This window comes from Nasonia vitripennis, chromosome 1, assembly GCF_009193385.2.
Source record: "Nasonia vitripennis strain AsymCx chromosome 1, Nvit_psr_1.1, whole genome shotgun sequence".
Taxonomy (NCBI): Eukaryota; Metazoa; Arthropoda; class Insecta; order Hymenoptera; family Pteromalidae; genus Nasonia; species Nasonia vitripennis.
In genome coordinates, this window is record NC_045757.1 from 14,792,811 (window position 1) to 15,071,967 (window position 279,157).

The window sequence follows — 279,157 nt, forward strand, 5'->3', positions numbered from 1 at the left end:
GCAGTGTGGAGGATATGAGGCGTTGCGATTGTTACTGCTGCAGCAAGACTCCACGCGGGACGGATACCTGTTCCTGAGAGTTGCGATCTCTTTTCCTGGCGGACTCGCGTTTGAACTGCGATGTGCGTGGATGTGGAGCCAGGCGTTGTACAACTCGTGCTGCTGCAGGACAGATTGTTGTCTTTGCTGCCTCTGCTGTCGCTGGAGAGGCTTTTCTAGTGGCCAGTGCCCGGACCCAGACAGTCTCAGCACCTGCTATTCTATGACTCTCTTTCTGCGGCCTCTTCTTCCTGACATTCGACTGAGCTGTACGGCGAGATGTTCTCTTCGCCAACGTCGACGGTGGGTGAGCCGTTGGGCTATGATTTTGAGAAAGAAGAGAATGCTGCCAAGTGGAAAGGAGTGTTTGTTAATTCGCTCAGAAAGGTGAGTTACACAATGCTTAGTCTCTGTTTCAACTTCGTCGGGCCTGCTTCAATTTTGCTGTGCATCACAGGTTCTCGAACAGGTTCATCCCAGTCTAGAGGCTAGGCAGGATGCTCTGGACTACGTTGAGAGCCTCATTCTGAGAATGCTGGGCATGCTCTGTGGGCAGCCACCACCTCATACACCGCAAGACGTAGAAGAAAGGGTAAGACGCACGTTTCCTACTCCTATTGATAGATGGGCTTTGAAAGATGCGAAAGAAGCTTTAGAGAAGGGCAAGAAGAAGTCGCCGCTAGTTCTGCCAGTCGATAAAATTCATCAGCTTTTGCAAAAGGTAAGCTTTCTGGCGATTCATAATTCACTGACATTATTATTTCTTGTTTGAATTCTTGTAATTGTGCAATAATGTTTTGACAACTAGGAAGTTTTACAACAAAAGGTTGATTGGCAAGTCACTCTCTTTGTTGTGGGAGTCTTAGAGTACATTTCAGCTGATATTTTGAAGGTAATTAGTTGACCACAAGTTTTCTTATGCCTAGCTCACCTGGTGCTTGATGATATCGTTTATTTATTTTTAGCTTGCTGGTAATTATGTCAAAAATATGCATCATGTAGCAATTTCTTATGAAGACGTTCGAGTAGCTATTGACGCAGACTCGGTAAGGTGTTTTCTTCAACTGTAATCTGCTGATTTGTTGAAAAAAGGATATCTCTTAAAAATTGTGTCTCATTGACTTTTTGCAGGTACTAATGGATATGTTTCACCAAGATGATTGTGCTGAGGGTGCTCAGACTGGTTTGGCAACAGTGGTCTCCCAAACCTACGAAGAATCTGTTCGCGATCTTATTCATGACGAGCGACATTACTTGAGAGACTTGCACATGATAATTAAAGTGAGATACCAGCCATTTTGCTTGTCTAAAATGATCCCGTAAGGGCACTACTTATTAAAGCAACTCCATTCACAGGTATTTCGCGAAGAAATAATGAAGCTTACACAAGACCGTACCGAGCTTGAGATGCTCTTTAGTAATATTATAGATATCTATGAGACCACAGTAAATTTGCTAGGTAGTTTAGAGGATATAATGGAAATCACAGAGGAAAAACAAACTCCTACAGTTGGATCTTGTTTTGAAGAACTAGCCGAGGCAGAGGAATTCGATGCTTACATTAAGTAACTATTAACATACCATCAACGTCTTTGTTTATTCACTGAGCATTTCATTAAACTTTCATTTTTTTACGATCTAGATATGCTAAAGAAATAAACAGTCCAGCTTGTCGGGATGTTCTGACAAGACTGTTGTCTAGACCCGAAGCCAACGCGGCCTTGCGTGCCGCTGGACACGGTTTCAGAGAAGCTGTAAAATATTACCTGCCAAAGCTTTTAATGCAACCAGTGTGGCATTGTTTTTTGTATTTTGATTATATAAAGGTAATATTCAGCGTTTACTTATTCAAACACGTTATATTGGCCTTCTTTGCAAAGGCAAATTAATAATTTCCGATCCGATTCATAGGTGTTACAAAAACGCACGCCAAGTATAGAAGATAGAGAAACTCTAGAGCAAGTGCAAGGTCTTCTCAGACCACTGCAATTAAATTTACAAGACATTTTGGACACTTACAAATGCAAGCGTGACAGCAGCTTGCGAATGCAGAGTCGAGCTCGTAGGCAAGCCGCTCTTGAAAAAACTAGCGAAATGCAAAAAACCGTCGACGGTTGGGACCAGAGAGACATTGGGCAATGTTGCAACGAGTTTATCAGAGGTTCGCTAAATGATATACTCGCTTGAAAAACTTGATATTGAATTCCAATTAAATCGACCTTTTTTATAACAGAGGACATGCTGGGAAAAGTAGGTAGTAACGGGCGTCGACTAACGGAGAGGAGAGCTCTGCTCTTCGATGGCCTTCTAGTTTTGTGCAAACCAAGCAGTGGCAAGAGAGTAAGCGTGAGTGTGGCAGCGGTTGCAGTCGGTAGCAATCATTCTGCCCACCACCAGAATGACCTAAGACTGAAAGAACGTTTTTTCATAAGAAAAGTGGATATAATAGACCGAGAAGATACCGAAGGTACTTGAATTATTTTTCATCTTGAAATAATGTACGTCGTGCAAAATAACCATCGAGTCTTTGTATTTCAGAGCTGAAGAATGCCTTTGAAATAGCACCTAGAGATCACCCAAATGTCATACTCGTCGCCAAGTCTGTGGAGGACAAGAACAGTTGGATGGCTGATCTCGTGATGCTCAACACTAAAAGTATGCTCGAACGTACACTAGATAGTATTCTCTTAGACGAAGAAAGGAAGCACCCATTAAAATTACCTCCGCCTCAAATGTACAAATTTGCTGAGCAAGATAGCCCAGAGAATATCGTTGTCGAAGCTAGGGAAAACGGCGGCGTACCTCTCATCAAAGGAGCAACATTAGTAAAACTGATTGAGCGATTGACGTACCATATTTACGCGGATCCTGCTTTTGTACGCACGTTCCTTACAACATATAGGAGCTTCTGTTCGCCTCAAGAACTTCTAAGTCTTCTGATTGAGAGGTTCGAGATTCCCGATCCAGCGAAAGTTTATGACGACGAAGAGAGACCAACAACTGGTTGCAAATCTATTCCTAGAGAAGATTTCAAGCGTTATCGCAAAGAATTTTGTCAACCTGTACAATTCAGAGTTTTAAACGTTTTGAGGCACTGGGTGGACCACCACTTTTATGATTTTGAAAGAGACAAAAGCCTTTTAGATAAATTACTAGATTTTTTGAATACTGTAAGTGAAAATTGTAAATCTATGAGGAAATGGGTAGATTCAGTGATGAAAATTGTACATAGACGATCAAACGATTCGTCGGAACAGCGACCGATCACATTTAGTTTCGAGCGATCTCCACCACCAATCGAGTGGCATTTAAAAGTTCCAGAAGACGAATGGGGAATTTTGACAGTAAGGAACTAGAAATTCCGTCATGTTTTTCATACTTTATTCACATTTTTAATCGTTATTTTTTTCAACAGTTGCACCCTATCGAGTTAGCGAGACAGTTAACGTTGCTAGAATTCGAATTGTATAGAAATGTTAAACCCTCTGAATTAGTAGGATCGGTGTGGACTAAGAGAGACAAGGAAAAGACATCGCCTAATCTTTTGAAAATGATAAAGCATACGACGAACGTAAGATAACGCATTTATTATATAATCTTGCAGAAAAGTCGTATTTACATAAATACATGACCTTTTTTCAACAGTTTACAAGATGGCTCGAGAAGAACATTGTTGAAGCTGAAAATTTTGAAGAAAGAGTAGCAATAGTTTCTCGAGCAATCGAAATAATGATGGTTCTACAGGACCTCAACAATTTCAATGGAGTTTTAGCTATAGTTAGTGCCATTTTTTCTGCTTCGGTCTATCGATTACAATGTACAATTCAAGTAAGTTGAATGCGAAATCGAATCTCTTTAATAATCGATTATTCTTATACACTTTAAACATGTATTGCATCTTCATTATAGCAAATGCAGCGTGTAGCGCGTTTAGATAAAGCTTTAACCGATGCTCAGGAGTTGAACATCGATCATTTTCGTAAATATCAAGAAAAGTTACGCTCTATAAACCCACCTTGTGTGCCCTTTTTCGGAATGTACCTGACCAACATCTTACACATAGAAGAAGGTAATCCAGACTTTTTACCGGATAGCCCGTTGATTAACTTCAGCAAGCGGCGAAAAGTCGCAGAGATCATAGGGGAGATTCAACAGTACCAAAATCAGCCGTACTGTCTGTCAATCGAACCAAGAATACGTCGCTTTATTGAGAATCTATGCCCATTTGATCCCGAAATGTCAGACGCCGATATTAGCACATACTTATACAATAAGAGTCTGGAGATTGAGCCGCGAGGATGCAGACAGCCGGCACGAGTGGTGAGTTGCTAGTTCTAAACAGAAATGTGCAGTACTGAATAAGCGATAACTTGAACAATATTTTTCTTAAATGGTAGCCTCGAAAATGGCCTGATTTAAATCTAAAATCACCGGGGATCAAAGCTCGAAGCTTGAGTGGAAAGTTACCTGCTCCACTTCAGGCGGTAGCATCTAGCGTTAGGTTACACGATCCACCAACGATGTCACAAGAAATATCAGCTCCTTCGGACCTGCCGGAAACCCCACCCCATGGCTCATCGTTTTCTTCGACGACCAGTGATTATAGTGTCTTCGCGCCAGTACTATTAGGAAGTATACATACTCGTTCTGATAATCTATTCTAGAATCTATATCTGCCATACAATTAAACTAATTGATAAAAAATTATCTCCCGATTTATAGGCATGAACGCCCCTTCTCCGGGCTCGCCAGGTCCAGCATTAAGCATGTCCAGTTTATCTCTGGGTTCACCGGGTAACAGTCCACAATTAGGCTCGCCGGGACATTTGCCAACGCACCACCAGCAGTCCTCTTCATACGGTGGTTCCTCGTCCACGCACTTTGGCTTTAACTCGGGGACGATTGGCGCAATGAGTGGAGCCCTAGCCTGTCTGGCCTCTTCCTCTTTAGCTGGTAGTCCAGGAGCTGCCTCGATGATGCCACCACCCGCGTCACCTAGCCATATGCCACCATTAGGACAACCGCCGCCGCCTCTGCCTCCGAGGTCGCATCGTAGACGAGAGAGTTGTCTTGGTGACTCACCACAACAGGTATGAATTGAAGTCATGTTTAGAGAACGTGAATTTATGTTAATTATTACATAAGTTTGTATATTGTTGATTGGCAAATATTATACTATATAGGCTCGACAAGCACCTAATGCTCCGATGTTGCCTCCCCGCGAGGGTATATCTCCACCTCCGTTGCCTCCTCGTCGAGAAGTGCCCTCGTCGAACATACCGCCTCGTTTTCCAGCCACTTTGAACCCCAGTAGTTCGGCGCTTTTACTCAGGCGAAACTCCACCATGGAAAACTCCTGCCCCATCAACACAGGTCATGCGCGGAGGCACATGTCTTTTAATGGACCCAGTCCTACACAACTTCCACCTTCTCAGCCTTCTAATGGTAAGTCAATTATTGTTTCTTAAATTTATCAGCACAACCAAAGGAGACACTTGTACAAGATAAAATTGAATTGCAGGATCAGTCACGCCCAGATTACCGCCAAAGCCCCAGATACCGGGAAGATCACCTGCGACCATGTTTAACTTTAATGCTCCACCAGGGTCCAGCTAATACATCACTCTTGATGTGTAGATGGGAATAATAAGAAAGACTTTGTCGAAGATCGTTTCCTAGTCTAAGTGCGTAAGGACTGCTCATCACAGTACGTGCACATCCCGACGAATATATGAAAGACTGCCGAAAGTGACTGGTGTGCGCGATCGTGTCTCGTGTATGTGTGTGTTTCTCTATGTACGTGAGTGTGCATCTCAGTATAATCAAGTATGTATATGTATTTAGTAAAAATTTTTAGCAGCACTTCTATCTATTAATCGTAAATTCGCATTCAGTAATAGAACTCTTGCATCTCTTTACACTGATCGATTTGGTTATTGTCGGTAAATGATTCTCAAGTTACCTTTCGTTTTATCGTAAGCAGGCGATGCATCGATTTTTTGCTGACTGTATTTGAATGTGTCTGCAACTATACACACCAGACTTTTAGATCGAACCACAGCGATGAGACGATTTCGCGACATTCCATATTCATGCAACGTAGCCTTGGACGCGCCCTGACGATTTTATTGAAAAGTTTTCTTTATATTCTTCCTCTTTTTTTAAAGCGTGTACAGATCATTTTAACATGTACAGTATCTTTTTAGATACTTTTTACAAGTAGTATATCTTGGATAGTTGTAAGCAAGAGAAAAAACGAGGCGACGTTATCTTTCATCAGCAGCCTATTGTCGCCCAGAAGAAGCAATGAGTAGAAGAGAGCGAGAGAGATAGCGATAGAGAAAACTACGTATGTGTCTGTGTGCAAAATGGGGCATGAGCGAATGAAAAAGAACAAACAAGTGGTTAATTGAATGAAAGAGAGAATGACTGAAAGTGAAATATAGTGCGCGCGCGAGAGAGAGAGAGAGAGAGAGAGAGAGAGAGAGGCAAGGTCGAATTAATTTCTGCACGCATCTTTTCCAACGTATCATTCGATGCACGCACTTTTAAATAACGCTGAATTTGCATGTCGTTAATATCACCGCCATCATCTTCGCTGTCATTGTCATTTGTCATTATGAAATATGTAGAAAGTTTTCTATGTAAAAATCAGTCTCAGAACTACGAAAATACCTTTGATTCAGAGACACAGTATTTTTGTAATTTTCAAAGATTTTCCCTTATGTATACTATTATTGGAAGAAAATCGCGATGAAAAAACACTGTAAGGTAAGGGAAAATGCGGAAGATGTGTATCGGACAATCGACGCACAATGCTATCAAGTTAGTTACGTTATAAGAATGAAATAGATATATAAACGAAACATCGGCACCACTTTTGCGGTGTCGACATATATATATATATATATATATATATATATATATATATATATATATATATATATATATATATATATATATATATATATATATATATATATATAATGTCGTCGAATCCGTTGTAACACTGGCAGTTTGTAGTAGGTCTTGACTCCGTCTTTCCTTGGCTGGTCCACTAATTAATCAATCACCTTCACCGCCACCGTTGTTCTCTAACCTAATGATTTTTCGATATTATTTCTATTTTCCAAACCGAACTGTGATACACTATTAATGACTAATCGCTATTAATGGTCAATACAGCGGAACGGTTTTATTACTACACGGATATATGTGTATATACATACATATCTCGGTTATTAAGTTGCGCGATTTTTTGTTCGCGCGTGATTCGTTAAATTTAATTAGAGGCAGGACGATAAAGAAGAAAATCGTTCCACTGTAAACTAATAATGGTATGTGTATGTAATTAGACGTCTTAGAGTTATAAGAAGGTGAAAACAAAAGGAGTCGCGGACAGGAGGAAGGAAAAGTATAAAGATTTTAAAAATGATACGAAAATTTATCGTCGTTGTCATTAAATGTCATCACCATTGTTCATTTATTTTTACAATTAATATTTTACAATTAATGGTAACTATTATTTCTTTTCTATTAACGTCGAACACAACGCCGGCCTCGACTCTGTGCCGTTGCATCACATCGTCGCCACAGCTACTATTGAATTAAACACTTATTTTTAATCGATTAAATGCGAACACGCGAAACGCTTCGTTACGAGCGTCTGTAGCGTTCGGCTCTTGGTTCAACGAACTCATTTCTCATATTAACGGCTTCTACGAGCCCCGGTACACAAACACACTCAAGTTAAGAATATAATATATAATATATCTATATTATAGAGTCCGTACTCGCAACTCGTATTAGAAGTCGTCGATATGGTAGTCCTTTTTTATTTTTCGTCATCGCCATTTAAGGCACACAGTAAAGTGGAATCGATATTGCAGCGACGAAGGAATTATGTACATGTATATTGTTATATAAATAAATTTCTGTCGATAGAAAAAAAAAGAAATATTGAGATATGTGAAATAATAAAGAGTATATTGTGTAGTACCCCAGCGTGTTTGCATTCTACATCTCCTGCTTGTAACAAATGGCCCTCGAAAGTAGCTGTATCTATCGTTGAACATCATTTCTAAATTTTTACATACACATGATAAAAAATTTAACGACTAACAGTTTACCATGTACAGGTCGAAGTGAGAAGGGAAACAGTGTCTACACATAAATAACAGTCTACAAAATGTTTAGCATCACTAAAGTATTTACATCGAGAATAACACTTTTTCTCTCAATATATCTCATCTTACGAAATCTTACTTCTACTTGAAATTGTATTGTTAATATGTAGTAAATGTAAAACTGTTTATCAGACGAAGAAATATGTTGCAGTTTCCGCACTACCAGATACAATGCAAAAATTTATGAAAAAGGCCTCTCGAAGACTATAGCAATCAAATTACGTACGTAACGTTTGGGAGACGCATTAACAATCAAGGACACGCTGTCAATGTCAAGCTATAACAACTTAGTGTTTCAACGGTATAGGTAAATCCGTGTACAGTTTCACCACGAATTTGCATCTTATTAACAACGATAGCCTCGGCCATTACGAAAATCCAACTATACGAATAAAATAAATTTTAGGCTTCCGCTGTAATAACGGATCTTGGCAATCTATCAAAAAGTTTAACGACTCTCTCGTGACTACTGATTTCGAACTCAACAAAATACATATCTATATGTATAGTTATGCACAATGTGTATCATTATATCAAAATAGCAACAATCGGAATCCTCGAAAATTCATACACTCATTCACGCATCGAAAACTCAACAGCACGTTACTTCTTTACACACATCGCGGTAACTGCAACTTGGCATAGGATATCCAGTTTGGTCTACTCGTCTAGGCTCTCACTCACTCAGGTGACTTCCCAGACGGTAGAGCCGTCGCCGCTCTTGTTGTTGGCGTGATGATGTTGCCGAGAGACGGCTGGTACGTCGACGTGAGCATCGAGGCCATCGCTGAGTTTGCTGAAGCGTCGGGCCCAGCTGCCTCTTGCTCCGGTGGCTCGACCCCCACCGAGACCGGCTTCGCGGAGAACCGATAGGAGGTCCTCTTCATCCTCGTGGCCCTTCACGCCCTTCTCGTACTTGGCCTCCTGGGCGAGGAGACGCTCGCGTTGCCGTTGCGTTGCTACCGAGCGGGGAACCTCTGGGATGATGTAGCTCATTATTCCGGTCAGGGCGAACACCTGCGAGATTTTTCAGCACGTTAAAAGAGGAGTTTTAAAATTAAACGTTTCGCCAAAGCAGCCGTACTAACAATATGCTCGAAGACAACGACGAAAGCGAGCCTCGCAGCGAAGACGTGCCAGTACTGGGGACTGAGTCCGTAAGGGTCTTCCTTGTGATCGGGCCCATTGCGATAGCCTCGATACTGGCAGGTCGGCGGGGCCCTTTGCTGATCCTCCTCGCTCCGCATGTCTGCCGTGTAGTGCGACGTGTTGAACTCGGACAGCGAGCTGTCGATGTAACCCACCAGGTCGTCCGTCGGCGAGTAGACGAAAGCGTAGACCGTGCGCGGTATGAAGTCCGACGTGTAGGCTATCACGAATGCCTGTGGAGGATCGTTTCTTATTCAGAAGCTCGATTCTGAGATCAAACCTCTATCCTCTCTACCCATTATATCTATAAAGCAAAGCGATTATACTGACGTTGGAAACAACGGCGGCATAGGTGACGCCCTTGAGTATTCCGTACCAGGCGCCGATGTCCTCGACCCTCTCGGCCAAGGGTCTGCGCGCCTCCTTGACCATCTTGTAGGCGTCCAATCGAATCTCGGCGATGTTGTTCAGCAGAGCGAACAGCGGGGCCAGTGGGAATGCCGCCACGAATAGCGTCACGAATCCGTACTGGATTACTGAAAAAGAAACGAAATTTTAGCTTCTCGTCAAAATAATATCATTAATGTTTGTGTTGTATCGAGTTTGTATTGGAGAGAGCCCTGGTAGAAAATTAACGGTTGAAATTCGTCAAAAAGCTAAGTATAATTGGCCAGTTTTATCAAATTTTAATGTAAAAAAATTAATTAAAATATTGCTGATATTTTAGTGACGCGTATCTATAATACCACGTCAGTATTATTATTCCCTTTTTTGGCATTAAAACGTATATTTGTCTTATTACGAATATTTGGATTTTTTACGATTGCAACGTATTTTTCTACAATTTTTGGATTGTAACAGTCATTTGACAAATTTCAAGCAAAAGTTTCGTTTTATCACGAGTTAATGCGTCATATCTGTGCATTATTATAACGATTAAACGCTTATTTGGTTAAATCGTTAACCACAACTTAGCTAAGTGTCTTAAAACTTGGCTTATTAACCGTTAACATTTCTACCAGGGAGAGGACGAGCGATTAACCCGAATTACAACGAACGTGCGTGTATTTTAATTTTGATCGATATCCGGAATGTGTATAAAATTCGTGTAACTAACGTACGTGGAGCTATCGTTCATGACTCCGGCTTCCCTCAAATTGAATCCTATTTTCTTAATTATAGCTACCTCAGCTCGTTAATTTAACGATCGGACGCCATAGAATCATTGCGTTTTTCCGGAGCAAAGGATTTTCTTAATCCAGTGCCACACGCGATCGTTGCAAAACTAATGTTTCTGACTTATAACAAGGACCACTCACTCATTTCCAGATACTCGTCGAACAGCGCCAATCTCCCGGGATCCTGAAGCTGGTAGTCTTGTTCCCAGCTGGTGTAGGGCCTCGACTGGTCCTTGGTGGCCGCCACGTGGGTTCTCTTGCGCCACCAGTTCCACAGCTTCGGCGACAGAATCTCGACGAAGTTGTTGAAGACCTGCTTGCCGATCATGATGATTGCCAGCTGGATACAGACTTCGGAGAGGCATCCCGAGGCGTCGCACACGTCCGTTCTTATGCGGTAGAACTCGGAGGAACGGGATTCCGCGTCGCCCGGATGCACGTAGAATCTTCCCTAGATTTCAAACCGGCAAAGTGCACAGAAACGGTCAAGTGTATCAATGCAGTTAAAAAAGTAGAGCACAAGCTATGTATAAATATAAGTTACCTTGAAAAAGGCGATGTAGATGAGCGAGGAGTAAAAGTTAACGAACTCGAAGAGGAAGATCTTGAAGGTGAAGCTGGCCTCGTACTCGGTCTGCGTCCTTGGATTCTCCATGTTGACCATCCAACGGGCCAACTTCTGGTAGATCCTCGTCAGTATCATGATGATGATCAAGTTGATGAAGGCCGCCGTGAGGGACGTGAAGATCTTGGCGTGGCGCTTGAGAAAGTAGCCGCCACCGTGGAACACAGCTACCAGCGATATCCTGTAGATTATCGTGCCCAGCACTGCTCCCAAGACTACGCAGATCTACGAGAACGGATGGTTTTTTCATCCTGGCCGTGCGCGGTCTTTCTACTCGATTATTGAACCGATTATTTACCATGAAAAAGACGATGGATCCGGTGGCGACGTATCTCAGAGTCCTGGACCAGACGGGCAGATACGGCTCGCGCTCTCGAGTGACCGGATTGATTCGGAACGTCTTGACGCTCGCCTCGAACTCTGGTCTCGGCTCCTCGTCGCCCTCGCCGTCCTGCAGGTCCCATTCCCAGGCCAGCACCGCCTGGCGCCGCTTCCACATCTCCAGGAACGTCGTCGCTGTGAGAATTTCGAGCATTTAATAGACAGTTCGACTCTCATTTATTGAAAAGAAGAAAAAAGTCAACGCTTTTAACGAAGAAAAATGCAGGTGAAAAGAGAGAAGAAAAAATAAAATAATCTCACCCCAGAAGGACATGAAAATGGCAAAGAAGACGGTCGAAGGGTTATCGAAGAGATAGGTCAGTCTGGCGAAGAGGCAGGAGTCCCCGAGTTTCGTGTAGGGACAGGCCTTGTCGCACAGCGGGCAGATCGTTATGTTGCCCGCCAACTTGGAGTCGCAAATCTCTTTGCTAGGCACGTTGTCGGCGCCCTCCATGCTGCCCAGTCCGTAGAAGAAGCAGAGCAGACCGACAATCGCCGGGGGATACAGCGCTCGCGTGTAGAAGCCCAGCCAGCCGAAGTACAGGGCGACCTTCTCGCCAAAGTAACGCCGGATCAGCCAGAGGGGTTGCTTCTTGTACCTTGAATTTTCGAAAGGTCGTTTGAAAATTGAAGCGATTTCAAGTCGATTTTCAGAGAGCTTAAAACGCGCGTTTAACTGTATGCCGAGCGCTGAAGGAAAATCGTTAAAAGAATACGCACCACTGTCCCGGTCGAGCCCAGATGAGGTAGAGGAGGTATCTGTCGAGGATCTGTCCGTTGCTGGCGGGTTTGTTGTAGACGCCCTCGTGCAGCGAGAAACAGTCGACGTAGGCGCCGTCGGCCAGGAGCCTCCGGATCCCAGCTTTCTCGTGGACCTCGTCGTAACGCGCTCGAAGCAGGATCTGCATGACGATGAGCGAACGCTGAGCTGGGGTGAAGGCTGTGTCGCGGTCCTTCACTACGAACCTTTGGAGTTCGTTGACGAGGCAAAAATTATTCTTTTGTACACGTACAATCCATATCGCACGTGTACCACCCACTATAATACACCCGCATCTATTCTCGTACGGCTTCTAAATTTTTCGCTGAACTTCTATTTCCGTCCGGATCCCGTTCGAGCCTCGGCGCGATCAATTCGTCGATTCTATAACTCGCCGTTACAATAGTAGCTCGGAAAAGTACAAGCCGTAGCTCGCGTCGCCTATACGAGCGTTACACATACACATACTAAGTATAACTTGTTTCCGCGGCAGGCAGGCCTTCCCCGGATTCATATTGAATGAACGCTATTGCGATTAATAATCCCCAACGACGTCGTCGCTGACGACAGATTTAGCACCGATTCTTCAATGTCAGGGTAGATCAGATTCTCGCCCTACCCTCGCGGCCTCTGACTGTATGTAACTTTTATATTGTGTGTCCTATACTCCTGCGTATGCAATTATACCTGCGCGGGTAATGCGCGGCTCGAAGGCGTAAGTCATTTATAATTATAGAAATAATGTGTACCTTTCTTCCCTGTCGCCGGGATCGGCGCTCTCGTAAAAGCTCGGCTCCTCCGGATACTTGCTGGTGTCCCACAGATGTATGCTGCGCACCCAATTGAGACAGCGCATCCATCGCTTCCAGGACTTGCCTTTGCCCTTCGCGTTCTCCTCGTCCTTTTGTTTTGCGCGTGAAACGTATAGAGCGTTTTCTGATTTTTCGTCTTTATATATAATTGTCAAACACATTTGCGCAACGTTCCGATAAAGTGTCCTGATGAAATCGTACGTTAGAATCGTCTGACCAAATCCCGGCCATTTCTACTCGTTTCGCATCTCGTCGGGCGCAACAGGTCGCGAACAGGGCAAATCGAGGGAAATATAAAAAAGCAAAGACTATGATTACAGGGAGTGAAATAAAGGAGAAATAAATCGCGACCCATATATCAGCCGCATCGATTCCCGCTCCATCATGTAAGATGACGTGCGGTGCATGTGTGCAGTGGACTCGAACTATATTTGTACGGGCGACGCTGTATAGCGAAAGCGTGTATAGTTGGTATAGACGCATACAGAGAAAGAGAGAGAGGGAGAGAAAAGTGCGCAGGCGATCAGTTTGCACGACGCGCGTAAATTATGACCTTTTATGTGTATAAGAGCCATATACGAGGGACTGGCTTATAGACATACACTTGCGCAGGTGTGTGTGTGTGCAGTTATTTTTTCGTTTTAATAATTTACGTTCTCTTTGAGACTTTTGATGACCGATTCCCAAACTTTTCGCGATCGACTGCCTTAATACCGAGGAATGTGATTTTCAATCAAAACAAAACAAAACAAAAATCGAAGCGTCGCATACCCAGGCCTTGACGGAAATGGTGATAAACCTCTTGCAGGGCAGCTTGATGTTCATGACCTCGGCGTACTGGACCTTGACCTTCCAGGGTATGTGCAGCTTGAGAAAATTCGTCCTCCCGTCGAACGACATCTCCGCGGGTTCCAATTCCATCTGCAGACCCTCCTTCAGCAGATTCTGCTCGAAGACCCGCCGCTGCTCCCGATTCCTCGCCTCCTGTTCCGTCATCACGCCCCCGGTATCGTCCCGGTACACCAGGACCATGTCGATCCTTCGCCGGCCATCTCTGCCGATTTTTCAAAACAATATCCGATTACTGTACATTCATTTCCCATTTCGGATCGTGTGTATTGGAAATAGAGAGAGTTAGTGTGTTTGCGCGGAAAAGTGGACAGAACTGAATAAAAGATTTTTAATGACTCGACGAGCGCGCACGCGTGCTTTTTTTTATTTTCATTTATCATGCATGAATGTAAATATGTGTATAAATATTAACGGTGTACAAATTTTCCGGATACGCGAGTACGACGCTTTTTACATTCGTCGTATTTCAGCAACGCTCTGAGCGCGTCTGCCGTGCCGATAGGATCACTCGGGATTTATCGGGCGTAGCGATCGCCCCACATTCGTTGATATTTTATCACATGCCTGAACATCCCCATTTTTACGTGATAAATTACACTCCTCGTATGCGCGCATACGAGAAGAGAGAGAAAAAAAATATATATATAAATGATTGACCCACCGAAAGAAGAGCGTGTCGTACTCGAAATCGGCGGGAAAGTCATCGTTGCCCTTGGCGTTGGGGCCGAGTAGGGCGGAAGTCGTCGGACTCACGCCGTGAAAATCCCCGGTCTTCTCGAACTCTCCCTCCTCCGAGCCGGGAAATATCGTCGTGTGCGAGGCGGACAGCGAGCCGTCCTGCGAGCCCAGCTTTGGACCTGTCATGTTCCACACACATCAGACTGCGGTGTTAGTACATACGGCGTCGTTTCACGCACGAGACGATTATACAGTTTAAGAAAGTTAATGTTTATAACGCGCGTAAAGCTTATTCCAACTAAAACTTCCATCTATGCACACACACACACACACACACGCACATTATTTACTGAGAAAATCCAAACAACTTTACTAAAAGCTCTGCACTATGGCGTTAATAGTTACGACAACAAAAACTTTCCCAGCGCATTGTCCGAACTTTACATACACAGGCTTGCGCGCGATAAACAGCGGATTCGAAGATAATATTATATACCACTAGCCTTGAGCAGGCATTGTTGCGAACCACCTGGGGACGTCATATCAGCGCCAGTCCTGCAGCCATCGAGCGGCGAACTTGAGCAAAGCTCCGATCCACACATGGGAAGATGGGTTAGCGCAATGGGGGCTAAGCCTCGGAGCGCGAACCGCCCTGCACTTTCCACCTCATCATCTCCGCGCGACTAAACTTGCAAGTTCATTAACGACGAGCATTCGCGGCGCTGGTATATAGACAAGTGTAAAGTCGAGGTACGATGAACGACGAGAGAGAGAGAGAGAGAGAGAGAGTTGGTGGTGGTCGCATTAATAATGAAACACAGCCGGCGCGCACGTATCTAAGTACACACACGCTCGTCATATCGACCCTATCGATCGGGACCACGTGTCCGCGAGCGTATATTATAGGAACTGCGGAAGAGCTTCGTGTATTTCCGTCGACTCGCCGGAAGGGATAATTGCCCCGGGACACTTAGAGTACTGGCGTCGCCGGTTTTCTGTGTTGTATGTAGGCTTCTTTCTTTTCGATGCACTTTTATTTTCAGATTCTTTGTTTGCTCAGCGATACTATACAGAGCCGACTTTTCTACAGTGCTTTTTGAGCGAGGTTTTCGAGCGGTCGCGTGATTTGGGATCCGCGTTCGTATTATATATATATATATATATATATATATATATATATATATATATATATATATATATATATATATATTTTTTTTTTTTTTTACAGTCCGCAGCGTGGCGCGGTGTCGAAGCAACAGGCGGCTGCACGAGACGATGACTCGCGGCTCCGTTTTACGCCCGCTTCGTGCATTCCTTCATATAATTATTACACGACGTCTTGCTACGCTTTCTGGATTCTATTATACTTTTTTTTTCGCGTGCTCGGTCCGTCACGTGCTGCGTAATAATTAATTACTCCTCTACAAAGAGGAGACACGTGTTTTTTTAATGTATATTAGAATAAACGTATAATTGGATTGTATTTTATGGTGAACTCCATTTGAATAATTAAACATTTTTAATTAAGAACGCGTTATATAATTTTGAAGTCTGGTACACTTGGAGCTATATCGAAAAATATATAAAGCTCGCGACGATGTGAAGCATAATATCGGGTCAACCGGATCGATTCTCTAGTCGCGGAATCGTAAAAGCACTGCGTAAAAGATCACAATGCATCGTATAGGTATCGATTCTTTATGTGGCCGGTGTGCAGCGCACGCGAGGGCGAGGAATATTCTTCCTCTTTTTTTTTCAGGCAACCGTGATGTGGACTGTCTTGATCTGAAGGTACCCGAGCCTATGCGAGCGACGGAGAAACTGAGTCGTGAATAAGTAATGGCGGTATCAGTATTCAATTGTTTCGCGAAGATTTATTATATTGTACATTGCGGGGAGAAACGCTGACTGGAATGTCGAATCGGAGCCGTGTCTTTTAGAATTAAGAAACGGCTATCTCTTTTCATACTTGGAATATTTATTATTACGGCATATTTATCTACTTTAATAATATCCGTGAGAGAAAAAAAACGCTCCGGATTTTCCGAAATATTCGGTAAAACCTATAAAGTGAGATATAAAAGTGTAAAATTATTGATGATACTGTTTTTCAACGCATGGATGAATTCTTAATAAAATGTCAATTTTTGTACTGAGAAGATTTGTCTAAAAAACGAGCTTTCCCAATCATTTTTTGAATATCTACATCATTGTATTTGTATAGCGCGTGAATGCTTATTTTTATCGTAGAATATGGACAGATGGCGCTTATAAACCAGTTTAAAGAAAGAAAGATTAAAGAAAAAAGAAAGATTCTTCAAAAGCATATAAAAAAAGTATAATCTCGCCGGCTACGACTCGATCGCTTGCCAAATCATCGTGGCGACGCAGCGACTTTGGTAGCTTTTGGCACTTGTTCTCTAGACATTTTTGAACGTCTAGAAAATAAGTTCTTCAATTACTCTTTACAAACATGAAGTTTGTGGGCATTACTATTTTCGTCCTCGGAGTTCTGCACTCAGGTATATTGAACATCTATCCAATAACGCATATACTTTTGCTGACATGAATCCATCAATATTTTCAGGAAGTGCTCAACCAACTGTATCCCATATCAAGGCCGATAAGCCGATCAACGATTTAGGAAGCACGGTGCGTCTTCAATGCCAAGTAGTTGGGCTACAGGATTACGCAATCACGTGGTCGAAAATCGACAAAACTATCATTAGCTATGAACGGAACATATCCATAGCGAGTATTAAACAGGTTTACAATCCACGAAACTCTGTCAGATCCGAGATTTTCAAGAAGAAGATGAGGGCCTCTACCAATGTCAAGTTGTAGTTTCTGCCGACGAGCGAGTCAGCGCGGAAATTGAAGTTAAAGCCCGCAAACCACCAGTATTCACCAAAAATTCTACCACTTCGTTGGTTATCCGCCAAGGGCAGCCCATGAAACTCGAGTGTTACGCGGACGGTTTTCCCGAACCGCAAATCACCTTTCGCAGAGAGAACAATTACGATTTACCTACTGGAGGATCAGTCTATCGGTTTGTTTCAAATACATCATCATAGTAACTAGTTCATCTATGGCAAATTGTGGATGTGCTGAACTTAAGTTGACATTTTTCCCGATTTCAGCGGAAACGTACCGAGCGTCGATGCTGTCAGCAAGCAACATGGGGGATGGTACTATTGTGTCGCTGATAACGGAGTCGGCCGAAGCGTTCGGCATATCATCAACAAGTGGATATAATCGAGTTCGCGAGCACCATTACAGTTCCACGTCCAAGATTTGGTCAAGCCTTACAATTCGATGCCGATCTGACATGCCGCGTGGAAGCCTATCCGCTACCTGCTGTTTTTTGGTACAAAGACGGAGTGCAAATCTCTTACGACAACGAGCACTACGTCTTCTCTAATTTCGCTACCGATGGTTCTGTCGTCGATTCGACGCTTAAAATCAAGAAGGTCGCAAAAGAGGATTACGGCCACTACGTGTGCAAGGCTGCGAATAAGGTGAACTCTGTTGAGGCTGGGATCGAACTTTTCGGTATGTCGTATAAGCGCTGGAAGTTTCTTTATAAACGCGATGACTTGTGCATTCATTATTTATATATATATTTTTTTTATTTTTACTGTAGAAACCAAAAAGCCGATCTGCCCTCCTGCCTGCAACGTTCAGGAGATTCAACAAAATAACACCGTACAAGATGACTCTGCAGCGATCGTCAAGTCCCATAAATAAGGAAAAAAATAATTTATAAGTTGTAAAAGTTTGTATAATTATTATTGAATTGCATTAGTATTTTCATAGAATTAAAAACCTAAAAACTACCCCTCGAGTATTTTTATACGTGTCAACAAGAAGCTCTTGCTCGCACTACAATCACAAAAAGTCAGTCGATAACAGAGCGAAGACAGCAAAAAAATGTGATAAAAGTAGCTGGGATTACCGAATACAATAACATACTGGTCTAAACGAGAAGATGATTCCTGCTGGTCGCATGCGCATTACAAGCGTGTGAGTTGTAAATAAAGATGCGAGAATTATTTTAGATTCCATATAATACATGGTTTTATTACCTCTACGCGAATGAATATTTCAGAATAAATTTCTGAGCGAGGCATTAGAGGGCTGCAATATCAGGCTGCGAACGTCGAATATCATATCGGCCTCAATTCGTGCGAGTACACACAGTTCGCGGAATAATTCTAATGATTTTTTGTTTCCAAACAATGCAACTCTTATTACGCATCATATTTATAATTCTCGGCGCGCTACACACAGGTAATGAAAAATTTCGTTTATTGTAACCATCTAGAAACACGTATTTCTACATCTCATTCGTGCAAAATATTCAGTGTATTCTCAGCTGGAACTAGAAAGTCCCTCTCGCGTTAAAAATGCATACGTTGGAGACAAATGCTGAAGAGGATATATCTAACATTCCCAATGTTGTGGATTGAAAGTAACAGGGATGGTGTCGATAATCTAATAAGCGAGTCTATCACTCAAACCATCTGTTACAATGCCGCTACCCTAAGCGGGTCTTGGGCGTTGTCGTCCAGATCGGACGGGTGGCTGCCTATCACCACTACACAGCGCGTCCTTAGGTTGCGGATAGAGGAACAGCCCCTGAGAAAGAGGTTAGCTGCGAATAAATTGAATAAGCAGCCGCGGACAGCCGATAGGAACAGGCGTGGGTGTGATGAGCCCACACTGTCGAACGCATTCATCTAGAAACACTACGCAAGCACCACAACAACAAAAACACTTCACACTATCTCTTATCTCTCAATCTATCTCTTTCATCACACATTACAAAAATGGGCCAAAATCCTGCTGCCGAGGAGGATGCGGGAGCGATGACAACTGCCCTGAAAGGGGATGTGTAGAATGATTCGTCACCTGGTCTTACGCGGTAACGATGCCAGCGAAGGCGCGCTGCCTTGCAGGGGGGCGTTAGGATGCGAAAATGAAACCGTAGTGTGTCTGACGACGAATTGACACTGTCCTCGTCAAAGTCGGAAAGCTCTCATACTTAGTTCTAGAGAGGTATGGGGGTTATCACCTCTAGAACGGTGGACTCACCTGCGATCGGAACAGGATCCGAAGCGCGCGGGTTTAACATAACATCATGGCTCAAAAAAATCAAATCCGAACCAAAAGGGACTTAAGGGTCGGAACTTGGAATGTTCGCAGTCTATACAGAGCAGGTGCGTTTAAAGAACTCGTAAAGGAAGCTGATAGGTACAATCTAGATTTGGTAGCAATACAGGAATCGCGGTGGCCAGATGGCGGAGTACTATCATCGGGTAACTTCACGAACCTGTATGGGGCCGGGCGTGAGGGATCTCTAGGCACCGGATTTCTCGTAAGCAAAAGTATCATACATTCGGTTAAAAGTTTCAAATCCGTCAATGATAGGCTCTCGTACATCATTATCGAAGGTGAATGGTATAGATATGTATTTATTAATGTACACTGTCCTACGGAGGACAAAGAAGAAGAAGCTAAGGATCTCTATTACGAAACTTTAGAGCAGGTAATCGACCAGTTCGCGTCTTACGACACAAGAATAGTATTAGGCGATTTCAATGCTAAAATAGGTTAGGGAGGAAATGTTTAGGCCTACTATAGGTAAGGAAAGCCTGCACGAAGCCAGCAATGATAACGGTATTAGGGTCATAAATTTCGCGGCGGCAAAAGATCTTATAATCAAAACTACGTGTTTTAAGCACAAGAACATACACAAGGCAACGTGGACATCGCCGGACGGGGCCACACAGAACCAAATTGATCATTTCCTCATTGAAAAAAGACGTCATACTAATGTTCTTGACGTAAGGGCTTACAGAGGGGCAGATAGGGACTCGGACCACTTCCTAGTAGTAGCCAAATTAAGAGCTAGACTAGTAGCGAATCAAAATAGTAAGCGAGCAAACAAGGTAGAAAGCTTCGATATCGAGAAACTACGAGATAGAACAGAGCGAATTAGGTACCAGATAGAAATTAATAACAGGTTTCAGGCACTTGAAGAAGCAAACACATCGCCGGAGGGGAATGACGAACCGAATAGCTTATGGGGGGACATCGAAAAAACGGTAAAAGAGGCCGCGAACAAAGTACTGGGTAAAAAGAAAAAGCCAAAGAGCAAACCATGGTTTGACGAAGAGTGCGAACTCTGGTTTGAAAGGCGCAAAAAGGCTAAATTAGATAGCTTACAAAATAGAAGCGATAGGACCGTAGAAGAGTATTCTAACGTAAGGAAACAGACGAGCGCGATCTACAGAAATAAGAAGCGGGAGTATCAAAAGAATCTTATTAGGAGAATAGAAACTAACAGTAAGGAAAATAACCCCCGCGAAATGTACAGAGGGATTAACGCCATCAGAAAGGGTTTTAGGAGTAGAGCGCAATTGATGAAGGACGAAAACGGGGACCTCGTAAAAAATGACAACGAATTACTGTCGCTGTGGAAAAATTATTTCGATAAATTATTAAACGTGCACGAAAATAGCGAAGAATTAGGGGACGAAAATCACACTGCTGAACCCCACGTGGAGGAACCGAGCTACCAAGAAGTAGAGACCGCGATTAAAAAACTAAAAAACAATAAAGCCGCGGGAAATGACTCTATACCAGCTGAGTTACTCAAATATGGGGGCGTCGAGCTCACTTTCAAAATCTATAAACTAGTATGTGCCATCTGGAAAAATGAAACAATACCCGAAAATTGGAAGGAATCTATCATTATACCGATTTTTAAAAAGGGGGATAAGGCAGACTGCAATAACTATAGGGGTATTTCACTTTTAGCAACGTGCTACAAAGTTCTGTCAAACGTAATACAAGCTGGACTCACTCCATTCGCGGAAGATATAGTAGGAGATTATCAGTGCGGATTTCGGCGCAACAGATCGACGAGCGATCAAATGTTTACCATAAGACAGTTGTTAGAGAAAAAGTGGGAATTTTGCGAAACCATACACCAACTATTTATAGATTTTAAAAAAGCGTACGACTCTATTAAGCGAAGCAAAATGTATCAAATTCTAGTACTTCTCGGTGTACCGAAAAAACTCGTGAGATTAATTCAAAAGTGTCTGAACGGAAGCACGGGAAAGGTCCGAGTAGGCGGTAATGTATCAGAACCCTTCATGATACGCGATGGTTTAAAACAAAGGGATGGGCTCTCTACGGTGCTGTTCAACTTAACGTTAGAGTATGCTGTTAGAAAAATGCAGGTTAGCCAGCTGGGCGCAACGCTTAATGGAACAACGCAGATACTAGGCTACGCAGATGATTTGGATATACTGGGGGATTGTAGGGTAACGGTAGCAAGAAACGCGGAAATCCTCATAAAATCGGTGGAGTATACAGGGTTAGAAGTGAGTGAATCAAAAACAAAGTACATGATTGTGGATAAGCTAGGCATCTGCAGAGGGGAGGAAGATCTCAGAGTTGGGAATTTTACTTTTGAAAAGGTTAGTGAATTCAGGTATCTGGGTACGACCATAAATGATAGAAACGAGATTAATGTCGAAATAAATAAGAGACTCCATTCGGGTAATGCTTGCTTCTACGCCGTGAGTAATTTACTTAAGTCGAGGCTGTTGTCTAAAAACGTTAAAATAAGAATATACAGGACAATAATACTGCCGGTGGTTCTGTGCGGGTGCGAAACGTGGGCTCTCACTAAGCAGGCGGACAACCGTTTTAGGGTATTTGAAAATAAAGTCTTGCGAAAAATATACGGGCCGAAGAAAGATGAGGAAACCGGGGAATGGAGGAGACTACACAATGATGAGTTACACAATCTGTACGCGTCACCAAATATTAACAGAATAATAAAATCGCGCAGATTGGGATGGGCAGGGCACGTAGCGAGAATGGGAGACGACCGTACGACAGCGCGTGTCATGAAGGGCAGGCCGATGGTAACGCGACCTCTAGGTAGACCTAGAAGTAGATGGGAGGACAACGTAAAAGCGGATCTAGTAGAAATAGGACGGGTGGGTGTCGATCGGAGAGGTGCATCTTGGGTGGGGTTGACACAAGATAGGGCAGCGTGGAAGGCTTGCGTAGATGAGGCGATGAACTTTCGAGTTCCAAATGCCATGTAAAAAAAAAAAAAAAATCACTCAAACCATAGATTTGATGTGAAATTTCACAAGAACGCTTCTACTTTGACGTATGCGTTTAAGGGAGTGTGCATTTTTCATAAATTTCATATGTAGCTTAGGCATGTTGCTATAGTATGTACAATAATTGCATTAATATTTCAGATAAGCGATTTTCAAGAATAAGACGCTGGTTTTTACGCGTGCAGAGTGCAAAATTCGAATACAACGGGAATTCCTGTCACATCGGTAGAACTAATAAGAGGTAAACTAGGACGTTTTTTCTTTTACATGAAGGATTCTCATGGTTTAACGATACTTGTATTTTTCTTACTTGAAGATCATATTCACATCTCACAGAAAACCATCAAAAATTCTGGAGACGAAGCAACTTTTGTGTGCGAGGCACGATCATGCGACAAAAATGTCGATAGAATCATCTCTCGATTGATTTTTCCTAGCGATCGCATATATTATACTCATCATCAGATAACACAAACTATATAACTTATCTCTTACAGATCTTTGGTCCCAAACGTAGCGATGCAGGCACTTACAGATGCGTAGTCGTCAATGCTGATGACAAACAACTCGTATTTAATGATACCGAACTGATAATACACGCACCACCTACATTCAATCTAAATTCAACTAAATCACTGAGTTTGAGGGAAGGACAAAGTCGACACCTTGAATGCAATGCCGACGGATACCCCGTTCCAGAAATCTCGATGTCTTGCCGAACGAAAAAGTCATACACCTGTAAGTTTATTACATTTATTTTTTTATAGTTCACCTAGATTTCAGGATAAAATTTTTCAGAGAAAACACCCTAGTTATTTCGTCTGCTCGGAAAAGGCACAGTGGCGTTTACACCTGCTTCGCGTTACGATAAAAGTCGAGGATGAATGAGATACGGATAAGATATATATTAGAACTTCGTTTTTAAACATGTTTTAATACCTATATTTACTGTCTTTCTGCTAGATGCAATAACGTAATTAGACGTGTATAATTAAAAAAGAAGCTCCTGCAGCAATCTCCAAATGATACCCAGGAAAATCGACACTTTCTCCACACTCCTCATACGAGTTTACCGATTCTCGTGAATTAGTTATTATTACTGAAAAAATTGCCGGTAAAAAAAGTTTTTAAATCACACTCCTATCCAGGATCACGCTATATATTACATGTATAAGTTCTAGAATCACAATCGTATATATCGTACAAACGCGATACGTCACGATGTTTATAATATATACGTCTACGCCTTGACGTCAGCGGCAGCTCTGACGCTCCATGTGCCGTCCGTTGGCCATTCAATTATTGAGTGTATAACAGTGTCGGGGGGTGGAGTGTACGAAAATGACAAACGTTTCTGCGAATATATCGTAATCGGCCAGGCGTCATGGTCTCTATTATCTGCACTTTTCGCAACTTTGCTTGCAGTTATACTGAATCAGAAACAGAAGCTTCGAAATCATGCACAGACAAATGCAGTTCAAATTACCGAAAGCTTCTCTGGAGATGGTCGAGACCCTGGACGGGTAGACGCTGGCCCTGGAGGAGAGCCTCCTGGTGATCCTGGGACTGTGCGGCTGTCTCTCCTGGCAATGCGGCTCCTCGTCCTGGTCGCTGTCCCCCAGCTCGTACCTCTGGCTCGAGGGCGGCAGAAGCAGTCCGTTTTTGTCCACCTCGTAAGTCATGTTGTTCTTGCTGAGATCCCTGTGGATGCTGAATTTCCGATTCTCGAACGCCGCCGCCTTGGCCGCCGCGGCGACGACCTTCGTCAGGTGCGGCTCCTGCTGCTGCTCGTCCTCCTCGTGTTCCGAGCCATTGGCCGAAGTCGTGGTGGAAGTGGCTCCGGCCGAGCCGATCGAACCGACGACGTCGCTGGCCGGCGACTCGGCCCGATCGGTTTTCGGCTCCTGCGCGTCATCCTCCAGCTGCAGCAGCTGCTGGTCGCCCTCCGGGTCCTCCGTCATTCTGCTGCCCAGTGGACGGCCGCCCAGCCGGAACGAACTCCGGGAGAAGCTCGGACGATTGTTGCCGAACCCGATGCGTTTGCGCGGAATGGTGCTCGGCGGGTTCGAAAATCGGTTGCTAGCGCTGTATAGGGACGAGTATCAGCCACACTCGGGCTTTCAATGCGTCCTGCAATATACCGTCGCCGTATCTCTGCCCGCGCAGCGAGTCGGGAATCAATGCCAGCTTATTACAACGCAGCTAGAGTCGTGTATTATGAATCAAGGGTCGTCAGCGCGCAGCCTTGGCCGCGAGGTATAATAGTAGAGTCCATCCTCGTTCGGCTTCTTCCTCGACACTTTACTTCACTATACTACGTACTGTCTCGCCTTCCGGAGAGCCTCTCGTCGTAGCTGTATTATAATAGGCGGTTAGCAAAGCGATCTGACGGTGTTTTTAATTTTTTTAACGCTTCCTGGCAGCTATATCGATCGGCTGTACATCGGCAATCTCCGCTCGACCCTGGCGACTCGCCGTTTCGATATTGCACACCCGCTGCGGACACTGCGTCGAAGCCACTGCGAGCGGCGCTTTTACTGTACACGCACAGTACTCGATGACTGGCCGATGATTGTTCGCGTAAAGTCAGCCGCGAGAAATCGGACACTCGCGAATGCGCGCCGGGTGACTAACGACTGTGCGCATCCACGAACGCTTGATCGGTATCTCGCGCACACGGGCACGAGCTCCTCGTGGCCGTAAGCAAACAGTGCGCGGCATCGCGTCGACGCCATACCGGTCACATAGAATTTAATAACCGACGAGCCGGAAGCTAAAAAGTGTCGCAGAGAGACAAGCGCGTTTATCCGCACCGACGAGTGTCGCGACGTCGACTGGCACATCCCCTGATGTGTACTCGCAGGTACGGCACACCAGCGCCTACGCTCTCGTATATGTCCCGCGGCGCGCGCGCGCATCTAAGCAAAGGTTTTGTTCTTTATATATAAGCGCTGCTCCTCCTCTGATTAGCGAGCCTCGATTAGTCGGGCCCCTTTATGTTTGACTTATTTTGTCGCGTAACAGGGTGTGTGCGTATGTGACATAACGGCCGTTTCGGCGCAGGTGAAGCGCGTGGGAGCTGACTTTGATTGAATCGTTTTGTGCGTATAGGTCGATGTGTTTAGAGACGTGTCGCTGATACGAGGAAGAAAGTTTTTCTTGGGCTTGAGTGATTGAGGCTGGCTGCTTTCGTCCGAGTTATAATACGCTATTTTATACTCCAAGTTGCAGGGCTAAGTTTCTATATATGAGGTAGATGCTCACTGACTTCGTTCAAATCAGTTGAATCGTATTTAATTATTACGACAAACAGTTCGCCTTCATCAACCGGTTGAGTTAATAAACGGTTTATGCCATTCCTATATAATATATTATTTCAGGAACTTGGACGCATTTCCAAAAGCGTCGATATTTTACTATACTTTCTGTATTAGAGATTTAGAGGTAGAAACATTCGATTTTCCACGTTTTGTTGAAACTGCATTATACACATATATATATATATATATATATATATATATATATATATATATATATATAATATTATAATTCTGCACGTGCCAAATTACGCTCGTTGTCTATCGGAAAAGTGAAAACGTTCTATACATACAAAAAGGTATAAATAAGATCTTATATGTAAAGACTGTAATTATTATAAAAAAAATCGATCATTTACCACAGCGTTCATACAAGATTCCTGGATTGCCCTCTGGCATATAGCAGCAAAGTCTTGCACATTGGAAACGTCGCTTGCGATTTCCCGCTATCAATTGCACCGCAAATAAAAGCTGCATTATACTTCCGAACTGCTTTCGTGCATGTACGCCTGTATACCCATAGTGTGCAAACTTTCTGTGTATACAGTGCAGCCATCGCAAAAAAAAACACTACTGGCCATTGCATGCACATATAGCTATAGCTATAGGGTCGAACGACACGTGATGCACGCGCGAAACGGGGCTAAAAAGCTCGAATCGCCATGGCTACCATTCGGCCAAAACACGTGCGCGCGTGTGTTGCATCCTTGCGACGTCCGGTCACTCGCAGCTCTTCGTCTCTGTCCGCTTTGTTTTGTATTTATTATAATTTTCTAAAAACATATTCGTAAAGTGTGTTTATTCGCCAGACAGTTGAGGCAAACGTGCTATGCGTTTGTTTCATTAGAACATTAACGCGATCACTCGCCATCCAATTTCACGATTCTGCTCTATAATTTAAGAGAGAATTAAAGAGCGTATAATTGAAAAAATACACGCTCTATAATTAATAACACCAATTACAATCAGCTCGTGATACGTGTATTCGAACCGCACGAGAATTTCAAATTAATTCTTACAAGTGCTTTTTCGTCCGATAAAATGTTCGGATGGCCCACTCTGCCGCATAATATGGTATTCCTTGCGCATGCAGCGGTACGTCCTGTGTGCTACTCTGCACGTACTTATAAACACCCTGTACGTGCGCAACATATACTGTCGAGCATATAACTTTGAGACTTGATGCGGCATATTAATATGCGTTATTATAATGTTGCTAATGAGAAAAAAATGTTTCAACGATGAAAATGAAAGTAGAATTGACCCAAAATTCGTTGAAATTGACCGATCCAGCTATATCAAAATTGGAGGAAAATGGTTCATGCTTTTATATACTTTCATTTTGATTACTCTAGGTAAATAATCACGCGATCGATCTTAGTCAATTTCAGGCCGTTTTTGAGTAACAAATAGTAATTGGTCCATCTAATTAGTTGACAATATATGGTTGTTGGACTGTACTATTGACTCACGATGCTGTCGATAAAATGCAATATTTTCGTCTACTTAAATGCGAAGCGTCAAGTCACCAACTTTCCATAAAATAATTCATATACATTGAAGGAACAAAAAAGTCCCGATTGTGTATATTTGCATAGGTATAACAAAACAAAGTTAATCCGACCTCATAACTTGCAGTAAACGGAGTTATGTGTATCTTTTTATAATAACGACCGTTACGTAACATAGGCTATCGATATAGTTTTCATCGCAGTGTAATGCCTTTCGGATTACAGTCATGCTTTATTGTAAAATAGAGAAATCAGCTTTGCGTCCAGTACTGCAGAAATTGGAATTTTTCATTGTAATAATATATTTATGATCAACCGTCAAAATAATTGAGCTGCGTTTTAATAAATTATTGCCTCTTTGGTCGCTTTTGACATTTCTTATTCTATGTATGTATATATACGCTCTTCGATTTTCCTATACCCAATAAGTTTAATAAATTTTTAACAATAATAACAATATACATATATCCAAATCAACGATATATAATATTGTATTCGTATATAAGCGTATATGTATAGGTATTATACTCTTAATTCATAGTAATGTACAAAAAATATTGAATTTATTTTAAAAATATCCACAATATATTGATCGTCACTACAAAAGTTTTGCCGAAAGAGTTGCGGGTCCAAAAAGTTTAAAACACATTTTATCGCCTGTCTATATTATACCGTATTTTATCATCGTCTCAGCCGCACTGCACATCTGCAGACAACGGCAGACTCTATAGACCAGGTCAAAAATTAATGAGGTCATCAAGCTCGCTTGAACGCTATATAGATTTTTTCTCGTATATCTAATTTACTTACCCTTTTATAGACCCCCCCCCCCTCTCTCTCTCTCTCTCTCTCTCTCTGCTGTACACGCTATATCCTTTGGCTCTTATTGCTATAATGTCGCGCATATAATGCGCACACAAGTTTAGATATATGAGCGAAAAGCTTTTCGCGCAGCTCGTGTTGAAAGTTCTGTCGGATCTGCCTAATATATTCTGCATTTATAATTTACGCGTCGATTTTTTTAATAAAAGTTGAAGAACCTAAATGTAATACGCGGGACTGATTGGAACAATAGTCGCACACACCACTTACAAAGTCAAACGCTTGTGCGCAAAAATCAGCGCGCATTAGTGGATACATAATTGTTACCATTAAAGGAAGATAGAAGCTGTGAATGTGGGCCAGAGAAGCAACGAAAAGAATGTAATGGAAAAGTGTCATTGAATTACTTTAAATTCTCCCGCCAATTTGACGCGCAAGAGGTCAAATCACTGCAGTGTGCTGCGATGTAATTATCTGCATTCCGCCTTTAAACTACTTATATATTGAGTATAGAGGCCTCATCGCTTAAAATGATATTTCGCATACTCTGCTTTCAAAATAATCAACGATGACTTTCATGAGAAACACAAGGAATTTTTCATCCTTTCTCGACACAAGCAGACTCCTAAAACCCGTTAAAATCACAGCACAGGGAACCCAGGATTCATGCAAAATCACACCTACTTGACTCGCGTATTCGGTCCCTCATCTGTACTGCAATAGGTATATATACTTACACACTAGCGCATTGACGCTGCAGGTCTGCGGGCCGGTGAGCATGAGTGCGTGAAGGTGTCCGTGTTATTGTGTTCCCCTCGACAGTCTCGCCGCCGCGCATCATTCCGGAGTAAGCGCGGCGTTGCAAACGAGACGAAGAGAGAGAGAGAGGGAAAAGCCAGTGGCGGGGCTGGGCAAGACGGGAACGTCGCACTTACTCGCGTCTCTGGGCGCGTCGCTTCGTCATCGCTGCGTGAGAGAGAGAGAGAGAGAGAGAGAGAGAGAGAGAGAGAGTCAACACCTGTGTGAGTCGTCCGTTATATTTATCCCTTATTCCTTTTTGTTTTAATTTCCAGCAGCCTCTGATCTGTCCTCGATTTCGAGTTTTCGAACGTAAAAACATGCTGCGTTGTCTGTTATTATAGGCAGAAGAAGCAAAGGTGTCCGAAGGAAGAAAGGACACACAGGTGTGTCGAAAATTTCCAACCTCAAAGCGCGAATCTTCGGGATGAAGCTCTTGGGCGTGATCTTCGTCCTCGGACTGATGCATTCAGGTACTGGGATCCTTGCCATATCTTGCAATTTATCGTTGTGTAGATATAATAAATACTTAGTAATGCGACGACAAAAGTTGCCTGATGTAGCAGGTTCCTGCGCGCGCAAGCGCAGGTACACGCCTATGTGTAAACTTTCCTACAAGTATCGCGATGCGGTAACCTTCATTCACGTATGTAGGGAGAGGTTAATGAGGAGACGACGTATTACCGTTGCTAGAACCGTTTGATTCGAGTCCTCTCGGTTCCTGCTCCAAAATGAAAAACGACGCGCTTTCTCTTTGCCGGGGATGCTTCCGTACGTGCGCTGCGTCAATAAATCTTCTCTTATCGGGAGCGTGTGTACATACATATTACGTACATGTACATACCTAGATATGCGGGCTGATAAGTTGATTAGCGCGGAGTTATTGACTTTTCGAAAGTCTACTGTTTCGCTTCTTCTTTCTTCTCAATTGCTGAACCAAGTATGCAAACAGCCATGTTTGTTCGCTTCTCTCCTACTCAAGTATTTATTTTTGTGCTCCAGTCTATTCACAAAGAACACCCACCATATCGTACATCTCTCAAGAACAAATCAAAGACATCGGAGGCACTGTGGAATTCGTGTGCTCGGTGCAATACAGCCAGGATTATCCAGTGCTATGGATAAAAGTCAATAAGAATAGGGAGGATCAACTGCCCATATCTACCAACACTGCTCTCATTATTCGTGACAGCAGATTTGCTCTCAGATCTGATCCATCTTCTTCAACGTACACTTTACAGGTGAAGTAGACTTATGTGTGTTGTAAATTATAATGCACGTTGCTATTCTATTATGCTAACAATTTTGAAATTGCTGCAGATCAAAGATATTCAAGAAACAGATGCTGGCTTCTACCTCTGTCAGATTTTGATCTCTACCAGCAGCAAGATCTCTGCTGAAGTAGAGCTGCAAGTACGTAGACCACCTATCATCAGTGATAACTCCACTCGTTCATTGGTTGTGAGTGAAGGTCAACCCGTGGAGCTTAACTGTTATGCTGGAGGATTTCCCACACCTAGAATCTCATGGCGCAGAGAGAACAATGCCATTCTACCCACTGGAGGATCAATCTATCGGTTTGTTTTAAATGACTATGATTCATCTGTTGAATGAACTTGAGAGTAAATCATAACTGTTATTGATGATTTCAGTGGAAATACACTGAAGATCGCTCATGTCCGCAAGGAGGATCGTGGCACATATTACTGTGTTGCTGAAAACGGAGTCGGACGAGGTGCCCGACGAAACATCAATTTGGAAATTGAATTTGCTCCTGTCATCACTGCTCCACGTCCGCGTCTTGGCCAAGCGTTGCAGTACGACATGGATCTAGAATGTCACGTGGAAGCTTATCCACCACCTGGTATTACTTGGCACAAAGACGAGGTTCAGCTATCCAACAATCAACATTACAGCATATCACACTTCGCCACTGCCGACGAATACACCGACACCACTCTTCGTGTGATCACGATCGAGAAGAAGCAGTACGGCGAGTACGTGTGCAAGGCCGCTAATAAGCTTGGCACTGCCGAAACTCGAGTTGAACTTTTTGGTAAGTCACCAATCATGAGAACGTGCGCGGATCTATACTTTACAGCAGACATTTTTCTCTTTTAAGCATGTATTTTTTCAATGATTTTTTAAGATGTTAAAATGTTGAGATTTTTAGATTGCAGATATGATATGTTTACCAGAGTATGTTTGAATGTGTGTTAGAATTAGGTTAAGCTCCCTTTGTGTCCTCTTTGAACTTACTGATTTTTTTTTTTTTTTATAATGTGCTGAAGTTTTAATTGCCCCATTTGGATTAATTTGAGTATAAGTAGACAGCATGCCATAGTTTGTTTTTCCTCCTTTTTTGTGCAGAAACCATTATTCCTGTATGTCCACCCGCTTGCGGTCAAGCATATTACGCAGCCAGTATAATTCCACTATCTTCTGGAGTGATGGTAGCCGTTGCCTTAATCGTAGCTACAATCATGAGGTAAGTCCATACGAGAATGTTTGTATTTTTGTTCAAAGAATGATATTGTTTTTGAGTCTTTTAAACTTCACAGTGTCTCATTGTCAACATATCGCTTATTAATTCGTGATTGTACGATTTGCAGAAGTCGCAGTTCCAAATATTAACTACCCAGGACTACGATGGGGCGGCAGCCAACGTCAAGGGGCATCGATGTGGCTGCTAACCGTGTCTGCGATCTTTACATTTACTAAGTGCATTACTTAAGTATCTCGGATTCGCTGCAAGACAACCAAGATAGTAAGAGCAATGAAGATAAGACGCAGGAGATCAGAACAGTATTACCTGATCAAACTGATTATACATTCCCTCCAAGGTCGAATCTCCCTACGGCGATTCGCCGACTTTTATACCACGGAATCTCGTGAAACATGATATTAGGGTTAGTTAATAATGCCTAGTTGAACATTTTTATATACTAATATACTTGACAAGAGCGCCGCAGCTCTATTTCAGCAAGCAATATTTAGTGCATTAAGCAACGAATCAGATGGACCACAATTTTTATACTCTAGCCATCGTCGTTTCTTTTTTCTCTCGACATATCTCAATGCGGATCAAATATATATGTATTACGAGTAGAATCTCGATAAGTTCTACGTCACTCTTTTGCGACGCTGTTTAATGATACTAGATATTAGGCTTTTTATACCCGTTCGACGGACTAGAGAACACGTTTTTTCTAATACGACCGGTAATCATTGTAGCATTGTAACGAAAATCATGTTGTTTTTTCTATATATTTTCGGTATATAATTAAAAAAAATGCAATACAACTTTTTACAATTTAAACACAGCCTTGCTTATCGTACCATTCTTGAGAGCGTCCAGAGCTACATTGTACTCGGATAGCTTGAAAACCTTGATCCCTAGATTGTCGTACTGTAGATAGGAACTGGCCATGGCCTTCAGCAGACCAATGCCTCTCGAGAACGAGAATGGATTAATATTGACTCCATAAATAGTTAACTCTTTCTTGTACATCTGAAAACAAGCGATATAAACTGTTACGAGCGTGTCTAGTTGGTAAATTACAAACTGCGTAGAATTGTGCAAATTACTCACTTCGTACGGGTTTATCTTAATGTTGACCTTCGGATCGGCGACTCCGAAGATGCAAAAGCGTCCACCTCTGGCCAGAAGAGGAATCGCTGACTCCATGGCGGGCCCACTTCCACTGCAATCCACAATAACGTCGTACTCGTTACCTTTAAGCTCAGCTGGGCTAGTCACTTGGTAATCCAGACCTAAAAGAACGACTCGTTAGTCCCTCGTTAAAGTTTTCAAGATTCTGAAAAAAAAATTTCAATCTTACCCATCTTCTTGGCCATTTCCTTCCTTTTGTCCTGCGGCTCGGATACTGTGACGGTTTTCCTGAGACCATGAAGGTGAAGAATGCTTGACCAGAGTAGACCAATGATACCCGCGCCCAGCACGAGCACTTTCTGGCCCACGTGAATAGGATTCATTCTCTTCCACCCGTGTGCAAGACACGACAGTGGTTCGCTCAAAGCGGCTTGTTCCATTTCTACTCCCTCAGGCACATGGTATACCTTTAATTTTGTATAAAATTGTTATCAACTTTTTGTTAATCTCAAATTTTTCGTATTACAGTATTGAGAACCCTAATATATTATGTGACAAAATAATCGGTAATTTTTAAACACATGTTTTTACCGTTTTTATATTCTTATTTTTTCTCTGGATACCAAATAAAAATAAAAACGAGCTGAAAAACGTATCAACTATAAGTCCAACAAAAAGTAAAGGCCATGCTTGAACTGATTAGATTCTAAAATTTACTGCTAAATAGACTGCGAACTTGGGAATAATAAAATGTAAAACAAAATTAAGGACGATCGTCACACTTGAACCAATTTTTCGAACTTTCAATAAAACTATGTCCTTGAAAAAAAGTAATAAACACGTTATCTCTTGGCACATCAATCAAAGATGTTTACGCTTCTTATCTGCATCTGCGAAACTGAAACAATTCGTAATCAACTCACTTGAACTTCGGGGACACAACAGTGAGTAGCCCATCCGCCGTTCCTGAAGATTCCGATGGTGCTGTTGACACCACCGTTGACGCAAAGGTGATAGCAGCCCACGTGACAGTCGTCGCACATGCTGCAGCCGCTGTTCGGGTCGACGGTGACCCTCTGGCCGACTTTGAAGTTCTTCACGCTGACGCCTACCGCCTCGACGGTTCCACAGAACTCGTGGCCTGGTATCAAGGGCTCGTTTTGTTTGCACGGGAATGTGCCCTATTATTTTTGGAATGAATATTTTGTTTTTGAAAATTGATTGATTGGCCGCTTTTTTTAAAAAGTTCATTTTTGAACCCTGATATTTTTAGATATTTTTAGAAGTTACAAGCCTCCCTCGTGTGTACGCGTCGTTAATTCAATAAATAATTGAGTCAGGAATTGCGTACACGGTATATATGTATATATCTTATCGCGGATTCGTATTGTAAAGAAACATTTTGCAATTTGTGGATTATCTCCTCCGCTATCGTTAAGCGGTCTTCTGCGCGCTATTAAAATAATCCAACCAGGAAAAAATTACAAGAATCTTATATGCACATATAGCATATTCGATAATCGAATTGTATCCAATTACACTATCGTGGAACTTTTTTAACAAAAACGTCGACGACTCTAACGTGCTCCTGGCGTAGCGCCACACGGCATATACCAATCGAAACCAAATAGATAACCGACAGGTGCGTATACCTATATAAACAGAGCGTAAACAAACCTCGAGTATGTGAAGATCGGTGCCGCAAATGCCGGAATAGGCTACCCTGATGAGGACCTCGTCATCCTTGGGCTTGGGAATCGAGGCCTTCTGCAACGTGAGGCTCTTCCTCGACGCGTCAAAGCTCAGGGACTCCATGTCTGCTGTGCAGTCAGTGTACTACTGCCTCGTCAGCGACTCGACTGCAAATGAAAAGCCCGCAGCTTACTATTACTAATCGAACTTTTATCGAGGCATCGCAAGCGCTTGCGTGATTTTCTCTATAAGTATAAGTTTGCTCGCAAGCGGCTTCGTTGGTGCCGTGCGCATAGTCAAAGCTGACACTCTCGCCGTGATCTTGGCATTATAGTGCGTTGGCAACTCGATTGCCGAGGGTCAGATGCGTCTGTACGCGGCGAGAGGTTATCGTCGGAGATGAGAGTTTATTATACCCCTTCGTCGAACTGTAGCAATGTAACCTCCGAGATAAGCTTTATTACTTAGTGCATTAATGAGATAATAAGACACAGCGTTGTTATAAGCAGAGAGTAAACATCGAGCGAGACGTTGTCAGCTGCAGTATAAGATAATTCTCTTTTGAATTTACATGGACGAATCGCGCAGTCGAGTGACGAGAGAGAAAATCTCAATTACAATATAATATACTCTATAATTACGCGTGACAAAACCGCGAGAAATGGAAAGCTCCGCGTCTCTTTTCTCGGTTAAGTATATCTTTCTCTTTTCCACCGCACTCGCGAGCGTCTTATTTTTAGAAAGGCTTTGATCCGCGCCGTCGCTCGTCTCGTCGTCGTCACCTTGAAAAAGCTCCGAGCACCAGCTACCTATATCGTTGTATACAATATACACATACACACTACAGCTCTGCTTATCGATGCGCTAATATACACCGTCGATCGTAATCAACGATCGATCTCGCGATTCACGTGCTGCGAATAAAAAAAGAATGAATTTAAATTTAGAAAGCCGCGAGATTGGTTATTATCATTGCGACGCGGATTTTATTCGTTTTATTGGCCTCATTCGACGGAACACTCGCAGCTCGCGCCGTTTATTAAAGATCGATTTTCTTCTGTGCAACGGGACGCTTATTGGCGCCCGTGTGTTATTGTGTACGCGGTTAAGTGTAGATAAATGATCGACGTGATTCGGATATAAGGCCGAGAGAATTATACAATGCAGGCAATCGGGATAAATTGCGCGCGTGTATATAGAACGGAAGTGCGCGAGTGCGCTCTATTTCGGAGCGAATATTTTAAAACTGTGGAAGAGGAAATCGGGGCTTTTTTCTCGTGATTGACAGTTTTTCCGCTGCTGTGAATTTTCAGAATTATATCGGAAATAGTCTTGCGTGTGTATAACGATGGACATTGGTTTACATAGAGGCATACACGAGTCTTAACGAATATGATAAGAGATTAATCCATTCAAACATCAGCTGCAGCCGAGATTCGGAAAGAAGCACTTATAATCGCCCTGCGGCGTTCGTGTGAAATAAGCGAGAAACAACGCGATCCCCGCGGAATATCGGAACCACCGAAAACCACTAATTCTCTAAGCATACATCACAGAGAATTTAAATTGAGAGGCATGACGTCACTCGCTCCTGGATATATCCAGCAGCTGCATATATACAGTGCGGGAGCGTGTGGAGTGGGAGTCGGCGGCGAATATATGAACGAACGGGCCATTCGATTCACGTTTCGCTTTTGGGTCAAGAGGAGGAGGTGGTGGTGGTGGTGGTGGTGCTGCTGCTGCTGCTGCAGCTGGGACGCTAACCGGAAACGGGGTCGGCGTTGACGTAGGAGTCGCGAGCGTTCATTCAACCCCCGGGCCGACCAGAAGCGAAATCGGGTCACGGGGCTGCGCGCGCTCGAGCTTCCAGCCGAGCCTGACGCGGTGGGAGGGATGCCTCGGGGCTGAGTAGATCATTCCTTTTCTCTCTCTCTCTCCCTCTCTCCTTTTGTTTCGCCGTTTCGCAGCTCTCGAATCGGGCGGGGGTAAACGACAAGTTTGCGCTTTGGTTTGGATAAGTGCGTATAATTATATAAGCCTTATACACTGTCGCCCGCGGAGATCGATACGTGTAGACGAGAGCGGAAAAGCCCGGCATCATCATCGCTCCCGAAAATTTCAATAACAATGCTAAACGCCCACCCTCCTCCGCAGGGCGACCCTCGCAGAATCATTTTTTGTGCGAGCTCGGAGCGCGTGGGCGTATACGCACCCTCCTCCATATACGCGTATATCGGCCATATCAGGGCGGATAACAACGCACACACACACGGAGCTCTCCGATCTCTCGGAAAACGAGGACAGACATCACGGCCTACATATCTTTTTGTCCCCCCCGCGGGCATGTGCGGGGGTTGAATGGAGCAGAGCAGCGCCAACGCGAATCAAGGTTGCGCGCTTCGTCGTCGTCCGCGTGTATTTTCTGCGTCGATTCAGCAGACCTTGTTTCGGCTCTGATGGCTCTTTGTCTTTTCCGCTTGGCTGTATACACAGAGAGAGAGAGAGAGAATCTATATACCGATAGGATATCTCGCAGGGAGAACTCCCTTCCCTTTTTCTTCATCTCCTCATGCGTAGGGTTGATTTATGTCATCGTTGACGCTTTACACCTATGCAGAGGCGTACTTATGATACTCGCCTATATTATACGTGCAATGAATTCGGAAAACTGCATGCATTACAACGAAGAGAGAGAGAGAGAGAGAGAGAGACGCGTGGCAGTAGGTCAAGCGAGTTTCCCGCGGCGCGGCTCCGAGGGAAATTGCGTCAAGAGTAACAAACTAATAAACTTAACGCGATATCGTCCTTCTCCGATTTGAGAAGCTTCCTCGTACACAATGTACAACCTATGCGCTGTAATCGAGGAAACAGCTGCAACGTACGCGATTATGCCAGAAGAGGTGCGAAACGCACTTAGCGCCGTTGGCAGAGCGGTTAGCACAGAGCTAATCGGCAGCTGTGTAATTATCGGGCGAGCATTGTGACGCAAGTGCGCGCGCGCGCCCGCGATAAGAATTATCGAGCCGGGGATTGAACTTATGTCGCGGCAGTTTGTTTTCGCGGCACATAATGATATGCATCTCGCACGAGTGAGAGAGAGAGAGAGAGAGAGAGAGAGAGAAGGATGTTGGTCAAGGAATTCATTCGGATCGACGGAAAATAATCAAAGCCTTTTCCTGCGGCGCGATGGGAAGCGAGAAAAGTACACACATTTTCCGCGGAGCTCGAGACGCTTCGATTGAATCGTTCACGAGCGCTGATGAGTATACTTATGACTGTATGGATATCGACTCGTAAATTTTTGAAAATATGTATCCTCTCGAAACGGAAGTATTAAAAGCGAATAGCCTTCTAGCGAGCGCTTAATTAAATATTGACTTTTAATATTCTCCATCCGGCTCTGTACAGTCTATCCATCCCTTCGGCGCGCGTTACGAGCATACTAGCCGAGGAGCGAGTGCATTAGATAAACAGAGGAATTTGAATAAAAAACGCATCAATCGCCGCCACGCATCCTTCCATTCTAGACGACACACAATACAGGCGTATATAAGCGCAGGGGAGGAGAAAGCTAAGCCTATTCCTTCCGTAAAAGCGTAAGAAAAAGAGAAGCAGACACATCCCCCTCCTTCATCCTCTTAGTCACGCCGAGGATTACGAACGTTGGACACGTGCAATTGAGCCGAGCCGGAAACAACGTATATCTCTCGGGGCCGTATGCGCTCAGCAGGAAACGTCGTCGTGCCTTTACGGAAGGAAGGAAGGAAGGAAGGAAGGAAGGAAGAATGGAGAGGAAGGAAACAAGGGGAAGACGACGGCCGTTAGAATGGTCTATGTAGTGTAACAGTGACAAGAGAGAGAGGGGGGGGGGGCGCAAGGACGACCCAGTTTTTGAGACGTGGGTGGCTGCTGAGAGTCGGCGGCGGGTGAACGCTCGATCGCGCGATTCTCGCTGGAAAAATACGTTTCTTGATGAATGAAACTCGTGATATGGCGAATTCGAATTCCCTCCCGGAACGCGTTGCGGGACACTCGTGGTTTTTTATATAGGCACTGCTCTTAATGGAGCCGATCGATCGTGTATACCGAACTATCGGGAGTTTAAAATAAGCTTCACGGGCAAACATGGCGTCGGCCTATCCTATGTATTACAGACGGTTATTTTGTTTATCGAGTTATTCGATCCGATTTCTCCAGCAATCGGTTCACTCTGGGAGTTGATACATACTGTTTGTATCAAATTTGTCCCATCGAAAACCGTAGCCAATCTCGTTGCGTCTTCCCACTGACAAAGAAAACAAAAAAACTTCCAAGATTCGCAAATTTCCCAGGCGACTGCGACGTACATACCCGTATACCTATGCACACAACGCAGAGCTGCACGGTAGAGAACAGAGTGCAATCCCAGCATACACGCACACACGCACACAGTGGCAGTGTATGGGGGCTGGATTTTCGCGCTGCGCGCGCTCTACGTCATCGGCTCCGCCGCGAGTCCGGGGGCAGTAGACTCAGCTGAACTGGGTCACCGGCTATTCTCTTTTCTTCTTTTCCCGGGTTATCGCGCGCGCCTGCACCGCCAGCCACCGAAGGCCGTTTCTCATTAAAAAGCGCCGCGCTCGGTGTCACGGATGTTTTGACTCTATTTTTTTCCTCTTCCCGACCCCTCCCCTGCTTGCCTATCGGCTTTCTTATAAATATAATTGTGCGCATAGCGGATGAGAAAAGAAAATTCCTAAGTATTTATGAGGCTGCTTCTAAATTTAGCCTCTCGTCTTCGATTCCTGCGCGATAGTTTTCTCGATTGACGCTGATCCGCTTCTCTTTCTCTGTGTCTGTGTGCGTGTAAATGCAGCGAAACCCCTGAATTATTCAACGCCCCGGCGAAAAAAAAAGTCCCATATAAATCCACACCTATATCCCGTGCGTCTACAACATAATCTCGATCCCTCGAGAAACTTTGGAAAATTTACAACCCATAGGTACACACACGCACAATATCGAGCATACTCGATCTCTAAATATAGCGAGACGCAGTCGGCGCGTCCATGAATGAAAGCGAGCCTCCCCTGTACACTCCCACATACACGCGTATACGTGCGTATACACACATCGGGGACAGACACAAAGAGCAGCAGCAGAGCAGCTCAGGGAAGGGGATGCAACGAAGCCGAGTTATCTTCAACGCGGAGCGGCGCCGAACGGAACGGGGAAGACGGAAGTAGGGGGTCGCTCGGCCCCGATAAAAGCGTATAGGAGAGCTGTTAGATTTTGAATGGAGCGAGCCTTTTCCCGAATAAAGATATTTCGGTTGCGTATACGGCCGGAAGAAGAGCGCTTCGCACCTGGCCCACCGCTTGATAACAAACTCGTCCGTACTCGTCCGTACACACACGCACACACACACACAGTGGATGTAAAAATACGGAAAGCGGCGCCGCAGCTCTATATTTCGCGAGATGCGCGCGGGTTAAATAAAGGCCAACCGGAAGGAAGGAAGGAAGGAAGGGAGGGAGGGAAGGAAGAGAGAGGAGGGGGATGGTATTTACGGCGGGGCACCGGGAATGAGGCCAGAGCATGAACGGCCGCCGCTCAATGAAAGAGCCTTGGCACGAGTGCGCCGCGGATCTGCGAATGGCCAGTCACCCTCTCAATGAAGCCCCGCTCTGCCGCCTGCGCGCACGCGCGGATGTCGCTAAGCCCATGGATTATTATGCGTTTTCTGTGTGTATACCACACTTTTTCCTTCGCTATCTTTTAGTTCGTGCTAGTATACGCGCATACGCGTTTTTCTCTAGAGATTACCACTTGCAAACGAAGAGCCCGCAGTGCGGTATATTTACAATTTTTCAAGTTTGTAGGTCAGCTGGCAGTTGGGGAACTGCGGGGGAAGCTTGTTGTTATTGGGGAGGTTTAGCGCGCAAGGCGCAGCGTAAAATTTTCTAGGCCATGAATGGAGGGAGCTGGCAGACGAGGCCATGTTTTTCATTCATGCCCTCTACCGCTCGGGATGAGAATTTTCGACATAAAACTAGATTCATACGCGATTACTTCATTTATACACGGATGATGTACAATCATCGAACTATAACAGCCACATTTTCGATTGCATAACTCGATCCAACCCCCTCGAGCGCTCATTCCCCCAATTACGTGTACCAGAAGGGATTATTAGAAGAGAGCCATCATCGAAATACCTGGAAATCTAATTTTAACGCGCGCACGGGGAGAAAAAGCGAAATCGGCGCACATCAGCCGTAGCAATCATCCTCGTATACGCGGAATTAATCAGAAACAAAACGAACGAGAACCACCCACTCGCACGTGAAACACACAGAGCCATTAAAATTCCTGTATAGGTATATGTACGCGATGTAATGCTCCAGCGCGCACAGGTATATAGTATACCATACGATGCATCGCGTGGGCGACGCACAAGGGGGGGGGGCAATGCTAAAACGCCACGTTATACTGCCGCATGTAATGTCGTACAGAGACCCTATACGAGCTACATATTTCTGTTTTACGTGATACAACTACGTCAGAAAGTGTATGTATAGGGGATAGAATCGCGGGGAATCCAATTTTTCCGCATCCCTGCTCGCGAGAGCGAAGGTTGCATTATAGGTATCGATGTATGTACGCGAGGTTTTATAGAATCAAAACGCCTACGCGCGGTCTGTGATTAAAAAACAGTGGAGGGAGAAGCAGGGGGTGAGGGTGAGAGAGAGAGAGAGACAGAGACAGAGAGTACGTGTGCGTGTACGTAGGCCTGCGAGATTCGCGCTGGCCATAGGCTGCATCGATTGTTTTCGGCCTACAATATTCTACATTGCAATCGCGTTCGCTCGCGTTCTACAAACTCGGGTGTGTCAACAATCGTGAGCGCAGAAGAATCGAAAGGGAAAAGAAGAGCGACCAGCCTCGCGCCAAAATTGAAATTGCCGCGCATCAGGCTGCAGCATCAACGCACCCCAAGAGCAGCGAGTCTATACAGGCAAGTACCTAACGGCGAGTATAGGACGGACTATCGATCCGCGAGGGACTCGTCGGGACGATGTTCGCCGAGCGGAGAGTCTGTGCACTGCCGTGCATAAGGCTTACAAACGAATCGTTCCCCTTGCGTATATCTACAAGGTTATGAGATCCCCTCTCTGCGAAAAGACGGCGAACGAGAAAAGAGAGAGAGAGAGAGAGAGAGAGAGTAAGAGAGAGTTATTTTGGCAAGCGTCTCGGTGTGTGTGTGTGTTTGGGGACCGAAATAACTCGTGTACACAATCGCGCCTGCGAGTCGTGTGCGAAACCCATCATACCGCCACCTCTACGAGCAGACGAAATCATAAAGCGCACCTTCTGCAATGACTCATTCACCGATCGCGCACAATGCTCGCAGAAGTAAAGAGTTTTTTTACATGGAATCAAAACGCATCAGCAGTATACAGCGGAGAATCATTCACACGACAAAGCAAACCCAAGCTCACACTATGAGAGAGAGAGAGAGAGAGAGAGAGAGAGAGAGAGAGAGAGAGAGAGAGAGAGAGCAGCATACTCACCGGCTCCGCAATCAATGGGGCCGCCGAGCTACTCCTTCGGCCTCTCTCTCTCTCTTTCTCGCTCGCTATCAAAGGGGAGGGGGCGAGGGTGTATACACACAGCGAGCCGCTGCACAGGGGAAGGGAGGCATCGGTGTCACGAATGCGCGCGCGTTGTTGCAGCCCCGTAAGGGGGAACCGATCTGTATGAACGAAGGAACGAGCTGCTGCTGCAGCGAGTAGGTGAGTCGACGGTAGTCAGTCAGTCAGGTTCCGATGCGCGAGTTGCACGGATGCGCTTCGAGAGACAAAAGAGAGAGTACCGCACTTAGTCTTCACTGACTGTTCACTTATTGCAGTAATCGCGAGACTTGAGCTTTTTTTCGACGAGAGGAGCGAGGAGCTGCGAGCTGCCGATGGGGACAAGAGGATAAAAGAGGTGAGTACGTTTTTGTTTTGTGCTGGGTGTGTTTTTTTTTGAATGAAACTTGTGAGACGAAGTGTAGCTGGGTAAGAGTAGACAACAATTTTGAATTTAGCGCGCTTTTTGCCGTGTTATTTATCGTTTTTACGGCAGAATTTGAAAGAGGGTTCGTTGTTCGAATATTGAAATATTGAAATTAGAAGTGAAAGACTGAGAGTGAAGAGAAGGAAATTTTGAAATTTGAAACTCACGATGCAGTTTTTGCCAAGAGTTTTTCCAGGATATAGTGTGATTTTTTGCCGAACCAATAAAACAATGTTCATTTTATGAAAAAACGCATCGCGTCCTGGACATAAAAATTGCTAATTTCGTTCTAACCCACATCTGACTTTTTCAAAGAACTAACATAAAAACATAAAAAACTTTTTTCATCAATAATTCATTGACTGAAAAATATAGCTACATTTATAAAAAAGCCAGGCTCAATTATTTACTGACCTAGAAATTCCCTTCTCATTAATTAAACATCTCAGAAAAAAAAACCTAACACCCTCCCGACCTTCACTCCGCGTTGAAGCTTGAATTTTTCAGCCAATTCCCCTAACAACAATAATTATTAACCGCTCCCTGTCCTTCGTATCGAAACCCACTACACAAAAACACACACATGCGCGCGGAGACACCAAACTCTCTCTCTCTCTCTCTCTCTCTCTCTCTTCGCGGAGAGGATCACTCGCGCGGTGTCAGATTCGATTTCACGTGTGGAGAGGCACAGTTGTCGTCTGAAAAAGAGGAGAGCCAGTCGGGCGCATCCGAGGGTTAAACTCGCGAAAAGGCCTTTTGACGAGGCACTCACGTAGCTCTTCCTCTCCTTCCAGAATCTATACGTATACACAGGTGCCACGGCACGTAATACACACAGAGAAGGACTAGACGGGCACGTTAGCGGGGGAAAATGTAGCTGAGCCGATCATACGTACGACCAACAGTCAGCTGAAACTTCGTGGGTGGAGATACTATAGATATCGTCGAAGCCAAGCAGATCTCAGCCGTAGGTGAGTTTTGCCTTTTTATCAGATCGACTATTTTTGTTGCCGTATCGCTTTGATGCGTGTGCTCGCACTGATATATTTATACTCGAGACTGAATTATAACTTCCTTTTTTTAATACACTGCGAGAGCTGCACTTGTTACCTGTACGCTATATATTTATATTGCGCTCAATGAAGCCGAGTCATAGGTCCGATCGTATTTTGATTGCGACGGATATAGAGCACCGGGAATATAACAAGAAACAGAATGTCGGCTATTAGGAGTATCGGTGTTAAGGTCGCATCCTCCTTAATGATCCGGACTCTCCCGATAATAAACTGAGCGCCTTGCGAGAATATAAGAGACGCTTCTTTTCGGCTCTGGAAAAGTCATTCGGATGAGTCATTATACGTGATTACGCGATGTAGAAAATTGGTATCCGTAACCGAGAATCTGTCGCTCGCGCGCTTCCAAGACCATAAGTCCAGTCCGATCGTAAAAGTTTTGCTCGTTATAATTATACTCATGCCTACACCGCGAGAGAGTTTGCACAGTTGCGTGGATTTTTTTTAATTGATTTCTTTCCCTTGCAATAACGCGTGAAATAATGCAAAGCTAGATAAACATCCGCTGAATCAATGTAGGACACGTTGCTTCGATGAATCAACAACAACTTATCGAAGCGCCGAAAGATTTCCCGCGTTATCTGCAAAAACTATAAATGAAACACAAAACTCCTGGCCGAAAAAAGCGAAAATCCCGAGCAACCGCACGCATCCTCCCGAGAACGTTCAGCTCGATGAATCGGAACTCGGCGTTCATTCATGACTCTCTCGTCGTCGCTCCGTCTCTGTCTGGTCGACGCGGCAGTCAGTCATCGCGCGGCGGCCTTCGCACTCGCCTGCGATGTGTATTTATACGCGTACGCGTTTTATGTGCATATCCGACCGCGCCGCTGTCAAATTTCCGATGTTGCGGCGAGCCTCGATCTCGTAACGTTCCTGCGATTATTCATATAGTACGCAGAGATATACATGTGGAATACACGAGGCTGCAGAGATAAGAGCGGAAAAAGTTGTTGTGCGTTGGGGTGTAATCAAGATCGAAAGCCGCTGTCGTCAGCCAATCGAAGCGGTGAGTTGACAGAGTTTACTAAGCAGACAAAAATCAAGATATTGCGTGTCCCGCGTCAACAACGGACTTTGAATTTTCGCGCGTGATTAAACTGATTCCAGCTTTCGCAAATTCCGGCGTTGAAAATACACGCGCCCTCGTGTCTCCGGCATAAGCATATAGTATACTTGTGTATATGTATACAACAAGGTCGCAGTGGCAGCTGCTGCTCTTCAACGTCAATCAATCGATGGAGCCGCGAGTGAAAACTTTTACGATCGACCGGAAGTGAAAATCGCGCGTCCGAGGCGCTTTCCAGGCAGCTGCGCACATATAATACTTTCCCGGACGCGTAATTCGGTTGCCGTTTGCTTGCGCCTGGCTGTCGACGGTTTATTTTGTTGGATGTTTGTTGAATTTCGTTAGCTGGAAAATGCGTTCCCGCTTGATTTTTGCGAACGTTATTCGATCGAAGCTCTCTTCTCTTAAAATAATCAGGCGAAATTCGTTTCACGCGATAGTGTTCTATGTATTCGTTATTCATTGCGAAATGCTTACGATATATATACTTTGTTGACGACGTTGTTGTTTGATTACACATTAACTACACTGCTTTGTTATATTTTAAAAATCAATCAGTCATCCAAATAGGCAACGTCGAATCCAAAAATCCAATCGCAAGTAATCTTCAGAGCTATCTCGCTCGGTGTAGCTCCATCGCTCCAACCCCTTGAAAAAAAGGAAGAAAGAAAGGAACATCTCGCCCTGCCTCGCTTGCAAAAGAAACCTCGTCGGAAGAAGCTTCCCCCGACGTTGCCGCCCACGCGGCGACAAAAAGCTCGCAGCGCGCTTGCGTACCTCTCTCTCTCTCTCTCTCTCTCTCTCTCTCTCTCTCTCTCTCTCTCTCTCTCTCTCTCTCTCATTCTCTACATAATATAGATATGTACATCTGCTTATAGGTATAGCCGCGCGTCGGCTACGAGCGGGGGAGGCTCGGAGCAGGAAGAGCTATGAATGAAAGCCCGCTAGTCTTTCGCGCGACGCGACTCCGTCTCTGTGCTCTCTTTTCTTTCTCTGTACTTCTTTCTTTCCTTCTTTTCCTCACTATTTGTATACTTCACGAGCTTTTCGTTGCCAGGTCGAGCCGGAGCCGCCGTGAGTTTACGAATTTTTTCGCGGACCAAGTGCAACGCAGAACAGTAAATATCGACTTTAACAATAGACGGCAAGACACAATACCATCGAGATTATCCACGGAAAAACAGAACATCAAGAAGCTTTGAAGCTCTCGGATTCGGATAGCGCACGCGAGCTCCAATCTTGCGGCGCAAAAGAAAGGAAGCAAAGAGAGCGATAAATCCCTGGCAAGTCGTCGGGTAGGAGTATACGACTTAGTTGAGGCGACGTCGTTCGCGCGCGCGTGGCCGAGTGTACTTAAACACATCGTCGCCGAAATCGTCGACGCACTAATACGTCACAAAGAGACTCGACACACACCTGACCACGTGTGTGCGACTCTGAACGACTTACGGACTGAAGGAATCGTGATCGAAGCTCTCTCTCTCTCTCTCTCTCTCTCTCTCTCTCTCTCTCTCTCTCTCTCTCTCTTTCTCTCCGGTGCGTTATATATAGAGTACCTACACTCTACAGACACGCGTATGTGCACGTGTGTAGGCAGCTGATTGATAGTTTCCTCTGTTCACTCTTGCGCCCTTGGCAGTCGGCGTTGTTTTCACCGCAGCAGTGTTGATGTTTCCAATCGGAGCATGCCAGAGACGTAAGTTCGTCAGATGTAGATCTTGCATATATAGTTGACAGAGTGAGAGTTTGTTTTTGTATGCACATACTGCGGCGATGCACTGCGAAGCATCGATTCCCATTAGTCTGCTTTTCATTTCCTCCGACAAGAGTCAATCTGAAAAGTTCGAAGATTAGTATTAGAGAACGATCGAAAGCTCCGATTTTACGTAAGACCTAAATTTAGCGCAATGACTCGGGGGTGCTGCTGTCGAGCCTCGATGATGATCCAGCAGAATCGAGCGAAAGAAAGAGTATACATGTATAAAAAGAGAGCGAGAGAATACGGAGAACAAAGAGAACGGCTTATCTCACGGAAGTATTTTCGTAGCGTGAGCAATGCGCACCCGCATGTAACGGTAACGAACGCTTCCGAAATACACTTACGCGCCATTATGATGTATAACGCGCACGGAGTTGATTGAGGATGAAAGAATGAAAGGCGGGAAGCGACGGCGACTTTTGAGACGATAGAGCCGGTTAGTCAATGGCAGGAAGACGAGCCGCTCGCGCTCCGGGAAAATCTCGGAAGCGCTTCTCACGAGGTGCAGCATACAGCGCGGAGTTTAAAGAATGCGAATAGAAGCGTAGGCACAACATGTGGAGCGCGATATATCGCGTGCGGCTAATGATATAATAATACCGGGAAGAGGCAACGAGTCTATGCGTGTGTATTTCTATGTGTGTGAGCGCGAGTGTGGGTATAAGGCAAGGAGGTATAATGATGAATTGATGAGTAACTAAAACCGCGGATGGAATGCGAGAGTATTTGCGGAGGCCTGCGAATCTTTTTCCTTTCTTCTTTGTTGGAGTGACTTGGTGGATTGGAGCTTTTTTGACGTTTTGATTCTGGCGATGCAATACTTTCTGTCTTACCTCTGCAACAATTAGATTTTAAGCTCAATTCACAGCGGAATAAAAGCTATTTTAATTTAATTCTTGGAAAGCCTTTTCAAGCCTAAAACTAACAACAAATCATTAATGAAAATATGCACGATTGTTCGACCTGAATAAAGAAAGTCTAATTGAGTTTGTACCAATTTTATTACGATGTTCCTTTTAGGACACTTTTAAATACACACGCGTTTGTTTGTTTTTTTTTTTTTAATTGATCAACCTTCAATAACCTTGATGGGATATTCGCAGTTGTAGGAATTTGCTCTCTATATCCTTTGGCAATTTGTAGCTTTTTATATCTCTCAAAATATATCTTTTGAAATGATTGTTCAGTGACTCAATGGATCTGTGTGTCAGATACTAAAAATCCAAAGAGTTATATTCATGTAATTTTTACATTAAAAAATCAACTATCTCCTGTAAAATTTACTTACACCCAGTGAATGAAAATCTTTCCATACTTTTATACCTTTTCCATATTCTATCACATTATGATATATCAAATACTGTATAATTAATCTTGTTTCATATAACGAGTAACTTCTTCTGCAAAAATATGTTTTTAGACTTTTCCTCTGAGTATTATGATGATATAAATAGAGAAATGAAATTTTACTTACATATTAACATCGTGCTTTTTATGGGGCTGTGGTGCAAAGCTGCAATCTCCTATTCCACACTTCTGATTATCAGGAACAGATTCTAAAAACTGCTCCCACCAATTTTTGTCATTGCTGTAAAAATAATTAATTTTATTACTTTAAAGAGAAAACTGTTATTTGACCAGGTAAATGAAAGAAGGGAGTAATAGCATACCATTTCTGAAATCCCCGTACAGTACTGAATGGTTTTACAATTTTGCTTTTCTTTGCTACTGGTTCATAACTTTCCTTGCTGACTTCTTTGTCAGTTTTTTCTTCTTCTTCTTCTTCTTCTTCTTCTTCTTCTTCTTCTTCGTCTGAAATTAAATTTTTTCGTGCAGTAGACTTTTTAGAAGCATTATTTACAACATCTTCTTTATCATTTATGACTATCAAGTCAGAATCATCATCATCATCATCGTATATGACTGCAGATCTTAATCGAAAAACTTTTGGTCTAATATTAGCTTCTGTCTCTTCTTCCTCATTTGATTTAGTTTGTTCTTCTCCTTTATCTGATATCAAGTTTTTTAGAGCACTGGAATTTTCAGATTTATCATTTCCAATAGTTTCTTCTTTCTCGTTGGTTGCTGTCAGATCTGAATTGTTATCTTCAGCATCAGATATGACTGCATTCGTTGTTTGACTAACTTTCGGACCAATATTTTCATCAGTGTCTTCCTCCCCTGATACGCTGTCTGCATCCAGAGAACTTTCAAGTCTCGTATTAGTGGTTTTATCTTCATCAGCAGTAAAGTATTTTTCTGTATCAGATTCCTTTATGGTCAATTGACTCGAGGCTTGACTCAAAGCAAACTCTTCATTTGGAGTATGAAATTTATCTGTTGTATCTTGAGAATTGTTAACCAGTGGCTCAGCAGACACTGCCGTTTTTTTACTCAAAGCAAATAATTCTCTGACATCAAGACAAACTTCTTCATCCTCGTCTTCGCCATCGGAAATCACCCACTCCTTCTGGTTTCTCCTAATAGCCATGGCAAACTTTACATCTATCTTCTATTGCAATTATAATTCATCATAACAGGGAAAGGTTAGTAACCTTAAAACACGTTGAACATGTCCAGTTATAAATCTTCCCACCATTCATCGCAAACCTTCCACTTTTGAAATCTTCCACAACAAACAACAGTGATAACAACAAAATGCTCAAACCAATCCCGCGAGACTGACTTCCCGCTAATATAGGCTTAACTTCCCTTTCCGTTCTTGCCTATTACAAATATTAATATATCTATAGTTGCCATATAGCTAACCAAAACAAAGACGAAACGGAACGTCTCGACATCGCCATCTACCGTCTCGCGGAAGTCGGTTATCGCGCCAACTCCAGATCCGGATCACAAGTCACAACACACGTACATACAACGCACAGGCCACAGCACAGACCACAGTCGTCCGCTAGCCGTGGAGTCGTAAACGTACTGCACACGGCTCGTTCTATATATACTTATACACTCCGATGCGATCATTCCTATATATAATCGCGCTCGACTGCAGCAACAGTCTCAGATATCGACGAGATTTTCGCGGAGACGCGAGGAAAGTGCGTGTAACGTTGCGCTAACAGACAATACACAGGCTGCCCGATAACAGCACTGCTTGTTTTCTGTTCAATTGAAAGAGAAAAAAGTTCGAGTAGCCACTCGTTCACAACAAGCGCAGCTGACGCTCGCGTTTTTTTTATGAACGGCGTCGATTCATCAGTACGTGCGTATGCTTTATGTACCTACACATATACTTTACACCTGATCGCAGGCCGTTGCATCGCATAAGCGCAACCAGAGCGCAGGCCCGTGTAGCGATTCATAACCGCGACTCGATTCACGAAACTATCCGCGTCGCGCTGTCCTCCTTCCCCCGATCGTGTGTATATATATATATATATATATATATATATATATATATATATATATATATATATATATATATATATATATATATATGTATACACACACACACACACACGTATATTTGCCTACGCATCAACAGCTTTCGTCTGCTCTTCAAAGAGATAACGCTCACGATAAAAATATACATAGTACATAGTATATACATATATACTGCTGAGCAGAGATGTTCGTATAATACGTGAGGTGTGACACGTGCTGTTTGGCCAGTGCATCTCTCTTTCTTTTTTGTTTGAGTCGCGCGAGAGAGTATATAAGTAGTTTCGAGGTGTGATGTCATCGCTCTGACTGACCAGTGTCTGCGTGTTTGTGTGTTTTCAGGAGACTCGGAAGCTGCGCTGTACAGGAGATTGGTCGCCACTGTGGGCGACCCGGACCACTATGTGCGCGACCGCAACTCCAGCTCGGCTCTTCTCCACGACGGGCTTCACCTAAGGGCTGAGTGGACCACGCACAAGGACAAAGAATCATCTTCCGGCATAGAGGGAATGTCAGCGAGTTCAAGTCACAAGTATGTCTTTCCTTTCTACCTCTTATCATCTGCATCTCTAGTCTTTTTAATGAATGTTTGAGATTTGTATTAATGATGTTTTATTTCTATTGCTGTCTGTTTTGATTAATCAGACTCTGGCGGTCCACAACGGGACTGGACGATGCTGGAATGGATTTGCGTGTGGCGCAATTCAGTGCCCATACCAGTCGGGAGTTCGACTCTGCCACGACTCCGGCAGGGCTGGAACAACAACTGCCTCTCCTAGTAGCTCTCTGTGCCATTGCTGGTGCCATCCTCTTTGCTTTCCTGGTAAATTGATTATTGATACACCAACTGCTTGAATATTTGATGCTTGATGTTATGATTCGATGCTGATAAATGTGAACTAAGTAACAGGTATGGATTTAACATCTTTTTCTGTATTTTCACAGATTCTGTTATGGCTGCGACAGCAAATGTCGCGTGAGAAGGACGCTGAAGAAGGCGACAGGCGTGGTTTGGTGGAGGAAGGCACAGTCTGTCCTCCGGACGATGCTAACAAAACCACCAAAACAAAAGCCCTGACTGAGGCCAAGTGGGTACCCGAGTCTGTCCCAGAAATCTCAGCAGTAGTAACTGCTGCCTCGGAGAACATTAGCACAAAGGTAAATTTTCAATTTTGTACGTACTTCAAAAAATAACAAAAAACTCCTATTGCTCACTTTCTTAATAATTTTTTTCTATAATTAATCCGAGCAAACACAATAACAGTTCTTTACTAAAAGCGAAATCTAAAATTAATGTTATCTTCTCTTTGATTTTCAGTTCGAGAAAGTTATCAAAACGAAGGTAGAAACCGAAACGCGATGGCTGGCCGAGCCGGTGCCACACGTCTCGACGGCATGCGTCGAGCGCACGGAGGCGGCCTCGACCAGCTCCAGCGCGAGCAGCGCCAGTATAATGGCCACGACGAAGGTCCCCGAGACTCGTTTGGCGAAACGCTCACCCCGTCGAGACTGCGGTGGCAATCGTCGCACCCGATCGATGTACTCGTCGCACGTGTCGGCCATAGCGACACCGGAGCGCAAACCCGACCCTCATCGACGCTGCAAAGGTCTGCTCGAGCGTCGAGGCTCCAGTGCCAGTCTCACCATCGACCTGGCCCCGGCTCCCGAGAGCCCGCCACACAGCGTCACGCCGACGCGCGAATGCACCGCTGAGGAATACTTGCTCAGCGCCACTAACAGACTAACAAGAGATCAGCTGAGGAAGTCTGTCGAGAATCCGATCGCTCTGCACACGGAATTCTGGAAAGTGCCGCTGAACTATCCCGAGGAGGTAGACGTCTGCGGATCTGGAGTGAAGAACAGGTATCCCACTGTTCTGCCCAACGCAAGATCCAGAGTCATACTGCCCGGGAGCGAGGATCCACTGACTAGTTACATTAACGCTAATTACGTTAGAGTGAGTTTTCAGCTTCCTTATTATTCTGTAATCGAAGAAAAAAGCAAGCAGTATAGTTTTCATGATACATTTTTTAATCACTTGTATCAGGGCTACGACGATGAATCGCGTTACATAGCAACGCAAGGACCACTGTCGCACACGATTGCAGACTTCTGGAGCATGGCTTGGGCAGAGCGAACGCCCGTCATCATCATGATAACACGACTTCACGAAGCGGCCAAGACCAAGTGCGAGGCCTACTTCCCGCTCGAGCTGAACTCTCGCATCCAAGCCGGGCCTTTCACTGTCATCCTCAATTCGATGGACACTCGAGGCGGCTACTCGGTGCGCGACCTCGAGGTCAGGTACGAGAACGAGAGGCGAATCATACAACATTACTGGTGAGCAAGAATTCTTTACTCAAACGTCATGATTAACACGTATAAATGTTATGCAGAATAAAAAAAAATTGATCGGTATTCATTTTGAATCGTAGGTATGATTCATGGCCGGACCATTTGGTACCGCAGACGGCGGATGCTCTGGTCGGTCTAGCCGCAGAAATTAACACGCTGACTGGGCCGATAATCGTGCACTGCAGCGCCGGTATCGGTAGGACTGGCTGTTTCATTGCTCTGGCCACTGGTATGACGCAACTGATCCGCGAGGGAAACGTCGACATTCTACGAATTCTGTGCCAAATGAGGTAGGTCACACCTTTGCAACCGACGTTGCAACTACTTGCGAAATTTTGAGGATACTAAATTTTTTCTTTGCTCCGATGACGCAGGTACGACCGAGGAGGTATGGTCCAGACCGCAGAACAATATGAATTTTTGCACAAGGCGCTGTGCCTCTTCGAGGAAACGCTGGAACGCAAGACGTCAAAAGACGACGACCGGAAAGAGAAGCCGAAGTAAATTCGAGTTGCCATTCACCAAGTGAATCAGGTACGAAAGGCTCGAGGATCGTTGCACGAAGGGCAAAGACGAATATGGGCTAGATTCGTTGTCTCTTTGAGCTGCCATTACTAATACTTACTGCCATGACGTATCTTCGATGCTGAAGCAAAACAAACATTGCATCGCCACGCAGACGCACGTAATCACACAAATACATGAAGATAACGCACTTCTTGCGTGGATCAATCGCTTATCGTCACTTTGCAATAGGTCTGAACAGCGATGATCGTTTTTTGGTCACACATCGGAAAAATTTAGCCGCTCCTCACGTGGCCCTTGACACGCATTATCGGCTTTTGCGTCTACTATCAAAGTATTTTGACAGTTATATTTATTTTTTATTTATTGTTAACCCTCTGATAGTCGATCTTTTTATCCACTTGACGAGAGAAGTTTTTATATATACTTCCGACGTATTGTCAGAGTTAAAATCCACAAACACAGACTTTAACGTTGAACCAAGCGTTACTTCGAAAAAGTACGGCGAACTGTCGGAAATGCGAAATTAGATAGCGCAGCCGACAGAGCTGAGACTTCCCGGACCTGAAGAGAGACGAAATCAAATCACATATATACACAACGACATTAACTCGGGACCGTCAAGGAACATCCGCTCTTGTCCAACTCTATTCAGTTCCTAGGTGTAACACCGTCAATACCTTCATCGCCATTTTAATCGTCATTCTGTAACCATCGTTACTGTATCTCTCTATCAGCGAGCTCACTGTTGTTGTTACTATTATTATTAATCTATGAGGAAAAGAAAAGAAGCTGCTAATCGCGTCGTACGTAGAGCAACATTACGTCTGTCTCCCGACGCTAAAAACAAATTTCATCATCGCGTAGGCGACGTCATCGTCGGAGAGTAACTGTCGAATTTTTCGAGTATAATCTATATTTAGTGGAAAAGACTGAATGTGCATGGATGTAATACGATGTTAATCGACTCATTATAATTCCTCGTATAAGTAGCTTAGATTATACATTTGACGAGGAATTCGATAAAATGAAATCCGACGAATCTCGGCGTTCTAACCAAATGACACGATTAAAAATAATAATAGTAATGACCGTAACAACAATAATAAAATAATAGTAATAACGATAACTATAATGAATAATTAATATTAACTCTAATAATAGCAGTAATTGTGGATGTTCAGCAGAGTGTAGCAAACAAAAAAAAACGAGTATGAATCCTACATACTCGAAGTGAAGTAAAACATCTAAATGTAAAAAATTCGAAAGAATCCACTGTGTTCATTTAAATCGGAGGATCGGTTACGCGTGAATCCTTATATGTGGCTATTGTCTCGAACCTATGTGCATATTCAACGGATAATAAAAAAACGTAATTAACAAAACAATATATACACCCATATACAAGATTGTCATGGAATATTGACGTAAATTCAGTCACGCGTGGCCGTCCAATATATTAATAGAACAAAAATTCTCAATTTAAGCGGTGTAGGGAAGAGAAACGATGACGACGATAGTTGCATGATTAAAATTGAAAAAAGCTACATATATTCTAAATGAGCCGCAACGGACGCGGTTTAAAAAGAAATAGTAAATAATACTAAAGCCGAGTGTTTAGCGTTTATTTGCGACGGCATATCACCGAAAGACAAGTGTGTAATAACGATATTTTGAATTGTTTTTCTTGCGTTTGGCACTAATTCGGCTGCTGTCGACCAAACGATGTGTTGTGTCAGTGATTTTAATCCGCGTATCTCACTTTTACCGTCAGACGACGATTTCAATCGATCCGATCGGATTTACGGATTAAAACCACGTCGTCTCGTCGATAGCAGCTCTTATTGCAAAGACGAGTGAAAATTCCGCGAATGAATGCGAATCGGCGTGAACGGGACACATGCATAATACACTCTATTCAACATCCCAATGTGCCTAAAAACGATCTTAATTAATATCTTTACGTATTATAACTTAATCAAATATGTCTCTGGATTAAGTCTCGGGATAAACCAGATCAAAAAAGCGAATTTATTGGCGTTGCTTTAATCGACAATTATTATGTCGCGGACTTACCTATCCGTGCGAACGTCTGCATTATATTTTCATTGTATACACAGCGCAACAGGTCTTTAAGGTGGTCGATTGTAAGATCGTGAACCTTGATTACCCTCGATTCTTTCGAATCTCGCTGATATATGTGAGCAGGTGAAGCTTGTGATGTATTTATCGTGTATGATAGTGTACAGGGGAGTGTGATGGAGGGAGAGAGAGGGAGAAAGAAAGCCGTAGAGATTTAGAAAGCATGTATCGAGGCATGTATTACTTGTTAGGTTTGCCGTGTATCTGCTACGTTGTATCTAGCTGATGACGAGAAGGAAAGTGAATTTCCATCGTAGGAATAGCTGGAGTATCCTTATCGCGCGGCAGGTAAATACCATTTTTTCTCATTGTGTAAATTAAATTTTTATAAGTCGTTTGCTATTTCACGTCTCGCGTTGTAGACACGTTTTTATTATTTTATTATCATCGATTGTTATGGAGAGATATGGCGCATGATTATTCGTACGGTGTTCTTTTTATTTATACACAGATAACGTTTACTTTTCGTCTCAATCTGTTAAATTTTGCAAGGGAGGGAGAAAGGGTAATCTAGAGAGAGCTTTTTATTTATACGGAATGCGAAAATGGCTTATCTATAACTGTTACGCACGAATCTCACATTGATTTTATTTTTTACGAAAAAAAGTAAACGCATATAGTTTTCAATCAGTTCATGTATATATAGAGCTTGCCATTAATTTAAACCGAAAACGTCTACAAATATACTATATGGCGAAGTATTATATCGGAAGAAGTTTATTATTATTATAATTTTTAAGTATTTATATATGTGACAGCTCGTTCGCTGCGTCATCAATATACGCGTCAGATGTCAATCGCAATCGCAAAGATATTTTTTGTTAAAAAAAAAAGAGTTTAATAGAAAACGGGCATATAAGCGTGGCAGTACCGAAAATGTCAATGGGGTACGAGTTATAAAAGAAAAAAGATGTGTTGCGTCCTCAACAAATAATACGTAAGCAGAGCAACAACAAAAAGTGAAAACGATTATACCGATGGAAGTTGCAGCAACAATAATTTTAGCAACCGCTTGGTGTTCAATTGTATTTGAATGACGTAAATAAATGTTTATAGTGTCTATGGATCATGAAAATTGTCTTCTTCATTTATAATTATATTCCATCCAACGCTAAAGCGTAAGATTTATTAACGTTCCCAATAATACTCATCGATGTTTTTTTAACTGTTTTATTTGCATTTTATTTATAAATATTTATCGCTGGGGTGACAGAAAGAAAAGTTGAGCTTTATTGTAACAACTTTGTCTAAAAAGTCATGGTTTCGTAAATGAATTCGGTTAATTGAACATTTTACTGTAGGAGATAATCATATAATTGTTTGGTAAAACTTGAGTGCGTAATAAGAATATGCCTTTTTAAAGAACATCTACATTTTGAACGTTGAATACATACATACAAAGTAATTGTACAAAAATCTAAAGCATACGTCTAAAAGAACGCAAATTACACATTAAGTACAGGAAAATCCTAGAAAACACGCAACATTTTCATAAAATAGTATTACGCTTTTTAGAGACGATAGATCAAAAAACTTATCGATGTTGAAAAACCGGAAAAAATGTACTTTATTGTGATGCGTCATAATGATTATTATTGTTTGATTGTATATTTGCAGAGCCAAAATAAATCAGAGTACTTTTCGTTATTTCTTTTTTTTTTTCGAGAAATTTTGTAAGTAATTTAGGACTGCACTGATTTACTTAAGAAGTTAATCAGTGCTGTTTGTCTGATGTAATTCAAACAAACATCTTTGAGCGGCGGTTTGAAACGTAGCTTTACATTGAAATAGAACCTCCTTAGTAGACTAACTCGAGCTAAGGTGTCGGTTGCAGAAATAAAATTCTACTGAGCAGTTACCACATTTCTTTCGCCCATGTAATACAATTAGAACACGCGGACGAAGGAATAAATTTTTAGCATCATTACGTAAATAAAATAATGTCCAGAAATCTAGAAAAAATGTTATAGAAGTTTTCTACTGTAATGATGCTTGACATGAATCTCTTTAACATACGTAGATTAGTTTGATAATTAATAATAATAAATCTCATAAATTAAAATATATATAAACTAGTACAAACACTTGCACGATGAATTCGCAAAAACTTTTCACAAAACTTTACGTGCTAGTGACCCGAAACATGTCATTTTACCACCGGAGCACGTAAAATCGCATACCCACCATGCCCGGGAATCAAAAATGCTCTGATGACATAAATATGCGATCTGGAACATTTTTTTATTTTCCCGATCTAAGTGCGTTGTATATTATTACAATGTTACTTATAAAATTATGTGTTGGTATGGCTAGACGTATAATAGATAAATCTAAATTTCGGTTAAAATTTGTCATTTTAAATTGTTCCTCTCTTTTTAGTAACTACTTATGTGTTCTATGAGAACTTGGATGCATGTCCGCAAATTTGTAAGTCGTTTAAATGAATGAGTTTTACAATTATGTTTATTACTGGCAATAATATAGATAATATTATAATAAAGAAATATTTATCAGTCATTAGAATATTTATGATACAATCGAGAGAAAAATACTTGGTTTGTGTCTTATACATCCGTTATCCATACAGATTAAAAAAAATTAATGTTTCTGCAAATGTGTACACAAATTATAACACGTTAGATGTTATTACAATCTTGATGAATTTAAAAGATTCTCTTACTGTTTGCAATTTATTACCACAGACTTTTAGATATAAAAAAATGGCATTCATACGGTTACTTATTTATAAAAGGAAAATGTATTACTGTCATAAAATATACTTTACTTTAAACTACGTACATACATCATTCATCTTTGGCGTCAATTTATTACGGAAAATGGATATTATACATACAATCATATTATCGTGTATTCCCGTACAAAAGCTGCAATATGAACAAACATATATTAAACGCGGAACGAAAGAATGCAAAACACACATGATCCAAAAGTTTTTCTAAAAAGAGACAAATAAGAGACTGGTGAGTGCGACTTGTACATGATTCATACCTTCATATAGTAGGCTTATCATCCTGCGTTGTACAAAGAAGTAATGTTTTATAACGTTGCGATAGAAAGTATAACAATATAGATATAGTACGTGTAAATCGTATAAGAAAATGACTTTGTAAAATTGGACAAGGTTATAAAATATTAGTAGTCATAAGTTGTAAATAAACGTATCAATTATTACCAACTCACTTAAAACTTCGAGACTTGTGATACACAACTTTAAGAACAAGCAAAAGTTTGACATTTAGCAAATGTTAAAGCAATGCTCGTTGCGTCTGCAATTAATATTCATCACTGATTTTAAGTAAGTTTCGAATGTGACGAATCCTGCGACCGAGGAAGGTGCATCCCACCAACGTGCGGCCAGGGCTTTACGTCGCGCCGTTCACGTCTCGTTCTGCGAATAAGGAAAGGTACCTGGCGGCGATAGAATTAAGCTACTTGCGTTTCTTTCTCTGTTGTTGTCAATAGTAGAGTCTCTCTTTTTTTTTGTATAAGCGTACATTGTAATTGCGTTTCTCTCTTTTTGTTTAGCCTATCCTAGAGTCTCTTTTCTTTGTATAATTTCCTTATTTCTAAAATAAAGCTATAGGCTTGTCCCGGCTTTTCTCTCTACTCCGCAGTCCGCGAGTTTTTACGTCGAGGCAAGTCGTCTTTTTTCTCCCGCGAAATTCATTGTGTTTTGCGTTGATTTATTCACCCAAACTTCCCTCACTCATTCCACCATTTTAATTTTATATATGAACTCATTAGCTTTTGTTCATTTTTTTTTAACGTATAGAATATTTCGGTCACAAAATAATGACTCTATTACTTCATGAATACAACTAAACTGAAAATTTCATACGAACGCAATATTAATTCAGTCTTAATGTCATTTTTTTTCTTTAAACAGTATTTATTACGCTATTTATAATTTTTTTTAATGTAAAACGTTCAACGTCATGATTATAAATAAGTAAATTCATTATTCCGTTAAAGCTGAAATAATATGTACGTTTTATTGTACACAATACACACATATATTTTATATACCTGTATAAAATATATAATTATCACACACATATGAGACTGATGTTTGGATTGATTTTCAGAGTCGATAATAACAATCGCATAATTTGATCATCTCAGATTTGCGAACGGCATATAAGAGAAAATACTCATTACAGTAGTAGCAGTCAATGCTAAATCGGATTGTTAACATTCACTTATAGAGAATAAACTTTGAGGGTTAGCTACGCGTTGTTAATAATCACTAGATGAGAATATTTTAACAGATTTCGAAATGTCAAATGGGTACATTTTTAGAACATTGTAATTTCAAATTGAAAAGATTACAGTGCATAATGGCAATATTTTCGTATGTTTCAAGGATAGAAAAACATTTTATCAGAAAAATAAAAATACGATTGACTATATGCTTCAAAAATTGTTTTAACAAAAAAAAGTAAAAAGAATCGTTTTTTGCTTTTAGACATGAAGTCTTAGGTTTCGGTTTTAAAACTTGACGAAAAAGTAGCTATCTGAAATTTTGTGATTTTGATAAAATACCCCATCCATAACCATGCATGCTTACAAACAGTACGTTTTACATCGATACAGTCACAGATTCACGAATAATTAGTCGATATATATATATATATATATATATATATATATATATATATATATATATATATATATATATATATAATCTTATAATACGAAATTAATTGTAGTATGAAATTGACTGAAGTACTCACTTAACTGTCGTTTAACTGTTTTTTAGCTTCGTTAGAAACGTAAAGTTTTGAAGTGATATTAAGAGTCAGGCGGTGTTTGTAGTAGTGAAAGAAATGGATGAATGAAGTACATACTCCATTACAGATGCGCGAGGACACGTTGCCGAATTCCTGACTCATTGAGAAAGCGTAAAACTTGCTAATCAATTATCATTCAATGGCTTGTCTGCTCGCACGATTAGTCTGTGTAATAGTAGCAGTAGTATTAAAGGCAAATGTGAAGTTTTCTTTCGTTCCTGTCTTGCGATATTATCTCCCGATAAGTAGCAGATTTAGTATTTTTTCTTAAGTCGGCATTTAGAAGAATAACTAAGTAAATCTATAATTCGACTTCTTCTGATCCATATAACCGCTAGTTCGCTGCATTTTTATTTGTATCTGTTCAAGATAACTTGTTTATATGTGTGTAACGAAGCACAAGAAAATTTTCTTTCTTTAGTTACAATAGACGTTGTTAACAAATAATTACTTTAGAAAATCTTGATTACGCTAGATATCTTCTATTATAATTAGTATAATCTTTTTATAAATTTCGCCTCTCATACTCATTTTTAGAAATACCCAACTTAACGTCAATATGTATATAAAGAGCTGACAACTCTTTTTTCGTGGATATCGGCTTGATTCTTCAAGATTCAAAGATAAAAATCTTCTCGTTTATTCGTTCGTTTGGAACCCGGCCAATGATTGTCAATCGAAATTCGAGTGAAAAAACGTTAGAGCATATAAACTGTTCGAGGAGATGAGTATATTTGATCAGCCAGTCTGAAGTACGAAACGGTATCTGTTAAGTGAACTTGATCACGGAAACCAGCTTGCGTAGTAGATCAGATTATTTTGTCACATAATCGGTAATATGGTCGGTAATTGTCCACGGATCACCATGCACCCATTCTTCTTGGACTGAAAGCACAGAGAAGAGAGATGTTTGTAAGGCCCGCGGGTTGGTTACTTTTGGAGAATACTCCTGAAGTCGATTAAGAGTGCTCCACGATTATTTCGGAAGTCAGAATCGAGTGCAGCGCTCTGCGGACAAAATGTGCAAAATATTGAAAAATGAGTTATATTGAACCGAATAACTATATGGGACGAGGGTCCCCTAACACTCAGTGAAAACAAGCGCGCCCTACCGTCGTATACTAAAATTAAAAGCCGAAAAAATTCTTTTTGATTTTGCTTGACAGATTGTAGTTTTTAGAATAATCATACAAATTGGAATTGAGTTTTAATCGATTTATTATTTCATGCTAATTACTCCTAATTAAACCGTTTTCTCTTAGTAACTTATAAACAGCTGATTTTATGCCGAGCAGACGACAATTGAGGTGTCATTTTCTTTCTATTTTTTAGCAAACTTGTAAATTGATAAACACTATAAGGTGAGTTTCCCCAGGTGAATAACGGCTCAAACTATTTTTTTCTAAATTTTTTGGTTTATCTAAATTGTATTATAACGCCGTATTTTGTCAAGCATTTTTCATTATTTTGAACCTATTAACCCTTTGATATTCAACTTATGTATCAACTTTCAAGTTAATTTGTAGAAAATGAAATATAGTTAGTATTACAGGTACAAATCGCTAAAATGCCATAATAAATATGGAAAAAGTATCAAAGTAATAATTTAATCGTAAGTATTGAACAATTGTATGCATTCATTATATTCATTTTATTTGATCAAATTGATATATTTTAACCGTAGTCAGATACAGAAAACATAATTCATCGCGACGTTGTAACATTACAATAATTAAGTCAATCTTAAAGGGTTAAAAACCGTTACAGTCATTTAGACATTATGAAGAATTGAATACTCAGGGAGACATAATCACAAGGGAATTTCACATTGTCTTAATGATTCATGTGTAAATGTTTCAACTTACAAAAGTATATCAGCCTCATAACGAATAAAAAAAATCAATAAATAATAAAATAAATAAAAGATTCATAAAATTGAAAAAACCGACACTTTGTCGGAGTGACTAAGTCGCACTATAAAATAAGAGAGAAATAATAAAAGTTAGTTTGAAAGGCAAGCTAAAGCTGATGTTATACCTTTCAGAGTCGTCGCTACTGTTGTCACTGGCACTATTCGTACCGGCATCGTCAAGCAAAAGCTTCGAGCCGAGGCCCTGGATTTCGAGATCGTGAAAGAGCTGGCCCAATTGTTCGTTGACGAGGTTGGGCTGCTTCGAACGCCTGAGGAAGTCGAGATCGGCTTTGAGAATCTCGTCTAGGGATTCGGATTTTTTCTGATACTTGTAGATTAGTTCTGGAGTGAGTTTGGCGCCCACGTTCCAGGGTGGTTCCTTGCGCACCATATCAAAAACTTTGCGCATCTGACTGACTCTGCTTTCTTTGCTTTTGTGACACGTCTGTTTTGGTTGGTTAATACTTTCATTTAACGACACTTGTGACTGTTGAGTAATTAACTTTGTTAGTAATTCGTGAAGATGAGTACTGACTGTACTTTTTTGCTGTCACGGGGAATTGAATGGAGTAAACATTTAGGGTAAGAGGTAACGGGTATATACGTATATATTCACCTCGGAAGATGAGGCAGTGTAGCGTCGATCTGTGTTACAACAACTGTCGCAACTCTTGTTGATGCAACTGCAAGAGCAGTCACCTTCGTTACTCATGCATGATGATACGATTCCAGTTGTCAACAACGTCTGAAGGAGAAAAGGAGATAAAAACCTTATTGCTATTTAAAGTTTCTTTAAAGGCTAAATTATATTTTTAATTAAATACAATAGAGGTTCGTTCTTTACAGTTAACACTAAACACATAATAAGCCCATCTGAGGTAAATATGCTTCAAAGTTACCTTCTTCGAGGACTCAGACAAAGCCATGATACTTCCAGGTTCAGCCTTAACACTAGTCGGACGACGGGCTGGGCATTTCGGATTAAAATTATTATGGGTGTCAGTCGTTGCAGTCTGCGGCGTCGGCGGTTCAGGTGGACCCACAGGTTGATGAGCGTTGACTTTCACAGAAGTTTCTGGCACGATGAACGGTTGGTACATCATAGTGGTCAGGGCAGGCGCTCTGATTATCGGCGGGTAGATTATGTTCGACATCGTCGTCGCCATATCAGTTATCGGTACGTAACCTGAATCAAACAGTTCAAAGTCAGTGTTTTGGACCAATCCATTTTATCGGAAGTAAATGATTACTAACAGTACGGGCTTAGGGCGTTCGGGGGTCCTGGGTGCTCTTGTGGAGCAGTTGCCAGAGATGGATTTTCCTGTGGCCGCAACACCGGTAAGCAGTAGACTGGTAACATTTGCGGGAACATTGGCAATCTTTCTTGAAAACGAGCGCTAGAGAATAAAAATATTCGTTTTAATCCGTTAATCCAGCTGGCGAATTAAAGGAAAAGCCGAACTGATGGAACGGTTATTACTTTGGATTAGCAAAATACTGATGTAAAAGAGTCGTAGCTGAAGGCATGGGTACGGAGAGCGGAGGCCACTGTAAGTTGGCATTGTTCGTGTTCGTCGAAGTTTCCATGCTGGTTGGGGCTGGAAAGTTGGCACTGGTTGGTGTCTGGTTGGTACCAGTGTTCTGCTGCGTTTTTGCAGGGCCATCGTGTTTCGAAATCTATCGATTAAAAGCTCGTGCATTAGAACCCACCCGTTGTTGGCGATCAGAGAGCTCATCATCTTCAATAATACAACTAGTCATCATACCTTAAAATTATCGCCATCCTCCCAGATCGGGCTGCCACTGCGCTTCAACCTCGTCTGTTTATTTTCTCCTCTCTCACATCTAACGACAGCAGTCGGTTGCTGCTGATGCTCCTTGCTTTCTTTGTTAGCCTTCTGCTCGATTTTGATCCGCTTAGCCCCTTTCTTCTGCTCCAGGTGCTTCTGCACCAGTAGCTTTTCCATGATTCCGTTGTGGAGATTCAGCAACGTCTCTGTGAGAATCGGCGTCTTGAATCTGGCTTCGCCGCCGGCAACGTTATTGTTGCTGTTGGCGTTGATGCTGCTGTTGCCGCAAGCTTCACCCGTGGAGTTGCTCGTTGTGTTAGACGTATCTCCGCGGCTACCCGAGCTACACTGGTTATTCAGCTCACTGCTCAAATTCTCGGCGCTACCACTGTTGCCACTGCCGCTCGACGAGGTGAACTGAAGCTCTTTTTTAACGATAAAATTTACATTTTTTATGCTCTGCTTTGACAATCTAACTTTTCCAACGATATTGGACATTTTTAAGCTCGAAAAAGGTTTCTGAAACGTTTGTGCACTTCCAAGATTCAACGAGCCAATAAGCTTTCACAAATAAAACGTTCGAGAAACGTTTCGTACGTATAGAGGGAATCTGATGTGTGCACATACCTGGACCAGATGAATTTTTTTTGCCATGCTCGTCACTGCTGTTAGCGCTGGACTGTAGGTTCTCCGGGTCACTGACGTAGGGCCTGTTATCGACGCTGGCGCCTATATTGCTGTTGAAGAAACGCTGAATGTTGTCATTGTAGTTGAGCTGGTTGTAACTCGGCGGCGTTTCCGTCGACGATTTGCTGTCGAAGTACTCGTGGTGCGGCGATACCTCGCCCAGCATGACGCTGCCGTGCTCCTGTAACACGGGATTACGTGATCCCTTTGCGAATATATTATAGCAACTTTGAGAGACGACCACTTTTGGATTTTCTACTTTTTCATTGTTTATCTCTCCATTTGCATGATGTTTACCATAGTTTTTTTTAATGGGAAATCGTTAAGCAGCAGCATTCGATTATTCGATTGTTCCATTCTTTATGCTTTCATTATCATGTTTACACCTTATATTCAGCTATATCCGTTTTACCCCTCAGTTATTGCGATCAAATAGTGCAAAAAATTTAATTTTATCCAAATTAGACTACTCGATCCACATAATCTTGCTACAATCACCGAGAGGTTTTGTACATTTAAAAACTCGCTTGTGATGAGACAATGATGGTCGTGTGCATTGATGTCAGATGCTTAAAATGCATATGTCAAATGGAATGCATTTGTTTCCATTCATTGAAGCAATATGAACGTGCGAACACTGAATTTTTAGTCTCCAAGCGCTTGTAGAGGTGAGGTAGGGAGAAATTGTACACGTGTGTTCGATTGAACTTTGTATTTATTTAGAGAGCTTGGAATTACTACTATCAAACTTTGCTTGGCTCGGCAGAACGCAGACTGCAGGACAGGCAGGAGGGCCTAGGTCTGTGCGAGTCTCTGGTTCGAGCGAGAGTGACGAGTGCCCCCAGCGAAGCCACCCTTCAGACCTCGGAGGGAAGACGTTGGTCTCGCTCATGAGGCCCGAAGGGAAGGGATAGCTTGGGCACTTTAGCGGATGAGTGGCGCGCGTGCTTTTTTGAGAATTCCCAAGATTATCGAGCGCGCGCGGCCGATCGTTTTATTGCTTTAAGTGCAATAGGCGACAGACCGCTCGCGAGTGCCGACAATCCGGAGACTGCCTCGTCTGGGGGATTAGCGAGCGCGCGCGGTGAGGCAATAAAGCGAGGGACCGCTTGGCGAAAACTCGAGAGCATTGTAAACGCTCTCTGTCAGGCCCCGCTGGTGCGGGAAACATTTGCCGCCACAAATTTATTGTAAATTGACTCGGCTTACCCGTGAACGTGAATACGTGATATCTGATACTTTATAAGTTTTCCGACTTGCTATACCTACTCACCTCAGATAGCACATGCATTGATTATATTTCAATCGTCCAACAAACTTTCCATCCTTGATAAGCGCTATAAAGCTTCGAATGAAAAATGTTTCAAATAATTTCGACGTCAATTAAAAGAATTTGGAATACCATCGATTACCTCATTTCATTTGCTGACGACAAATTCCATTCCTGGTAGAAAATTTGCCCTATATCTGAGCAGAATTTCTGGTCTAAAATTTTTTGTTATAATAAGGTATCATCAAACAATCGTTTTAGAGTATTTACAGAATTTAGGGATAAACGTCATACTAATGCACGTTGATGAGAAATTCTGGCCAGTAATAGGATTAACATATTACTTGGGAATACATTTCGAGCAAATACTTCCTTCCAGCGCCATTGCATACCTACTCAAGTCTCAAAGCACTGAGGTATTTGCTAGAAATGTCGCATATAATAGCAGAATAATTCAAAGCGATGCTTTACATTGAATCGGTGGATGTAGAAGTACAATTTTATAGTTGCATAATATATGGCAAAAACGCAGATGATAAATGCGAAAAAAATGCATGATAAGTGATGTTTTCATAGTCACCGAAAAGCTCCTGTCGTCCACAACCACATGGTCCTTGACGGGGGCCGGGCTCTTGATCTCCTGAAGAATATTCTTCACGAAGGTGTGGAGTTCTTTTTTCTTGGACAGCAGCTCGCTGTCGGTGACTTGGTACGAGCGCTTCCTCTGAGGATCCTGGAGGAGACACGTCGGAGAATGCGGAAAAAATTCCCGTTGTACATACACAATATGCGTCAGGAATCATGGGGGTGGCTAGTAATGTTTACGATTGTCCCTATAAAATGCTTTGGACATCTGTGGCTCAGTCGAGCCCAGATTGTCCATATTAAAACTCCAAAAGAGAGAGATATATTGCTTAGCATTTGCCTGCGTATCAATGAATTATTCAAATATATCAGTATATATAGAGGCCTAATGGAACAAGAAATATTCGTTAATTATCGATCAAGTGATGGCCTGGAAAAAGAAATCGTCATAACTAGTGAGATAGTACGATTAATTCTGTCCCTAATATTTCCTTGCTCTTTGTATAGTTACTGGCATGCAAACTATTTTACAGTGTTACATGTCAGCGCTGCTCTTAAAATTCTAAGATGAGTGAGGCAAGGAGTGTATTGTATCTTGTAATTTGAGGGGTGACTTGCGCGCTTTTCGTTTAAAAGGTTATTATGCGATAAAATAAATTAAATTATTACACAATATACGGACTCACTCCCTCCCTTCTTGCTTCACCCTCATCCAGTAAATTCTGACATGACATTGACAAATCAAAAACATTATTCGAAATATTTCATTTCAGATCATATCCATATCCGCATATGATATTATATTAAGATATCCGTCGAGATGTAATTACCTGGCTGAGGAGAGCTAGAATCTCCTTCTCAATGATCTTGGCTTCCTGGAGCACCTCCTTCCTGATGTTGGCGAGGATGCCGTTCTCGCGATCGCTCGGGCAGGAGCGAAAGACATCGGGATCAGCTGGTCCCTTGAGAACTCGATGGTAGCCTACGATAAACTCGAGATTTTTCGACCAGGGATTGACGAAGGAGGACCAATCGGTCTCGAGGACGACGTAGCAGCCGTTCTGCACAATGTACCTGTACGGCTTGGATCTGTAGGATGAGCTGTCCAGATTGATCACCTGCGCGTCAATATTTGCGGAGAAGAAGATGTGATTATTGTACGGTACCGGCTTGGCGGCTGTGTTATTGAGGCATACTCAAAAGTTCAGCATCTTCACTTATCATTATAACCAACTGATCTTTTAATATATTTAACATTAATCAGTTACTCGCTCATTTGTTGACATCGCTTATACACGCAATTATACGACAAACGCTATACTCATGGACACAAAATCTATGATGGGCATGTGAACATTTCGTTGAACTGCATTCTTTGGACATGCAGTGGGCCACTATTCCATAAAAATGAAGGAAACGCACACTTAAGCATATATTCGTAGCCTAATAAAAAAAAGTTAAATACAAATAACACAGTCGCAACCTAAGCACACTTAAATGGATAAGGTCTCATATGCTCACAGTCTTGTAGATGTCTTTGATAAGCGGTAAATCTTCTGGGTGGTAGAAGTCAAATAGCGAACGATCAATCATATCCTGCGGCAGATAGCCCAAGTACTGTACAACATCGGGATCGACGTAGGACAGTCGGCAGGCTGCGTTATGGCGTGTCGTAAACACCGTAGGTATTATAGTTTCTTCTGGTACTGCAGATAAAGACATAAGAACATCACCGGTTATTTATGGATCCTGGATAATTGTTAAAATTTGATAGATAATTTAACTTTGTTATTTTTTTTAGTCTGGAAAAAATCTTTGCGCATTCACACATTCTTCTTATAGGTTTATAAAAAAACTGCAAGAGAAAGTTTTTTAGAGATGAGATTAAAAATGGTATTAAGACAAAAATGTCGAAGTGCTCTCAGTACTCACGTCACAGATAATCAAGGCAAGTACATTGCACGAGATTCACTTTAAATCTCGCGTATACTTTGGATACATTTATACCGATATTCAAAGCTGAATCTCTTACGTTAGTGTGCCTCGATTCAAATGGGTATTTATTACGTTACGCTACCGATCGAATCCTTTGTTTTCTCGAGTTTTTCTGAAATAATTAATTATTTAATCATGACCTCAGCGACAGTTAATTATCGGATCGGTCGTCGGTTCAAGTTATGACGAAAACACAAAAGCACAAATACGAGCAAGAATCATTTTCATTACAAGAAGAAACAACATTTTACATAAACTATTCAGTTATACTCTTATTGATAAAATAATCAATGCTCGATTGAGGACTTCTCGAACTTCAGAGTTGAATTTCGAATCTATTTATCTACTTTGCTTGTTTGCATTTTTTAATGGTTTTTGTCACTGTTTGTTCTAGACAAAATGCCTACTGTTTCTGAAAACAGAACATCTCTCCTTTATAAAAACAAACCGTATAAACTATTTTATAGCACGTGTGACATAAACCCGCCACCTACAGGGGGGAAGATGATGGAGGGGGGGGGGGAGAACAGATCCACCTCGCAAAAAAAAAAAATAAGAAAAAAGTTAAAAAAAACTATGAAAATTAAATTTTATACCACTCTAACCTCAAAATCAAAACTTTACTTTGATTATTCGGCGCTGGTAGCATAAAATACGGTTTGATACGGTATGCAAGATGATTACAACCGATTTTCTTAATTTCGGGTGCTTTTTGAGGATATTAATGGATATTTTCCACTTCTTTCTTTTATAATCATCATTAAAAACATTTATTACGAGTATTTTTAGTCTTTATTACAACTCACTACGAGTCTGTAACTAAAGCAAATTCATTATTTCACGGTGAAATAATGAGCTATTTAAGTCACGGATAAGCGTGGTTTAAGTGCGGGTTTAGGTCACGCAATGCTACTGGCGACTGAACGATACTGCAGCGTCAAAACTCTGTGTTAATTTCCACAAGGTAGCGAATTTATGAAGCTGAGGAGATGTCGTCTTCGTTATATATAGATATAATGTATAGATAATATGGACGACATCTCCTCAGCTTCCAAATTTATCCGCTAGGATCGTGGCGGTATCGTTCAGTTGCCAATAAAGGAGTATGTATGCAACTGTATAATTTCAATGGCATAATATAATATTATGCAAAAATTTGGTATTATCTAACTTTGACCCATTACGTGTCAACTAAAATATCCGTATTCAATTACATGAACAGTAAAGACTGGCCGGCCGGCCAATATAACAAAAAAATATGTAAGCTTGAATGAAAACAGAAGAATTTCTATTAGGTATACATAAAATAAAACTACACAATAAACTGTAAAAATAATTATGATAAAAATGTGTTTTTTTTTCGTACTCATTATTTAAACTGTAGGTATTATACGAATAAGAAAATAAAACGAATACTTTTAAGGGCACACTAGTTTTACTATCTACTGCACACATAAAATTATAACGATTAAAGCGACATTATCGCACATATATATATATATATATAGGTCTAACTTAAGTGGTCCATTATTGCACGTAGAGATTTGCTCGCAATGAATCACTTCACACACTATTTTGTGCAAACAATCACAGAATATTAAAACGGTTTTACTAGGCATAATCGGAGCCTTCATTAAGCTTAAGATCACTAATAATTATTGGGTTTTTTTATAGCATGCAACGCACTACATGACTATTCATACATGATTATGCATGATTTAATAAACAACACCTTTTTGGGTGACGGAAATTAGCAATACGTACCTGCAAGTTAAATTACTTAAATACGGTTTAATTTATTTGCAGCTTAAGCACTTCCGATCCTTACTAATCTCTGAAGGAGCGCTTATCTTGCTGAAAACTATCTAATGATAAGTTATGAATCTTAATTTTCAGTATCGTATCTGCAACGTATTGTCAGCTAATTATTTCTTAAATAATCTTACCGCCAATTAATTAATATAACCTACAAATTGATTAAAAATTGCATTTATTCATTTCATTCAACCTATAAATTTGTGAACGAAATCTCATAAAAATTGCTTTATGAAAAATATTTAGATATGATTAGGAAAAGAGATTAAAAGTTCCTTTAAAAACTTTATACTTTATTCCACTCATGTGTTTTAAAAAAATTAAAAAAGAAATATTTAATTAAAAGCTCGAGAAAGGAATCGATCGCAGAACCAAATACTTCTTTATACTATTTATTTATTTGCAACAAAGCGCGAATGCATCAAACTCAACATATTGTCTGCTATTGTCTAAACAAAACGTAAATTTTCAAGTTAAAGCAACAGAAAAAAATGTAATCGACCAAAGATGATAATAGTAAATGTAAACGTAAAAAGCTATTTCTGTGGTCGTTTAGCAGTGCTCGTAAGTCTGTTTAATCAGTTGCACTTGTATGAGAACTACGTAGAATAATAGAATCACAAAAAATCTTCCGATGTAAATCATTTCTCGATACATCCTTAAAGTACTACTGTACCTTTGTAAGCCGACCGTATGGGTTGGAAGAAGGCGACGAGAATCATCACTTGACTCTGGGGCAAGCCATCATTGTTTCGGTTGAAATTCTGCACGACCACTCTTATTCGATAAGGCGCGTACTGCTCACACCTGTTGCTCTGTTCTTGGCTATGGTTGATGGTATCTCCTTTGCCGCTGTCATTGTTGCCCGATGCACATGAGGTAGCGTTGAACCTGCGCAAACGGCAGAAGATGCTCGCCTTTCGACCATTCGCACCTGGGAATATCGGTTGTAGATTTATGTGTTGAAGAAAAACAAAAAGAGGAGACCAATATATAATGTTGTGAATTTTTCACTTCGCTTCTTCTGTGGTGGATAATAAATGAAGTTGCTTCGTAGAATATTGCTGCTTTAAAGTTACTTTTTATCTTTGCATGAATAAATCATTCCACGAAAGTAAATGTTTTGCTCGGCATTAAATACTAAAGATAAAGTTTTGAATACAATATTTACGCTTATAGCGTTTGATGTAGAACCCCAGCAATATGCACACCCATACTTAAATGAAAGTTAGAGCGTTTAAAACTTTAGCCAAGACGTTTACGGCTGAACGTTTCAAATATTTAAAGTTTCATTCAATGGTGGGTACGTAGTCCTCTTAAATATTTCAGTCAACGTAATGAATTTGTATTTCGTTCTCAAAACCGTGATATCAAGAGTTTTATAGTACCTGATTGACAAATTTCCCGAGAGAGCGTGATTTCGCTCGCTATTCTTTCAATGAATACGTGTTTATCCTTAGGATCAAGAAAGTCGATGAATAATTGTCCGGTCCACGAGTCTTTGGGGTAGCCTAGAGATGCGTGTAATGAAGGCGTGGCATGCAGCACAAGGCCGTCATGCATGGATATGGCCGCGTAATATTCCTCCTGTTTAGTTTAAAAAGAAGTATTGTCTTATATAGAAACATATCGCTGAATAATCAACTCTTAATCTTCTACAATGAATTGTTTCATATATACAGCAATATTAGGTCAATGTATTTAATTTTTGAAAAATATTATGGTTAAATAATAATCGGTCAGGTAACTCTATAATTAAGTGCTTTGAATCAATTTCTGCAATACATGTGACCCATATTCAATATCTGAATCAGCATCTGTTCATTTGAAACAGAACGTCCACAGTATTTTTGGATATGGTTGCACACATTAATGATTTAAAGCATAAAAGACCATTTTATTATACATTATTAAAATGATAGATACAAAAAAAAACATATAACAGAATTAGTTCAAAGATGTATAAAATAGATTTAATTGAAAACATGAAAGCAACGAAATATAGTGATTATAACGACGATATTTTTCGAGCATATAATAATTGTTTTTGCTATCTTTGTTTAAAAGAGGCAACACGGAGATAAGGGCTCACTTATTCGTGAAGAATGTTAGTGACTTGCCACCGATAGGTTCTGGAATTCAGCGACAGCTTATTACTGAGAGAAGTTTTTCAATATATCGCAGTTTTTTATTTTCTATGCTATAGTATATGAATAATAGCAAACGTTTTACAAGTTATGAGCAAAAAGTACTCTTCAAAGTATTTCATCTCTGAATATCAATAAGCTTTCACATCATGCATTCTTGTTTTTCAGCAGACAATATTTTTTATTGTTTTTGTTTTGTCAATTAAAACGCACTACACATCAAAAAACATATGCTTCTATTGAGATGCAGTGGTTTCATTTCAGAGCCCATATAAATTTGCTTGGATGCCGGAGATGTTAACGTAGACCTGCATTATCTGTCAGCTCACTGAGTCTTTCCGACAAGGCTAGCAACTCTCCGAGTTATTCTGTAAATATGGCGAAAGAAAAACAATTCAATAGTCAGACAAAATCCTGCCATCAGATTTCCAATGAATTTTCATAAGCTTATAAGCATAATGCTTATGTCTGCTTTTATTCGAGCTGTTCTCATCCGACAGCAGTATTGACAATGCAAAATCAGAACTCGCGTGGGTATAGTAGCTGTTCATTGAAAATATAAAAGAGGGCATTCGAGAATTGAGTGACGCAAGTATCATTGCCCAAGTATTTTTGTAAAGGTTAAATTCGCTGGTGTACATCTCTCGTACTTTTCAATGAACACTTATTCGTTTCTGTTCACCCATATATCAATAACAAAATCCGTATTTTTACAGCGAGTCAGGTAAATCTAAATCTGTAAGAGCCGGGCTCATCGAAGACATACATGTGTATACAGCCCCGATTGAGCAGAACATGAAGAATTCTGGATTTATGAAAACGGCCTTTGCGTGGGTCACATTATAGCTATCCACAAAACAGTGTTATGCATCTATCTACCGATATCGTCCTGTCATACGCTGCTTGAAAATGATAAGTATACAAAATAATACATAATTTGCATTGCTTTGGTATATTTTTTTTTGTTTTGCTTGGCTTTGCAATGTTGTTAATACTAACGGTGGATTGCGAGCTGAATTCGTCGATTGGACAAGTTTTTGAAGCAAGTCCCGCTTCAGAACTGGGCAGCAGATTGCTGTTGTTGTCGTTGTGGACTCTTGGATCCGTCGCATCCACCAATTCTACAACGGCTACTTCTTGGGTTCACCAACAAAAATACTTGTTACAGCCTACGTTCCAGGAGACTAGTCCACAGTGAAGTCGTTTACAATTCATTGAAAGAGGATTGTGTGATTTGTGTGTGCATGTGTGTGTGTGTGTGTGTGCGTGTGCGTGTGTCACAATTAGTAGGAACCTTTTTGCTTTTCATATAACACATTTTGCCTTTCTCATTGTTTTCTGCACCAGCTTACGTTAGTCCTATCACTGACATTATATACGCAGACGATATTACATGCTTATTGTCCTTGCTAACCGCTGATGTAGCTGCAACTGATCGAATGCCCATATAATACGATCCTGTACACACTGACAACGAATTCTTTGGCTTATGCGACGTGCTCAAAATAGCCATTCTATGTAATGGTCAATTATCGCCGACAAAACAGACCCCTAATTCGCGCTCGTTTTATATCATTTGCGGAATAATAAGAAGTGGTGAACTTTCTTGGTGAACGATCTTGGTGAAGTGTACAGTGCATCTTGGTGAACGAAATATAGGTATCCATTTGACAAAAGGATTAACAATGCGAAATATTCCCGCATTATTAAGCCACTACGCAATAATCCTTCCCATCTTTCACCAGTGCTTTGAGTTCGTTAGCGATGGGCATCCGTTGCGTGTCGCGGACCGATGTGAAAGAATTATATAAAATACTTTACGTAAATTTAAAGCACGATAAGCTCTAATTGCGTAAACTGGATCAGTCGCAGCCCGCCCCGCGCGTACATAATTATATCATGAGTCCACTGATGCCATTTTTGTATTATCGCGATACTGCGGCACTGTTATTAAAAGTAAAGTTCGCGCATCGATTTTTCGCTTCGCTGCGTTGTACATATTAAATTATTAATACAGCCGTCGTCGGATCGTGAACCGCGTCTGCCGACGTTTTAAGTTGCTTCTTACGCGAGATCTCATTTAGGCGCCTATACTATAGGTACATTGAAAACTACTTGTCAAAGACACGTGCGCAAAATGTGAAATAACGAGCAGCTAATAACTTATTTTCGTAATTCTATATACCTTGGTTATCGCGACGTTTACAATACGCATCAGCATCGCATAATAAATAGAAATTTATAAATAGAATTGCCCATGAATATAGTAATGACGAATTGTCATGAACAGTCTGTCTATTTCGAGAGCATTTCGGACACGAGTGTTACGAAAATAAGGTCTTTAAGGATATGGGAAAAGATTATGAAAGTATACGGAGTAAAGACTTCAGAGACTGTCGGAACGAAAGGAGCATTTCCAGGTGAAATATATGTGCAGATAACTCCATTCAAAATTTCCTGTGAAAATGCTCATATGAAAATAGACAGCACAATACATGTTAAATATATCGATTGGGGAGCATTGACACGTCAATTTTTATCATCGAACCTCGCAGTCAAGGTTGCATGGGGCAAACTCTGAGGATGGTTCACGCGTATTGTGTTATAGGTATACTTCCATTCAACAATACGATCGTTATATTGCCGTATAGCAGACGATTGCATACAAGATCATGTAATGCACATAATCTTATAGCGATAGGCATTTGCTTTTGTCAGTCTGGTCGGCCACCAACCTGCTTTTTTGTCGAAAACGGCCTTGCAAGGCTGCTCGGCAACAATGAGGCTCACGTGGTTACTGGCAGCGTTTGGGACTGGCGCCGAGCCTACTGGACTTATAATCTGGGTGGCCTCGACGTGCTTCAACAGAGTCGCCGAGGATGCGCTGTTCTTCGGGGTCTTTTTGTGGCCCTTCTCCTTGCGCTTGGTAATGGGCTTCGGCAGGGTCTCCGTGCTGAAAGTGTGCATTCGGGGATTCATTCGAACAGCGGATCATCGTGAACATTGATAATTTTGCACTGTTGATAAGAGCTCTATAGTTTACCTCCAATTTCGTTCTTTATCGTATAGGAGATCTTTTAAATTTCGCTCTTGTGATAATAATTCTCGAATTCAATATTTAAAAATAATCATATACCTCATGTATCGGGTACAGTAAAATTTTGGACAATTATTATGTGATTTGACTTTACATAAATTCAGTGCACATCGTAAATTAACTAACAGTTTTACTAACATAAAAGCATAATTAAAAACATCCAAGTCAATTATTGCATAACATCGATATAATAACGATGAGAAATGAAAGGGTGTTTCCAGATAGGTTGCATGTTTCGATAAAATCTGATATCTCTTCCGTAAGGATCACGTACATACTCATACAGTAGCGACAATTATATAATATTGTATCACACGTGCAAAACAATTCAGCAGGAAAAAGAAGAGGAGGAAAATAAATGGAGCAGCTCGAAAAGCACTATTAGGTGGACGTACCGGGGTGCGGGCTAAAGAAAGCAGCTTGTGCAACGATTTCGCTATACGTAAACTCGGCCCGTCCTGGCACGTGGAGATCCATGTGCCGTCGCGTCGTTGTGCGCACAGAATGCGCTCAGAAGCGCTAAGTCATGAGTCTCGGCTTGCTTGCAATATACGTACAGCAAAAAAGCCGCACGAGGCTTCTTTTAGCTTCAAAATTTTCCTCAAACAAAATGTTTTAGAAATATAGCTATACGTGTAAACGCCAATGACGAATATGCTTTACTTGTAGAAATGCGGGAAGGAATAGCGGCTCAGCTGATCGTCGCTGCGGGTTCATTCCGCTTTTATCTAAAGGGTCTGAAGACAGATCGGATCTCGAGTGAAAATTTAAGACATCCTGCACAACATTTCATCGATTGCGAGACGACCTTAACCGCGATGTCCGATGAACGTATAACGAGGTATTCTGATGATGTGTCAAGCACTCGTTATACAGTACCTATGGTTATAACCGTTCGTCCAGCTCGTTATTTTTGGCTTTCGCGGGAATCAGCGAGCTGTTTGCGTAATTTTCGAGAAAGAGACAGGCCATATTACGAGCGATTAATTTTCCGCGACTGTGACACGGTTATGCGCATTTATACACGGGGGGGTCTATAAGTGTAATGTGCTCGGTGATCGAATTAAATTTATTTCAAGCTCTTTCGCTCCAATTGTCTGAAGATATATAACGAAGCTTAATACGGGTACTTTTCGAACGATACAGGGATTATTGTTCTTATCGTTACCTAATTTTCCGCATTCTTGTGCTATTCATAGATACAATTATATAGTTGCAGCTAAAATTAGTAAAAACATCATCGGCTCTCAACCGCTATATAATGAAAATAACAAATAGGGAAGTTCAGGCAAAAATTATCCCTACAACTGCGAGCGGCACCAGTGCAGTTTCATATAAATAGCACATCAGGCGCACGGTTATCCAATTCGTGTTCGCTGCTGCAGCGGCAAGTGTCACGTGCGTCCACGTGCACTTGGCCACGATTCTAGTAGATATATACACGCATCAGCGCGATGTTTTTCCCGCGACTATCAAGCAGAGAAGCTAACTGTCTGAAGGCAAGTCTGCTATAAGAGTATATGTGAGTGTAAGATAGCGTTGTCTCATCCTGAGCAGAGGATATGACTGTACGTATCATGTGTGTGCTATACTCAGCAACATGTGCAGCAGACATGACAGTTTTTGAGAATTTTATTATTATTATAGCAATTCCGTTCGAAATCGATTATGCGAAAGCTTCATTGGGTTTATAATACGGTTTGTAACTGTACATTATTTTTTCGAGATGTTGAAGGGAAACCGATAGTAACTGTAAAAATGAAAACGGTCAATTGATAAAGGCTGAGTGGCTTTGATTGGATTCATAATAATACTTAACAAGGCGCAATAATCAATATAATCGTTTAATCATAATTATGAGTGGTACTTTAAAAGGTGACAGATTGAAACACGTGAAATGGGCATTTATAATAAACTTGTAATAGAAATTATTAAAATACCTCTTAGGCAAAACTTTGATAAATTGATATAGGCCAATATTTCTGTGTACATTTTGAGTAATATAATTAAATGTTTTATTCGATTGCCTTATCTGCGAAAGTAGTTGTAGAATTCTAAGTGAAAAACTAAACGAATTAATTCAAGAAGATAACATATATATACTCAACTTCTAAATTTACACTGTGAATACAAAAATGTGTGGAACAATTTTATTTTAACTAAGACACGATTCCTCAATGTCCATAATACACTCTTGTATAGTCTACTAAGAGATAAAACACAAGTCACATTTAGAATAATGCAAGATCCATAGAGCAATTAACCGCTCGTGATGAGTCGAACAATAGGAGCATGTCAGGTCGGTTAAACTCTTTGAAAGCGCAGAGAGAATACCGAAATCGATCGGCTTTCTTTCGCTTAATCTTGTTAAGGGCACGTGAAGTGGCTTATTGCCTTTGTTCAATGTACACGTTTTCCGTCGTTTCTCATGCTGTATGCACGTTGTAACAAGTTTAAACGTATAAAAATATAGCTTACGCCGATGCTTTATTAGCATAACATATATGTGAAATGTATGAATCATCTGACGGAGAAACGTGCTTTTATACACAAGGAAAATAATCCCCGATCATATGATTTTACTATACTTAAAGATACGTTTGCATGAGCTAGACGGTCTGTTTTTATAATTCATCCCGTAATGACAGTTGTTGGACTACACGTGTAGCCTGCTTTGGCCTATATTTACGATTGAGGTATGTTTTTTAAAATAGTGAAAACAGCTGAACAAAAGAAAAAAAGGGATAATTATGAATTGAACGATAAAAAAAATTAAATTAATTAAGCTGCATTTAATTTAATGCACGCATGCATGACATGAATCATTGGGTTCAACATAACTTAATCTCAGAAAGTTTTTAAAGGTCCACGCACGCATACACACATTATTATTTTCGTATTATACAACTGGCATTTCGCGAGAGCTTCGTAGATTTTATTCACTTACTGAAATTTGTTTGAATACAACGGAAGCTCTATAAGCTCTTTGTATTGTTGATTATACATCACGTTTCTAGAGCAAACAACCAGAAAACACCCTTTCATCTCTTTAAAGCGTATGAGCAGTGGCAAATGAAAAGTTTACTCACCAAGATCCAAATGTCGAGGGGTGACGTCCATGATAGCCACTGCTGGCTGATTTGTGGCTGTTCCTTGCTTCAGAGCTTTCACTACTGTAACAAACCAAAATTTTCTATTAGTTCTTTCTTCATGTATCATAATAATGTTGAGTCCTTATATCTCTATGATAAAATCTCAATTCGTATGAATACACAACGCTAACCCCCGATTACGTATCATCTTCGTCTCTTTCTCAAACATGAAAACTTTACGTAAGGATCGTCTCCTTGATAACATGGCTCATTCTGCATCAAGATATGCATAACCCAAATTTAATATAGAAAGTTACTTTGCAACGGCCGAAGCTTTCAATTGTTATATATGCACAATAGGCATTATAGCCAGGGACAGTATTCCGTATATAAATATTCGTTACGAAACGAATTTTCGAGCTAGATTCGCGCTGAGCCATAAGTACAACATGTAACCTCCCCGGCGCGCGGTCTCGTGTTGTTATGCCGTGCTAACAGGTGCTCTATATTTAGCCGCGGCTTCCTATAGTATATATCTTTTTACACGTGCTGAAATGTGCTCGAAGGGTGAATTTTATTTTCAGGATCGTATGACATATTGAAGAGATTAATTTTGGAATTCCAGTATATATGTATGGGCGACTATCTTTAAATAAGGGTATAATTTGCCGCGCAGGCAGACGATCGAGTAGAAGACGACAGTAGAACAGGGCTGCCTATGGTCAGGCTTTGAATTCGTGTTTTGAATTCTTATAGCTTGGTTTTATTTTTAGTTTTTAGCTTTAGAACTTTACATTCAAATGAAATGTTAAATTTTAACAATGCATACATAGAATATTCAATTTAATGTTTGAATGTAAAGCGTTACAATAAATTGAATAGTGTTCAGTATAACTATTGATTGTATGCATGAATATTTCAAATATTTTAATACATAAGTCTACATAATAATCATCATAATCAGCCCGCAAATACATTTGTTTCGCAGAAATCAATTCTACAGCGTGTCTTCGGTTTCCTTGGTCAATTTAGTATTATAGCCAAAGGAACTATATCCTAGAGAGTATACAGTTAATTGGACACGTAGTCGTATACGTCGCGTGTAGGGCTTTTGCTACTGCTGCAAAAAAGTTGCGATGTAGCAAAAGTGTACTTATATCACAGTTAAAAAGTTCGTAAGAATACACACACACACACACACACACACACACACACAGAGGGCCGCCTTCATTGCCTATATTTATAAATACGTCTCATGAATATCGGTGGTTTATAGTATTTGTTTTATTTATTTATCTATATTTAAAAAAGTATTATCATATTATAGACGCATCTTAATATTTTTCAAACGTTTCTACTATGACGCATAAGTATTTAGCTTTAAAGACAAATGATGAAAGCGTCATGTTTTAATAGTATGTGTACCTTTGAACTCTAAAGATCAACCGTTATTGAATTAAAATATTGATGCAATTATAAATAATTTGAAAGTAAAGAATTGACAATTCTGTCGTGCAGCTGTAATGGTAATTGAAATTCATCCCAACTTACATCAGGTTTAATAACATTCAGAATATAGATATTTCAATTGACATACTAGACTGATGCTACTAGGTTGATACGCGCTACTAGGTTGATAATAGGTGGAACCTATGGTGTACCGAAACGAAGTTAATGCACCAATAGATTCATCGATAAACAAACGATGCAATCGTAAATCTTTAGCTCCAATTAATAACCAGACAACCTCCAACAACGTGCCACCTTCGCTAACTATATTACACGCATTTCCCAAAATACTCGGTTAATCCTACAGCTCTAAATAATACACACGCACGCGCGCGAAATAAATCGAAAATGAAATTATGACCCCTAACGAGACCTTTCCTTCGTTAAAGGACCAGAATCGCCGAGTCCCTTGCATTAACGATAGCACCTATATGGACAGCTCGATGTATTATAAGTACGCGACGCTGATTGCGTTTCGCCTTTTAATAACGGATATCCGACACCGTTGTTCTGATAAATTATGTAAAGCGCAATGGAAATAACGTATAGGTTATACCGTTGGCTATTATTAAAAGCTTTCGCTGTCTCTCAACGGAGAAGCGAATCGCCGTATCGTCTGGAACAAAGGGATGCTATTTTCGTTGGAGTTAAGGGGTAGGTTTGAACGAGCGTTTGAGATCTTATATGAGAGACTCTGGTCGGGGGCTATTTTAGGAATTCATGTGTGAACGAACGATGATCAGCGTTAGCTTATATTCTCTTTCGATGATCATTGTATTTTGGGATGCACGTGCTTTTTTTAATTGTTATGAAATTCCGAGAAGCGATATTCAAGTAGTAGTCTGGGCAATTTGCACGTATGAGAAAGAGTTGCTTCAAATAGAATATCCTATGTAATCGGTCTTTGTAAGTGCGTGAAATTTGCTTACTGTCTCTGACATTTCTTCTTTACCTCATTAAAAATACAAAAAAAAAACACTTTTAGTAGGAACAAAAAGTGGTTAATTGCACAATTGACTTAATTGGTCTTTGCAGCTTCAGTCGACTGATTTGAACCGTTTTCCAGCCGAAAATTATAAGAGGGCAAATTTAAATCCATAATTAATTACAATCGTCGAAGGAACTGTAAAGGGTAAATGAATAAACGAAGCAAATAAGATAAACTACCATTATTCACTATCGTATAATAACGGAGCTAATTCGTGTAACGTTTTGAAATATTGATAATTATTTCGCAAGGAAAATACTGAACTGAAAAAAATGTTGGTTCTTATACGAAATTCGTTAATCCCGGCGTAAATTCGTACACCAAATCCTATAATAGATACTTAATATCTAGGAGCGCAAACGAAAGAAGCTTCAATTTGAAAAAATTCGTTAAAAATTGTCATTTAGGAAAAAAATGTCTATTTTTGAAAAAATCACGAAATTCATTTCGCTTTTTTCAAAAGTAGACAACTTTCGACATACCGATTAGCAACAAAACGAAGCTCACGAAGTGTCAGTTGTGACTTCAAATCGTCGAATGATTTCATAAAAATTGCGTATAAAAAGTTCACTTCTGAAAAACCCGTTGATTGGACGACATCTGTGCCTTATTAATAATTCAATTCACGACGAGAAGTGACAACGTATGCATCGCGACAATCAACTTCGATGCAACAAAACAACCAATGCAACCGCTTGTCAAAGTTTCGACTCGTGTACAATGTGTGTCACTGTACATATACTTAGGCATGCGCTATTTTAATAGCCGACGTAGTCACTGCTTACAGCAAACGTAAATCCATTTCAATAAACAAGTTCTACATACATGCTACGTAAATATTATGTAGGTGCAGTGCATGTACATAACTAACCTTGTGTGGAACTGACTGTTGCTGCATGTGTTGGAGTAGCCAGAGTCCGAGATCTTGGCGTTTTCCTTGGAAGTCTCCTCCATGTTTACAGGCTCCGTTATCAACATCACAAGGCGACTACTTAGTCTAGTGCCGATGCACTGCCTCACTCGCACTTTATCCCTTCTATCTAAAACCAACACTCGTTCCACTGTTGAGGTAGCGCAGTGAGCACAGTCGCGGCTTTGCCGATGTCTCCGCGGCGCTCGCACATCACCGTTGCATCGATTCTTTATTGTTATCGTACTGTATCACGATATATTCTTCCTGACGAGGTGGATGCCTCCCCTGTGCGCACACCCGATTTAGCGCGTTCAAGTACTTTCAGGACTGCGTGCAGTTCCGCGAAAGCCGAGCGGCGGTGGTCCAAGAGGCGTTGAAGAGACACGTCGTCGCCAAGGGAAGACCGCAAGTCGAATGATTCCGCACTCCGCAGCTTCGCGCTTCCACACCGTCCGTTGACGAGGGGGTCGTGCAGGGGGAGTTGCGCGCACGCGCCTCCAGCGGCCCGGTTTCAAACTGCGACGTTGCCAACCTCGCGTCGCTCGCGCGCGAAATTCAAATCCTTTCCAGGCTCCAGTCGATTATAGCGTCGCGAAACCGAAACCTTCCGTTTCTCCGGCTCCAACAGCTTCGGTAATAAGGAGGACGAGTCGAGGGATTGGCAAGCCTGAAACGTTTCGTGGTTGCGATTTGCGAATCCTTGAGTGCGTGCGCCGTGCACTGTGCGTGCCACGTGCGCGCGACCAAACGAACATCACGCCGCACGCGTACGGCCGCGTGAGCCGAGCTCCCACCACCGATCGGTCTCGTATTTATTTTCATCGTTCTATCCCCTCCGACAGCCTTGACGAGTCGCGGCGTAACGTGTGTCCGAGTGTATTTTGGAATTTAAGAATCTCAATACTAATAACTAGGTTATGCGGGGGGGGGGCGAAAGATAACTTTTTTCTCAAATGAGTTGCCTTATTCGCTTTTTATGCATTAGCACGTACATACCTATATACAGAGTCAGTCGAACGAAGCCCGAGGAAGATTATGAGCTTATGTAAAATATATATAGCTATGCGGAAGATTTTTCCGTACGGGTGTTCGATTTGTTTACTCACCGCGGTGCGCATACCGAGAAATGCATATTACATACATAGTCTTTTTTCATTGTAGCACGACTATGTTTGCAGATAAGAGACCGATGATTGCAATGAGTTGTATGTCATTGGTTATTTAAAAAAAAAAAAAACGACCATCCGCGAAGTATACAATGTAAATCTCTTCATATTTATTCGTACTACATAAATATAGTATTTTATATATCGAAACGCGTTAATTATAGAGGTTCTCCAAAAGTCCGCTACAGCAGTTCGTTGCGGCGCGTTATCCAGAATCTAAATTTATTTGCCTTTCTTCATTTGCCTCCGGCGAAGCGCACAATTACACAACAATTATACACTGAGAAAAATTTGACAGTAAAAATTACTATCTTGGATAATAATAATTGGTACCAGACTCGGATGCTAGTAATTTTTACTATCTTTTATAGTAAAATTCACATATAAAAGATATTAATCTCAGATAGTAAAAATTATTATGGCTTTCATAAAACTAAATTTGTACTACCTAAGATGGTAAAATGTACTATAAAATGTAGGAAAAATTATAATATTCTCAGTCGGTAAGGTTATAATTTAATTTTTTTCTACGGTAATCAGTAATTTAGTTGATATTTTATGTTTATTCTATTATAATGAGTTTCTGTGTCTATTAATTTGACTTTATTATTTATTTATCCTAGTTAATTTTTATTAACTTTAGTTCGTAGATTATACATCAGCTAGATTTGAAATTTTGTACATAACAGATCTGTTTGGGTAAATGGTCAGCGCACTCGACTTTCATACCGGAGCGAACTAAAGGTTCGATTCGAAAAAAAATGTAATCTCTTTCTTTCTTCCAATAGCATAATAATAATCAATAAAAATAATAAATAATAAAGTAATATTAACAGCTCGAAGTACCTAATAGGTGTAAAATATAGAAATAAGCGAAATTGAAATTAAATTTTTTTATCAAAAATTACTATCTTTGGGTAGTAAAATCTAATATCTTAAAAGTATATGTAACCGATTTATAATGAAAAATAGTAAATATTACTATCCCAAATAGTAATTTCTACTATCAAATTTTTCTCAGTGTACTGCGCACGTAACGATCGTTGCTTCGCGTATATAAATAAGCGTAAGAGATATTGATAACCTCGTTACGGTGCGCCGCCGATATTTTCGTACAGCCGCACCGGATCTGTATATAAGTACTTGTAAGCATTTTGGCATCTTGTGTAACGTATACATATAATAACGTTCAAGCATTCAAGTTACGAAGCTGCGGAATTGTAAGCAGTTGAAAAGACACGTACATCTGTTGCGCCGTAGAAAATTATAAAACATATAACGTATGATTTTTTCCCAGCTCGTATGGTACGTGAAAATTTGTAAATGCACATCGGGTATGTAACAAAGAATATAAACAAATAACAATTACGAACTTTTGAGAACACTTCTGTTAATTAAATAAACGAAGTAAAGGCGGCTCGATCGAAGTATAAACATTGCAGAGACGACGATTGAAAGTCAAAGTGGCTCGAGGAAAAGAAGTCGCTAAAGTGGGTTTGTAAGTATATACAAATTATGCAGGTTTCTTGGTGGTGACAAGAGAGATGGAAAATTTGAATTGTGTCAAAAGTATAGGTTTGGGGTTTATGTAAATAAAGGATATTGAACTTGTTATGGCTATATCTTTTTTTATTGATTGGTAAATAACTAAAAAGGTAGATCTTGATGATCTAATGATAAAAGAAATTAGTGTAACGCGAGAATGATAAAAATCTTTAAATCATTTGTATGTTACAGCAACTGCAGACTTCCGTCTTCATTTATGACTAAAAATTAGCATTAGATTCAAATTAAGACAAAAAAGGTCGTTCTTTTTAAATTGAATGTATGCAATTCGTTTATTCCCATTGAACAAAACGACTCAAGACGTTTAAAAGTCACTCAACAAAAGTAACAATGCTACCATAAATAGCTTTATCTATTTGTAAAAAAACTACTGGTATAATTATCTTTATTACTTCAACAGTATAAAGAACTATGTCTATAGATTCGTTACAAAAAATAGTCTTTGAATGAGTCAGCTTTAAAATAGCTCTTTTTCTCTAAGCAGTAAAATAAAAAAATAACTTTATCAATAAGCTAATATCACAGTTGTCAGGTACTCTCGATTGGCGGATAATCCGTGGATCGTTCCTGAAAATGAAAAAGATATCGAATTAAAGTGAGAGCGGAGTCTGGATAATGCATGGATCATGGGAGTCTCGTCGTTGTATGAGAAGTATTAAAAAGTGATGTAAAAAATAAACCCTCGAGTAAATGCTTGTATACAGTTTGTATTTGATTCTGTATCTGTTGCGTATATCATTTCGTGACGGCAGAGTCACTGTTACAGTCATAGAAAAGCCGTATCTCGCTCTTCCTCAAGTCGCTCGGATTAGATTTGTATTAGATTATATAGATCCATCGGTTTCTGTTTTGTTTATAAGTATGAAAAATTATATAGCGCACGCGCCTTATTATTTTACTTATTTCTCTTTTTCTGTCGCTTACTCCTTCTCGCCTTCCCTTAGTTATAATTATAATAATTTACACTTTAAAGACGTTGGTGTGCAGTTTATTTTTTTTCTCGGTATTTCTCTCACATCTCTTGTATATTGTGTTGTACTCGTATCTGATGCCGTCGCACGTTTCACAGGTTTACAGACAGCAGATATTGCGATAAAAATCTTCCATTATAATATCGGATAGCGAAGAAATAATGATAATATAGAAAATTTGTAAATCGGCTTCCTCTATATGCTTACCCGCTATTATGGTATTCGTATATCTCTGCGAAAGTAACTAACTGTTGACGAGGCGAACCGGCAGGTATATCTCACTTGAATCTAATTTCTTTAAAAATACTCTGTATTCTGCATGACTTCATAAGCGTACGACTAATCTAATCACTAATGCCGCGTAAAACACCGATACGTTTTTAAAAAATTATTTATTTTAAACAAAAAATCAACTGTAAAATAATAAAGTAAAAAATACATGTTGGACGTCGAGAAGATACGCAGTTTCAATAGCATCTCTAGTCCAATACTCTTTTCTCTTCTACTTTAGTTTCCTTATGTAAAAGTTCATATACAACAACTTTTTTAGTCGAGATTGTTTATAGTAATTGAGACACTTAGCTTCGCTAGCCAATAGGTGAGTAACTATGTAAATCACATTTCAATTCTTGAGTTGTTTAAGAAAATAATCAGGAATATTGAGTCGATTTTAAATTAATTGTACAATTACGACTTGACTATATCTACACATATAAACTTCATACGTCAATTGTATCCACGTTTTCGTATTTAAATATATATATATAGTGTATATATGTATATTTATGAAAGTTCACACAAATATATAAATATATATATATATGCAATTGTATGAATTTTATAAAAAAATTATCAAAATACTTTCGAAAATCGTCCGCGTCTGTGGTTACTATTATTATTTTTTTTTTATTTTAACACGACAAATTTGTTCGCTCTATCTTCTCGCTTCATTAACTTTTTTCCTATTTTCGAATTTATTTTCTTAAAAACGCCTTTGTACATACTTCGTATGTAATTTCATTGTCCAATTACTGCTGTCACAATTATCACGATTGCGCGAAAAGTTAGAGCACAGGCACGCTTAAAAATAATACGTATTACCGTGATGTCCGGTGTCAAGTGTGATGATAAGCAAGTTTAAAGAAAAGTAAAAGTTTTCAGTTAATGTTGACATGTGACGAACGTAAACAACAGTTAATAGTAGGGATGGTCGTGGTAGTATCCTTCTGTTGCAGGCCCGACGTGGTCAAGTGAGTCTTTAAAATCGTCTCAATTCGTGGCGTGCGTCCTGCATTGTGTATTACCAGTCGGTCTGCGAAGACAAATAGAAATATTACATTTTCCCCATGAAAGTTCATGTTGTGTAAGCAATGACGATATCGAATAAAGGTTCATCTCTTGTAATAATATAAAAGTGCATTGGGTATTCACTCTGGCCCATTGCACTTCTCGTTTTCTCGTTTGTACGTCATGCTTGTTGTACTTACGAATCACTCTCAAGTCATTAATGTTCATCCTCGTCCATTCTCAATCGTTTCCTTCGGTCATCGCCGACATTACGCTCCTCGGCCTCCAAAACTTTCAGACGCGACCCGCAGATCTCTTGTCCGTGAAGAGCCTGGCAACAAAACAAGTCACGTCAGCGCGTGGAGAGGAAAAAAAGGCTTATATGCATTAGTGCGATTGTGCAAAACAATACCTCGATGGCTTTGTTGGCACTGTCAACTGAAGCGTACTTGGCGTAACCGCAATTTTTTCCAGGTAGCATGTAGACGTCGATTAGGTTACCAAACCTACAAAATGCGTCTTTCATGGCATAGATAGGAGGCACTGGAGGACCGCAAACTATGAAACATCGCTTCGCGACATCTGCATCAATACTGGCCATAGGTTGCATAGGAGGTAGTTTACAGATTGAAGGATCTATAACTGGAAAAGAATACAAACGTAAACATACAATATGTATCAGTAGACGCGGAGGACATTTGAAATTGAAACTTACTAGGAGCTGTTAGACCAGCCTGTTGAATGAGCGAAGTTGCTTGTGCAATGGTTTCTGCCAACTGAGCCAAATCAGTCCGTGCCGCAACAACGCCGCCTGGAGTTGTGATATTGTTACTGGGAATACCTTGCTTCAGACCAGGCTTTTGAGGTAATGCTCCTGTCAAGTCAGGTTTCACAATCATCCTGTGACCAAGGGGATACTCAAATCCGTGAAACTTTTCCCTTGCGTACGCGGCCGCATTGGGATTCGTGTAGACAACTGTGGCTTGGCCTCGTGGCATCCTGTATCTGGCATCTGTTTTTAGATGGCAGTAATCCATGCCAGGCACAATGTCAAAGAGTTTCCACAACTGATCTTGATTTAAGGCTGGATGTGCAATGACTTGAAGTTTGGTGTAACCTTCTGGATTGGGATAGTTTGTCGCTATTTCTAAACCGATACTGCTTTTACCATAATTATTACCATAGTTTGAGTTATTCGAGTTGTCGTAACCCATGGACATTCCATTACTGTACTTCTGATCAGGATCTGGCTTGGGTTTTTTTGGCTCGGCAAATACAGCTTTGTACTTTCTATCGCATTCTTCAAAGGCTCTTGCGGCACTGGATACTTTCTTAAATTTAACATAACCAAAACCTTTTGATTCATTTGTGCTTCTGTCCTTAACCACCGTCACATACTCAATGGCCCCAAACTTGGAAAACTCCTGCTGGAGCTCGCTGTCTGTCATGGACTTTGGTAGAACGCAGAATAACCTGACCCAGCGCTCCTCCTCATTCGTCTCTCTGACAGAACCTTGATCACGGCTGCAAACATAAATCAGAATCAAAATCCGAAAGACTAGTTATGGTCAAGTCTACTTTTTGGACAACTTCTACGCATACAATTAGTAAATCCAGTAGGAGGTGTCTGACTCATATACACCGGGACAGTTATTCGGCGATTTGCATAAGTGCTTTGTCAGGAAGAGCATGTAGACTCCGAAAATTCGGAAGCTAGGCTTGTTCCATTTTTTAACCCTAATAATAGTGATGTGCCCAAACAAACACACGCTTAAATAGGTATATAACTCACTTGGACGCAATCATGACTTTGATGGGTCTGCCGACGGAGCTGAGCATCTTGCCGTTCATCTCCTCGAGGGCGAAGGCGGCCTGGGACGTTTTCGCATACTTGATGTACGTCACCCCTGCAGATGGAGAGAGAGAGAGAGAGAGAGAGAGAGAGGGGAGATAAACGTAAATACTTCAGAAGCAAAAAATACACGCTACAATGATAATAAGTAATAAGTAAATAAACTCGTATCTTGCCTTTATTCTCGCCAGTGTTGCGATCCTTGACCACCCAGATATCCTCGATGTTGCCAAACTTCTCGAAGGCCTTTCTGAGTTCCTCCTCCTCGAGGCTTTTATGGCAAATGACGAAGAGCCGAGAATTCGGAGGGTCGTCGTTCTTGCACCTCAGGTCGGCACCGCCGCCGTAGTATTCTCCTCGCTCACGGTGGTCAGCCATTTTAGACCGTGTGTAGAGCTCGCACGCACTCGTCGACGGACGACGACTGTCTCTCTCGGCTCGCGGCGGCGACTGCAGAGTGCAGAGTTCCGCACTATAGCTATAGGTACTATAGAGAGAACGTACTAACGTAGCACACACTATGGCGCCGTCGATGCAAGGGGACTAGGGGAGAGCTGCGAGGCCTGCGAGTGCGATGCCGGCAGTCGTGAGCGCGATTGGCTGGCGGCTACTACAAGACTCGATGCTGCTGCTGGACGGATGAGATGCGAGCAGCTCTTGCTGCACACGTGTAGGGGCCGGCCGGACGCGGGACGACGTGCGTTCACACGCACACTTTATATATACGTATATCGCGCAAAACGTGGTGCGCCGCCAAGGGCTGCTGAAATGCGGACAGACGGACGTCTCTTTCTTCCCCTTCTTTCACGGCGCCGTCCTGCGATGGTACATGTAACAGACATACGGGGTGATTATTGCGTGTGTTGTGCACACATACATATATACACACGTGACATCGTGGTCGCCGTCGTTATTATCATTGTGATTATATTTGACGCTAGGAATAGGACGTTGGCGAGATCGATTTTTTGGTATACTTTGGCAGGAGCTGTACGCGCGCGGGTGAAGCCTATATATGTAAATAGTGCGCGCATATTTCTGGGAGACGGAGAGAGAGAGAGAGAGAGAGAAACGAGTTTTATGTAACGACGCGGCTGCGGTGCACGCTTTCGACGGAATGTGGCCGCGTATATACATTTTAGCGCGTATACGTGAAATTATGTAATTTTTGAGTATACTTTGTATCTCTCTCCAACTATAGGTAACTTATGCAGATTCATGTACGTAAAACTTATTTTTTAATGTCCTCTCGTATTTCACAAGTGTATTACAGGATCGAAGGTGGAAACGTCGTGTACGTATAAATAAACCGTTATGTCCGAGTATAGAGAAATATCACAAGCACAACATCTATACACTCGGTTTCCGTGAGTTTTCATGCGTCTGTCCCGGGGGCTATAAATAACTGTTTTTTATTGCGCGCGCGGTCTCCCTCTCTCGCTCTTTCTCCTTCTCTCTGTCGACAAATTATAGGCAATTCCGCGTTCATCGATCAGCAATTAAGCTGTTAGTCCGACGACCGAGCCGATTAAACGGCCCGAGTTCTCGAGTCGATATAGTGTGTGGACGTTATAAATGAATTTTCGAGTTGGCTCATGGTGTTTGCCGAGTTTCCGTGTCGCTGACAAGCAAAACCAATATTCGCTCTGCGCGTGAGCTCAAAGACAATTATATCGAGGTATACGCGCTTGTTGAAATTAGCGAGTTCGAAAAAGTTCAGACGAAAGGTCGCGCTCCGAAATAGGATGTCGGAGTCTACACAATATTATATTCCAATAAAATCACGCGTCGACTATAATAATAATCTTCAAATAGCCATTTGCAACACTCACTAAATTTCACTTTGAAAATCAATCAATACCGCGACGGCAGATATAGCTGGTGAAATAATCGCGCCTTTCGCTATACTCACACAAAGAAGCTTTGAAAAAAAGAACCTTCCGGTAAAAGTAAGTAATTCCCAAAAAAGAACTCACACGAGGCTTACAACTCGTCCAGCGGCGCGTCGTTGGTTGCACAAGTGTCGCCGACCGCACTTCTGATTCAATTACTCTCCAGCAGCGGCGGCGGTGGCGGCGTCACGCAGCGCCACAGTCTCCCTCCCTCTCGGACGCATATACGTCGCTGTATAATATATATATACAATATACGCACGCATGTACACATACGTAGTATATACGCAGGCTAGTCTAGCAAGGGTTGAAGAACCGGCGACGGAGGGACGAAAAAGAAGAACACGAGCGCGGAGCGCCCCTCGTCGCGACGCCGACGACTGCTCAGCTCTCTATACTGTACGTGTGTATGCGCGTGTCGTCGCGCTGCAGACGACTGAGTGCGTGTATAGCATCCCCGCGAAAGAGAGAAAGAGACAGAGAGAAGGCTTCTTTCTCTCCATCTACGTCCTCCTCGTGTTTTACGGCATCACCGTTAGCCAGCCGACGCCACTCCTCTCTCTCTCTCTCTCTCTGCGACCATACGGTTATGTGGAAAAGGAGGAGTAATGCGCGACTACCCGTATAGTATTAAGTATAATATCGTGTGTTTGCACATGCTGTGATGGTTGGTGACATTAACGACTTCGCGGGCCGCGGGCAGGACTTCCGGTCTGTCATGGAAGGGTTTTCGAGAGATCACTTTTTACGGGAATTTTTCGGACCGAGCGATGAGAGAAACGCTGTTTTGACCGCAGAATTATTATTAGATGATGGGTCGCCACGCTGCGGTCGGCTCGACTCTTGTGGCTTATGATTTTATGAAACACTACACCTGAGAACGTTGGACATTTTCTTATCGCGCAATACCTTCGAGATTTCTTCCGTATAAGCTCGCACCAACGACCCGAAACAAAAAAAAATAACAACAAAAGAAGGCAGTCTCTCGATCGTATCGCAGCCGTAAAATAAACAGTTAGCAGCGGAGATTAGCAAAACCGCTAACAAAATAACTCCATCGTTCCAAGGTGTCCATCCGCTTGCAACAATGCCATTGAAAAAAAAATACTTTCCGCTCTCGTTTCACCCAGAAGAGCGCGCGCCGATGAAATCTGTTCGCACCTCTCGTCTCGCTCGCGACGTAAAATCGGCGCACTTCCTCCGCTTACAGCAAAAAGCACACCGGTACATTCTATCGCAACGCAACGAGTCCGAAAAAATACAAGCCGCGCGCGCGCATACCTGCAGCGTTACCGGCAGCATTTCGTCGAGTCGAAAAGTCAACGACCCCTACTCGTGCTCACGTGTGTGTGTGTGTGTGTGTGTATGTCAAAAATCGGATAGGCCGCTGGTAATACATGTCCTGCGTGAGATTTACATAAAAATCTCGGACTCGCGTAGCCTGTTTGACGCCGCTTCTTCCAGAAACTCGTCTATTCTTTCAGCCGTTAAACGCTTGTGTACCGTTGCAGCCGCGCCCGCGGGCCAGTTTTAGTATTATATTATACACTCGCTGCGATATTCTACCCGTACTGCACTACACCGCGGCCGGCTTTTCGTTGTTACGTAAGCTTTGCGTCATAGAACGTCGTTTACTCGATTTTTTTTATTTCGTTTTGCAGCAACGCATTATGTATATAAAAAAAGCGCGCGCGCTAATTCGCGTAATTAGGCAAAAAAGCCTCTTGTTCCGCGAGACACTTAAAAGTTTCTTCAGCCAATTTTAACGACTCGAGAAAAAACAGCGCGCGCCGGTAACTTTCGAGCGTTTAAAGTTACAACCATCAGTGGCTTTTCCAGTCACTGCACTTCTGACAATATTCAGCGGCGCGGTGAGCTCTCGTATAATCGCGTCGGACGCCCCCCCCCTCTCTCTCTCTCTCTCTCTCGGAAAATTAAACGTCGCCAATTGAGCGCGAAATTCGCAAACCTCAGCGCTGCATTGGCTATTTCTCGATCATCCTATACACAGAGAAAAAAAGAGAAACGACGGATCTAACGACCGCGAGAGACACGCTCGTTTCAAGTGAAACCACCTAAAACATACAGCAAGTATATGACAGCGCTGCAGCAATTTTACGAGCCGTTTCGCTCGAAGGAGAGAGAAAAAAAATATCTCGACTGCGCATAACGAAAGTAAGCGCGCGTGTACACATAAGTACGCGCGCACGCTTTATAGCCGAATGTCGTCTGGAAAATCGTCGTCGTTCTTGTTTTCGCGCTGACTTTCTTTCCGCAAGCGTCACGCGATCGCAATTACTACATACTTTATATATGTATACACGTGCAATTGTGCAGTGCAAGAATGTTCTGGCCTTGAGTTCGAGCTGCTGCCTTAGCATTGCCGGCCTCGCTCTTATTTTCTTTTTCTCAGCTGACTCGAAGATTTTCACATCAGTTGTACGCGTACACGTGGCGTGTATATAATATGCAAATCGGCGCACGGGTCGTCGCGGTGCGAGTGTAAAAAAAGAAGAACAATGCGCGCGAGAGGAGGACACCGCAAGCATGCGGAAAACGATATACACGTCAATTACGAATGCGCATACGCAGCTGCATTCCTGCGTTCGAGGAAAAGAAGGCGAGTCGCTTAAATGCGCACATGAGAAGTGGTGTTGAGAAGATAAGACAAGCACGGAGATTATGAATAATCTAGCATGGAAATATAATTATTTATCAAAAAGAGATAATTATACATAATATTTAAAGTACGCGCGGAAAGTTCTTTTCGTTACATTTGTTTGTCATGAAAGGCAACCTATTTTTTCGTACCCGTACGACGCTGTATTACGCTTCGATACGAACTAATTACACCTGTTTTTCACTTATAGTTATTCATAAGACAGTTTAAGTTTTCCTCTACGACCCAGCGTAGAGCGACGCTTGCACACACATACATCATCTTACAGATTTTTGTTTCTGACAGAAATTCTATAATCGAGAGATCTCGAAATCGAGGAGTGAATAAATTAGATTAAAAGCGCTGCAGCTGCCTCGATACATGATTATCTAACTTGACTCTATTTACAAGTAAAAGCATAACCTTGATACAATTTAAAACAGCCGAAAAAACAACGACAAGCTCCGTTTGTTCGTCAGCTCATACACATCTACGTATCATCGTCGATTTCAAGCATCGTACGTCGACGCGGAGACGTTGCCGCCGTGGCCGGTCCAATTGGTATGGACGAATTTGCCTTCCTGGCCGAGAAGCTCGTAGGTATGCGCTCCGAAGTAGTCACGTTGGGCTTGGAGAAGGTTGGCAGGTAGTCTGGGCGCGCGGTAGCCGTCGTAGAAGGCCAGAGCTGTTGAGAGAGCTGGAGTTGGAATGCCGAGGTTCACCGCGGTGGAGACAGCCACGCGGATGCTGGCCTGGCAGTCTTTCATGGCTTTGGCGAAGAAATCGTCGAGCAGGAGGTTCGTGAGCTTGGGGTTCTTGTCGAAGGCCAGTTTGATGTTGCCCAGGAAGGCGCTGAAAGAATTTCAAACAGTCTTAATTTGTGGAGTGTTGAACTCATGTTTAATTTAGACGGGAGAAGTGAATATTTATGAATGCTTGTTATTGACCTCTCGGAGTACGAGATAAGGAATGCTTCGAACAGACCGTGACTTTGTAAAGAAGGTTACTACGAACGCTCGAGACGAGGCTATTTTTAATTACTAATTCTTTGAGAAATTAAAAAACTTTGCAACTGCATAGCGTTACGACATAAGTGGCAATTATATATTAATGCATACCTTCTGATAATACAGCCACCTCTCCACATGAGAGCGATGCCACCATAGTTGAGATTCCAGTTGTGAATTTTGGCAGCTTCCCTCAGAAGCATGAATCCCTGAGCATAGGAGATTATTTTGGAGGCATAGAGAGCTTTCCTCAGATGTTCCAAAAACTGTTTCTTGTCAGCCTGGTATTTGGTGTTTGGTCCAAGTAATACAGAGCTGGCTTCTATTCTCTCAGTCTTCAAAGCAGAAAGGCATCTTGCAAATACTGATTCTCCAATTAGAGTAACTGGTACTCCATAGTCTAAAGCTGAAATGGCAGTCCACTTTCCAGTTCCCTTCTGTCCAGCAGTGTCTCTTATCCTCTCCAACAGGTAACCCTTCTCATCTTTGTACTTGAGGATGTTGCTAGTGATTTCAATGAGGAAGGAGTCCAACTCTCCCTTGTTCCACTCAGTGAAGACATTGCTCATTTCCTCATTGCCAAGACCCAGTCCATCGCGCATGACATGGTAGGCTTCGCAGATCAATTGCATGTCTCCGTACTCTATACCATTGTGAACCATCTTGACAAAGTGTCCAGCACCGGTCTCTCCCACCCAGTCGCAGCATGGTTCTCCGTCTGCTTTTGCACAAATAGCCTACAAGGAAAATATAAAACTTTCAGTCAACAAAAAACTAAAAACTTCCAAGTAAATTTCATGATTTTAATCGTGTACCTGGAAAATTGGTTTGATGTGCGGCCAAGCCTTGGGGTTGCCACCAGGCATGAGAGAAGGTCCATACCTGGCACCCTCCTCGCCGCCGCTAACACCACTTCCGACAAACAAGATACCCTTGGCATCCAAATCCTTGGTTCTCCTCTCTGTGTCCTGATACTCAGAGTTACCACCATCAATAATGATATCGCCAGCAGACAGCAGAGGCACAAGCTTGTCGATAAAGGCATCCACGGCTGATCCAGCTACAACAACAGAGTAATTTCAATGAAACCCACACAACAACTCAAGGCACTTGCAAACTCTTGTTTATATTTTGAACAGAAAGCCATTACCTTTGACAAGTAGCATAACACGCTTGGGTTTCTTAAGTTTGGCTACCATTTCCTCAAGACTGAAGGCGCCGACAACTTTGGTGCCTTTGGCCTCGTTGTCCAGGAATGCCCTGACCTTGTCGGTAGTGCGGTTATACGCGCAGACGACGAAGCCGTGGTCGTTCATGTTCAGGATCAAATTCTGACCCATCACGGCCAGGCCAATCAGGGCAATATCGGCGACTCTGAGGAAACAGATTGCAAGGATTACGTTGCATTCTATAAGTATAGGTGTTCGCGGAAGAGAATAGAAAAAATGCTAATCACTCGCTCGCGATGACTAGGCGCTTCCGACAATGCAACTACACCGAAACTATACTTCTACAATTGTACTAAAATTGATAAAATGAAATATATACTCACGCTTCCGTCATCTTTGCTCCAATTAAGTCCTTAAAGCAAAACGAAGAATCAAGCGGTTCCTTTCTCAGAGCAACAAGTGTCAGTTTCGGCAGGAGCACTGGCTATAACACACCGCTCGGCTCACGGTAAGATCACCGTCTGTCGGCCCGACTCGACAGACTCGCGCGCGCGCGCGCGCGACCGCATCATCAGCTGAGGCGACTCTTGGCCAATCGCGCGGCGCTCGTTATCGCGCGAGTCACGGCTCGGCCGAATGATAAACGCCTGCGTATATATAATGTTAAGTGTACGTACAGTGTGTCCTCTTGTGTGACCACACTGGCACATTGGCAAGTCGGCGCCGCTTTTTCTCGTCAGTGAACGGACTCTCGAGGCTTTATTGAGAGAGATGTTACGTAAGCGCTCAGATCTTCGATCGATTGTTTCGATAATCGATTGTGCGGACGTGTCGATTTTTTTTCGTAATGCGTGCAGAAGAGTCTCGTGAGCGATAATAGCTTGTGCATTCCAGCACGTAGCTATTGATTATAGAATTAAAGAATTGTTCTTCTGAGCTTTTCGAATCTCCCGCTTGCGAGGGCGCTGCGAGCGCGGAATATGCCATGATGACGTCATTGCTCCGAATATGGAGCTGCATGTAACGTGCTTAGGTAGCTGATTGAGCTCGGCGGGTAAACAATCATCTGAGAGGAATTTACGAGCTGTTGGCTCACTCATTCGGAGACATATACCACAGTTGATCCACATATTTCAATGTTATATGATTTTTGTCAACTGGAGCGTCTGCACTGGTATTATAATATTATTGCTCCGAAACGCGACCACGTGACTACGTGCAGTAGCGAGCGCCAACTCACGGTCGCAAAGTCGAACCTCGCCTAACATCCTATATATGCATGAATCGCACATTACATATATCTATATATACGTGTACAGTGTATACTCGCAGCTGGAATACTAACTCGCTGTGTAGTGTGTACCCGCACGCCCGCACATCATATACGTGCGAGCGAGTCTCGAGTAGCAGGCTGTCTACAGACGATCGCCTCTGAGGAACGTCGTCGTCTTGTATATTCGAGCCGAGGAAAAAAAAGAGAGCTAAACGCCTTCTGTGCAGCAACATGTCGCCGCGAGCAGCCGCAGCAGTCGATCCGCTTGATTAGATTAGGTCAGCGCGCCTGCCCACACAAACTATACACAGTCGAGTCGTATGTACGATACGTTTGGTCTGTCCCTCCATGAGCCAGTGCTACTACTTATACTCACTTCCTCTTCTTTGTGAAACTCACGAAGAGAAAGTCGCGCACGAGTAGACTCGTTTCCTCGGGAGGAAAGTTTCGGTGTACGCAGATGCCTAGGCCCAGCGAGAGTTTGTCCACCGCGAGTGACATAACCGAGCCGTCGTGACTAAGTATGATAGGGCGGCCTGGATTTGGGACCTCGACCTTCGACAGCAGCTACGGACTACTACTCTGAGAGGAAGACTTTGTTGCTGCGTGTTGTGCTGAGATTGGGAGTTCTGTCTTAGAGAGCTAGCTGAAGTATAGGCGTCAATATGGGGCTTTTGTTTTCCAAACTCTGGAGCCTGTTCGGGAACGAGGGTGAGTTGCTGAGATTCTGGTTTCTTTGTTGTGAAGATTTTGGCATCAGATGGTAGAGAAAGAGAGTTTTAAAATAGCACGTTCTGGTTTATTTTCTCTTTGTTTTGCTGAGCTCTCTACTTATTGTCTCAACGCTGCTACAGCAGTATTTGCTAAATAAGCTGTACGTGGATTGCAAATATTTTGATTATTGACGTTTGCATTCTTTTACAGAGCACAAGATCGTCATGGTGGGACTGGACAATGCTGGGAAGACCACCATACTTTACCAGTTCCTGATGAACGAGGTTGTGCACACATCGCCCACTATTGGCTCCAACGTGGAGGAGGTTGTCTGGAAGAACATACATTTTATTATGTGGGACCTGGGTGGCCAGCAGAGCTTAAGAGCAGCTTGGTCTACGTATTACACTAACACAGAGTTTATTATTGTTGTGATCGACAGTATGGATAGAGAGAGATTAGGTGTTATTAGAGAAGAATTATATTCTATGTTGGAGCGTGATGAACTTAACAAGGCAGCTGTTTTAGTTTATGCGAATAAGCAGGACTTGAAGGGGAGCATGTCTGCTACAGAGATATCAAGGCAGTTGGATTTGACATCTATAAAAAAGCATCCTTGGCACATTCAAAGTTGTTGCGCTTTAACAGGAGAAGGGTGAGTTGAGATTCTTTTCAATTGTGAATAAGATTCAAACTTTTATTTAAAAGACATATCCATTTGTAGGCTATATCAAGGATTAGAATGGATTGTTGGGCGTTTGAAGAAGACATGACGCATGATATAGCAAACAAATGCACGTGTGATGTCATGTGCAAGTGCTCATAGGGTCATACACTTTGGCAACTACCAAAAATTCCAGCTTTCTTTCTGAGCAGTTCAAATAGAGTGTGACTTTCTGAAGGCAATCGTATGTTTGTTGTTGGTTAAAAAAAAAAAAAGAAAAAGTTTCCATTTGCATTTTGAAGAGAAGAACGCTGGCTCGTGTTAGGTATCAATCGCGATTGCATGGGAAAGCACATTCATGTATATAGTTTTGATATTTGCACGTTACAAACAGCAGTCTGCTGTGAAAATTCCGACGCTGCTCCGTCAGTGTTGGCAGAGGCCCGAGACTTATCGGCGTCCTCGTTTATGCATTAAACAGATTTGCTGACCAAACGTGCAATGCATCTTGTAAGACTTCCCGACGAGGTTAACCAACGAATCCAAATGAAAAACAGAAAGAAAATAATTTAAAGCGAAAAACAGGCTACTCTGTGATACGCAACGATTTAACGATGAGATAGTTGTCTCACTGAGCTGATCCAGAGAGCAGTATTATTTTAATCAATATAGTTCATTGTACATTCACGATTTTTATTTTAATATAATTTTTTTTAAGTGAAGAAAAAATTTAGAGAAACTTGCTGAGCAACCTCCATTTATTCGTAAATCCAATAGATTTTATTACCACGCATTGATTAAATATGCTCAAAAGACGGCTGTCTTATCGCACATCTGTTTAAAGCATAGGTGGTATATCTACTAGTTTTGTGTTGGTATAGAAATACTCCAGCTGGATAATTTTAAACGTATATATTACATTATTGTATGAATTAACGGCAAAGCGGAAATACCACGGGTCGACGACTAAATTTTAGCAACAATTGTCTAGCAAATGCAAGAATGAAAAAGTGATGGTTAATTAATTTCTCATATTGAGAAAAAGATCATTCGACGATCTACGATTATGAGATTTTCCTTTTACTAATTTTATTTTTACTTGTATACGTTCTGTCTGTTCAGTTATATTGTATCCAATAGTAATTGATAAATTATATTTCTATATACATAAACGACTAGACATTTTATATTCCGCTGATTGTAACAGGCATATGATGGATTAAAGTAATTGATTTATCGAAAATGAAACTCTGAGGTGACAAATAAAAAAATATCACGATTATCAAGTACATTTTTTTACACCTTCACATTCTATGAAATTACAGTGGGAATATGGATTATACATATAATTAAAAACCAGAGATTTACCGATTGAAACATTTTTCTATTTATTTTCGACTTTTTTTATTATAAATAAAGCTTAGCACACACGCATTCATACTTATTATCGATGGATCTACCACCGGTCATTCTCCATCTCCAAAATCATAATAATTTACAGTTAAACACATAAAATTCATATAATATATCGTCGGAGAGATTGAAATAAAAAAGAACGGTGTACTCCAATATTGCGATTACAATGATTATATCCAAAAGTAAAAGAATTACTCGGAAAAATAAACTAATAAAAAGAAAATTACAAATTGATTCAATCGACGAGCAATAGCTTCTTCAACGGCGAACGTACAGAGCGTGGCAGACGCTATATTGCTAATAACAGCACCAAAATGGTGGATCATAAAACGACGTTTACGCCACCCCCACGTTGCCATGTTGTAAATATATTGCTTCTAAGTTGGAGGGAGTTCGAGTTCTTTAACAAATAAAAATGTTAATTAAATCGTCGGTGGTTTCGTAAAAGTTCGTTTTAAATTCCTATGATTCTAGAATATAATTAAAATCGTGTGACGCGGTTACAGGGGTCGCTCGACTAATACTAGTCACACCGTATTGTCTAGGCATAACATTTTCTTCAGTTATTTTTTGTCTACACTTTCCTCCTTGCCGGTCGAGTGATATCCGCGGACGCGCTACAATTGATTCTACGACGTCGCTGCGGTGCACACACTCGTGGCTTGTTCTATCCGTTTTTCCATGATTTTTTCTTTTATATTCTTGTTTTTATGTTGAATTCTCAACGTGAATATCGCTCGCGTGCTTTTTCACAATCTCACTCGTTCGCATCCTTTCGTCTCAGCTATGTTATAGCTCATTCACTCCGATCCAGCTCACTGTTCTTTCTGAAGAAAAATTTTTGTATGTAATGTTGTCGACCTATCAAGAGAATACTCGAGTTTTTTCTTGCCCTACTTAATCGTTAATTACTCGCGCACTTGCGCTGTGTCATTTTACTACATTTCAGGTTCCAGTATGTCCGTGTGTGTGTATAAGTGTACAACACCAACAACAACACCTCGATTCCAAGTTCTTACTCTGTATCATATCTCGACTACTCGTTAATAACTTTAGCAACATTATAATGCTTGCTCGTATGACAGAAGCGCTGCACGACATATACGAGCATTAAGATAAGGCGCGAGGCGCTTTTCTTTTGAGACAAGTCTTCTGCTTTTCATCTCTAGTCCAAAGTGATTGTTCATTTTTTCAAATACCCGTTTCGTACATGTACAACGCGACAACTATCGTTACGACTCTACCAATGAAATTCGTGATTCGCGTCGAGCGCCGGCAGTATTGGCAGTTTACCAGACGCGCGCGTATGCCGGATGTGTGTAATTACAGGTATAGCTGCGTGTACATGCGTGTAACGTGTGCTCGTAACAATGATGAGACGAGGGTATAGTTGTTGGCCGGTCGACTTAAACAGTTTAATTGGGTGACGTTATTTTCTTTTCTCGAACTAAGGTGTGGAGAGCGAGGGCTGATGATCGATTCCGTCCGTTGCGGGGACGAAGGAACACAGCGCAGCGACTCGCCACAAGTTTGGGGAGATGGTTGGCTTGGCGGTATGGGGCGGGAGTCGATGACTTAAGCCGCCTTGACGGCCTTCATGAGGAGATCGGTGCTGAGAGACTTGGGCCTCTCGATGGGCAGACCAAGGGCACGGGCCCAGACAAGGTTGGCCAAGACACCAAGGGCGCGCGAAACGCCGAACAACACGGTGTAGTAGTTCATCTCCTTCATGCCGTAGTACTGGAGGAGAACACCAGAGTGGGCGTCTACGTTGGGCCACGGGTTCTTGACCTTGCCGGTCTCCAGGAGGATCGGAGGTACAACCTTGTAGACTTGCGACACCAGCTGTTGACAGATAATGAAATTGGTCACTTATAGTTTTTTCCTATCGAACTATGCAGTTATATAATTTCCTCGTCGAGGTAAATTTTATAAATAGAGCTAGCTGACGTCACGAGCCATAAAACTTCTCGATATTTTTTATAGGCGTATCGTTCATCAAGAGAGATTTTTCATATATAGATCGTTCTTTTGTTTTATATATGAACAAAAAAAATGAATAAATTATTATCTCACCTTGAATAGATTGTCGTCGGGCAAGTGCTTGAGAGCGAACTCCCGCTGGCAGGTGTACCTGGGGTCGGTCTTCCTGAGTACGGCGTGTCCGTATCCAGGAACGACCTGTCCACTCTTCAGAGTGCTCCAGATGAAGTCCTTGAGCTTCTCGTCGCTGGGGTTGTCGCCGACAGCCTTGCGAAGCTTCTCGAGCCAGACGAGCACCTCCTGGTTGGCGAGACCGTGGAGAGGACCGGCCAGACCGTTCATACCGGCGGCGAAGGACAGGTAGGGGTCGGACAGGGCCGAGCCGACCAAGTGGGTGGTGTGGGCGGAGACGTTGCCACCCTCGTGGTCGGAGTGAATGGTGAGGTAGAGACGCATGAGCTCGATGAATTCGGGGTTGTCGTAGCCCAACATCGTCGCGAAGTTGTACGACCAGTCCTTGCCAGCGTCGACCGAGCCGATTCCCTTGCCACCCTTGTAGACGTTCCTACGGAGGGACATAACGTTATTGGTCTTTTTTTTTAACTACGGGTCGTTGACACGCAACACCGATAAGTTGTTGCGAGTTAATCAAGCCGGTTCTTAATTTATAGTAATTTACAATCGTGTCTACAAATCACTTTCTTTGAATAACTATAATTAATGCACAATATGCGTATTCCGCATATTGTGCAATCCAATAAGCCGAACAAGTTGTAGCTATGAAAGAACGTTGCTTCTTCCCACCCACAGAAAACTCGTATTTCTGCATAAATAGCCAAACGCACAACGTCTTCCATGCATTCGTTATCCAGACTAACATACATGTATATTGCATATATTATAGTATACCTGTAGATGGTGGCGGCGATGACGGGCAGCTTGGCAATGAGGTTCATCGAGTCCTCGTAGACGGTCTCCCAGTACTTGCTCTTGTGAACTCCGCCGGTGTAGGCCTTGACGAACTCGCTCTCGCTGTTGAGGAGCGTGATGGCCGCGGAGAACTGGGTCATGGGGTGGATGTGCTTGGGCAGGTCGTTCAGGGCCTTGGTCACGTGGGCGGGCAGGGAGCTACGGGCGGCCCACTCCTTGGAGATGGCCTTGACCTGGGCGTCGTTGGGAACGTCCCCGGTGATGAGCAGCCAGAAGAGACCCTCGGGAAGAGGCTCGGCGCCACCCGGAGCCTTGGGCAGGAGCTTTTGGCACTCCGGGATTGACTTGCCACGGAAACGGATGCCCTCCTCGGCGTCCAGTACTGAGGGCTCCCAGACCAGACCTTTGATACCGCGCATACCACCGTACATCTGCAAATTTCATCGTTATATTATCGTTTCCAAAGCAGCGCATCAGCTGTTACATCTCGTGATTTTCTGACAAGCGAGCAATGCTGTTCCGCAGAGCGAGAGACTAAAAATAGGAACTCGAGAGGTGCAATCGCGTCAGAATACGCAATCAGAATCTCGAGCGCGCGGGGCGGAGTGTCGCAAAAATGTTTTTTTCGTAAAAATCTTTCCCGCGATAGCCATCAGCAAGTCTCGAAATAAAACTCGAAAACGTATTTACCCATACTACGGAATAATGCGAAATCGTCTATACGCGTGTTAGAAATCGGCACGAGCCCGGCGAACTATTCCGGATCCAATTAGCGAATCCGCTATCGCAATCTCCTCGCGCGAAAAAAAAGACCCCCAGTATTCTCAGGCCGCGACCACGTGGTCCGCGCGCGTCTATAGACGTATATATACAGCTACGAGGAGAAAATAAAAAGTGATCCCTCCGTCACAGATAAAAATCCAAATCGCGCGACAGATAAGCCTTGATGCGTGTAAGTATTATAGGGCTGCTGACCCCGTCGGCGCAGAGCAGCCGACGCGATCACACGGTTGGCACGCGCGCTCCGTTATCAGACGGCTGAAAACACGCGCCCGTACGCGTGTCACTATATATACACAGCTATATAGACCACTCGTGTAAACTCGATCGCTTTTACTTTCGTGGGAAGTCAAAGTGCTGAGTTGCAAGTCTCCCTTTCCGCTGCAGATGGCTGAGAGTATAAGCTGCGATATGAATGCAGTCGGGAATTTTCATTTGGTTGAAAATGATATAGTCTTGCGGTGTATAAGTTGTATCGGAGAGGTGAATGACTATACATACTCGGCGACACGTGCCGCGCGCGCGCGAGAGAGAGAGAGAGAGAGAGAGAGAGAGAGAGAGAGAGAGAGAGAGAGAGAGATGATACTGCGTGTATACACATCAGTGCGAGTGTGGTGCGATGGAATTATGAGGGAGAGATAGGATTTGTTTGGATTGACACGTGTTACAGTGCAGCGCTCGGAAGCTCGTGGAAAAGTTGTGTGATGGATATGTAAACACAAATCAAAAATTTGTCTACAGACTTGCGATAAAATGAAAATTAATATAAATTAAAATCGTTCGCTTATACACAGAGAACCAAGTGTTAAGTTGTTAAGACGAAAATAGTTCAGACTCACCATGTCGACGGTGACTTCGCCGACTTTGGTGGCTCCATGCTGCTTGCGGAAGGCCTTGATGCGCTCCTGCTCCTTGGGGATCTTATCGGCGAGGACTTTCCTGAGGTCGGTCGAGCCGTCGGACAGCGCACGGATTCCAATGCTGTTCAGCTTCTGTAAAACCAAGCGACGCATTTCTCATTAGACACGCGCCTACTAATTAACATTCGTATATACTATATTTTTTCACGCGCTTCTCTTATTGACGGATGTTAAGTTTTTAATTCATTTTTTTTCTTCAAAATTCCGTTAGAGCCATACTAAGTACGGGAATTTCGTCGACTTCTTCTGCGGGCTCTCGCGAAAGAAAGTAGCATTTCTTTTAAGAATTTTCGAGGCTTCTTTTTTTCTGACCTACTGAAAAAAGTGTATACTTTCAAGGTTTTCAATCGTATAAAGCCGCGACACAGATAAGACCGCGTGTGTAGCGTATTGTAATTTATGGTTTACTTTCTGTTTTAGTATACGATATTGTACGATTTTGGCTAATGATCGGAATACGGCACACAGCAACAGGAATAACGTATTCGGGAAATTAGAATGCGCGTTGAGCTCTCGGCGTCGCGCGTTTTTCTGCCCTCGTTTTGTCTCTATACTAGGCTATCGCACACCTTGTGCTCGTTCTGTGGACCTGTCTACATGTCATGTAGTTTTCTTCCGAGCAACCTGTTCGAATGAGCTTTTTCCGTCGAGGAAAAATCGCGACTATTCAAGAGGAAACTTCTACTGTCATATATTATACCGAGAAATGTTACTCGAACGAACCTTAATGACGATCGCAGCTGTTCGTCGTATTCCGTTACTAAACGAACTATCTCCCCAACAATATTCGAGTTTCTCCGAAAAATCGACGCCCTTCTCTGCACATCTCGCAAAAAAAAACATATAGCGATGACACGATAAACGCGCACGCACAGGGGGAACACCACGAGAGAGCGTCGCGTTATCAGCTATATGTATATATGCGCGATCGCTTTCGAGAGTGCATACGAGTCGACGTCGTCGCCGTCACGACCTTGAATCAACAATTGAGCGGCGTGTGTCAGAGCGCGAGCGGCTGTGAAAAAACCTGGTGTTAGAGCGCGGATTACGTAAAAAAAGGGGCGGCAGAAGAGCAGCTGCTGCTGCTGCTGATGCTACTGTCGGAAGGTGTACGCGTATACGGAAGCGATCAGCTGACGTGATATGATATGTGTGAACTTTAGGAGATGATCGAGTGCTGTGGAGTTGAAGGTGGAAAATTGGGGTGTTACGCAACTTATATATAGAAAATAGGATGTTATTGAAAAGTGCGTAAGAAGCACTGTAAGTAAAGTATCTTCGCTATGGTAAAGGACAGTTAAAGCAAACGTCTATTTTCATTGCTCATTTCCAATACGCACACGCTGCAGGCTCGCAGTATTCGATAAAGAAGAATCCAAGCACCGTCAACGATACATCTATTTCTGTACATATATACACATATATTTCAATATAGATAAGAGTCTGCATGAATAAATTGAATGCGGCATAAACCAATTACGCTATTCGTTGCGTAAAATCGAATTGTATATATATATATATACGCGCGTCTGTCTGCCGCACATCATGCGCAGCGTTCATCATTGCCGATATTTCGCTGTCGCTCGCGCATTTGTCTTCCTCCATATATCGCGCATATCCCTCGTATAAATCACCCCAAGATAATCTCGAAACCTAATAGAAAACCTCCTGCATCTTCAAGAAGAGACGCGCGCGCGCGCGCATTTTTATGATCCGCCGCGTAAAGTACAAAATGAATCATTACAACGTGACGATGTGTATATCGTGGAATCGCGAGAGAGAGAGAGAGAGAGAGAGAGAGAGAGAGAGAGAGAGAGAGAAACCGGGACAGAGCCAGAGCACGTCCATCAGGAAATGTACAGCGAGATTCATTATACGCCCAAGGAAAAGGCTCGTCGATTAATTATCGCGATGAGATAATGCACGTACGTACGAGGCGCGCTGGGTACGTATGGCATTGCAGTGTGTGTGTGTGAGAAGGAGAGAGACTAGAGAGAGAAAGAAGCAAAAAAAGGCGTGTGCAGCGAGTCCGAAGGTCGCTTTCGCGAAGATTTATCGTCGGGCGTCGGCACAGACGCGACTCTCTGCATGCGCGGTATCAGAGGTGCAGAGGACTTTGGATCTTTCTCTTGTACATACAAACGTAACAATGAGAGCTTGCCTTTTAGCGCTTTTTCTGCCGACTGAGCTGAAGAGCGCGCCTTGGTGTGATAACGGCTACTTTTTTCCACGACCTGTATATTATATGCGCGCGCGCGAGATTTCGTAATTCGTAACAGACACCGAGAAAGCGATCGCTCGAGGAATAAGCAAGCTTAATCGCCAGAAGAATTGATACTGCAGTGAAACAAAAAAAATAACGACCACACCTGTACTCATAAAACTCTCTATATACGCATACAGTATACGCCATTACTATATTTGCAATCGCACGCACAACTCTCCCACGTTCCGATTCAGTTTTCCATACTCTCGCGAATCACATCAACTCATTTTAGAGAGAGAATTAGAATTAGAATTAGAATAAATCCACGCACGCACAACGAGATTATACGTCCAGAGTCACCATGCCTGTAATAGCACACTGTTTATGTTATTATCTGACCGAGCGCGAGCGGAATTTGGAATCGCGGGGAAAAATAGTATATTGTGTACCAAGGGCGTAAAGTGGGCTTTTTTAGGTCGAGTGTTCGTCCATGAGGCCAAAAAGCCCACTTAGCCCTTGGTGCACACCATATTTTATGTAACGCGCGGACGTATTTTCGCGTTTTTTCGTACGTGTTAAGAGGGACTGATGTGACTATTTTTTGACACGGCAACCGTGCTCTTGTCTTGTTCAAACATTATATAAAATAAATAAATAATGCAAATTTATCAAAATCAACTTTTTTTTAAATTACAAAAAAAAAATTTGCGGGCAATAAAGGCCATCCACACTCGGCCTAAAAAAGCCCACTTTACGCCCTTGGTACACAATATACTATTTTGCTATACAATACACACGGGAGTGTAAGAATTATATTGTGAAATGATTTTTTTGCGGGAACGTCTGCGCGGAGAGAAAGAGAAGACAGTTTGACAATAACGATGCGCATAGCTGTTATCCAATTTGTGGTTTATCGGGTAGTTATAAGAAGTAGATTTTGGCGTGAACTCTCTTCTTAAATGTCATGCACGGTCGTCGAGATTAATCTTTGGTTTTGCGAGATACCGCATAATTGAGTTCGTATAACGAGTGTAGAGCCAATTATAAATGCGATGTTTTACTCGCAGTGTACTTTTAATTCAGTATAGCAATGCATGGTCTCGAGTAATTTTTCTTTATCAAAAGCGTCACCTACGTATAATGATCCAGAGTAATGATACGACAGATCGTGTCTCGTTTATCTCGTAGATCATACTCGTGCGTATGACGTATCGATTGAAATCTTCACACGAACACACTTACTTTGTACTCTTATCGTCCAGACATCAATTGGACGCGATACAAGGCACGCTGCCGTCCATTTTTCCAACAGTTCTCGCAAGATCAAAGTTCTCGCGCATGTACATGAAAAAAATTACGAACGATTGTCAGCAAGTAAGAAAAATTTCAAAAAGCCCGAAATTAACTAATCGACGATATGATTTCCTTGCGCATATGATCAATTTATTTTTAAACATATAATGAGAGCACTGAATCGAGCCGTTGCACCGGTCAATGATACCTCTGTATGCGCATTTGCATTACTCGACCTATCAATATTCCAGTCACATTTCTCTGTCTCTCTCGAATATAGAAAAGAAAATAAAAGCGTCCATTCACAGGCGAGGATTTCCGAGATCGTACGACGTTTTAATGTCAAATAGCGCGAGCACACGGTGGGCCCCCCGATTACATCACACGAGCAAGTGTGTATGTTTGCGCGCGCGCGCGCGCGTGTGTGTGTGTGTAACATGGCTGGCGCTGTCCGAGACGCGTTGAATGTACGTGCGACACAATGATTTGCGGAAATTCACCCGGCCGTAGAGTATACTTTATACGGTTAATTATTACGGCGGGAGTGCCATGGCTCGTTACACTTATATGCTCTATATTGCTCTAAGACTACGGAATTTCAAGGTTAAACATGTACGTTGATACTGAGAAATTTCATTTCCCTTATGACGAGTTCTTGTGCCACATGGCTTTGCCAAGGATTTTCAACACTGAAAACAAGCTCGTTAGATCACGTGGGATATCGATAAAGCTTGTCCACGTTAAAACAGAATTTAATTTTAAAACATTTGCTAACACACAGTAATTGTGTTGAGAAAAAGAAGATATCAACTTGTGCTTCCTCGGCACACAGACCGGGCATTAGAGAGAAGAAGCACACACGTCCGCAGCAACATGGAACATCATCGAATGTTCCGTGAATGGGCGCTTATTCGGCTTTGCGCGCAGATACCACGTGTCGGCTGTAATCGCTCATCGTTCCCTCTTTTTTTATTTCTTGACGTCACGCCGTCATCGAGTGAGCCGCCTCGACTGCTGCTGTACACTCGATGACTCGTCGGCCCTCTCTCTCTCTCTCTCTCTCTCTCTCTCTCTCTCTCTCTCTCTCTCTATAATACCGTCTACACTACTCATGTCCACCTCATCCAAAGGGTTAGCTGCTCCCATAACTCGTCGAGATTTATGGTGTGCATTTACAGTCAATGGAAACAAAAGCAGCTGCACGTCTCATATGTGATATACAGTTCCTGTTTGTTCGCGAACGTGAATTACCGAATCATCGGCATCGTGTAAATTTACGTCAATACGACCTCGATGTCTATCGAAGATTCGATAATACAGTATAAACGAGCGGTGATAAGAGAAATTAATGTATCGCAATTATTTCTAATTGCAGTTACGCGGCTTTCCTTGAGCGAATGCAGGTAATTCACACGAAGTGGCAAAACCAGAGGGAAAGAAGCGCGGACCGGTCTGAATAGGATTACGCACGATCATACACGCGCACACATTTGGTAATCTTCAGCTCGAGTCGTCAATGGAATTTACCGCTGTCAGGGAAAACCTAAATCTTCCAGTCTCCTTTTTCATAAGATTGAAATACTTATAAATTATATCAGCAGTATACACAATATGAACAATATTCCATTATACCAACGTGCATGCGACAAAACAAAAATTCAACGACTGTACGCACACTGCGAACGATCGATAAATTCACGGCACGTCGATCGGGACAGATCTATAAACAAATCGATCGATCGATCGTCGGCGAAAGTCACGAAAAGTGCGGCGGTGGCGATAACGCGCGCGCGCGAGAGAGAGAGAGAGAGAGAGAGAGAGAGAGAGAGAGAAGCGCCGCGATTACATTGGCTTTATCGCGTTACGCACACTTGATTCATTTCTAATGGCTATCGACATTGATCTTGCACGCGCGGTCAATCTCCAGCCTGTCTAGCTCGCTCGCTCATACATACGCTCTTGGCTCTATACAATAACGAGAACCGGAGGGAGAGATCACTCGCGAGCGCGCGAGAGTCATGCCGCCGCCGCCGTAGCTACTGCTGCTGCTGCTGCTGGAGGGAGTGGGTTTATTGAATCAACGCGGATTTGCATGCTCAACGTGAGGCTTTCACATATAGAGGTGTTGTGTGCGCTGGGTGAAGTATGAGGGAATTTCGGAATCATTGAATGTTATATTTTGTCAGGAAAAGTTGCCGTTTTAGAAGCTTTGAATATAAAACCGTTGCGTAACCAAAATGGAAGAGTCTCGTAAGTTTGTTCTTCCCCGGATACATAATTGCTTCCGTTATTATCTTCGTTACGTACGAACGTTTACCTGCAATTCGAATCGAATTTAACGATCGACGTCAGCACGTAGAAATCTTCCGCGATACATCATCGCATACGCAGAGATGAGAAGCGAACGAGTCGAGACTGTCGCACGACTGGCGAAGCAGAAAAATCCGCCCTGAGAAATGTCAGTCAACCATTGGCTGCGATGGAGACGTACAGTAATCTTAGAACCTGCTGCAGCGGATCGTTTAACGAAGGCTCGGATTGTGCGTGCGACGCATAAGTACTCGACCTAACGCATTCACAGCTGCTCGTCCGAGCTGTGATATGGAATTCGCGTTCTGTGCTCGGATGACGCTTCTATAAAACGCGTTTAATATTGCAGTACGTGTTCGCCTGGTGTGCAGGCGATAAGGATTGTTTTATAGGTGATATTTCATTGATGTTTAATCGATCGGCATTCGAATTTCGCATCGACTTCGTTCATTTCATCGGCCAATTTTTTACGCAAGTATACTCAGGTATTATAACCCCGAGCGAGACTGGATAAAAGAGACTGAATAATCAGCAGCGCAGACTCGCTTATGTATTTCTGGAGTAAGGTCGGCTTATCTCGCGATGCATCGAGAGACGCCGTATATTCAATTATCACGTCTTAGACGATAATAGACGAAAAGTATCTAACAGAAACTATCAAGAGAAAGGCGGTGGTATCCGTGGATGGAACAACTCAACGAACCGGAAGGATTGTGCATCACCGGTCAAGCCAGCATGAAGCCTCTTTAGAAGTCGATCGCGTGTGCAGCGGGTCACGCGAGACTAATAATAAAGGAACGGTCGCGGGCTCTGAAATAGTCGAGAAAGAGAGAGAGAGAGAGAGAGAGAGAGAGAGAGAGAGAGAGAGAGAGAGAGAGAACGCGTCCCGTTAGATAATCCAAGGTCGCGTACATACTCGCTTCTTTTCTTTCGCGCGCGGAGAACGTTCTCTCCCTTTTTTCGCTGACTTTGTAATGTATATATCGCTTCAGGATTTCCAGAGACGCGATGGACACGTGCGCGTTAGAGTTATAACGTTAGAATTCAAAAATAAATAGCTTGGCAGCTGCATTGTGACAAAAAACTGGATAGGTATTTTTAATCCATCTCCGCTCGAAAATAACTCGAAGGTGCTTACGCCCCGAGTTAAACATAGGTATCTCTCCGGCGCGTTTTAAAATAATATACGTATACGTATTTACGCGATCTGGTTACTATACGTTTATTTGCGTTGTACGTTATTATTTACCGTATACACGATTAACACACTGTCGCGAGAGAAGCGCATCGTGACCTTATGTAAGCGAGCATCTATCTAGAATACACGTACACAGCCGCATATTTGACATTATATCGATCGTCACAATTGAATGTAATTGTTACGTAACGTCTTTGTTATACGTACACACGAATCGTCGATTTTTGTTCGTTTTCGGGGAAACTCAGCAAAAACATTCGCCTCCTCTGTATGAATATACAAATTCAATCATCCCTGCTGACACGAAGCGTGCAATCACAGCGAGACGAAGAAAAATATTTTCGCAATAAAGTCAAGAGTCCCGCCGATCTCTTTGGCTTATAACACACACGTTATACGCCACACCGCAGTAATCAATCCAATTAGATCGATAGGTCGCGATCTCGTTATGATGTAGGCGTATGCGCTAAACCAGGGGGTGGCGAACGTGTGGAGCATCGCCAGGGAAATTGGATCGGGTCGACCCTGCGCTGCTCTGTCTCTCATTGCCGTAGGGCAAGTGTAGACGCTCGCCTTCGTCGTAATGTGGATCACGAGTGCGCGCAAGCGCGAGTGTCGACTCGGTCGTGTGTGCATCGCGCTCACACGTATACACCTACAAGGTGTCGAGAGACTCTGGTTTTCCGACCTCGAAACGCCCGCTAAATTTAGCGGTACCTTGCAAAATCCCGAGCAAGCAAGCGCGGGTCCATTACTCGCGTTACGTGCCCCCAGACCAGGTGTACATACCAATGAACGGTTGAAATAGAATTTTTCCAATTGAGATTTTGCAGCTTCGATAACCTTATCATTTTTTTAAGAAAAAAGTGCTCCGAAATATAGTTTTGAAGCTCTTATGTAAAATTAGATAATTTTATAGCACATGTGCATTGTAAATGAAAATTCGAATACAGCTATCGAAGCAGTGCAGGTGCTTCCAAAATTGCAAATAGACATTTCAATCAGCGCTGCCGAAGCTCGTGGTAAAAAGATATATACCGCGTGAGTTTTGCTGCAATAAAGCTCGCCGACGTTTTTTCCCCAGATAACGCGAGGCATTATCTCAGAACGAACTATATGCACAGACACACATACGATAGACAGTGTAGGTCGAACATTTAATTTACCGTGACTTTGGCAAAACCGTTTCACTGCCAAATTTTACTGACCACGTCGAGAGCACTGTATACGTCTCTCCTTCTCTCTCTCTCTCTCTCTCTCTCTCTCTCTCTCGCTGCGGATCTGTGTCAATGACGCAAACTGCATTATTTGTAGTTTTATCAATCAGTGCGCACGCTCCCATCAACAAAGAACTGGGACAGAGTCTCGGCATTTTTAGCGAAGGTATAATACGATTATGTATTTCGCGCTGTAACGTCAGTCTGCGTGGACTTTGAGTCGTTCTCGAAGATACTATGTTTGTAAAGAAGACGCGCTAAAAATAAGAGGAAGATATAAGAAAAAAAGCTGCCACACTTTTAGGGACGTCCAGCAGCTGACCGCGAATTTGCATCGAACAGCTACATAAGTACGCGAGCCATACCGCCGCTCTCTATTTCGCCTCGCGGTTACGCAATCGTCGCTGTGAGAGCGTCTATCGACCGCCTCGCCTTCTTTTCGAACAACCCATCATCGTTTATCTCTCTCTCTCTCTCTCTCTCTCTCTCTCTCTCTCTCTCTCTCTCTCTATCTATCTATCTATCTATCTATCTCCCGCACATGTCCCGCTTCTTCCGTACCTCGTGTCGACGGCCGAATTTCACGCACTGCAAAACTATATACGCTCGGACACACGTATATATACGCATCAATGATAAATAAGTGTGTCGGAGGTCGGCGAAAGGAAGGAAAGGGAGAAGGCGAAATTTCGCGCAGAGTCACGCTCTCTCACACACACCCCCGTCAAGTCGGCAAGGTAGATGCCGGCTTTAGAGCGCTCGAGCGCGCGTTCTCTCCCCCATGTGCAGGAGAGAAAACCGCATAGGCAATACCTATATATTATCGGATACGGGGAGAAGAGAGGATACATCGCACAGACGCGCGATTTCCCCTACGAGAAGCTCGAATGCAGGCGTTACATAATCGCGCGCGGCAGGTAAGTATATGCACGAGTACAGACATTGTGCACTACTCGCGCGGATTTGATAAACCTCTGATTCCGAAGGACCGTTTAATGCTGCAGATGTGCGCGGAAGCGACTCCAGATCCGCGTCAGCTATTGTGCGGAAAATTCGACGCGGATGGGAAAAAAGTACGAATGGCAATAGACAGAGAGAGAGAGAGAGAGAGAGAGAGAGAGAGAGAGAGAGAGAGAGAGAGAGAGAGAGAGAGAGAGCACGCGGATTGGAGTAGAGACGCACGATAGGTACCTATCCCGGGCTTGACCTCGTCCCCACCGCGACGACGCTTTCTTTTTCCTTATTCCTCGCGAATTTTCATCTCTCGCGTGTATGCGCGAGTACGTTTTCACGGAGCGAGAGATAAAAAAAACTTCTTCGCTGCAGTGGGAAACGAGAGGAAAAGAGGTCGACCGCGTGCGCGCGACCTGGAGCAGAGATTTTCCGCGGTCGATAACAGGGCCGAGGTCGTCGACTGCACATCTCGAGGGTGTGTGAGAGAGAGAGAGAGAGAGAGAGAGAGAGAGAGAGAAAAGTCGAAGTGATTTTCCGAGCTCGGCTACAATCGGAGCAAGTGGAGTCGGTGGATTTGGAGCAGCCAAATAAGGGAGCATAGTCGCATACATGTAGTGCAGACAAAGGGAAGAAGACGCCACGACGCGTGCAGCACCAGACGTACCGGAAGACGTGGAACGGTTGGCGCGCGCGGTCTAGAACGTGTGCGCGTATACTCACTCGGATTGATTAATTTCAATAACGCGACGACAACGATGTTCGCGAGAAGGGAGGAGGGATGACTGACGTACCTGGAGCTCGAGGCATCGCCGGCTGCTGATTCGGAAAAGTGCCATCGTGTCTGCTGCTACTGCTGCTGCTGCTGTTAAGCTACTTCGTCGTGTACAACACGCGCGAGTTCCTCCTTTCGATGCCCGTGAGTACCTGCCGCGCGCTCGCTCTTTATATCCCTTTCGAAGCACGCACACGGCCTGGTGTGGGAGAGTGAGTGAGAGAGAGAGAGAGAGAAAGAGAGAGAGAATGGGAGGAGAAGAAGAAGAAAGAAGACCGACCCGAACACACGGAGCTCTAGCGCCCGACTCTGGGCTCGGGGGCAGCGCGCGATTATCCCCCGGTGCATGCGCCGTGAAAACTCCTTCCGAGCGTGATACGTGGCGCTAGCTGGCGGACTGCTCGCGCTGCGGCTCTATTCGCGGTTATTGTCTGTTGGTTCGCCGACTGCGGCGTGCCGTTGGCGGGAAGATTTAAACCTCGAGCGCTGATGCGTAGTGCGTGGTGATGTATAGATTGTTTCTCGCCGGCTCTCTGATGCAGAGGCTGAGTAGGTTAGAGGTGCGCGATGATCTTGATGCTGGATGTTCTGCGATCGTACTGAAAATCGAGAAAAGAGTTAAGTGCGGCGTTTTTGTATAGTTTTATTTAGTAAAAAAAAATATAAATTCTACGACCTAAAGTAGTTGCATAATTAATTATCGTCTTTGAGCTCAAGTACCACCAATCATTATTCATACTCTTTACCTATGTAAATATTCTATCAAATTATACTTTAACCATGCGCGATTCTGCGTATCAGTTTTCGTGAAAACTATATCTCGTGCGTGCTCAGAAGCATATAGAAACTTCCACTCAGCGTCGAACGCCGACACTTGACAATCGATCCCAGTTCTCTATTCCCACCCCCGAGAAAAATCGCGACATCGCTACAACAATAGAAGGTACATTATCTCTCTCGTACAATCGGCATGTATACGTCATTGTGCGCGCAATCGCGAAGAGGTTGCTAGGCTACAGCGCAGCCCCCAAACACACGAGACCGCGTATGATATATACATATATATATATATATACTAAGTACAGCGGTACGGCGACAGACAGGTAGAATTGTCGTCGCCAGACACGATGCAAATAACAACCGCAAAGAGAGCAGAGCAAGAATCCAGGTTATAAAACTACGCGGCGCAATCGATTGGCGCGAGTCCTCGAGGAAGTAGAAAAAATGCCGCTGCTCGAGACGGACTACTGCATCGAGCAGATCAACGTGCCGCCGAAACTGCCGATGATACTCAAGCAGTTCTGCAAATCGGCCATCAGGACACAGCCGTACGATCTGCTCAAGTGGTCCAGCGCCTACTTTCACGCGTTGGCTAACGGCGAAGAGCCACCGACGAAGCTCAGGCTTGAGTATCCGCCGGCTTGTACCGCTTACGGATTGACACTTGGGTTCCTTAAGGTTCTGCTGAGGCAACTTGGTGGTGAGTTAATTGTTGAGTACGAGAATGCTTTTTCTAATTCTATATACCATTATTAACGGGACATCGATTTTAAACAATGTCTGCGTTAAGTATTTTCGTCATAACGGAGTCATCGAATCGATCGTATTTAAGCGCACGCTCAATTAATAAACCATACGCCTAGTGCATCGATCAGTCTCGACTACAAACTTTCCCTTCTTTCCTCGATCAACAGCCGATTACAACAAAGTTCTTCCACTGCAATCGATACTGGAACGATGGGACTACCTGTGCCTGGATCGTCGGGACTCGGACCTGATCATCCTTATCGGCAAGTTCCGCAACAAATGCCAAATCAAAAAGTTCCTCTCGATCGCCGTGGGCCTCCTCACGCGAAGCCTCACCGAGACCATGATCACGATCTGCGAGTTGTTCACTCATGAGCCCGATGGAGGATCGGCGATGATTCCCGTTGGATTGTTTATGGAGATTTACGGGTACGATCCTCGTTGTAGAACATATTCTGTAAAGACGAAAAAAATCGATTTATTATTATTATTATTATTATTATTTTACTTTAATGTAAAAAAATGTAATAGCTGAACAAATTTTAATCACAGGTACCTAGCGAGTCTAAGGTGCGACGGAGCTGAAAGAGGCAGTTTCGAAGACTTGTGTCTCTGCTCCGAGACGACTCCCTCGTCTGAAGCTCAAGCACCTGCCAGTGTTGGTGCTCCGGAAGCCATGGCTGGTCCGGTTTCCCTAGCCAGTCAGGATACTGAAGCTGATATCGACCTTGAACTCGAGTCTCTTACTAGGGACGATGTGCAGTCCGCTGCGAGCGAGCCCGTCATAATGTGTAAAGATAAATGTTTTGAAATCTCGTTATATGTTTAACTTTAATTTTCAAAGCATTAATAATATAAAACAATCCCTTGTCTTAGCGATGCAAAGTTTTGGAGAAGAGACAGAGTCAAGTTTCCGACACGAGGGTCAAGCGAGCTTCCGATCGATCGATCCTACGGAGTCCTCGAGAAGCAAAGGCTCAGGGGATTCGGGAACGAGAAAAGAGGAAGTACCGGTCACTGAGAGCATAACGAAGAAGGAGACTCAAGCAATTGAGTCATCCTCGATCAAATCGAAAAAGTCAAGTGAGGGAACAGTCGCCTCCGAAAATATCCAGAAATCCAGTGATAAAAGCAGCGAGTCGGCTAGAAACTATCCCGATGTTCCAGGTTGTTAGAAAACAAAGTTAAATTAATGAAAATTTTAGTACAAATTATAAGTTGAATGAATTGCTTAAAGGCATAGGACGTCGACTTCTGGCAGAAGAGGTAGCTACAGTGGCTATCTGGATGAGCGAGTGCGCAAGGAGGCAGGGCGGAATGGTCGGTCCGAGAAACATCCGGCATATCAATTGTCCACCGCTCGAGGGTAGCAATTGCTGCGCGAATAAGTCTCGATCGAGCGATGACCTGCTGGTCGATAAATAAACCACGCAATACGTCGTTGGTACACTTTTACAGAAAAAGGTTTAATAAAAATCTTGGAATTGTACATGTAACAATCTTGGTGCGAAAGAAAACGTTGTTCCACAGTTGTCATGCTAAATAGTTATTCTTATATCACGTAGTTTTCGCGAAAATTAGATTGTGATATTGTAAAGCTATATCTTGTTCTCTGTTCGATCAGTTCAATAAAGACAATCTCTTCCTTCACTTTATGTACACGCTTCTTTACACCTTTTTGTCACGCACATTCATTGACTCGATTATATTTACAACACCTTGATAATTTGACTAGATTACGACGAAGTATTAATTTTGGTATTGACCGAATGATGCTTGATGTTAGACGAGCAGAGTCGGCAGTGTTCGAATCGGGCAGAACCTCCGCATCTTGTGGCGAAACGCGTGGTAGAGAGTTAGACCGAGCATGAGAACTATCAGCAACAGCATCACGTTTCTGGCTCTGGCGCGATTCGCTCGCCACTCTAGTAGTTCGTGCCGATGGGTAAAGCGATTTCGGTACTGGGCAGGAAGTTCGAAACTACTTCTTATGGGATATAGAGAGCGGTAGAAGTCACTGAGGAGAGCTCGGACCAAATCGTTCTCGGAGCGGCGAAGTGGATCCATGTCGTCGTTGAGACATATAAACTTTCTGGAAAAGAAGCGAACTGTTATTGAAACACTTGATTGTAAAATAATTTCTGCTGGATCTTTTAAAATAGATACCTACTTTGGATCACTCCGAATCTCATCCAATAATCTCACTGTAGTCGACACGTTACTCGTCAGCATTTCAAAAATTTCATCCTTCCCGGCTTCAATTATTTTGTGCGGATACTTATCAAGTCGACCGAATTTTGAGCGTATTCTGTTGACAACTGTGTCGCATCTTAAAATTAGTTCACGGGTGACGATAGGCTACATATTCAAAATTAAAATTTATTTAGTGAATACATATACTATAATAATAATTAGCTAATCAAAATCAATAATATAGCATACCAAAGTGGAATCTAAATATCTTTCGCCAGGTGGTGGTGGCAGTGTAGTGATGCCACTTAAATCTATTCGTCGAGAACAATTGTGTATTGCGTTTCCGAAATCAACAACTAAACTGTAGTCAAGTGGTAATGGATACATTCTTGATAGCAAAGTTCTAATTTCTCTATCAGACCACGTTCTACAGAAAAGTTTTTAATTAAAATCAATACAATCAATGTTTAGATATGAAATTTGTCAGGTGTGCTGAACTTACTGAGATTTATCCGTATCGAAAGCATCAAATATTTCTTCGGCCGATACGGAGCGCTTCTCACTAAGCACAAAATAAAAATAAGAAAACGCAAACTGCATATCTTCGGAATCTCTGAGACGATGACTCGAGGTCTTATCGAATTCACTTTCAAACTTTTCTTGCATCTCTGTGATAATAGTGCGATCCAACAAGTGCGGCATGTGAGCAGGTACTCTACGACGTTCCAAGCCGTACGCTTTGTTATAAATTTTATTTACATACAGCAACGATTCAGCGTATGTATCAAGATTTCTACTCTTCTTCTTCTGACGACCCGCGTACACCAGTTTACTATTCTTTGCAGTATTGTTAACGTGTACCAAATTGATAATGTCATCGTTAACGAATAATTTAGGCGCTGAACGTTTGCTAACGCCACGAGATATGTTAGGTGACTGAGTCGTGGGAATCTTCTCGTCTACGTTGTAAACTACTCTACTCATTTTTTCGTCATCTCTATCAAATTTAGGAAAAATATCAGAGTCGTCTTCTATTCTGTTACTATTTACAACTAAATTTCTTAGATTATCTTCAAGAGATTCGTGATGGAAGAGCAAAGAGCGAATAGCGATCAATTCAGAATTGTTCGCGTCTTTGTGAGATTCCAATTTTTTCTTTAGTTTAAGAGCATCCAGCAGTCTTTCAGCTTGATTTGCCTCGCCGCGAGATTCTTGCAAAAACCCGTATGGATAGTCATTCTCACCCTCATTGAATTCTCTCTCTGTTGTGTCAATAGCAGAAGCATCACAGTCACCCCCTGTAAAAAAATTTGAAATATTGTTTAGAAACGAATTATAAACTTGGACTTTCATTAAAATTGCAATAAGATATGTACCATCAAATTCACACAGTGTTGTATTGCAAGTGGGATCACAAGCTCCATCCTGAACCCATGCCCATGGACAGACATCTGAGCAGTCGGGAACTGACCAAGCTAAATATACTTTTTGTCCATAAGCCCAAGTTATAAAATCTTCAGGCCAAACTGCAGCACCGAGCATCACATCATCATTAAAGTAAAGAAATTTGTTTGACAGACCAGGTATTCTGAAATAAAATTGACAATCTAGTATTGACTGCATCCCCAAGAAGTTTAATTTGGAATAGATTTTCATTCATACCGATGTATATGACTTTCTATGGCTGGACTGGAAAAGGTTGGCAGGTGGCTTAAATTAGTGAATATGTCTTCGTGTGATATGAGAGATACCCTTGGATTGTCCATATCCAGCCAACTTGGAATTTGTCCATTAGTAACTATGTACACTTTCCTCACCCATGGAGCATACATTTCCAAGGACCTCAGAGAGTATCTCAGCTCATCTTTATCACTAAACCTGGAAGCAGCGCTGTTTGCATTGGTCACCGGCACGTACTTCTTCAAATTATCAAGGAACTGTGGATCCGATCCATTGACCCAGGTGTACACCACGTCTATGGGTACATGCTGGCAGAGCTGCTTCTGGAATGATATGCCTAGAATGTTGTCGTTGAAGGAATGAAAAACGGCCTTGTATTTCTCCTTGCTCCATGCTATCCACACCTGCAAAAATATACACCTCGTTATCACTCTCAAAATGATTAGTCAAGTCTTAAGGACAAAAACAAACTTTCGAACTAACCTCGCCGAAATGCACAACCCCGACGAAGACGCACGTAAGTGCAACCAGCACGATGAGCAGCGAGTACCGGTGGGACAGAAGATCGTAGCATCTCCTCTGCACAAGCTTCCAAGCGCTCATTGCGCTGACACCGCTCCCGGTGATCAGCTTCCTCTTGACGGCATCGTCCTCGCTACTTTGCTCCGAAACGGAGTGCGCGCCGTCCATTCACATAATTATGCGCAAATTTTCCAAGCGCTGCACCGGCCGGCTTTGCTCCTCTTTCGACTCACTCGTTTTCGACGGATTCTCCAGTCGGACTGAGACGACGACACCACCGGTGCATATTTGTTATAATGCAGGCTTGTGTGCGCAAGATGAGAAGATTAAGTTAGGCATTTATGGTTGGTAGGGGAAGAGGAGAATTAATGATGCAGACCGCAGGGCCGCGGACGCCCTTTTTGACGATTCTCTCGTTGGTAATTCAGGCGTTCGGATTATCCACCGGTGGCCCGCGAGGGAGGGAGATATCGATTTATACATTGTTCGAGGAGAGAGAGAAAGAGAGAGCGTTTTCCGTTGACGAAGGATTTCCCTCCAAATGGAAATCACATGACGCTACTTCTGCGTCGCGTTTAACCGTTACACCGTGTGATTTTAAATCGTGATTCTTTTCTAAAAAACTTGTTCAAAAACAAAGGGCTGTTTTGTCCTTTATAGTTGAGACAGACCAAGCGAACAACAGAAGAGATATATTATAGTATCGGAATAACGGCGAACGCGACACTTCCTCGTAAAGATAAAATATTCGTTTTAATCAGCCAGAACGCGATCTGATCCCGTTCAAGGAATTCTGAAACATATATATTATGTGTGTATACATCAACCGTCGTGCCCCAAACAAAAACAAACAGACGAAATCAAAGTTTCCCGGCGACGCCCAATGGGCGCGCGATATTATTGCTCTCTCTCTCTCTCTCTCTCTCTCTCTCTCTCTGGCATTCTCTAGCAGTTTCCTTTCCGCCGCGCCATCTACGCCGAACTACCAACCGCAACGCGATTTTCGTTACGCGTCGGTCCGTGGTAGTGCTGCGCTCGCGGCGCACGGGGAAACACAGATAGACAATTACTTACATAGCGAAAAGACCGGCGTGTGTGCGCCTTTCTACAAACTATACAATATAAGTACACCCGCTGGCGGCGCTTCTATTCTCCCTTTCGCTCGCATTCTGTAGCTTGTCCATCTCGCTCGGTGATGTGTAGGTGTACTCCTTGCTAATACAGGCATACGCGCGGGTATATAGACAGTGTGTACACCGCGTGTATAGCATATGTACAATAGGTATACACCAGGAGACGGCGAATAGTGCGCGAAGAGGCATCAGCAGTCAGTCGGCTACATAGTGACGATACATAGGCTGCAGGCGGGAGAGGGAGAGAGAGAGAGAAGGGCATCAGTGTGTAGTGTGTACCGCACGAGAGACGAGAGAGAGAGAGAGAGAGAGAAAGAGAGCGTCAGTTGCTCGCACAGGCCTAGTGATACCTCGCTCTCTGGGACGTCTCAGCGCGCCAGAGAGAAAAGTTCGCAAGCGCGCGCGGAGGGGAGGAAGATCGGTGCTGAAGCTTGGTCAGCTTTCTCTTTTATTTTCCCCCGTCGTCTCTTCTATAGCCTATATATCTCGAAGCGAGCGCGAGAGGGGAAGGAGGGAGGTGCGTGCGCGTGTGTAAAGTGTCCGTGTGTGTGTGTGTGCTGTGTGCAGCAGAGGGTCGCGGGGGACTAGCGAGAGAGGGAGAGACTAGAACAGCCAGCAGCAGCAGTAGCAGGAGCAGCAGTAGCTGTAATCAGAGGCATCTCTCTGGTGGGTTATTGTGTGTGCGAGCTGAGTCTCTCGTAGAAGACGACGACGACGGCGGTGACCTCAGCCTCGCGCGCACCCGAGGGGTTTAATGGATCCGAAGATCGGTTGGTATCAGCCCGAGCAGTACGGTCCCGCCAAGGACTTGTGGTTGCACATCTGGGAGACCGGAAGGGACCTCGACACCCTCAGTCTCAAGCACGACAACAACGCGAGCCTGGTGAGTTTGCTGTTCATGATTTTCTTCCCAATTCCTATGCCTATCTCTACAGTACTTACTGCTACTACTACTACAAGCTATAGGTAGCTATCTCGCATTCTCCGTCTTTCTTTCCTCTGCCTACAACGATATCCATTCCTCTCTCTCTTTCCCGCGCGTTTTCTTCTCTGCTACTACAGCAGCAGCAGCAGCAGCAGCAGCAGCAGCAGCAAAGACTTCCCTTCCTGTCACGCAGTCCGCTCGCTCTCCAAACCAAACTCCAAGCGATAACGCCGCCTACTGCTGACAAGAATCATCGGCAGCAGTAGTAGTAGCAGCAGCAGCAGCAGCACCTCGGCGGCGCTCTACCTATTCTCTACTCACATACTTACGTCGCTTTTCTCTTCCTTATGCTGTCCATCCAGCAGCAGCAACAGCAGGGCGGCGGTAGCACAGTCATGAACTCGAAGAACAGCTCGTCCCAGGACTTCCTGCCTCTCGAGGCCCCGACGACGCTCAACAGCAACCAGCGGCCCGACGAGCGCAACAACACACGTGTCAACAGCAACACCAACAACAGCTACTACAACCCGTCCAGGAGGAAAAACGACAACCGCGCAAGCACCTACGGCATGAATTACAACTACGAGGCCCTCGTCGGCGTCTTCGGGGGCTGTCCCTGGAGAATACCCGGCAAGCACTACTCCAGGGGTGTCCTTGGGTGAGAGCTTTTTGTCGCTTCCGAGCATTGATCGTCATGTTCCGTCTGTCTTCGTGTGCTTGAGCTATTATATTCGCAATAATCGCGCGCGCTCTGTGTGCTAGAATGTGAGGTTAGGGATGTCACATGGCTCGCTTCTGCCACACTTGTTACCGCACCTTTTCTCCCCGCGACGAGCTGAACCCGTGTGTGTTCGTGTGCGTGTCTGCGTATTTGTTGTGGCCGCTTTACCCGCTGACTGATTAATGTCCCCTAGCTCCAGCTAATTGTTGTCTCTTTGCAGATTGCACGAGGAAATTGAAGACTTCTTCACTTACATGTGTCCTACGAATGAGGAGCACCTTCTGCGAGTGAAGGTCATCAAGAGAATAGAGAATGTCATATATGATCTCTGGCCGGACTCAAAGGTGGAGATATTTGGGAGCTTTCGCACAGGATTATACCTACCCACAAGGTACACTATCTCTCACCATAAAGTCAGAGTCTTTGTGAGGATTGCTAGTTAACCATCAATAAAAATTTAATTTTTTCAGTGATATTGATCTAGTTGTGATAGGCATGTGGACAAACCTGCCACTGCACACACTTGAACGAGCACTAATTGATCAAAACATTGTTGAGCCATCTTCTGTTAAAGTATTAGATAGGGCATCAGTTCCTATTGTCAAGCTCACAGATAGAGAGACTGAGATCAAGGTGGACATTAGTTTTAATATGAACAACGGTGTGAAATCTGCGGAATTAATCAAGACTTTCAAAAGGCAGTATCCTGCTCTTGAAAAGCTGGTTATGGTACTCAAGCAGTTTTTATTGCAAAGAGATCTCAATGAAGTGTTCACTGGTGGTATCTCTTCGTATAGTTTAATTCTCATGACTATAAGCTTTCTACAGGTGAGCCATTGTTAGGCACTCAAGTTTTCCTTCATTCACAATGATCTGTCGATTTTGCTAAACTCATTTTACTTTCCTCAGTTGCATCCTAGAAATAATATCAGCAGTCCAGATGTTAATTTAGGAGTATTGCTAATAGAATTTTTGGAGTTGTATGGTAGGAAATTCAATTATGTCAAGACTGGCATTCGTGTGAAAGGTGGTGGTACTTACATATCAAAAGAAGAGGTAGATTCTCAACTTTCTCAAGTTTAACAACCCTCGTTATATGCGCGACTATACTAATCCAATTATATTCCAGGTTCAAAGAGAGATGATCGATGGACACAGACCGTCTTTATTATGTATAGAAGATCCACTGACGCCAGGCAACGATATTGGCCGAAGTAGTTATGGTGCTTTGTATGTAAAAGATGCTTTCGACTGGGCTTACTATGTACTTTCACAAGCAGTCAATCCTCTCAATATTCTAGTCAATGATGCAAATAAAGTCAGGTGAGATATAAGACATGTGTTTAATGGTCATGTACGCCTTTGGGGTTTCTTCATCTTCATAACTTGCGAAATGCATTTTCAGTATATTGGGAAGAATCATAAGAGTAACGGACGAAGTAATAGATTACCGAAAATGGATTAAAGAAACATTCCCTGCACCAGAAGCAGATTCGCTGTCCAGCTCGACTGGTTCAGATGCGTCCACACTTTCAGCTCCTGCGAGTGAATCGGTAATTAGCGTTTTTCCATCTTTACTTTTTCGAGAGTTTCGATAAATGTTTTCTTACATTCGGAATTGATTGCGTTGCAGGAATCTGAGTGCAGTAGAGGAAACTCGCCCAACACAGGAGAAAAGGGTGAGGAGAAAAACAAAGACAGGCATTTATATAACAATCAGCAATCTCATGGTCATCTCACGTACAAAAAGCCATATAAACCAACTTCACACGGTATATATTGAACCGAATCGTAATTATGTTCCGCGTATGCAAGAGCCACGTCCAAGTTCTTGATTGTAATGACCCTTGTCCATATTTTCAGTAAACCATCATATTACGCGGGGAGACTACACACGCGGCATAAACAATCACACAGGTGGACATGGTAAAACGAAAAACAATCATCATATTAGTAATAATAATAATAACAATGGCGGTAATCAGAGCCCAGGTTCGAGACTGCATGCGATGAAGCGTAAAAAGAACATGAGCATGAACATCACGACCCGTGGCCCAGGTGATTGTGTGCGGTGATGAAGCGTACTGCGTGTTCCTGCGTAATCTTATTCTTTCAAGGATCAACTAACTCGGATAGTCCATCCGAGGGTAAATATCTATAGCAATACTGGTACAGTCCGATATCATACTAAATCGATAAGCGTTTTACATACATTTCTCGATCGACGTGAGATTTTTGTACTAAGCATTTGAATCGGTAAACGAACGTCTTTTTTTAGTTTCTTAGTACGTGAAGAAAGCATCGTTCATGTAGGTTCTCCCCGTTTTCCCTTGATGAACGTGCGCCATTAATTATTTTTGATGATTGCTGTAGAACTATTCTATTCATTTTACCGAGCGTGGCCAAGTAACCAAAAGTTCTCGGAACGTAATTTTATTGACGGATCACATGCGTGTTGCACTTGGTTATATTTGCTCTTATGCCGCTACGACTGTGCTTGAGTTTAATATTGTGGGCTGAATGCGTGAAACAAAAACTGCCGGAACTTGGTTACCTGGGCGTTATATTCTATAAGAAAAAAAAAATTAAAAAAAAGTAGGAAAAGGACATTCTTGCGGTATTGTGCACACATTTTAAAGGAAACTAGAAACTGTGTTCAACTGTAACGCGTGACATTATTTTCGTCTGCCTGGCACCGACGTACTAGAAACAGTCTTTTAATTAAGTATAATGTCACGTTTTTCCGTAAGACTTTGCGATATATGCCAGGAGATATAAAAATATTGATAGTTGCGAAAAAGACTTAGTTTTCTATATGAAACTATATTCTTATAAAATATAAAAAGCATGAAAAGCTAAAAAAAATTATGAAAAAGAAGAATGGTGATAACGCAGGACTTGCCTAATGTAAATAATGTAATATAAACTAACGAGATACGAAGCATTACGAGTCTTATGCAGTTACCCTAGTAAAAGTTTTTATTTTGAGTGTAATTAAATTAGAAAAACAAGGAGGAAGAAAAAAAGTCTTAAGTACCTCTTGAAACGAGTGTTTCAGTATGGATAACGAATCCATAGATTTATTATTCGCGATATAAGGTTGACTATGACTTCATTTTTCTTTTGTATAATATTGCTTTCCTCCTAGATGTACAGAGCACTTTGTACAGATATTGTCGTTGATTTTCTAGAGCGTTATTACTGAATCTTGTATATGTGAATGCCAGTTTTAAGAGACTGTACTTGCATGTACGAGCCTAAAACTACACGTCAACTCTGCTATATGTAACTTGATATAAACGTGTACAAAGTTACGGAAGACTGTATGCATAAAACTTAAGCGGTCTTTGTAAGATATCGACTTTATTTATATACAATACTGTATCATAATCTCAAGTACAAACATATAGTTCATTACGTTTCGTAATAAAATAAAAAAACTACAGCCCGCAAAAAAATTTACTTCACTTGCAAACGTTTCCCCATGAAATAAGAAAGCATTTGTAAAAAATTTTTTAACTTCAAGCATAACGAAACTATTACCGATTGCTTATACTCAAAATTCGCCATTTTATACATAGAAGGGTTCCTTCCTTTTCTAAAGAATTTCATTATTTAGCAATAATAATTGTTGTGTTTATAGCTTTTTTAATATTTATGATTTTTCTGATTCCAATTATTTATTGAAAATGTATTGTAAAAATGTATAAAGAGCAGAAATAAAATTGTTTTAATTTTACAAACGATATCCTAAGCGAAGTTTGGTCTTTTTTCCTATATAGTCATAATAAACAACTCAGCGTTTCTTTTTTTTTTACAAAATTTATTTCTTTTTAATATACATACAAGCTCTGAAATTAGATTTATAATCTAATGGTTATTCAAATAATGCTCTGCACTATAAATTATTTTATACATATTAAAAATTTTTCGTTTTTCAACTATCAGTTTCGCCGAACAGTATTACGATAACAGCAGTTACATTCTGTTAGAAACAATAACAGACTTATTTGTTTTGGTTATATATAATCCTCATCATCCGATTAAGGCTGCCAAATACACGTGTGTAGCTCGGAGTCCAAATCGTCATTTAAAATTCCTTTCTCGATAAATACAAATAGATATAACGATTAATAAGGTGTTATAATCATACGAATTGTCTTGAAATCTGATACATATTGTATCATTTTCAGCTCTTTTCATGATAAATAATCCATGATATCAAAAAACGTGGATTGAAAGTCAAATTTTTCAAACGTCATAAAAAGTGAACGTATTTCTTTACGTGCATTATTAAAAGCATTCGAAAAATATGACAGATATAATAGACTATTATTAATAGTAGTTCAATAAATTTAAATTATTTGAATGGCAGGCCGTTTGCTGGATTTTGTTTGAAAATCCGAATGTTATTTGGCACATACATTCAAATGCTCGACCTTTGTTGTTTATTAAACGTAGAAATTATTCCAGTCAAGCAAAACAGAAGTTTCATATCATTTGCACCTTGTGCATATGTTTTTACATTATATTCTGTGATCTTTCAATCCCGTTGTGTGAGGTGCAGGTAGCACCTGCGCACTCGGAAAAATAATATACAATATAAGCAGGTAGTTAATAGGTCAAAATAAAAATGTCTCTTTTCTACCTAGTAATAACATTAAACCGATTGATAAAACAGAAAACAAAGAGCAAATAAAACTCTACAGGGGACTGTGTGGCAAAAACCCAAGGCAACAACCAGAACCGCATAGACAGGGCGTGTCGCTGAGGTTCTGGACGGAATCGGTCGCGTCCCCTGCATAATTGAAAGTTATTTCCTCCATGGGTTCGATGTCTCGGATGGCGAACAAGCATAGTTTTGGTACTACGATATCTGCTCTAACAGGTACAAGCACAGAGTTGGGTTGGCAGCTGTGGTTCGCGTATCGCCCGATATTACCAAACTTGGCTGGATCTATGCAAGTCGTGATCCTCTTCTCACCAATGTGCTCCGAGACGACGAGCACGTAGTTCATGCGACCCGCAGCTTTGTTTTCTTCGAGACGCTTTTTGGCCTCTTCGATGCCAATGACTTCACCGGCATACTCGCAGATAAACTGGCCCTTTCGGATAGACTTGGTCGTGAACAGACCGAAACCCATTCGATTACAATTAGCTTCTGATATTTCTAAACAACTTAATGGACCAAGCTGAACCACCCGATTGCCACAGATCTCCGCGCAGGTGCAGTTGGCGTTGCACTCGACGATTAAGCTCTGCTTATCCAGAACCAAGCGTCCGTCAACGTAGTTCGTGGTGCCACGATTGCACAAACAGTCATTCCGACAAGTCTGGTCGCACGAACAGCCGACTGAAAATTCCGATTCGAAGTCGTCTAATCGACTGCCCGGACCGGGAATATTGCTAACTACATAGATTAGATCTGATACCGGATGGTCGTACTCATCGGCACGGGATGTTGCATCCATGCTTACCGTTTACGTGTGTACTCTCACGGCTCACTGTGCAGACCGAAATATGATTTGAGAGACTTTAGTATAGAAGCAGCAGAAAACAGGAGAATAAAATGCTTTAGAAGTTGTGAGCTCTTTTTAAGGATTTAACTACCAATCTTACTGGCTGGCACTGACCTTGATAAGTCCGGCCACCGATGACTTAAGAGATTGTATGACACCTGTCGGCATAGGAATATATTTATAGCCTATGTAGATAATTGATCCTACGAGTGAAGCCTTGAATGTGAATTTTAAAATTCGGCCCGACAGCGAAGGTGGTGGTATGCTGAAAGTTAAAAAAATATATTAGTCAGCTTATCGAAATCAGTATTTTTTCTACAGTTTGAAAAGTTCGTTGCGGATCATTAAGTACCTCATAATCGGAGCTATCTGTGACCGTTTCACTTTACCCCAATTTTCGATGATACCTAGGGTGTGTCCCATACCAACGACACCAACAACTCTCGGTGGGATCGGCTCACCATCTGGCCCGACGAGTGGTCTACTACAAGCTAGCTGTAGGGAGTAGGTCAGGTACGTATCGCGTTCTTTTACAAAAACTTCCTCTAACGCAGGAAACTCTCCTGCAAGTTCCGCCATTAGTTCTTCCAAAGAGTCTCGGCATTTGTACTTCTCAACATCCTTCTGGCTTATAGGTGATTTATCCGTTAACAAATGCCACGACAGTTTTATTGATTGCCACCACGATAACGCGCTTATAGCCCTAGAGAACGTTATTTTAATAGGTCGATCACCCATGTGGACAATGCAATTTGGGATCTTTTTCGCCTGTAATTAAAAAACGCGCGATAAATACAATGTTCTGCACTTGCTGTTAGATCAATCTGTTTACCTCTGCAAAAGCTCTGCGAAATTCACCTCCAGGTGCTAAACCAAGGACTTTGGTTAAATGAGCTGACATTTGTAGCATTAAAAGTTGAAAGAGTCCTGTGTACAGGCCATTTTCCTTAATGGTGTCCCTAATTTTACTGAAATTAATATTCTTAGCCTCCTCAAGAATAGTTTCTTCATCTAACTGTAAAACGTGAACTCTATCTAAACAAAGCTCAACCATGACTATGTGCGGTTGCACAGCTTGAATCACCTGTAAGGGTATTGCAATATTGTAAAAGTTGATTGAAAAACTATGGTCTTAACTAGTACAATACCTTGGACACATCATTTTGGCTTTCAACACTGAAATGAGCAGTTCCCAAAAGATAACATTTACCACCTTCCGAAGTCTTCAACAATGTGACTGTGCTTGGCAAATCATCATCAATATTTAGATCAGGCTTGTTTCCTTGAGGTTTTTCTGGTACTGAATTCGCTTCACTTGTATTATCTTCAACATCGGATTCCAATCCAGAACCTATACTCGCTGTATCATACAAAAACAAACAAAATTTCACCAGACTGAAAAAAGCTTTAATTTAAAAAGGAACATTTACACTTCTCGAGATGATCCAAATTACTATTTCACACACCATTATATTTTTTTCTTTTAATCTTTCTCTTGTTTCTAAAAAAGAGAGGCATTCTTACGTACTACTGTCACAACTATTAATGAAAAACTAAACTCGGCCGATCTAATTAAACACAAGATGTAGCTAGCTGCCTAGAGAAGCCCTACACTACTATTTGTCTTAGTGCTTCTTTTAAAGGCAGCTAGGCACTATTAGTAGCAAGTTATGTACTAAAAAATTTACTCACTGTAATCGTAGCCTTTGTTAGTGGCGGTTGACTCACTATCTGGAGTATCCAGTGATTTTTCCTTTGTATGAACATCTTCAATTGTATCTACATCAGATTTGGAAGACTCATCTACTTTGACTGTTTGTTCTGCTGGTGGTTCTATGTGATTATTATGTTTACCAGTCTCTGTATTTAGAAAATCCTTTGTTGCGTTTATGTCATTGACTTTGATATCACTTTTGTTTCCTCCATAGCCAAAGTGTTTTTCTTCCATCATTGTTGGTATGTTATTTGATGCCATGGTACTGTTTACAAGTTTACAGTAAAAGATGAAATTAGCTTTATTCAATATTGATTTCTTAATGAATTTCTAATAGTCTATCAATACTGTTACGCGTGAATTAAAAAATATCCATCTAATATATTTGTTTACTAGCAATTACAATAGTCCATATTGCAAAAATTACATAACCTATATTCAACTTAGCGAATAAAAACATAAAAAAACGAATTAGTTATTAGTCTCGAATGAGAAGATTGAAGCGTTATGGACCACTATAAGTAGTATTATTATAAGCAGCTTGATCACTTACGGAAATAGTATTCGTTGTTGTCAAATAATTGGTCACCAAAGTAAGTATGTAGTACATCAATGGTGCTCCATATATATCACAAATTGATCGTAAACACGGGGGAAACAATAAGGAAGAAAAGGAGTCGAGGTTGTCAATAAAAAGGATCCATGTAAATAAATTTTTGGAGAGGTAAAGAAAAATATAAATACAATAGGTTATACAAGGAAATGGAGGTGAAAGGTGTGTGATCGTGTGATATGTGTGCCCGCATATGCAGTGCCACGACTGTTATATATACATATACGATGCGAAGTTGGCTCTTTGGAATTATTTTTCAAATTAATGTTCAAAAGTTCAAATTTCGTGATATAATGGTTATGCAGAAATGGATATCATGTATGCATAAATGGATTTTAAATAATGCAAAAAGCCAGCATTGTAATAAACATAAAAAGCAAAAAATTTTGTTTTAACTCACAATATCGTAATACGCTCTAATTTGTCAAAAATAAATAATTAGGATAATTAATTACAATAATGTGTAAGAACACAACACTTAGTTTTAAACATATATTATTTAATCTTTTGTGGTTTACACATTCATGCATTTCGTCACTTTGGAACTCCGTTTTCATCAGTTTACAATTGTCTTCATTTTTTAATTTTTTTTTTAATCTACATTCAGTGAAAATAACATTAATTATCGAAGTTAATACAATAAGTGTTCAAATCGAGAAGTATCAAAATATTTCCTATCTTTCGTAAAAGAAATCGTTTCTCTTTTTTAATATTATTTTCACTTAAAAGATGTTTTTAATAATAAGTATAATTGATTTATCGTTTTTATTTCATCATAGTTTAAAAAAGTATCTCTGAAAATATTTTTATGATCTTCATTTATAACATAAAAGCTTAAGCACACATTGTGCAATTGGAATGAAAGTACTAAAGTTTATTAATTAGATTTGCTATAGCATGATATTTCTTGTGAAAAACTAGTATAGTAATATTTATTGTACAATTTATATACTTTCAGAGATATTTTTATTAAATTTATTTCTTTTTTGCCTATTAGGCCAGAGTGTTCATTACTTACTTTGTAACTTACAAGAACATGTATATTTATATGTTATAAATTGGAAAAGATTTAAGGCCGTTTTGTTCACATATAATCCGCAATAGAATAAATCATTGATATATGACTTTTGATTTGAAGTTCTGTGTATTTTATTTTAATGTCATTGTTTCAGTTTCTTGTCCATATTTACGAAACATACAAAACTGTTGATCTATCTAAGAGCACAATTCAGAGTCATTCATATATTTGGAAAGAAGTTTTTTTTTCAAGTAGTATCTATACCATTTTGTAGTACTTTGAAACTTCTTTTCAATCCACATATAGAACTCTAATTCAATTTTAGTTTTTAGAGATTTTTTACCAGTAATAACATGTACAAACCGTTTTTAAAATAAGAGATTCTTATATTAGGTACACTTAGGTATATTTTTACATGTATAAGCTCATTATAGTATAGAAATTGTTCTCTATTGACAGAGTTGACAATTTACCTATCCTATAGGTATGTTTAATTAATTACAATGCAATATTTATTAATTACAATTCACGATTAGTACATCGTTGAAACATTCAATCCCTGTTTTCTTTAGCTTAGACTACGGAGTTTTGACTAGTATGCAATGCCATTTTATTTAATAAATAATTGTTTCCTAAATTTATTAAAATATTTTTGCATGAAAATCGCAACACCTTATTCTTTACCTCTAACATTATTTCTTTTTAAGTACGCACTAAGCAAGTCTTTATGAAACGAGAATCGTGAAAAGCTGCTAAAAATAACTGTAAAAATAAATGGCATATTTTCTTAAGTCATTCGATGTTTTGGAATCAAGCTCTATTCTATTTTTTGTAATTAGTACCATTGAACAAATTAAATTATATGTATCATAGTACATAGACTTTGTAAATTCTATCAGTACTTTATACTTAAAATAAATTTTTTCATACTTCTACTTATCCTTATACTTATTAATATTTTGGTGCATACATGGGTACATGTATATTTTTGTTATTCAAAAGTAAAATTGTGCTTATCTTGAAATGAAATGAATTCTTTTTTTATACTTTAAAATCGACAAGTTGTACTAAAAATGAATACATCAAACATATATTATATTTATTTTACAGTAGAGAATTTTTTTAGGTGTGCAGATCAAATTACTTCATAATCTAGATTCATTATATATGTTAGTCTCGTATAGAGACAGAACAATTTTAACAATTGCATGCTTTAAATATTTACAGAAACGCAAAAACGGAGTTTGTACTTAACAAATTTTCCTTATAAGATTTTTTCTGAAATCGTAAGTCTGTGCAGTTTGTGATAAAAAATATCGATACTCGAATTCTATCTAATTTTTATCTTCGAGATGTTTACGCTATCCTAATCATACTTTGTTTTATTTTTTTATCGAATAGGAATATTTAGACAAGTCATTGACAGGGCGGATTTCATGATTTTATCTGTAAATATATATTTATATGAAGTGTCACGGATATTTATTATTTGTTTGATCTTGTAATAATTTAAGTATAAAAACGGATTCTAACTATAGATCATAGTTTTTTAATCAAACAAAAAATTTTTAAAAATAAAAGTACTTAGATAATAAATGTCACTAGAACAAAACAAAGAAATGATTCCAGATTAAAATGCAAATAGACTGTACCCACTTAGAAAAAGACAGTTCAGAGAAGAACAGATCCCTGGTCCCAGTCATCAAAATTATTTTATGTAATAACGGTGTAGTAACTTTATGTTATACCAAAAAAGTTGTCGTGTGCGTTTAGAACGCATGTAAGGCTTTGCAGTATGTGTACTCTTACTCCTTATATCACATAAATTGATTAAGCAGCATTCATAGATAGTAAGTGCATGAGCAATATGTAGAAATTCGGTGTCATTGTGTCGTCGCACGTTCTCATATAAAATTACATTTTGTGAGACTAGCTTGTATTAGTAGGCCTGCTTTTTCTCGTGCTAGAAATACACTTCGTTCAACAAATGCTCTTATTCACATACTAGTTTTTTAATCATGCTCTACTGGGTCCAGGTACACGGTTAGCTCAACTTGACACGTTTTGCTGGACAAATATTTGATGTATCTGCAAGTCAACAAAATTATAAATTTATGCAAAAAAAATCACAAATATTGCACATTATGCAGAAATTACCTCCATTAGCTCCAAAAACGTTCACCATTGAATAGTTTTGACTTTTCTGAAAATATTATGAAGCGTTTAAAAATTAGAATTAGTATATAAATGAAGAATAAGTTTATTGTAAATGAACACTAACATCTCCCATTACGGCAATCGGCGTTGTACCCGTGGAAACCGCCACTTGATGCTCAATTAAATAAAACATGTACTCATCGTAAAGCAAACGAATAAGATGAAAGGACCCAAAACTAGCGGCACTTCTTAGGGTTAAATCTCTTATAACCATCGAACTATAAAAAGACCACTTGAGCAGGAACTGTCGTGCTGCTTTGGCAAAAGTAGGTTTGCCCTCATAAGGCTGTAGTACTTGTGTCACAACGCTTTTCAACCAAACAGCCCACTGTTCTAACGAATTTTGTTGCTGCAAAGTTACTTTGAAGTCTGCTTCTAACCGTTGAACCACTGAGTAATCGCATTGACAAACCCAGGAAGCCTGAAAAAAGCATAATTTCATTCCATTTGGAAATGAGTTAATAGAGGTTGTAAAAAATTTATAATCATACCTGCTCCTGAACGTTATGAAAATCGACTCGATTTAAATCTGCCAACATTTGATTGATTTGACTATTGTTCTGAAGCACAGCCCTGGCAGCTTGAGCCAAGTGATTCAAAGAGGTATATCTTCTTAGTGTTTGAGCGAACGCTGATACAGCCGACAACTGTTGAAAATACGTGAGTTTTAATATCTACATAAGAAAATTATTTCTGTCGAGTAGTTTAATGTACCTTAATCTGCATCATTTCTTCGGGGCAATCATTCATCGCCGAAGTTAACCATGATTCCAAGCCTTTGGCAAAATTTCGTATAGATTGGGTTAAAGGACCTGCGCAGAAAGTGCAATATAATCTTACTATTTTTACAAATGAATTAGAATAGATGCTTATGAAATAACACTAACTAGGTATAGGCCTTAGAACGTCGGGCATCAGTACTTCCACCAAGTTCTGATAAAAAGTATAATCAACTTTCTTAATGAAGCCTTGAACTTCGATGCATTTGCACATTTGGTAAAGCTTGGTTCTGTTGCATAAAAAAATATTTGTTAAAAAATCATTCAAAAAATTTGTAAATGAAATAGTAAATAAGTCGCATACTTGGATAGATACTTCTCCTCCTCGCATTCATCGCCGTTGTTATTATCCTGACTACGCCAGAATTCGCGCCAAAGACTTTCAATAGTGGCGAACTCAAAGTTGAGAACAGCGTCAAGAAAAGCCTCACAGTGCTCTCGGTAGATACTACGGAACGTATCAACGTCTTCCAAAGTGCAATCTTCAGGCAACGATGAACCGTGACCAACGACTATCTCTGGAAACTCGGGTATGGCGCAACTCGCCTCACCAAGGTACTGATGGTATTGGGGTGGCGATGCATTTGAAGAGATGTTACTGTTATTATTGTTGTTAGTCTGTGTGTTTGTCGTTTCATACGTTGTCTCTGTTTGCTTCTGATTGACAAATTTGACACGCTTATTGTTGTTTGCTTGGATGTTTGAAGTTGCCTGTTGTCGCGACGTGCCATCCTCATTCAGTAACACCAGAGGCGAGCTTGGTTTCACTCGGATACCATAGTAATGATATTTTGAATTCCCCCTGTTAAATATCATTATTCAAGATGTTACTCCTATGCCATTTTTCTTTTCTTACAATTTCAACCAGCGATATCTATTAAACTCCAACTTTCTATTAAAACAAACTGTTTTTTTTAGCTAGCTTAATCTATTCACGAGCAAAGTGAGTTGAATTGAATAAAGATTTAAAGAACTTTGATTAAGGAGTTACAGGACGCATTTGAAGAGGAGCCTTTATTTTAATTATTCTATACGTTCGTTGAAAAATTTTAGAACTAATTTGAATGTACTTCTTACCGAGTTCCGAGACGTCGCGTACGCAAGCCCAAAAACACGGACCTAATCAGCTTTCCGAAACTAGCTGCGTTAACGGGATCTAATTTATTATCCGAACAATGCCGAAGGTAATGGTTATACAACGTCGATCTGGGTAGAGATACTCCATCGGCAGTTTCGTAGTTTTCCAACAGCCATTGTACCTATGCGTAAAAAATAATATCAAGTTTAATATCAATCTAGGAACTAGGAACATGTTACATGTGTGCTTTATTTGAAAAATTAAATGTGCAATACCTAATGTATTTAAAGTGCCTAACATACAATAATTTTTCCAAATAATAAAATAAACTTTAAAGTATAGTCTTAATAATAAATGGAATAAATGAGAAAAAAATGAAATAGTAACGTTAAATAGTTAGTATAAAAAATAATAATAGACAATGCAAAGCCATAGCAAAAACCAAGGAGTGCGAGAGAGCAAGGCATGCACTAAGGGCATCATGTGTGCTGTGTGTGTATGTTAGTAAAATGCATAATGAAAGTAGCTAACAAACGGGGAGTCGTTATGGCTTACGGTGGCCTGGGAGACCCTAGTCGCATGCGTCATGTTAGCTGCTGCAGTAGCAGCGTCTTCCACGCTGACTGGAGCAGTTGCTGTCGTCGAATTACCGCTGATCAAGTATGCCCCGCCACCCCCGCTAACAACAGCCTCCTAGGAAAGAAATCCCGGATCACATGTACGCATGAAGCGCTTTGCAGAGATCAGTTCCTCGTATTCTTCGTATTAAGCACTTTTATCGTACTCTCGTTAATACGCATTATTTGCAAAAGAAGCGGAGAAAGCAAAGCCTTGTTTAAATGTTGATTTTTTATTATGCAATTGTATGTTGATGTATACTTCTCGGTTAACGATTAATAATAATATTATTATTTCAGGCATACTAAAGCAATGAAGTCAATAATTATTAGTTTTTTGCTGTTACTTTTGAAATCGTTATTATTTCTTTCTCTGTTATGAATGCATAATTGCGGATAAAACAAAAGCGCGCTGTATACTTACTGCGCTTTCCGTCTGCGGGCTCGCGCGAGCTGCCGCAGCGGCTGATATAAGAGCGTGTGTTGCAGGGTCTGTGTCTACGACGCTCTGCTGTATCAAGTAGGTTCCATTGCCTTGCGACAGTAGCTGACCTGTAGTTGTGCTTGAGCCGGTGACCTGAAAGTTGTTGAATGAAAGTATTTACTAATTGGAAGAGAAAAATGTTTAGCTTCTACGTATCACGTTTCTACGGTAATACAAAAAATCTACTTAATCTAGTCATTGGCAGATCAAATTAAATATGTTAAAAATTACCAAGTATAAAAATTGTAATCAGTACGAAAGGGAACGTTTAAAAAAAAACTTACTTGAGCATAAGTCACCGGTGTGGAAGTGGAAGTATAATACTGGTTGGAGGCGGGAGTGTACATTGTTCCCGCCTCTCCAACAGCATACACCGGATATGTCCTGAAAAAAGAATCACTTGCATTTTTTCGTTTATAAAAAAATACCAAAAAAATCAGCAAATTAGATTAATAAATACATACATCTGTCCATTTGTCGGTATATACGTGGATCCATCGCCCTCGACATATTGCACGTAGGTGGGATGAGTTACTGATTCGGACCCCACGGCGTCAGCGTCTCCAGGTACTGAAATACGTGTTTATTTTTAATTTTCAATTTTTTTTTAATAAAATTGTTGGTTCTAAGTATATATATATATATATATATATATATATATATATATATATATATATATATATATATAAACGATATCAGGCAATAATAACGGAAGATAATAATTTCTTGTAGAATAATCAAAACAAAAATGGTGAGCTTGTGGTGATAAAGAAATAAAGAAACAGAACACATCTTATTCAGTTGAATATTTCCCTCACCTACAGCTGTTGTGAGGGAAGCGTATGATGGTGAATCACTGGTGCCTAGCAAAGTCAGTGTGTTGTGAGAAATGTGCAGTTTGAAAGCAGCACCATAATGATTATAACTTTCTACTGAGACTTTAGCTTGCTCTTATAAAACTAGGGATTCTAGATACTTGACAAAATCTCTCAGATGTGCAAGCAAAGTATTGTTTTAGTAGTAAAATATATAAATCAATGAAATAGCTACCTGTTACAGTGATATAGTGAGGTGAGCCACTGACAATTGTCCCTGCTGATGTTGATGCCGTGTCAGAGTCTACAAGAGTGTGCTGACCAGAATGCGTTGTATTAACAACAACTTGTGCTGTTACATGTGCTTGTGTGCCTGATGATCCGTTTGAAGAGTCTGCTGTATTATCCAATGGATCTTGTACCAATAGCTGAAAAAAATTAAGAGCTTTAACAAACTTTGTCAAATTTGTAGTTGCATAAATCTGTTTAATTTCTCTCTTAAGAGAGTTAGGAGCAGACTAGAGAAGCGTGTGTTATGAAAATAAAGATTGTGCTTTGTTGGCATATTCCACTAGCTGCGTGTTATCAAAGTCCAATAGCAGATGGCTAGTCAGACTTATCAAACATATATACCACACATTGGCTGCTGATAGGAAGTGCCGATATTGATTTTTCCTTTATATCTTAATATGTACTTTCTATGGTATCAAGTCACTAAAAATACTTGACGCACAGTCCTAAAATTACATTTTTATAGCAAGGCTCAGGGCTCTCAGCCTGGCGGAGCTAATAGTATCTTTGAATTAAAAATAAATACATTCACACTTTTATGAAAGCTACTATAAAGGTGCAATAATAAATGTAGAAAAACACAGTGTCCTAAAAATAGCTATGAATTCCATTAATTGTATCCAGCAAAGTGTGTTAAATTTAAAAAAGCTTGTTTGTAACGAGATTATATTTGCATTAAACAATGTTTATTATTACCTGAATGGGTTGCAAACTGTTAGGACTAGAAGGATCGCCACTGGTGACCACTGTGATTAACTGCTGACCTCTACCAGACTGTGACTGGGCAGCACTGCCACTGCCATTGGAATTAGAAGTGGTAACAACGACGACACTAGGCTTCTCAACTCCCACTGCGGAGTTGCCCCCACCATTGCCAGCTCCGGTGGATGCTGCGAGAGCGTACTGGGCTCCTGTTGTAGTCATGGCAATAACTCCCTCACCTCTCTCTTGACAAGGCGTATTACCGCCACTTCGACCTCTCCGTTTCTGCAGGGATGGCTCTACGATTCACACAGACAGAAACAGACACAAATTCAGTAGGCTGTATCGCTCATCCAAATGTCAATAATATCCTGCTCGATACACAGGAGGGAGAGATATCAGCTCCCTTGCAAGTTCTTGGAACTGAATTCCACTCGGCTTGCTAGCTGAAGTTATTATATGCTCGATGAACTTGCTAATTGGCAAATAAGTTTGCTGTCCAAGCAAGTTCATCCAGGTCTTCATGAACACTAAAGTCAGGGAAATTTGATAAATCATTTCAAGCAAAATCAGTTTTAAATCCATTACTCGTATAATTTAACCTCTTTTACACCGAAATCACGAAATCAGCCCTCTTGAGGATTAAAGAAAAATTGTAAACGTACAAGTATTACATAAAGTCGTTTATTCGCATAAAAAAATGCCCACTGGCTCCCAGTCCGACAGTGTAGAAGTTTAATCTATGTACTTATAACGCTGAAAGACTAATCTCTACCGAGCCGCAGTAGCAGACGGAAAACTTTTGGAGAGAAAAACGAAACGTGCAAATGTAACCCTCTCGCGTGGATCGTTCGGGAGCAGACGATTCTTTTCCCTCTTGTACCTGCAGAACTACCCAGAATACAACACGATATTTCCAGGGGGTGCATACTTGTAGGTATACGTATACATGCATGTATACGCAGCCGCCGAGGGAAAGTGCAGATATACACAAACAAACTCTAACCTTTAAGCAGCAGCCCCAACTCCCAAGAGTTACTGGCGCATCATATCTCCGTCGCGCAGGTGCGCGCGGATGGTGTGCATACAATCCGCGCATGCAGGAGGATCAAAGGGAAGCAAGAAAAGATATTGCGAAAAGGGGCGAGACACGTCACTCGGCCATTACGTGCGCACTTATTATTATGTCGGGGCGCGTGCAGTAGTAGTAGTAGTAGTAGTGGTCGTAGTAGACACACAGTATGTATACCTTCGGGGCGGCAGGTACCGAGGGGTGCGAGAGGAGTATTAGAGAGAGAGAGAGAGAGAGAAAAAGGGGGACTGCTGCCGCCCCGGTATACTACTGTGCGCGTACGTACATTTTCGCGTTCCTTTGTAGCTGTATAGTACATGTGATCGAAGCAATTAGACGGCATTATAAGTAGCGCGGGAAAGATTGCTGCCGGTGCGCTGAGAGCGAGCGGATTTATTTCGGTGATAGAAAAGAGCTGAGCACCTGAGATTAATTCGACCCTCAAGAGAGAGAGAGAGATAGAGAGAGAGAGATGATGCGAGCTTGTCGATATAGGTGTATACATGTAGGTAATGCGGATACGTGTATATACCTACAGGGGGGTGATTCATCGGCGGGTGGCGCGTACAGCGCAATTATATAGCTCTGGGAGAAATTCGAGGCTTTTTGTGCGCGATGTGTATACTTAGAAACCTTACGTTATTATCTCGAATCGTATATACAACGTGTACGGTTTACGTTTTTAATTTAGAGAGTCTGCAAATGTTGACGAGCCTTTTTCACCTATCAGTTGCACATAGGTGTATGAGTTGGAATTTACAGACGTAGCAGCAGGTACCGGCTATGCGTAAAAAAGGGATGTTATAATGGAGCGGTGCCTCTTCCCGGGATGGGGTGTTGCCCAGGTGACAGGCAACACCTGTAGGAGAGTACAAGAGCGAATGGTCCACGCGTTGACCATTCAATTTATCGGAAAACTTGGGCGAGTCAATATAGTATTGTGAATACAAGAACGCCGTAAAGCGCACCGAAAAGAAGGAGCGACCAACCGATAAAAGCTAAACAAAGTTCTCTGTGTGCATCACTTTAATAAACTAATGAAAACAAGGCTAAATCTAAAGAAAAACAAAAATCGAACACAAACCCTTCTCGCGAGCGCGCTCGCAGATAACAAACAAAGCGCACTGAAACAAAAGAAAGCGGTCCCTCTCAAGAGAAAAACAAAAATAACAGCGAGACAAGTCCCAAAATCGAAACGCACAGTCCGCCAGCAAAAACCAAACTGAGTGTCCGCGAGCTCCTCCCTCCAGACTTTCCCGCCGTGAGTCTAAGGAAAAGACGCGTGCATGTGTAAACGAACGGTCGCGGGTCAGAGAGGAACGAACGAACGACACATGGAGGGCGGAAAAACGCACCTGGCGCGCGGCCGGCGTCATGCACCGCTAGACAAGGGTTGTGGAGGCACCCCCTCACTCCTCTGCACGCATGCAGCACCGATCTCTCTCTCTCTCTCTCTCTCTCTCTCTCTGTCCGGCTGTTTTATAAGCCGGTGCACGAGCCACGTGTCTACCTTCTGCCGTGTGCGAGTTTGTTTCTCTCTCTCTCTCTCTCTCTCTATCTATCTTTTTTCACCTTAATTTGAAATTCTTAGGAGGGCACAAGCGGCACGCGCGGCGCGCATTTCCCGCCCTTTTGCGCGCGACGTCATGTGACCGGCTAGAAACTTATTTACAATAATGCCTATATCGAGTAGACGCGCGCTCGCGCACCGGCTATTATTCAAATGAATCTCAGCGATGTTCACGCGTGGCCGGTCCCATTGACGCGGCCGATGATAAGCCCATTTTAATTGGAAACCTCTCTATGGCTGCCTCCGATATACGCCTATGTATCCTTATGATGTGCGCGCATTTTATTATGTTACACGTTATATGGATATAGGGGGTAATTGTACATTGAACGATACACGCGATGCGCGCGGCACGGTGTGGCATTGAGCTGCGCGCGTTTAGAGTTTACCCTCTGTGCCGTGTAAAATTGATGTAATACGCGGTTTTGTGCAGGAGAGAGTTGCTTCATTGGGCGGCGCTGCTATCTCGCTTTCTTTCGGCTCTTTTATGCCAAGAATATGCTTGGCCTGCTGTGTTATGGACAGGGTTGGGCTTTTTTTATAAAGAGAAAAAGATAGTGGAGCTTCATCAGGCTTATCGCTTGCAGCTGTGGTTCGCTGTAGGATGTGGACAGTTTTCAGTTGGGCGCAATCTCCGGAATGCATATCTCTTATAAGTATGTACTTACGACGAATGTATTAATTAAAACGAGGAGGATTTTTTGGTTTCTTGGTTATTGCTCGTAAATCGATAAATTATAAAAATTATAAAATAGGTCGATTTATCGCCGTTTATACTTCTATCTCCTATATAGAACAGAGATAATATTATACTGTCGTTTTGTCGCGTATACGTTGCACAAGTCTCGCGAGAAAAAATGCTATGGCGCCATGAGAGAAGCTGGAAACAGATCTGGTGTACCAAGTCGAACAGATAATGATGAGGCCGAAAAATATATTAGATCAGATATATTATTGCGGATAGAAATAGGCCGTGCGCGCATGCAGTGTCTCAAGATATCCTATGATCTTCGGTTTAAAATTATATTTCCATAATGATCAAAAAGAATACAATTTTTGATAAAAGCCTGATGGAGGAACATGCATCAGTTAATCAGAAAACCTCATTAATTTCAACCAGGAAACAAGTAAAATACAAGCCACAAACTATAACCGACAAACATTCGTACTCGTTCAACTACTCTCAGACGTCCAAGTTTTATTCAATTACTTAAATGTTTCATCAATCCTACGAAAGGATAATCCATCAACTATACGCGGAAGGTCAGACCTTGCACGTGCGCACTCAAGGGTAGGACTCTGTACGAATAGCCGAAACCTTTCCTCACAAATTTGTTTTATTTTGCAATGAGCCAATTAAACTTGATCGTAAGGCGTAACAAGGAACAAGGGTATAAGGACTTTGCAACTCTCCCCCCCCCCCCCCAACAGTTTGCGTTTTTGCGCAGTTCTAAAAAATAACGCGCATATCCTATTGTGTGTACACAAACCGTCCTATCAATCGATATTCTAGAAATATCGACTACATTACTTTAGCGGCCCTATATCGAAAACAAAATAGTTTTATCCCATATCGAAAATAACAATATCCTGCTTCAACCGACAAATCGAGTAAATAAAAGAAACCGAAAGCTGCGTGCACGCGAGAGAGCACAGCAAAGTGGCAGCAATCATCGCTGATGATTGACGACGATCGGCCGTAGCAGACCACTTGGTATACTATAGTAGTATACAAAATATATAAGTATAGCAGAGGACAGACTCGAGAATAAGAAGCTCTCGGCGCTGCAAAAAGGAGAGCCTCGACAGTCCGTTACGAAATAAGTACATCTACTGTGCATATACATGTGCATATACAAGACCAGCGTGCAATCGCAAGTATGCACAACGTACATAACAATATACAGTTACAGGGCGCGGGGTATGTCTGCGTGCATATTTATATAGAAAAGTCGCCTCGCGAGCCAGCAGCGTCGTACCTGGCTTCATCGGTGTTTTCTGTGCGTATCCTCGTACAACCACACAGCGCACTGCAGTACTCTCGGTATGTTTTACTTCTCTCGACGCCACGCCGCCGCTCGCTCTGATAAGTACGAAACTGCACACATGACAATCCGCACACACGTGTGTGCGCGTGTGTATATGGAAAGAGAGATAGAGAGAGAGAGAGAGAGAGAGAGAGAGAAAGCTCCCGCGCGAAGACTCTTGACGACACACGCGGCTTTTCTGTCACCCGGGAAACGCCGCGTTGCGCCGGGAAAACCTCTGCGGACGCAATCCACGCAGACGCAGGTTACAAGTACTTGTGTGTGCGCGCGGCTCTCTCGACTTATACTTATGCGTGATATGTACAGTCTCTACTACCTGCGAGCTCTTTTGTTGTTGACGACGGTGCAAGCGGCAGCAACAGCAGCGGACGATGATGCCTCCTCGTCGTCGCGGTCCTCGTCGATATCGCGCCTCTCACTCCTATATGGCTCTCTCCTAGTCTTTGTCGACTTCGTTGTCTGCTGCGAGTCGCTGCGCCTCGTCTCCTTGGCTACGGCATCGCCACTACACACTGCCGTCCGCGACTCGACGAGCTGACTCCAGCAGAGAGAGCGAGAGAGAGAGAGAGAGAGCCGAATCGAGCTAGAGTCGCTGCACTGGAGGCACCGGCTCGTGTCCTGCTCCCGCCATGACAGCTCTGCCTTTTACACCGAATCGCCTTTTTACGCGCCCGCGTGAACACTTGCTCTCTCGAGTTTTCCTGACGTTTTCGCACGCGACGAGTAGAGAATGCCGTCGCCGTCGGTTATGCTCGAACCTGATGCGGCTGATGCTCGAGATCCGGAGACGGCGATTTCGTCCCCAGCATCGCGAGCCGCCGCTGTGCGCTCATTATTGATTTTTGACAAGACCGAGAGCCTCGAGCGAGGGGGGGGGGGTGAGTAGTTTCAACATGGCAGATGCGGCGTTTCGAACTCTACTGGCCAGAGGGACGCTAGAATTGTCGGGAGCGCGGGTCGGTTTGATAACATACGGATAGGATGCGCCCGCATGTGCTCTCCCGGTTTGTGCCGATGGGCACACTATCGATGGTTTTTTATGCACCGTTTTTTAGTGCTGCACATAGAAATGCGTGTTCAGCGACGACTGACGATGGCTTATCTTATCGAGTTACCATACATCTGCCGCATGAGGCTCTCGCGTGTGTAAATATAATGATATTCGAAAGTATATATACAATTGTTTTCCGCACGTCCCCCAAAACTCACCGTAATCGATGAAATCTCCATTTTCGAGGAAGAGGTAGGAGTCGTCGGACTCCGGATTATTGCCATCATCGACGGAACTGTCATCGCGCGACGGCACGACTATTATCTCTTCGTTGTCGAAGATTCCCAATAGCTCCAACGAGGCTGCGCTGTCTGTCGAGCTCGTCGACGTCTGCCAGCTGATGCTCATCGGCACAGTGATTTTTACCTAGGCGACGACGCAAAAAAGTTTTCACAGGTATCCCGGAGATACGGTTTCCACGGGTGAGACGTGTGTTTAGGTTTGTTAGGTTCTGATTGCGGCAAACTGCTAATACGCAGGATTCGCTCGTCTTTTGTTTTCATCGTCTGCTTCTGGCGAGTTTCGGATTTTTTGCAGTGGCTCGTAAGTATAAGTATATATATTATACAGGGTTTTGTTCTACTTACCGTGTTCAAAGAGATTTGGAGATCTCATCGAGCTTGTGGATTTTTAATTTTCATTTTGGTAGACACAAACCGCAGGAAGGTATAGTCTGCTAGCTTTGAATTTTTCCCGCTGCAAAACGGGACCGGAAGTCGGGACTACGTGCTCAAGTTTCAAAAGGTTCTGCAAAAAATATAAAAAAAATCCACTTTCAAAACACTTTCGCAACGCAATCAATAACGTTGGCCAGCGTCTCGTCGAATTCATGATTTACTTAAACGATTTAACTGAAAAAGCAGGCCAGCAAAGACGCCCACCGCTGCTCCATTCAAACGCATACCACACCTACAGTAGTCAGTCGTGTGATGTGTTCGGTTTGCTGATTGTTGCGGGTGTCGATCGATAAATAAACTAATATCGTTATCATTTGACGTATCCACAATAAAGAAGCAAAAAGCATCAACGTCGGCACTTTTCCAATCTAGAAAACACTCGGTCTCGTGACGAATGCTTAGCTTCAAAATATGAGATTCGACTCCTCCCACTGAATAATAATACAGGCGCAAAGGAAAATCGTCTAATTGAAGTGTTACCAAGGTGTTGCATATCAGGTGTTGTATAGCAACAGTTTGTCCGCAACTGTCAAGATGATGACACCGACGGACGCGGAGCTGGACGAGCCTGGCCAGCAGGAAGATGCTGTGCCAGAACTAACGGCCGTCTTGGAGGTCAGCCCCATGTCGACGGCAGCCAAGCCCGAGGACGGACTTTCCAACTACAGCACCTCCGTCGAGGGATCTGTCGTAAGGACATAACCTTGAAGCTACCTGTTGTGCCCCCTATAACTTTAGTGGTTTTAATGAGAAAAATTGCTCGCCAGGTTGCCTCGCCGTCGATTGAGAGTTTTTCGACGTTTCCCGAGCAGGAGATATCTGATACGAACATCGATTTAAGGGACCTGCAGGTGAAGGTAGAAAATCCGCAGAAGCATGTGGAAACCTTGGAGACCTACATCACTTTTCGCATCACCACAAGGGTAAATATCCGAGTGATTGTGGCTGGTAATAATTTGGTGATTCATTAATGTTCACGGTGATTGTTTAGTCAACCAGACCAGAATACGAGGAGGGGGAATACATTGTGCGTAGGCGTTACAATGACTTCATATGGCTGAGACAGAAGCTGGTCGAAAGTTACCCTGCGCATATAATCCCAGTAAGTTATGAATATTTCAGAGATTTAGCTTCGCTTATATGATATTTTATTTGATTATAATTTACAGCCGATGCCAGGCAAACACTCTCTTTTGGCCCAGCTGGACAGATATTCTAAAGAATTTATCATAGCAAGGATGAAGTTGCTGCATATTTTTCTAAATCGTATGGTTAATCATCCTATTTTGAGTTACGATAAAAATTTGCATGTGTTTCTCACTGCCAAACCAGCAGTAAGTTTTGATGATCAACAATCAATTAGTGCATGAGTACATGGAACAAAATGAAAAATAATTGAATTTGATGATTTTAGGAATTTTTGGTATACAGAAAAAACCGCGGCAATGTGATGGGTAAAGTATCAGATTCTTTACAAAGTATGGCCAGCAATGGTGTTGTAAAGCAACGTCATTTGGAATTTGAACAGGCTCGAGATTACTGCGTATCTTTGAGTGAAAAATTAAGCACTATAGATAAAATAAGTAGGAGAATACACAAAGAAAGACAAGGTACATTAATTCATTGTGATATACTTGAATAAATTCTGAATATTTTAGAAGTGCTCATTGTTTAATATATTTTGTGCCAACTAGATTATTTAGTTGAATTGCATCAGTTGCACCCTATATTTACACTTTGGGCAACTTCAGAGCCACAACTTGCCAGAACTTTACAAGCAGTTGCTGGTGCCATTGAATCTAATGCATCTGCCCATCAAAAGTTGTTAGATACTGCTGTAAATGAAGAAAGAGAATATATTACTTACATTGATGCTGTCAAAGATGCATTGAGTCGTAGAGATACTATGCAAGTTGAATATGAGATGACTGCTGAAGAATTGACAAAAAGAAAGACAGAAAGGGATCAAGTAAGACATTTTAATTATAGCGGAATATAGAACAAACTGTTTTCTCTATGTCAATTTCAAATATAATGTATTAAATTTTCAGATAATAAGTTCTGGAAATATAACATCGAGCCGGTGGGATAACTCGTTCTGGAAAACTGAATCCAATGGCGAAAAATTAGATAGATTATCTCAGACAATACCGCGTCTGTCAAAAGTGGTTGAAGTGTTACAAGATCGTTTAGAATGTGCAAATGAAAATTTACGGAGCGATTTAGAACGATGGAATATTGAAAAACGAACTGATTTAAAAAATATACTCATTGCAATGGCTGACCAACAAATCGGACATTACCAGCAATGTACAAATGCTTGGGAAGAAGCTTTATCTGTTGTCAAAGTAGGCAATAATGATGCATCAGAGTCTGCCACAAGTCCACCAAATCGAGTATTTGTTTAAATATTTGTTGATTTTTTTGTTTTGCATAATGCTTAAGGAGAAAGTAAGATCTTATAATGTATAAGTACATGGTTATTTGTTTTTCTTTTTTTTTTTTTTTTGTTAAAATTTCATGTAATGAAATGAGATGACCATGTTTAGTAATATTAAGTGCATCATTTTTGGGATACTCAAGAATGTTGTTATTTAGAAAAGAAACCTTAAATTTTCACATAAAAAAAACTCATCTCTATATGTATTTTTGTTAGTATACATTAGTTACTAAAATCATTGATTTATATAAAATGTTCACACTATATTGACAAACGTACCTTGCTGTGATAATTATATCAGCTAGACATTAATTTGCAATTAATTATTTGGTAGACTGAATTTAAATGCCACAAGCAATTATAATTATGTTACATTTCTGAATGTGTTTCATTTTGGGACCAAAATATTTAGTTCTTTTTTTCATGATTGTATGATTGTGCCGCAAAATAAAAAGACAATCGTTCATTAGTCGAATAAATTAATAGGTGGTACTTGTCTGATATTTTTATCATTTATGCATTGATAAACATTGTTTATCTAATTAATACTAAGCTAAGAATGAAACATTTTTTCATCTACATTTTTATATCCAATATAGTCACGTATGATCCGAGGGATCAATGTTTAATGTATATTAAAATTGTACAAAGAAATACAATACAGAATATTTACAAAAAATATTAACATTAAAAGAACAGTAACCATATCTTTTAATGAATAATTTATTACTTCTATTGCATTAATTATTTTACTTAAGAACAATTAGGCATCGGCGTAATATAAAATTCTACGAGGTTATCAAAGTCCTTCATTCTCGTGATGGATTCATCTGTAAATTATTATTTAATTATAAATATTATTATGCATAGTATTTAAAAATTTGTTAATGTGCAATTTATAATAAAAAAACCAGTTACAATATAGATGTTAAATTATTGAAAGCAAATAAACATACCTGACAAAGTCAATTCATTGCTTAAGAAACGGACACGACGAGCATAAGGCTGTTGAATTTTTTGTCTCATCAAGGGTGCTATGAGTTTTGTTGGGTTCCACGGAAAGTTAAGAGATCCACCGTGAGATTTATCGGAAAATAAGAGATCAGACTTGACTTCTTTCATTTTTAAAATATCGGTTATTCTGTATTGATTCGAATCAACGTTCCACGTGAATTTGCACCCAGCAACGTGCTGTTTTCTGTCATCCGTACTATAACAATACAAAAGTTTTATAACGTTTGCAAAAACAAAGACAAATTACACAAGTTACTATAGACGCCAAAAATTACAAACCATTGTCCCTGCTCACTGGTCTGAACTTTCATTATAAGTAAAAGAATTATGTCGCCACTTAGAGCGCATATGTCAATAATTTCTATATCGTAGTCGCTACAGTGCCAATACTTCTTTTTGAATAATTTACATTGCCAGTCCGCAATATGATGGGAGAATGTTTCAATGTCAAAACTCATCTGATGTATTGAAACGCACGGTACATTCTTAAAGAATAGGTTACATTAACGAATGACTTTATTTTCATTGATTTAGTATAATCTATCTGGATTTCAAAGGCTTACCAGTTTTTCTGCTTTGGCATTGCTTATCATTCCCATTTGAACGTAATCTGCTCCATGAACCTGCATAGGAAGCACACATTGATAACTTACATATCCGCCAGTTTCTTCATCTGCAAAATAGACAATTTTATATAAACATTAAAAAATTGACGTTATTTGAAAAATCGTTAAATGCTCAAAATAATCACCTTCAACATCGGTAATAACAGAAGTCCTCTCATCGTCCAAATGAATATAACTGCGCTTGAAATGTGACGTGCATTTTATTAAAGGATATTGCAGTGTAGCTTTAGGAACTAAAGGTGAAACATTGCTTAAGCATGGCTTGTTAGTCCGTTCGCGGCAAAGATTAGGCAACAACTGATTTTGATTGAGTGGTCTTAATACATTTTTTTCAGCTGCAACAAAATATTATTTTTTATTAGTTAGCTAAAGTGAACAGCTGACTTTAAATTTAAATAGTTCAAGTCTCTTACTCATGTCGTATATATTATCACCAAGCGCATGCGAATCTTGAGAATTGAAGTCCTCTGACTCACTGTGTTCTGAATCTATTTGATGGCGTCTACCATTAGGCAAGGGCGAAGCAACCGGTGAAATTTGATATATCGAACATCCACGGTGCTTGGATTGATCACGAACGTGCTTGAAAGGAACTATATTTTCGGCGTCCTCAGTTTCGTCGCAGAATTCGTACTTTTTGTCGGCGAGTCGTCGTTTCCTAAACGAACTTAGTTTTTCGCACGTTTCCAGAGCATCATCTGTAAATTCGTAAGCCTTTTCCGCTTCGAGATTGAGTTTGTAACTCGCTCGAGTTCGGGGTTGGGAATTCAAGTTTGATGTAGGAGATACGATGTTCGTTCGTTTTCGGGAGTTTGTGGGTCTGAAAATAATTTTTTGAGTTCTAAAGAATGTTCTAAAATTACTTCTCTCTGAAGTGTAATCTGAAAGTACCTGAATGATTTCGTGATTGGTGGTGACATCAAGCGAGGAGATGACGGTGTCGTGCTTCCTATGGAAAGGGTATAGAGAGGCGAATTGAAAGATGTGATGTTGATGCATGAGTTACCCTGAGATGCACCAGGTTGTGGTGAGTTCCTGTGACTAGAATCTGAGTTTCGTGTTTTTAAAATGTCTAATGGTGGCGTGTGTACAGGTGAAGGTGACCAAGGAGTTGTTTTCCAATCTGAGGGCAGCCTCTGTGGAGTTGACCTGGGAGAGCATGGAGGATGTTTCACTAACGTTATAAGATCACTACCTATGCTCAGTTCTTGCGACATGTCTTCACAAAAGTCTTGTAAAATTTTATCCCTAACTGAAATTGCTTGCTGTTCCGTTTGACAACTTGAACTACTGGAATTACCACACTGACACTGCATATTATCCAAACACATACATACTTTTTCACTCAAACTAATACTAGATTTATTATTATCACAGATATAATCGCTTTGATTGCTGCTAGAGGTATTTAATGAATGTTCACTTTCTGTTCTGTCATACACTCTACATTGCATTTCATCATTGAAATCGTACTCAGTTATGGTAGAGTCACATTTTGGCGAAACCACAGATGCACTCTCTGGAGTCAATTCTTTATCATCTAAACTATCGTATTGTTCAGCCTTTGTTTCTTCTGCCTCGCTGATGCTAATCACATCTAATTGTTCAATGTCAACGAGAGATGCATCTTGCTTTTCTATAGTTCTTTGATTTTTCTCTTTGACATTGTCCAAATCCACCCTGAGCACGTGTAAGAAATTTCCTGTATTCACCACAATGTGATTTGAATAATTCAAACAAACAGGTGCTCGAAATTTTGGATAAGGTGAAATAACTTCATACGCTGTGTGTACTGTGAGGCCATGTTGCAAACAGTTACAACGCACACAGGTATCCCAATTGGCAGCCAAATCTAAGGAAAGGAAAATAAATCAGCATCTTACAAGGTAAAAATTACAAATGAGGATAAAAAAAAATGTAGTGATAATACTAACCATCCTCTTCGTATGAGGATGCTATACTTTGACAATCCTTACAATTACTAAGAGACGGAACTGTAGTCATAGTAACAAATGCTTTATCTGTTTGCTGTGATTGCATTATTTGGAAATTTGAACTGCAAGAAACAAACAAACAAAATATTCCTTAGTCAGCAATGACATAACAATGGAAAATCACTCTGAACGTTGATTGAAAGTAGCTTACCAGAGGCCATGTATTACTAGCTTATTCCTCTCTGTTGGCCACTGAGCAATAACAATACTTAGTTCTTTGTAGATACTATAATTACCAAATAAAGTAACTTCAGCTACTTTTCGAGCTACTCGATTAGGAGTGAAAGCCCACCAGTGTAAAAAATACTTAAAAAGGCTTCCTAGAACTCCAACGTCAACATTGTATGTATATGTTAATAAAAATCGTCCGCACTGTGTGAGCCCCATAACAATATGCCTACAAAACATGGGAATCAAGAATTTAATATAGAAACTCCCTTTCAACTTTGCTGTAGACTTGCTGTACTCACCCTGCTTGGAGAGCAGATTTGGGAATAACTTGCAACAATGATAGGTGACGCCACGAGGGTATTGTCGTAAAAAGCCTTTCTTCAGGAGCATAGTTGTGCTGCGTTAAAGATCCTCTTATCTACGCATAATGATAAATACTCTCTTATATATTCTAACATTATTTAATGCTGTAAAATGCAAACTTGTACACTGTCTGTTTTTAAACAAGTTTGTTGTACAGTATACTTGACAATAGTTTCGAAAATACCGTGAATCGAACAGAAAAATTAAAGCCCATCTATAGAAACAAAGGTCAAGTATATAGCATCTAAAAAAAAAGTACTTTGCAGGAGCAAGTAGAGAAAGAAAAGGGAGCTTTAAAGAAAGCTTCATGACCTTGATACTGAGTTCCAAAGCAAATAACTAAAAATTACCCAAACTTGCATCATAAGAAATGGGAAAAATCAATAAAGCCATTGCTCCGAAATGTCCTTCCCCCTTTTTGAATCTGCCCATCCAGCCCAACAAAGCCCCTCATCCCATCGAGCGTCAAGAGCAAGTATGACTAAGTATAACGAGTCCCAGAGCCGAGCGAAAAATCACGCCCAGAAATCAGGATCCTCGAGTCCACGAGTGAGCTCATCCCGAGAATCCTGTGCATCGGGAACGCGAAGGAAATCAATCGGAAGGATCGTGCGAGTGGTTTTTTTTGAAAAGCGATCAGCGGCTACCTCGCGCGTGTAGAGCTTCTGCAAAAAGTTCCTCTCGTTGCGCCGGGTTATGAGGCTCGTCCTCTGGCTGTCGACGACGTACTCAAAGGACTTCTCCGAGGAGATATCTGAGAAACATTCGTTGAAGTACGAATCTGAGGTAGTGTCGGAAGACGAAGCGTCCGCCATTTTTAAATAACCAGTCCACTCCACGGATTTTTCACGCGAAAGGCACTGAGCGAGGGACTCGCTCAGATTGTGAACTCGATGCTCACGAGCGAAGACTGCCGCTGTCGACTAAGTATATGTGCATGTTTGCCCCTCTATTTCTACGCTTTTGATGCGTTGCAGCAGCTGCGGTGGCGGCGGCGGTGCTGCATACACTGATGGAGCTATATATATATATGCGTTGTATTTATAGGAAAATCGATTTTTTAAATGCCGGCAAGGAATTATTATATAAAGGTATAGGTTATAGGTATAATACATACGCATGCGTTGATTCAATTATATGGTATTCGCAGTGTTGAAACATTTTGTGACGAGTTACATTTATTTATTTACTTATTAGCACAGCTGCAGATAATGTATTATACATATACATCATAGCGAAAGTGAATTTTGATAAAAACACCGCGATATTTACAGTGACAAATCAATTGCTCACGTAATATTTACAAGCGTACATTAATAAAAACAAATATATACATATATATATATATAACAATACGTCAGAATTCATTCGAAAGGTTTTGCTCGCCTCGTCGTCTATTGTTTGATATGCGTATAAAATTAAAAACACTCGAAAATCCAACAAGTGTTCGCGTTATTCTGCTTATATTAAATGCCTGTTCGGATACAAGTAGTCAAAGATATATCGTTGAATCCGGTTGTACAGTGGGTCTATGTATTCTTGCAAAAAATGCTCAACGTGTCCAGGGTGCGCGTAGCAAACCCACAGAATGCACAATGAGACCGTGAATGTGGATACGAGCAAGAAGAAGACGCATCGTTCAGTTCGTTCTCTGTGGGCTATTTCAATGCATTCCCGACAAACCAATTTGTGGCATAGGGCTCCATTGATATCACTGTAATACGAACGGTGTGCGAGTCAAATTGAATTAAATTTTGTAATTATATAATAATACGATGGAATTAGAGGCGACAGAAAATTACATGAGTTTAATAGTTTCGGTGCATTTGCGCTCGCAGGTATACGTCCGTTTCCGCTTTATTGGCTCTCTGTGGCTTTTTTTCCGACCCATTTTCGAACTAGAGAATCGCCTGAGTATAACGCACTGTCGTGTCACTTGAAAGTTTATAACTTTTACGATATTATATATCGTTTTTGAAAATGCGCGTGCGACTTTCGGGTTGAGCTTTGGAATAGGACTAACGATATGTAAGTAGTTCTACACAGAATAGGAATTCCTGATGTTTGCTTGTTCGAATCGAATGTTTACCTATGTACTATATACCTATACATGCTGGGGAAAATTCTTATTCTGATGTATGTTTCAGGAAATTTTCCAAATAACGTAATTTATTTGTCTATACACAGATATACCAATTACTCATGAAAGTATATGAGTATATTTTTCACAAAATAAAACAAATATAAATGAGCCACCGAATATAACGGTCGGTATGACACACACTGCACATACACGCAAAATTATAAAATCGAGCTACACACTACGCTCTAATTGTAACCGCCAAGTCACAGTAGTTGTAAACATCGAGAGTGGATCTCAACTATACTTATATAGTCAAAACGTTAATTGCAGGTAGTCTGGTATAGGCCTAATACTGCAAGTGATTTGTTCTGTTTTCCGTATTTCTTGTCCCTGTAAGCAACTCCGATATTAACAAAATAATGATAAAATATCGTATAAAATACAACTAAAACTTAGATAATCACTTTTTGGCTTCGTATTACAGTATTCTTGTGATTACAAAAGGAATAATTAAAATGTGTTCAAGTGGTATTAATTATTGTCCCTTTTTGCGGTAAATAGTTTATTTTTAAATTTCTCTTCGATCCCATTTAAAAAAAAATCAACAAACGCCATATTATTCGAAGAAACTGTGTAATCGTACAAAAATAATGTTTATTCCAGAACAAAAACTTAATCTATTGTATAGAATGTATTTGTATTGAAATGAAATCTTGTTGTTTTATATAAAAACGCTCAATGACATTGAAATTCAAATTCAAAAATCGCGCCTCACACGATCGCAGCACTGTCCCAAACTTGACGACCTTGATATCGTGCTCGTAACTTTGTTCATCGCTAAAATTTACAAAAAACCGTGAGCATTTTTCTAGTCGTAGACTGTAAAAAAAACTTCTTCCCGCTCTTCCCAACTTTCTGACCATTAATCAACCCGTTCAACAATAATCTACAAACCGATCGAGTTGGCAAACCCTCAACCTCCGACTCCTATTCTCCAAATCAGCTGAGCGATAGCAGAGGCAGAGCCACGAGCGCGATACTCGCGCTTTCTGAGTCGAAATCACGCAATAAACGCGACGCCGACAGCACACTGTCCCGCGGATTTTCGCTCTTTTTCTCAGGCATCTCAAAGAATCGTAGCTTAAAAAATGGGTCGTAGAAAGAGTAAAAGGAAGCCGCCCCCGAAGCGAAAGGCCATCGAGCCCCTCGACACGCAGTTCAACTGTCCGTTCTGTAATCACGAAAAGTCTTGCGAGGTTAAAATGTGAGTAAACATTCGCGGTATGGGTGCACGCTGCACGCTGTCCGCCGCTTCGACCAACCCTCTTCTGGCTCTACCTCTCCGCAGCAACTTTTCCCCCCACCTCCAGGCTTTTGAATAAGACCGAGTTGTATATCTAGAAGGTTAGGATATTATTTTGCATCGAGCTTTCCGACTCTGAATCCTATAGTTTGTTCGGCTAAATCAGTGATTTTTGACAAAAAATATAAGGACGGTACGACGGAATTAACGTTACAGCTTGTTGAGGTTAGGTTTTGCGCCTATTTCAATGGGGTTTTGAATATTTCTTTGTTATGGCTGATGCGGAAATGTTAATACTGAGAATATTTAGCGATTTCGTCCTGACGTGTGCGACCGTTATAGCTTGAGTAACTGTGAATTATTGTTACAGGGACAAAGCGCGAAATACAGCCAGGATAACTTGCAGGGTTTGCATGGAGGACTTCCAAACAACTATAAACCTGTTATCCGAGCCACTGGACGTATACAATGATTGGATAGATGCATGTGAAACTGCTAATTGAGTTCTCTCAAGAATAGTTTTAAAATAACGTTTGCTGTACTCAAAGTCTGTACAGCATCTCACTATCAGGATATCTTTTAATAAGTCGACCACTAGTTTAACTGGATGAACTAAACCATTAAGATTTCAGTGATCTTTGTGTCAAAATTACAGTACTAAGCCTGCTTGTAAAGCAGAGGATTCAGGAAGCGACAAAAATCTACTTACAAAAAGTAGTTATATTAACAGAGTTTAATTCTATTCTTTTTATAAACAAACACTCTGTTGAGTATAAATTTATTATACCGGTTTTATTATTCAAGTCTAAAGCATAAATTGCAAAAATTTATTCATTAGTAAATAATGTAATTAGTTTATTTATACACACAAAACTATCGTCTAACGAATATATCCATTTACATTTCGAAGATTCAGAGATTCAAAATGTCTTTTCTTCAGAAAGAAATTGTTAAATCCAAAGCAAATAAATTGCCTGACCGTGGTGGACTATCATCTAGACTAGTGGAACACAGAGTTCCAAGCCAGAAGAGAGACTATGAACCAGTTTCGTGGTCTCAGTACTTTGATGATAGAAAACCTGTTTCAGTGAATGATAATACTTTTTACGTGTATTCACAAGGAAGTGAAGGTCCCTTGTTAGTATTACTACATGGAGGTGGTTACAGTGCTCTCACATGGTCTCAATTCACAAAATGCATAAATAGTTTAGTAACTTGTCAAGTTATGGCCATTGACCTAAGAGGTCATGGAAGTTCCACTACAAAGGATGATGGTGATCTTTCAATCAACACACTAGCTACAGATGTAGCCAGTATATTGGAATCAGTATCAGAAAATCGACCTGTAATTCTTGTTGGTCACAGCTTAGGAGGTGCTATTGCTGTCAGGACAGCACCATTGGTTCCAAATGTGGTTGGTGTTGTTGTGATCGATGTAGTTGAAGGAACAGCACTTGATGCTCTTAGATCTATGCAGGGCTTCCTACGCTCACGTCCATCAACATTCCCAACCATAGCAAAAGCAGTAGAATGGTGTGTTCGCAGTGGCCAAATAAGAAACTTACAGTCTGCAAAAGTCTCTGTGCCTGGACAGATAAAAAACGTTTCAAACGACACTCTGGGGGCAGATGATTTGGAGTCTGGGTCTAAAAGTGACAATGCAAGTGTTACTGCTCCTGTTGGTGGACCTATGGGTACTATAATGGAGGGTGAACTGAGCACACCTTCTGGACCACAAGAAAACAGTGAATCCAAGTCTGGAAAATATACATGGAGAATCGACCTTGCTAAGACAGAAAAGTTCTGGAATGAATGGTTTCATGGCCTCTCATCAGCATTTCTGGAAATTGCAGCCCCAAAAATGCTTCTTTTGGCAGGTGTGGACAGACTAGACAGAGAACTCACTGTTGGACAAATGCAGGGCAAGTTCCAACTGCAAGTTCTCACAGCCTGTGGACACGCAGTCCAAGAGGATGCACCTGAAAAAGTTGCAGAAGCTGTGGCCACATTCTTGGTCCGACACAAGTACGCAGAGCCTACGGCTGATTTCACCTGGTCTGTACCAGCCTGCTGAAAGGTCACCATCCAAGATTGGAAACTGAATCTAAGTGTGCATTTGAATTGCAAAACATGGTAAACAAAAGCATAAATAAATAAATAAATATATATATATATATATATATATATATATATATATATATATATAAATTGAAAATCCTGTATTTAAGAAAACGTTTAAATGATTATTTTATGTAAAGTATCTACAAACATTTAAGACTAAGATGTTATCACATATATGATGATTTGAATTGTATAATGATCCACGTTTGCATTATTCCGAAATTTCTTCTTTTATGTATTAATAAAAATTGCTTTTGTAGAAATCTTTTTATTACCACATAATAAAATATTCGCTTTCCGCAAAACTGTAAATCGCTTTCCTTTTTTCTTTCGCATTTCCTGCATGAAGACATATTCCATTCCTCTCCCTTATCAGACCCGCCATATCTATGTAACATCTATAACGTAGTAAAATCGTATAAACATTCTTGCATCCCCCAGAGATAGCAGACCATTTAAAAACCTCCCTCCACGTGTCGTTAAAATCTCGTCGATATTGCGGAAGTCGCGCTGCACCTATATATACATAAACAATCATATCATGAGGACCGACAGGGGGGGGGGTGGGGGTGTCCCCGAATATATCGCATCGCATATTGTTTGTATGTAAACATAACGAGCGCTTTGGTCGCCGGGGTGGATGAACAACTATATATCCTATACACATAGAGACGATTGGTGGCGCTTCTCCCCCGCAATCGAGTAAAATACAGGTAGTGAAAGCTCGCAGGCATGCTCCCTTCCCCGAAAACGTCCACACCATCGCAGCTACCTGCGGCTGCTGTAGCAGCACCGGAAACCATATAGGTCCGAGCAGTAGACGCCGGAGGAGAGCATCACAGTTACATGCCAGCGTAGTTTGTTAATCCGTCGTCGAGTCCCTCGCGGTACAAGATGGCGGCGACAGCCCGCTGCCGACGACGAGCAGCGTAGCTATCATATGCATGTACCTACCCGCACACTCGGGGGTATATACAGGTTCGGCTCTGGTTATTACGTGAGCGCGGCTCGTTATCTCGGAGGGACATTTGCCGTGTGGCGCGTGCATCAGGTTCGACGCGTCGCCGTCGTCGTACTAGGGTTCCCTGGCCCCTGCCCTAAGGACGACGAACTCTCGCGAGAGTCGCGAGCTCGCTCTGTCTCGCTCGGTGAGTGCTGTTGGTGCTGCTGCTGCGGCTGCTGCTGTGCGCGCAAGTGTGCGCAGGTCCGTGTGAATCGCGCGCTCGACTGTGTGTACACATTCGCGCGAGAGAGCGAGTATAGAGTCGAGGAGCCGCCGCCGACGAGAACAAGGACGCCATGGCGCTGTCCGCTCCTCCGGATTTCGCTGCTTCGGGCCCTTTAATTCTCGCCGCGGGGCTGATGCTTCGGAGATCGAACTTCTTCTAGTGTGCCGCGGCTAGTCGCAGGTAGACACTGAGCTCCGTTGTTTATATACCCGAGGAGCGAGTGCGCGGACTGTGCGACGAAGTCGAGAGTGTTTGCGCGCTGAGCTCCTGCAGCTGTAATTTTTGCTGGTGATCGGCTCGACTAGATTCACTCATATGCGAGGGTAAGTTTCTCGTGCTCGTGTTTTGCCAGTGCGGTGGTTGCTCGTTGTCGGTCGGTTGCAATTGTGTGTAATTAGAGCTTGTTTCAAAGCAATTTTTCAATATTATGATGCAGTACTCCGAAATTGTTTCAACTGATATTTTCTTCTTGCGGTCTGCTAAAATAGTTGTTAAATCAGTGATTCGCTTACAGGATGGCCTTTGAGAAGAATGTCAAAGAGTGATTCGGTAGAACACTGTCAATGCACCATGGACAATTTTAACAAGCTCAAGCAACATGTCCAATAGCTTTGATAATTGCTTGACAAACCCTGGAGATGTTACCATAGAGCCAGTCTCGAAGGGAGACACTGTCCAACCTTCCGAGGAAGCTCAGCCGGATGGTAAGGAAGTAGGGTCTCAAGAAATAATGGATGGTCGCCAGACCAGCAATGAAGACTGTTCTGAGGATTCTAATGGGGATAGGTCTGAGAATGGAAGGAGAAAGAAGGCTGTGGAACCTATGAGAACTGACGAGATTGAGGAAATCAGAACTGAAGGCTCGGCAGACGACATGGATTTGGACGACACTATTGACTCGCACATAGGAGTTAGGATGGAGTCTGAGAGGCAGCACATACGCTCTCTTCCATCGGATGATAATGAAGAAGAAGAGGAGGAGGATGAAGACATAGGGATAGATTCAGTTAATATACTAGACACATTACCTTTAGAAGGTACGCATGCCCTAATCTTCTTAATGTTAATTAAGATCACACTCTGCCAAAGTATTTGCCATGTACAATATCTGTTGTTATTTTAATATAGGTGCACCCATAGAAGGCCAGGAAGTCTCAGAGTCAGATCTCCTTGGCAAGATCGACGATGACGAGGACGACGAGAAATCCTTGTCCCGCTCGGGCGAGGAGGACAGCATGGACGGCAACGGTAAACGGCGAATAGAGCACGACAGCGATCTGGACCCAGCCAAGAAGAAGCAGAAAAAAGATGACGGTACCGAGGCCCCCAACGATATGGAGTCCAAGAGCGACAAGAAGATGTCGAATATGAGGCGGAACATCCGAGAGGTGATGGACGAGACGCAACTGGACGAGGCGACGATTTCAGCTCAGCGCCAGGAGATGGAACGGTTAAGGCGCGTTCAGGAGCAACAGAGGATCATTAGAGAGGTACAGCGGCGACAGACTAACAGAGGCACTAGCCTCCTGCGAAGCAATCAAAATTTAGAAGATTCAGAAGAGGTGGGCAATACTTGATGAATTGAGTATTATTTATTGCCTCTTGTTTACAACAGGAGGTGCAATTTATATTCAAAATTTAATATTATCTATTAATTAATCAATATTTATAATATTTATATATGTCAAAACAATTTATGCCCACACTGATGTTATACCACTTTGCGTATCCCTGCAATTTGGTATAACGTATACAGAATCTATTAGTTTAGAATCATAAAAAACGATGGGACAGTAAAAAAAATATATAACAAAGTAATCTCAATTATCAAACTTAATCTATATCATTTATCAAAAACTCAAGGCTCGCTTGCCCAACACCGTGATGCTGAAGGTAAACTCCAGCGCAGCAGCAGGTGGTCAGGCATCGGTCGGTCAGCAAGCTGGAGTCGTCCCACGCCGTCCTATGGCCGAGAGCTCGCGTTATCAACGAGGAGGTCGCGGTGGATATCAAGGCGCTCAGACTTCCATCTCTCGTGTTCCACCCAAAAACAATGCAGCACCGACTGTGCAGCAGCGGATACGTATGATGACGCCGTCGGTGAGCATTTCGCCGGTGGTGCCGAAGAAGGAGCCGATCGAGCACCTCGAGTACTACACAGACTCGGATCTGTCGGACGTTGATCCCGACGCCGAAGATTCTATTATTCACGAGAAACAAATACAGCAAGCGAGAAAACTGTCGGGCAGCTTGAGTGGACAGAAGCAGGCAAAGGGCAAGGATGTTGTTACGATATCAAGTTCCAGTGAGAGTTCGGATGATGACTGTATCGTCCTGAGCGATCCTAGTGAAGTTGAGGAGACTGACAACGAAGATGACCCTAGCAACTCGGGTATGCACACGAACGATCGGTACAACATTCCGGATGAACAGGGCAGAGTATTAGGTAATTAAATAAATTGTCGATTATTAGGGCTGAGATAGTTTTGGTAAACATATATTTTATTAATATCGTTTGAATTACAGTAAACGTAGGCCATCCCGATGACGAGCCTGATGTTTTCCTGGCGCCGCAGGTCGCCCGTATCATCAAACCTCACCAGATCGGTGGCATTCGCTTCCTTTACGACAACATCGTTGAAAGCATTGAGAGGTTCAAAACGAGTTCTGGCTTCGGTTGTATTCTCGCTCACAGTATGGGTTTGGGCAAGACACTTCAGGTCGCCAGTTTTTGCGATATATTCTTTCGTTGCACGACCTCAAAAACCGTACTTTGCATTATGCCGATCAACACGCTGCAGAACTGGCTAGCCGAGTTTAACATGTGGCTGCCTTACGAAGATCCTAACAAGCCTAAGATCGAGGAAAAGCCTGCTATAAAAGAAGAGAGTAATCAGAGCGATGTGTCGTACATGTCGAAACCCGGGTCTGAGCATGATTCAGCCAGTCAGCATCATCCTCCAGGGATCATGCCTGAGAACAATCCGTATGCACATCATGGCTACAATCCGAATTTAGTTCCTCCTTATGGACCTCCTGGTTCTATGTACGACCCGAGATACGGCCCCACGTATGCAGGAGCTGGAGGTTATCCTATCAAGACCGAACCAACTTGCCACCCGCAGCAAATGAATCAAGGGATGAATCCTTACGGCGTGGACAATCGGGGAATGCCACAGTACTCAGGATATCCACCGAATATGCAGCATCCGTCCGGTATACAACATCCTCCTGGTATGCAGCATCCGTCCGGCGTACAGCATCCTCCTGGTATGCAGCATCCAGGATATCTTGGCATGGATCCTAACATGCATTCCAGTATGAATCCTCACGGTGCCTCGCAGATGTATCCAGGATACGGTGTGAATCCTAATATGCCCTATCCAAATTATGGGGGACAACAGCAGCCACTGAGACCTGTCGGGCAAGAAATTAAAAAAGAGAACAATTTACCACCTGAGCAAGGAGCAAACGGCTGCAACCAATTGAACGTAAAGACAGAGATCAAAGAGGAGCTAAAGAAGGATTCAGAGGAACCGAAGAAAGAAAACACAAACGAGAAAAAAGAGGAGACCGTTAAGACACCCTTTAGCGTCGATGCTTCTCCTGATGTAGAAATACGCCCGAGACATTTCAGTCTTCATATTCTAAACGATTCTCATAAAACTATGGCGGCTAGAGCACGCGTCATCCGCGAATGGCAAAAAGTAGGCGGAGTACTTCTCATTGGATATGAGCTTTACAGGCAGCTTTCTCTGAAGAAACCGAATAAGGCCAAGCGAAAACGTGGTCAGCCTCAGCCGTTTAAAGATCCATTGGTTGACGTTGAAGAAGAAGACAAGAATAAACCTCTTTTGGATGAGATGCATTCTGCACTAGTAAATCCTGGACCAGATCTGGTAATCTGTGACGAGGGTCATCGCATAAAAAATTCTCATGCAAGTATTAGTTTGGCTTTGAAGCAGATGCGCACTAAGCGACGTATCGTATTGACTGGATACCCGCTGCAGAATAATCTGCTGGAGTATTGGTGCATGGTGGACTTTGTTCGTCCAAATTATTTAGGTACAAAAAGTGAGTTCTGTAACATGTTTGAACGTCCAATCCAGAATGGTCAGTGTATAGATTCGACCCCTCAGGACATAAGACTGATGCGATACCGGGCTCACGTGCTTCACGCGCTACTCGAGGGTTTCGTACAGCGACGATCTCACTCTGTGCTTCAGGTGTCTTTGCCCCGAAAAGAGGAGTATATTTTACTTGTCCGCATGACGCCGCATCAGCGGAAACTCTATGACACCTTCATGAACCAGGTAGTGAAGACTCGTGCAGTTCCCAACCCGCTAAAGGCTTTTGCTGTCTGCTGTAAAATCTGGAATCATCCGGATATACTCTATCATTTCTTAAAGAAAAAACAGGCTAATGAAGAAGATGATCTGGATTTGGAGGAAACCATAGGCGATAAGGCGCCCGGAGCTACTGGAGCGAAACGTGCTACTAAACCGAGAGCATCAAAGGGGGAGTCTAAGAAAGGTAAAAAAGTTAATGCAAAGAACAAACCAGCGGCTAGTGTGCAACCGAATTCGACAAGCATGTCCAATGAGAATCCAGAAGCAGATCCACAAAAGCCACAACAACAGCAGCAACAAGGATTTTCGAACTTCAATCCTCCAGCGCTGCCAGCCCCAGTGGCTAATGCTCCTGGATTTCCTCATACAAATGCACAAAATAATTATCAGCAGCAGCAGCAGCAACAACAACCACAGCAACAGCAAACGCAGCAGCATACTGGATATCAAAACTATCGCCCAGACGATTGCACGCCTAACTATCACGGTGGCGAATACAATGACTATTATGCCAACCAAAATCATAAGTATCCGCAAACTGGAAACCAGAATTATCCATCTTACTCACAGAATTCTAACTATTCTGATAACAATCAAGCGCAGCCACATCAACAGCAACCGCAGCACCAACAGCCACCACAGCACCAACAGCCACCACAGCACCAACAGCCACCTCAGCATCAACAGCCACCACAGCATCAACAGCAGCCGCCACAGCATCAACAGCAGCCGCCACAGCATCAACAGCAGCCGCCACAGCATCAACAGCAGCCGCCACAGCATCAACAGCAGCCGCCACAGCATCAACAGCAGCCGCCACAGCATCAACAGCAGCCGCCACAGCTTCAACAGCAGCCGCCACAGCATCAACAGCAGCCGTCACAGCATCAACAGCAGCCGCCACAGCATCAACAGCAGCCGCCACAGCATCAACAGCAGCCGCCACAGCATCAACAGCAGCCGCCACAGCTTCAACAGCAGCCGCCACAGCATCAACAGCAGCCGCAACATCAACAGTACCAAGCCCAGCAAAATTATAACATGACGGCAAACGATTCCACAGCAGGTGCTGGGAGCCTTGGGCAAAGATTTTCAGGACCTTCGCCTACAGGGATAAGTCCAACTTCTAATGCACCTAACTTCCGACCGGACCAGAGCCAAGCAATAGCCGGTGCTACTGGTAGTTTTCCACGTCAAAATTATCCGTACCAGGAACGTGACAGAAACTACCCTGGAAACATGAATCAGGGACAAAATTACCAGCCGATGTCGAACCAGCAGCAGCAATCACAACAGCAGTCCAACTTTCAGACTCAGAATCAAGTAAATCAAGCTTCTAATCAAACTGGAATGACTGACTACAGCTCGTATCCCCAGCAGAACCAAACTCAAGGTTACAACACAACTGCTCAACCGATGCAAAATAATGCGATGAATTATCCAGCTACTGGACAACAAGCTCCTTCAAATGAGACTATGCCAAGTGCTACGCAAGGATATATGAACAATCATCAGCAAAATGCCAACGGTTTTCCGCAGAGTCAACAATTGCAGAACTCTTCAATGCCCAGTTCAACGCATCAACCATATCCAAGTCAAGCTGCTCAACAGCCCAATTCACAGAGCGCTCCAACAATGCCAAATCAACAGCATGGATATCCAGTTAATCAAGCTGGCACGTCAAATCCGATGGAAGTCTCACCAGGTATGGGATACAACCAGAATCAGCAACAGCAGCAGCCACCGTCTACTCAGCAGCAGCTGTCACCTGTTCAGCAACAGCAGCAGCAACAACAGTCGCAGCATGGCTATCAGGCTAATATTCCTCAAAATCAGATAAAGGGATACCAGAATGTGCCAGAGAGCCAAACTTCAGGTTATGGAATCACCAATCAGCAGAGCCAGCAACATGGATACCCTAATGAGCCGCAGCCGCATCAACAGCCGCAGCAGCAGTATCATAATCAACAACTGCAGAACCCTAGCTATCCCTCAGGCAATCAAGCACAGCAGCAACCGCAACACCAGCAGCAGCTTCAGCCGCCACAACAGCATCAGCAACATGGGTACAATCAACACACTTCTGGATTCACACTAACCCAACAGGTATGCATTGATTTTAAAATTAATTTAAAAATTCGTTGAATAAATAATTCTACACCTAATCATAATTCTTGTAACGTAGCAACAGCAAGTTCCATCGGCCCCCATGACATACCCGCCTAGTCTGTCTGCTCCGACAACGCCGACTAATCAAGTGCCGATGAGTTACCCGCCTAATGCTCAGCAGAGTCAACCAGCTTCTCATGCACAAAATCAGTCTATGACTTATCCTCCAAATCCGCAGTCTCGGAACAAGGTTGTGGATCCAAACGAGCAGCAGCAACAGCAACAGCACGGATATTCTCAAAACACGCAGAATCTTGGTGGCAGTTATTCGGTGACGCCTACCAAACCTCAGTCCTATCCGTCCACGACTGCTCAAACGCCCACGACTGGCCAGATTCCAAACAGTCAACAACAACCTGCTCAGGGCCAGGAACAGTATTGGCAGAGAAACTATGAGAATGATTCGTATTATAATGATCCGAACGCCAATCAGTATCAAAATAATCAGTATAGCCAAAGCAACATTGCTGCATCTGGAAATTATCAAGTGAATCAGCAAAATCAGCAGGGTCAACAGACCCAACAGAATCCACAAAATCAGTATCAAAACTATCCGGCGAATAATATGCCCGATCAAAAACCGCCACAGCAAATGGTGCCTGGTCAGCATATCCAGAATCCTGTTCAGGCTAATAATCCTAATGCACCTCATGGTGCCCAAAATCAAGCCCTTCCACAAACAAATAACGTACCGCCAGCGCCGTACAACAACTCAGTGAATCCGACGCCAGCTGTTCCCAATACTATGCATAATAATCAAGGCGCTGGAGAAAGTGTATTACCAACCAAGGAAGAAGAAAAGGAGAAAGACGAAACTGCGGAAAAAGATAATTCAATAGAGAAAGATAAGGAAAAGGATGACAAATCTGACGATGAAATAATTTTAAAAGACGAAACGGACAAAGAGAAAAACTCGCCTGGAATTATCGCAGCAATGGGCAACATTAAAGATGATCCTGGTATTCCGTACGATTGGGCTTACGAACTCATGAAAGGCTACGTGCCAGGTATGATTGACGCTTCTGCAAAGATGAGCATCTTCTTCTGTATACTCGAAGAAGCTATTCGACTAAGCGATCGCGTTCTCGCTTTTTCCCAATCCCTTTTCACGCTGAATCTTATAGAGGACTTTTTAGCGAGAAACCCTTTTAAGTATGCCGACGGGCAGACTGAATCATGGGCAAAAAATGTAAATTACTACAGACTGGATGGAAGTACTAGTGCGCTCGAGCGCGAGAAGCTCATCAACGAGTTCAACGTAAATCCAAAGGTGCACCTGTTCCTCGTATCTACCCGCGCTGGTTCACTGGGTATCAATTTAGTGGGAGCAAACCGAGCCATTGTATTCGATGCCTCTTGGAACCCTTGCCATGATACCCAGGCGGTTTGCCGAGTTTATCGGTACGGTCAGCAGAAAAATTGCTACGTGTACCGTTTGGTCACTGATAACTGTTTGGAAAGAAAGATCTATGACAGGCAGATCAGTAAGCAGGGTATGGCCGATCGAGTAGTGGATCAGTGTAACCCTGACGCACATTTATCTCTTAAGGAAGCAACGACGCTTTCATGGGACTGGGAAGAAGACAGTCAGGTGCAGGACTTCTCCGATGCAAAGGATAAGTACCCAGATGAAGTCATGCACATACTGCTGGATAAGCACTCGTCGCTACTTACGAAGCAACCGTTTCACCATGAGAGTTTACTTGTCGATCGTAAAGATAAGAAGCTCAGCCAGGCAGAGAAGAGACTAGCTAGAAGAGGTTACGAGCTCGAGAAAATGGCTGCTAATTGCTCGAGACCGAGTTATAACTACGTGCCAGGAAATACTGCGGCTAGAGGTAATTCAGATTTTTACCAATAGTTAATTATAAATTTGGCATAAATGTTTTTTTTTCAATTTTTATTTATTTGTGTCAAATTTTTTCAAAAGTAGTTTAGCAAAATTTCCAATCCCCTACATAGAATTGGGTTACAAACTGATGAGTTTTTAGTTTCTGTACAATCAGGAAGCCTCCAGATTAGACAAATTCGTGGAGATGGAAGCGGACCAGCATCCAAACCTGTCGCTTCGGTGAGGCCCATGCAGCAACGTGGTGCTGATGGCCTAAACGCTCGCAATCCAAGTGGCAGCAGGTGGATCCCTGCTGAAGTATGGCAGAGACAGGGCATGAGCGCGCAGGAAATGACTCTGCCGTTAGATGTGGTGATTCCTACAAATTCACCTGATAAAGGCAGTATCGTTTTGAAGGCCGGCCAAAAAGTCATGGTGCTAAAGAGTCCCAAAGGTATTTACATGCAGCTGGAGTCTGGTAAGATTATTGCTATCAGGACTGCTCTGAAGATCAACCAACAGAAGAAAGACGAGGAACCGCAAAAGAAGAGTAAGAATTATTTGTCTGGTAACTCAATCATCTCACAAATTTCGAAACATGCATATAATTATTTTTTGTAATAGGTGTAGCCCCATTACCGCAGAGAAATACTAACAACAAAGAGATCGGCTTTCCATTACGCAACAACGCTGCAATCTCTATAATACCCAAATCATCAACATCCAACACTCAGACCCAGCAAAATCGTTCGTTAGTCAAAACCGGCGTTAACTACCGGCCATTTGGAGAGAAGGAAGTTGCGAAACGAACCAAGCCAGTGGCAACCGCAGCTGCAAAACCCTACTCAAGTCAAATCAATGCGAATCAAGTATCGCTCTCTAGGATAAATAAACAAAAACAAGACAACTCGAACGATTTTGCCTCAATGGGTGAAAACTCGAACTCATCAGACGGCCAAAGGGTGCGCTCTGAGCAGAGAGTTGAGGAGGTGCGCATCGAGGATGTGGTAAACGAATCCGGTTCCAACTCTGAGTACAGCCCATCCAGTCGCCGATCAAACTCAGATACGGATACAAATATGCCAAGGCCGATGATGGAGAATAAAATGACTCCGAATTTTCCTATTCATTCGTCTTCAGCCAGGTCTCAGGGTATAAGGACACCCCAGGATCGCGATATGTACATGATCGATCCGAAAGTAAACGCACAGAAGAAATTCGAAATGAACAGACCCGGTTTTCCAAAGAACAAAAAGGCGGATGGTAGTGATGAAATCATTATCGAGGATCCGTCACAGCACCAGCATCCGCAACATCAGCATTCGCAACATCAACATTTGCACCAACATCATCCTCATCCTGTTCAACAGCAACATCATCCGCACCAACATCAGCCGGTCCATCAGCCGATTCCGCAACATCCACAACCGACTCGAGCGCAACCTCGTCCAATATCGCAACATAGCGGTGGCGTTCCGCGAGTAACATCTGACATTATCTTGAGCGGTGGTAAAAATCACAATAATCCTGGCAGCAATCTTAATCTCACGTCGCCACCCGTGACGCCGTCGCCAACAATCTCCGCACCATCCAGATCGAAGCCTACATCCGTTGAAGCCACTGGACATCGCGAGCCGCCAATCTCCAGTGATCCAACACACGGATTGACTCAGGGTTATCAATACGCGCAGTTTCCAATATATTACGACTACGCAGATCCGAGATCAAGGCCTCTCACTGATCCGTACGGCTCATATTTTTCACCTGCACCACCTCCTCATACAGCGACAAATTTGCCTCGAGCAACCCCAGAGACAAGTCCAGCACCTCAACCGCCGCCAGCTCCAGTCCAACATTCGAAACCAGCGCACGCAGAAGAGACGCCAAAGCCGAGCAACGAATCTCCCTCGACGGCCTATTCGAGAGTCAATGCAATGCCATCGAAGAACAGCCACGCTTCTGAGGTACCCGAGACGCCCGCCGCCAAATCCATCGAACCATCGCATGCGTCTCATCCGAGCAGTGCCAATGCCAGCAGTACACCGACGCCTGTCCGGGACGATCCTCACGTGCCCACGGCTTTCAGTCATCCGTCGAGCGTCAGGCCGGCGTATCCACCGGGACCGTATCCGCCGACACCTTACGACCCGTACTCGCAGCATTATCCACCTGCGCCTGCTAGCTCTGCAGCTTATTCTGCAGGAGGTAGGACGTTCATTACAAATTTATTTCCATAAATTAAGAAGAGTTCAGTTATTATTAATAGATATTTATATTTATAGCAGCACCCGGTTATCCAGCCTACGGGGGCCCTTCGTATAACGCAGATTACGCGCGCATGTATTCGGCCTTCCATGGACCACCGCCACCAGCTGCCGACCCGTACCTGCAGAGGAGCTACGCGCCACCGCCAGCCTCTCATCCCTCAAATTACTATCCACCATTCCCTCACCCACCTCCGCCACCCTATCCCAACTACTCCTTCTTACCACCTTACCCGAACCCTAATGTGCCTGCAGAACCGCAGCCGCCTACGCAATAGATGAGGACGAACGCAGACCACTCGGCGTTCTCGGATGTGTCGCTCTTGCTGCTGCGCTGAAAGTGCACGAAGGCTATGTTGCTGTTTTTCTCAGCGTCACCACGACAGTTTTTCGAAACCATGCAATTCTCTTAGGACTGCTCCTTCTCTTGCGTGAAATGCACTACTCGCTAGTTGCTTGACTGCATTCACCCGTGATCGTTTATAATCTATATCGAATCTGAGTACTTCATTGCCAATAGTGCTGCACAAATATCGTGTTTTAAGCCACTGTTTTTAAGGAAAGTTTGCTATAGTTCACAGTGACAATTGCGCGAAAAGTGAACTCACGCTAGAGGATCAAGGGGCTAATTTTGAAAGAAGAGACTAGCATTTAGCGGCTTCGCAGGTTCGACGCAAGGAAATGAGTAAAACACACGTCAGTTTCTTTTTATATGTAACCAGATAGCTAATGCGATAAACAGTTGTAAATTGTAATGAAGAGGTGTCGTGAAAGTGATAGTGACTGTGTGCGAGAGAAAGAGAGAGAGAGAGAGAGAGAGAGAGAGAGAGAGAGAGAGAGCCAGTATAAAGTAGCATTAAGAGACGTACGAAAATTTTGATGGTTATTAAGTGTCTCCGAGTAGAATGTAGGCTCGATCGTTCCTCAGTTATCGTTACATATTTTGCGAGAATAAAGTGCAATCAGTTATTATCATCCGAATATTAATGAGAAAAAGAATTAAGAATTTGTTATTACGTGTGTGTGACGGGGGATAAAATACGTCATGCCAGAGTTTACAGGTCGAGTCACTCGTCGACAGTGTTATCTTCGTTGTGAGCACGCGTGTGAGCTTTTTCGCACTTAAGTTCTATCTTTATTGCTCTCCTTGTCTTCGCTTCAGGATTGACGCATATTTGCTATTTTCACCGATGACGGTAACAGTAGACTGAAATCGGAATCAAGCGATTTTCCAATTTGTGTTACAAGATATTGTATTTGAATTGTAAAGTCAAATTATATTTTGTTAAAAGCTTGGAGATGTACCTCTAAACCACACTACTTTTCTCCGGAGAAATAACTCATACACATAGTATATTAAAGATTAAGATATGTATACTCAAAGTATATATAATGACTTACTGCGAATCATCGTCACTGTAAATTTGACTCATTGTATTGTCATCGTTGACTTTTCTACACGCATCTTATACGTTTCTGCTCATAACGGTAAACGTGATTACACTTATATAGATTAAAAGCCAACAGTATTCATTCGCAGAAACCTTCTTAGCCATTTATTAGCAAAGCGTTTCATATAGACAAAACATGCATGCAGAAAAAATCATAAACATAGCTAAATAAAATGACTTGCTTCTTTCTCGATTTCAAGAATAAAATTTGAAATCGACTAATGTCACGCGATAACTAAGAGAGTTTAAAAATCAAGAAAAATTAACAACCGACTAAAGCAAAAACAAAATCTCGACGGTGTATATGCAAAAATAAGCCGGAAACGGCCTATAGCGTAACTTCGCGATTCTGAATACTGTGATATTTTTTGTCTCAGTCTCGCGCCCGTAACTCTTTTCGTTGGACCGTTCCTTTCATAATTATTTTTCTCTTCTTTTCCGTAAAAAAAAGAAAAAATAATCTGCGAAATAAATAGGGCAGCAAAGATTTTGAGGGTGTACGTGATTCATTTTTTGTATGTATGTGTGCGCGGATAACGAAATTGTGGAAGATAGTGTGATAAAAGGATGAATAAGAGATGACTTCAAAGTTTATTGAGTTTCAAGTGTTGGTCTCTGTTATCCTTAAAAGGAAATGTTATAATAAACATTTTTTTAAAAATAATACTATATATATTTTGACAAATTTTTATAACTTCATTTTTTTCTTGAGAATTGTTTGCTATGTAATGAATATTGATGCATGAGATCGTGCTTCAATATTAAAAATAGGCAAAGTAATTGTACACTAAGTGTCAGGTAGTGATTCTCTTTGTCATTTTTCACAATCATTACTCACAATATAAATACGGAATATCTTATAAGAGAATATCGAACAATTTTTTTTTTAATAGGCGATAGTAGAATTTTCACTACCGTTTATTAAATCTCTTTCTCGTAGAGAAGGAATCATAAATATTAATTTGCGAATTTTTTGCTTCTCAGCTGAACGTTTTATCGATGTTTATGAATCAATGAATGTATGCGAAAAAGCGATGACAGACTTTTTAAACTTACTTTAATGCATTTATTGCATAGAATTCGTAGTAAAATAAAAAAAGAGTAAATTATAGAAAAATAAAACAAACACGAGATTTAATGTGGTGACTCGGCCCGTCCTGGCTCATTTGTTTTAAAATACATTACATATGGATAACGTAAAACTTGTAGCGTAGCGAATATTTGGCGCCTAGTATATATATATATATGTATATACACATGTGGCACGTTATGGTATACTGCAAAAAGATGGTTTCTAACGGCTATTTCATTAAGGTTGTTCACGAGAATTAATTTTAATGCAAGTACACGATAGATAATTTATGCGTCTTAAAATGAAGATTTGTTTTATTTCTTTTATTTTAAAATAATCAGCTCATGAAATGTAATATATATTTTGTTTTTCTTGCATGATACTTGTGATAAAAACAGTAATAGCCAGTCGAAGCCAGCTCATTGCTAGTGCTCCGCGCGTTCACGCCTACATTAAGTAGCTTTTAATGAAGAGGAGCGTCAATCTCTTTCTGATAATTCAACTAGACAAAAAGTAAAAAAATTCCAGCCGCCGACAACGGCGTGCAACACGAGGACGTGCGGACCAAAAATCGCGAAAGCGCCTGTACAGAGCGAAGCGCGCATCGCTACGTCCTCGTGTATATTAGAATTCAACAAGCAAAATTAAATAAAAAGAATCGTTCAATAGTATTAAGCGTGACGTCGATGGCGTATGGTTTAATATGGGCGACAGATCGCGACGTACGAGGAAAAGGAATTTATGGAGTATAGAGCGAAATATAAAGGATGCAGATCTTCGCCCGTTATCGATTATTTGCCATTTGCGTATTTTGTAAATAGCCATTAATTACATTTCATACTTATTTATTATTAAAATTACGTTGTGCAACATCGGGAACGATGATGCGGCTGCGTTTGACTGCAACGACGTTGTTCATTAATTCTCGCTTTCTTCGATGTCGGAGTATCTTATGTAAAATACATTGTTTATACCAATTTTTTGCATTTATTTTCATTTATACAACCCTTATTTCCTCTAAAATATAGTTATTAATCCTTCATATTTCTGACATTATTTAAATAATTGCGCCTTTTTTTTTTTGATTTTTAACTTTGGTACTATGCGCGCATGCGCGGTCGGTGTGGAGGTCAAATAATCTATCACGTGGTCCGCCGTTTCTAGGAAAAAACTTATTTACGTTCTCGTCTTTCAGCTTTCTTCATGGTCAGTACGTGCGTGTGCATCATCGTGATGTCACGTCACTCTTATAGCGTTTATTCTAACTAAATTGTTAGCAGTTTAAAGTTAAATCATCAATGTAATTTAATCCAAATAAAGCAACTGTAACGTCGAGTTAATATAAATAGTTCGTAAGAATGTGTATTTGAGGTGCAGTTTGGTTGCACAACCTTTTGTAAACAAAGAGATAAGAGTTTCTGGTAAATATGGCTGATAAACTCAGTATTGCTAAAAAAGCCAAAAAGGTAACGCTGCCCTCTGGTTGGGTAGAGCGATTTTCCAAAAAACATCCCGACAGGCCGTTTTATTTTAATGAAAACACAGGTGAATCCAGGTGGTCAGCACCATTGGATGAAGTGAACAAGGTAAGACATTGACAGAGCATTGTTATTTAATTTGTTATTTTGGCATTTGCTTAGTCTTACAAAACAATGTCTATTTCATTTTAGAGCCAAAAGTCACAGAAAGGTAGAAAAAGAAAAGCAGATATTGACAGCGAAGATTATCCTGATGATGAGACAAACACAAATGCAGCCAAATTGTTGCATGCAATAACCAAGGATCGTCCCATATTAAAAGCAAAAGGACCAAAAGCTGCAGCAGCAGAAGTAAAAGAAGTTAAAAATGACACACCCGCAATGCGTCTGTACAGAGAAAAAATGGCTGAACGGAAAGCCGCACTGGAAGCTAAAAAGAAAGGAACAAAAACTCCAAATCAAAAACAAAATCAAACCGCAGGACTGTCTAAAGTGGTTTCATTGTCTTCTCCACCTTCCACACCTCTAAACAAAAGAAGGACCAGAGCTAGTTCTATTGCCTCTACCGAATCAGATGTAAGCAAATGCAGCACCATTATCAATGGGTCTGACAGTGACTCCAGCATAGGTTCAAAGATAAAAGCTGCAGCAGTGCCCTTGGTTAGAATTCCCTCAACATCTCATAAACCTACAGCACAAACACCAGCTAAAAAGTTGCCTAAAATTACTAAAGTTCAACAAATTAAAAGTAGCTCTCCAAAGAGATCAGTCAATGTAGCAATTAACAATTATGAAGATCTATCTGAATCTAGTATCGCTAATGAAAGTACAAATGAGGAAGATGTAGCGACCATAGGTAGTGCTAGAAAATCCTTCAATTCAAGATGCTCTGCAAATGAACGTTTGGCCAAGTTGAGAAAAAGATTGAGCTCAGAAAATAATAACCCTTCTCCTAATAAATCTGCTCGGCAATCTAATGTTAATAATAATAATAATATACCTAGTTCACCATCAGAAAAAAGTAAGTTGTTTTCACCACCATCAACTTTGTATAAAAATGCTCAACAAAGGTTGCATTCTGTAGAAAATTATGCTGGAAGCAGTGGACTTTTAGAAATAAATAGAAGTAAAAGAATAAATGCAGATGAAGAAGAATATTTGCAGAATAAAAGTCTTTTGGACAAAATTGAAGATTCAGATGTATACTGTGAACAAATGGAATGGGAGCCTATCGAACATGAAAGGCTTCTGTCAGAAGTAAGATTTCGTTTTAAGTATTACAGTTTTGATTATGATCAGTATGGTTTTACATTCGATGCGATTCTTTTTTCCAGGTCTATTCAGTCAGGAATCAAGTGTGTGGGAAACGAGCTGAAAAACTTGGTGAACTGTCTTGCAATGCTCTGCAATCAATGGACACGCCTACTGATCAGCAAAATGCTCTATACATTGTTATTGACACAAACGTCTTTCTCTCTAATTTGGAGTTTGTCGAAGAAGTCAGAGATTCTCGTTCTGAAGCTTTTGGTAGACCATTTTTAGTTATCCCATGGACTGTTTTGCAGGTTTGCTATACTTCTTATACCGTATATAATTCGTGTACCAACTTCTAGAACAAAGAGGGCTTTTATGACTTGAAAAAAATTATAGGACGTAGATAACGGTACAATCTTTGCGCGGAAGCGAGCTGGACAGCATTTATCAACAGAATTCTAGGGCAAAGATTACTTCAAATATTTTGGATTAGATCAGATCGATCGTTTATCGTTTATTTTGGCCAAGGTTAGATGCTCGGAAGGAAAGCGTACTTTGAAGTATATTTTTCTCCAGAATCCCGTTGACGCATGATGTCCAGCTCACTTCCGTGCAAAGATTGTACCGTTATCTGCATTCTTTAATTTTTTTCAAGTCATAAAAGTCCTTGTTTTTCTAGAAGTTTGGAGCAAATGATCGCGTAAATTAACATTGGCAGTATATCTATATAAAAGGTGTGGTGGCCCCTTAATAAAATACAAGAAATATCCAAATTCAATTTATGTTTAGGAACTCGATTTTATTAAAGATGATAAGAATCACACAAGATCAAATGCACTCAAATTAAAAGCAAGAAGAGCTGTTGAATTTTTAAACAAACATTTCACTACAAAACATCCTCGCTTCTTAGGACAATCGCCAATCGACGTCGAAAAAAATAAAGAAAAATTCATGTTAGAGTGCCCTGATGACGAAATTTTGCAAACGTGTTTACAAATCAAAGAAATGTCAAAATCACCGGTAAGCTATTAATTCTCATGCTTCTATGTTTATATTCATGTAATTAACGATATATAATTATTATGTAGGTACTTCTATCATATGATAAGAACCTCTGCAATAAGGCAATGATACATGATATTCCAACTTTGGGTCGTGATGATCCATTAGAGAAAGCATATTATTTGAAAGCAGCTGAAACATCGGATTTCTTATCACACAGTCTACATACTAGGATAGAAGAAAATGCAGCGGATGCTTCCATTATTCAAAAAGAATTGCTTGCTGCTGATGATATTTTTGAAGAAGGAAAAGCAGTGCTAAAAGCTGTCCTCTCTGAGGTAAACTTCAAGATACATGATTTTTGATGATTTAGTTTTTAGAGTCAAGTTAAAATCAAACTCGTTCGAATTTTAGGTAGTAGCTATGCAAATGGAAGGTTTATTCGGTAATAGATGGGAAATGCACTGTATTGTTCGACCTCCGTGGTCGATTCTAACTGTTTTAAAATGTGCCTTGAAGCATTGGATGGCTGTCGTTAGCGACTCTTTTACAAGGCGAACAGAATCTATGCTGCGTGATCTTCAGACGTGTATACATAGAGCACCTGAAAGCGGTAGAAAATTAAAGGATGTCAAATTCTTTTTGGATAAATGTGGCGAAGTATTTCAAACATTGGATGTTTCCAAACACAAAGATTTGAAGATGCAATCGTTAAATAAAATTGAGGTGAATATATATATATATATATATATATATATATATATATATATATATATATATATATATATATATATATATATATATATATAATATATATATATATATATATATATATATATATATTATATATATATATATATATATATATATATATATATATATATTATATATATATATATATATATATATATATATATATATATATATATATATATATATATATATAATATATATATATATATATATATATATATATATATATATATATATATATATATATATATATTATATATATATATTATATATATATATATATATTTTATTATATTTTTATATATATATATATATATATATATATATATTATAATATAGTTTTGTAGTAGATCACAATACGCGTGATTTAAATTATGTTTTTTAAAAGACAATTGCTAACACAAAAACGTAATTTAGGAATTATCGCAACGCTGCTCAAAAGCTGTTGAAGAACTGGATAAAGAACGATTGCTAGATTCTGTGGGTTCAGTGGAAGACGCAGCTGAAATAGAAAGAAGAGCTGAGTTTGCTTTTAAAATTTTCGAAGAAGTTTATGCTTTTGCCAGAGATTCTTGGTAAGTTGATGATAGAAAAAAATGTGTTCAAGGCGTACATTCATACATTGTGACTAAATTTGTTACTTTTGTTTTTAGTGGAATTGCTTCAGAGGCTTTAGGTTTACAGTGCTCCTTCTCGTACAATAAACAGCATCCATACATAACACCTAGATATGCTCTTCACGAAAAGCAGAACATAGGCGTTGACGTAAATAAATTATTACAAGTACTAACAATGTAAGTTGTCGCGATATTCTAATTGTGCGGTACTGTGCCATAAATTAACTAAACGTTGTATTTTCTAGGACTCTATCCATAGTGGACGAAGGTATACAACCAAATCACAAAGCCATCCTTACTTTATACGAAGTTTTAAATAACTTCGCATGTGACCCGAAATACGACGAGATTTCGAAGCTGACACCACTCGACTTGCTGTGTTGCATACGACTGCTGAAACAAAAACTTGAGAAGGGCTGTGAGCAGCTTCAAGAGCTGGCGGCGCATTTCTGCCGAATGGCGAACTATCAGTGTTTCAAGAAGTCAACATACACATAACAGTGAAAAATCAAAACAGAGACACGAAAACTGTGGGTGCTTACGTGAACTTTATTTACAACTCTTTGAATTTCGTATAATGTTCGATGTAGAAAATAAAAATGCACAGCCGCGGTGTATGAGTTTTTCAAAAAGACAACGGCAATTTGTTTAGTTTGTATAGAGAAGTGGAAAGCCCTCCTTGGGTGGCTGCAGCCAGTTGTGCTTGGAGTAGTTTACGTGTTGCGTCTCGATAACGTGGAACGTGTACGCGTGTCTGGAAGTCTCGCTACGATTGGCGTTGGAGTAATGGACGACCTGGCCGTGAAGAAGCACAAGACTGCCTTTGCGCACCTCAACTGGTCGAAATGTGTCGGCTTGGTAGTAAGCATTTGACTTATCGTAAATGAGGAGATCCTGGGCGAGAGGATCTTTGTTGCGCATGTAGCGCCTGTGTACGCCGCTCTTATGTGATCCGGGGGCTACCCAAAGGCAGCCGTTCTCGTGTGTTGCGTCGTCCAGAGCCACCCAGAAACCCACTAGTTTCACCGGGTCAGTATACAAGTAGCTGGCATCTTGATGTACTATGACTACGAAGAGTAAAGAAGAGATGTTCATTGATTTTTATTGTTTATTATTATTATTGCATTTTAGGGTGTGAGAGGGATTACTTTTCTTTTTTTTTGTTTGGAAACGATATATAATGCTCGCTATAGTTGACCTTCATGTCTAGTTACTGACGATTAATTTAATTGAATACATGAATTTCAATCAGCCTTCTTATAGTATAGTATTAAAATAATAGGAATATTTTAAATGTGATTTTGTTGAACAATTTATACAATTATAATGGCATTGCATTAAATTAAGCGGAATCTTGTCGCAAGGCGTAACTTATTTTAATAAGTCTCGAAAACTAATAAAGACTAAAGAAGAGGCCATTTCACTTAGATATAAGATAATGGCAGAAGTTAGGAATACCGTTGTACAGCAATACAAAAAGGCAAATCTATTTATTTAAAATAACAAAAACGAAAGTTTTTTCGTTTCTTTTCTTCGTTAAGCGAAAAATTTTGGTTATGCGACACCGTTGCACCGAAACTGTGATGCGATAACTCACAAAGTCTTTTGTACTAAGTAGGCAGTAAGCTAGACAGGTTTGTAATAAAGTACATATTCGTTTTAGACTTACGAGCGTAGCTTTCTTACCTTCCGATCCGATTCCCGGATTCTTGTAAATGTACATCGATTGGCAGACAGCTGGTTCGATCATCTCGAGCTGAAAAGCTATGTCTTTGACCTTTTCGCTGAAGGTATACTTCTTGAAAACCGGGTGCAGCCAGTGCAGTGCGTGACCTACCTGTAAATCATGTCGTCACGCTTTGCGATTACTTCGTCGTTTATATCGTGTGTTGATTGTAATCAATCGCGGCCTACCTTGTTCAGCGACACGCGGGGATGAACTTTGAGCTTGCCATCCTTCTCGAGCGCCTCCGATTCGAAAAAGAAGCTTATCTTGTTGGCGCTGTCGAGGAAGTATCGATCCTTGCTCTGTAAAATTAACGAGCTTCGTTAATCAGAGTGCCTCTCGATTAAATGTCAAGCTTTGAATATTCTGTAAGTATAGGTATAGACTCGCCCGCACCTGTTGTTGGTCGACGGTGTTGAAGATCTTTCGGTCCTTCTCGGAGGGCAGGTTCGTCGTAAACTCCTCGCCGGCGGACTTGAGCTCGTCCACCTCTTCGGGCTTGAAGAAGTCCTCCAGCACGACATAGCCGTCCTTCTCGAACTGCGGGGGAATCGACGAGTGAAATAATTTGCGATTTAAATTACGGGATGCGATTACGATCAAAATTAATGGAATTATTCCGCGATTTCTCAGGGGCGCTTATTAATGTGAAATAAATTTTTAATTCGCTCCAATTTAACTATGATGGCGGATAAGCGTTTCATCGCGCGCTGGAACTTTTTTCCTTTTTTTACTTTCCTTCGTCGAGATTAAGGATCGCGCGAGCGAGCGGCTGCAGGAAGGATTTCTAATGGAGATTAATTCATCGCGATTTTATTTTCTCACGACGCTTTCTTCAAGAAGCTATGAAAAATTTCTCCGGGCGACGACTAATTTGCAGCGACCTGTAATTATACTCCGACGCATCTAATGCAAACTGGAACATAAAAGGCCGTGTGCAAAAAAAACCGTTGATTCGACTCTCGCGTCCCGAACGGCTCTTCCGGAGATCTCGCGTAATCAATTACGTAAGCGCGCGGCGCGGAAAACCGCGAAGAACGCGCGGCGTGGATCGGAAAAAAGAGAGGAAGACAGCTCGTACACGTGTGTATAATTGAAAGTGTACGTGCGCGACGATATCGCGGCCGTCGTTTATCCGCATCGCGCGCGATAAATCCTCGACCCAAGAGCGAGAGACTAGGCACGTGCATACGCGCCGAGCTCGAAATTAATGACTCCTAAATTGTCTGCCGCGAAGTCACCTATCTCTCTCTCTCTCTCTCTCTCTCTCTCTCTCTCTCTCTCTCTCTCTCTCTCTCCTGATAGAGATTCTGCTGCAGCGTCTAGCGGGGGCGGAGGGTATACGAGGGAGTTTTCGAGGGCCAGGAATTTCCGGCGAGTATGGAATTCTGCAGCAGCTGTAGTACAGTCTTCTTCGCGTGGCTCTCGGGAGGCTTCTTACGCGTGTGTATAGACTGTGGGCCAAGGAGCGTCGAGGCACGCGAGCGAGGAAAAATTTATGCGCGCGCTCGCAGGGCTATTGTCGCTGGCGTTTGCTGTTTCGACTATCCTTTTGGAAAAGCAAAGAGCGAAATCTATCGATCGAAACGTATAACGAGGCTCTATATACGATAGGCCGATTAAAATTCGAGCTGCGCCGAGAGTATTACAGAGAGCTATATCTACCGCACTGGATCTGCCCCATTGTCTCGCGCGTCGCGGAACAATTAAATTTATGCCCGTGGAAACGCGGCGTCGGCGGCGAGGAAGTGCCCCAGTTAATGACGCTTCGGGAGAGTTATGCGGGCCTCGTGAAGACGTTAACGGGCTTTGACTATATTCTCCCACTCTTTCTCTCTCTCTCTCTCTCTCTCTCTCTCTATATATATATATATATATATTTTTTTTTTTCTATTCTCTCTCTACTGCAGCGCGCAGGACTGCAGTATACTGTATACGCCGCGAGGGACTGCGCTTGGCAATTAGTCACATTTTATGACTAATCGAGAGGAGAGGCTTGGATGGGCGAATACAATACGCGCTGCACCTGCTTTGTTTACCTCTGCATATATACGCGAGATTGCGTTCACAGCAGTCGATGAACGCGAAATTTCACCAGCGGGCGAGGCAAATTTTTCCGGCGAATTTTCATAATTCCATCGTTTAGTCGAATTACGCCGGGGTGCATCACTCGAGAATATTGCTCTTATGGGGGCTCTGCAGCCGAATATCCTCCCCTCATTTTTCCCTCGGAATTATCCTCGGAAATCCCTCGCGCGCACGCGCTAATGAGCTTTCATACATACCGGCGTTTCGATGTCCGAAATGAATCACTGCAGCTATACAATAGACGTACGATCGTGTACTTAGGGGTCAGCCGCGTGCAAACAGCGTCGGCGGCCAACGAGAAAGATCCGAATCGTCGTTGCGCCGCTGCGTCCGAACAAAACGAAGCCGAGTCAAAGGTCGGAGCTCTATTTCGATGCGCTTCCGGGTTGCGAACGCCTCGCTCGATCAAGCGTCATATGCTGCGCCGTGTCGGCCGGAACGAGCTCGCGTTTTCATCATTCATTATTTTTTTTCTCTTTCTCTCTGTTTGCGTTATTATATTATTATGCTGCGATTTTAACGAATCAATTACGCCGGCTCATTTATTTATGCATCGAAGTATTATGCTCGCGCGTCCCTGTTTTATTATCGTTTTTGTAAATCGAGCAGCCCAGGAGGATTTAATTATCGTCGGAGGATTTTAATATTGTATGTAGATCGAAATTTTAATGCGCACGCCGCTCGCGCAAAACGTTGTTAGCGAATATTTCATTAGCCGCGGCTGAATTCGAGACGAGGAGCTCTGTGTGTGCGCTGCAATGTTGACGAAATTGTATTTACGAAAATATAAGAGTACACAATAAGCATCTCGAGATACGGGCTTATCTCACTTCGAAATATATTCCGGCGCTGCTAATCGGAGAGATGACGCTCGACTTTTACTTTTTCACTCTCTCTCTCTCTCTCTCTCTCTCTCTCTCTCTCTCTCTCATCGCTGACGACTGTAGACGACTTTTCGGAGCTCACGTTCGCCATCGGCTATTTTTACGGCGTTTGTCAGTTCACAACGGCGCTAATGGCTTTGCGACATTGTTTCTAGAAAGTTTTGATTACATTTCAATCAATTCAGCCGGGAGTTTAATTATAATTTTAGTTGCGCGCACATCAGCGCGTTCTCGCCCAACAATTCGTCGATCAACTGTGCCCATAATGCGAATAATTAACGCGATTTTCGCTCCCTTTCCGCGCACGACATCGCGTAATCGCATACATACACGTTACACACAGAGGGGCTCTCTCGACAATCGGGCTTAATTAAAACACCGGCCAATTCCAAAGGCAGAAAAGTCGGCCGAAATCTGCACGTCTATTCCAATTTACCTGATTGCGAACGTCTTTCATGTTCGATCGGCGGCAGACTTGAGCTTCTTCTCCTCGCTGCGGCGGCAATCGGGGTCGACTCGCCTGTGCCTCGAAAAAGCAGCGGACGAGTTTCTTCGACGGCACTGAATAGACACGCCAGCACTACTATTGCTACTGCTGCAAGACTCGAACGAAACGAGTTGGACCGATGTATAGACGTCGACTCGAGAGCGGCCAGTCGTTCACTCGGGATGCGTCAATCGGGTCTGTATTGCCGATGCGTGAGCCGTTGTACTATGGCGAGCGAAAGAGAGAGAGAGAGAGAGAGAGAGAGAGAGAGAGAGAGAGAGAGAGAGAGAGAGATGCGATAACGAGATGGATAGACTTCTTGTCTTATCGCTGAGGAAACTGCCGGAGGCGGGAATGAAAGAGAGATTTTGAGGAGTTCGCTATTGATTGTTTTTCGTAAACATTCGGAGCGATACGAGCGGTGTGTATGGCTTTAAAATTTTTCAGCTTATTTTTCAGACTGGTTTTTTAATCAAATATTTTTATTTGTTATATTCAAAGCCCGAAAAATCATAATAATTTCGAGTGAGCTAATGTTGAAAAATATTCGCAATATTCCACACACACACACACTCGGAAATTCGATCGGTCGAATTGAAAGCCGCGCGCTTGTAATCAAAAGTTCGCGCGATGCACAGCCGTATATATTTTAATCACGTTATAGCCGCTATGTTTCATACATAAGGTACATATATATGTATGCACCTCGTCGTGCAGCCGCAAAATTCAGCGTAGAGCAGCCCTTTGAATAATTCTCGGAAAATTGCGGGAAACCTTGTTTGACTCGCGCGCAAGCGTAATTACAAGCTGATTTCAACTGCGCGAGCGCGAGCTATATTCCGCCGGGAATTCGCGCGCGCACATTGTACACTAAAGGCCGTTTGCGGAAAGCCAAAAAGCGAGGCTCGCGATTGTCCCGGAAGCGGGCAAAATTGACGTTTGCGAATTTATCTATGATCGCGATACATGCGCAAACGGCCCCCCGGGTGTTGGATTGCGTGCGTGCGAGTGATGGATGTATTTGTATGGCCGAGGGATATATATTTGTCGGCTTGACTTTTATTTGATAAGGTGATAATTTCGAGTTGTCGGTTTTCGGTTAAGTATTTATGAAATTTGATTTATCGCGATTTCAATGGAGATGTATATATGTATATACTTCATTGGGCTTTCGGTGCAAGGAGTAAGAAAATTTGATTACATTTTTCATTAAATTTGCTTGTATTATATTATATCACTTAAAAATATATCCTTATGTTGTTTGTACATGATTTTTTTACGTTTTTCATATAGAGCACTTGACTTAACAAGGTAATCAAAAGTATTTCCTTACAAGTATCAAAGAGTGTAAAAAATTAATTAATCTTAAAATGAATCTAGTCTAGTCTACAGGATTTCCTTAAAAAGCGTACAAAGAAATGCTCCTGTGAGGCGAATTCGACGTTTGCAAGTATAATTACTATCACATTCATCACGGAAAAAAATAGCAAACTATTAAAGCTGAGAAAAATAGTATAAAAATTAAACCATCGCGGTAAAATCACTAGTAAAACAGATCTACGTCTCCTGCAGAGTCTCTTGTTCGGCATCTTCGGGCACTCCTTGCGTGCAATTCGGCTTGTTATCGACAAACTGCAGATCTCCGACAATGACAAAACCATCCCCGTTTCCATCGGGCTTCGCGAAACCCGTCAGAACGGCCGGACGCTCGTTCGAATCGGCATTCGGGACAATGGGCTTTGTTTTCGGGCTCGCAGTAGTCGTAGGTTTGTAATCGATAATTATGGGCTCGTCGTCGTCGTCTTCGGTGGTGCTGCTCGGAGAGAAAGACACCTCGGCCGGCGGTTCCTTCGACATCGTCGAGCCGGAGACAAAGTAGTCGTCCACCACCTCCAGCTGATCGGCATCGGGCTCTTTTTCGTTCTCCTCGACGAAGGCTGGCAGGGAGAGGCTCTGCATCGGCGGCCGCGCTGAGCTGGAATTCAGAGGCAACTCGCCGACGAACTCGTCCTCCTCGAGGGAGTCGTGCTGCGCACTCGTAATTTTGTCCGGCAGAGCTGACGTCACTTCCGGCGCCTCTTGCTTCGAGGTAACTGGGTCAGCGGATTCAGTGACTATTGGCGCTGTTTGAGTAATACTGCTGATGCTGGCGATGCTGTCGTTACTCGCGGGTTTACGATGATTGAAAAGAACGCCGGAGAAGAGGTGGGTCAAGAATTGGTTCGGTTTAGGGGCGATCTGTAATGAAACGATTGCGACGTTAATGGTTTGAACAGGAGCAAGCTGCTTTTTACGCAATGTCGTCGTACTTCGAATTTTAGATCATGTTAAAAAAAGCTAACTTACGTTGTTCTCCGCGATGTTATCGTCCAGGAAGACTTGGATCCCGGGTTTTGCGGATACCTTGATCAAATTTTTCAGATGGTTCAACTTCGACGCGATGTACTTCTTCTTAATGTCCCGAATCTCGGCCGCTGATCTTCCGGAAGCGCCCTCTAGTCCGTTGTTGATGACCTCGTAGAACTTCTCGGTGGTGGTGGTGGCGGACTCGCTCTCGGCGACGATGGAGACGTTGGCCGCCGATCTCTCGTCGACCAGCGGGACCTCCTCCACGTCGGTCGACTCCTCCTGGAAGATGATCTCGTCGTCCTTGGCCGCAGTGGTGGTGATCGTCGCCGCCGTCGTCTCGAAATCAGAATCGTCGAACGGCGTCTCTTTAGGAGCGATTCCGAGGTTCTGCTGGATCGAGCTGATCAGCATCGGCTTCATCACGCTCACCGTGCCGATGATCTCCTGGGTTTTGTCCGAGAAGGCCTTGATCGCGTCGGTCTTCTTGTCGGCCAGGTGCTGGATCATGCTCTGCTTCTTCTCGGCGATGCCCTGGATGAGCTGGACCTTCTTGTCGGCGATGTTCTGCACCAGACTCTGTCCCCGGCTCGCGATGTCCATCTCCAGGGCGACCTTCTTGTCGATGAGCTCCTGCATGACGCTCTGGGTCTTCTCGACTATGCCCTTGATGGCGGCCTGCTTGTCGGCGATCGCCTGCACCACCGAGTCCTTCTTCTGGCTGAGGCTCTCGGCGATGCTCGCGATGACGTCCTGCTTTACATCGACCAGCTGATCCTTCTTGTCGGCGATGCCGTCGATGACGCTCTGCTTCACATCGACCAGCTGTTTCTTCTTGTCGTCGATGCTTTCGATAACGCTCTGTTTCATATCGACCAGCTGATTCTTCTTGTCGGCGATGCTCTCGATAACGCTTTGTTGATATATGTGAACATCAACCAGCTGATTTTTCTTGTCGGCGATGGCCTGCAGCGCGGCCTGCTTCTTGTCGAGAACGCCCTGGACGACCTCGTGCTTCTTGTCGAAGACGCCCTGGACGGCTTCGTGCTTCTTGTCGAGGACTCCCTGGACGAAGGCCTTCTTCCCGGCGGCCGCGTTCGAGATCGTATCGAGCACTTGCTGGCTCTTGTCGACGAGGCTCTGCACCGCTGCCTCCTTCTTCTCGACGATGCTCTGCAGAACCTCGTGCTTCTTCTCGATCATATCATGAATAGCGGCCGATTTAGCCAACTCCTTCTCCTCCTTGGCCTTCCTGGCGTCCTCCATCATGGCGTTGATGATGTCGAACGGAGTCATCATTTCCACGCCGACTTTCTTCTCGATAGCACTGAGGTCGGTCACAAACTCGTTGATCCTAGGTCCGTGAAGTAGCTTGTGGACAGAGCCAAAAGCGGATGGTTCCGCCGTCGACGTGAGGTTGCTTCCGAAGTGCGCGGCGTCTCCGGTGGCGTTGACCGAACCATGGAAAAACAGATCGTGCAGCGTCTTCATCAAGGTGAAAGGAAACTTGGGCATTTTGACAGTAGGCTGCGTCTGGTTGAGAGAAGGCAGCGGCAGCTTGAAGGAAAGCATCGTCGACGAGTCGTCTGTCGAGAGCTCTTTCGGCAAGGCGTTCAGCATCTTCGCGACTTTGTCCTCGCACAGGGGCACGCCGATGTCGGGCCAGCAGTTCCGCGCCACCAGCGTCGCCGTCGTCGGGGAGTTGAGCACCTTGGTCACGAAGATCGGAGGAGGCTTGGTGGTGTCGAGCTGGTTATTGGCTCTGCCGCCTTCGAAGAAGCTCCGCTGGCTGCGCCTCCCGTTGACGGCGTCCTCGAGAGCTGGCGTCGACTGCGCGTCGACTCTCTCGAGGATCTCCTCGCTCGACTGGAGAACGCTGGAGGGCTCGATCTCGTCGATGCTGATCTTGCTGCGCACCTCCCCGGCGTTGAGCGTCTTCTTCGGCAGGGCGTCGAGCTTGGTATCCAGAGCATTGTCGCTCGTCCGCTCGTACTCGCTCTGGTGCTTGCTTATGAAGAAGGCGCACGACGGCACCTGCTTGCTCTCCGGCATCACGCAGACCGGCTGCCTCCAGCGGACGACCTCCACGATTTCCGGAAGGGCCGGAGCCTCCGTCGCGGCGGATCTCAGCTCGGGTATACCCAGGATCGAGCCGAGGTTGAGAGCCGAGGAACTCGAGAATAGGAACAACGTCAACAACAGCGTCGCTGACATTTTGAGAAACTTGGAGATGTACTTCGCACAGAAAACGCGTTACTTTCGCAGTGGATTTCGAAGCGAGACTGAGGATCAGCGCTCGAAGGGCCGGTATTAAAAGGGAGCCAGGTATAGCGTCGCAGGGGATGAGGGAAGGGAGAGCGGCTATTCGAAAATCCGGCGCAGGTACGGGACGAGATTTTCTTTAATTGCCGGGCGAGGACATTTTTCGTGCCTCGAGCAGCCCGCCTCGATTTTACGACGGGCTTCCAACGACCCTCTGCAGATCCGGAGCTTAATATTGCACGCTGCTCAGAAGCGAGGCTTTAATTCGGCTCGGTAAATTGCACTTCCCCTAATGACACGCATATGTCCGCATCGACGAACGAGACTAACGACCCTGCGCTCGTCCCCAACTGCAGCCGAAACAATCGCAGAGCACGCCGATCCGCGAAAAAAAAGCCTCTGCTAATTGAGTTCAAGAGTGTATACGTATTCGTTACAGGCGCGCCTCGCCTTTTCTCTTCCTCTAAATTACAAGTAGGCGTACTTACAGAGACGTTATGAATAGTGCATTACAAGTTCCTTCCTCATCCTAGCGCGTTTATCGCGCTTTATCGCTCTGATCTCGCGAGCGCAAACTTCATACGGAGCGCGTGCGAGAAAGTGAAAGATGTATACTGTGTACACGTTGAACCTATCGCGCGAAAGGTTTCGAGTCGAAATTATCGCGGCAGCCGAGTTAGATTGCGATCGCGGAGAGGATGGGATTAACGTGGGTATGTTTATAATAATTGTGGCGAGATAGAGGCGTGTTCCTCTTATTTTTTCCTTCGACTTTCTACAGGGATTGGATATTCGCGGAGCACAAAAGGAGCGAGGGAAAAAGAGGCTTTGAATTATTTATGATTTCTGACGAACTCCTGTTTCCGCCTCGATTTCAATCGGGGACTTTCGCAGAATTCTCCAATAATTATTAACGCGATTTTGTTAGCTATATTCAATCGCGTTGACTCGAATATTTCGTTACAGCACTCGATTATAATACGAATTCAATCAAATCTCGATTTTCCAATTCGTGTAATGCGGCGCAGCTTTTAATCGAAACTGTGTGAATCTTTCAATAACAATAAACGCATAATACACACACGAATAATCGATGAACCAATAAAGCTCGTGATATCGGCGCTCCACCTTCGCCATTCAAAATCCTTTCCCTCCGCAATTAGCGCTCGCTTCGGCGCGAAAAATCACTTTCCCAGCTACGATACGAGAGCACGTGCTATGCCTCCTATACTACACTCCTCCGAAACAATGGCATCGGTCGGCCTCGTGGGAACTGAGTTAGGGGGACAATATCGCGAGGATGCACACAAGCTCCGAGAGCTGTACAGAGACCCGCACACGCGGAGAGAGAATATCACGTTGCGCGCTGACGTAAGGAGAGAAGCGAAACCTTGAAGCGCGCGATTTCTCTCCGGCGTCGCGCTTGTATTCTTTTACAGTCGCGTTTCTTGTCAGCCTTCCGCTCGACGCTGCGCAGGCATATGTGCTCTGCTTTGCTTTTCTGCGTTAAACGAGGAGTGTATATCTTAGGCTTTTTGTCGGTCGCGTTACGAGATGCGCTGCTTCATAGTTGATGCGCTTTATGGGCTTATCGAATGCTTATGTCAGTTGTGCGCGGCGTGGAGAATGAAAATTGTTCTGGCAGGTTTTTTTTTCTTCACCGCGAGCATAGTTTAATGCGATTATTGGAGCGACCGTTGCGTGAAAAAAAAATTATGTTATTGCGGCAATGAGCACGATGTTGAAATATCGAGTGTATTATAGAGAAGAAATCTGGAGTAATTTTTTTGCAGCCTCTATAGCGAGCGAGTTTTTGGCTACGGTTGCGCCGACTCTCGCGTTACCAAAAGGAAGTGCGCTGCAGTTAGCTATTAATCGCTATTACAGTCTTGCGAGATCAAGACGTCTCCAATTCAACCGCCGAAATCAAATCAAAGACACGACTTCCTTACGCGCACGCGCAAAGCACACTCAACTCGGCAAACCGATCACGTATCGTAATGCGCCTTTTCTCTCCCGCAATCGCGGAAATCAATCAATCGAAACACAACGCGTACACGAATCGGCGTAAAACACGGTTACATCGTCCGCGCACGTGCGCAGATTGCAAAGAAGAGAGAACCGCTTGCAGCTCTCTCGCGTATACAGCTGCAAATGAGAAACTCTCGAGGTAGAATCGTTTGTCGCTCTATTCTCTCGCGCGGTTGCATAATGCGGAAATCATCGCGCGCGGCGAGTAGGTGTGCGCCGATTTCTCGGCTCTGATGCGGCGATGAACGCGCGGAATGTACAGTGTACACCGATCTGATAATTCGTGCGTAAACAGATATCGGTATCGATAGAATACCTCCGCAGATGTTATAATATATCGTGAACGCCTAGTCGAGGGAACCTGCAGCCTCGCACGCTCGTTAATACGCGTCGTTATGGAATATAATAGCGTTTTGTCACGCTCCGTAATGAATATTTGAAGTTGCGGGTGTGCACAATATGTGTATTCAAATCGATCGGCTGCCGATCGAAAAAGCGTGAATACACACAACCATTGTGCGCACTTCTCTCCACAGGTGTGTATCGTACACATATTGTAAAAACGCGGCTTATCTCCATTATACGACGTATCGTAACACCGCGTGTATCATATTATATAGCAGAAGCATATATCGGCCGAAAGAAGAAAAAAATCGGTATGTACCGTTCGTACCGATCTCCGGCGGCTCATTATACCGTCCGTATATGATACACAGAAAAACGTCCGGATTGTTTCGATCCTCGCTCCATTCATTAATTTTTTCCAAACCGCACAGCTGCGCGCGCATAGACTCATCCTCAGTCCCGTACAGCACACACACACACACACACACACACACACATGCTCGATACAGAGAAAGAGAAGAACGAGGAAGCAGCGGCGGCGGCGGCGGCGGCGGAGGCAGCGGTACCGCGAGTAGGAGGTTGAGATCGGCTGTATAGGAGGGGGGGGGGGGGAGAAAGGAGCCGGTTTGATGCATGGAGTCTGTGCTCGCGGTTAGAAAGCCTCAGTCGCTGCTCTGACTCGATCGAGTGGGAGAGATTACTGTGCAGGGCCTTTTTACTCGCGCGACACGGTCACCTATTAGCGTGTGTGTGTATGTGTGCATATAGCTGTATACGAATAGGTGCTCTCGTATAAGCGTGCGGTGCATCGGCCGATTCTGGAATCCGAAGAGGTGAGGCATGATCGAGCGTTACGCGCACGCGCGTTCGATCGCCGATTCGTTCTACAGCATTGACCTTAGGCGTGCGCATAGGATCGTCGCGATTCTCGAGAGATCCTTATCGCCTTGCCGTTAGCGTGGGCTGCTAGAGTTGCTATGTTACTGTGCGTGTTTGTGGTTTTTTGGTTCAAGTGTATTACCAAGTGCAGTTAATGTCTACAGAGGCGTGAGGGACAAGTGCGTTTCCTCTAGTATATACAATCTAAACCGCCTATTCGGGCACACACTGTAGAGCGCGAGAGCTGAGCCTCGCTCGCGGCTCGAAAAAGGAAAGAATCCTCTGCGAAAAATCAGAGTCGCGTACGCGTACGTAGCGTGTGATATTTAAATAAACTTTCTCTCGTCAATGCGCGTCCAAACATCCATCCTCTGATGACGCACGAGTTTTTTCTCTGGCGATGCGTGCGGGCGGGTCGGAAAAAAATTCGCGACTTTCTCCGAGAGAGTAACAATAACAGCGTGCAATACGTCGCAAAAAGTCGCATCACGGAATTCCAGGTACGACGCCAACGACAAACGCTAATTCAGCCCGAGAGAAGAGCGGCCTGCTGTGCATGTAATAGACTCTTACATGCGCCGAACCGGTGCGGATACCGCGTCCGCCGGTGCAGTTGCGTAAAATCCAAGGCTCGAGAGTCCGACTGTGTGTGTGTGTGTGTGCGCGCGTATAACTCGTTTCCAGCTCCTATGCTCGCGCCTTTTATATTTTCGAGGACGCTAGCCTATTTCGGAGTTTTGTGAGGACCGCCGACAATTTTACGAGCGAGTGTATAAGTGTGTGTGTGCGTGTGCGGGCTTTGTTTCTCTCTCTCGGGCCAGGTATATTATAAACGTGCTTTTGTCCCGCATATAGAATAATGACGGGGAAATTTATCGCAGCTGAACGGGTTTTCGCATAGGCATGTACCACTACTGTATTTTATAACGCAGACAAATGCGCGCAAAGTTTAGAGAGCGGGCGAAACATAATTTGATTTCGCTGCAGACGTAGAATATGGGAAACGCGCGGCGGTGTAGTGTGTCGCGGGTCTAGTATTATGCAGCGTCGTCGCGAAAATTTGATAGTCCGATGACAAAATAAAGACTCCTGATCACCGCGGCGTATAAAAAAAAGACCGCGCGCTGCACCTGTCTGTCGGTGCGCATCGAGCCACGGCATGCTTTTTTGCCCGAATCCCAACGCACTCGAGCGTAAGACACGAGGCTTTATCCCTATATTCGCGGTAGCTTATGTTCTCGGCTATAACGTAGAGAAAAAGAAAGAAAAAACGAGCTGGCATAAGCGGCGTAGAAAATCAAGCGGCTATTCATCGCGCAATAAGCACACTGCAGTGCACAGCTACGCAGAAACTGATAAATACCCGCTCGTTTTCCAGGACAGGTCGCCGCTGCCGATTAGGTACAATCGCTGTACAGCCGCTATACACAGCGATATAGCTACGACGGAGGAGAAGCAGTGCAGCGGCGGGATGGCCTACTACGAGGCGTCCGGCTGCTCTTGAAGGAGAGAACGCATAGTATCGCGGATAAAAGGAGCAAGAGCTTGAATACGGTGCAGTTCCCGAGCTGTGGTGTGAGCAGCGGAAATGGGGCAGGCCTGGTGCAAGGAGAAGTCCGAGAAGGCGCAGGACTCCAAGTCGCCGCTCGACCGGGTCTTCGTCAGGTGTGCTCATAGGGTGAGTCTGTCGCTTGTGCGCAACACTTTTAATTCTTCGTCCCTCCCACGCTCGCGAGCTTGTCGTAATTAAACTAATTAACTCTCTCTCTCTCTCTCTCTCTCTCTCTCTCTCCAGTTGTAAAAATATTTTTCGTAGAGCAGCCGCGCAGCGCTCGTAAAAAAAGAAGCAGCTAGCTAGTGCGCGTCACGTGCGCCCCTTTATTCATCGCTAATATGCGCTCGCGCGCATGACGCTCGTCACGCTAAATTTTCGTATACGTATAGAGCTTTATAACGCGTATCGTCGAGATATGTATGGAGAGAATGACGCGAGCGAGTTCCGCGCAGGTGAGCTCGGATTGCGATAGGCGCGAGCTAGTTAGAGACACGGATGCGTCACCTGCAGCGGCGCGCGCTCATGATGCTCCTGAATAAGTCGCATTGCCGGGATGGCGATAATGACTCTCGGCTGCGGTATCACGTGTGAATTGGAATTTCTTTGATGCGCGTGTGTGTGCTATACACAAAGTGCTATATCGTGAGCAGCAGCTCGATACTCTAATAACGTACAATTTGACGCAGAAGCGAGGCGGCGCTGCTATTGTGTCCGCGTTTTCAAGGCGCTCGAATCAGTTCCCAGGAGCAGCAGCGCATAGATGAGAAACTAATAAAACCAAAATCTTCGTTATACTCGACTGCAAACTCCTCAAGGATGCACTCGAGCATACAGGTATAGAGCTCGCGATTGCATAACCCGCCGCTTAGCGCAGCGCGAAGGACGAGGTCGGTACAGGCCATGCAGATTATCCGAACCGATTGTTTATTCGATGTTTTCATTTGCAGTCGGTCGCTCGGCCAGGAAGCCATAAATTACACATTTACCGTATACGTGACGCGCCGCTGCGAGACGCCGGCTATTGTGAATCACTTTGCTCTCGCGCGAGAGCCATGTAAATTCGAGCGTCACATACTGCAGCGCAGTGAAAATCGTAAATGCCCGGCGTCGAGAGAGAAAGAGCTGTGCTGGGATTAACGGCCGCGTCCGTCTGTGCCTCTGCGGGAAATTCTTTACTTTTATTTCTGGCCTAGCTTTTTTTCCGCGGGATTTACGAAACAATTTCACTGTATCGAAAATGAGATCATGTGAAACGTTTGCTACACGTGCGCGAGTGTGTGTGTGTGTGTGTGTGTGTGTGTGCCATAAAATCGAGTCGCACATCGTCGTGTACACACCGCGAGCCTCGCGAAGGAAAACATTTGATAATGAATAAGCGAAAGAAGACGATAACAGAGAGCACACATAGCGAAACAGTTTACACGTCTCTCTCGGCTCGTGTTTACACCAGAGCTCGTAAAAGCGTCGCGCGTCCCTTATTTTTAATTTTCGGCGCCGGCCGTTGTCGCATTGACTCACCGAGTTATAATGTACACGGTGTGCGGGCATAACGTATTAGCGGCGATCGTAAATAAATTTCCGCTGCAGCGGCGCCGCGACTATTAATTCCGTGCCCTAATACTCTCTGGTCGGCTAATCCGCGCGCGGTTAATAGTTTCGAGCGATTCATTAGTCGGGCCCATCTCGAAATTGAGAGACTACACTCCCTGCACTCTGTACGAGCGTAATGGACTGGCACATTAACTCTCCGTTCGTCTTCGGCCGTTTCTTTCTTCGAATGTATACGGTATATTGTACACGTGAACTCAATGCCTCTGTTCCGCGGGCAAAACGAAAAGCTCGCTATTTCGCGGAGCCAAGGCTTAATTCAGCCCGGCGGTAATTACACGAAAGTTTTCAAATTTTATCGAAATAAAAAGCGAGAGTCCCTCGCGTGCGCCAGACCGAGGGTAAAAAGCGTACAAGGTATATAGGCAGGGACGGAAGGGCTCTTATCTTAATCGGCGGCTGCGGGCAGAAATACAATAATTGCCAGGCGGCAGGCGCCAAAAGCGGATCTCGGATTCTCGTTGGCAAAGCGTCTTTCTCACTCTCCCCGCTACTTTATATGCCAGCGCGGCTGGCAGATACCGCGGAAATTTGTTTCTTTTCGCCGCTTTACGACAGATCGTCCCGACTTTGAGTAAACTCGTTCTATTTCTAGCGCGAATCTTTCCCAAATAGATTCCACGCAATAAGCGACGCCGATCGCCGAAGGATTTATCCAAACGAGATCAGGCATCGTCGTTCGGCCTTGTCTCCGTTTCTGCACTCAATCGCAACCGCGCTAACAGCCTCGCTCTAACGACTGCAAACACACCTCGCCCACGCACACACTGATGCACACGTGACAAGCGAGGATAAAAAAGAAGCTCGGCAGAAATCGATCTCCTCCTCGCAAATAACGAAGGCTGATTCCGCGCATCATCGTTAACGCTGTCCAGCAGGAGAGAGGGAGAGAGAGAGAGAGAGAGAGAGAGAGAGAGAGAGAGAGGAAAGAGAGGCAGAGAGGGAGTAACGCGTCACTCTAATTTAATCGACAAATAACTTCCGAGCGAGCCGCCCGTCCTGCAGTCACCTCTCCGCCTCCAATTTTGAGGACGAATTTGCAATGTAAACTGCGCGGCCGAAGCTACGCCGATATACGACATATGTATAGAGAAATGGCTGCACATACACGCAGCGCGTGTAATGCATGCACACGTCCATTGGAAACGCGCGGCGCAAAGTGGATTTCCCGAGCGAGCCCCTCCGGGCTATACCGTACACGATCCGTGGGCCGCGTTTTGGATACATCTATATTCTGCTGCGGCTATTGTCGCCTCTCGAGCCGCCGTGTCCGTGATGAAAGCCTGCACTGCATTTTTTTCGCTCGCTCTATGCAGATCTGGGGAGGAATGGTTGATTTATTCGATATTTTTTCGAGGAAAAAATAATTTGAGTGCGAGTTGAGTTCTCGGGCGTGAAAAAAAAACAACGGTGAAGCCTCGCCTAGACAAGCACAATGCGATCGCGGTACAATGTGCAATAAGAAAGGCGAGAATATTCGTAACAAACGTGTCACATACACAGCTCGACACTGCAGCGACCCGAGAGCCAATATAAGCGTCGACGCCGCGAGTGACGGCAAAAAGGAGCGTAAAACGTAGACGTGCGCGCGAGGTCAACGTCGAGCCGTGAAAAAGATGAAATATATACATATACGGCGCGCTCTCGCGGACAATTATTCGACGCCGATGACGCAAGAATTTACGCACACACACAGGACTTAGGGAAAGCCCCGGTTTGTCGCGAGAGTGAGAGAGCCGAGCCGAATATGGTCCGCGGTTTAATGGAGTTCTCGCGCGTATCTCTCTCTCTCTCTCTCTCTCTCTCTCTCTCTCTCTCTCTCTCTCTCTCTCTCTCTCTGATGATGTGGATGAGTGCGTGGCTCTCTGGATAGAGGCCTTTTGTTGTGTGTATGTAATGTATATACAACCGGCGAGCGGCTAATGCACTTTTGCCTGGAACGTTTAGACATAGCGTAATTGACAACTGCTGTACAGTTAAGATCGCCTGGATTTTCAAGCTGTTATACAATATTTAATGTACATGCACAGGAGTGGCTTCGAGCGCGAGCTGAAATTTATTTCGTTCGTCGAGTATGATAGATCGCGCATCAGTCGTCGAGAATTTCACACAGTAGGTAATTTTCCAAGTCAATATCGATCGTCGAGCCAAACGCAACTCCTCGGGAAGGAAAAAGAATATCGAATACCTCTCTTCTCCACTAGCCCGAGAACGTAAAGGTATTGCCTTAACCGCGCGGGGGGCATCTTGAGGGCAATAAAAGAGCGTCAAGTCTGACTCGATGCACTCGAATAAGGCGAAGCAATTTTCAAGAGACTCTTGAGCGATTATTCGAGCTGATAATACAGTTACCTCGTTCCCAAGGCTGCCCTCGTTAGCCCTATACTCTCGCACCGAGCGAGCGCATCAGCCCCAAAAGAAGTGCTACTGCTGCAGACTGTATACGAGTTTAACGGGGTTTCGACAATAACAATAGCGCTTATTCACGCGGCCGCAGAGAATATACATCGAATTCAATGCGGAGTCGCGTCCCGATATCTTCTGCTATTCAATAATGCATTTATTCGGTATTCTTGCAGATCTATCCAGGCCTGAAGGAGGACGGCTCGGTCCTCGGCGGCGCCACCCAGAGGGTCACGAGGTGCGTATATCTATAGCTGTATAGCCGTGCATGTACGGGGGCAAAGAGAGGATAGCTACTTTAAATTTATACACAAACGCGCGTATATAACCCGCCGAGAGCGTGCATTATATTCCGAATGAGAAATTCGTACGTGCGGCAGCGAAATGCGCGCGCCGTATTTTCGAGCTGTTATATATACATTATGCGGTCTTTCTTTTGAGCCGCGAGTTTTATTTTTTATTCTGCAAATATTCGCGACAATAATTCTGGTTTACAGTTTCGGCTAATTGAGAGAAAGGAAACGTTTTAATTAACAGTAATAAGTATAAAAGTAGGTCGACGCGCGGCAAACTTTAAATTAACAATTCGCGCGAACAGCTCGACAGGATCGTCGTGGCTCATAAATCTTCGAGGGCAGCAACACGAGGAGATCTACGAGCCACTCACGAACAAGAGGAAATCGAAGGTCCGGCAACGCGCGTTTGTGTATGTATGTGTGTCCACCACACGAGCGAGAATTTTTCCGACCCACATTTCGCTACCACTTTTTTCCCCGTCCGAGCCGTCTCTCGCACACCGGGATGGACATGCCGAGTTCGTGGCTAGCCTCGCGGGAAATGAGGGGAAAATCGCGAGGAATGCAGTTGGGAAAGCAGAGTGTGTATAGCTGGAAACTCGAACCGATTCTTAATTCGATCGAAATAAGGTTAGAAAAAAAATGCCGAGTTTTTCACATCGTAATATAGGCATCAAAAGTTGCGCGCTCCTCTCTCGAGCGGCGAACTTTGGAAAAGTTCGGTGGAAGCAAGTTTTTTTTCGCGCGGCGTTGCGGCAATGAATAATTCATCGCGGCATTTTTTCTTGCGCTCCGCGAAGAGTCGAGCTACATAGTAATATATTTTAAAATACTTGTTGCTCTCGATTATAGCGCCGAGCTTTTTTCCGAATTTTCGAAAAAGAGAACTTCGCTCTGTCCACAGCAACGTGCGCTTAAAAGGTAAACTTTCGAAAGGTCGACACGAGAAAAAAAACGCAAATCGCGCCGATGACTCAGCGAACAAAGGCCCGTGTCAGCAAACTCCCAAACTTTCATCGCCATTACGAGAGAGCCCATCGCGTCGAAAATAAACGCTCTATAAATAAAAGAGCTCAGAAGCTCGAGTCGCGATGTATTAGCATAATCGACGCTCTCTCCCCGAGATCTAAAATCTCCTCGGTATAGCAGTAGTCCTGTGCGTGGGACACATCGCCCCACGCGATGCTCGCGACCCTGTCGGCTCCCATTTTCGGATCGGATTCATATACCGATGACATTTTCATTCCGAGCGTGTGTAACGCCTTTTTCGTCTCGGCTCCCTTTCTTTTACCAGAGTAAAAAATTCAACTCAGCGTTTGGCACCACATTAAACGCCGGCAATCGACTAATTGTCGAAGTTCGCGACAATTAGTCTCGACTCTCGCCTCTCTGATGCAAGAGTCGAGCATCGGCATATCGAGACACACAGCCTATAGGTCGCGCGTTATTCGGTACGTTTATTAATGTGCTCTTTGTCTCTACATTCTCTCTCTCTCTCTCCCTGCACCGCCGACGACGAATTAACATCCGATGAATATGTATCTGTTATTGGCTCGCGCGCGTTAGAAACAAACTGCAGCGTATATATATATATATATATATATATATATAGGTGGGCTGCATAACGGCCGGGCGGATCGATCTTCGGAGCCGATAGTAATAATTACGCGCCGATGTGTAATTAGGAGCGAAGACAAACCTGTTTATTTTCGCATTAGCCGGACGCCGGGGCGCTATTAGGTCCGGCGGCGTTTAACGGCGCCGCTAATTACGCCGCTGCGTGTACAGTAGCCTCGCCGAGGTTTTCGAGTACGTGCGCGCGTATTCCGGCGAAACGACCCGATAAGCCCTCGCGCGCGCGCGCGCGCGAATCTACGAACTTGGACGTATGAATTATGAGCGGATCGATTTTTCGCTTTTTGTTTTATTTTTCGGCATTTGCTTCCCTCGTTCGTGCGAGAGGTTCGAGAGCTGCTGTTATTGCGGTGTAACGAAAAGCACGCGGGTTTATAATTGGGTCAGGATCGATCGGCAATCGCCGTTCTGCGTATGCAGCCGCGGCTATATATAATTTAATTTTCGATATTGTTTCGAATCGAACGGGAAAGCGGCTTTTGGCGAGTGCCGAGAAAATTTCACACACTGCCCAGCCGCGCGTATAATGTTACATCTATAAAATCAATGCTCTCGACTCGTATCCGAAAACGATTTCCCTCCGATAACGTCCTTTCTCCCACGCTACAGCGCAGTAGGTCATCCCCGATGATTCATAGAGCTGACGGAGGTTCGGAAAAAATAAACGAAATCGCGCGCCTCCCACGAAACATTTTTTCTTCTGGCTATATGCGCCGAGGGCGTTGGATACGCGCGTGTGTGTATGTGTGTGTGTGTGGGCATAGAGATAATGAATGATGGCGAGGCATTGTTTCTGCTGTGTTCGGACAGCTCGGAGATCGGGTACGCGGGCTCGCCGCCGCGGGCCGCGCTGCTCAGGGGCCAGAGCATCGATTCCGTGGACAGGCCGTTCCACCCGAGCGAATGGGTGGACGTTAATCTCGAGGTGCCCTGTACGCCTAGGGCCAGCGTCGTATCCAGCAGCGCCAACCAGCAGCGCTCCAGCAATCTGACAAAGTCCAATGGTGAGTCGGGTTTGTATATTATGCACTTTTTCCGCGCTGACCTCGATCGCAGCTTGTTGATGTCTTGTTTGCGGAGAGAGATCGTCGCACTCTTATCAAAAATGACACTCGCACGCATAAGATATCGCTGCAACGAGCGCTGTCTTGTTTCGTACAGCTTTTATTGCGACGTTGCTTTTGGATAAATCTACGGCCTCTAAATTGCCGCGTTTAAATTATCTCGTACCTTCGAAATGATCCCTCATCGGCTATGCAATAAAACTATATGATTTTGAAAAACACACAGGTCGACGCAGCCCTCATCAGAGCGTCCCGACGACGGCGGGCGGGGCACCTGTGCCGCCGCCTCGTCGACGTAGGCGCAGAGAGAGACGACCGTTGCCGCCAAAGCCCGGCTCGGGCGATGACGAATCCGAGCCTGAGCCGCACTATTCACGACTCAGGTCGCCGTCCTCCGGCGAGACGTCATCGAGACGAGACGACAGGAGCATCGATGAGGTCGAAGGGCCATCTGCCGACTCCGAGGACGAGTTTGTGGCGGTGAGTGTCGTTTATGAGTTGCCGTAATTGCCTTTTGATCGTCGATTCGAGCTCATGTTACCATAGGTGTGACAAAGGGAGAAATTCGCGGGAAATGCTAACGTACGGTACTACGTTTTCGCAAAATTTGCAATCGAGCAATGAAATCAGTCGCTATTACAGTATACTAATTTATAGAGTGTCAATCTGCACGTCAAATCGATCAAATTGAATTCGTTTATGTTTCACAAACGCATCACATTCTCATAATACCGATGATTGTCGCCGGCAGATCGAACGAATCCTGCAGAAGAGTTCCCTCGAGGAGATCTCGAGCGCCCACCTCCCGAACCTCAAATCCACGGCGAGACCAAAGAACCACAGCACAACGAGCTTACCGAACGTCGCGGAGCTGCTGATCGAGGATGAAATGGACGACGGAAACGTCGCCGAGGACGAAGCAGCAGCGGCAACGGCAACCAGTAGGAGACCCCCGAGACACGTGAAAACGGCTTCCTTGCCGAGGGAGGCCTCGCTCGGCGCGCCTCAGGTATTTTACAGCGCCGCGAGCTTATTTTCCGCTTGTCGGCCCTTTTTTCGCTGCGAATTTTTCTCCTCGCGCCGCGAGATTTGTATTTCCCGCCCTCCAGCACTATACACGCGAATATCTCATTGCCTGCATTTTTTCTCGCAGAGAAAATGTCGTTTAGAAAAAAAAAGAAGTGTATACTTATTCGCCCAATATAATTTAACTCTCGTCGCGCAGCGATATCGCAGAGAACGTACAAGGGAAGAGTTCCTATCCGGACCATTTGACGCGAATCACCGAAGCCTTCACACGCTCGGCTAGCCCAGATCGTATATGTATTCCAAGCTCCGGAGTGCCGCGCGCCGCCGCGAAATTAAGTTTTCCCAACTATCCCCAATACAGGAACTCCTAAAAACTCCCCTCCGCGCGGTAATAGAATCTCGCTTGCGCCCGCCGAGGATTTACAAAGTTTTCCCGCGAGACGAAAAATTCCTGCCTACCAAATTTCTCCACCTCTGATGCGTATACACTCGTACGAACACACACGCACACGTGTTGCAGACCCCCGAGAGAATGTTCTTCTCGCGGGGGATCGAGGAGGATAACTCGATTCCCAAGATCGACACTTGGTCGAGCAGCGTCGCCGATGAGGGAGCAGGAGTTGCCGCTTCCTCGCCGGACTGCTCGCTCAGATTCGAAACCGACGTCAAAACTTCGACGCCCGTCAAGCTGCCCGATTCCGCGGCTCGAGAGCTTGACGACCACGAGGAAGGAGCAGCTGGACCGTCGAGGGCGTGCCAAAACATCGATGACGCTTCGCACAGCTTCCAGAGCGCGTGAGTTGTTCATAACAGTTGTTCTATTAGCGAATTTGTCATGCATACGCCCGCAGCATCAGACAACTCGAGCAAAAAATGCATTGTCTCGTTTCAGGTCGAGCGCATCGCGGGATTCGTCCGCAGTGCAGCCGGTGGCCGAGGCGCATCACGAGGTCGATCGGCCAGCGGCCGAAGCACCGGCGAGGAGCAACGAAGACGCGGGTTACGAGTCGAGGAACAGCAGCCATCTGCTGTCCAACGGATCGAGCGCCAGCGGCCAAGAGCTTGCGCGCGACGAGATGTCCTCCGGCATTCTCAGAGGTCCGTTGATAATACCTTGTCTATGTGTATTTTTCCTTCCGAGAAACTTAAAATGCGTCCATCGCGCGAGTATCCAGTCGTCGAAATAGTCATAGATCAACAACTCATAATCGAACATCAACCCCTCCCCGTCAAATTCAATCGCCCTCCAAAGCGCAATCTAAATACATCCCGGCTCGCAGCCTGAATCGAGCCATACATATACACAGCGGTGTATAGCAATCCGAAGAGCCCGATCGAGCCGCGAAGGAAACGAGGCGAAACCACGAGTACAATTCTAACCATCGGCGATTGTTGCAGATGCCACCGTGGACTCGTGCGATTTCGAGGATCTCGGGATACCGGGAGCCGCGGCGAATGATTCCGCGGCTGCCGCGGTGCAGAGAACCATATCCGAGGAGTCGCTTCCGCGCGAGATGCTCGTCGACGAGGAGGAGGAGGAGGAGGAGGAGGATGTCGAGCAGGAGAGCTTCGACGTGGAAAAGTCGGCCAAGGACGCGAGCAACGAGCTGACCAGGCAGACCAGTGCTAATGAGAGCGAGAACTTTAGCACGCCGCCGCTTAGTCCCGAAACCAAGAGCCAAGCGGTACGAGAGTTTATTTATTGTTCATAATATCCAGCTTTGTCGAAACTTTTTCAAAGCCCAAAAACAAACGCATCCCCGCCAATAAAAAGGATGGGACGGGTGGGAAAAAAAGCCGAAGCGAAATTCAACAAGTTTTCTCCGCAGTCGTCCTCCTCCAATCCTTCATGCCCGACAAAAAGCCAGCAGCGAAATCCCGGCAGCGCAGAGCCGACTGCAGCCTCAGCAGTAGCAGCAGTCGAATCCGGCGACAATCTGACGTCGATGACGCCAAGTTTGATGGAGCTCGAGGCCGCGCTCAGCGACATGCTCGAGAGGAAGGACGAGGAGGAGCGCCGCGCCTCCGAAGAATCCGGCCAGCAGCGCCGGCTGCTGCAGGTCGACGAGGAGGAGGAGGAGGAGCAGGAGGAGGAGAAGGAGGAGGACAAATCTTCGGACAAGTCCCCCGAGCCGCAAATCGTCCCCGTGAAGCGGAATCGACCGCTCGAGGACGTCGAAGCCGACCTTCGCAAAGTGTCACCACAGCCAGCGACAAAGATGCAGCAGCAGCAGCAGCAGCAGCAGGCGGGGGAGGAAGAGCGCCAGCCGGCGAAGAGCCTGTTAATCGATTTCCAGCGAGTCGACAGGATGAATCCCTTCAACGACTTGAAGAGCGACGAGCACGGTTAGACACTGCGGCTTTCTTGTTCTCCCTCCATTTCGGAGCTTTCAAAATATTTTCTCCCTTTTCTTCGAACAAGACCATTACTAATTTTATACCTTTCAGAATTCGACCTGTCAACGGACGAGCCCCCGGAGAAGCCGAGTCGTCTGCACCGCATCAGCCTGATCGAGGAATCGATCGACGAGCCGCTGATCGTCCCGACCCCGCCGCGTCGCCGACACCGGAGCAAGTCGAACCTCAACTCCCCGAGCGAGGCAAGCGCTGTCGCCGAGGTCTTTCGTCACGCGACCTACAACGACCGACTGATCTGATTCTCGACAGCATCCCGAGCCGCGCGCATCGATTATACATCGGGACAACGCAGCACGCCTCGTTAGACTCGCTCGCGGGGAAAGTTCTCAACGAGCGATTTGCCGGACTGCTGCGCCGGTCAAAGTTCGATATTCCAAAGGAGGGAGCGCGGAGGCCGGTAATATTCGGCGTAACGATTGCGAGCTGTGCGCTGACTACCGATGAGCCGAGGGACTACGTGCCGTCGCTGATGCTGCTGAAATGGATTTTCGAGGGGGCATGCGCGCGGTGATTTTTATATTCAGGCTGTCGAAGGGGGAGATGGAGAACGTATGTAAGGTGGATTCGATTGAATTACGCGGGCGTACAACGTCTTTCCGTCTGTACATACCATATACTGCCATCAGGCGCGCGATCATTCCTTGTTTTGCTAGATTTTCTGGGCTTTCAAAATTTAGAGTACGTACACATGTTAGAATGTATATGCTGTAGGTTAAACGTAAGACGTGTATAATTATCGAGCTTAGTATCTTTTTGCCGTCGATCACACAGACCATCAGCTGTAAATACACTGTACACGAGTTGAACGGCACGTCACTGCTCACGATGTATCTCTATTAATGAATATACGAATAACGAACAAGGTAGTCGAGACGACAGATTGTAATTTAAGCGTTTACTAATGAATCGCCAAGCTAATCCGCATGAAAAAAGAACGATTATATCGGTTCTCAAGAGAGACTCGAAGTATAATCGCGACCATTTCCCTGCGAGCTTATAAAAGCTCGTCGTCGCGAATTCTTCATCAGCGTAATCGTTCTCAGTTCCTTCGCATTAAACCTATAACTCGAGGGACGATATGAAAGTCCACGTAATGTAAATGCGTCAAATTTATGTGCACAGGTGCTTCGAAGGCTACGTATATGTACTTACGAAATAAATAAGAAAAGATTATTCTTCTTTAGTCTTCAACGACTGCACTAAATTGTTACTCTCTGTCTCGCACCCTCGCGCAAGCTTCAATAAGAAGAAACCAGAGTTGGAAATCGCGCACAGCGCTGGAATTTGCATGCGCGCACGCGGGAATCTCGATTTTCATTTACATATCGCCCGGCGATCTGGATTCCACCTTCTAATCCCTTATCACCCGTAAAATGAGCGGCCTTCGCTTCGCGCGAGAGAGAAGGGCAGCGGCTCATATTTTATTTTCCCGCGCTGTACTCTGCTACTAGCGATGCCCTGCGTGTGCCGTTACTTTTTTAATTATCTCCGAGAGCGCACGACCTTAATCGCTTTGAGGGCATCCACGAGGTTGTATAGTCGGAGTTTTATCGGTGTTTCGCGAATACGTCTTAGGGTAAATTAGCAAAAACGGTTTGCATGCAAATACTCCAGAAGATTAGAGGGTAAGAAGCTTTAAGTTTTACGCGCCGGGGCTTTTTTCTGCTTAAATTTCGTGTTTTCTTTTAAATTGTTTATTTACACAATACTGCAGGTATGGAATAATTACGGCTTTTTACGTACCTGTGCCGCTTATATAGGACAGTTGACTGCGAAGCTATTCTGCCTAAAAGCGCCGTGATTGCACTGCCCTCCCAGTAAGAGTTCTAAATGAAAATAAAAATGTTTGTTGAGTGTATCGCTTGCATGGTAAGTATGAGATGCAAAAGACAACTTTTCTGGTAACGAGTCTGTACAGGAATTCATATATTTATATCACGTAATACCCTGTAACGGTTATATACTGTTTACACCCTAACGATGACTTTATACAGCTTTGACATTTTCAAAAATTAACCAGTATGCCTACTCAAGAGGATGGGAGGAGACATCTCTCCCTCTCTTTGGTTTGGGGCCTTGGCTCGCGTGTTAATTGTTCATACAAATCAGTTCACAGTCTACTGCTCAACGACAAACATCGCACTGTAACATCCTCCTAGTTAAGTGTTACAGCCCAGTCCGTCACTTCATCTCTACTACCTCAACTTCTCGAGTGTCCAGTATAGCATCAGCGAATATGTGTTTACAATCGATCCACTTAGCGATCGAATTCGGTGATTTAGCGATCATCGACGCGTTGTTGGCACTGTACGAGGACGTGAACATCAGAGATCCGACCACGGGCTACACGCTAGTACACATGGCCGTGGAATGTGAGAATGTCGAGGTTCTGAAAATGCTTCTGCTCCGGAAAGCCGCCATCAACGTTTATTCAAACGACAGCCTAACGCCGCTTCACCTAGCAGTGAGGAAGAAATCGACGAGGATGGTCGAGTTTTTACTCGATCACGGAGCTAACGTGAATCCGGCTTTCAATGTCGACGACAAGACGCCGCTCTACATGGCCGTCGAGCTCAACTGCCCAATTATCGTGGCGATCCTGCTGGAAAGAGGAGCGTCGATCAAACACTCGACTATTCGCGACGTCACGGTTTTCGACGTCGCCAGGAAAACTAACAACACGCACTTGTGCCTGCTGCTACTCAGGTACGCCGACAAGCAGCTCAAATTGGCCGGCAGTTGATTCAACGAGACTTTGCGAGAAGAGGAGACACAGGAAGTATATGCAGCATGTTGTAGGAGTCAAAAGAGAAGCCGAAGAGGGTCATATCTCTGATACAAAAACACGACTCTTTAAGCGAGTGTATGGGTACATCGAACACGTGAAAAATTGTCACGGTTTGAGCCACGATTTTTCGTTTATAACTGTTTGTAGGATATTTAACGCGAGAAGTACTGTTTTTTCTAAAATTTTTAAAACGATATAGCTTTATTTATGTTACGTACCTATGTTTTACTATAACGAGTTTTTTAGATTTAAGCAATTTATTCAAAAGGAAATCAACGAAGACAAGAATTGATTTCATTCTGTTATTTTACCTTTACAGTATAATATTGGCTTAATTTTCCACAGCTTTAGATAATACATACTTGAGGAACGTCACGTTTGTATGTATTGTTAAATCACATTATGAAAACAACAATACATAGCATAATATTTTTGACTGAGGTTTTAGAATGTTGATAATAAATTGATTTTTATTTCCTTGATAGCTCTTAGTGATATGATTAAAGTGAATCATTTGTTGGTAATGTAATCGCATGCGCTACCAAATATGAAGGATTCTTTCATAACCACTACCAATTTAACTATTAATGACTTGACGATAGAAATCAAATACATTATTCTAGAATAAAATTCTTGTTTCTATCTCTACCAGTCCTAATAAAATTTCCTTTGCTTATCAAAGATATGCTGTAAAATCAGTAAAGCAATCTTTATTGTGAGTACTTCTTATTAAATATGTGGACTTGCGAGAATATGCGACGAATACTAATCGTATATTTTGTATTAGGTGACATATATGAAAATGACATATTAATAATGTATTCATACATAAATCAGTATTTGAAAGAGAAATTGGTCTGCCGTCAGCGTTTATGTTAACTGCTGCCTTATTTATATAAGGTTTCACGCGCACATATACTGGCATACACAAACTCGTTGCTCGCGACGGTTCCTCACGGACATAACGACTTTCCATTTCGTGGAAATAGTGCGAACGAAGAATTAAATCAAAATATTCAGTCTGGAAATCGATTGCGAATGATATATTTTTGAAAAATAACTGTTTTCTCAATAAAAAACAACATATTCATAGCATACGTCTAAGCCGTTCTCAAGATGTTCTATTAAGCACAATAGTACTTTGTACATAACCTTTTCAACTTTGTTAACTCCGACTTTATTCTCTTTCTCTCTCTCTTTTCGTAGATGGCATTTTTTCAGCAAATATACTTTGCTCCAGTTCTTCTCGACATCATTCTTTATTGCTACAATTTTACAAACACGATTAAAAAGACTGTTCTCTCGATGGAACTTCAGTACTACGACTCCGCAGCCATTAGGAGCGTAAAGCAGCGCCAGAAAAATTAATCAGTATACTCCACAGCGTTAAATTAACTCATTGGACACAAGGAACTCGGCGCTTTCTCTCTCTCTCTCTCTCGGGCTGCGCACCGCGAGAGTTGAAAATCAAAGTTGCATAAGTGAAGAAATTAGTCGGCGCGGCCCAGCGAGTTTTTTCCCCTCACGACTCCCGTCACTTTCTTGCCGTGAAAAACTTTGTCTTGCGCGCAGCAGTCCTCGGAGTTCGTTTTTTTATGCTATCGCAAAGAGGAGCAGCGGCAAAACTGCCGGCCTGGGAGCTGAAACTCGAACGGAGGAAGATCCGATAGCGACGGCCAAAGTTCGCACTCTTTTTCAGGAATTTCAAGTGAAATTCGCGCGCGTGTGTGTGCTGGGGACGTCGCAAATTCACTCGGCGAGTAAACGCCGAGCTTTCTTTACGCCTATGAATAGGAAGCGTTGGGGGGGGGGGGGGGGGGGATACCGCACTGACCCTATTAGTTGCACGACTGAGAAATACTATGTAATTCTTTCGTTTTCGAACCCGACACCGCAGGTGAGTATAGGAAATCGAGCCGAGAGAGAGAATAGATTGTTCGCGTTATCCCGACGTCCATCTCACGGACTGCAAGCGCGCGCGCGCGCACGCGCATAGCATTACACTTGAATACGTGCCAAAAGCTTCTTCATAGAACGTATACGGGAAAAAAGGAGAGCACGAAAAAGTTTAGCGAAGAAAAATCGATGCGGCCAGCAAGACGCCACGCGAAAGGTATATCGTACACACATAGACGTTGGTGTCGTTCCATTATTCGCCAAGTGTTTGTTCGACATAGGTATCGGATGAAATTAGCAGGCTCGGATTATAGCTTTCGACTGGCTGCGACATTCCCATTAGCGCGCGCCTCGGGAGAAGCCGAAGAGAATTTATTTTTCCCGCCTCTCACAGAGTGAGTATCCTATAGCAGCAGCGGATTACATTGTATTTCATTATTCTCCGCGCGCCTACTACTGCGAGCGAGGAAAGTTACCGGGCGAGCTGCACAAATTAATTAATCGAGTTTCGCAAGTTTTACGCGATCGCTGCCTTTTTTGTAAAAATTCTTCGATTAGATATCGGCCAACTCTTTTCCTCTCGCAGAATTTCAAAGAGGATATTGTCGAGCGAGTCGCGAAGTGTCCCTTTTGTCTTTGCTCACATTATTAGAGGACGCAGCCGCGAAGCAATTAGCCGCGGGACCGCAGAAGAAGCCTACAGCAACAGCTCCGATGGCGGGCGAAACCGTGAAGACCGCGCTTGCGCGCTTACGCAAGCTCTCTCGCGTATAATGGTCCGAGTCAATTGCCGAGATAAGGTGCGCCGGTACACACAATAGAGGGCAGCTATAACCGCGGTACTTGGTCGCGTCGAGCTCTCTCTCTCTCTCTCTCTCTCTCTCTCTCTCTCTCTCTCTCTCTCTCTCTCTCTCTCTCTCTCTCTCTCTCTCTCCGACTCTCGCTCCTAATCTCCGGGCGCGAGGTAAGTCCGTCTTAAGTCGAAGCTCTTCGCTTTACGCGCTTGCGGCGCCGAGATGAGAGGAGCTTATGCGCGCGCGCAGGGGGATATCGGTTATCGCGAGAGAGCTGTGCCCTGGCCAAGCGCTAACTGTAAACTAGCCAAGACGCGGCTTATGAGAGTTGGCGCTGGCGCTGCTTTTTTTCCTTCCTCTCCATAGTGACCCAGCGCTTATCTGCCAAGGGTTTATTTCGTTCGCGGCGCAGCGACGTTTTAATCAAGAGGAATGCGCGGAGCAGCTTGTACACTACTATATACGCTCTGAATGAAAAATTTAATTGCGAAGAGCTGTGGAGCGAGTGATTGATGCGTAAATTCGTTTTTCAAATGAATGCGCGCTGGCGACAAACTTGGTAAAGCCTCTATGAGTAAATTTCAATGCTCGCGCGGCTCGCATGACCGTCGCGATAAGGCCGATGAAATTTATGGAAGCTACCGAGTGTTTACCCACGCCCCCTCTCGCGTGTACTTTTTGCCTCGAAACTTTAGCCGCCGGCGTATACACAACAGCAAACTCTCCCTCCGCGGTACTACACTACGCGACGCGCAATGATCATTCGAGTCTAATTACTTTTTCGTCGCGGCTAATCCGGCGGCCGAGGCGAGCTTAGGGCGCGCGATATTTAAGCGGCTCTTTCTCGCGACTTCTTGCACGCGCGAGGATTAATCTTCGACTGGCGCGTTACGCGCGTCCCGAGCGGAATACACTGCCAGGGGATGTTTACCTCGTTAGGCCTTTAATCGGCGTATTAACCTTAAACGCCCGCCGCGCCGGAGAGCTGTCGGGGCTGAATTTATCGGATTGGATTAATCGATATGTTTTATTGCCGGATTTGCTTAGCTGCACGGAGCTGTGCGTTATGTAATAGTTTAATTAACATTTCTCCGGCGGCCGAGCTCGAATATAGTTGTAACGCGGATAATGTGGACCGGCGGAGATGAGAGAGAAAAATGATTCAATTTCCGAGGGACGAGAGAGCTTGCGCGCGCATATAAGCGGCGAAGTAATCGAGGGAGCGTAATCGGAAAAACAACACAGTCCCCCCCCCGACAAGCTGAGAGAACAGCTATTCAAACTGAATATTCAAGTCGAGGAGAAGGCGCTTGTGCTTCGCGAGATGTTCTCTTCAATTAGATTCGGCCTGGAAAATCTAATTCAAGTCGCAAACCGCCTGTCTCTCCGCGCTTGTGTTATTCTCGGCAAATGCACTGTACGTCCGCTGCTGGCTTAATCGAAAAATTCGCAAAGGCTGACAAGCTCGTTGGCGCAGTGTATACTGGACGACGTCGCCGAGCAAGCCTATATAACGCGTGGTCCAGTGAGAGAGAGAGAGAGAGAGAGAGAGAGAGAGAGAGAGAGAGAGAGAGAGAGAGAGAAAGAGAGAGCTTGGAATTCGCTGAATTCTGTCCCTCGTGCAGTCGCGAGTTACGTCCGCTCGTAAAGACTCTCGGGAATACCGAGGTGTTTCCTGCTTCTCTCCCTCGATCTCGCCTTAGCAGACGTAAAGAATCGATGTCTTTTTTGCTTCTTCATCATCTTCTTTTCTCAGGAATTCCGCGTCAGTTTCGGAGGAATTAGTCGCGCGCGAGAGACAGATTTTAATAATAGAGAGTTCCGTTTTCAACGCTGATTGAATTATGCTGGTCGAAGAGTTAATCGAAGTTTGACCAACTTCTCGCTGTGCATATACCTTCGTAGAGCTCGAGACGAGGCAGACATTTCTCAGCGATTATACACGCTCTTTCCGTTTCATTTTCCGCGACACACAAAGCGATCGCGAATCGCATCGGGGGCCGACTCTGCGCCTGACTGAACGTTAATTACTCCTTTTCTCCCACTCAATCCACCTCCTCCGTGTACAGGTGTGTGTGTGTGTGTGTGTATATATATATATATATATATATATATATATATACACGCATGATATTCATCAAGGGCAACAATTATTTCTCGCAATTTCTCTCACAGGAGCGGGCGGGGGCGAGCGTCTTTTAAAATTCCCTCGGCGCGCGCCGTTCCTCCGACAAAGTCGAGTCGAGAAAGACGAAGTAGAAGAAGAAGAAGAAGAAGAAGAGGAACTGTATACTTTGCCGGTGAGCTTTTGTTTGCCCCCCCCCCCTCTCTCTCTCTCTCTATAATATACACAGACGCGAGCGCGCTCGCGCTACGTAATTATGACAGGCTCCATAATAAGGTAATTTAAACGCATGACTTAGGAGTCCGGATATAACATTTCGACACTACTGTAGTTTGCGCAAATGCGCTAGCGGATATTGGTCTGCGCTGCTGCATTTGCGTATTAGATGTGTATATATCTGCCGCCGGAGCTACTGCGCGCGAGCTCAAAGCGGGAAGGGACGGAGAGAGAGAGAGAGAGAGAGAGAGAGAGAGAGAGAGAGAGAGAGAGAGAGAGAGAGAGAGAGAGAGAGAGAGAGAGAGAGAGAGAGAGAGAGAGAGAGCGAGAGAGAGAGAGAGAGAGAGAGAGAGAGAGGTAGTAGTACAGGAGCTTTTCTTTTCCGCTGAAAATTACGATTCGCCCCGTCGCGCTGTTATTACGGCTGGCCCGTGAGTTAGTGGCGGCCAAAAACTAGTTACGGAGCTCCGCTGGATTATACACGTATGCGCGGCGTGTAACGTGCATAGGCGCTTTTTGGCCAGTCGGACATACGACTCGCTGCGGACTTGCAACTGTATAGCTATATAGTCTTTCGAAAAAGTCGTCGGTATAATCACGCCCATAGAGGTCATTACCGCGCAACATCAGCAAGAATCGCCATCAACCGTGCAGAACAAAGAAGCGAGTCAGTCCGCCCCTTATCACCCGCGCCGTGTACGGTATGAGACTAATACATCGCATCGCCTCATCTCCCGATATATATATTGCATATAAGTATATTCACCTCGTCGTCCCGAGAAATCCCCCCTCGCGTCATCTTTTTTCGCCGCCCGCGGCCGTTGGTATAGAGATCAGAGAGGAAAAAAGGCCATCGTGTGCTGTGTACGGGGTACAGGGGGACGGGGTACGCGATAGCCGCCCCTCGGGCTAAGCTGGCTTTTATTAGTTTGACCAACACACTGCTGCTGCGACTCTTTATTGCGGACGATCCCGTCGGAAGGGAGAGGAAAAAATCGCGCACGTGCATTCCTCCGTACGTACATATATATACAGCATCAATTTACGCACTATACGCGCGCGCGGGAATATTCAATTTCTCGACTGTCTCGGGAAAACTTCTCCGCGGCAAGTTCTGCGCCGCGCGTATAAATCATCGCGTCGCCTCGGATCGCTGCGGAAAAATCAGACGCGCGCGCAGCTATTGCGCAAAGTGGATTCCGCGCGTCGCTTTAATCAGCATTCATTAGCCACGCGCGGCGGCGGGACGGCCAATAAAGATTCCTTTATCGCAGGAAATGCAGCTGCTCGACGCGGAAAAGAGGAGCGAGCGAGAGAAGCCTTAATACTCGCGCGTGCGATTTCCGTTAATATGCGGGCATAACTTTGTCCCCGGCTTAACGGCCAGACGCGCTGCGAATCTAATAAAAGTTGGTCAGCGTGAAACTGACGCGCGCTGCGCCTGCGGGAGAAAGAGTGAGAGAGAGAGAGAGAGAGAGAGAGAGAGAGAGGGGGGGGGGGAGGGACAGAAGAAACGTTCTGGCTTATTAAAGCGGAATTGCCTTAATAAACAAGCTCGTGAAAAGTCGGAGATGTCGTCGTAGGGATTGCATGCGTGTGTTTCTCGAGGAGCAGGCGCGGAATTGGCGGTTCGCGAGTCGTGATAAGGGCGTGCTATGCTGAAATTTGGATCGTACCGTCGTAATTGTTTGGTAAGCTGTCTTTCGTAACGTTCGATGAATGAATCGTAATAACTCTACATTTTCCTGAGTGCTATACCAGGCATGTCCCCGCCAGGCGCAAAAACAGCGAGGATCAAAACCACAAGACAAAAGCTCGCGCGTCAGCTCGCTTTTCCTCGCAGCCAAAAAAGTACGTCGCCCCTTTCTCGCGACGATTTACGATGCATCCTCGGGATATTAGATTTGTCTCCGCGCGCAAAAAAGCGTATATAAGTCTGCTCGACGAGTGACCGGTCGGCAATCACGTTATTTCGCAAAGCCGCGTGCCTGATGGCGCTGTGTGCACATATATAGCATACCTCGAGCCGATAAAAAGGCTTTTATTACGGGCGATTAGGATAAGCCCATTTTGCCGAGCGGCTTTCTCGCGTTTCGCGAGGACGCTTTCATTATGTACTCGCGCTCTGTAGGTGCCTGTGTGCGGAAGATTTTTTGCGCTGCTGCTGAAATGGCTTATTATCACCGCGAGTATATTCCGCTTGTTTCTCCAATGATTCGTGGTTAGAAAATAGACCTCCAGCTCCCCTCGTTACATCCGTTACATTCCCAAGCCCCGCGTAAACCTCTCACTTGGCCCGGGAACATATTTAAAAGCCTCTTACCTTCGCGCATCCTATTTGCCGCAATCACCTCTCGGCGTGCCAAGCTCGGGGAAAAAGAGGTTGCCAAAATGAACGAATCACCTCTCGCCGGGAAATTACCGCGCGGGACCGCGAGTCGCCGAGAACAAAGTGCGCATGTAACGCGGCGAGTTTGAATTGTAGTTTGAAACGTGACGAGGAAATAGCGAGGCTCTAGGCGCGGAATTAGAGGTGAAATCGCGCGCGAGGTGCCGCCCTGATGCGTAAAAAGGAAATCTCTCCCGCTCGCTCACGCTGTTCTGGCACGTGGGCCAAACGGTAACTGCGCCTGGCTCGCGCATTAGCGCCCGCTCCATCCACTTATGCGGCTGCGAGCTTGCCTCATGTGCCAAAATTGTAATATTTCCCTACCGCCGAGCTGTGAGACGCGGGCCTAATCTCGCTGCGGAGATAGACGCTTCTTGGCTCGTTTAGCGCTGATTATGTGTACAAGCGGAGAGGATCGAGAGGATTTTCGGACGGCTCTTGTTTTTCGAACTGCAGAGATTAAGTCGCTGCGGCTTAATGGGCCGAGGGGAGAGGCGTAACGAGGCGATTAATTAGGGAACACGCTGGGAGAAAGTTTTCCGCGACGTTCTCCTCTCTCCCTTTTTTCTACCTTTGGAACGACGTCCTTTTTGGCGAGGTTCGTCGTGTGGGCTTGCGAGGAACGACGAGTTCGATTCGAGACTCATCGAGATTTGAATTCGAGATTGTGAAATAACCAATTTTGGCCTCTGATACTAATTATGCAACGGCCGCTCGTGCTTTTTAATTGAAGCACCCTCCGCGACTCCAATATTAATCACACTCGAGTGGGACGACGAAAAAGAGAGGGAGAGGATAACGGAAGCGAAGACAAGTCGAGAGAGCTCCGACGGCGAATGGGGCGGGCGCAGAAACGCGGGACAATTGAACGCAATTAAACACCGACGAGGCGAATGATGGCATTATTGTATACGTATACTCGCGTTTTCTTGGGGATTCTCTGACAGTTCATTCGATTCGCTAATCGAATCACGTATATATAAAACGAACGAAACAGGAATTTTTCGCTCACTCGTGAAACGACGAATCAACGTCAATTAATCAGCGTCGAGCGCGAGAACGGCCGAGTAGAAAAGCCGAAAAACGGTCAGACGCGCGAGTCGAGCTCCGACTTGCTATGCACGCAGCACCTCTCTCTCAAAAATCCCTACTCCTGCGCTATACTCCCGCAGCTCCCGAACCCTCCGATAATTCCGCGTGTTTATCGGTCGGCCCGCGGGGCGCAGCGCCCTAGCAGCAGCAGCAGCAGCAGCAGCAGCAGCAGCAGCAGCACCAGCGGCAGCGGCAGCAGTAGCTCGAACCCGCGCACGCGCCCTCGGCCCTCTCCTCTCGACAAGTGGGGGGTTGCCGAGATCGGCCGGCGACGTTCGAGGGTGACACCCTGCAGTCCGCCGCGGAACTCGGGAGGGACGAGCTCGCGAGCGCGGCCACAGCTCCGTCTGCGCAACATCACACCCTCCCGGCGGGGGTAGAGCTCGGTGCAGTAGCCCCGCGAGTCTCGAGCTCGCTTCAGTTGCACTCGCGCGCTCGGCCGGGCTGCAGGACTGCTCTCACTCCCTCTATACTTACGACTGATGTCGTCGTCCGCTCGCGCACGTCCTTTACGCATCCGGATCGCGAGTGACGACTGAAGGACGAGGAGCTGCTGCGAACTTGAAGCACGAGGCTCCGCACAACGTTGCCGCGCACGCAGAGACGGTGAGTCTACCGTACACACGTATACCTGTTTATATAACCCGCCGGCGAGCCGCGAACGGTATACGTATATCCTTCCGCTATACGCAGCCGTCGCCGCCGCGCCTTCCGAACACGTTCGAGGCAGGATATTAAAAATTCATCAAACCGAAAGAGATATAGAGCGAACGCGTTGCGCGGGTTATTAAAAAATTCACCGTTTCCGCGAGGAAGGCTTTATTGCGCCCAATATTTTGCCTAGTATGTATCTATTTTTCGCGGAATATTTGCTTTCGATAGGACGGCATCGCGTGCGCCGCAATATCCGCCCGAGCTAATTAATAGCGCCGCGCTGTACACCTGTTACGTAACAAATAAATTCACTCCCGATATAGCATAACGCGAGCGGCGCACGCACGCACACGCGTCACAGGCGTATCGCGTGGCGTCAACCGGCTCGATTGCTCGCGTTTTGCTGCCTAATAACGGGGCTCTATCGGATATCGCGTGGTACTTCCCGAGGATGAGCGGATCGGTCTGCACCGATTGAGCGTATTACGCAGAAGTGCAAACATTTTGTGTATGTAATTTTAGTAGCTTTCACGACAAACGTCTATAATATAAGCAGCGCGTTCATAGCCGCAGTGTAAGTAATGCGGGGTTGAAAGTTATTAGCAGTGAATATTAATGAGTTTATTAAAAAGTAACGAAGCGCCGTTGCGTCATAACGAGTCCCCCCCCCCCCCCCCCCGCTGGAATCGCTGTTACATAGCAAGTTAGATTCTAAGCGGCCGGGCTAATTGCGTTATTAGCTCGCGCGCTATTAAGCCCACAATCAAAATTCCATACACTGCAGCGGGTAATTTCGGTGCGAGCCTCATCCCTCCGTGCGCATGTGTGTGCAGTATATCGTAAAAATACGACTTCGTTGTACAGCCGACTACACCCTAACGAGCCCGCGTATTATAATCACGACGAAGACTTTCGAACGATCTCCACTGCGGCGTATCAAGGAGAGAGAGAGACAGAGAGAGAGAGAGAGGGAAAGAGAACTAGTTCGAAAGTTTTATTCCGCCGAGTCGAGAGACACGCACAAAGGGCCCGTGCATATCAGCATCAGATAATTTATTTAAAGCACCGAAGACCCCGGCTATCGATACCCCGAAGAGTTTTCCTATTTCTCTCTCTCTCTCTCTCTCTCTCTCTCTCTCTCTCTCTCGCATAGCGGATATGAATTTTAGTATAGAGAGAGACGTTAAAACTGTCCGTATAGAGGTAATCTTTTCCTCCTTTGCGCTGGGCGCTGGAGCCGCGAGCCATAAATACTTTTAATACCGCCCCGCCCACTATCAATCTATTACACACAGACACCCTCGCGTCGGGAAGAAAAATCAAGCTCTCTCTCTCTCTCTCTCTCTCTCTCTCTCTCTCGCTCTCTCTTCTGCGTAAACGGTAATTAGCCGCGAGGGGCTGAGCGAATCCATCATCGCAAGCAAGCGCGCGTTACACAGTAAAATGCGCAGAGCCGCAGTGCGACACAGAACCACTCGCGGCTCGCAAACCTCCGCTTAATCGATTTTCCCCGAAGCCTGTCAACGGGAGATCTGCCATGGCTTTCTCAGCTCCATGGCTCGTATGACGAATTTATTCATATACGGAACGATGTCGTGGAGAACGACCGCATAGCATTTGCGATGCGATTTAGGAGATTTCAGGAGGGGGGAGGAGGATTGATTAGTTGACCGCAGGGCCGTTCAGCTGATTAGCCGCTGTTGTTGTTGTCGTTGTCCCCGTGATTGGGCAAACAGCGCGTGATTGACGTTACATCAACATAAAGCGCGATTGTTTGCCTTAGGTTTGGAGCCTGGCGTTGTTATTATCGTAATGGACGGTTATTACAAACCGATAAATTCTTTCCGTTAATCATCCGAGTGAATAGTCTTGATCTCCTCTCGCATTATATCATTACAAGCGGCTGCGTAGGCGCCGAGGGAACAAAAGCTCGCTGCTGCGGAGGAAGTTTTGATTGTGTCGTCTGCGCGGAGGAACTGCGTCTAGATGAGAAAAATCAGAAATTTGCAGGCGGGCGAGTTGTTGCTCGATTTTCAAAGCTCGAATTATCGCAATTAAAAAGAATACACCCACTATACACCCGCGGCGAAATTAATTTCGCCTGCGTCGCTCCTAATCCTCCGCCCACCTCCGAATTCCGGGCCGACTCGCGGTTTCCCCGCACGCAGCGATGAAATTAAAACGTAATTTCGCTGCAGTCACTATGGCCCTGCGCTGAACGAAAAGTAGCTCTTGGGCTCTTATTCTTCGGGATAAGCGTCCGATTCCTCAGCTGTACGTGTGTTATACCTAGCTATCTATATACATAGATCGACCCGCGGCCAAGTGGTAAATGCGATTATTTCGAGCGAGAGAAGAACCCCGGACGCGCGGAATGGGATTGCGCGCGGCTTTTTGACGTGCGCGTTAATCGAATTTTTCAGTCGGCCGGGCGAGATGAGTTTTTCGCACCTGCAATTCTCTCTCTCTCTCTCTCTCTCTCTCTCTCTCTCTCGCCGCTAATTAATCAATCTCTCGAAATTACGACTGTTTGATTGAAAGCGAAAACAGAAGCGAGCGAGCCTATGAGTTCGGAGCTGGCTTGGCTAATGGAAAGGCGACGATCGTTAGAGCTCCGCGCGTGCTGCTGGCGTAATAAAGGTCCGATGAGCGTCTGGGGCCACTTGCGGGCCGATATTTATTGCCGCTCGATCGACGGAACGTGATTTGCTTTTTAATCGTCATACACTCAGCCCCGCGACTGCTGCTCGAGAATCACTTTATTCCCAGTAGGAAAAGATTCAATATCGTTACCAGACGACACTGCCTAGACATCACCAGCGTCGTCGTCGTCGTGGGAGCAAAGACGTCGAAAGAGCTGCCGCCGCGGCAGAGACGGAAGTAAGTACCGCGAGAGCTATTTGCATATTTTTCCATTAGTCTTTTCTAAAGAGCTGCAGGGAGAGGGACGCACTGCACTAATGAATATACACCGGGGCGAAGAGCTAGGAGAGTCAAAGAGGTGCCGCACCTGTGTCTTATTTCCGCGCCGAAGAATGCGAATTAACCGGGGCGTTTGTAGATTAATAAGCGGAACGAGAGCCGAGAGTGCTGCGAGCTTTGTCCTTTGAGCGGACAGATTGCGCGCGTGGGTGCTTCACGCGAAGCTCCTCTGGCGAAGTAGGTGTTTTAGCTCTTTTAGGCGTGTTTTTTCTCATACCCGTTAGCCCGAAATCCCCCGTTCCCAGCGCTGTCTTCGGAACGCGGGCATCGGCTCCCCGAAAAACAAAAGCTCGCCTCACCCCCGTAGCGCAGCCAATACTCCCAATAGCCGCGGCATCGAACCCGATTCCGTTTTCCGGCCGCCGAGTGTACAACCTCGACAAATTTCCGGCGCTGCAGAGCGGCCCCATTAATTGCCGGCGTATATCACGCCGCAGCCGCCGCGTTGACCCGCCGCCGAGAGCTACCGGGACATAATTTACGGAAATAAAGCCGCTTTTCGAAGAGAGGGAAAGAGGTCGCCCTGAACTCTCCGCGTTCCTTTTTTTCTCTCCGCTCTTTCTCTCTTTCCCTGTGTGTATAAGCCGTGAGAGCGTGTGTGCAGTGTGTGTGTGTGTGTGTAGGCGGCATGCGAATGTTTTGATTCAATCTTTGGCCGCGCGGCGCGCTCTATTGAGCTCTGGGAAAAAGATGTAGTGCTGTTTCCCGGCAATTTATCACTATTCCTCTATACACGTGTACTCCAGCGGGCTTTCTTTCGCTTTCTCTCGTTCGTTTTATTCAGCGGAATCCCTTTGAATTGCGGCGACCGCTGCTCCGGTCGAGCGGAGAAATAACGCGTACATGCACACAGCATCCGGGGAAAGTTCTCGTTTAATGCCGGCTTATTAAGACGCAGACGCTCTGTCCCTCTGCCAAATTTTTTTTTGCGCGAGTCCCGCGAATTTTTTCCAACCCCCGTCTCTCCGTTGAATATAGTATCGCGGAGTTATTGGGTCGCGCGTAAATTCGCGCAGTTAGTACATCGTTCGTTTCGCGCTGCGAGTATAAGCGCCGGTCTTTTACTCTCATGAGCTGCTGGCGTAAAAGAAAGGCGCATAATGAGTTGTGCGCGCGCAAGAAAATTATTAAAATACAGCTGGCGCTGCGAGATACCCACGACTTTTATTCTTTTACGCCGCTGGAACTTTTAACTACGGAGTCAAGCGTAGGAATAAATTCCTCAAACGTCCCTCGCTTCGCGCGAAAGAGAGAGACTTTCCGATCCGGTGTGTGTGTGTGTGTAAAAATGCTAAGTAGAGAAGCCGTCGACGAGGAAAGAGTGAAAAGGAACTAGGCTGCGTTATATCTACAGCGGTCAAAATCGATGTCATCCTATATACTAGCGCTCCTCGAAGCGTTTCCCGCTTGCTCTGCGCGCGCTCGTTAAATCATTTGTTCTCCTCCGCGTCCGCATCGACTAAAGGTACCAGCGCAGCTTCGACTACCGCGTCCTTCCGCATCTCGCTCCTTTCAGCCGGCTTTAACGACTCGTGAATTAACAGCCTCCTTGTTTCATCAGCGTTCATTATTCACACACGTCTCGCGTTCTTTGGGCGTATCGGGTGTCGACGTATGATTCCGGATCAATCACCGCGAGCATTCATCCCCCGACGTTTATAACCGGCATGTATTTATTCCCTGCGTGTTTACCTGCTTTTCTTTTTTTTGCCCCCGGAGCCGAGACCAGCGGCTATCTTTTACGCATTCGCGTGCGCGCCGCGCGATTTATGGCCGAGTCGATAAGCGGACTGCGAATTTTTTATTTTCTCAGCGCTGCGGCTGTCCAGCGATGTGTGTGTGGGCTATTTTTTTTCGCAGATTTTTACGAGGCCTCTGTGGGGTATTATTCGCGGCGTGTATAAATATAGCGCGTGGTATAGTTGAGATATATCGGATAGTGAGAAATTTTAAATCGCGGCCGCGAATCGACGTATTGCAAGGGATAAATCGTGGGGATGAATGTTTAGGGGTGAAAAATCGCACGGTGGAGGTTGCGCTTGAGATCGCGATCAGCTGAGCTATTTGCGGGAATATCAGTAATTTTTTTTAGTAGCTTTTAAACGCAGCACAATACAAACGATAAACGAAATAGAAAGCTTATCTCTCCCAACCAAAGAACAACGATCCATCGGAAAAATATCTAAACCCGAGCGCGTCCAGTTGCAGTCAGCTATACCGATGCGATATCTGCGGCGCCGCAGAACAACGGCTGCGGGATTACACATCGGCGTTCGATCTCTCGCCGCTGCAGAGACGGACGGACAGGAATCGGCGTAAAACGAGCGGCCATAGTCCCCCGCTGCGTTTACAGGCGCTATCCCCTCAACATCGATAACGCCGTTATCGCCACCGCCGATCTCACGCCGTTGTTGTTGCTGCTGCTGCCGCCGCCGCGTCGCTACTGTTATTATTATTCCCCTGCACACACACACGCACACACACAGCGGCTACGCGTGGAAATTTACGAAAATTGCATCTCGATCGAGTGCGCGCGTCGCTATTTTTTTCCCCATCCGCAAAAGTCGATTAACTAGTTTTATTCGGCTGATGGCTTTTTCGTGGCCTGGGAGGCCTGCGATTGAACGACAGCCTGTGATGTGCGCGCTGAGCGGGTTCGGAATATCAGTAATAATCTTGAGAGCTTGGAAGAATTAACGATAAATCCAGCGCGCGTTAGAGCAAAACAAACCCATTGTCTCTGTCCCTCTCTCGCTCTCGCGTGCATATTTTTCTCGAGCTGCCGCCGTTAATCCACACCGCCGAGCGCGCGGCATACTTCATTTCAGCGAAACATCATCTACATCTCCGCGGGGGAGTGTATTAACTCGACCCCGGCCGGCTTTCTCTCGCTCGGCATTGTTTTAACGAGCTGCTGCTGCTGCTGCTGCTGCTGCTATATTTTTTCGTGTCTCTTTTTCGGGGCGAACGACGACGAGGACGGACGGACAACAGACAGATTACGAGGCTGATGATATTATTAAAAAGGAAGCTTAGCGAAAATCTCGTTGGGGACGGTTATCCGTGCCGGAGTGAGAGGGAGCTGGATTTTTAGCTGGCTGAGGAATTTCTGCTGCCGTGGCAGGGAGAGAGGGAGAAGGTTTTATTGTGCGCGTCGACTTCTGACGTCGTCGAGGCTTTCTCCCCGAGTCTATTTATTCTCGGCAGATGTTTGCCCTGATTCGGGCTGCGGAAGGGTCTTTTCAGTGGATTCGCTTTAGAAGTTCTTCAATGCAATTTATCGTGATAATACTCAATCTGCACTAACATCACAGATTTCAATGTTCTTCAAAACGAAAAAAAATTCTTTATGTAACACGCTAACGATTTTCGCGTTTTTCGTACCTATTAATAGGGACTAAAGTGACTCTTTTTTGACCAGCGGGCAATAATGGCCTTTATTGCCCGCTAAAAAGTCTTTATTGCCCGCAAAATTTTTTTTTTGTAATTTTAAAAAAAAGTTGATTTTGATAAATTTGCATTATTTATTATTAAATAAAAAATGTACAAACTGTTATGTTCTTGAACAATATATAATTTATAACTAAATATAAATTAACATTGTCGAAATTTCTTATTTTTTTCATTAAAACCCTTTACATAATACTTTATTTCATTTTTTCCAATTTTCTCATTATAAATTCGGTACTGTTAAAATCAATTATTTATTTACAAAAAAAAAAAAAAAAAAAAATGAATTTGACTTTTATATAATGTTTGAACAAGACAAGAGCACGGTTGCCGTGTCAAAAAATAGTCACATCAGTCCCTCTTAACACGTACGAAAAAACACGAAAATACGTCCGCGCGTTACATAAAATATGGTGTGCACCAAGGGCTAAGTGGGCTTTTTGGCCTCGTGGATTTTGCAGTACTCGTCTGCGGCTCGTAAACGCCCTCGCCTTCGGCTTGGGCTAACTCGCCTTGACTCGTACTGCAAAATCCACACTCGGCCTAAAAAAGCCCACTTTACGCCCTTGGTACACAATATACTATTATTTCGTATGCGAGGTATGAATTACCCCATAAGCGCCCAATAATAATAATTCCGGCCACTCAAGGCGCGAAAGAACAAAGACCAGCAGCTCAGCACCGCCAGATATACGATATCCGTCGTCGTCCCTTGCACGATTATAATACCTACTCGTATTTAAAGCACCGTAACTCGCTGGATGTGCGCGCGCACACGTAGGTGCGATGGTGTATATATATCGCATATAGGGGCCGAGTGTGAGCGACGGGCATAAAAATTGCAAGAATCGCTCGGCTATGAATAGCCGTATTTTATGGCGCTAACGAGCGCCAGTGTTTTGTCGGCGGTAAACTCGGACATCGGCTATGCTCAGCTATACGCGATGCTGCAGCTGTGTGGGATATTTCGCACTTTTTTTGTCAGACCCTGTCAGAGGGACGTCCGAGCCTCGGACGTTATTGGGTTGTACCTTTTTTTTAAATAAATTTGCTTGTTGGAGACTTTGTCGATGGCATGTAATTTTCTGCTGGACAATAGTTCTTTGAAATTTTCGAACGTAGATCAAATTTTAAATCTACAGATAAAAAACGGATATAATATGGTTGATAAATCTTAGAAATAAGCAGTAGTAAAAGTAGTAGTACTTCAAGCTATACGGGAAATTTGTATAACTATGTTGATTGTTGACAATGTCCAACTTTACCCCCGTGGCCATTAAGGGGCGCAAGCGGATCTAAAGCTTCGCAACGCCGCCACAGGACACTTCATATATTTCCAATAGGAAATGTCCTGTGGCGACGTCTGATTGACTTCTAACTTTGCTAAACTGATCCTTCGAACCAAGCACTACGTTGCTCTGCTCTTGGTTTTTTATTGCAAGTTTTATTTAGAAAGCTATACCCGTAATCGTACGTAGTATTAAAACTGAGAAAACATGCATAATAAACAAGAGGCAAAACATTTATCTGTATACAAAGAACTGTTTGCAGAAGAATCTTGGAAAACTATTGTATAATTTAAAGTAAACGTAAGCATATACAGAATTTCCCAGTATGAATTTTCCGTTTGAAATCAAGAAATTAATATGCAATCTCTTTGGAAGTGACGTATATGTATAATGCCAATGACAATTTTCTGTGCGCGTCTGAAGTCCACCACAAAAGTATAATAAATACAAATCAACATATCAATAAAATTTCGTTAAAATCAAATTTTACTGTGTAATCATCAAGTCTATAATACAACCTACAACATTAAAAAAATACAACAACCTTTCACAGCTTCACAGAATAGCTTCTTAACGACGCATAACAAGCTACTTGTTCCTGAGAACTTGATTGCTAGAAAAATTCTCGGAAGAAGCCCACCTCCGGCTCACTCGCGGGCAATCCAATTACTCGAGCCACAATTTTCGATGATTCCCCCGTCTCCTTAGCATAGCTTAATTGAAATTTCTCAGCACAAACAATCGCTCAAATTGCTCCCCAGTGAGGAGCTATATACGCTTCCTCCCGTTATTATTTTCAGGGGGAAAAATGCATATTCCAGTTTTAACTAGCCGGACAAAATTGCTCCCTTATCTCGCGTCCCCGTGCGCGCGAAGGAATTAGCTTAAAATCCCATAACGCCGATTTTTCCTCGTCCCACAGTAGCAGTAGCGGACTCTCCCCCCTCGTCGCGCAGATAGCTGCATCCGCGGCGCGACTAATGCAAAACGCGTGCAGCCTTAATTTTCCTATTAAAATTCGCACTCGCGCGCTTCTTCTTTTTTCGAGAGCCATCGCTAGCGCGCGCAACTTTCGCGTACATTTCCCGTGGTGTCTCTTCGGGGACGCGAGTGTATTTATATAGCTCCGCTCCTCGTGATCCCCGGGACGATTAGCTCGTTCGTTCGCCTCAGGTAGGATTAAGAGTCCCAGTAGGGCTCTGGCTCCTTGGAATATTATGTGGACGGCCACGTGATCGGACTATCGATGATGCGCGCCTAATTAAGAACTCGCGCGAAAGCAGTCTTGCTTTCACTTTACCCACGCTGCTCCGTATAAAGTAGTCTCGGGCCCGGGATTAGGAGGGATGTTTAAGCGCGGGCTGTTTTTCTTTTAATATTAACCCGGAGTTACGAGTGGACGTATCCATTAGGGCTGTATTAAATATAAGCGTAAAATACTTTCGGATTAATTCAACTAAGCGCTCCCCGGCCGAGAGAAGGTCGAGTGGAAAACTTATTTAATAAGATAATTTATATATACAAGCCGAGGTAAACACGGGAATTTCAGCCAGGGGCAAAAATGCAAATTGCAATTTACTTCGCGGAGCGCGCGTCCATCCCTTTGTTAAAAAAAATCCTGCTCGCATCAGCTGTGCGCGCAGTCCTCGACCGCAGCAATTTTCCTCGAATCGATTCGCTCGTGCCTACGCGCGTGTATCGGCGTTTTTGAAATTGCGCGACAATCGGACGCGCGCGCGGAAAAGTTAATACGAACGACAGCGCTCGCAGAGTATAGGGTGCCAAGGAGGTAAACTGGGCGCGCAGTGCTGCTGCCCGGCGCGGTTTTAATTAAAAAGCGCGAAATTTGTGGCGCGCGCGATCGACGCACTTTCTCTCCTTTGCGCTGATGATATTAAAGCTCGGAGCGGGCTGTGTGTACGCGCGCGGCGATTACTCGCGTGAGTGAGATCGTAAAGTAAATACGCCGCGTTAGCACGGCGATATCGAATGCGCTTTGCTTTGCTTCCGCTCTTGCTCTCTCTCTCTCTCTCTCTCTCTCTCTCTCTCTCTCTCTCTCTCTCTCTCTCTCTCTCTCTGATGGCTCTCGCTCGATCATAGGAGAAACTATCACCTAGGTGTACAAATGTACAAACTATTTACTAAAAAGCGCCCTGATTACTTGGTTGATATGTTTCCTATGCCCGGCAATGATGTTAGACGTTCCGCTAGAAACACTCCTTCTGCATTTGCCATTCCTTTTGCTACAACGGAGATGTATCGGAACGCATTTACTATAAAGGGAATGCATTTCTGGGATTCCCTTTCTGTGAAAATCAAACTAAGTCCTTCTTTAAATATTTTTAAGGAGCGCCTCTACGAATATCTCACATCGTTACCTCAAAATTATGTATCTAGATGATTCTACAGACACTAGAAGTGCTCAATATTACTACTTGTAAGCACTTATTCTATTCTAGTGAGACCTTAGGTTCGAATTATATTTTCTCGTGCAATACGAGGTGATATTGTACGTTATAATGTAGTTTAATAATTGGCTTAATATTTTAGTACTATCAGCATAATTGTAAGTCTAAGTTTAAATTGAAATTATATTATATTTATTATTAAGTCATGTTAAATCGCAAATTGATTGATCGCAAGTCGTCAAATCGCACTACGCTCTTTATAATATGCGAATCTGCGAGAAACAAGCTTTAATTCTGCCAAAGACATGCCAAATAGCAATGTAATTGCCTTGCCATTGATTTGAAATTTTATTTTTGTAATCATTCTATGTATTGCCTACCTCGCCCCACGGCCCTTGGGCTAGGGCGTTAATAAATCTGTTATCATTCATTCATTCTCTCTCGCTGTGTAATAACGAGTGTGATTGGGTTTGCCCTATAATATGCATAAACGCCGGGTTCAAAGCCATCTGAATTAATCGAGCAGTTTCGATTCCGCGCTTTGACGCGGCTGATCGAGTGTATATCGATACTGCAATCGTAGGGAAAGAAATTGCTCGTCCAAATCCAAATCTCCGAAGATTTATACCGTCGCGAGAAGCTGCAGTCCGCGCCATATACCTATACCAGCCGCAGAGATTAAGCCCCTACCAGCATCAGCCCTGCCGCCGTCCGCATCGTCTTCTCTCGTCGTGTCCCTCTAAGTGCCGTCGGCCGGTGCCTCTCTCTCTCTCTCTCTCTCTCTCTCTCTCTCTCTCTCTCTCTGTCTCTCGTGCGTTCTCCGCAGACGTAATGGTGCGACGGATTTCGTGCCCGATGATGTATCCCTTCAATTATCCAGGCTTAAGGATGGACGCCCTGGCCTACATTTGCATACGCGCGCCAGCTCGTGCTCTTAAGGCGGTACTATATACGCACCGAGCGCGCGATGAAATTTGCTGAGAATACTCAGGGCTGTACGTACGAATCGATCGACACACTCAGATCAAGTAAGCGCTGCAGCCTCGCGTTATCTCCGGACGAGGTCTGTGCGCATCTGCTTATGCAGTCTCTGGCCTACATTCGGTACTCCTCTTATTCGGCCCGCGAGCTAGCAGCCGTCTGTCGTCGAGGAACGTCGATAATAAAGTGCGCGAGGGAGGGAAGACTTCCACTCCGTCATCTTTTTTATAATACTCCCGGTGCAGCGCAGCTCGCGCCATTGTCTTCGCCGCATATTCCGATCGATGCGCCTTTCTTCCCCAGGATCGTTTTTATCGACGCGAGACGCGCAGATTTTTCTCCTTGCGAAAGCTCCTTCCTCCTCCTTCGCTTCTCGTCTAACGAGTTGAGAAGAAAGTGCAGCAGTGTTTGCCCGAGAGATCCCGGTGAATCTCCATTTTGTGTACACTCTTCGTGTTTCCTCTTCCTTTTTTCTATAAGTAAGTATATACTCGCTGCATTAAAAAAGGCGATCGAGATTATTGCCGGCGCGGGATTTTTGATTTATTCGTCGCTAATCTGGAATTCAGCGCGGCTTCTCTGAGATAGTGTTATCTTATCGCGCCGTGCATAAATTTTATACGGCCGTACGTGTGTGCTGTACATTACGGGCAATTACCTTCTCCTCGTGCCGATTGAAACTGCGCACGACTATCATGTGATATAGCATTTTCGGCGATGGATGTAGCCCGTTGACAAAGAGAGCGAATAGGTGTACAGGGCGAGAGCGGGAAAGTCCTCGTCGGCCGGAGAGAAGAAGGAAAAAAGCGATGTAAGAGTGAAGTGCGGTGGCAGCATTAAGGAAATTGAAACGGTTTTCTTTATCCGTCGCTCTCGCGTATATAGGGCTTGGCCGACTCGAGGAGTAAAATGGGCTCTGCGAGCTCAGAGAGAGAGAGAGAGAGAGAGAGAGAGAGAGAGAGAGAGAGAGAGGAAACTATTTCGGGGGGAGGGGAAAGAGGCCGCAAGGGTTAAAGACGTCGAATAGAAGCCACTTGTAAAAGACGTTTTCATCCGCTATTGATTCGCGCCGCAGAGCGATAGGGGAGTGTGAGGTGGAATTACGTTTCGCTTGCTGCTGCGGCGTTTAGAGAGACAGCTTGCTTTCTGTTTGTCGCTGAATCACTCGCCACGTTCTCCACAGTGAGAGGCCTTTCATACTTTCAGAACATCGACGTCAGTATGGATCGATACGAATTACGAATCTTCGTAGCGCGAAATCGTAGTCTGCATGCAATCAATGCATCTCGACGCGCGTCCGCGAAAACATATTGACACTCGCACGTCGGAATCCGTTTCGGTATTCGAGAGGGAGAGCCGACAATGGGCGCGCGCGTTTATTGACTGCGCATACAGCTGCAGAGCTGGCTCTCTCCGGTGCTCGAGTGGCCGCCGCCGTCGCGTCTCGCATTTCGACTGCGGTCTGTTTGCCGTACCGGTTTACGGGCTAGTAGTAGTTTTCGGAAAAAGGAGCCCGCACGGTGTTGAATTTTCCCTCTGCTTTCTGTTCCAGGTGAGTTCTCCGGAGCTTCGCTCTCTCTCTCTCTCTCTCTCTCTCTCTCTCTCTCTCTTTCTCTCTCTCGCTGTGCGCGCGCTGGTTTTCGCCGCGTCTCACCGTACGTGAGTTAAAGCATAACGTATATTGTTCGTCCGATCTTCGCCGCAGCGGTGTGTGTAGTGTAGTGTGGGCTATCGCTTTAAAACCCAAACTCCGCCACACTCACACACACATACCGTCTCTTTTTCGCTGGCCCGCGCGTTTGATATTCCGCAGAGGCCGAAATTCCGGCCGCAGCAACCGACCGCAGCAGCTCCCGCGCATCTCTTTGCCTTCTCTCTCTCTTTCTCGCGAGCCTCAGCTGCATCGGCAAGACCAGCACCGCCACCGCCGACGCTCTCTAATATACGATGCGCATAAATATTCATAAAGCCAGCGAGGGATGCGGATTGGATGTACACCGCGCGTATGTATAATGCGGCTAATATGCGCGCCTGTCTTTCTCATCCTCTCTTTCTCTTTTTTTCCTTTATATATTCGGCAGATCCGATACATCACCGCGCGAAAGTAATATGCCTTATTTGGACGTTGGGAATATTGTTAGGGGAGATGTGCCCAGTACGGATACCCTTAGCTATTTTGGGCATAACTTTTAAACGACGCGATAAATATTCGAATTTGAAATTTCTACGTGTTCTCTATAGTTCTTTTTCTAGAGGGAGATTAAAAAAAATTTCTATGTGAATTTGTTTCTCTATGATTATATAATCGGTCCCGATTCAATGTTCCATGCAATAGTAAATTCGCGACATCAATATAAAAAGTGCAATTTTCAATCTTCGTAAAATAACTTTTCATATCTTTAAAATAACGGTGCCGAAGTATGTTCATTGGACCACAAATATGTTTGAAAAAACTGACCTAAAGTAGCTAGGAATTATCCGTACCGGGCATATCTTCCCTATATCGAGAGAAATGCGGCGATTTTTCAAAAATTCAACGCCGCCCATCCATCCGTCGTCCAATATATAACGAGCCTCTCTGCTGCATTACTACTTCGAGCGTATACATACGCCGGGGAAGAACCGGCGGCTAACCGGGAAAAATTAGCCATATATCCCGGGACAACGCAGCGCGCGCGAAACGCAATAAAGCCCGACGCATACATTCCGCTTAGGGCAATTCAAGACCGCTATAGCAGTGCTCGCGCGAGACCGGGCTATTGTAGCCATATATACGTATACCTATACACGTATAACATGCACACGCGTTACGACAAATTTGCACTACTGTACAGCGCGCGTACTATCCATACGACCCGAGAGAAATTTATTCTAATACACCTTATCAAGTTGTCGTATAACGGTAGGCTCTCCCCGCTCAGCAGCAGATATTAAGCTCCGGAGATTCATCCTCCTGAAATGCACTCCGAGTCACTTTATTAAAAGCGAAAAGCCGCCGTCGACTATAGACCCGCGATTCTTATATTCGCGCGCCGTATGAGCCCTTAAGTGGCCCGATGAAACGTGAAATGCGCTTGTTAACGCGTCGGCGCACTGTACGTTTTCTTCCTCCACTTAAACTCCCTCGCACTCGCACCTCTCTCTTTGATGCGCGACGCTGGTAATGGGGAAGGAGAGTATAAATATAGCCGCGTGTGCCACGTCGAACGAGTGGAATATCGAGTAATGCGGATCAGAGGCGCTATTCGCGGATAAGAGTCATTCTCAGACGCTGACGAGTGGAATGCTGTCACACGACGCGGCGTCTCGAAGGAGGAGACGGTGGTCGTGACTATATATATTTTTTCTTTTTTTTTTTTAATAGAACTCGATATTCACGCCAGTGGACTCTATGAACAATTCAACGGAGCCGCTCTTCGCACTGTTATATACAGTAGAAAAAAAGAGCGAATAGTCGGCGGCACAGCGGATGAAGCAATTAACAGCGCAGACACACACACACACACAGCGCGTTTACCTCCCAGCAGCGGCGTGTTCCTTCATCCCCGCGTTTTCTTTCCCCGAACTTCGGGAATCCTCTCGCTCACTCTCTCGTCTTTCTTATCCCGAGTAGGCGAACAAACGAGAGACGTGGATAAAATGCGCTAGGAATCGCATAGCAGCACGAGCGGGGGAAAGAGGGGCGAGTTTTCGTGCCGGGAATATAAACATGCGTTTTAATTAGTGCCCTCGCCTCCCCGATGAATGCGCAATTGTCCTGCGCGCCCGCGAGAGGGAAGTGCGCGCCGAGGCATTATTCATTTCTACGCAGAGGCTGTTATTTTTTCCAGCTGGCCTTCCTGATGCGAGAGAATAGGCGTAAACAATCATTTGGCCCGTCATTGACGTCGTGTGATTCGCACGGACAATTGAAGCTTATTCCTCTGTTATTGCATACATATTATACGCTGTGGGCTCCCCCCCCGCGAGCTTACGGGTAATGAATTCCACTCACGGCTCGGCCGTATACTTCTCAAGTTTCAACACGAAGTCTGCGGAGCCAAAGTATGAGAACTCCGGGATGCAAATTTCTCTCTGAAAAATAGCGCGTGTGCAGGTATACTTTTCTCCCTCCTCCGTCGCGAATTACGTTAAACTGCCGAGTCAAAAGCCTTCGTATCTATGAAAGTTTTACGGACAGTCGCGGGTCTCAGGTGCAATAAAACGCGCGTCGCCGATAAACCATAATCGAGCTTTCTTCTCCTCCCCGGCGAGTCGTTCGGTATAGTAGGTATATCTCCGACACTTTGTTTATGAATAGTCGCGTCGCGCTCCCAAATAGTTTTCGAATGCGTTCGAGCATCGGAATCGCATCGGACTGGCTGCTCTCGCTCGAAGAAACTATAAAATAGAAACTAACGACGCGACTCTTATATAATAGCGGCGAGAGAATCGTATATGCGCGTCTATAAAAACCGGGCGCGCGAGTGGCAATAATCGCGGTATCGAACCTTCGCAGGAGAGAAAGAGAGAGAGAGAGAGAGAGAGACTCGACGTCGTTCGCATCGATTTCCCATTCGAGTGTATAGCGAGAGGAGAAGTCCCGACGATGCTGTTTCTTTCGGCCGCAAATTCACGGGACGGAGATACGATTCGCCGTATCGAGTGTGCAGGGATGCAATTAACGAGTCGAGCTTGTGAATTACGAGGATAATTTAATGCGGTATCTTGGTGCCCCTAATAGAAGCATTTTTTGTACTTGATAGCTCGCGTCTGACGAAAGCTCGACCGTTTCACTTATACTTCCTTCCTTATATTCTTCAAATTCGAAGCAGCAGCCATACTATATACTCGCGCGAAAGTTTACTTATTAACGTCCGAAGCTCGCGGTTGGAGCTGTCAGCCGCGCAAGTGAGCATTTTACATCGAAATTGCAGACCACCTATCGCGAGCCTCCCTCTGCCCACGAGGGCAGAACGCAGCGGCAGAATACACAGGACGAAAGAGAGAATCGGGATGAGAAAGACAAGCTCTGTCCTGATTCAAAGTGTATCAGGACAGAGCTTGCCTCTCTTTCTCCGGCGGTCCGTGTACGTACATGCAGAGAGAGAGAGAGAGAGAGAGAGAGAGAGAGAGAGAGAGAGAGAGAGAGAGAGAGAGAGAGAGAGAGAGCAATAGGAACTCGCTAGACTCAGTTAATTAACGAAAGCCACATGGGACGTAGACTCTCTCTCTCTCTCTCTCTCAGTACGAACACTCTCGCGTTCAGCAATGTCACCCGGTCGCTCCTCTTTCTCGATATAAACAGTACGCAGAAGGAGTGTACGCGTACGTAAATAACGTCACGGCGCGCCGAGCGAAACGAGAGGCTATCTCCAGAGGAGGCTGTCTCTCTCTCTCTCTTGTCTCTCTGTCTGTTTCTACTTTTTGGAAAGGGAGTTTCGCCTCTCGGCGGCGTTGTTTTGCTTGGCTCGGATAAACAGCCGCTGTCTGAATCGAGTTCGGAGGCTTTATTGAGCGAGTGCTAGGCGCGCGAGAGTTCAACATTCTTTCGTTCTCTATACCTATACCTCTAGAGTGCAGCGTTATTTTGATAAAGTGTATAACGAGATGCCGCGAACTACTTGTTTATTAGCCGTGCGCGCGCTTTGTATCATAATATAACAGAGCGTTTATACGACGCGGCGGCGGCGGTGGCGGCGGCGCATCAGCTCTGATTCCGCGCGCATATAATCATAACGATATAACAGCGGCGCATTTAGCATGCGCGTAAAGCGCGGCGATCGCTTTCGAAGTATCGATAAAGCCGAGCTCTAACTTTCCGACCACTAATTTTATCGTACTCCGCTCACCTCTAGTACACACCGCGATGCAACGCATCCAGCATAAATTTTTCACAACAACCGCGCGCGAGTCCGAAATTAGCCGGCGGGCATATCCCTCGGTGAATAATTCCTCTCCGCGCACATTCCGAAGCGCCGACGAGCACACCCGGCCATATCCCGAGAATGTATAATGCAGACGAGCGGCAGTAGTAGCGCCGACGGAGGAATATTTAACGGTGAAAAATACGTTTAATCAGGGGTATTACCGTCTCGGCGGCGGCGGCCGAGTATACTAACAGGTGCCCGCGATAACTTATTCAGAGGGAAAGGGGATGCATCAGAGAGCGCGAGCGAGGGCTAAATCCCTCCGGGGGGTGGAAAAAGCACGGGCTCTTTACTCGGCTGCAAGACACTGCCCGAAAGGTGTTTGACTCGATGGAGTGTCGGTTAAGCTCTTGCTCTTTCTCTCTCTCTCTCTCTCTCTCTCTCTCTCTCTCTCTCACTCCCTCTCACGGCGCCAGGGCTTTCTCGAGAGGACCAGCGATCAAAGCAGTCTCTCCGTTGCCTACTGCTCCTGGGAGAGGCTAAATGAGAGAGGCTCGAGGAGATGTACGAAAAGACACTTGCACTCGAGCCGTTATAGCTACAGCTCTTTTTTCCGGCATGATTTGGATTCGTTGTGTATAACGGAGCTGAATCGCTTTTCCAATCCTCGAGTTAGGCGAACTTAGGAGTGAGAAAACAGAAAATTCCAGCGCTGTAAAAACAGCCTTTTTCCGCGGCTCTTCCCGTTTAATGGGCCGTCGCTCTCGTTCTAATATCCGCGCGCGGAAACCGATGGACCACTGCTCACGCGCAGAGCGGATAAAATAAACAGAAAGCCGCAAAGAATACGAGTAGCAGGGAAGCGGGAATAGCGTCGAGAGTTGGATGGATGGACGGCCGGATGGGCGGAATGGAGAGTTGTGTGCAACTGCGCTGTCTGGAAGATGGACGCGGTTCAATTATACGCGCGCGATTCAAAACACCCCGTCGCGCGAGAAAAATAACGAGCTATATACTATAATAAGGAGTCATGGCACCGCTGCTCTTAATATCGACCATACGGTTCGAAAGAAAATCAGGACAATAAACGCGAGGGAGCATTAATAACGACACAATCGGCGAGATTTAATTACAGCAGCGCAGAGAGAGAGAGAGAGAGAGAGAGAGAGAGAGAGAGAGAGAGAGAGAGAGAGAGAGAGAGAGAGAGCTCCATCGATTCGCAGCAGCGACGACTCGAGCGAATTAGAGAGGCGGAGCGCGCCGAAAACATAATCAAATCTCGCTCTCTGGGAGCTGCGGTGGCTGCGCAAAGTTACTAATTGCTTAATTTCCCTCGGCCTCGTCGCAGCAGCGTCTTCCCTTCAAAGCCTGCCTGCGTATGTATTCGCGTGCTCTCACACTCCACTCACTATCGCACACGCGCGCCTCCTTTTCAACGGCCAAAGTGCCGCACCTTGACGAAGAAAGGAGTGGCTTCTCTCCTCCTCGAGTCGTCGTCGTTGTCGCGACTTTTTTCTGTAGCTCCGTGCGCTTCTTCTTCTCTCGTCTCCCCGACGCGGTAATTAGCAGGTGTGCGCTCTTTTATAGGTGAGCTCGTTGTCTTCTCGTTATACGCGGTGTGGAGAATCGAAAATCTAAGTGGATTTCGCGGCTGCTATGTTTAGCTTATAATAGTATGAACACTCGCGGAAACGAAAAGCGAATCCTCCGAGATTCGCCCGGGAAGCTCCCCAGTTCCGCGTAGGAAAAAAGTGCGTGATCCCAAGCTAGCGAATTTCGCACGACGAATGCTAATGCTCGGATGTATGGCAATGATTTTTTTTTTAAATAAAAAACGCGAGAGCAGAGATGGAACTGTTTCTGTCGCGAGCTGCGCGTACATGTGTTTCGAGAATTCGAGAGAGACGCGTGCGTAAAATATTCACTGCTGTACATTTCGCCTAATTTCGCAGAAGCGCTCTTCGAAAGAATTCCTTTCAAATATTTCCACGCAGTTCCGCGTCGAAATTAAATTTAGTATAGTCCGCTCGCAACATCAGCGGCTGTACTATTATATAACTCTCGGTCCTTATCATCCCAATAAGGATTTAGGCTCCTTAGCGGAGCTCCGCCGCCTCATCTATTTACCACGGTAAAGAAGCCTCGCTGCCGTGATAAGAGCCTCGCTCCGCCGGCCGAAATAAGAAAATTCCGGAAGGCCCCGGAAATTCGCGCGCCTCTCCTCGCAGAAATTGTAAAGTGGCTTTTTATCTCCGTCCGAGCTCCTTATATTTTCGTCGACGGCCCTCGCGCTTCCTAATGCGATTAGTGCCGGAGGCGCAGTCCTGTATACATCTATCTATATAGCATCGCCTCGAAAGACGAAATGAAGAGTAGCGACCTCTTTCTCACTGTGCTGTGGATAAAACGATGCCGAGAGAGAGAGAGAGAGAGAGAGAGAGAGAGAGAGAGAGAGAGAGAGAAGGGACACAACGCGGAAGTAGCTGTGCACGAAAGAATCAGGGCTTACGCCATTGTTGCGGCGTATTAATTACGGCGATCGTATTGAACAATAGTGGCTATCAGTGCCATGGTACCCTGGTAGCAGCGTTCCCGAGAAAGTACCTGTCGAAATTTTTCAAATCTAGCAGGTTTCCAGAGTAGAATCTAGATGAAAACCCCGATAAATCAGACATGATTTCTGGAAGAAATCACGGTAGAATTTTTCTCCACTATGATTTGTTCATATAACCTTACTTTTCACACCAATGATCCTGCTCTGCATCGACATCATTTGAAAATATTCATAAATTGATGAATATATATATCCTATAAATTCATCTACAATGTTTTTTGAAGGGGAAACATGATTTTTAAGGTGCATATTAATAGTGAAAACCTAACCCTACACATGCATGCTCTCATACATGACAGTGTGTACAGCATTGTGTACTGACTGACTTTGTATTATTCAAGTACAATTACTGTGTAAAAAGTGTCATCCATGTGCTCAAAGTCACCGAGGATGAGGTTTGCACAGATATTTCAATCTCATCAGTATGCGAGAATTCATATCAGCTAGAATAAATTCAACTTAATATACTGTTTCAACATGCCAATACAAATTAATTTGCAAAATTTCAGCCCTCTAGGTATGATAGTTTTTAAGTGAGGGCAAAATCAAATTTTTATTGATTTCGATTACTTTTTTCACAATTTTATTTTGGCTCTTATTTGAAAACTATCATGCTTAGAGAGCTGAAATTTTGCAACTTAATTTGTGTTGGCATGTTGTAACAATATATTGAGTTGAATTCATTCTAGCTGATACGAATTCAATTTTCATGTATAGACCCACCTGTATTTTTGCCGCCAAAGCTATGGGATCGAGACAGATATCGAACTTCAATATCATGGATTTAGCATGATTTTGAGTGATTTGGTGGTTGAAGGTAACTGGCTCGCATACTGATTTGGTGGAAATACCTGTGCAAACCTCATCATTGGTGACTTTGAGCACCGATGACACTTTTCACACAGTAATTGCACTTGAACAACACAAAGTCAGTCAGTACAGCATGCTTGTACATACTGTCATATATGACAGTATGCATGTGTAGGATTAGGTTTTCACTCTTAATGGGCACTTTGAAAATCATATTTTCCCTTCAAAATCATTCAAGATGAATTAATAGGCTAAATATTCATTATTCAACATTGACTGAAACTGTGAAAACTGTAGTTCTGTCTGCTATGCTATTCTGCTGTATAACATAGCAGACAGCCTCTACAATACGCGTCATATCCTTCTAATATGCCTGTGCCTGGCCTGAACCGTGCGCGCATGCGCAAAAAATTAAGAGAATTTATTTCTACCGAGTCGCTAGGTAACGGGCCAGAACTTATTGGCCATTTGCTATCAGGGTATACGAAGACCGAGATCCAAGTTTCCTACTTAAAATCGAGTTCTGATAAATATATTCGTCAGACTCTAATCAGCATACAGGCGAATTCGCGACGCAAGCCCTTATCAGCGCGCTTGCGTTAAAAAATGCCCCAGAGTTGGTGACTGCAATATCTAATTTTTGCAAACGCATCGAACTACGTGACCAGAGGCTGCAAACGAGCGAGATTCATGCGAAAAAACAGGACAAGAGATAGCCTGCCTGATTCACATGCACGCGTGAGCCACTTCGAGTCGCGTTGCTGCTTATCAGGACATTACGCGCGTGTTATAGATTCGTGCGAATTCACGAACGCATTCACAAGCTCAAAAACTAGCGAATTCTGCTGGAAAAACAGGGCCGCGAATGAAAATTCAGAGAGCGACAGACGGCAGCGAGTATTGTGTGTAAACAGAGTCGCACCGATGGCTGAATAAAGAAACACAGCAGCAGCAGCAGTCGCTCTGAGGAGGAGAAAATAAAAGCAGCACTCAGTGCTCGCTGATAAATCGAGCATAAATAAAGCCCGACGTCAAGTAGCTGCTGCTGTTCTCGGAAGGCATACCTACAACGGCGCTCGCGCTTATTTCACAAAGGCAAATGAGGGATGCAAAGAGGGAGAGAGAAGGGGGCAGGGGGAGGAAAAGCCTCGAGAGAGAGAGAGAGAGAGAGAGAAACGAGAGGAAGAGGACAGCGCGGCGTATAAAAAGAAAGGAAACGACGGCAACAACGGCGTCTCTCTCACCCCCCCCCCCTCTTTCTCTCTCTTTCTCGAGTTTCAAGATTCCGGTTTCATTGCCTCAGCTCTCTCGCTCTCGCACTTGACTGTATTTTACTTCGCAATTTATTTTTCCAAGCCGGCATACGCCGCGGAGTCTCAGCCGCTTGTGGGAAGAGAGACGTAATACATATTATACATTTCATTTCTCCGCGGCAGCGACGACGACGAGGAATAAGGTGCTTGTTTATATACATATACGCGGCGGGCGAAAATTCTGGTCCGGCGAAACGGGTTTTCGAGGTGGAAGAGAGAAATTCCACAGGTTGTTCGCTGAAACTTTTGCGCATCGACTCTCTCCTCGTGGATTCATCGAAGACGTTCCATTTTTCAGCCAGCTTTCGGACTCGGTCGATAAAACAGCCTTTTTCCCCGCTCCTACTCGTATACCACAGAGCTGAGGAGGAAGAAAAGAAGGATAAAACCGAGAGACAGTATAATATCCGAACTTCCAGCCGTTAAAGCTCGCGGCGCTAATTTTTTTCTTTTACGAACCAGCAGCCATAATCCAGCTGCCCCCGCCGTTTGTCTCTCTCTCGCGTCTTCTTTACGATTCTCGCTTTTATACGCGCAGCAGGAGAGCTTTACCGCCGCGCGTATAAGCAGCTCTCTCTCTCTCTCTCTCTCTCTCTCTCTCTCTCTCTCTCTCTCCTCGAGAATGTATAATTTTCCGAAAGCGCGTCGTCTTTGCGCAGCTCCGCTGAAGCGAAAGAGAACCGCCGCGGAGAGAGTATACAGGGCTCAAAGAAAAGCTGACGGCATAAACGAGCTGCGAATCGGGTTAACGCAGCTGCGGCATCGCTCGTTGACACGTTTTCTCTTCCTTGCGGCTTTGAAGTCGCACTCGCAAATACGAAAAACGCAAACAGTTCCGAGTCCCGCCAACCCAAAAACTGTAAACACAGGCCGCTGTTTGTGTGTACAGAGCAGCGGCAGCAGCGAACACGACAATCTTATTAAAACGACGCGACGACTGGCGTCTGCGGTCTCGTACACTCGAAACTCTACGCGCGCGAGCACACACACACACGCACACACACAAAGTGCGAGAAAGACGAGAGTCTCGCGTTAACGTTTCGCAGTTTGCGTTTGCATTCCGCGCGCCAGAGGCTGCTGTTGCAGCGCGAGGAAACGACGACGACGACGCGTCTTTGGGAAAATTCTCGGCAGCTCGTTGCCGTTATAGCCAGCAGCAGAGCCATTGTCTCGACGTGTTTGTGTGTACACTTGTGCTCGCTGTACACCAGAGAGCCGGATGATTGCATCTCTCGTCGGCGGCGCGCGTTTTACGAGCTTGCGAGCTCCGAGCAGGCCTTGACCTTACGGCTTGTTGTTGTGTATGCGCCCGGCTGCGACTGAATAATCAACGCGGCTGTAATTACCCGCACCGCGTATACACACACGACTGTACTGTGTTCGGGAGTCGAGAGCTGTAAGCATATGCCGTTTGTTCTCGCGCGAGGAGGGAAAAAAGCTTTCTTAATAGCGCACCTCGATTCCCGCTGTAGAGTAACGAGTCGAGAGAGTGAGAGCTTTCACGAGCAGTTTTTGCCTCAGGTATAGCTCGGTCTGGCTAAATAACCTCCGCGAGGAATAAAGCGCTGCTAGGCCGATGGCGATAATATAACGCGGTTTATCGTCGCGCCCCGCGCACATTGTCATGCTAAAGCTGGGGTCAGCTGTGTGTGTGTGTGTGTGTGTGTGCGTATGCGTGCGTGTGTGTATGCGGGAAAAATGTGGACCCTCAGCTTTGTATCCTGTGCATATACACAACACATCTGAGGAGCTCGGCTTGATGGGGCGTATAATTCGGAGCTGTGCGCCTGAACTTTTTGTTTCTCGCGAGCTTTATTGAGCGTGAATATACGTATACAGCGTATACAGCGCAGGTTAATTATGTCGAAGTGTCAAATTGAGTTTTTGACGGGGTATCGGTTACGCAGTGGTGTCGAGTTGTTTCGCTAAACTATACAATAATTATATTATACCTAGAGTTACCATGACAATGGAATATTTAGCCGCGCTGTGTATTATCTATATCGACGGGCCGATGAATATTCATCGTCTTATGCGCGGATCGGTCACTAATGAATCGATAATGCGCCAGAGAGAGATGAATAATTATTTCTCTTATCGCCTGACTAATTAATTATTCATCTATATTATAAGCCGCGACGACAGAGTCAGCGCATAGAATACCTCGTATAACCGATGAACAATTCTCGGAAACGATTCATCGCCGTCGACACATAACATAATCACAAACCTGCTCGTTTTTCACGCAAACGACCAAAACGAAACAGAGCCGCATAGAGCTAAAGGTCGAGGGACGAAATTGAATTTCGCGCGTCCATTGATATGCATCGCGGCAACAGCAGGTGACGCTCTCCGACCGCGTCTTCGCGGAAAAGACTGACCCGGTTCCCCGGAGCGAGCGAAAGAGAGAGAGAGAGAGAGAGAGAGAGAGAGAGAGAGAGAGAGAGAGGGGGAGGAAACTAGGCCAAGCTCTCTCGTCTTCGTCGGGGTGTGAATAAGGCGAGGGAGCTTGTATAACGCCGATGTGTGCAGCGAAAGCAGCTCGGAGCGGCGAAAATTAATCGAGACGGATCGCGCCCGAGGTGAATGCACCGGGACTCGAGATTTCGAACGGAGGGAATAGCTTTGATTGAAAGTTTCGAATCGCGCTTCGTATGCGTTTAAACAATTTTCGAGCGAAATAGCGAGAGCGAATGAGAGAGCGCTTGAAAAAAAACTTTTTAACGGCGACATTCCCGACAATCACGAGTTAGACAACTCGTCCGCACTACTACTACTGCTGCAGCGCTGGCGATAAAAATTTGTCGCGCTTTCTCTCTCCCTCTGCGTGAAACTGCGCACTCGTCGCCATAACGCTCATTGCGTTTACTCGACCGTTTACAACTCGACAACGATTGCAGCGTCGCTTTTCAATGTCCCTTTCCACTCTTTGCCTCCTGCATACACCCACTCTTCCCCTATCTCGCATACATATACGCGACACTCCAGAGGGGAGAATTGGCCCACTTTTATTAGCGTTAATCTCGCGGTTATTACCATTATCGTAAACACGGGGGGCGCATGCGCGAGCGCCCGGATTTATGCGGAGGAAGGTGTGCGCGCGCGCGAGTATGGTCGGGAAAGCCATTACACGCGGAAACGTCGTCGGCGGCAACGTCCTAGGAAGGAAGCGGGTATTATGGCTTATTAAATCCTGACCCTAGCTCTATAGCTATACACGCGGCCGGCAGCTTTTCCCTACCCGAGAGCGACGCCCTGGGCTTTTGAGCTTCGCCAGACCCTTTGTGCCCTGTGGCTCCTATATACACTCCCCCGCGCGAGTTTTATTATTGTCGCCTCTGCAATGCCGCGGATTAACATTCTTCGCGAGCGACTTTTCATTAATACAACACACGCGCCGAACGTCTCTCTGTTTCCGGGAAAACATTGAAAGTAGTCCGAAATTATCGGGGCGGGAATTATAGATTTGCGCGCTGAGATATACATGTCCGGCGAATAAATCAGCCGCGAATTTCGCGAGCACGCATAACAAATCGCCTGATTAATGCGGATCATTCGTTATTGCATGAATCATTTTTGAACCCGCGTGCGTAAATCATCGGCCGCCGGTCAGCCGTAAAGTCCGTAGTAAAATAATTTTCTCCCCCTCCCTCGGCTCATGCTTCACGAGACTGTATACATTCAATCTGGATGTCCGCGTTTGTTTTATCGCCGCGCTAAGTAGCCGTATAACGATGAGGGAAACTCGTCTATTTATATCGTCGCCGCGCGAAAAAATAACAGAAAAATATAGCGCTAAATCACGCGCAGAGCGCGAAAATCTTCATTACGGCCGAACAAATTGAAACGCATGTTTACAAAGCGCAGGCAGTTTTTTGTCCCGCGCAGCGCAACGACGACGACGACGATGACGACGTATACACAGTAGTCCGGCCCGTTATTTCACGGCGATTATCCATAAATCCCGGAGAGTCGCCGCACGGCGCTGCTGCTGCCGGCACACGCGTTAATTACCGCGCGGCCGAGCTGACTTTAATTTGGGCGCGTGCACGCGCACTCGACGATTAGAATAAGCAGCGTAAAACACGGCTATATACGCGGGGGCCTCGCGCGAGAGTTATGAATTTTATCGCGAGGGTTGTATAACGTACGAGGCTCTGTGTGTGTGTGTGTGTGTGTGTGTGTGTGTGAATATGGTCTCGAGAATTAAAAGCGGCGTTCGGCGAATTAGTGTATAATATAAGTTCGTTTAATTAAAAGATAATGAGATGCCGGCGCTGCAGGTCCGCTTCGCCGGATGAGTTTTGACAGAAAATCCGGGCGTCACCGAAAAGTTCGCCGCGCGTCTTGCGAGGAACGATTCCAATTCTGGAAAATATTTTGTACAACGGGAAATGCATCTCTCTCTCTCTCTCTCGCGCGCGCGCGAGCAAAAAATCCAATTACGAAAGTTGAAAATATAAAATACAGCTGCAGCGGTAGTCCGGGCAAACTTTCCGGTTGATAAGACTCCGCATTAGCGTTTACATCGCGAGCTCGAGTGGGAGAGAGGAAGGGGCTAATTTTTCGTTATGAAAAGTTCCTTGATTGCAGTTCGCCGAGCGCGTTAAGCCCCTTCGCAGTAATTCAGCAAACACCTGCAGCAGCAATCTCTCCAGGACGCTTGAATAACGGCCGACAAATGGAGTTCAAGCGGCGCTGCTCTACACTGATGCACTCGGGCGGAGTATAGGGAGTTTAATAATCCCACGCCGAGCAATATCGCGACTCGTTATAATCGACGGAAGAGAAGCGGATGTATGGATAGGAAGAAACTTTACGATGCGCTTTTTAATATAATAACGCACGCCAAGGAGACACGCGAAATACGTACGCGCTTTTTCTCACTTTCGCGGCTCGGGAAATTTATCGTCGAGCTGCGAAAGCGAGAACGCGCCCGGAGGATGCGCCGGGAGATTCATAAAACAGAAGGAGGCGCGGAAAGTGTACGTATATGCCGACGTCAAAAATGCGAAGGGCGCGATAAGTCAGCGCGTAATTTCGCGAGGAGAGATTTGACTTTTTTTCAGTTCGACGTCGTGCTAATTCGGGGCGATAATTCGGAATATTATAAAGAGAGAACGAGAGAAAAATAAATTACGCGGTTAAAATCCGAAAAGCGCAAAAACAGGATTATACCCAGCAGTAGCTCTGTTAATTGAATATTCCTCTCTATAGCGGCGAAGAACAGCGAGCAGATTTACGAGCTAGAATATCCTCCTCTAGCGCACCGTAAAACGCGAGGTAATACGACACTCCGCGGCTAAAAATTTTCGAGCTGAAAGCTCGCGAGCGCGCGCACTTTGAATATACATAACAAACACCGTGCATAACGCGGCGGCCGCATCGAGTCTCCCGTACGTATAATCTTCTTATAACGCGCTGGAGCGTCGGCGATAAAAGTGAAACATTCCGGTCAGAAAAAGCTTAATTTGCGCGGCTATTAAAATTCGGCGCTTTGCACTATACCGAATTTAATGTAGGAAAACCGCATTAAATTCGGCCGGCGGCCATACCGCCGGAAATTACACGTATAAACCATCTTAATTGGCCGCGAGCGCGCGGACGAGGGAGAAACTTTAAATGCCCTGAGTTATTGGAGATTTATTCATCTCTGATTTAGAATCTTCCTTGATTTACTCCTTCCTCCGCAACGCGGGAAATTCAAATTTTATGTACAGGCTATACGTATATGCGTGTGTGCTATATACGCTGAGGCCCTAACGAGAGCTTTGTGTCCCACATGTACACATGTACGCATGCAAGCCGGGGGATGCTGCAACCGATTCTCTCGAGAGGCTGACGGGGGATAGCGGCGAGCGGAGCGTTGAGCAATAACCAATCGGCCGTGTGCGCATCGCACATACGTCAAACGTCATGCAGGCTATGCCAGAGAGCCCTGTAGAGAAACGTTGCCGCGATCCGTATCTTGATTCGCGCGTGGGCTTTCCCATTTTGCGCGTCACTCGCCAGCGCTTTTTTCACCGCAACTGCGTTCTTTCTTGCTATAACTCTGTGACGTTGTAATTATAGCGCGGCGTGGGAGCATCAGCCAGAGGAGTCGAGTGTGGGCGGTTATCGCGCATATTATTATAAAAATCGGATGTATAGCTAGAAAAGCTCGGCCAAGTCAGCCAGATTATCAGGGATACGTTCCCTGCAGGAGAACCGCGATGCGAAGGAATTTCTCGAAGTATAAGAGGCCGCACGTATTAACCGCAGAGAGGCTTTCGACGCGCACCAGGATCTGCCCACAGGTCCCATCACTCGCTGATCGGCAGACGCTCGCGAGGGTGAGAAAGTCAGCCGGGGTTAAAGGTAATCGGGATAAGCTATCGCTTCCATTACGCGGGCCGTCTGTTCCGAATTCCGCGGCCAATCTTCCTATTCTATTCGGAGAGAGAGAGAGAGAGAGAGAGAGAGAGAGCCGCTCTCATTCTGTCGCTTTCGTTTCGTATGGCAAGCGACCAAGCTGTACATAAATCTCGACAGCCCTTAGATGGGAGACGCGATTCTCCTTCTTCTGCTTATTTTTCTTCTTCTTCTTCTTCTTCTTCTTGGGAGCCTCATAACGAATGTCGCTAGCGCTATACCGCGAGCGGCGCACTGCAGTTCCATTTCGGTATCGGCTCACGATGTCGTTTTTCCTTTCATTCTATGTGAATGTACACGCGAAATACGAACTACGAGACTCGCGAGACACTTTTGATAAAATTTTGTGCAACTCAAAGACTACATCGAGAGCTTTTTATTACAGAAAAAAGTCTACGGGATAAAAAAAGAGATACATCCGTACATGGCCGTAGTGCCATCAGCTCGCCAGTGCACAAAAGCGCGCGAAATCTTGTTTCCCCTTTATTATTATTGTGCGTTACACCGCATTCCTACATTTTCCCCTTTTCCGGCGAAATTCGCCGACTACGCGCGCGATGAATTACACACCGCGCGGTGAATATTGAAATGCCCCCTCTCGAAAATTTCCGCGGATTAAAGCGCGTCAAATGACTACCGAAGGCTGATTTATTCGCCGAGGGATTTCGCCCCTCCGTCTTTTTTGCGATTTATCAAAAGCTGCAGAGTGAGAGAGAGGGGGGGGGAGGTTGCGCAGATAGGGGCCGAATTATATGAAGCGATGGCGGGGATGATTATCTACCGCGCGAATAAGAGGTCGTTCGTCACCCCAGAACGACAAGACCGTGGGATAGCTTCGTGGAATTTTTTCTCCACGGCGCGTTAAATTCAAGAGAAATCGCAATTATGGAGCTGCGGATGAAACCGTTTCTTTTTGTGTTGCAGATACGGAAGCAGTGAAAATGCAGGCATGGAATACGATATGGAGCTAACGTTGCAGTAGCTGTGCGCCGAATACCGGTGAGTGCCTTATCTCTCTCTATACTAGTTGCTCCATTTTTCTGTCGGTCACTCGATCATGGATCGTTTCACGAGAACCACCTCATCGCTTCTCATACGATTAATCGCCGAAAGCAGTAGAAAGCGTCGATTATAGTCAGACCGACCACCGGAACAAATGAACCCCTGACAAATCGGGAAATTCGCACCCCGAGAAAATCAGCCCCGTCGCACGTTCACGTGTCGCCTCTTTCTCTCTCCCTCTCCATATCCTTCCCTCGTCGCTCACACAGCCATACACACCAGCGAGAGCCGAGATAGACAGATAGATAGATAGATAGATAGAGAGAGAGAGAGAGAGAGAGAGAGAGAGAGAGAGAGAGAGAGAGAGAGAGATAGAGAGAGAGAGAGAGAGAGAGAGAAGTGACGAGCTAAACTGCGGCGGCATCCGCCGGCGCCTCGCAATAATGCATCGCGTCTGTACACACACATCGCGCCATTAGAGCGCGCGATGACGAGCCCCGCGTTATTAGCGACTGCGCGGCCGATATTATGTCGCCAGCTCTGCGCTCGCTCCTCTCTCTCTATTACTCGTAAATTAATATCGCGTATACACGTCGCGTCGCCCTCGCGCTCGCGCGAGCGTAGAAGGCGCAAATGAACTGAATCGCCGGCGCTGCCAGCGCCTATCGCTTATTCTAGGCATTGTTATTACCTGTGCACGCAGGGGACAATGCACGACGAGCAGCCGAATCCGGCTCGATGTGCTGGACGCTCCGCAACGCCCGCGTGTGATACTTGGCTATTTTTTGTTTGCGTCCGCGTATGTTACCTCTATGTAGGTAGATAACACATAAATAATCCGCGTTATCTCGTTTCTTGCAGGCGAACAATTACCGCGCGCGCGCGACAAAAAAATGCAGCGCAGCGCTCAAAAACAAAGGCGAGCCCCGAGAGGTACCGGTACCGCACATGTATATATATATAGCTGCAATCGGCTGTATCGCCGGGTTGGCTACTGTAATTTCACGGTTCGACGCGTGGCTGACTAACCGACCGCCGCTTCCACGCTATACACTCCCGAGCCGCCACCGCCTCTGTACATATATATATACGTATATTTGTGCACGTCTCTGTTGTACGTGCACATAAACGTACGTACATAGCGTCGCGCGTGTGGGTATGTCTCGCGAAGCGAGTCCCTCTCGCAGCTTGATATATTGCGGGCTGAGTGAACTCTCTCTCTCTCTCTCTCTCTCTCTCTCTCTTCGGCTGTGTGTTATGGGAGGCCGTTATGGGGAAATTGGAAAATTTTTGTTTCAACGCAGGTTACAAGCCCTAATGCACGTGTATAGTTGCTTCGAATCCTACAACTCTCATTCGTCACGGTCGGAAAGGATATTTTACCTAGCAAAATTGAAATTTATCAATATTTGCCGCGTCGATCGATCGCGATGATCTTCGCGCTAATCGAAACCAACGCATACATAGGCCATATCGCAGAGCGAGAAAAAGAATCTCCGGGCGAGGCGCGGATGAAAAAAAAAATATATATACAGGTGCAGCCGCCGCCAGTCAAGAGTGAAAATGATGGAGAAACGTCGGGGGCCAGCGCGCGGCATCAGTCGTCCCGCGAGCATTAACGCCCGGCGGGCTCCATAATAACGAGCTGCGAAACGAACGAAACGAAAATACGAGAGACAGGCGGCTCGAAACAAGGGCTCGAGCCGGCAAATTTATGCCCGGGCTATTAATCAAGCCAGCGGGTGCCTGGGCGCGATATCGCCGCGTGTACATAACTGCGCCCGCGCGCTCGCTCTGCTATATAGCGCCGGTAGTATATAGGAAACTGCCAGTCGCCGATGCTCTCTGTGTATACACACGTACACGGGGCCAGAAATTAGCGAAGCTAACGCCGCCTCTATCTTCTGAGATTTTAATTAGGGTTTATCGCACACTCGCATTTATATATACTTCCCTTTTTTTCCATATATAGCCTCGAGGAGCTCCGCTGCGCTGGTATATAAATTACGAGAGGTCTCGATTAATTCCGTGTGTGCGTGCAGGAGGAGAGAGAGATTTGCGCTCTCTCGGCGGTACGAACGGGAAAGCGATCATTTTCCGATGAACCGTTCTCAGATTAATGGACGTGCAGTCTCGCCCTGCCGGCGGCCGAGCTTCGCTGCAGCAGATAGAGAGGGGGCTGTTGGGATCCGTGAATAAACGGGCGGTTATGCGCATATATCGACGCTGGAGTGTTTTTTTTTCAATACACGAGATTCTGTGGAAATTGGGTCAGATTCGTTTATACAGATCAACCTGTTTTTATCAAAGCTGCTATACCAAATTGATTTTTCGATCTCGGCGGTTAAATTGATAAAAAAAGCTTCGAAAGCTCGCGCGTACATGGCAAGCATCAAACATCGAGCGCCATAATCCTTGCCTACTCCGCTCACTCTCACTCTCTCTCTCTCTCTCGATACATCGCCGGCCCTATCTCGACTCGACCCCGACATGATGAATGACCCGCCAAGCAGCGCCGCCCCGCGCGAGTCTTATATAATCAGCCTCCGAGTAGAGCTTTTTTCACTCGCGGCAGCGTTTTCACTTAGCCCATCGCCAGCTAGACTGCAGCACTCCGCCCCACTGCGAGCAATCACGCGTCTGGCGCGATTTTTCCTCCTACCTCGACGTGTTATGTACGTGCCGAGATTCGAGCGCAATATCGCGCGCACGGCTCGTCGATATGGATGTGCCGTTAAACCAACTTTCTTTCTTTCTCTCTTTCTTTCTCCCGAGATATGAATCCGATACGAGTTCCCGATCGATCGGTATACATATATACTGCAGACGACTAATAACAATAAAAGCGTCGCCGCTTTGACGCAGAGGCGACTCGAGAAGGAGAGCTAGAACGGCGGCAAAGTGAAAGCATAAATTCGGAGCAACAGTTTCGCGACGCGAGATAAGAGAGACAAATTGCGAGCTGCGCTGTTAATCAAAGTTTTTAACCTACACGGCGGCGAGCGAGCGCGAGAGGATCTGGTACAGAGTTGCGGGCGGGCGAGAGCGATAAAAAGCTGCCGCACGAAAAACTCGATCAGGGAGACACAATGAGGGTGAATTCATAACCTCCGGAGCGAGTGAGTGAGAGAGAGAGAGAGAGAGAAAGAGAGAGAGAGAGAGAGAGAGAGAGAGAGAGAGAGTGTATACGCTCGGATATATATGTGCCGCCTCGCTTTCTCTCTCTCGCTCTATAAAAATGGGGGTATGCTGATGCAGGGGAGCGATAAAATTTTCGATTGGCTTGTTCCGTGTATATCCATCCCACGCGAGGTATATACGTAGAAGCTGATATTTCGTGCTGGACTATTTGTTTTGCTGATGCGTTTAACAGCAGCATCGGGGAATGAATTGCGCGTCTTCTCCGCCGTCTCAAGATAGCTCGCATCCTTAACTGCAGGACGTATAGCGGCTATCGACGCAACTGCGGTAGCGCCAGTCTCCAATTGGCTATTACCCGATCTCGATCCAATTGGCTGTATCGGCGCCGCAGCGGCCCGCTATACACGCGGCTTATCTGCGCCAACCGCAGCAGCAGCAGCGGCGGCACCTAGTGGCTCCGTAGATCGACGAGTATCGGAAATACTCGCCATATTTCGTCTACGCTCTCTCTCTCTCTCTCTCTCTCTCGCTCTCTCTCTCTCTCTACACCGTTGTGGCTTTCATGGTTATATGCTTCTCGGAAAATGATGCGGCGCGGGGCTTCAAGATTTTACTGTTATATGCTTGCGGCCGCGCGAGAAACTGGGTTAATTAACGCGTTGTGTGTGTGCTATTCCACCGAGTGTCTCGATAATATGCCGGCGCTGCTTTCCAACGGTTGTCGCGAATACTTTATAATACGCACGCGTTGAAGAGCGGCGTTTCAACGCGAGAAGAACCACTTCGCGCGAGCGAAATTTCAAGAGCGCAGTCGTACGTCCGCTGCGCGTCGCACCGCTAATGGAAATAAGCGCGAGAGTATACAGGAGCAGCTCGGTTTCTCGGGAAGTTTGGATATCGCGCGAGTCGGTCATAAGCGAGACGAATGAAACGAGCGGGTGTATACATAATACCAGAGGTGTGCGCTGCGTCCGACCAAACTCCGCCGCTACCACTCGTGCTCCGCTTTCGGCAAGAGTCAAGCGCGCAAAAATCGCCAAAGCAACGCACATAGCTCGCGCTCGCTATGATCGCACCCAGGCGCCTCGCGATAAAGCGCTCGTGAAAACTCTCTCGTACACGCGACTCTACCGTATCTGCGCATCAGCCCGACGATCTGCATGAAACTCGTGCGCGCTATAGAGACAATCAGTGACCGAAGAAGAGAGCAAATGCTCGGTCCCGGGGGTGCAAACTCGCGCAGTCGGCTGGCTTTCTGCCCCCAGAGGTTCGCGCGCGATTGCACTTCTCCGCCACTCCTGTACACCTATTATATACAGCTTCTGCACAGCGAGATAGAGCTTGTTTCGCATAAAAATAAGCGTTGACCGCGCTGCAGTTGCGCGTTTCTTTCTTTCTTTGCTACGGCAATAAGCGTTAACCCCCATGGAACTTCCTGTGCTATTGTACGGATATCTGCTATACGATTGGCATAAGCTGAAACGCAAACAACAGCGCTCGCTCTCTCACCTTTCCGATCGATATCATAAGCCGGCCGGAGAGTGTCGGCGGTCAGTTGCGCAAACAGCCCTAAAAATTAGCATACACGTTCTCGTCCAACCCTCTCCCTCGAATTTCAGCACACGAGCTCACACACGCCCGCATAAGATCGATCACGCAGCGCACACACAGCCCCGCGCGTCCGAATCGAAAATCCCAGCTCAACCACACACACAAAAGCTCGCAGTTTCCGCGGGGGAGGAGACGAGTCCGCGAGACAGCTTGATGGATGAGAGCCGGGCGTCTTGGACAAACGGCCGGCGCGTGTGTACATAATGCGTTGCCGCGCGCTTGCGCGCTCTCTCGAGCTAAGACGCGCTGTGCGCAGCTCTCTCTCTCTCTCGTGGCCGAGGCGAGCCCTCCTGCAGACTAAGCCTGCGATGCTATACGTATATATCTCTCGGTGGCTCCTGCGTGCGCGCATATAGTCACGGATTTGCGCGGGAGCTTGACTTTGCGCCCGACTCGGCGATATATATATATATATATATATATATATATATATATATATATATATATATATATATATATATATATATATATATATATACCTACGCCACTGCCGCTGAGCATGACGCGACTTGACTTTAACGAGATATACTGCAGCGAACGCTGTCGAAGCGGCTTGTCCCCGACGTTATACTCACGAGCGGAGGAATTTCGCAGACCCGTGTGCGGCAGATTCGCCAAAGTCCGAAAATGAAATGAAACGGCGCGCGCAAAAAGTGTGTGCGACTGCAGGAAAAAAGGGGAGAGGAATTTTCACAAAAGCCAGCTCGTCAAATTTTTTACCGCCCCGGAAGTTACATTCCTCCTGACTATTTTCTCCTCTCGTATAACTCGTCCGCGCTCACTCGACAAAACGTTCCGTGCACTGCAAACATCGAAGAAGAAGCTTACACGACGCCCCGGGCTCTTTCCTCTTTATCGCCGAGCTATGTACTATTTTCATTCTCGAAACGGGCGTATAAAGTAATCTCGAAGCTTTACCGCCGCTGCGAACTTCATCGCGTAGGAATATAACGCGCGAGAGTTGAACGGCTGCAGTGATCCTGACGACGTTATACTATATAACATTGAATAACCGGCGAAAAACGGGGGAGATATTCGTCGGACGAAGCGAAAGACAGCCGCAGATACAGACGCTGCGCACCAGATATCCGAAAGCTCGACCTCGTTCTCGAGATTCTCGCGCCGTTTCCTCGATATCTTACTCCCCCCTATATGTACCAACGGCCACTAGGTATCTCTATACATCTCTTCCAGCGCAGCCTTTCTTTCAAGGGCTCTCCAATAAAATTCCCCCGGAGTATGATTTATAAATGACTTATACTATCGAGAAGCTGTAGAGGAAAATGGAACCTTATATACGTCGAATGGAGCAATCAATGCTTCGTCTCTCTCGGCGTTGTTTGCCCTTCTTTGAAAGCTTCGCGCAGTATCGATGTTTCGACGAAGCCTCTTAACGAGATTTCCCGAACAAATTTAAAGATCCTCCGCGAGACGTCACCGAGAGAAAGAGAGATGAGATCGATACTCGCCGACGGGCTTAATAGCCGCGGCGCGTTTAGCCTCTCGCTGTGCGCGCACACTTGAAAAGTTGAACGCTGCATCTTCTCCCTTACTCTCGCGGGTGATAAAGAAGAAAGCTCGCGCTATCTCCCGCATGCACACGAACCGCACATAAGAATGTTCCGCACCGACTAAGAAATAGGATTTCTCTCGCCGGCATTAAAAGTTGCCTGCGCAAGTGCAAAGTTTCCCCGGGGATGATCCTCGGCAGGCTTAATCCCGCTATACCTGCAGCCAATTTTTCTTGCTTTCTATTTTCATCCGCGCCGCATTTTTTCCCTTCTCTCGCCCGCCGCCGTCGCGCGTGTCCCTTGCATAAACTCTGCTTTATGCGGCTACTTCTTCGAGGACGAGGCGGACGCATTGTACATACTAAGTGGTGCTCTCGCCGTGCGCGCGCGGGAGGAGATCGAATGTGCAGGCGCACACGCAATATAAAACGAGTAGGCGAGAATGACGCAGCTCACGCGGGAATTAAGTCGTTCTTAACTTCTCGCGAGCGCCGGCAAGTTGCGACCGCGAGATAAAACTTGGGAACATCTTCAGTAAACCTAATTTAATGCCGCTTGCGAGCGAGTGGCTTCCGCCGTTGTATTGCTCGCGTTGGAGTACGCTATACTATTAATTCGACGTGAACAGCGAACGGCTCCCACGCGTTTCGGCTTGCTTTACGTTTTTGATAAGCGTTGGTGCAATAAAGGGCGCAGAGAGAGAGAGAGAGAGAGAGAGAGAGAGAGAGACCGTAAAAAAAGAAGGAGAACCGGGAAATCCCCGCGAGAGATACTCGCTGTCAAATAAATTCCGGCCGCATTAAAGAGCCGTGCCATAGTCCAACATCCGACCTATCGATGCTTCTCTTCCGCCGTCTTAGCCTTTACACTCGAGAGCCCGGCCGAATAAAACTTTCCGAGACAGAGCGGCTTCGGCTGAAGATTACGCGTGCTCGCAAGCTCTGCACTGCACTTTTCGAAATAGCGAGTTTATACGCGGAGAAATGGAAAGATCGCGAGAATCTTCTAACCCCCAACCGGTGGCGAAATGAGAAGAAAGCGGCGCTCTTATACGCTGTATAAGCGATGAAAGGATAGAGAGAGACAGGGACGTAATCTCGGCGCGCAAGATGATCATCCGAGATCACGTACGATATTAAGGGTGTAATGCAATATGAGGCAAACACTAATAAATGCGCGCAAGAGAAAGAGAGAGAGAGAGAGAGAGAGAGAGAGAGAGAGAGAGAGAGAACCCCGATATGAGACTATGCTGCTGCTGCTTTTCTGCTTCTGCGTCTTGACCCGAATCCCCCCGGAATTATCCTTTTAAAAAGCGAGACGAGGAAGGAAAGGAGAGGAGCGAAAAGCGGAGCCGCTTTGGAGCTGCCTGCAGCCCGGAGATAGCGTGTGGGAATCGCCGGTAAATATATAAAGAAAGTCGAGTCGAGAGAGAGAGGTGCGAGAGAAAAAGTTTTGAGAAGTTCGGGGCGAGAAGGTGTTTGGCGAGCGAGCGGGATGTGTTTTAGTTTGTTTTTGCTTCCTTCTAGAGGAAGCTTTGTAATAGTAAAATTTTGAGTTTCTTCAAAACTTCTAGAAAATACTTTATAGCACTGTGTGACCTAAACCCGCACTTAGGTAACGCTTATCCGTGACATAAGAAGCTCTTATTTACACTGTGTAATAATGACTTTACTTAGGTCACAGACGCATAGTACGCTACAATATACATTAAAAACACTCGATATACGTGTTTTTATTGACGAGAATAAAAGAAAAATGTAAATAATCTCTGAAAATATCCTGAAAAAGCACTCAAAATCTATAAAACTGTTTCAAATCATTTCAATATTTATAGGTTAGTTTCAAAGTGTCAAGTCTATTGGTCATATGCGAAATTTTTTTGGGGGAAAATTTGAACAGTATTAAGTAGTAGTAACCTCCAAATAAACAATTCAGTAAATTTAGTAAGTTGGAATTTTAGGAAGGATAGGTGAATAAATAAATTTAAATGAAATATGAAAAAAAAAATTTATTGATACGCTATTCTATATCTAATACAAAATTGAATAACCTAAAAATTAAAGAAATAAAGTGGTACGCAAGAGCAACATTTACGTTTGAATTAATGTTCAGTTTGAACAAGTTTGTGATCTGTGCGAACAGTTTTCATATCATGAGATCCAGGTGTAAAATTGATTGTAATGTTGCAATTCTGAAATACAAGTGTTTTGTTTTGAATTTCCATGTTTGGTTCTGATGTGTAAAGCCCTATATCAGGGTTATAATACACAGGAAATATTTGCTGATTCTCTTTGGTAGAATTAGACATATTTCTATCCTCAACTGGTTGTGATGATATTTGTTTCTGGTGTATTGTTGTTGTTGAAGTGGATCTTGATACGTCTGGTTGAAGTTGGTTTGATGAAATATTTGTAATTAATTCTGGTACTTTATTAGTAGTCGTGAAGGTTGATGCTGTTCTATGAGACACCGATTCTGGAGGAATTACTATTATAGGTATGTTAGATAGTGAAGGTGATCTTGATTGTGATGAAATTTTTTTCTGATTTATTGTAGTTATTGAAGAAGATCTTGATACGTCTGTCTGAAGTTGGTTTGATGCAGTATTCGTAATAGGTTCTGGTAGTTTATTAATAGTTGATGAGATTAATGGTACACTATGAGACACCGGTTCTGGAGGAATTACTATTAAAGGTACATTGGATAGTAATGATGATTCGACTTGCTGAGATGGATGCGCTGAAGAAGTTGGTTCTGGTAGTTTGTTAATAGTCCTGGAGGTTGATTGTTTATTGTGAGATTGTACATTAAGTCCACTCGATATTTGATTACAAATTTTTATCTTGTTGTTCATACTCTCAGCTACATATCCATAAGCAACCGTGCTAGACTTCCAGCCTCCGTGTCTCTGAAGAGTAACCAAGTCTACTCCAGCGTCAACTAAGAGTGTTGCAGATGTTCTTCGAAAAGAATGTCCAGTGTATTTCTTTACATCCTCCAATTTCAAATAGTTGGCAATGTCTCTTGGCATCGTTGCAAATTTATTGATACCAACAGGTTGTGCAGCACACTTTCCATTGTTGTACCGTAAAAAAATCTGTCAATCGGATAGAATGCTGGTCGAAGTTGCATGTATTTCCAACAATACTCGAACAATACACCAGTTATTGAGAATGATCTGGGCACATTATTTTTGGTTTTTAGGATTTTGATGAGTAGAGTTTCTTCATCAACAACTTTTGTTACATCCTTCATAACAATATTTGTAAACTCTACTCTCTGTAATGACCCAGCTATTCCAAAAATTAGTGCAACCTTTAAGATAGAAGATGTACGAATAAATCAAAATGATAAATTTTAGAATCGATAGTATAAGAATAAGTTTTTTTACCTTCTCACACAAATAAACTTCATCGGGTGCTTCATTCAGGAATTTGGATATGTTCTCTTTGGTGAAAACATTAGATTTTTTCTGCTGATATCCTTTATTGCACTTTTTCAAATATCCCTGCAATCTTTTGTATTCACCAATGTTGATCTGGTTACAGGCATTGCACGTTAACTTTAACATTGAGTACATTGACCACATACTCGCTGGTGAATACTTTTTTGACTGTTCTGCGAAATAAGCCAAAAACACATCCTCACGAAATGAGTTTGTACCACTATCTTTTCTTCGCGTTTTAAACGTATTGTAAGCTGCTGTATACAATGGTTTCGATTTACTTGGCAGCATACTGAGTGAAACATCTTTCGCAGCATTTCTAATCGCTTCTGGCACATAACCACTATCTTCATCTGTACTACTCAAACATTCTGAGATTTCCATATTAGCGTTAAAAACCAGAACAACAAAAACGAACGCACGACGTGATTCGATTGTAAGTATTCAAAATCTAAAAAGCACACAAGTTGGATAACGGACAAAAAGACGCGAAATATAGTGTAGTAGTATATTACAAGATGGCGCTATGATGCCAACACTATACATGAAAAAGTAGCGGGGTTTTCTCATTCGTATTTTTCATGAACTACAATTTAACTTTTTTCAGTGCGGGGGGCTCCGCCCCCGACCCCCCCCCCCTCGCTCCCACACCCTTTAGTTTCCCAATCTCGATAGCGGGTTTATGTCACACGTGCTACAAAATAGTATACGATACTCGTGACCTAAGTTGGCACTTTATTACACGGCGCGACGGTATCGCCCTCGCTCCGCTGGGGCGCTAACTACGCGCCGTGTAATAAAGTGCCACTTAGGTCACTTGTATCGTAATATACTATTTTAGTGAGTTAGAAGTTCAAATCAAGTGTTTTTGGAAAATGTCCGTAAGGATGTGTGTTTGCGTGTGTGTGTATGTATACCGTAATATTTCTGGAACTACTTTGTCAATATCTATAAAATTTGATTTTTGGATTCTGAATTCGGGAAAAACAGTTATTTTTTAATTTATTAACTATATTTTTTTATGGCCATTTTTTGATTTTTAAAAAACACTATTTTGCGTTTTTTTCAATCATCCCATTGTTACAAACAATTGAGCTATAATGCATTTGAAAGAGAATAAAATTACCTACTTTTCCTCGTTTGGTGCTCGGGATTGACCGCTTTGTTCGGCAGATAAAATGAAAAAAAGCGATTTTTTTAAAATTCATATCTCTGAAACTAAACGTCATAACCTCGCGAAAAAATTTATGTCAATGGGTCACGTGTCAAACTATACCCCATTAATATTTCAAGTGATTTGACTACTTATTTTTTCAGTAATAAATCGAAAACTGAAAAAATGAGTTTTTTTGTGCCTCGATTACGGACGCAAAAAGGCGAAATTTTTTTTGATTTCTTATATCTCTAAAACAATGTAGTCAAATGCTTCAAAATTTTATTTGGTGATTCACTATAAAAAAAGCTGTCTGCTGTTAAAATTTTAAACGATTCCATCAAGCGGTTTTCAACTAAAGAGCTAAAATGTAAAAATCGTTTTCTTGAAAATTGCGCGAGCGACCTATTTAATGAATAAGCTGTTTTGATGGTTAGGTTGGTTAAGAACACATGTAAACATGCGTGAATTTCTGGGAAAAAAATTGACGACAGTGTTCGTATTCTATAATAAGAAAACAGAGGGGTCTGCAAACTTTTGGACAATGAACTATCCAAAACTTTTATTAAATTGTGTATCAAAAATCGCCTCATACATTAGGAAGCAGATATATAGATATATTAAAATAATATTTTATTTATTGGACTTATAAATTTAGTTGGAGGAAGCCACGTGCCAATGAATTGGCAGCGGTTTTTTTCCTTTTCAGCGGAGCAGAGTGTTTGATAGTGACGTTGAAAAATTCCTCTTCTATTTCGTTCCTAAATTACTCGAAAATGGAGGATATCTCAAAATCGATTATCCATCGCTCTAATCCAAGATCGGATTACAGCTTATTCGCTCTGATTTCTCTCGCACATATACAGCGAATAAACTCGAAAGTCACCAATAAATCCGAGCGCAATCATCCCGCGCTGCAACGTTTACCCGCGACTCATTCTCGCGCGTAGCCCAGGGAGAAAGTACATACATAACTGGGTCATCGATGTAACGCTCGCGCGCGCGTGTGTGTAAACAGTTCTTTGCTCGCACTGCAGCGCGCGAATAATAATCCGAAAGCTTCGACGGATGTGATCCTCGCGAGCTCGGTGAAATCACGTTCCGCCCGGCACGGGCTATCCCCGGCAAATAGCGACTCGTCACACGCGCTTGATTACGTGTATTGAAATAAACAGCCTCTCCGATTTTTATTCGATTCGATCGCTCGAGGGACGATCGCGCGAAATTTATCGAATCTCGGTCTCTGTGCCGTGTAACGCTACTCAGAGCGAAACGTCTCGCTGAGACGACGAGTCACGCGGGACCGTCGGCGGCCCTGGAGCCACTCGAGGAAACTAAAGCAGATTAGTTAGAGACTCGAATTAGCCTCGGCTCTATGCGCGCTTTGCAGCGTAATTATTACTTGCCGCCGCGTCTCTCTCAGAGGCCCAGCTTCCATAATGGCCTATTCAACCTTTCGATTTCGACGCGAACGTAAGCAACAGACGAGCGAAGCGCCAAGGGATACTCTGCCGCTGATCCAACAGGAAGCGAGAGGAGGATCGGACACGGATTAAATCTCCTCTTACACGAATAAACGCAACGCTATCTCTCAAAGGCTCTTATTATCTCGTTCATCGCGAGACTTTGTAATGGCCCTCGTTACATTACGCGATTGATACAGCGTGTGCGCGGGTAACTTAACGCGAATGGTGTATAATTCAAGCCGGTAATGCGAACAACAAGGAGCACCGGGGAAAAGAAGCCCGATATCCGAGCAGCTGTAATTTAAAAACTGACGCTACTGCGCGCCCCGTAAAATTGACAAATCGCGCGAAATCGGCGATAATCTCCGTGCTCTCCCCGGTAATAAGTCGAAGGGCCATTTTTCCGCGCTACTTTTTCCCGGCTTCGTTTTTCCTCTCCGAGCGGCGCGGAGTGACAAATTATTCAAATTTAATTACAGCCCGCTCTCGCGCACTGCAGTCGCGAGAGCGTTAAATCTTCGCGAGAGAAAAAGTAGTAGGCGATCGGGTCTCATTTGCGAAGCGATTTGTCGCCTCTGGAACAGTAGCAGCAGCAGCAGCTATGCGCGACTCGGAAAATACGAAAGAGATCGAACTAATCTCGATAAGTGACGTCGTTGCTCCGAGATCTTATTAACCCGGATGAGGAGAAGTCGTTTCATAATTTTGCGTCGAGATGTTTTCCGTGCAAGCGACGCTGCGGAAGATGTAATGTATGGGCCCTTTTTGCATTCGAGGTTCATGTATCAGTGGCATATTTAAATTTCTGCACGTCTTATCGCGCACGGCTGCCTATGTGATAACATCGATCGATCGAGAGAGACCAAAGGTAAACAGACCGTAATACGGCGCGGTTCGCGCGTCATTCCGTATCACAATCGTCTCACTCATACATACATATGGCGCACAGCTGCGAAGCGTTGAAATCAGGCATTCGATCCGTAAGAGCCCATGTGCCGATTCACCCCGAATAAGGAATAATTCATAGCTCAGCGCGGTGAACATTTAAATATCACATCCCCCGATCCGTCAACGCCCCGCCGCGGTAGTAAGGAGAAGACGCAAATACATTCCTCTCGTAAATGCGGGCAACGCCAGCGTGTCTCATCCGCGCGATTGGCCGGCGACGAAACGTCGCTGCAGGTATTAACGTCAGCCCTTACCGAAGATTGATGGAGCCGCAACCGTCCTTCTCTCCCCCCCCCCCCCTGGAAGATTCTCCCGGAAGCCTTCGTTTCCAGCGACGTTGCCGGGGCTGTTCCTACTGCGAGAGTGAGAGACGCGTCACCGCCGCAAAAAACGTCGGAACATTATTCTGGGCTGGGGAGGACTGCGCGCGCGAGAGAGATGCCTGTTTATGTGGCGAGAGCTTCTTGATAATTATGCGATGAATTGGGCTTTTTTTGATATACGAGGGGAGCCGGCCGCAGAAGAGATGGAGCATTAGGCTAATGAGCCGTTCTGGAATAAATTTTGAGGATCTTTACGAGGGGCGCCGCCGATCGTACCGCTTGGCTTTGAATGCCGCACGATGATGGGAATTTGGCGTTTATCGGTGTAACGTGCCGAGTCTTGCGTACGCGTGTATACAAATGATGGACTTTTTCGTTTCGAGTGCGCGGCCGCTTTGTCGAGACGACAGCTTCTTATAAATAAATCGGTCGTTAAACGACCTCGAGACACGTATATTAGTGCGTAAAAAATTGCTATTAATAATTAATCAAACAATTCAACCGCATACGAAACGATCGTGCCCTGCGCTCGCTAGAGCGAATCCGGCCATCAAATATTGAGTCCCTCGCGGGTGTGATAACGCGCATCCAGATTCCAGCGGCACATTATATTTTTGGAAAATCCAGCTGACGATCGCGTCGAGTCACCGGCTCGGAAAATTAAAATAATCGCGAATAATGAAAATCTTTTTGACGGAGCGTGACGAATTCCTCGCCTGTGTATGTGTGGACTTTTTGGACTGAACTAATTGCTCTGTGCTCGCGCGCCTACGGGGCTCTTTGTGCGGCTTTTCCTCCCTTCTGTCCCGACCAGTGGTATGGAAAATTCGACGGTTGGAATGCGATTTTTCGAATTTGATCGACGATTCGCGCTGTTTCAAAAAAAAATTCGAATTCAATGAACCAGTGCGAATTACAGAGTAGAATGCGAAAAGCATGCGCGAACAATTACGGACTAAACGCGTTACACTGCACCGTCGCGAAAATGCTCGCGCGTTCTTATGTACAGAGCTAAGAATTCTCTCTCCACGGCAGACCACTCCAGGCGCTAACGGCTTGTTCAAACAACCAGGCAAATGGGTTAATGGGCCTCCAGAAAATTTCTCTCTTCCCCCATCCGTCACGTACGCGTGTATTGTGTGCGGTGTACGAGAAAGAGCGGCGGCGAAGCTTTTCTGCCCGCGAGTCTGTTTGCTCAAAACTTCCATGTGTATGTACACGAGTCGACGAACGTGTGTGGAGGCGCAGCGACTCACCGATTAGTAATGGTATGCGGTATATGCATGGCATTATACAGTACGCGGTAGAGTAGGCATCTAGCGCACGCGAGACGAGGGAAGGAGGTGAGGAAAAAGGCAAAGTGAAAGATGGATGGGACAGGCTGTCACTTTAAGAATGTCGTTCCATTCAACTTCGGCGGCTCCTCGGGGAAAATCTGGATTTTTCCCGGGTAATTTTTCAACTGCCGGAATTTCATGAATCCTGTAGCCGCGCGCCGCGCGAAATTGTTATTAAAAGCGAGCGTGAAAAATGTAGTCGCGGATCAGGGGGTTTTAAGCGCGAGGAACGAGTTGATCCGGGTTGGAAAGTGCAATTGAAAGTACAGCATCAACGAGGCGTCTGTTCGAGTCGTGTTTCGAATTCTTCGCAGTTCGCGCGCTAATTAATCCATCATAATGGAGCCCGAGTCTCGAGACGCAATTAAGCGCGAAAAAGGCGGGGGTATTGCTTCACTATAAATTTGGAATTTATGCGCGCGACACGTAACAAAGCGCGGAATTTTCTTCAACAATTTGCGAGAAGAGCGAGATTCTTTTCAGCCAAGGGTTTGCAAAGTATGCTGGTATAACAGCTCCTTTCGGAGAAATGCTTTGCGTAAAAGGGACCGTTTCCGCTGCGCTGTTTTGCAAGTGTTGAAGATAGTTCTGTCGAAATAAAAAATACTCGCTGCGGAGCAAAGAAAAAGCTACTCTCGCTAATGCGAACGAATCGCATCGTTTCCGAATTAACGCGGTATAACACCCCCTCCGGGGGCGGCGCATGAATTGTGCGGGCCAACACCTCTCCCACGCCCACGCTAATACGAACAAAAGAGCAGCGGCAAAAATGGTCGAAATAAAGGGGGTCGCGCAGCACTTGGCCGAAGCGCCGACGAGAAGAGACTATGTACACACACACACACACACACACACACATATGCACGAGCCGAGGGGCAGGAATTTATCATTTCGCAGAGCGCGAAATGCCGGAGCGCGCGGCGGCGACAAGCCTGAAATCGCAGTATTTGGAAGTCGAGTGGGACTCGAGAAGAGAAGAGAAGAAAAGAAGCAGGAGGGGACAGAATGTGAGGCGCTAGCAGCAGCTATATGCAGTATAGCAACGAAGATTGGGCGACACGACGACGGCAGCTCTTGAAACTTGAAGACGCCGGGCCTGAAGAGAGTCGCGAGGAACACAGTCGGTCGGACGTACAAAGCGCGCTGCGAGCGAGGAAAATTTCCCAAAGTGCGCGAGCGATGGGGAAAAAATGAGCGGGAGCAAAGGAGCGAGAGAAACTGTTCGTATACTCCGATGCTCGTCTTCCTTTCTTCGAGGGGACGTAATGTGTGAGTTATGTATACTCTTACACTTGGAGAAGTAATCATCTCGAAGGTATAGATCTCCCAGTGGTGAAGGTACGCGCTTCGGTCAGACGCGGCTATGGACAGCGCAGGTAGCAATCGACGATCGTGGATTTTGCGCCCGAGTGCCGTTAATTAGAATTACAAAGTCGGAGCCGAGTTCACTTTGACAATTAGCCACGCTCTTGGAGACAAACGCGCGCAATAAGCTCGTTTCGTAGCCGCTATCCCTCTCACTCGGCTCTCATTCCGCGTTTAAGGGCACTGTGTACACTTGAATTCGGCTCGAAATTGGCCCAAGAGGAGATCGGGGTTGATCCTGTTTTCAGACTTAACCAGCCGATTCCTCGTCGACAAACTTGTACTTCTCCAGCTATACTACGCAAATAATAAGGATTTCTCGGAAGGAATGTATAGTATCGGATGAAAAAACAAAGTTGATACTCGAGTAGAAAAGTCCCAGGGATTTTTCATCATCGATGCGGATCGATATCGAAAAAAAGCTCGAACCGGCTGTAAAAAAAGGGGGAAAAATCAGACGAGCGCGCGGAGATGAGAATCCGCGCGCAAAAAGACCTGCAGGACAGGGAATAAGTTTTCACGGGCTGCAATCAATCCGCGAGCGGCTGCCGCCGCCGCCGCCGGCGCTCCAAGCGGATTTCAGCCTATATATACCTCACTGCTGCTACCGCTGCTGTACTGCACTGCGACAATTCGATGGCTCTCGCTAGTTCAGCAGAAAGAGTGAGAGAGACGTTGTCGCCGCTCGGTGGCCTTGTTTCGTGAAATCGTCGAGCGGCGCGCAGCGTACTGCAGCTCCGAATATTCGATATAATCGTCTTTCCGGCTGGCTAGCTTTTTTAATATGCGCATTTCATGCGTCGGAGCGCATGCGATGAGCCGAGTTCTTTTTTTTCCACAATTTTTCGCTCGCACGCGATTGTCCGCGCGATGACGTCGAGACTCGCGTATATAAGCTCCCGTATATGTGTGATATAGTTACAAAGGACAGTAGTAGAGACGACGACGACGGGAAGGGGGATTACTCGCGTAGCACGGCCGCGTTAATTGAGTTTACGGGAGCGAAGATAGTTACAAGGATGACTGCGGCCGCTCGCGGTACTTCGGGATTAATGCCGAGGCGTTTAACTTGCCGACGACAAAGGGAGAGCTGTGCAGTGCGAGCTCGCTTACATACGGACGCACGGATATACTGTACATTCGTCGGCCCCTGATGGATCGGGCCATATGGCAATCAGAGTTCGTCCAGAACTTGCCGTGTGTCTCCTCGACTTCCTTCTCCTCCTTTGCAGCTCGACACGACATCAGCCCCGAGAAGAGACGTTGTATCTACAAGGAGAGAAGTTGCGCCGTCAGGGCCTGGATTTCTCTCTCTCTCTCTCTCTCTCTCTCTCTCTCTCTCTCTCTCTCTCTCTCTCTCTGTGGGAGCTTTCATCAGCTGAAACTTCCGCCGTCGCGCGACAAATTACTAGCGATCCTAATAAGGCAGCTGCCATTGCTTGCGAGAGAAACAGCAGCGCGACTCTAGAGGATCACGTTACTGTACGCGCCGGCAATTTCAATATCGTATTTATAGCTTGTTTTGCGACAGAGAGAGAGAGAGAGAGAGAGAGAGAGAGAGAGAGAGAGAGAGAGAGAGAAAGAGAGAGAGAGAGAGATGCTGCTGAGTCCGCGCTGAATGCAAAGACAGCCGAGAGGGTTTTGCTTATGTCATAGTTTGCGCGCTGTAACGATAATATTACGATGGACGAGGTATTTTTTGAGCGTCATCATCGAGCTTCTTGGAAAAGAAAAGCACACATACGGTCTGTCGCTCTCGCACCTCACGTTCGCTCTCCCGCGACACCAGCCCATTTATATCCCCTCGGCTGCTGCGCTTCGGTACTGGAGCAACGCGCGACAAAAACTATCCCCGCCGCAGAGAGAGAGAGAGAGAGAGAGAGAGAGAGAGAGCCGCGTTGGGGCGACTGCAAAAACAAGGAAGAAAGCTCGCGGTGTGTATCACTGTCTCTTCTGCGGACGGCCGCCCTCGCTGGCCAGTAGGCGAAATAGAAGCTTTTTAGGAGCGCGCGCGCGATTTCATGTCTGATTTACGACGCCCAGGCTTTTAGCCTCTCGCCTCCTTTTTTCTCTCTTCTCGCGCGCTCCTCGGCGACGTCCATTTTCGACTACGGAGTGTAAGCCGTCGCGTCTGCGTGTACAGGACAAAAAGCCGGACTCGTATAATAAAGGCTCGATAACGAAGCTCCACGACGCCAACGAATATTAAAGCTCTGCCGCGCTGGAAAATCCCTTAAGCCAATTTACGCGTCTAACTTCCGGCCGCGCTTGATCCGCCGGATGGACGAGAGTCGAGACTATGCGCGGTAATGACTGGGACGAGGATAACTGTGTCTTTACCTCTCCCTCTCTCGCTTTTTTTTCTCGCGCCGCGCCGTCGAATGTCATTAGGAAAAAGTTCGGAAAGCTTGCGGGACTGCGGCCATTAATCTTGACGGCGGCGGCGCTGGCACGGAGAGCGAGCTGGACTATATACGCCTCTGCGATGTTGCGCAGAACTTGGAGCTTTCTTGAGGGTTGGCCCCGGCGCTGGCTATGGCTTGTCGCGGAGAGATTGCATCTGATGGCTCAATTTAGCCATTGCGGAGCTTTCGCATCCGATATAGCTGATCGCGAAAAGAAACAATAGCCGAAACGATCTTCCCGAGCACGCGACTAATATTCCGCGCCGGGAATATTTCGAGTTTATACGGCTAGAGAGAGTCGCAACGGAATAATTAAGTGCAGATGGTGTAGGATCTCGTTTCGATTTTAACTTTGACGCACCGTTGATTTTTCATCCCACGCGAAAGCTATAGGCGTTTCCAATTTCCAGAGGCAGTCAAAATAGGCGGGGGAGTCTGCGCGCGCGGTATTCCCCAAAGTATGGAAGAGGCGTTCAGCAGTCGAACGGCGCGATCTTGATACCGCGGCGGCGTACAGCCAGTCTCGCGCTCGACGTGATGAGAGGGAGAGTCGCCGCGGGAATAGCTTCGATTATCAATTCAATATGAATCGTGTACAGCTGTATTGCGCTTGAATTAATTTTCGATGAATTTATTTCGCTTTATCATACCGATTGTATCAGTCGAGTGCGTATAGCAATACTCTATGTACGTCTATAATGTGAAACAGCGTTGCAATTCGAAACAGGCTTCATCACGACACCTCCGCACGTTCGTCACCTCGCATAGCGTCATCTCACGCGTCCCGGCAGCTCGGCTCTCGACAACTTGTTTATATGCGCGTCTATGTGCAGACGCGTGCTCCGCGATTCCGTCTACTGATTTAACCTTAACCTATAGCTATAGGCCTCTCTCGGGAGAGCGGCACGTTTGCCCGCGTATTCGCCGCGTCTGCAAACAGCGCATGTGTGCACGCGCAGGTACGACGATCGTGGGCGGCCGATTATAACGATCGGATAAGCCGTCTCCTCGGCTCGATCAACAGAGAGAGAGAGAGAGAGAGAGAGAGAGAGAGAGACAGAGAGGGAGAGAGAGAGCCCATCGGAAATTTTGCCGCTGCTCCGTTGTCGTTCCAGTATAGCTATACATGTACAGTAAAACGTGCGCCCGTCGTATATTACGCGGTGTTGAAACGTGAGCGGCGCTAACTTTCCAAGAGGATATTCCTTATATATACCTGCGCGCGAAATCGTAACAATGGCCGAAGTAAACAGGAAAAGCTGTTGTGCGGAATTCTCTTTCTCTCTCTTCAGCTCGCGGCGGGGAATTCATAAGTCACGATGCTCCTCGCAGTGGCACGACTATAATGTATTATATACCTATACGTATATAGTATAAGTAGTACTGCAAATAGCTCGGTAAATTATTGCGCTTATTACTCGCTGTGCAGTGAACTTTTGCGCGATTCATCATGCAAACTTTTCGTTATATTATCGCTCGCTATAGGCTATCCTGCGCGCGAAGAAAAATGCGCATAATGCGTACAACAATAGACGCGCGTAAATAACAGCTCGTTACGTGTGGAGTCACACGCGCTCGCACCTGCAGCAACCACAGCCGTCGAGATACACAGTCGGACGGATATCAACGCGTATTTGTAACGAGCATGTAATTATGCATACCGTTCTCCTATACTCGAGGTGTTTGCAGCTCTCTCTCCGTATTCCACTCAGACGACGGGGCTTGACACAGTCATCCCAGCGCCTCTCTGATGCTGCACAATGAGGACGTGCCCAGCCGTTAACTGCTTGTATACGACGCTAGCGGATGCGTTGACGATACAATTTTCTCGACCGGGCCAAAATTGGCCGTAAAAGCCCGCTCCCACATGCGGGAAAAATAATCAAACGCATCATAATAAGAGGAGCTGGCGTAACGAGCGTCATCGAGGCGTATAAACGAAAAAGATCAACAGAGGGAGAGAGCTGGCTTGAACAAACGTAGGAAGAGCTAAACCCGCGCCGGGGAGGGGGGGGGGCACTGGCACAAAAGCCTCGAGGCTTAACGCGAGCCCCGCACCGAGCACTTTGAGCTCGTCGTTACACACGCGTAGGTGTGCTGTAAGTCTGGGCACGACACAGCGAAAGTAGCCGAAATGGCTCTATGCGGTGGCGGCGTAGAGCCGAAGTGAATGCGCGAACTCTCTGCGGTGGTCGGCCGCCCGCAAAACCATAAACGGACCTTCTCCGCAGATCTTTGTTTTATGCGCCGCTGATTATACACGGAGCTGCGAGGAGACAGAGGCAAACTCCTTTGATATCAGAAGTGCCGAAGAAGTAGTAGTTGGTTCGCGCCGCGGTCTAACCACACGTCGATTTATCTACTCGAGACGCCGCCGCCGCCGCCGCGATATTTGCACTGCGAGCGAGCCTTTGCAAGATCCAATAAATCCGTTACCTCACGGGCGCAATAACGTCCTCTATATACTGTATACATATACCGTCCGCACGCGTGGCATGACGCTGCTGTACCGAGCTCGTGCGCGAGCCACGTGCTAAACGTGAAAGCTACTCCCTCTCCTTTGCGATGAACGTGTACACTCGCGGATCGATATCCTCGACCATTTTCTAGAAAGAGCGAGAGAGCGATAGCGCGAACTTTGCGCTCCGGGGCTGTTTTCTTTTCCTGCGCTCTAATGGGCTCTTCTCTCGCTCGCTTCGCCTGTCTATGTACAGCGCCTACACTATACTTTTCGCGAAATTCAATTATCGAATTATTTACAAACTCATCTTGCTTAGGCTCGCCTCTCATTTACACGAGCCATCCGCGCGCCGGCTTCTACTTCTTCCTCTTCCTCCTCCTTCTTCTTTTTCTCCTTCGCGGGCGAACTTTGGGACATTTTTTATTCAGCGCCGGCAGAGCGAAGAGCAGTGTAATTAGCCAACTTTTTTTATATAGTACCCGAGTGTATATAGGCGGCTCTGCGGCGGGTAGTTTCAGATTTGCATTTTCCGAGAGGGAGAAGCTGATTTTTCGAGCGAGCCGATGCATATAGCTATACGTAACTTCGGCTAATTGATCTGCCGACCTCTCTTGGAGAGTCCATTAAGGCGCACGATGCTGTCGACTCGTACACGCGATTAATTTAAGTATACTATATTCATATGTTGTATATAGGAAATTTCCTCAAAGATCGGGAAGATAATCGCCTTGTTTCCCTCTGTTTTCAGCGACGCCTCGACAGGCCGATTAACGCGCATTCCGCAGCCGAAAAGAGACGAGACGCGGAATCTCGCTCCTTTGGAAGTTGCGAGAAAGAGGGGAAGCCGAGAGCGAGGTAAGTTTCCCCGAGGAGGCCAAGGGGATCCGAGCTCGGCGATTTAATTGCTCAATCCCAGCGCGATACACTTGTCGAATAATTTCGCGCGGAATTAGCGGCGCAGCTATAGGAATTTGATTTTGAGCTAGAAAATTGTTTATACATCCGATGAGGCAATTGACAAACTGAAACATATAACGACCGCTGAATCCTCGGCTCTTCTCTCTTTAATAGAGCGCGCGCAATCGTCAAAACAGACAGAAAGAGATTACGGACTGGAGTCGGCTCTCGAGGCACGTACACACACATGCGCGGAGGGGAAGAAAAGCGGCGAGGGTCGAGCGGCAAGAGGATTGCGCGACAACGAGCCGAGTGATGGATCGCGCGCGCGGCTGTATGAAATCGATCAGTCGACTAGAATCATTCGATTCTATGCTATATTTCGTTTATGCGCTTTTTTGTAGCTTCATTCCTCGCAAAAAAAATGTTAGGACTCGGAATAATTCATTCGGTTATACACGTATATAGCTGATACCGCTCCGTTCCGTAATGACATCTGAAAGCTCGGCTCCATATAAATTTAAACTCGCAGCGCGCGACACCTCTGTAAAGACTTTCGAACTTGCCGCGCTCGCGCGACGGAAACTCAAGTTCGCGTATAACTCCGCCGCAGGAGCAGCGAGATTTCGCGGAAGGAGAAAAAAAAATTCAGAGGAATATAAATTATACCCTTTGCGCAAAGGAACTTTTTTCGAAATTTTATAGCGGGGAATTGATAAAAACTTTCCGCTCGCGATTCTTCCCGCAGTGTTGTATAGCGCGCGCACGCGATATCGAATTTTCAGCCCCAGCGGAGAAGCCAGGATTTTTCATATCCCGAGAAGATTACACGCTGCAGTACAGCGTAGCCGATCCGGAATTAATTATCGGATTAAAAAGTTTCTCGGGGGCTACTGCACTATATATACATACTCTCTGTGTAAACAGCCGGCTAATGCATTCGCCGCGAATGTATACGCGCAGCTCTTGCATATCGATTCCCCATTTCGATGCCTCTTGCACAACCAGCCGCTGCGGTGGACGTATAAAGAAGAAAGAAAAATTCACGTCGCTTAAGTGTATACGCGGCCGAAGCGGAGTAAGTTCGCGAGAGAAAGCTGCGTGTGCAACGTAACACCGAATTCGCCCAAGGGCCATATACATACCATGGGTGTGTGGCGGAGAATGCCATCGCTGCTTACACGAAGGATTACAACGGCGTCGGTGCAGCAGCCCAGCGAAACTCGAGAAGGTGCAAAGGCATCAAAGAGACGCAAAGTGCAATAACTTGCGTAAGACGTAAGGTAGTGTATGGATTCGCGATAGAGACTTGTGCGAGATCGCGGAGGCGCGTAATTTTGACAAATCAGGAAGGTATATATTCGTGCTTTTGTACGTTATACACACGCGGAATTGCGGATTTTAAAACTGCTCTTGTCGAGATGCCAAGAACGCCCTCTTGTACCGAGATCTTTATGTCCTGCTTTCGATTTTCTGGAAATTACAATATACTCTTAAATTTTATTCAAGTTTTTCTTCTAAGGATACCCGACAGTAAACAGTCCCGGGACAAGGAACTCTGATTACTCGCGCGGCGGTGCGGCGTGTGTGTGTGGGTGGAATCATCATCACGCGAACAGCGAGGGGTAATCTTTCGACTGAGATCGGTCAGCATGTAGATGAGTACAGCCTGCTCCAATGCGCCCTGTAAATCTCGCTCTACTGACGCTTGTTGTCTTACTTTCGCCAATTTGCATTTTAATACTCGCACCGCTCCGATCAGATATAGATAAATAAATGAAACGGACGAAGGCTACGCCGTCGATGCTTCAAAGCCATCTGCTCCCTCCCACGAGCGAAGCAACGAATTCCACCTTTGTCCTCCGCTTTTCCAACCCTATACACAGTGCGCCATTGAGCAGCCATCTTTAATTACAGCCACTTAAGCAGTGCATTCGCCGCCAAAAGAGCGAAACTCGCCGGAGCGTGTCCGGACGAAATTCAGCTAACGCTATCGGATGTTCCGCGCGTACGTCGGGAGTCGGGGGGAAAGAGCGAGAGGGAGAAAGCATTGGGGTATAGTGCGGCGATCGATGGAATTAGCAGATAGCCCCGCAGCGGCGCGACGCTTCCTGAATTTGACTGGAAATTCGATAACGCGACCTGGCGTTACACCGCTATACCCACGCTGCTGCTACTGCTACTGCGAGCCCCGGGAAATCGAGCAAGCCGATTACTAGACCAAACAAAATTATGTGCGTATACGATTTTTTTGTCTTCTTCTCCCGTTTCTTTTCGCTCTGCACGGCTGTGGAAAGCTTCCGTTGTTCACGGGGGCAATCGAACGAGATCGGAAAAAATATCCACTCCGAACGATGCGAAGAGAAGCGAGCGCCTGCTCCGCGCGCACCTAATAAGAGTAAAAGCTAAAACCGAGCGCGCGAAAGAAGCCAGACTCGCCCCGCGAAAAAGATACGCCGCAAACCACGCTCGCCTGCGCACATGCATGCGTATAAACTACAAAGCTCTCGCCCCGCTCTCTCCCTGAACTTTATACACTCGAACGGAAAGAAAGGAGGAGGAAAGGAATCCGAGTAAGTCGGGGGCGATATAGACGAGCCATCGCTAGAGTAAACGAAAGAAAGGCGACGCGAGATTTCTAAAGCTCCCGCATACACGCGCCGGCCCGCGCATATACATACACACACACGCGCGCACGCGGAGAGCGGCAGCCAGACGTACACGCAGGCTAAAGCGTTCGACGTTTATGGGCTCGGCTATAGCAGTAAAGCGCGCGATTTGATGGCAGCCAATACATTTGAGCTTATCACCTTATCGCGAATGGGGTATACCCAGGCAAGGGCGACTGCCCCCCCCCCCCCCGCTCGCGGTATACGCATGCACGGCCTCGTAAAGTACCCTATACGAAGAGGGCGACAGAGAGAGAAAGAGAGAGAGGCCTGATGTAATACGCACGGAGCTGTGATTGAGGACCTGTTGAGAACGATTATAAGAATCGCGCGACGGAGAAGATCGTAAACAGGGAAGACTCTCTCTCTCTCTCTCTCTCTCTCTCTCCTTCTCGAAAATAGCTGCGCTTCTTTTCCTTTCGAGCCTCTCCCCCGCAGCTCTTATCATCTACCTCTCTCGCAGCGGAGGCGCTTTCAAAGCAGTTACGCTTTTACAGCTCGAAAAAAGTGCCCTTTTCCAGAGAGGGATTTCTCTCTCCCTCTCTCTCTCACACACACACACACGCTTGCAAGCCCTCGATTTTCATTTGTTAAGTACCTCGGCTGCTTTTTACGAGCGGGATCGCTCTTTTGAACAACCGCTTAGTGGCCGACTGCACTTCTTGTAAGAGTTACGTATAAAAATTCCTCCGCCAAGGAGAGCACAGGGTCGTTTAATAAGCGCGTAACGCTGTCGGAATACACGAGCAGCCGATTGTAGAAAGGCGTCCCGCGAATAGGTCGTCGGCCGCGTCGCTGATTGCGCAACCGCGCACGGAATCTCTCGGCGCGAACTGCGTTATCGGCTCGTCGTCTCAATTAGCCTTTGTCCCTCTTCATGATTTCGCGCGTCCCTTTGTCTGTATAAGTCCGACAAATCGGGTGAAGCGGTTACGTAAGGACGACCGATTGGGTAACGCGGAAAATCGCGCGGGATGTCTCTTTCGATAATCGAACGTGTATATTTTGAATATACTCCGATGCGTGAGGGATGCGCGGGAATCTCGGAAGCATTGTGTGGGATAATACGCACACGTGTAACAATATACCCCCTAAAAAGGTGTTCTAAAAGCTCTCGAGATTAAATCGCTCCGACACGCGCGCGAAATTCAATGCACCCAAAAAGCGTCATTATAAATGAAAAAAAGGGGCGTTAATGCAACTCGCGCGGCGCAAAGTGCGAGCGCGTGTAACTGCCATACAAATATTCGATTTACCCGCGTACACGCATAAAGCGCAACACATCGCACTTCCGGCGATTTTTCGGCGACACGCCGCGCGTTAACGAGCTCAGGCATGCGTGCAAGCTTTATCCTCTCTGTTATAGATTCGAGGGCAAACTACCGTGCGGAGGATCGATCGCGGGGAATAAATCCGATTTTAGGCGCTGAGAGAGAGAGAAAGAGAGAGATCGCGCTCGAGGTTTTTCCAGGGTAAACACGGCGCAGTTAAAATCGCGGCGAGTGTGTTTGAACAGCCGACGTGCGAGTGTAAGTGCTATGATTTTACATGAACGCCATAGTATACACAGAGAGTGTATGTATAGGCGCGTTTTTGAATTTTCGCGCGCGGAGGAAAAAAATCGCTCGCCGCGTAACGCTTGGCGAGAACCAAGTTTAATCACGGCGCCCGCGAGTTATTAATATTCATAAACGATCGACGCGACGCGTCATGAATATTTTACTCGCGAAAGGACACGCGCGAGATCGTTTATGCACTTACGCGCAATACAACGTGCTCTGCACGATCGACTGTATAATTACTTTTCTCCTCGATGTATCGAAGGTAAATTCCGCAGAAAGCAGCAATCCGCTTTTAATCACGGTACCCTATATATATATATATATATATATATATATATATATATATATATATATATATATATATATATATATATATATATATATATATATATATATATATAATATATATATATATATATATATATATATATATATTATATATATATATATATATATATATATATATATATATATATATATATATATATATATATATATATATATATATATATATATATATATATATATATATATATATATATATATATATATATATATATATATATATATATATATATATATATATATATATATATATCGCCTTCTTTTTCAACGTTTGCGCCGAGCAAATACGACGCGCGCGGATAACGGCCAATCGAGTATGTAAAATGTACGCCCGCAGAGCTGGTTTAAAATTAGAGCGGCGCTTATACTGAATTAATCAAAAGCGCGCGAGAGCGGGATGAATTTTTCAGGGCGCGCGGCGAAACTTTTCGAAAGTTCGTTCATCGCTGCAGCAAAGCTCGCGCGGATATACATATTCATCGTTGTTTTAAGCCGAGAGAGCTGTTTACGGGCCGCTTTTCGCGACGAGGCTTTCTTTATTTATCGCGGCTTTCGATACACCGAATGTATACTGTCGAAAATAGCCTCTCGCCGCGGCAGAAATACACACTCGCGCGTCTGAATCTTTCAGCTGTTGTGCGCGTCGGATCGGTTTTGTCGGCGGCTCAAACCAAACATCTCTGGCACGCAAGCGCATATCGAGTTACCCCGGGCTTCCCGGCACTTTAGCGAAACCGGACACGGCGAATTCGATTCGCTCTGGATTTCCTGCCATACAGCCCTGCCTAGATGCTGTGCACACCCTGTAAATATAGATATAGGTAAAGTATATATGTATATAGAGTTGTAGCCGGGAGAGGAGAAAATACGGGCGCAGTATAGCGGAGCCGCCGAGGATAATCTCGAGGACGGACTAAAAGTGTCGGGAGGCGATTGACACCGAGGTGGAAGCAGGAGAGCTTTCGCCCTCGAGGGACCGGATGTTTACACGCCTACAGGGACAGCTTTTGATATCCAGCTCACTTTCAGTCTCGGCTGCTGCTGCGAGGTGATGTATAGTTCGCGCGCCGGGGAGAGAGCCTTATTTTCGAGGTCGCGCACATACCATATCCTATAGGCTTTTGCACAAACGATCAGATTCTTATCGCGCGGTTTCCGAATTCTCAGCGCGAATCACGAGATGCAGCTATATCCGTTTTTCCCTCTCGGAACCGCAGCGCGTATACATCTGATACCCCGCGTCAGGGAAGGAAGGAAAAAAGAGCGAGCGAGCTCACGTGTCTCGGGGATATTGTTTTATGCGAAATGACAGGGCGCTCCGGAAAAATTGAATTTATGCAAAGGCGATCCCGCTACACTAGCTCTCCGCGCCTCGCGGAATCAGACTCATTCGATTTGGCGCAGACTTTGTCCTGCGCGTGATATGCAAATCGATTCGGGCCGGAAAATGTATGCGCTGTGTGTTATTGGGCTAGCTGATTCGCTTATTCCAAAAATTATTCCATCTCGCGGGATACGGCCTTTATTGCGATGCACGAAATCAGGCCAACTGCATAAATCCTCTAGAAAGATACACATACTGTGCGATGCGGCCAACGTGTTAAGTTTTGCCAAAATGAAAACGAGGCGAGCAGCGTGCATCTCTCGAGAGCGTCGTTAGCGGGCGTCGTTATCGCCTGCATTCCAAGCTCTGCCACAGTGGCACTTCGTCTTCGACGCTGCAGGTCGTCTGTGTGTATATTCCCTCCGTCAAACGGCCTGAAAACCTGGGGGAAATCTCGGCAGCGTTGCGCAGGACACGGGAGTCCCATTTATCCTCCGACTCTCTCGCTCTCGAGCTATTTCTCGGGCCAATCGAGCTCTCTCTCTCTCTCTCTCTCTCTCTCTCTCTCTCTCACTCGCGGAGAGAGATGACGCTGCGGCCGGATGGTATATGGATGGACTTTCGTTTGCGGTTTTTGAAAAATCGAGACCCGCCGCCGCCGGCTGATTGCTGATGTGTCGGTCGCCTCCCTGCTCTCATTCCTTCGTCCTCCTACATCGATCCCTCGTTTGAGCGGGAATTTGTTATCGTCTGACCAAACTGTCGGGCTTCCACTCGAAATCGTGATATAATTCACGCAGTCGAATAATTCCGTTAACTCTAAAATTCGCAGCGAAGCCGCATAGTCAACGGGCTTCGATAGACGCCAAGGAACACGTAGATAGGCTGGCGCGCACACATCGTCGTTTCTCTCCCGCGGAAATTGGAAAATTCCCCGGGAAAAGCAGTTCGCGCCCTGAATTTCCGAGGCTCCCCGCGTCCTCTCTTCTTTCCTCGTTCCCCCGTTCGCTCGCTCGCTGGAGGGCCATCTTTCGTTCGTTTTCGCGGCGGCGGCGGGATGTTTCTCCGTGTGTTGCGCCCTGTGTGTGACAACACGTGCAGCTTTTCCCTCGGAATAACGCGCGGCATCGCCAACGAGAGAACGACGTCGAGATATAGAGCTGATGTCGCGCGCCGCGCGGAGACATATTGTGCTTTCTGTCTCTCGTCACTTTTGTGCAGCGCGCGGAGTATAGAGGCCGAGAGTAATCTTTTTTCTTTTTCATCCCGCGATTGCCTTTTCGTTCGATTTTGAATTGGTCATCGCCGACAACATTTGTCTCCGGCGCGTAAGAATCCCAGCGAGAGAGCATCAGCGAAGGGGAGCTCGCAGTGAATAAGTGCGAGGATTATCGCGCCAAGTACCGGCGAGCTGCCTCTCGGTATAATAATTGACCTTCGACCCGAGGAATAAATCAGCAGCTTCCGCGCTAAATATTCATAGAGCCTTGGCGCACAGTGTGCCGTATTTTTCTCGCCGGCGAATTTCGCGAAGAAGTCGTCGCTCTATTTTCCTCGCACACGCGGCCGAGACACCATCCATCGATTCCTTTGATGCGCGGAGAGAGATAGTTGAATGGACTCGCGCGCGAGCTTTGATCTCGTCTCGAGAGAAGCACTTCTGGTCAGTCTTCCCTCGGCGTCAAAGACCTCGTGCGCCAGCGTCGGAGAGCGAAAAGGCGAAGAGAGTATAGCGCGCGTCGTTTGCCCGCTGGGAAAAGAGACCGAAAAAAGAGACGACGACGCTCCTGTGCTTTCGGATGCAAACTTTTTCGGCGATGCAGCGAGAGCGTATCGATTCGAACTTTCACGGCCGACCGAACTTTCGAGCTTTCTCTCGTGCAAATAAATCGGATCTGCATTGTCGATTCGCGTAATTTCTCGGCGATCTCGCTGATGAACGAAGATTCCTCCGGTATATTATAAAAGCGCGAGCAATTATATCGCGATGAGAGGAAATAAAAGTGCGGGGAACAGAGCTTAAAAGTTATATAACGGGAGCAAAAAGCCCCCCTCTATACTCTCCAACGAGTTGCACCTACATCTCGAGGAATTACCGGCGCACTGCGAGCGACTCTCGCGCGTAATTTTCGGGCCGGATTGCGACGAGGCCAATTAAATTACGCACGCGCTTTTTTCTCCCCAGCTCTCCGTGCTCGCTGAGGAGAGCTTACGCGACGACGTTGTTTACTTTTATTTCTCGCCGCCGACGGGGTGTACCTGGGTATAATGAAAAGACGCGTTTGCTCTCTCGGGCTTGATTGTTTCGAATCGTCCTGTTAAAAAATGTCTCATAAAGCATGAAAAGCAGATACGATTCCATCGATTCTCCCGCGCGACGAAGAAGAAAAATGAAAGAGAACGAGTACAGAAGCGCCTCAATTACACGCATCGCGATAGCTTTCCCTTCTATCGATATCCCGCTGCAGCCATCCGAAACGGAATCGCCGATAAGTCGCTTCCTCTCTGCCCTCGTGGTGTGTAACGTCTACATGTAAGCCCGTGGCCGTAAATCGCATGTGTAAAAAGACAGAACAGACGCGCGCGCGCTAAGAGAAATCGCCGCGGAAAAGGGTCCGGCGATATAGATGGCCGCCCTCTCGCGGTGTAGAACGACGATAAGACACGGGAGAGAGAGAGAGAGAGAGAGAGAGAGAGAGAGACTAACGGTCAGCGCGCAGAGAGTCTAAAATCAAAGCTGCGACAACGAGGCTGAGGGAGTGACGGAATGGCCTGTAAAAAAGTTTTAAGAGTAAACCACGCCGCGGCCGTCAGTCCGATCACGTAGACTCATCTCGACCATAAAACAACCCTCTTTCTCTCTGCCGCGAGTAGAGAGACGCTTATACGTGGCGTATACTTTTCAGGTGCGCGGATTTTGTTTGCCTTTGTTTCGCTTCTCGTTTACGATTTTCTCGCGGGAATTTGTATAATTTGCCCGCGAGAACGCGCGGTAACTCTGTTTAAAAATTGCCTCGCATACCGTGTACAAAATTTTCGAAACACTCCCTCCATAAACCTCAGCCGCACACGGAGAGAAACGCGAGGGAAGGCGATAAAAAAAGTTAGCCATGAAAAAATCATGTTCCGCTTTATTTTACGGCGTGCCTTATATATTCCTTTCTCTCTCTCTCTCTCTCTCTCTCTCTCTCTCTCTCTCTCTCTCTCTCTCTCTCTCTCTCTCTTCTTGCCCTCCGCGTCGTCCCATCTAACTAGCCTATCTTTATACGGCTCGGATACTTCTTACTCCACAGGGCTGACACGGCTTTTGCCTCCGGCGGCACACGAGCTCCCGAGCTTTTATTTCTCGCGCGCTCGGGCCGAGCTTGCATGTATATGTACACCGGGCTCGCAGATCTACGTGCGCGATAAGCATCGCGATACGGACCTTCGGCGAGTATATGTAATGCCACTGCAGGCTCTTTGGTGCTTTTGAATTTGGCTGATGTATTTATAAAGGAGACTTGATTACAAATTGAGTATATTCGTTCGAGAAAAAAGTCGGCTTTTAACGGGAGCATAAGAGTGAGCCGCGGTCGTTGCGGTGACCCACTTTCGAAGTCGCGCGAATTAAGCGATCTCCATTAGGAGAACGAGCCTGCGTGTGTGTAAAAAAAGAAAGTCGAAACGAGCGATTCGCAATCGAAGCCCATTGAGAGGTAATGAAGAGAGCCGCGATTCTCCATGTAAATGGTCTACAGCTACTCTGTTAATAAAAGAATCGTATCTGTGGGAGGTCGAATCGATCGGGGTATACGAATAAAAGTGTTCAATGAAAAGTTACTGTATCGATAATGTTTCACTATCTTATATTGATGTAGTCACGCGTATTAATAAATAAGCGAACCGTATTTATAATAATAATCGCGATATAAGCAATCACACTGCAGAGATGGCTCTTCCTCCACCGCTAGCAAATATAGGTGGCGCACAGACGCTTTCTTATATTCAGTGCATATATGTCGGTATGCCAGCTGTGTCGAAACTACTTTTTGCTCGAGCCGCTAGGACTGCTCATGCTGTTACTGAAGAATCTTCGGTGAGAGCAACTATTTTTTACGAACGATCATTACATCGATACGATACATACTCAACAGCCGATTCGGCAAATAAAAAGAAATAGCGAGCCAAACTCCGTTTACAAAGTCCGCGCAATATAAGATCCTCGATAACGAGCGATAAATCACAGCCTCACGGGCCGAATATGCACGTCCATATCCGCGGACTTTGCGAGCTTAGTTCCGTGCCGAGTGCACATTCTGTATACCTAGCTCAAAGTCCATTCGACGCTCGGCTATACCGAGTCGCTTCCGCAGTGTACTGTACAAGGGGCAATGGAGTATGATGTCGCGTGGCGGCAGTCGCTACCGGAAGTAGCCCGGCTGCCCTCCATATATATATGTACAAGCGACCATTAGCGAACGCGGAGAGCGTCCTTCTTTCTCTCTTCCGAAATAGTAAGTATACATCGGATTTCCTTTTTTAATTGACGCGCCTCTGCTTCGCTTTTCTTATCGTCTCCGTTGTTATATACAGTATAAAATACAAAGGCCTCGTTGCCCGACTCTAAGCATTTAAACGGCAAGTGCAGGTGCATAGTACATACTTCTCCAATCGGATTTATGCCCGGCACACTGTCTTATCTCCCGGCGCGTATCGGCTGTCCCTTCTTCTGCTACTTCGCCGGTAGGGCAATATTTCCCGGGCTGTTTCCGCTGGCTCTCTAACTCCGGTACACGCGCGCGCGCGGGGACGATAGGCCCGCGTCGAGTCGAGCAACGATTAATGCGACGCGAGACTGGTTAGTCCCTCTCTTTCTCTTTCGCTCTCGTTTCTTCCGGCGCGCGAGGACTATACATAGCACAAGACACGATCGTTGCACCTTGATAACGATCCCTCTTGCGGAGGCCCGTGTAAGAGTCTCTCTCTCTCTCTCTCTCTCTCTCTCTCTCTCTCTCTCTCTCTATCTATCTCTCTCTCTCTCTCTCTATCTTTCCGGCATTGAATGCAGCCCTCGCGCAGAGGAGATAGCGGCGCACTTATCGAGCTTTACATTGCGCAATTCATTCCGCAATTTATAAGAGATAGCGCGCGAGCTGCAGGGTGTTAGGGGGGTTAAGTTACTACGCGACTGCGTAGATTCCGCTGCTCCGTGCCTTATTTATGCGAATACCGCGTATAAATATAGGGCTCCGATTCTCAACGTTTCGAATTCGCATTCGAAGATGAAAATGAAAAAAGCAACTCCGGTGAAGGACAGCCATCCGCAGCGCGGTCAAAGCGAAAGGCCACAGAGAGAATAAAGCACGCGCGCGAGCAATCACCACGACATCGCACACACACACACACACACGCACAGAGCGGAATGATACCCAGCAAGCTCCGACTCTACTCTGGCTTTGATTTTTCCCGGAAAGCCGGGCGGATAGAGGGATCGATCGGAGAGCTGTTTCTCCGACTCTATTTTCCGGCGGCAAACAATGAAACGGTTACGGGAACGCGTTAACGGCGCCCATTGTCTCCGCTCGACTCGGCACACGAGGGAGGACAATGCTTTATTTCCACGCGCGAAGCGTAAGCGCGCAAAGGGCTTTGCCGCGAGTTTTACGCGCGCGAAATCGACTCGAAACTTGGTTAAAATTTAACCCGCCTGAATCGGAGCGATCGGCAGCCGCCGCCTTTTAATTGCACAGAGAGAAGGCTGCGAACGTCTTCGAATTGGAATTTCTCCAACTCTCTCTCTCTCTCTCTCTCTCTCTCTCTCTCTCTCTCTCTCTCTCTCTCTCTCTCTCTCGGCCCAATAACTCACGATGCCGCCGTGTACGTCTCTCTGAAGCCGATGCTGCGCACTGCACAACAACATTCTCGATCCCCCCTCGAGTTAACAAGGCAACGACGTCAAGAAGCAACACACACACAAGCGTCGGGCCGCAATCGTTACCCCAGCTCGAAAGCGCACAGCCATCACTTATACGCGCACACGAGAGTCGAATTTTCTCGAATGCGGCAGCTTCTCGCGGGTAATTTAGTCGCATCATGGAACAAGCGCGAGTCGTCCGCGTCGCCGTCAAACCGCGCGATGTGCTCTGATGCATACAGGTATACACCGTCGTACACAATACATGCCTGCAGTGTATATGGATATACCTAGTTTGCCTCGCATTCAACGGAACACTTCGGCCCGGGCATTAACGCGCCTCGGCAGATTTACACTGCGGGCATAGTTGCTGCAGCACACTGCGAGCGCGAAATTACGTACGAGGCTGTGTGTTCTTGTGCACGACCGAGCCGCGAGGTAACGCGGTATAACTCGACTCGGCTGAAAATACACAGTCGGACGATTCGAAAATTCGTTACAAATAATATCCACAATCCAAAGTCGCGCGAAAAGCAGGGCTTTGGACTCTAAATTCGCCCGTAATCCAGCACTTTCGACGGCGCGCTTTTCGAATTCGTTCGTCCCTCAGCGAATGCTTCGCGCGACCACTCGCCATCCCTCTCCTTTACCCAACACACACACGCGCGCGCGAACGATACTCCAGAGAAGCGACGGCCGTTATTGGGAAACAGTTGGTCGGTGCAGCCGAAGCCTCGCGCGCCGCTCACGCTGCAGGAAACGAAATATATTGGCCTCGCTGCGGTTCGAGTCGCTGCGCTGGCCCCGATCTGTCACACAAATCACCCCCTCTCGCTCTTTTCACCGACGGCTATATATCTCTCGCGAGCGGTATCAACGATCCCATGCCCAGCGTCACGTGGACGCGACAATCGCGGCCCCGCGCGAGAGCTGATGGTTATTAAATTGGAATTATGCGCGCGCGATCGGCAGCGAGAGAGAGAGGCTTCGATTATACAGCGCCCGCGCGAGTCGCAGGGCGAATCTGATTAACGCCCGGCTGATATGATAGGGCTTTTAACGCGATTTTTGCGCGCGCCGATTGAGCCGAACTTGCGAGCTTTAGCTCCGCTGAAGTTGTTTGCGCAGAATTACGCGCAGCGCGGGATTATAAAAGCCATGCATTACACATTTCAATTATTTTAACGAGCAACAAGCGATAGCAGCTCCCGGCTGAGTGCAAAAAATGCCTTAATCCGGACTAACGAATGTAACGGCGGAGAGACAGAGCGAGCGCTTACACACCGAGTTCGCGGAACTGCTGCTGCTGCTGCACTTCTAAAAGTGTCATTTACAATTCAAGCCGCATGTAAATGAAAGTGGCCTAACCCACTTCCCTCCGAACTACCGCCGCGTGTAACTGAAACGCTAACGACACTTTCCTCTGCACATCGTTGTACACGCATATAACGTCCGACCAACCGAACGGAACAATCGTTCTCGGAGGAAATTCCCCCTTGGCTTCGCTCCTGGATATCCTCGCGTTTTGCTGTATACTACGTGTCTAGGTACAGCGCCTAAACAAATGACAGATCATCGAGACGAAAAACGAGGCTATTTCCCCGCGCAATAAAGCCGCGCGTCTATGCAGCAGCGCTGCAATAACGGCTAATTTACGAGGGACTGTATACAGAGGATCGCGCCGAAAAACGCGTAAACGCAAAGGATTTCACGATTTGTCGCAAGCTTTATGCTTATTCATACTTTTACGGCCTCGTCGCGTCGCGACGCACGCGAGTTTACGTCTCAAGATTGCAACGCTGCCGTCGAGTTCGATTTATCGGCGCGCGTTTTAGGACGATTGAATTTAACGTCCGCGAGGATGCGCCGCGACGCCTGACTGTAGGCTGACTCGAGCCACTGTACTGTTGTGTGTCGCGCGAAATGTCGTAAATGGACGGCGCATTTTCGCGATTTTACTCCCTCGCCTCCCCCGACTGCTCTTCCGGCGGGACGTTCACCCCCGGCCCGGTCATCGTCATTGTTATGACGTCGTCGATGAAAACAGCAAATGCATCGTGCAACAATTATCCTGCGCAAAGTGCACATCTGTTTATCCAAAAATTCGACATTTCCCATCAGAGCTCGGCGTGATGAATCGCGCGGAAGTATGTTAGTGTACGGCAAAGAAGAAAATCGGTTTAATGGGGTAATACGGAAAAACGGAGGCTGGATCCGGTGAAAATTCCAGGCGAATAAGAGTGAAACGTCGCGGGGGATGTATAAGCAGTCGGGGGAGCTGGAAACCAGGAGATACGAGGAGCGAAAGAAGCCCGGCGAATCGATCGCGGACGGCCGATGAAAATTTATACGCGAGCGCGAGTAGATCCCTTACGAGCCTATGAATAAAAAATGTCCTCCCGGGCGACGACGCTAGCTCGAAAGAGATATCGCGCGCGTCTGATAAATTCGCCCGACCTGTCTCTCACCTTTCCTCGGCTCGTCCCTTACAATTTCCCTGGACTCTTCTCTTATCCCGAGAGCTCGCGGCTTGCTTATTTTTTTCCTTTTATCATTCTAACCGGGAATAATTTTTCAACAACCAAAATCTGCAGAAGGGCGCGGTTAAATTAAGTGCTTCGGGATAAACCTGGCCGCGCAGACTTTCCAATTAACAAGCATTTTCGAGCAGGGCAGGTCACAACTTAGCCGCGCGCATCGCCTTCGGGCAGTCGGTCTCTCTCTCTCTCTCTCTCTCTCTCTCTCTCTCTCTCTCTCTCTCTCTTTGTCTCTTATTTCGGCCTCTCGAGCAGCTGGCGTCGACTACGACCGCGTCAGCGCGACTGCGACGCTTCCGGCTACGATATTCGAGGAAAGAATCTCTCTCTCCGGTGTCCTCCTGGAAATCAAGG

The 279,157-nt window shown here is 44.3% G+C and overlaps 26 protein-coding genes and 2 long non-coding RNA genes across 84 annotated transcripts; 14 read left to right on the forward strand and 14 right to left on the reverse strand.

Moving 5' to 3' along the window:
• Positions 1–318: 318 nt before the first annotated feature.
• Positions 319–6,724, forward strand: LOC100121433 (protein son of sevenless). The gene is made up of 17 exons (XM_031928539.1): positions 319–426; positions 497–760; positions 848–931; positions 1,005–1,085; positions 1,171–1,320; positions 1,396–1,604; positions 1,682–1,865; positions 1,951–2,200; positions 2,273–2,506; positions 2,578–3,383; positions 3,455–3,610; positions 3,685–3,867; positions 3,949–4,359; positions 4,437–4,671; positions 4,762–5,129; positions 5,223–5,484; positions 5,561–6,724. Exons 1-17 carry the CDS (start codon positions 319–321, stop codon positions 5,653–5,655), a joined length of 4,080 nt encoding a protein of 1,359 aa, XP_031784399.1. The 3' UTR covers positions 5,656–6,724.
• A 758-nt stretch (positions 6,725–7,482) lies between these two features.
• LOC100121414 (anoctamin-4) lies at positions 7,483–25,648 on the reverse strand. 3 transcript variants are annotated; one of them, XM_001604977.6, is made up of 12 exons: positions 24,297–25,648; positions 14,644–14,839; positions 13,902–14,184; positions 13,068–13,219; positions 12,279–12,524; positions 11,820–12,157; positions 11,476–11,693; positions 11,097–11,402; positions 10,694–11,003; positions 9,705–9,910; positions 9,314–9,607; positions 7,483–9,242 (listed from the first exon to the last, which is right to left on the reverse strand). In XM_001604977.6, the coding sequence occupies exons 1-12, from the start codon at positions 24,769–24,771 to the stop codon at positions 8,910–8,912; spliced, it is 3,357 nt and encodes a 1,118-aa protein (XP_001605027.3). In that variant the 5' UTR covers positions 24,772–25,648; the 3' UTR covers positions 7,483–8,909. The 3 variants fall into 3 exon arrangements, with proteins under 3 accessions (XP_001605027.3, XP_016841591.1, XP_016841595.1); XM_016986102.3 differs by lacking the exon at positions 24,297–25,648 and adding an exon at positions 15,157–15,516; XM_016986106.3 differs by lacking the exon at positions 24,297–25,648 and adding an exon at positions 15,164–15,515.
• LOC107981172 lies at positions 16,900–18,455 on the forward strand. 2 transcript variants are annotated; one of them, XR_004227411.1, is made up of 4 exons: positions 16,900–17,182; positions 17,248–17,709; positions 17,801–18,212; positions 18,304–18,455. It is a non-coding gene; the product is annotated as an uncharacterized LOC107981172 (long non-coding RNA). The 2 variants fall into 2 exon arrangements; XR_001729246.2 differs by having other exon boundaries at positions 16,900–17,709.
• Positions 25,649–29,202: 3,554 nt separating the features above from the next.
• LOC100121356 (lachesin) lies at positions 29,203–33,641 on the forward strand. Of its 2 annotated transcripts, XM_001604918.6 has the most exons (7): positions 29,203–29,482; positions 29,603–29,731; positions 30,261–30,499; positions 30,579–30,835; positions 30,911–31,314; positions 31,629–31,746; positions 31,871–33,641. In XM_001604918.6, the coding sequence occupies exons 2-7, from the start codon at positions 29,686–29,688 to the stop codon at positions 31,890–31,892; spliced, it is 1,086 nt and encodes a 361-aa protein (XP_001604968.1). In that variant the 5' UTR covers positions 29,203–29,482; positions 29,603–29,685; the 3' UTR covers positions 31,893–33,641. The 2 variants fall into 2 exon arrangements, with proteins under 2 accessions (XP_001604968.1, XP_031785062.1); XM_031929202.2 differs by lacking the exon at positions 31,629–31,746 and having other exon boundaries at positions 29,228–29,482.
• Positions 31,628–49,255, reverse strand: LOC100120535 (D-arabinitol dehydrogenase 1). Of its 4 annotated transcripts, XM_032598756.1 has the most exons (12): positions 49,060–49,241; positions 48,175–48,984; positions 47,979–48,092; positions 47,793–47,904; positions 47,499–47,718; positions 47,338–47,425; positions 46,306–46,579; positions 34,549–34,730; positions 33,795–34,052; positions 33,101–33,338; positions 32,851–33,032; positions 31,628–32,769 (listed from the first exon to the last, which is right to left on the reverse strand). In XM_032598756.1, the coding sequence occupies exons 8-12, from the start codon at positions 34,684–34,686 to the stop codon at positions 32,566–32,568; spliced, it is 1,020 nt and encodes a 339-aa protein (XP_032454647.1). In that variant the 5' UTR covers positions 34,687–34,730; positions 46,306–46,579; positions 47,338–47,425; positions 47,499–47,718; positions 47,793–47,904; positions 47,979–48,092; positions 48,175–48,984; positions 49,060–49,241; the 3' UTR covers positions 31,628–32,565. The 4 variants fall into 4 exon arrangements, with proteins under 4 accessions (XP_032454647.1, XP_016844442.1, XP_032454651.1 ...); XM_016988953.3 differs by having other exon boundaries at positions 46,306–47,419; positions 48,175–49,255; XM_032598760.1 differs by lacking the exons at positions 46,306–46,579; positions 47,338–47,425; positions 47,499–47,718; ... (2 more) ...; positions 48,175–48,984; positions 49,060–49,241 and adding an exon at positions 42,117–42,144.
• Positions 42,347–56,003, forward strand: LOC100121321 (tyrosine-protein phosphatase non-receptor type 5). 8 transcript variants are annotated; one of them, XM_031929132.2, is made up of 9 exons: positions 42,347–42,534; positions 43,398–43,574; positions 50,249–50,438; positions 50,552–50,729; positions 50,852–51,064; positions 51,225–51,863; positions 51,954–52,246; positions 52,342–52,551; positions 52,636–56,003. In XM_031929132.2, the coding sequence occupies exons 3-9, from the start codon at positions 50,416–50,418 to the stop codon at positions 52,763–52,765; spliced, it is 1,686 nt and encodes a 561-aa protein (XP_031784992.1). In that variant the 5' UTR covers positions 42,347–42,534; positions 43,398–43,574; positions 50,249–50,415; the 3' UTR covers positions 52,766–56,003. The 8 variants fall into 8 exon arrangements, with proteins under 8 accessions (XP_031784992.1, XP_031784998.1, XP_016844422.1 ...); XM_031929138.2 differs by having other exon boundaries at positions 43,398–43,570; XM_016988933.3 differs by lacking the exons at positions 42,347–42,534; positions 43,398–43,574 and adding an exon at positions 44,435–44,685.
• Positions 56,004–60,355: 4,352 nt separating this feature from the next.
• Positions 60,356–81,970, reverse strand: LOC100121302 (period circadian protein). Of its 8 annotated transcripts, XM_016988911.3 has the most exons (18): positions 81,498–81,970; positions 78,127–78,210; positions 74,676–74,893; positions 72,940–73,076; positions 71,182–71,380; positions 70,470–70,727; positions 67,505–67,689; positions 66,814–67,101; positions 65,979–66,131; positions 64,069–64,333; positions 63,418–63,866; positions 63,132–63,328; positions 62,906–63,048; positions 62,551–62,837; positions 62,268–62,396; positions 61,777–62,138; positions 60,562–60,624; positions 60,356–60,521 (listed from the first exon to the last, which is right to left on the reverse strand). In XM_016988911.3, exons 1-17 carry the CDS (start codon positions 81,602–81,604, stop codon positions 60,600–60,602), a joined length of 3,486 nt encoding a protein of 1,161 aa, XP_016844400.1. In that variant the 5' UTR covers positions 81,605–81,970; the 3' UTR covers positions 60,356–60,521; positions 60,562–60,599. The 8 variants fall into 8 exon arrangements, with proteins under 8 accessions (XP_016844400.1, XP_031784878.1, XP_008209246.1 ...); XM_031929018.2 differs by having other exon boundaries at positions 60,356–60,747; positions 72,940–73,073; XM_008211024.4 differs by having other exon boundaries at positions 60,356–60,747; positions 64,069–64,309.
• A 1,754-nt stretch (positions 81,971–83,724) lies between these two features.
• On the forward strand, positions 83,725–85,130 carry LOC103316627. The gene is made up of 3 exons (XR_004227519.2): positions 83,725–83,925; positions 84,003–84,039; positions 84,119–85,130. It is a non-coding gene; the product is annotated as an uncharacterized LOC103316627 (long non-coding RNA).
• On the reverse strand, positions 84,514–90,511 carry LOC100121282 (RNA-binding protein 45). Of its 2 annotated transcripts, none has more exons than XM_031929168.2 (7): positions 90,358–90,511; positions 88,558–89,198; positions 88,322–88,436; positions 87,245–88,053; positions 86,942–87,171; positions 86,730–86,860; positions 84,514–84,838 (listed from the first exon to the last, which is right to left on the reverse strand). In XM_031929168.2, the coding sequence occupies exons 2-6, from the start codon at positions 88,757–88,759 to the stop codon at positions 86,747–86,749; spliced, it is 1,470 nt and encodes a 489-aa protein (XP_031785028.1). In that variant the 5' UTR covers positions 88,760–89,198; positions 90,358–90,511; the 3' UTR covers positions 84,514–84,838; positions 86,730–86,746. The 2 variants fall into 2 exon arrangements, with proteins under 2 accessions (XP_031785028.1, XP_031785024.1); XM_031929164.2 differs by lacking the exon at positions 84,514–84,838 and adding an exon at positions 84,959–86,554 and having other exon boundaries at positions 90,358–90,510.
• Positions 90,512–92,953: 2,442 nt separating this feature from the next.
• Positions 92,954–96,744, reverse strand: LOC100120510 (6-phosphogluconate dehydrogenase, decarboxylating). The gene is made up of 5 exons (XM_001600883.6): positions 95,492–96,744; positions 95,090–95,313; positions 94,755–94,999; positions 94,051–94,676; positions 92,954–93,784 (listed from the first exon to the last, which is right to left on the reverse strand). Exons 1-5 carry the CDS (start codon positions 95,500–95,502, stop codon positions 93,442–93,444), a joined length of 1,449 nt encoding a protein of 482 aa, XP_001600933.1. The 5' UTR covers positions 95,503–96,744; the 3' UTR covers positions 92,954–93,441.
• Positions 95,791–99,041, forward strand: LOC100121263 (ADP-ribosylation factor-like protein 5B). Its single transcript, XM_031929217.2, has 3 exons — positions 95,791–97,092; positions 97,306–97,750; positions 97,820–99,041. The coding sequence occupies exons 1-3, from the start codon at positions 97,047–97,049 to the stop codon at positions 97,866–97,868; spliced, it is 540 nt and encodes a 179-aa protein (XP_031785077.1). The 5' UTR covers positions 95,791–97,046; the 3' UTR covers positions 97,869–99,041.
• Positions 99,042–99,122: 81 nt separating this feature from the next.
• LOC100120485 (probable citrate synthase 2, mitochondrial) lies at positions 99,123–114,074 on the reverse strand. 2 transcript variants are annotated; one of them, XM_031929183.2, is made up of 5 exons: positions 113,758–114,074; positions 103,708–103,860; positions 102,068–102,519; positions 101,252–101,723; positions 99,123–101,020 (listed from the first exon to the last, which is right to left on the reverse strand). In XM_031929183.2, the coding sequence occupies exons 1-5, from the start codon at positions 113,800–113,802 to the stop codon at positions 100,751–100,753; spliced, it is 1,392 nt and encodes a 463-aa protein (XP_031785043.1). In that variant the 5' UTR covers positions 113,803–114,074; the 3' UTR covers positions 99,123–100,750. The 2 variants fall into 2 exon arrangements, with proteins under 2 accessions (XP_031785043.1, XP_032454633.1); XM_032598742.1 differs by lacking the exon at positions 113,758–114,074 and adding an exon at positions 111,962–112,071.
• Positions 113,269–116,915, forward strand: LOC100121242. Its single transcript, XM_008211006.4, has 5 exons — positions 113,269–115,218; positions 115,433–115,694; positions 115,818–116,056; positions 116,142–116,432; positions 116,503–116,915. The coding sequence occupies exons 1-5, from the start codon at positions 114,963–114,965 to the stop codon at positions 116,688–116,690; spliced, it is 1,236 nt and encodes a 411-aa protein (XP_008209228.1). The 5' UTR covers positions 113,269–114,962; the 3' UTR covers positions 116,691–116,915.
• LOC100121219 (N-acetylglucosamine-1-phosphotransferase subunits alpha/beta) lies at positions 116,711–121,952 on the reverse strand. Its single transcript, XM_031929121.2, has 8 exons — positions 121,736–121,952; positions 119,622–119,963; positions 119,121–119,542; positions 118,835–119,046; positions 117,961–118,756; positions 117,708–117,885; positions 117,436–117,623; positions 116,711–117,357 (listed from the first exon to the last, which is right to left on the reverse strand). Exons 2-8 carry the CDS (start codon positions 119,826–119,828, stop codon positions 117,048–117,050), a joined length of 2,313 nt encoding a protein of 770 aa, XP_031784981.1. The 5' UTR covers positions 119,829–119,963; positions 121,736–121,952; the 3' UTR covers positions 116,711–117,047.
• On the forward strand, positions 120,710–125,897 carry LOC100121195 (non-canonical poly(A) RNA polymerase protein Trf4-1). Of its 3 annotated transcripts, XM_031929161.2 has the most exons (10): positions 120,710–121,676; positions 122,081–122,376; positions 122,660–122,830; positions 122,910–123,267; positions 123,349–123,495; positions 123,569–123,762; positions 123,845–123,992; positions 124,073–124,211; positions 124,303–124,365; positions 124,425–125,897. In XM_031929161.2, the coding sequence occupies exons 1-10, from the start codon at positions 121,548–121,550 to the stop codon at positions 124,457–124,459; spliced, it is 1,680 nt and encodes a 559-aa protein (XP_031785021.1). In that variant the 5' UTR covers positions 120,710–121,547; the 3' UTR covers positions 124,460–125,897. The 3 variants fall into 3 exon arrangements, with proteins under 3 accessions (XP_031785021.1, XP_031785013.1, XP_031785019.1); XM_031929153.2 differs by having other exon boundaries at positions 124,303–125,897; XM_031929159.2 differs by having other exon boundaries at positions 122,084–122,376; positions 124,303–125,897.
• Positions 125,898–126,245: 348 nt separating this feature from the next.
• Positions 126,246–130,514, reverse strand: LOC100121153 (traB domain-containing protein). Of its 4 annotated transcripts, none has more exons than XM_003427026.5 (7): positions 130,226–130,514; positions 129,651–129,937; positions 129,107–129,318; positions 128,791–129,042; positions 128,311–128,726; positions 128,073–128,223; positions 126,246–127,943 (listed from the first exon to the last, which is right to left on the reverse strand). In XM_003427026.5, the coding sequence occupies exons 2-7, from the start codon at positions 129,931–129,933 to the stop codon at positions 127,941–127,943; spliced, it is 1,317 nt and encodes a 438-aa protein (XP_003427074.1). In that variant the 5' UTR covers positions 129,934–129,937; positions 130,226–130,514; the 3' UTR covers positions 126,246–127,940. The 4 variants fall into 4 exon arrangements, with proteins under 4 accessions (XP_003427074.1, XP_001604739.2, XP_016841107.1 ...); XM_001604689.6 differs by having other exon boundaries at positions 126,246–127,972; XM_016985618.3 differs by having other exon boundaries at positions 126,364–127,972; positions 129,425–129,937; positions 130,226–130,494.
• On the reverse strand, positions 127,143–127,910 carry LOC103316626 (probable histone-lysine N-methyltransferase set-23). Its single transcript, XM_016981625.1, has one exon. The coding sequence runs from the start codon at positions 127,908–127,910 to the stop codon at positions 127,143–127,145; it is 768 nt and encodes a 255-aa protein (XP_016837114.1).
• A 249-nt stretch (positions 130,515–130,763) lies between the features above and the next one.
• LOC100121130 (DNA-binding protein RFX2) lies at positions 130,764–144,509 on the reverse strand. 19 transcript variants are annotated; one of them, XM_016985552.3, is made up of 16 exons: positions 144,186–144,509; positions 138,281–138,585; positions 137,529–137,721; positions 137,297–137,341; positions 136,943–137,048; positions 136,763–136,877; positions 136,419–136,571; positions 135,909–136,070; positions 135,377–135,558; positions 134,604–135,101; positions 134,408–134,529; positions 134,235–134,332; positions 134,012–134,167; positions 133,585–133,941; positions 133,461–133,506; positions 130,764–133,391 (listed from the first exon to the last, which is right to left on the reverse strand). In XM_016985552.3, exons 1-16 carry the CDS (start codon positions 144,373–144,375, stop codon positions 133,348–133,350), a joined length of 2,772 nt encoding a protein of 923 aa, XP_016841041.1. In that variant the 5' UTR covers positions 144,376–144,509; the 3' UTR covers positions 130,764–133,347. The 19 variants fall into 19 exon arrangements, with proteins under 19 accessions (XP_016841041.1, XP_016841051.1, XP_016841046.1 ...); XM_016985562.3 differs by having other exon boundaries at positions 131,407–133,391; positions 135,933–136,070; positions 144,186–144,508; XM_016985557.3 differs by having other exon boundaries at positions 131,407–133,391; positions 136,763–136,862; positions 144,186–144,507.
• A 332-nt stretch (positions 144,510–144,841) lies between these two features.
• LOC100121078 (sorting nexin-7) lies at positions 144,842–148,068 on the forward strand. The gene is made up of 7 exons (XM_001604611.6): positions 144,842–145,394; positions 145,472–145,627; positions 145,696–145,806; positions 145,874–146,038; positions 146,119–146,314; positions 146,399–146,673; positions 146,756–148,068. Exons 1-7 carry the CDS (start codon positions 145,239–145,241, stop codon positions 147,110–147,112), a joined length of 1,416 nt encoding a protein of 471 aa, XP_001604661.1. The 5' UTR covers positions 144,842–145,238; the 3' UTR covers positions 147,113–148,068.
• LOC100121054 lies at positions 147,726–152,323 on the reverse strand. Its single transcript, XM_031929040.2, has 11 exons — positions 151,960–152,323; positions 151,249–151,367; positions 150,930–151,175; positions 150,719–150,840; positions 149,676–150,636; positions 149,198–149,604; positions 148,910–149,119; positions 148,722–148,831; positions 148,438–148,643; positions 148,101–148,354; positions 147,726–147,974 (listed from the first exon to the last, which is right to left on the reverse strand). Exons 1-11 carry the CDS (start codon positions 152,125–152,127, stop codon positions 147,898–147,900), a joined length of 2,880 nt encoding a protein of 959 aa, XP_031784900.1. The 5' UTR covers positions 152,128–152,323; the 3' UTR covers positions 147,726–147,897.
• A 141-nt stretch (positions 152,324–152,464) lies between these two features.
• LOC116417218 lies at positions 152,465–154,122 on the reverse strand. Its single transcript, XM_031929226.2, has 2 exons — positions 153,115–154,122; positions 152,465–153,026 (listed from the first exon to the last, which is right to left on the reverse strand). Exons 1-2 carry the CDS (start codon positions 153,201–153,203, stop codon positions 152,774–152,776), a joined length of 342 nt encoding a protein of 113 aa, XP_031785086.1. The 5' UTR covers positions 153,204–154,122; the 3' UTR covers positions 152,465–152,773.
• Positions 154,123–154,417: 295 nt separating this feature from the next.
• On the forward strand, positions 154,418–157,131 carry LOC116415689 (transcription elongation factor 1 homolog). Of its 3 annotated transcripts, none has more exons than XM_032598764.1 (3): positions 154,604–154,659; positions 155,069–156,847; positions 156,894–157,131. In XM_032598764.1, the coding sequence occupies exon 2, from the start codon at positions 155,624–155,626 to the stop codon at positions 156,770–156,772; it is 1,149 nt and encodes a 382-aa protein (XP_032454655.1). In that variant the 5' UTR covers positions 154,604–154,659; positions 155,069–155,623; the 3' UTR covers positions 156,773–156,847; positions 156,894–157,131. The 3 variants fall into 3 exon arrangements, with proteins under 3 accessions (XP_003427068.2, XP_032454655.1, XP_031785059.1); XM_031929199.2 differs by lacking the exon at positions 154,604–154,659 and adding an exon at positions 154,666–154,923; XM_003427020.5 differs by lacking the exon at positions 156,894–157,131 and having other exon boundaries at positions 154,418–154,659; positions 155,069–155,540.
• A 925-nt stretch (positions 157,132–158,056) lies between these two features.
• On the forward strand, positions 158,057–172,161 carry LOC100121005. Of its 5 annotated transcripts, none has more exons than XM_031928994.2 (9): positions 158,057–158,371; positions 158,563–159,085; positions 159,177–159,610; positions 159,912–160,494; positions 160,575–164,503; positions 164,583–166,404; positions 166,558–166,947; positions 167,022–168,602; positions 168,680–172,161. In XM_031928994.2, the coding sequence occupies exons 2-9, from the start codon at positions 158,647–158,649 to the stop codon at positions 168,937–168,939; spliced, it is 9,438 nt and encodes a 3,145-aa protein (XP_031784854.1). In that variant the 5' UTR covers positions 158,057–158,371; positions 158,563–158,646; the 3' UTR covers positions 168,940–172,161. The 5 variants fall into 5 exon arrangements, with proteins under 5 accessions (XP_031784854.1, XP_031784858.1, XP_008209219.3 ...); XM_031928998.2 differs by having other exon boundaries at positions 168,683–172,161; XM_008210997.4 differs by having other exon boundaries at positions 166,573–166,947.
• A 169-nt stretch (positions 172,162–172,330) lies between these two features.
• LOC100678611 (transcriptional protein SWT1) lies at positions 172,331–177,387 on the forward strand. Of its 2 annotated transcripts, XM_031929052.2 has the most exons (10): positions 172,331–172,770; positions 172,855–173,683; positions 173,747–173,919; positions 173,997–174,227; positions 174,706–174,936; positions 175,005–175,256; positions 175,333–175,644; positions 176,089–176,246; positions 176,325–176,465; positions 176,534–177,387. In XM_031929052.2, exons 1-10 carry the CDS (start codon positions 172,612–172,614, stop codon positions 176,784–176,786), a joined length of 2,739 nt encoding a protein of 912 aa, XP_031784912.1. In that variant the 5' UTR covers positions 172,331–172,611; the 3' UTR covers positions 176,787–177,387. The 2 variants fall into 2 exon arrangements, with proteins under 2 accessions (XP_031784912.1, XP_031784908.1); XM_031929048.2 differs by having other exon boundaries at positions 172,855–173,919.
• Positions 176,818–181,682, reverse strand: LOC100120956 (phytanoyl-CoA dioxygenase). Its single transcript, XM_016990039.3, has 5 exons — positions 181,423–181,682; positions 178,411–178,554; positions 178,203–178,316; positions 177,975–178,125; positions 176,818–177,355 (listed from the first exon to the last, which is right to left on the reverse strand). The coding sequence occupies exons 1-5, from the start codon at positions 181,441–181,443 to the stop codon at positions 176,937–176,939; spliced, it is 849 nt and encodes a 282-aa protein (XP_016845528.1). The 5' UTR covers positions 181,444–181,682; the 3' UTR covers positions 176,818–176,936.
• Positions 181,683–182,963: 1,281 nt separating this feature from the next.
• LOC107982198 lies at positions 182,964–186,267 on the reverse strand. Its single transcript, XM_016990032.3, has 2 exons — positions 183,820–186,267; positions 182,964–183,711 (listed from the first exon to the last, which is right to left on the reverse strand). The coding sequence occupies exons 1-2, from the start codon at positions 186,031–186,033 to the stop codon at positions 183,031–183,033; spliced, it is 2,895 nt and encodes a 964-aa protein (XP_016845521.1). The 5' UTR covers positions 186,034–186,267; the 3' UTR covers positions 182,964–183,030.
• A 2,848-nt stretch (positions 186,268–189,115) lies between these two features.
• LOC100678207 (nucleolar and coiled-body phosphoprotein 1) lies at positions 189,116–202,543 on the forward strand. 4 transcript variants are annotated; one of them, XM_031929113.2, is made up of 11 exons: positions 189,116–189,290; positions 190,715–191,014; positions 195,079–195,140; positions 197,644–197,837; positions 198,124–198,377; positions 198,649–198,906; positions 199,447–199,721; positions 199,819–200,024; positions 200,325–200,611; positions 200,756–201,272; positions 201,375–202,543. In XM_031929113.2, the coding sequence occupies exons 2-11, from the start codon at positions 190,925–190,927 to the stop codon at positions 201,581–201,583; spliced, it is 2,352 nt and encodes a 783-aa protein (XP_031784973.1). In that variant the 5' UTR covers positions 189,116–189,290; positions 190,715–190,924; the 3' UTR covers positions 201,584–202,543. The 4 variants fall into 4 exon arrangements, with proteins under 4 accessions (XP_031784973.1, XP_031784978.1, XP_031784976.1 ...); XM_031929118.2 differs by having other exon boundaries at positions 190,720–191,014; XM_031929116.1 differs by lacking the exon at positions 189,116–189,290 and adding an exon at positions 189,308–189,515.
• A 1,037-nt stretch (positions 202,544–203,580) lies between these two features.
• On the forward strand, positions 203,581–204,087 carry LOC103316632 (alpha-latrocrustotoxin-Lt1a-like). Its single transcript, XM_008211072.1, has one exon. It carries the CDS (start codon positions 203,581–203,583, stop codon positions 204,085–204,087), a length of 507 nt encoding a protein of 168 aa, XP_008209294.1.
• The last annotated feature ends 75,070 nt before the right edge of the window (positions 204,088–279,157 follow it).

Excerpts from the sequence above, each read along its gene's own strand:
- LOC103316626 (XM_016981625.1), bottom strand. The coding sequence starts at position 127,910 with ATGGATGCAACATCCCGTGCCGATGAGTACGACCATCCGGTATCAGAT.
- LOC100120485 (XM_031929183.2), bottom strand. The coding sequence starts at position 113,802 with ATGGCACTTTTCCGAATCAGCAGCCGGCGATGCCTCGAGCTCCAG. Across the intron at positions 103,861-113,757 it reads GGCGATGCCTCGAGCTCCAG|AAGCTGAACAGCATTGGAAT; the intron begins GTACGTCAGTCA and ends TTGGTTTTACAG. Across the intron at positions 101,724-102,067 it reads ATCGCCGCCACCATCTACAG|GAACGTCTACAAGGGTGGCA; the intron begins GTATACTATAAT and ends GTCCCTCCGTAG.
- LOC100121130 (XM_016985552.3), bottom strand. The coding sequence starts at position 144,375 with ATGAGCATCAGCTGGCAGACGTCGACGAGCTCGACAGACAGCGCAGCC. Across the intron at positions 137,049-137,296 it reads TTCCCTCACAACAGCTGTAG|TACCTGGAGACGCTGACGCC; the intron begins GTGAGGGAAATA and ends CACGTATTTCAG. Across the intron at positions 135,102-135,376 it reads ACGCGACGTCTCGGAACTCG|GGGGAATTCAAAATATCATT; the intron begins GTAAGAAGTACA and ends GATATTTAACAG.
- LOC100121005 (XM_031928994.2), top strand. The coding sequence starts at position 158,647 with ATGTCCAATAGCTTTGATAATTGCTTGACAAACCCTGGAGATGTTACC. Across the intron at positions 166,405-166,557 it reads AGGAAATACTGCGGCTAGAG|TTTCTGTACAATCAGGAAGC; the intron begins GTAATTCAGATT and ends ATGAGTTTTTAG. Across the intron at positions 168,603-168,679 it reads TGCAGCTTATTCTGCAGGAG|CAGCACCCGGTTATCCAGCC; the intron begins GTAGGACGTTCA and ends TTATATTTATAG.
- LOC100678611 (XM_031929048.2), top strand. The coding sequence starts at position 172,612 with ATGGCTGATAAACTCAGTATTGCTAAAAAAGCCAAAAAGGTAACGCTG. Across the intron at positions 174,228-174,705 it reads TCCCATGGACTGTTTTGCAG|GAACTCGATTTTATTAAAGA; the intron begins GTTTGCTATACT and ends ATTTATGTTTAG. Across the intron at positions 175,257-175,332 it reads TAAAAGCTGTCCTCTCTGAG|GTAGTAGCTATGCAAATGGA; the intron begins GTAAACTTCAAG and ends TTCGAATTTTAG.
- LOC100120956 (XM_016990039.3), bottom strand. The coding sequence starts at position 181,443 with ATGAAAGACGTTCGCAATCAG. Across the intron at positions 178,555-181,422 it reads TGAAAGACGTTCGCAATCAG|TTCGAGAAGGACGGCTATGT; the intron begins GTAAATTGGAAT and ends ATTCCCCCGCAG. Across the intron at positions 177,356-177,974 it reads TCCGGGAATCGGATCGGAAG|TCATAGTACATCAAGATGCC; the intron begins GTAAGAAAGCTA and ends TACTCTTCGTAG.
- LOC100121078 (XM_001604611.6), top strand. The coding sequence starts at position 145,239 with ATGATGACACCGACGGACGCGGAGCTGGACGAGCCTGGCCAGCAGGAA. Across the intron at positions 145,395-145,471 it reads CCTCCGTCGAGGGATCTGTC|GTTGCCTCGCCGTCGATTGA; the intron begins GTAAGGACATAA and ends ATTGCTCGCCAG. Across the intron at positions 146,315-146,398 it reads AATACACAAAGAAAGACAAG|ATTATTTAGTTGAATTGCAT; the intron begins GTACATTAATTC and ends TGTGCCAACTAG.
- LOC100121242 (XM_008211006.4), top strand. The coding sequence starts at position 114,963 with ATGCCGCTGCTCGAGACGGACTACTGCATCGAGCAGATCAACGTGCCG. Across the intron at positions 116,057-116,141 it reads GAGCGAGCCCGTCATAATGT|CGATGCAAAGTTTTGGAGAA; the intron begins GTAAAGATAAAT and ends CCCTTGTCTTAG. Across the intron at positions 116,433-116,502 it reads AAACTATCCCGATGTTCCAG|GCATAGGACGTCGACTTCTG; the intron begins GTTGTTAGAAAA and ends AATTGCTTAAAG.
- LOC100121356 (XM_001604918.6), top strand. The coding sequence starts at position 29,686 with ATGAAGCTCTTGGGCGTGATCTTCGTCCTCGGACTGATGCATTCAG. Across the intron at positions 29,732-30,260 it reads CCTCGGACTGATGCATTCAG|TCTATTCACAAAGAACACCC; the intron begins GTACTGGGATCC and ends TTTGTGCTCCAG. Across the intron at positions 30,836-30,910 it reads ACTGGAGGATCAATCTATCG|TGGAAATACACTGAAGATCG; the intron begins GTTTGTTTTAAA and ends TGATGATTTCAG.
- LOC100120510 (XM_001600883.6), bottom strand. Across the intron at positions 95,000-95,089 it reads TGTTATGCTACTTGTCAAAG|CTGGATCAGCCGTGGATGCC; the intron begins GTAATGGCTTTC and ends CTGTTGTTGTAG. Across the intron at positions 93,785-94,050 it reads GGTGGCTGTATTATCAGAAG|CGCCTTCCTGGGCAACATCA; the intron begins GTATGCATTAAT and ends AAATTCTTTCAG.
- LOC103316632 (XM_008211072.1), top strand. The coding sequence starts at position 203,581 with ATGTGTTTACAATCGATCCACTTAGCGATCGAATTCGGTGATTTAGCG.
- LOC100121433 (XM_031928539.1), top strand. The coding sequence starts at position 319 with ATGTTCTCTTCGCCAACGTCGACGGTGGGTGAGCCGTTGGGCTATGAT. Across the intron at positions 427-496 it reads TTGTTAATTCGCTCAGAAAG|GTTCTCGAACAGGTTCATCC; the intron begins GTGAGTTACACA and ends TGTGCATCACAG. Across the intron at positions 4,360-4,436 it reads GCAGACAGCCGGCACGAGTG|CCTCGAAAATGGCCTGATTT; the intron begins GTGAGTTGCTAG and ends CTTAAATGGTAG.
- LOC100121282 (XM_031929168.2), bottom strand. The coding sequence starts at position 88,759 with ATGGCTGACCACCGTGAGCGAGGAGAATACTACGGCGGCGGTGCCGAC. Across the intron at positions 88,437-88,557 it reads CAACACTGGCGAGAATAAAG|GGGTGACGTACATCAAGTAT; the intron begins GCAAGATACGAG and ends CTCCATCTGCAG. Across the intron at positions 87,172-87,244 it reads GGCTGGTCTAACAGCTCCTA|TTATAGATCCTTCAATCTGT; the intron begins GTAAGTTTCAAT and ends ATTCTTTTCCAG.
- LOC107982198 (XM_016990032.3), bottom strand. The coding sequence starts at position 186,033 with ATGTCAGCGACGCTGTTGTTGACGTTGTTCCTATTCTCGAGTTCCTCG. Across the intron at positions 183,712-183,819 it reads ATAACATCGCGGAGAACAAC|ATCGCCCCTAAACCGAACCA; the intron begins GTAAGTTAGCTT and ends GTTTCATTACAG.
- LOC100121321 (XM_016988933.3), top strand. The coding sequence starts at position 44,586 with ATGTGGAATACACGAGGCTGCAGAGATAAGAGCGGAAAAAGTTGTTGT. Across the intron at positions 52,247-52,341 it reads CGAATCATACAACATTACTG|GTATGATTCATGGCCGGACC; the intron begins GTGAGCAAGAAT and ends TTTGAATCGTAG. Across the intron at positions 52,552-52,635 it reads CGAATTCTGTGCCAAATGAG|GTACGACCGAGGAGGTATGG; the intron begins GTAGGTCACACC and ends CCGATGACGCAG.
- LOC100121054 (XM_031929040.2), bottom strand. The coding sequence starts at position 152,127 with ATGGCGGACGCTTCGTCTTCCGACACTACCTCAGATTCGTACTTCAAC. Across the intron at positions 150,637-150,718 it reads ATCCTCATACGAAGAGGATG|ATTTGGCTGCCAATTGGGAT; the intron begins GTTAGTATTATC and ends TCCTTTCCTTAG. Across the intron at positions 147,975-148,100 it reads CAATGAATTGACTTTGTCAG|ATGAATCCATCACGAGAATG; the intron begins GTATGTTTATTT and ends AATAATTTACAG.
- LOC100121153 (XM_001604689.6), bottom strand. The coding sequence starts at position 129,933 with ATGGCATCAAATAACATACCAACAATGATGGAAGAAAAACACTTTGGC. Across the intron at positions 129,043-129,106 it reads GCCAAAATGATGTGTCCAAG|GTGATTCAAGCTGTGCAACC; the intron begins GTATTGTACTAG and ends ATACCCTTACAG. Across the intron at positions 127,973-128,072 it reads CGGTGGCCGGACTTATCAAG|TCTCTCAAATCATATTTCGG; the intron begins GTCAGTGCCAGC and ends TCTATACTAAAG.
- LOC100121195 (XM_031929153.2), top strand. The coding sequence starts at position 121,548 with ATGGATCCGAAGATCGGTTGGTATCAGCCCGAGCAGTACGGTCCCGCC. Across the intron at positions 121,677-122,080 it reads ACGACAACAACGCGAGCCTG|CAGCAGCAACAGCAGGGCGG; the intron begins GTGAGTTTGCTG and ends CTGTCCATCCAG. Across the intron at positions 123,993-124,072 it reads CAGCTCCTGCGAGTGAATCG|GAATCTGAGTGCAGTAGAGG; the intron begins GTAATTAGCGTT and ends ATTGCGTTGCAG.
- LOC100121302 (XM_008211021.4), bottom strand. The coding sequence starts at position 81,604 with ATGTTGATAACGGAGCCTGTAAACATGGAGGAGACTTCCAAGGAAAAC. Across the intron at positions 70,728-71,181 it reads TCGGGAAATTTGTCAATCAG|GTGCGAATGGTCGAAAGGCG; the intron begins GTACTATAAAAC and ends CGATATTCCCAG. Across the intron at positions 63,329-63,417 it reads AGGATGGCGATAATTTTAAG|ATTTCGAAACACGATGGCCC; the intron begins GTATGATGACTA and ends TTTAATCGATAG.
- LOC116417218 (XM_031929226.2), bottom strand. The coding sequence starts at position 153,203 with ATGGGTCGGAAAAAAAGCCACAGAGAGCCAATAAAGCGGAAACGGACG. Across the intron at positions 153,027-153,114 it reads ACCGAAACTATTAAACTCAT|TGATATCAATGGAGCCCTAT; the intron begins GTAATTTTCTGT and ends TTCGTATTACAG.
- LOC100121219 (XM_031929121.2), bottom strand. The coding sequence starts at position 119,828 with ATGGACGGCGCGCACTCCGTTTCGGAGCAAAGTAGCGAGGACGATGCC. Across the intron at positions 119,543-119,621 it reads GGGTTGTGCATTTCGGCGAG|GTGTGGATAGCATGGAGCAA; the intron begins GTTAGTTCGAAA and ends ATATTTTTGCAG. Across the intron at positions 117,624-117,707 it reads GATATTTAGATTCCACTTTG|CCTATCGTCACCCGTGAACT; the intron begins GTATGCTATATT and ends TTGAATATGTAG.
- LOC100678207 (XM_031929113.2), top strand. The coding sequence starts at position 190,925 with ATGGGGCAGGCCTGGTGCAAGGAGAAGTCCGAGAAGGCGCAGGACTCC. Across the intron at positions 191,015-195,078 it reads TCGTCAGGTGTGCTCATAGG|ATCTATCCAGGCCTGAAGGA; the intron begins GTGAGTCTGTCG and ends GTATTCTTGCAG. Across the intron at positions 200,612-200,755 it reads CCGAAACCAAGAGCCAAGCG|TCGTCCTCCTCCAATCCTTC; the intron begins GTACGAGAGTTT and ends TTTTCTCCGCAG.
- LOC100121263 (XM_031929217.2), top strand. The coding sequence starts at position 97,047 with ATGGGGCTTTTGTTTTCCAAACTCTGGAGCCTGTTCGGGAACGAGG. Across the intron at positions 97,093-97,305 it reads GAGCCTGTTCGGGAACGAGG|AGCACAAGATCGTCATGGTG; the intron begins GTGAGTTGCTGA and ends ATTCTTTTACAG. Across the intron at positions 97,751-97,819 it reads TGCGCTTTAACAGGAGAAGG|GCTATATCAAGGATTAGAAT; the intron begins GTGAGTTGAGAT and ends ATCCATTTGTAG.
- LOC100120535 (XM_003427031.5), bottom strand. The coding sequence starts at position 49,103 with ATGGTGGGAAGATTTATAACTGGACATGTTCAACGTGTTTTAAG. Across the intron at positions 48,093-48,174 it reads GTACGGGGATTTCAGAAATG|CAATGACAAAAATTGGTGGG; the intron begins GTATGCTATTAC and ends TTATTTTTACAG. Across the intron at positions 47,719-47,792 it reads AAGATTTTCATTCACTGGGT|TATCTGACACACAGATCCAT; the intron begins GTAAGTAAATTT and ends TTGGATTTTTAG.
- LOC100121414 (XM_001604977.6), bottom strand. The coding sequence starts at position 24,771 with ATGACGGAGGACCCGGAGGGCGACCAGCAGCTGCTGCAGCTGGAGGAT. Across the intron at positions 13,220-13,901 it reads CCATTTCCGTCAAGGCCTGG|GACGAGGAGAACGCGAAGGG; the intron begins GTATGCGACGCT and ends GCAAAACAAAAG. Across the intron at positions 9,911-10,693 it reads CGACGAGTATCTGGAAATGA|TAATCCAGTACGGATTCGTG; the intron begins GTGAGTGGTCCT and ends TTTCTTTTTCAG.
- LOC116415689 (XM_032598764.1), top strand. The coding sequence starts at position 155,624 with ATGTCTTTTCTTCAGAAAGAAATTGTTAAATCCAAAGCAAATAAATTG.